This window comes from Panthera pardus, unplaced genomic scaffold, assembly GCF_024362965.1.
Source record: "Panthera pardus isolate Hobbes unplaced genomic scaffold, ASM2436296v1 HiC_scaffold_13, whole genome shotgun sequence".
NCBI lineage: Eukaryota > Metazoa > Chordata > Mammalia > Carnivora > Felidae > Panthera > Panthera pardus.
In genome coordinates, this window is record NW_026526688.1 from 62277931 (window position 1) to 62566288 (window position 288358).

The 288358-nt window shown below is 36.0% G+C and overlaps 1 protein-coding gene and 1 non-coding gene across 4 annotated transcripts; both read right to left on the bottom strand.

Annotated features, from left to right (window-relative positions):
• Nucleotides 1–10521: 10521 nt before the first annotated feature.
• On the bottom strand, nucleotides 10522–220870 carry TLL1 (tolloid like 1). 3 transcript variants are annotated; one of them, XM_019441056.2, is made up of 22 exons: nucleotides 220315–220417; nucleotides 188556–188661; nucleotides 135893–136000; nucleotides 133708–133788; nucleotides 131815–131967; nucleotides 131171–131288; nucleotides 116005–116183; nucleotides 104545–104650; nucleotides 96416–96540; nucleotides 85695–85810; nucleotides 72641–72743; nucleotides 70008–70124; nucleotides 68694–68839; nucleotides 55771–55966; nucleotides 53569–53694; nucleotides 51388–51548; nucleotides 47252–47432; nucleotides 37519–37644; nucleotides 35014–35141; nucleotides 23378–23591; nucleotides 14788–15038; nucleotides 10522–13580 (listed from the first exon to the last, which is right to left on the bottom strand). In XM_019441056.2, exons 2-22 carry the CDS (start codon nucleotides 188575–188577, stop codon nucleotides 13446–13448), a joined length of 2892 nt encoding a protein of 963 aa, XP_019296601.2. In that variant the 5' UTR covers nucleotides 188578–188661; nucleotides 220315–220417; the 3' UTR covers nucleotides 10522–13445. The 3 variants fall into 3 exon arrangements, with proteins under 3 accessions (XP_019296601.2, XP_019296600.2, XP_019296602.2); XM_019441055.2 differs by lacking the exon at nucleotides 188556–188661 and having other exon boundaries at nucleotides 220315–220870; XM_019441057.2 differs by lacking the exons at nucleotides 135893–136000; nucleotides 188556–188661; nucleotides 220315–220417 and having other exon boundaries at nucleotides 133670–133777.
• On the bottom strand, nucleotides 24393–24540 carry LOC128776820 (small nucleolar RNA SNORA62/SNORA6 family). The gene has a single exon (XR_008421980.1). It is a non-coding gene; the product is annotated as a small nucleolar RNA SNORA62/SNORA6 family (small nucleolar RNA).
• Nucleotides 220871–288358: the final 67488 nt, after the last annotated feature.

The window sequence follows — 288358 nt, forward strand, 5'->3', positions numbered from 1 at the left end:
CTCTCCCTCTCTCTCTTTCTCTCTTCCCCTCCCCCATTCATGCTCTTTCTTTCTCTCAAAATAAATAAATAAATATTTAAAAATATCTGAGTAAAATATCACTTTTTTTTTTTTATTTTTAGATGAATCACTTTGATCTCTTAAATTTTCTTCCAACTGCTGTAATCCATGTTTCAAATTCCAGTTTGGAGCATTTAAATTTTCAGCACTGTGGTTGTTTTATATAGTTAAACGTGGATCAATGTGAAGCTGCTTTCCATCCTTCAAAAAGTCTCCAGCAGCATAGGACCAGCATGGCATCTGCAGTCCAAGAATAAAAACCAGCTTGCTTATCAACTGAAGCATTAGTTACTGAGTGGTTCAGAGTAAGGAGACTTACGGGATTATTGGTTACCAGTTTCCATTGATGATTTTCTGAAATCTCTGTTCTCTGTGATACTTCCTTCAGTAAAGGATAACTCCATAATTAAAATATCCATTGTTTACCATTCTGTATTCTTTTGTAAGCATTTTCTGACAAATTAAGTTCTAACATCAGTTGTTAGATGAAATTTCCAAGTGGTTCTACACTGTGTCTTCCAGGGAGAAAGCTTTTCATTTTCAGGAACAGCAACTTCTGAATCCAAATTCCAGTGAGATAGATTCTCAAGAGAAATGTTTGATATATCGGGTTGATATGGTTCTCACCATTTTTTCTCCTGTATTTTCCCCATTTTTTGAAATACCCCGTGGCACCCCAAGCCCACATGTCATCCCCAGCATGGTCTCCAAACACACTGCAGCCTTCAACCCCACGCCTCCTCACATGTGTGGTGAACGACTGGATGGGTACCCCCTCCACCTGGGCCTTCCGGCAACAGGAGGACAGGAAGAGGAGTGGGCATTGGCTCCTTCAGTGTGGACAGCCTGCCAGGCCTGCAGCCAGCCTCAGTCTGTGGCTGGGATTCTGCAAGCTTCTCCAGCGGCCAGTGGTTTTTGATTATTGATTCAATCTCCTGACTACTCATTGGTCTGTTCAGATTTCCATTTCTTCCAGCTCAGTCTCCTTGATTCAGTAGATTATATGTTTCAAGGAATTTATCCATTTCTTCTAGGTTGCCCAATTTGTTGGCATATAATTGCTTCTAGAAGTCTTTTATGATTCTTGTATTTGTGTAGTTACCAGTTGCAGTATATTCTCTTTCATTTACAATTTTACTTATTTGAGTCCTCTCTTTTTTTTTTTTCTTGGTAAGTTTTGCAAAGTTTTGTCTATTTTATCATCAACAAAACAAACAAAAAACAGTTATTAGTTTCATTGACCTTTTCTATTGTCTTTTTAGTCTCTTTCATTTATTTCCTCTCTGATCTTAGTTTTTTCCTTTCTCTGCTAATTTTGGACTTACTTTTTTTCTTTCTCTAGTTCCTTGAGGTGTAAAGTTAGGTTGTTTATTTGAGCTTTCTCTTTTTGCTTTTTTTAAGTTGATTTATTTATTTTGAGAGAAAGAGAAAGAGAGAGAGCTGGTGAGGGGTGGAGAGAGAGAGAGAGAGAGAGAGAGAATCCTAAGCAGGCTCTATGCTGTCAGCATGAATCATGAGACCATGACCTGAGCTGAAATCAAGAGACCAACATTTAACCAACTGAACCACCCAGGTGACCCTCTCTTTCTCCTTAATGTAAATGTTATCTCATAAGCTTTGTTTTTTTATTTCTCTTGATTTCTTCTTTGACCCATTGGTTATTCAGAGGCACATTGTTTAATCTCCACAATTATTAATTTTCCAGTTTTCTCTCATAACTGATTTCTAGTTTCATACCATTGTGATTTGAAAAGATGCTTGATAGGATTTCAATCTTTTTTAAATTTATTAAGAGCCATTTTGTGGCCTAACATGTGATCTATCCTGGAGCATGTGCCACGTGTGCTTGAGAAGAATGTACCTTCTACTGCTATTGGATGAAATGGTCTGTACATATCTGTTATGTCCATCTGTTTAACATCAAGTTATGTCCAATGTTTCCTTAATGATTTCATACCTGGAAGATCTGTCCATTATTGAAAATGGGGTATCAAATTCTCTGCTTTTATTGTATTGTTGTTTATCCTTTTTGAACTGTTAATATTTGCTTTATATATGTAGATGCTCATATATTGGTACAGATATATTTATAATTATTATATCCTCTTGATGAGTTGACCTTTTTATCATTATATAGTGACCTTCTTTGTCTCTTTTGACAGTCTTTGGTGTAAAGCCTATTTTGCCTGATATAAGTATGGGCACACCTGCCTTCCTTTGGTTTCCATATTTATGGAATGTCTTTTTCTTCCCTTCACTTTCAGTCTATGTGTGTCCTTAAAGCTGAAGTGGGTCTATTGTAAAGAAGAAACAGTTGGGTCGTGTTTCAAAACCATTCAGCCACTGTATATCCTTTGATTGGGGAATATAGCCCATTGATATTTAAAGTAATTATTTATAAGAATAGACTTACTCTTGCCATTTTGTTCATTGTTCCCTGACTGCTTTGTAATATGCTTGGTCCTTTCTCCCTCTCTTACTTTCTTCTTTTGTTATTTGATAATTTTCTACAGCAATACACTTTGATTTCTTTCTCTTTACCTTTTGTATATCTATTATAAGCTTTTGATTTTCCATTACCATGAAGTTTATATAAAGCATCTTATATTTGTAACAGTATTTTAAGCTAATAATAATTTAACTTCAAATGCATAGTAGCACTTACATGTGGCATCTAAAAATGAGTTGAACCCATAGAAACAGAGAAAAGAAGTGATCGTCAGGAGAGAGAAATAGGGAGAGGTTGACAAAAAGGTACAAATTTCAAGTCTTAAGATGAATAAGTTCCAAGTATCTAATGTATAACATGGCGATTATATTCTATAATACCATCATGTATAATTAAAATTTACTAAGGAGTAGAACTTACATGTTCTCATACACACAAAAAAAGGAAATATGTGAGGTGATGGATGTTATAATTAATTCAATGAGGGGAATCTTTCCACAAGGTATACTTATATTAAATCATCACATTGTACACTTTAAATATCTTACAATTTTATTTGTCAATTATATTTGTCAATAAAACTGAAAAAGTCACCCTACTGTTCTGTTTGTTCTTCATAGAGTATATTAGTTTTCAACAAGCTATTTCATTATAACTCTAAATAGAAGTCAATACAATTTAATCAAGCTGCTTAAGTCATTGACTTAATGGGGAAGTTGGTGGCTTTCCTTTTTTAAAGGGAGACTTAGGGATGCCTGGGTGGCTCAGTTGGTTAAGCATCAGATGTCAGCTCAGATCATGATCTCACAATTGGTGAGTTCGAGCCCCGCATCAGGCTCTCTGCTGATGGCTCAGATCCTGGAGCCTGCTTCAGATTCTATGTCTCCCTCTCTCTCTGCCCCTCCCTCACTCATGCTCTCTCTCTCTCTCTCTCTCAAAAATAAACATTAAAAAAATTTTAAAGGAAGACTTAGTTTTGAATATATTGATATTCAAAATGACAACATAAAGATTAAAACAAAAATCTGAATTATGATTACTTTTTAAAGCTTAAAACATAATGTATATATCAACTTGTTTTCAATATATTTTCTTTATCACAGACACAATGTGATCTTAAAAAAATTATTTTATATTCAAGATCTCCATCTGTGAAATTGGAGTAATATTTACCTCACCAGCTATTGTGAACTCTGGAAATGCTGAATCTGAATTAAAAATTAACATAGGTATACATCAATTATTTTACCTTATTTAATAATTCTTTGAAATAATGTTTTTTTTAAATAATAGATTTATTTATGTTGGTCTTCTTCAGGAGGAGCTAGAGGGGAAAAGGAAAAACAGAAGGAGGAGATTGTCACTTCTGGCTGGAACTTTTATTTTTGCATAATTTATGGTATATATAAACTTCCACTTTTAAAATTTAGTTAAATATTTAATTCTTATGGTTGTAAATTTAAATTAAAAATCTTAAAGATCACAAAATATGTTATATATCATCCATATTTATATACTTAATACCATGTCGTTTTATATATTACCAGTTGTCTGGTGATTATTTATTGTCTCTCAATTCAAAACACATTTTTCATTGCCTGCTGTTGCAAATGGAGCTGAGCCCTTTGCATAAGTATTTGTTCTTTGCTAGCCTCATGTCAAGAATTTCTGCAGCCTCACAGCTTCTCTGATGCCCAGCTCCAGCAGTTTAAGTGGCTTCTCTAAAATCAGGTAAGTAGTGTTCAAGAGTATCTCCATATAAAGGAATGGAATTCCTGGTCAATGGGTTTAGAAGCATCTAGATAAGGTCAAGTAGCTATCTAAAACATTCGCACAATTTACATTCTTTCCAGCAGTGTGTAAGAGTTACTATGCTATAAATACTTGCAAACACTTGATAGTGTTTAAAACTAAAGTTTTATAAATGCAGTAGATATAAGAGATATCCCAATTTTTAAATTTGAATTTTCCAAATAATAGTTGTCAAACATGTTTTCCTATTTATTGGTCATTCTGATTTCCTCACCTGTGAATAGTCTATACATCACCTTTGCACATTTATCTATTGCATAGGTTGGCTATCTTTTTCTGTAATGGGCCAGCTTAGGATTTAAGGCCAACAGGCAATGTCCTCAACTCTAACTGTTCTTGCCAAAAGGCTGAGTCTTTTCTGCACACCATTTTTCACTCACAGGTTATACACAAGCAGGAAGCAATCTAGATTTGGCCCACAAGAAATAGTTTGCCAACTCCTGATCTATTGGGTTGTTTGTATATTATTAAATTTAAGATTCATTTATATAATTTGGGTTCTAGCATTTCATCAGGAATACAGACTGCAAATATCTTATATGTTAATATCTCTCTTACTGAAATCTTAATATTCTTATCATGGATTACATTTTTTTTATTATTTTGACAATTTTATGTATTTGAGACTGTGTGCTTACATTTGTCCAAATTTACGTTTTTAATTATTTTAATGTATTATTTCTTTTTATCATTGTGGAGTCACTCATTTTATCTTAAATAATCTTTTGTGCCTTGAGATTTATCTTATATTACTCTAGACACACCAGTTAACTTTAGCTTAGAATTTACCTTAGGTGATTTTTCATTTTCGAGTTCCCTCATACTATATTTTAGAGATATCCTTTTTAAGAGCTTATGAATGAATTTTTAATCCAATTTGAATATATTTTTCCTTAAGTCTGAAATATTATAGGACTTACATTTATTGCGATTACCAGTATATTTACTTCCTCACTGATAAAATGGAGACAATAAAATATAACTAATAGTTAACTATGAGGTTAAATGAGTTAATATGTTCCACGTTTAGAAAAATACCAGATATATGTTTCAAATTTTGAAATTTACATATTATTGTTTTGGCCATCTTATTTTATACTTTTTCCTTTCTTCTGTGATTCACCAGTTTTTTAATGCTATTCTTAATAACATTTTAAAGTTACTTTTCCCTCTTTATTGGTTAGAAATTATTTATCCTGCTTATATTCTTTTGGTTATTCTTATAACTTTACCAGGTATTTAACAAAGTATAGAGTTAATCTTTTTCTCAAACACTATGAGAAACTTAGAACTCCTCAAATCTAACGATCCCTCTTTAGTTGTATATAATACAATTATATGTCAAATTATATGTCAAATCACAATTATAATAAAAAAGTCTTATACTTCCACTTTCTCTTCATATTAGTCATTGTTACTATTTTTATAGTATTAATATGTTTTAAACTGGCACATAATTACCAGTTATTCTGATCACTATTCTTTCTTGCATATCACTCGCTCATTTTTTCATTTTTCTTCCAGAAGAAAACGCATTTTTTAAAGTTTATTTATTTTTAGGGAGAGTGAGCGAGAGAGAGAGAGAGAGAAAGAAAAAGGGAGAGTGAATGAGTTCAAGTGGGAGACAGGCAGAGAGGGAGAGAGAGAGAATCCCAAGCAGGCTCCGTGCTTTCAGCACAGAGGCTGAAGCCTGATTTGGGGCTGAAGCCCACAAATTGTGACATCATGACCTGAGCCAAAATGAAGAGTCTGATGCTCAATCGACTGAACCATCCAGGCACTCCAAAAGAAAATTCCATTAACGATGAATATCTGTTAGTGGTAAACTCTTTGTTTTTACTAACCTGAAATTGACTTAATCCCCATTTGTAATTAGTAGCTCAACTGGACACAAAAATTTAGACCAACAATCACTTGCTGTTAATATCTTGAGATTTTATTTCAGAAAACACTGTATTTCTAAAATAATTTCCTTGGTAGTCTTTTCTTTGGTTACTTTTAAAGATGTTTTTCTTTAACTTCGTGTTCTGCAATTTTAGTACTCTGTGTCTGGGTGTAGCTTGCTTTTTATTTTGTTTGGGAACTTCCTGTGTTTCCAGAATGTGAAGATACACATCTTCTGAAAATTGTGAGGCATTTCAGATATTATCTACTGAATATTTTCCTCCATTCTCTACATTCTTGTTTTAAACTCCTAATAACATATGCTGAATATTCACATTCTATTCCACATCCTTAAATATAATTTTTTTCATCTGTCTCCCTCTTTTTAAGCTCTCCCAGTTCATAAATTATTATCGGCAGCTGTATCTAATCTAAATTTTAAATTTCAATTACTGTATTATTTTATTTCTACAAATTCAACTTATTCTTTTTAATTTTTATTTAATTTTATTTTAGAGACAGAGCACTCAAGCAGGGGAGAGGGGCAAAATGAGAGAGAGAGAGTGAGAGAGAGAGAGAGAGAGAAAGAGAGAGAGAGAGAGAGAGAGAGAGAGAATCAGGAGTGGAGCCTGACCTGGGGGTTTATTCCATGACCCTGGGATCATGACCTGAGCTGAAATCAAGAATCAGATACTCAGCTGACTGAGCCACCCAGGTGCCCTGTGAATTTATTCTAAAAAAAACAAAAAACAACAACAAAAAAACCCTCAGTATTTTGATAGTGCCTAAACCTTTTCCATATATTTCCTCTTTTTTTTAAATCATTTTGCTCTACATATGATAATTCCAGTATCCAAAGTTGTGAAGTATAACTATGCCACCTGTTACTTTGGATTACTCTTACCTAAATATTTTATAATTTTTTGTTGTGCCATCACACCCCATTCTATGAAACATTATCTGTAGGGCTAATGTTTGGCGAGTATATGCTCCTGGAGTGCCTTGTATGCGAGTATGCTCTTGAGAGGCTTGGCTATTCCATGGACCTGACTAATATTTAAAAAAAAATACACGTTGACTTGAAGAGGGGCGCAAATAGTGAGGCAGTGAGACATTTCACTGTCCCACAAGTCACATTGTTATTGCAAAACATTTCTTTTCCACCAGTTAGGCCAGCGTGGATTGGAGATTTTAGGTTTCAAGCATCTTAATGTGTATCATAATAAGAATTAGAATTCAGGGCACCTGGGTGGCTCAGTTGGGTTTCTGAATTCAGCTCAGGTCAAGATTTCAAAGTTTGTGAGTTCAAGCCCCACATCGGGCTCTGTGCTGTCAGCTCAGAGCCTGGAGCCTGCTTTGGATTCTGTGTCTCCCTCTCTTCCCTTCCCCCGCTTGCACACTGTCTCTCTCTCAAAAATAGATAAACATTAAAAAAAAAATTTTTAATTAGAATTTATCAAGCACTGTTGGTGCTGGCAATAGATAGTGCTTTTTATAAGTTACATTGTTTAGTTTTACTTGTTAAATGATTACATGAACAAATATCAGAATTTTGATACACTATGTCACCCCCCATCATCCATCTTGAGAATGAATAATTTATAAATTGAAAATACAAACGATTGATGCAAAAAAAAAGTTAATTTTAGAGGACAATTGAAATTTTAAAAATAAATGCAAGTAATACGACAGTAGAAAACCAAGGATGAGGAGAGGGTGCATGTTAATGCTTTTCTCAAAATACAAACCGTGTTATTTGGAATAATGTCCCACAAATGGCTGTAAAATATACATGCATGTTTTATATTGTAATTTTGACAGTCTGTGATTGCTTTTATTAGTGTTTATCTCTTTAACTAGAATTTAACCTTCACAGAAGCAAACATGATTTTTTTTTCTTTTTCAACCTTTCATTAAATTCTTAGCAAGTACTGAGCATATTAGAAGGCATTAAATTAAGCAAGTATTTCTGGAATGAAGAAATAAATGAAATAAATGAGTGAATAAACTAAAGTGCATGGTTGTAATAAGTCTTTTGGTTGGAAAATGACAAAACTTATTATGAAAGACCTTTTATTCCCAGGGAATTCAAACACAAATAATAGACATTCAGTGGTATAAAAAGAACCTTAACAAATATATTAGATCCTTGTGGGAAATCTTCTTGCAATTTACTTTGATTTTTAATTATAGCCTCCTAAAGAATGTTCACTAAATATTTTTTTTAGGATAGCTTTGTATATCTAAGCTTTATTATGTATAAGCCTTTCACTTTATTTGCCCTTTGTATTTAAATAAATCTTCCTATTTAAATAATTTAATGGCATGCCTTGAAATAACCCCTTCCCCCTGACCTCAACCTTAACACCATTATTTTAGCATTTAGCTGTCATTTCTGTGAGTCACTGATTCTGATGTAAAAATATCACAAGGGAATATAGATGCACTTTCACATTCTGATAAAAAATTATCATATTTAACCCAATTTCTAAAAGTTACTCTTTTAAAAAACTCCCAATGGAGCTTTTGACAGATATGAGATTTGTCAGTTCTTAGATTTGTTGTGTAGTTAAACATTATGACAAATATAATCATCCCTTTATATTATTTAATAGAAGAAACACTTGGAATTGGTTTTTTAAATGTAATTTTTAAAATACACTGAAGCATTAAGCACATGTTTATACTATTATAAATTGCTTTGAATAACCTTAGTTGCTATTTTGTATTTCAGAAGCAAGTATGCTCAAAACTTTGATAGCTGGCCAAAAATAAAATGCTGTATAACTAGTTTTCCAGCTCTATGAACAACGTAGGTAGAGCAAAGTAAGAGCAAAGGGATTGGTAAAGCCAGTAGCTTGTATTCAGATAGAAATGACACATAATAAACATAAGTAATTTCATTATTCACTTAACACCTCCACCCTGGCAGCAAAGGCAAGATAAGACCCGGCTACCAGGTCCTTTTATCCACATGTCTTAAGCTACATATGGGCTTCTTAAAGTCTTCTGTGTTCATTTGCTTTAGCCCGGATATGTTGCCACTTACAAGTTTTCTCAAGTTAAAGGTTGATTTTACTGTTTTAATTTTTTATATAAAATATTGGATGAGAAGGGGGTTATATATAATGAGATGTGCTAAGGGCCCTATAATCCTTTTGGAGTCGTTCTGCGTGGTCTCTGCACCAGGACCGGACTGGGGTCACACGGTGAGCCTGGGTGCAGGTTGAATACGCTGGGGGTGGGCTGAAAGGAGACCCATGAAACCAGTTGATGTCAAAAGAAAGCTTGAAGACTAATAATAACATCTCAAAATGTATTAGATCTGTGCATTGCGTCAATTATTTCCTAGGCTAATGGCAATATGTCTTAATTTTATAACAGTAACACTAAAGACTAACAGCTAACTATTCATTGGCAACCATTTACTAAGCATTGAAGCATAAAAAGCTTTAATTCATTCGCAGGCCAGCTTTTTTTTTTTCTTTTTGATATGCTCATTTTACCTAACTTTTCTTATTAAATAGAAGGTATTCCTTCAAGTTATAAATCTTTACGAGGTAATTATTGTTCCTGCTTTCTTCCTCCCGTGCCAGATTTCACAAGTGGTATTAAAGGTTTTCCAAAAAGCAAGTTTTATTCCCATTGTCACTGAACACAATTTCCAAACATTTTGACAACTGCCCTAAGTTAGTTTTAAATGTCACACATGGCTACAGTTTACTTTTAAAAAATAACATTTACTTGAATGAGCTTGAGTAACATTCAAGTAACATTTACTTGAATTCAAAGTAACATTGAGTAAGATGTTTACATTTACTTCTGAAGAATAATAATTAGTCATTAGATGCTTTTAGAAATTTTCTCTATGGGAGAACAAAATTTAGTATTTGAGGCTTACCCTGAAAATATATAGTAATAATAGAAACCAAATATGAGACTAAGAACTCTAAAAACAAAACTGGACAGCATTTGAATCTGATACTGTGATATATTAAAATTAGGCCTGGATAGCAAAAAGCCAGCCAATACAAGAAGGGGACATTTGGAAACTTTGGAAATATTGTTTGTTCTCGCATACTTTCAAAAAATGTTGTTTTGTGAAATTATGCTAAGTCATGACCTCATAAATAGACTAGATTAATATTCAAGTTGACTTGAAAAATAATTTAATAAAATCATAGGAAGTAGGAGCAGTTTTTTTTTTTTTTTTTTTTTTTTTTTTTTTTGTCGTGGATAGCCAGTGAGGATTGTATAGGAGTTAGAACTTTGGCAAATAGAGAGCACAACCAATATACTGATGTAGGGGTTGAAAATAATTTACAAAATTAATTTAATAAAACGCTTGAAACAGTAGCTAACAATAATTAACAAAATGACAACAAAGCTGTTTGTACTTGCAATTAACAACATATTTAAGCCCAAACTGAATTAATATAAAAATAATATGCAACGAATTGATATCTGACACAAGGTACGTTAAAAATTAATGTTCACATTGAAGACTTGAAGTTGTGACATCTCCAAATACCTTTTCACTTTCACTTCTCAGTTTTATTGAATGCAGCTCGTTGTGGCCTAATATGATGTCAATGGTAATACCCAAAATATTTCTTAATGTAGAACACTACATTTCCCCTATCACGCCAGATAAAATAGTTTAATATATTTACTTTAACAAAAGTCCATGGTTACTAACTCTGAGCTATAGAGCAGGTTTTGTTTCTTTAATTTCTAGCACTAATTGTGGTTCTTAAAGATATCTACAGCTGATATTTGAATTGTCATGCTGTTCCTGAAAAGAACAATATATTTATCCTGAAAGTTTTACTGTAATTCACCCCTAAAGTGTACTTTACGTGGAAAAGTTTCATCATAAAAACACTGTCCACTATTTATACATGTCCAGATCGATTCGACTACATTTCGTAGAACGAGCACAGATTTTTATATCAGACAAGCTGGCTTTCAACATCTCACTTTACACTGTGACCCTGGGAATGTTACATACCTTCTATGAGCCTCCAGTCCTGAATTACAAAATGAGAACATCACCACAATCCTCAAACAGTAAAAAAAAAAAAAAAAAAAAAAAAAAGCTTGTGTCATGTGCCTATCACCGGGCCAGGCATAGTGTAGTACGTTAGGTGTTCATAATTTTTTCCTCCTTTTTGCCCACTCCTGATATATTTTGGCTAATTGAAGATTAGTGAAAAAATATGGAAGAAGTTACTGGAATAAATCAGCTCCACTAGAAAGCTCATTATATTGCAGGCAATAGTGACACATTCCCAAAGTAATGTTCAATAAGAACCGAAGATTGGTTGTAAAAATGTATTTACATAGTGTAATTCAAAGGCAAGAAAATATTTTTCAGGGCAATGACAAAGAAAAGAAACAAGCTACACCTGTGTGTATAGTTTAATTTGTAAAAATGAAGAGAAATACCCAATTTTATTGAATGTCAAATGTTCATGGACAGGTAACAGAAACTAAGGTATTTCACGTAGTCATCTACGTCAACATCAAAACATATCAAAACAGAGTTTCTGTAAAGGAAAAAGCCATTTTTATAATGGGGTTGATAATAATTAGAAGTTCCTATTAATTGTCCATGAAATCTCCTAAGAAAGGTGCTACTTCAGACAGGATTCTAGTAGAACTTGGCACATAAATTCTAACTTTTCCATCCCCCACTACGTTTCACCTTCTTATAGCTCCGCTCACCCAGACAACCTCACATATACACACACAATATTAAAAACACGCATGGCTTTAAAGCAGAAAATTCATTTTCTACAACAAAAGCAAGACACCGTATTTATACCCGATGTTCTCAGTCACGGAAATGGGTTTTCCTCATGGAGTTGCTAATTCACATACATTATTAAGTTCAACCTTTTGAAATGTGTGTCTCTAGGAGGATCTGTTTGATCATGTGCAAGAATTCTAAGGCATTATAAGTAGTTGTTCCACAGGACAAGTGCTGCCCTTGCAATGATATACTCTTGATACGTTTGACAAGTCTTTAGTCTTCAAATGCCACCAGACAGACATAGGGAGACATTCATAGTCTACAGGTGGTTGGCTCAAAGGTCAAAAATTTTGTTTAAAAAAAAAACGTTTATGGAATAGCACCATAGAAAGTCTTTCGGAAACAAATCCTTTTTCAACTGAATCCCAAGAAGAAAGAGAGAGCGAGAGAAAGAGAGAGAGAGAAAGAAAGAAATCTTTCAATGACTACGTGGCCTACTTACACTTCGTTTCTTTCTTTCTTTCTTTTTTTTTTAAATACAACATTAACCGTGACAACGTCAGCAATAACAGCTACGACAGGTTGACAACAACAGAAAAGACGATAGCAGCTCTGGTGACTTGAGAATGGACCATCCAGGCAGTCACTAGAAGAATTCTGTTCACACCTGTTGGGAGTTCTCTCACGCAGTTCTAAGACATCACAGCGCTTCTTAAGTTTGGTGTGAAAAGGCAGCACTTTCACTGAAAGAACTGAGTTTACCAATCAGATGGGCATTTTCCAGCATTTAAATAAATGATGTCTAGAGATTAACTGCAATAATGGACACTACTGACATTTCCAACTTGTCAAAATGCCAGTCAAATGAAGTGGTCACAAGATCATTTGCGTCTCAAAGAGGTGAATCTGGCCTGCAAGGAAAGTGACTAAGCTGAAGTATTCCAGTTTCCAAACATCGGACACACCCACAATTAAAGTACAAAGCACCCTCAAAAGATTCCCATTTCCCAACATCCTCTATGGATCTGCATCCAAGATACAAAGCCAAAGCAATTATCCTCAGACGCAGGAAGAGGGTTTTTCTGTATGTGCCCTGCAAGACCATTTTATTTCTCCCAAATGTTGAAGAATTGTCAAAAAGAACACTTTGCAAGGTCACAGACCCTGAACTGAACTGCTTGAATTGCAAGGCATCTGCATCAAGCTGTCAACAAAAGCTTGTGGAGTCTTCCTTGAAGTAACATGACGCCCTTCCGCCAGCTTTATTTGGATTTATACATCAAGCATGGAGCTCCAGTCTCCTGGTAATGCTGATCAGAGTTAGGTGAAAACTTCTCTTGTAGTACAGAGATAATTCTGGTCTTACAGTTTTCTTCTGTTCACACTCGTTATATAAAACATTTGTGCTAGTATCTTCATTTAAAAAAAAAATACGTCTTCTCTCCATTCTGCACATTCCTTGATGTTCTGATGGAGGTTTTGGTGTTATTTTTTGGTATGCATGGTGTCTGGATATCTAATACTTTTGTATCTTATATGAAATCCTTTCTTGTTGATTGTGTCATCAGTGTGAAAATGAATTAAAACCGCATCCCCAATGGAGTAGATTTCTTCTGGTGGCTAAAGACAAAAAGAAACACACAGGCAAATAAACAAACAGAAGGAGTCATTTTTTTCTTCATTGAGATTCATATTTGGGATGGGGGGGGAGTAGGGGTATATATGACTTAATCCTCTCAACAACCTGGAATAGTGAATACGTGTGGCTTCTTCATTTTACAGATGAGCAAACGTGAGTTTCAGAGAAGCAAATGACATGCTCAAGATCATAGTTATACATAGTGATGTCGCTGGGCTTGGAACAGAAGTGTGTTTTCAAGTTGGTGTGTCGTTTTTTTTTCTTCCCCAAAAATTTTAAGCCAAGTTCCTTTGATTTAGAAATAAAGTGAGGCTCAAAGAGCATAAAGAGCTATCAAATTTGTTTCAGAAGGTACTCTGAGGCAGAGACAGTTCCAGAATCCAAATCATCCCTCCCTTCCTGTTTTAATAATCTAAACACCAAGAATCTTTTTTGTTTCACTGCAGCTGGTATTTGGACAGGAGTTCAAGAGTATTCATGTTCAGTATTATTTAAGCAATAGACACTGATAGACAAAAAAAGAGCGGGGGTGGGGGGGCCTAATGTCTTCTGAACAAAATAAGTCTTCAGAAGACCACTTGATATTTATCTTAAGCTTTCCTTTTTCTTATTTCTCGTGGCAACGCTCTGTGACCTGTATGCTGGCATTCTGTCCCATGCACAAGTGACACACTGCAGTGGAACAGCATTCTGGTAGCACTGACTGAGTCCGCATAGCACTGGTGGACCCCACCACTCAGCAGGTGTATTCTTTGAGAGGGGAATGTCAACATGGGTTGTGTGCCTATTACTTTGCCTTTATGCTGTAATTTAGGAAGTTGACCCAATTGTCAAAGGTGCGTGTTTAAATGTATTGCCTTTAGATTCTTCAAGGTTGAAATATTTATTACACAAGAAGAACATGAATAAAAAAGTTAGAATATGGACACTAACAGCAAATTAGAGCTACCAAATTCATCCCTCTTGCGTGAGATTATTGAGAAAATTCAATAGAGATAGAGAAAGAGGTGAGGGAGAAGAGGCATAGTATAATTTGTCAAGCCAATAACAATACAGTGTAACCTTTTTTTTTTTTTTTTTGTAAAAATATTGTCAATTTGTGCATGGCACACATAACAATCACGAATCATTGAGCTTTTTTTTTTTTTTTTCAATCTGGCTATGGTTTCCTGCTGGTACTGTATTTACCCCTGATCCACAGAATCGACCAAGCCCCACCGCTGTCGAATCGAGACCATCAAAGAGCTCAACATAGTCATAGCCACAGTCAGCTTCTTCCTCCACCTCGAAAATCGGGAAGGATAACTCCAGGCGAAAGCCACGTTCTGACACTACCAGCCATTCACAGTCAACCTGTCCTGGGTAGTTGTTATCACCAAACTGAGCATGCGAGTATAGATCTCTGGGTTTCGGTTCCGCTTTCAGTCGACCGCCGCACTCTGCCCGGAAAAGAAAAATGAAATAAATCCAGTGAGGTGTCACAAGTCCCCTTTCAAATTTGATGTAGTCTAACCCTCCTCTACTTTCTGAATTCATTTTCATCACCGGATGTGTGTCCCATAATTGTGGGGTCTGTGCAACAGGTACTGACATGGGCACTACACGCAGACTGCTGGGTTGGAATACCACCTCCAACACCTGCTAGCTCAGTTACTTTATACGAGTGATGCCATTTCTCTGATCCATAGGGCAAAATGCAGGTGATAACAATATAACAACAGTAGCAATCTTAGCGGGCTTTGAGGATTTAATGAATACATGAAAATCACTTAAAACAGTGCCTAGCGTCTAGTAACTCTTAATAAATATTTTTGTTACACACGATACTGTTTTTAGTTCCAAATAACTAGTTCTAATAGAAAAAAGATCATTATCTTCATTCAAGTTTAATCTTAATCGATTAAGAACCCAGAATCCAAACGAATAAGAAAGAATTTAAAAATCAACAACAAAAAAAAATATAAGACACCTGGGTAGCTCAGTCGGTTAAGCGTCCGACTCTTGGTTTTGGCTCCAGTCATGGTTTTGCAATCTGTTGAGTTCAAGCCCCACATCGGGCTCCCTGCTGGCAGTGCGGAGCCTGCTTGGGATTCTCTCTCCCTCTCTCTCTGCCCTTCCCGACCCTCCACTCTGTCTCTCTCTCTCAAAGATAAATAAGCTTTTAAAAAATCAACAAAATGTATAAAATTTCTATGTGTGTGTGCATGATATAAAACTCTACATAGAATATATAGAACAGTTTGACTTGGGTAGAAATATTTACCTAACTGGGTTGGGAAAAACATACGCACATCCTTAATTGCAGTTACCTTTGTAGTTCCAGAAGCTACTAAGTATATTTGTGTTTGTAATAAATAAAAAATTTAAATGCTCTTTTCACAGCTTCTTTTTCAGAGAGATATCAATAAACTTATGGATTACCAGTTATTACTTTTGTCATTAGAGGTAAATGTACCAAATAGATAAGTATGCATAAAAATTTGTAGCTAGTGTAATTTAGATATAACACTTTAAAAAAATTTTTTCTCAGAAACTTTGTAATCTTCCCCCTGCCAAACCTCCTAATAACTAGGGCCTATATAGGTTATTATCCCTAATAACTAGGCATTATATGTATTATTATGGCAGAGGGTTGGGGGCAAAGGAGATAAAGAAAGGGATATAAACATGTCAGAAGCAAGTAGAGTTTCTTTCTATCTCTGTTTGTCAAGCACTGAGAGATCCCTGGGAAGCCACAATTTCAGTGCTAAGACCGGGAAAATCCCAGGAGAAGTGGAATAAGTTGGGAGGAGACAGAAATGAAAGCCCAAGATGAAAAGATGTGGACAAGCAGGACACTGGCTTTCAAACCACAACTGTGACATTGTCATGATCATGCGACCAAACCATCCTCAGCAGCACCCTGTGAGGATGAATTGTGCAATTACAAACACTTAGCTGGAGTTTTCAGGTCTGTGTACAGTTTACCCACACTGTGGTTTGGTGACTTTCAATAACAAAATATTTCTGAATCTCCAGGATGGAACCACCGTTCAGATGTGTCTAAATATATGTAGGCACAAAGACATTTAGATTCGTGTGTGTGGCTAATATCCAACTGGAGTTCCAACCACGAGAATGACTGCCCCCTAGGCTGTGCTCCATGGTGAATTTCAATGTCCCTTTATGTTCCCGGTGGCAGACGGGGCATCCTGCACAATCACTCGATATGGGTGCTACTATCGCCCATGTAAAAAGCTGAAAGCTGGACTCATCTCTTAAATATTGTCTCTTGAGTCCTACAGACTGTGAACCAAACATCCTACCCTTCCTACCAGGGCAGGGCGCTCTTCTTTTTTAAAAAAATTTTTTTTTAAGGTTTATTTTCGAGACAGAGAGAGACAGAGCGTGAACAGGGGAGGGGCAGAGAGAGAGGGAGACACAGAATCTGAAACAGGCTCCAGGCTCTGAGCTGTCGGCACAGAGCCCGACGCGAGGCTCGAACTCACAGACCGTGAGATCATGACCTGAGCCGAAGTCGGACGCTTAACCGACTGAGCCACCCAGGTGCCCCAGGGCACTCTTCTAAGTCCAAAAATTACGGTCCTTCCCCTGTGACAGAACCCCGCAGCCAAACTACCTGGGTCCAAATCTGGTCTCTGCCCTTCATCCGTTGTGGGACTGTATCTCACACTTCATTTCTAAGACAAGCATCATACACAGTAGCCCCACCTCGGGGTCTAGACGAAGAGTGAATGGTTTAATATGTGTAAAATGCTTGGAAGGTAACTGGCACATAGGAAAGGCTGTCTTAGTGGAAGCTACCACCATTTCTGCCATAATTTTCCAGTGAGAACATTGAAATGCCATCATCTGTGCTGCTAGGGATCCATTCAGGTATGAAATGAAAAGCCAGAAAAAAATGAAAAACAATTGAAAACACTATTAATCTGCTATCATAATGGAAGACTTATATTTTTGAAGCCCGGGAAAATATTTTGTGAAACATATTTCCAAATGTAATATGTAAGTGTATAAACCAGTGTAATCTCATTTAGAGGTTTTTTAAAAGTCTACCTGTTCTCAAAGTTTGATATAATTGCCGGATTTGTTTTGGTTTCAACTTTTTAAAAAACTTTTATCCCACAGCCAGGAAGAGCTGAAGGCACAGACTGTGTGTTCGGAAGAAGGCTTTAGTTTCAGTGTGCCTGCCTTGTACAAACAAAGTAGCAAGACAAAGACCAGGGTCCAGAAGATACAATTCTCTGCCAGTCCCAACTTCCAACAAAAATCAAGGAGGAAATGAACTAGTTGAACAATATGGAAAAGGAGGGGCTCCTGGGTGGCTCAGTCAGTTGAACCTCTGGCTTCGGCTCAGGTCATGACCTCGCAGTTTGTGAGTTCAAACCCCGTGTGGGGCTCTGTGCTGACGGCTCAGAGCCTGGACCCTGCTTCAGATTCTGTGTCTCCTTCTCTCTATGCCCTGCCCCGCTCAGGCTCTGTATGTGTGTGTGTCTCTCTCTTAAAAATAAACATTTAAAAAAATTAAACAAAAAATGGAAAGGGAGATTTCATGAAACCACTCAGGCTCTGTGTGTGTGTGTGTGTGTGTGTGTATGTCAAAAATAAACATTTAAAAAAAGTAAACAAAAATGGAAAGGGGATTTCATGAAACGTTTGTGAATCTAAAAATGACAGTGAAGAGTTATAACTGGGTTTTATTGAAAATTTCTAGAAAATGGCAATATTCAAAATAAATAAATTACATTTAAGGGTGACTAAAAATATTTCAGAAAGTTCACCGGCTTTCGTTTATCTGTTTCAGAGCACAACTGCATTCCTATGGATCACTACTCAAACTAATAAATCTGGAATTAATAATCCAACAGTGAAAAAGAGACAGAGACAGAGACAGAGACAGAATTTAGTCCACAGAATAAAATTTTTAAGAACAAACATTTGAATATTATATGCAGAAAAGGTGTGATTTTAATATGCCCTGAGAGAAATTCCATACGCAGAAAATAGGCAGAATGAGGGCAATTGCTTACGAGTGTCTTTGAGAATCCTTGTGGCAATTCTTCAAAATTTAGTTCATGTATCATTTAATATGGTCCCTATAAAGGATGTTTTTTAGGTAAATACACTCCCTGCAAATATTCTGTTCATTTACTAAGTTGGAACAATATAAAAGTAGTGTAGCATGTCAGCAATATTGTTTTTAAATCAATTGTTTGAATGTACTCTATAAGCTGCCAGAACATCTTCTACAGAATTCTGGAAAATGAAAATAAAGCTGCATAAGATAGGTGACAAGAAGGGAAGAGAAGCCTGGGGGTGACTTTCCTTTTAATTTGGAAAGACATGATTGTTTGTTTCCTGATAAAGTATTAAATTCCCAAAGAGGTCCTGTAACTTGACCTACAAATGCCTTTAGTGGACATTCTAATTTAATTGAGTTAGATCAAAATAATTTCCTTGCTAAGAAGTTTAATAATGTATTATTATTTTTTTTTTAATGTCATTGATAAATAGTATGATGTTGTATGCTCCAGGAAAGAAGTCCTACCAGATGGGCCATGTTTTATTTTATGCATTTATTTTCTTAATATTTCAAGTTTTTATTTAAATTCTAGTTGGTTAACATAGATTGTAATATTAGTTTCAGGAGTGGAATTTAGTGATTCGTCACTTACATACAATACCCAGCACTCATCACAAGTGCCCTCCTTAATGCCAATCACCCATTTTGCCCAACCCCCGCCCACCTCCCTTCCATCAACCATCAGTTCCTTTTCTGTAGTTAAGACTCTCCTATGGTTTGCCTCCCTGCCTCTGTTTTTTTTTAATGTTTATTTATTTTTGAGAGACAGAGACAGAGACAGAGAGACAGAGAGACAGAGCGTGAGTTGGGGAGGGGCAGAGAGAGAGGGAGACACAGAATCCAAAGCAGGCTTCAGGCTCTGACCTGTCAGCACAGAGCCCGACGCGGGGCTCACACCTGTGAACTGCAAGATCATGACCTGAGCCTAAGTTGGATACTTAACTGACTGGGCCACCCAGGCGCCCCAGACGGACCATGTTTTAAAATATTATTTTCTCTTCACATTTCCCCCTTTTTCTGTATGATAGCCATATCCTCTGAGAGAATACACAGGAGGTATATATATATATATATATATATATATATATATATATATATATTTTTTTTTTTTTCTTTTTACTGGAGGATTTGTTTCCTTTCATAAGTTTATTTAAGGGTAGTGGAATACCATTTGTTACCTGATTAAAATATATTTAGGCTTAGAATTTGGACACTATCAGAGAATAAAAAGGACTCTTCCCAATAAAGTCCATTACTCGTGGATTTTTTTTACATAGCATTACTTGTGAAAAAAAGTAGCCATAAAACCATATTAGAGCAATATTTCTAATCAGCTGGCTTCAAAATTCATGGTATTAGAAACTTGTGGATAAAACTCAAATTTTATACAGAAATATATATAAATTTACTCAAGCAAATTAAAAGGGATATTTCAGGGCCCATCAATAAGAGTTACAGATATTCTAGAAGCAGTTAAATAATGAATAAGAGTTTTATACATGCAGAAAAAATTGACTGATGTAGTACTGGACTTGGCTGTCTTGTCAGTAGAAATTGACTGAAAAATCCTAAGTACAGAAACATCTGAAAATCAGAAGTTTAACTTGCCAGACTGTAAGCTGTCAACAGGCAGGAATTCCTTCTATTCCTTATCAACTCCCACAAATTGCTAAATTTTTTGCTATAAATTACCAATACCTTACAGTCTACCCAAAGCAGGTGTCAAATAAATATGTGATGAAAGACTATGGGATAAATTAACTTATTAAAGAGAACGCTTTAGGAGACATAAATAGGAGGCAGTACCTCAGAGGATTTCAACATGTATGGCTACTAGAAAGTAACAGCATAAAACAAATCTACCCAGAAAAGATGCCTGGTTAAGTGAGAGCAAAAATTTATACATAAAGAAAAAAAAAACCACAAACAGATAATATGAAAAATTTTGATAACAGCAAATGAGCCCGAGTTAAGAAGCCAGGATTCTAATACCAACTATTATTTTTTTGTTCTACTTCAGGCATTTAAGTTTTTGTTCGGAATCCTTAACTGTGAGATGACAGGGCTGGATTAAAAGATATCCAGGGTACGTTTTCACCTAACGAAAATATGACTCATGTTGCTCAATTGGGTATTTGAATGCATGTGAACAGAACAGGGAAATAAAATAGGCCTAGCCAGTTACATACTTTAAACAGAGGGTTTTTTAAAACTTACATAAGGAAAAATTCAATCTCTACCATTGCTTCAATAACAGACCAGTCTGGTATCCTTTTTCTTCCTAATCTGAAACTTTTACGTTAAGAGAAAATATACTGTGGTGGAAAGTATGTGAGCTTTGGAGATAGGTAGTATAAAGATTAAATTCAGGCTTTGACATAATTTTAGAAATCTCTAAAAAATAATTAATCAATTTCTTTATCTGAAAAATGAGAATTTGGATGATTAATTAATTTTAGAGATTTCTAAAATTTCTTTATCTGAAAAATGAGGATAATAATACATCATATAGTCTTTATCTGAAAAATGAGGATAATAACACATCGTATAGTCTTTATCTGAAAAATGAGGATAACACATCGTATAGTCTTTTGAGGATTCAGTATACATAAAGTGTATATATTAAGTACATGTGTGTGCCTAAATGCCAAATGCATGCTATATAGACCATCAGATCTCAATATGTGATCTCATTGAGAAATTAGATCCTAACAATGGGTTCTTAAGGGTTATATAAACACTGCAAATAGGGTTCATGAGCAGAGGCCATGCAAAATTAACAAGTTGTGGAGTTTTACAGCTATAAGAAACCTTAAATAGTAGTTTACAGATAAAGAAACAGATCCAAAGAAATGATCCTTTCCAACGTTCCCAGCTAGGTAATGGCATCATTAGACCCAAACCCCAAATGTATCAACATCCCAGAACATGATATAAGTCTTAATCCTTCTACTTACCAAAGGTAAGAAGAGACCGTATGAGATACTATAAAAGTAAGTTTTTACTAACGTAAGAAAGAGGAATTCATAGACAGGAAAATTAAAAATATTATATAGTCAGATATTCCAAGAACTTTGACAGCATATTTTTATACTGCTTTCTTGGAACTTATGATACCCAGGATATTAAAGTATGCATATATATGCCATAAACTCTGTGCTATCAGAAAAGTATTGATGAAGTAATGGGATTCCAATCATTCCACCCCTTCAATGCATAACAAGTTATCAGGAAAATATTTAAAGAGTACATGTCAAATGGGTGGAAAATCATTAGTACAAAATATCTATAGTCCATGAAAAATTTTTCTCAAACATAATATATATAATATATATAAATATAAATATATAAATAATTTTAAATATAAATATTTATACTAATCCTGAGAAACAATTAATTTGAATTATCAATGAGTCCAACCATTCCTAGTATGAATTAGATCAATATTTTGACAATATTCACTTTTTTTAAATGTTTTTTTTATGTTTATTTTTGAGAGACAGAGAGATACAGAGCACGAGTGGGGAAGAGGCAGAGAGAGAGGGAGACACAGAATCTGAAGCAGGCTCCAGGCTCTGAGCCGTCAGCACAGAGCCTGATGCGGGGCTTGAACTCACGGACTGCGAGATCATGACCTAAGCCGAAGTCGGACGCTCAACTAACTGAGCCACCCAGGCGCGCCCTGGACAATATTCACTTTCTCACATATAGACATCAATATAAATCTAATGCTCATAACAAAATGTATTAAACTGGAAAGTAATATTGGATAATGGAATAATTAAAATTCTGATTTCTCACATAAAATTAAAAAAATTCAAACAAAAAATCAGGAAACCATGATGAAAATTACTACACTCAAAATGTTTCCCGGTAAAATATGTATACTATTTCTAGTGCATTTTACACCATGATGGATTTCTACCAGGCGGTGTCTAAACGGTTTATGCATCATGAGTGCCACTAGGTGGCACTATAAGCTAAATGACTTTAGGAAACTACAATCAACTGATTTTTTATTTTTAACTGAATGAAAAAAAAAGGACATTTCCTAGACATTTATGAACTATATTATTAGGCTGGCTCCAAGTTATAAAAAATGTTATTCTACATTTTGCCTAAAATTTTCCATATTTTTCTAAATTATATTTTATTTCTTGAAGATTTTCATTACAAAGTCAAATTAGGGATTAGGATTAGGAAAAAGACTGTGTTCCATACCAAATAAAGGGAAAAACAAATGAGGCTCTGTAAAACAGAGAGATAAATCTCAAAACTGAGATTTATAAAAATATATTAATTCAAAATCTAGGTAACCAGGTAGGATGTTAGAGAAAACATAATTCTTGAATACTAAGATATAGATTTTTAACTGTTAAACAGAACATATAAATCAAACTGCCAAAGTGAATATGGAACATATTATACAAATATTTAGAGATAATTCTACCTGGTCATACTGCATTGAACATGAATGAGATCAAATTACTGCATTTCCTTTTAATGTTCAACAACTACAAAGACATATAGGTAGGATGCAACATTGCTCTCAAATGTTTTACAAAATGCTCCAGTGAGATTTCTTCTACTGTCCTCAGAGATTCGTTAATGTTCCTGTTATAGGATCCACTGCATTCATTCCCGGAAGAGAAACCTAGATCTTAGGAAAGAGAAACATGGCCCTGATTTGCTGACCTGTAGAATGTGTGGCTTGAAAGCCTTTTCTTTGAACAGATGCATCAGAAATAAACCGAACAAACATTTTATTTCCGGTGGCCACAAGGGGCTCTGGTATCTTGCTGCCACATAGTCGTCCAAGAATTGGTGATTTTTCTGTTTCTCCATCAAATACTTCCAAATGATCATAAGCACACTCTTGATGCTGTTCAATCTCAAACTCACTAAAGGCCTAGTTAAAAAAAAAAAAAAGAAAGAAAGAAGAAGAAGAAAGGAAAAGAAAAATAAAAAATCACATATCACTCAAAATGGGTTCTTTCCTTTGGAGCAGAAATACAGATCAATAAAACATGCTCAGGACATATAAAGAAAGAAATCCATGTGGAGCATTACTGAAAGAGTGTGAAATCAACAGAATGTAAAATCTCTGCAAAAACATAAAGAGGAAAACAATGCAATAACTCCGGGTGAAATTCTACTATTCAACTATTTCAACTAAATCTACTATGACAATCTACTCCAAAATATAGACAAATTGTAATCACAAAGTGACATTTTATTCTGAATATAATTCTAAGTTTACACTGAATGCATCAGAAAACAAAAATTGAATTTTAACATTTTTAAATTTTTTTAAAAAGTTGAATCCTCTGGTTTTGATGATCATAAACTATTGAACATCATATACTACCTTGGATGTACTTTGTGTGCAAGTACCTTGGGACACTTAAGCAGAAAACCTCTTACAGTTATTGTTATATCTTCACAAAAATTAAGCACAGTAGATCTTAATAGGATAACTAAAAGGGAATTTTCACTATATACTTCTTTATTTAGATCCTACAAACCCATATTATTAGAGAGTCCTAATATGATTTTAGGCTACATTATTGTTAATTTACTTTTAAGATAGATGGTATACTTATTTTAATATTTAGAGTCTTGCCAAGTTTAGTATGCCTTTAAAAATTATTTTAAGTTTCCTGCATAGTAATTTTTATGTATGAGTCTGAGCAATTTATTATTTTTTTATACTTGTAGCAAGAATTACTATCAAACTCCACTCACTGGGCCAGAAACCAGTGTTAACGAAAGACTCGCCCTCATGTAGCACACTACCTACACTTGTGAGTTCATCAGCCAGCCAGCGGCCTCACTTCCATGCTTTAACAAAGTACAGAAGCAAATTCTTAAAATGAAAATTCATTAAATGTATAACACATATTAAACATCACAAAGGAACGTGTAATCGAGACAGACTGAAAATAGTAATATCCAAACTATTAATAATTCCAGGAATTCTAGGTTATTTGCCATCGCCAATTAAGGCTTTTTCCTTTCCCTGAAAAAACCATCATGCCTTCAAGAAATAAACTATAGCTTCCACTAAAGTCTATAGAGCAAAGCTAAAACAAAATAATAAGGAAAACAACACCAAAGAAAGAGAGCATGTACTCAAAAAATTCACTAATGTTGCTGTGGTCTCTGCAGCTTAAAATATTTGCACAAAACTTTTTACAGACACGTTTTTGATGCAATATGGTGAAACTGTCACAATTCTAAGTTTAATCAAAACCATCAGTTTTGTAATTTTGAAAGAAAAAATCGACTAAGAATTAAGAATGGTTTTCCTTTGGTGCTGACCACAGTTACCTATCCCTTAACGCATTGCCGTCTACTATCACTGACTTTGGAGGAGTAAGGGAAGAAACGAAAGAAGCAATTTATATTAATTAGGGAGGAGGAGAAAGCAATGGAAGCTACTTAAAAGAAGAAACAAAAGAAAAGAAAGAGGTCTGATCTCTGCTGTTGTATATTCCGCCGCATCCTACTTAAAAGTATAAATTAAAATGTTATAACCAACGAGCCTCAGAGAGTCATTATGTATTATAATTATAATGGGTAAAAAGGATTGTTCGCTGCATTCTACCAAGACACTGGATAGTGTGAAAAAGATTAAATACAGCACAAAGAGTCTTACTGGAAACAAACCCACAAAAAGCAGTGCAGAAAGATACAGTGAACAAGGAGACTTTAGCAGAGTGTATTTATCATGAAGTACAACATTCAAAGCAGGGTGATCACTGACGTTTTCCCCTTATTTAGCTCTGCAATCCAGTGGCAGAGAATGGACTAGAGCAGACGCAGTGTATGAGTGATATAGAAGACTCTGAATGGATGGTCGGCTGGACGTCCATTCGTTTACCTGTCTACCGATTCCATGTTTATGGCCAACCCCAGGGACGGAAATGCTGTAAAAGGAGAAGGCCACCCCTTCAGGTTTTCTGCATCTCATGAGACGGTATTCAGTCAGCTCCTAGGACTTTTGTGACATATACACAGTCTCAGTATCAGTTTGTGACTGTTAAGAAACCAACAGGAGAAAATTGGCTTATCCTCACTTAGAATTTCTGCGGATTAAATATGAAACCAAGCTTCTGAATTATAAGACCAGGGTTATTTCAAGGAAAAAAAACAACAACAACACTGTTTCAGGAAAATGACATCTGAAAACCATTGCATGTTGAATAACTATCTCTTTTGAATGTGATTTAGAGTCATTCATCTAAAAAGACCAGAAAAACTTACTGTGAAGAAGTGAAAATTGTAAGAATGATGGGGGGTGGGGATGGGGGTGGGGGTGGGGTGATGGCATTCTAAAGCATATCCTGTAAGTAAAAGTTAAAATGGGATCAGAATTTACAGACCACACATGTTCAGTCCATTGAAAAGTAAGTGAATGAGATAACTAAGTGACTATTTCACTCCCTAATGAAATGCAGGATGTCTGGAGTGAATCATAACATCTGTTTTACAGAACAGAGCAACACCACACAGAGTGGCAGTGCGCTTGTGGGCTGGGGGCATACTGACACCTGGTTTGGAGCCAACTGGCTCCCGCTTTTTATCAAATTACTAATGGAATCGGACTGACTCTGGAAGAGTCAAATTAGGCAAAAGTTTTGCAGCTGACATATTCCCAAGTGATGCAAACAATTCTCCTTCATTAAGGTCTTAGTGACTGTTCCTCCTGGAATTGGTAGCAGCTTGTTAGTTCATCTGCAAAGATTGGGTGGTCCTTTTCCAGAAGTCAGTCTAACCCCAATGCTTCCACACAAGCAAAAGCGTGACCAATTCACATGCCGAGATCTCATAAATCTGGCGCTTAATATCATAGAGATATTCACATTAGAGACCTCCATATGTAGTGACATTGCCTCAATAAAAAACATTTCTAGGCCATAGAAAGGTATTACAGGGGTCCATGGGACACTGGGAAAACCTCAAAAAATATTTTTGTAGAATTCCTAAAGATACAGTGAGACACAGTTTATTACTTTCTTTTATGATGCGTCCTGAGCCATGAATATCTATATCTAAATAATGCAGAATACGGAGATTTCTAGCCACTAGGAATCAATGTCACAGAATTGCTTCCCTCGCACCCCCGAAGACACTTAGAATCCCCAAACATCCTTCAACTACACAATGGTAACAGGACAGCTAAGCAAAGCTGATGTATGGAGTGGTAAGAAAGTCTGATTTCTGCTGAAACACTGCCCTCTTTTTTGGTACTTTAAAATATTTTTCTTAGGTGTTTACACTAAAACTTTATAGGCATTTTAGTATTCGAACATTTAAACCTTACTCATTCCATGATTATATTTCTATGATTTTAAGGTTACTAATCTAAGTTTAAAAAAACAAAACAAAACAAAAGAAAAAAGAGCAAATAACCATGAGCTCTCATCAGAAATACTAATGGATTTCCCACAAGGCAAACCAAGAGCTTAAGGAGTCTCATTCAAAAGAAATAAAATTGAATTCTCATTTTGGGCTGTGGAAAGAATAACTATGTGTTTCTGGAACTCCCAAGCAAGCCTAATCTACCTAGCTGGCCCCCCGCCAGGCTTCCATATGCAGCCTCACATGAACATCTGTAGAGGTACTTTGATTGAAAATACAGGCGGTGGCTAAAGGGTAAAGTCATCCTGAGTTGCCATATATATTCATAAAGGACAAGAAAATAAAATGATAGCATTCAATGCAAAAATACAATTTAGCCAGCGTGACCATTAAAAGTGAGCGAATGAAAGACGCTGATGCAATCTGAGCAGCTGTGAGATAAGATTTAGCACTCCCTGGGCCCAGCCATCCTTCATCTTTTCCTGTCTTCGGTAAGAACTGTCAGTTGGTTTCCCACAAGATACTGGAAGGAGTAAAGGCCACTGGGAAAAATGGCAGCATGGAATACAAACCCTAGCCTTCTGATTCAAATGACCTTTTCTCCCCCCATGAGTCCTCTATAGCTGTGGTCAATACACTTTCTGTGAATTTATAGTGGAGAATTATGTAACATTTGTAGGTGCTTTTGTTTTCTAAATATCCCATATCTAAAGCTATAAATTGCAACTATATAACTTCACAAAACTCCAGGATAGGATAAACATGACATGAGCACATATTGCTATATGCTCCTATGCCTGGAATTTTGTTTCTGTTTTGTTGGTCTGTTTTTGTTTTATTTTCTATTTAATGTGGAGCAATTCAAAACATTAAAAAAGTACCAAAAATGTAATGATGAGTCTCCAGAATCAAGACAGGAGGAAACCAGGAGTAAAATAGATCCTTGTCTTATTCATTCAGAACTTGATTTCTTTTCTAATAAGAAGACATTTTCCCCCCAACTACCGTTTAATCAAGGTTTCTTTCTATTGTAAAGCTATTATCACATAGTCAGCATCTCCTAGTTAAACACACACACAAACACAGAGAAAGCAAATGTATTAGTTTCCTATTGTTGCTGTAGCAAATTACCGTAAATTTAGTGGCTTAGATGACACATATGCACTCCCTGTCAGCTATGAAGGTTAGAAGTCTAAAATGGGTGAGCAGCACCAGACCTTCCAGAGGAAGGTGATGATCTGTTTCCTTGCATTTTGCCCATCTTCTGGAGGCCGCTCTCATTCCTCGGCTCATATCCTTTTCCTCCATCTTCAAAACGAACAGTATAGCATCTCCTCTCTGATCTCCTGCTCCTGTCTTGTAAGCACCCTTGTGATTACATCAAGCCCACCCAGATGATCTAGGATAATCTCTCCATTTCAAGATCTTTAATTTAACCACAGCTCCTTTTGCCACATAAGGTAACACGTGCACAGGTTCTGGGGATTAGGACATGGGCATCTTTGGGGGATGAGGAACATTATTCCGTCTACCACAGAAATTAAGAGCTAAATATTTCCACCCTCTGTGATTTCAGGGAAAATAATCACAAACAATTATGGACTTCATGATTTCAAACCCTTTTACCCTGACCTTCTTAACAAACTAGGTAAATTCTGCCTGGCAAATCTAGTTTTCAGGCTGTTTTTGTAATTAAACAGTTACTGAAACACAACCACGTCCATTCATTTGTGTACTGTCTGTGGATGCTTTCACACCAAAGCAGCGGATTAAAATTGTTGCAACACAGACTACACAGTCAACAAAGTCCATATTATTTCCTATCGGCTCTTTAAAGAAAAAGTTTTCTGACAAATAATTATTAGCTGTATTTTTAATTGTTGGTACTGAATTTCAACTTCATAAGGCTACACAAAAACTTGATCTTGGTTGAATTACCCAATAAAATGGTATATAATTTTTATTATTGATCATTGTCATAATTATAATTGCTATTTGGATATCATATATCAGTGTTTATTGGCTTTTACAGGGCATTATGCCAAATACTTAATATACAAGTTCATTTGATACACTTACAACATTCCTAAGTATTATCTCCAATTTCCTATCTAGAAATGGAGACTAAATGGATGAGTATCTTTCTCAAGTATCATCTCAAGATGGCTAGTAAGTAGAAACCTTACGTTTAGACACAAGTCACTTTAAATTCAAAATATATATGGTCCTAACCTCTTTTTATTTCTCTGTTGTATGTTCATTTTACTTCATCATTGTAACTTTGTCTTATTAACATTTCCCATTGAAATTAGTATATATGCACACATATGTAGCAATTATGGATCTTTTTTCTCTCTGATGCAGGATGCTAAAATAAATAAGACAAAATAAAATAAAAGGTACAGAAAGAATCTCGGGCTTGAAGGTCCTTAGACCCCCGCCAGCTTTACACACTTGCCAACCCCCCTAAACTGCATCCTTCTCCACAAGTATCATTTGTGAGCCCAACTTGAGATAATATGCATGATACCACTTTGAAACCATTGGGCATTATACTGACATTAGTTCTCAGTGCTCTTTAGTCCAAGCATGATTTTGTGAGATGCAAGAAGTACCCTGTGAAGCTACATTTTATTACCTGGAGAGCACTCTTAAGAAAAGGCAAATTTGAGGACATTTATGTTTTTATTTGTGGAATTTCGTATGAGAGAGTGCCTATGTTACAACTTTTTAAATTTTTTTTTTTCAACGTTTTTTATTTATTTTTGGGACAGAGAGAGACAGAGCATGAACGGGGGAGGGGCAGAGAGAGAGGGAGACACAGAATCAGAAACAGGCTCCAGGCTCCGAGCCATCAGCCCAGAGTCCGACGCGGGGCTCGAACTCACTGACCGCGAGATCGTGACCTGGCTGAAGTCGGACGCTTAACCGACTGCGCCACCCAGGCGACCCAACTTTTTAAAACACACTATCAGGCTCTCAGGATCCCAGCTCTCCAGCTTACTACATTTACACGAAGACAGTATTTCAGGGTTTTCTAAAGATCAGAGCAGGTATCAAAAAAAGTTTATAAAAGAACGTACAAAAATATCTTTAAGAACTGGCGTAATCATCCATAAACACAACTCTACTTAATTTTTATATTTCGTTTTATAATAGTCAATTCATGATTTAAGGACAAAAATTATGAGTATGTTCATTATGTACTATAGACATAATTTAGGCTATTATTGTATTAAAATTGTTGCTTTATATTATTGAACAGTATTTACTGAGTCATTTTTAAAAAATCACCTTTAGGGGCACCTGGGTGGCTGAGTCGGTTGGGCGACCGACTTCAGCTCATGTCATGATCTCACAGCTGGTGAGTTCAAGCCCCGCATTGGGCTCTGTGCTGACAGACCCTGGAGCCTCCTTTGGATTCTGTGTCTCCCTCTCTCTCTGCCCTTTGCTTGCACTCTCTCACTCTCTTTCTCTCTCAAAAATAAATAAATATTAAAAAATATTTTTAAAACATTTGCCTTTTTAAATTTTTTCTTGTTTTTTTTTAACGTTTATTTTATTGTGTTTTGTTGTTTTGTTTTTTGAGAGACAGAGAGAGAGTGAGCAGGGAGGGGCAGAGAGAGATAGAAAGAGAAAGAGAGAGAGACACACACACACACACACACACACACAGAATCTGAAGCAGGCTCCAGAGTCTGAGCTGTCAGCACAGGCCCTATGGGGGGCTCAAACTCACAAACCGTGAGGTCATGACCTGAGCCAAAGTTGGATGCTTAACCAACTGAATCACCCAGGTGCCCCCCCCGCTCAAAAAAATCGCCTTTGAAGATTTCCTGCTTGTGTATCAGGTGGTATATACTACAACCGAATAGTATTCTGGCTATACATTCTGGACTTTACAGAGTAAATCTGTCAGGAGAGTACAGATCATCAAGCACAGGAGAGTGCTTGTTTTAAGCCATGAGGCTTTGGGTTAATTTGTTACAAAGCAATAGATAACTAAAACAGTACATAAAATAGTTGCATTAAAATGCCAAAAGCTTTACATTTCTGCATATCTGTAATAAACTGACCACTCCTTATATATAGCTCAGCCCTTATATTATTGTATGCTAATATACATTAGATAGGGATTATCACAATATGAACCAAAAGAATATATTCATGATAAGTAAATATTATGCACAAGAATGCTCATATCTCTCAAAGGGCGTTGGATTTTATTATTCGTTTTACTCCATCATTCCAACACTGTCTAAATAGGCTTGATATTTGTAGTCTTATATATAAACCAAATCAACTAAAATATGTTTATCTCAAACACAGAGAAAGGTTGGTTTTACCCACAAACGATTACTTGCATGTCAGCCAACATAACTCAGTATCAAGTTAAAGGAATATTTGTGCTAGAAAGAACAGCAGGTCTCTTAAAATTCACAAATATGGTAGCTTTCTTTATATCTCATGAAATTGTATTTAGGAATAATTTCCTTTGCTTCTCTATGAATACGTGAAATATTTAGAAATGTTTATTTTTCCATGCAGCCTAAGAAGGGTAACAATATATGAATTGTAAAGAAAGCTTCAAGATGCACCGAAGAGAGATCAAATGTTTTCCTTACTTTTTCTCTTTGCCTTAGCCCATAATAAAGAGACTAGCTTGTAGCTCAGTATCTATCAGCAGTTCTTGGCCTAAGGGCATTAAAAGATTTAATAACTTTTCAAGTTTCCTTGGAATCCATTTTCCAAATTCAGTTTGGGTTTCAGTTCTTCCATGAAAATTAAGAATTTCAAAGGAACCAGGCAAAATGCATTTATCTGGAACAATGTATCTTTTTGCTAAAAATCTCCTATATAATAATGTCTAACCATACAGGAAAGTGACTGAATGATGTGATGTGGAATTATAAACAGTGTGGGCCAAATGTCCATTGGTTGCTACCTGCTACAGATGGTGATTTTGGTTTTAAAGTAGATTAGTTAGTAGTTTTATAACAAGTAGGGAAACAATGACAGTAAACGTAAGCAATAATGTTGAAATAGTAAGAATTAAAAACTACAGAACTGAAATATCACTTGAAGTTGGTAGCTAATGTTATGACACACTTTCTAGTGATTCCAGCTCTTAGAGTGTATTGAGAGTTAGGTTTTGTATGAACACCATTAATAGGATAAGGGAATTGGAATTAGTATTATGTTTCAACGCAGAAACTTTGGGGTGTCAGTAATGTGTGTTTAACAAGCTGTCCCGGTAATTCTGATGAATGCTAATATCTGAGAAAGCCTGGCTTTAGACCATAACTATACCACAAAGATCACAAAGTCAAATGCAATCAACATTTGCCTAGAGCTTCTGTTTTCTTTCTGGGAAATTCCTTCTTAGGATACGAGCAGGCATGACTATTATTGACAAACATGCTTTATGTTCTGACCCTCAAGTGGAATATTTGCATGAAAATTAAAGCTTGCAATTTGTGAAGGAATATACTGTCCTAGAATTGGAAGGGGTGTTCAATAAGCTGAAAGGTATATAACTAAGAAAGAATAAAATACTGTCGTGTTTAAAATTGGGGTAGATCAAGAGTTCTATTTCCTCTTGGATATAGATAGCTGGAACTTGTGTTGCTTCTACCCTAACAACAAGAAAAACCCGTGTCAACTTTAAAGATCACTTTGCTGAATACGTCAAAGAGCTGATGTCATTAGTCAACCAAGTAATATGCAGTCCACTGAATCTCAGCCTCCTCCAAGGAGAGAGGAGACACAAACACCTGTTCACCAGTGGCGGACCCTGAAAGGAAGAGATGCTGGGTGCCATATAACTAGGTAAGAAGTCTTTGCAATAAACTGGTAGAGGTCAGGTGTGGAATAGGGGAAGAGTCCAGAGCCCCTGGGAGCTGTAGACATAGGGGAGTTTGCACCCACTTGCAGTCTCTTCTCCATGGACCTCAATCTCCTGCTCATGAGAGAAATTGTGGACACAGCAGGAGAAGGCTAAGTGCTTTCCTCAGTGTTGCAGGCTTGGAGGAGGAAAGCGGTCACTGCCATGAGCAAAAACATGACGCCCAGAGGCAGCCTTTCTCTGAAAAACAAACTGTAAACCTCTGGGAAAGGGAAAGAAAACCGTCACCACCAGGGCAAGGACAAAGACTCACGGAAGCCAGGGGAAAGGTAAAACAACAATGACAATGACAGAAAAAACAAACAAACAAAAAAAACCCCACAACACAACAAGCCACTTTTTCCCCTGGGGAACTGCTGGTCACAGGTTCTTAAGGCAGCAACAGTAGAGACTTGCTACCACTATAGAAGGTCTTCTCTCATGGAAGACCAACCAGAGATAGAAGATGGAGTTTGGTCACCACAGAGAGAAGAGGCAGGACTGCTGAGGAAGGCCATTTCCAAGACCTCAACAATCGGGGCCTGTTTAAGGTGCAAGCTGTACTAAGACAACGGAGAACCCCTTGCCTTCCCCACCGGAGCAGCAAATACCAAGTAACAAGAAACTGGGGGAAGGAAAAGTATGGAGAGAGAAATAAGTCATGGTGGAGATGAACAGGGAAGCTAAAGTAGCAGTATTGCAAAATGCCTCTGAAATCCCAGCCTCCAATCTAAGAAAAAGGTTTTCAAGGCCAATGTCGCATTGAAGGTGATGGTAGGAACTAGAAAACCCACACTCAGCTTTACTGACTAGATTCCTCAACACCAGCCCCTGCTGTACCCACACATGTGCTAACAGCCTCCAGAAGAGATGTGTCTACTTCCAGACATAAAGTCTCTACTGTTATCCACATAATGTCTGGTATTTAATAAAAATTATATGACAAACAAAAAGGCAAGAAAAACAAACCAAAAAAAAAAAAAATCGCACCACTAAGAGAGAAAATAACCAACAGAACAGACTGAGACATGACCCCTATGTTTAAACTATGAAATGGAATTTAAAGTAACTATGATTAATACGCAAAAGATTCTAGTAAAACTGCAGACAACAAACAGTTGGGAAATTTCAGCAAAGAGATGGTGTTATGGACTGAATTGTGTTCTCCCCAAATCCATACATTCAATCCCTAATTCACAGTGTGGATGTATTTGGGGATAAGGCTTTTAGGGAGGTAATCAAAATTAAATGAGGTCATACAGGTGATGCCCTAGTCCCATAGGGCTAGTGTCCTTGTAAGAAGATAAGAAGGCACCACAGCTTACTGTGTCTGTGCATACACAGAATAAAGTCTACCATAAACTGAGTGGCTAAAACACACAAAAAATACTGTCTTATAGTTCTGGAGGCTAGAATTTCAAGATCAAGGTGCTATCAGGTTTGGTCATGCCTCTTCTCCTGGCTTGTAGGTGGCCACTTCATTGCTCTACCCTTACATGGCCTTTATTCTGTGTATGCACAGACACAGTAAGCCGTGGTGTCTCCTTAGGGAGAGGAAGTCTAAGGATATCAGTATCCATCTAAAAAAGGGCAACTACGTGATGCAAAAATGACATTCCACAAGCCACAAGGCAAAATTAATTTTATAAAAAATACATATGCTTTGTTTATGAGGTATACAGAATGGGCACAGCCAGTGCTATGTTGGGTTTAGGCCGATAGTCATTTTATTTCTTTCTTGCTGAATTTCTGATGTGTTTTTGTTCATTTACTGTCCCCATTTGCAAATATCATTACCAATAACATGTTAGGAAATAGAGCCTACTGTTTTGCAGTAACGCTGATAATGCCTTTTAAAGCATCCAGGATAAGAACACCACATGAGAGCTACATGGCTGTCATTACTGTCACCTTGATCTAGGAAATCAGGGATTTATTTAGTGTAAGTAGGAAAGCATAAGAAAGTATTTTCCAGCGGCCCACTAATGCAATTCAATTAAATAAACATTCAACTTATCTCCGTGTGCTAGCCACAAAAGACACGGGCAGTCCACTTAATAGAAAGAAGGATGAGCTCACTTACTAATTTGATCCGATGGCCAGGAGTGGTACTGATTTCCCACGTGCATTCCTTCCTGCTTGGGTACTTGTCTGGCCAGTTTGGACTGGTGATAAAGCCACTTGGACTGTGGATCTTCTGTTCGCACTCAGCTGTGCCAACAAGGATAATATAAGTCAGTCTGGAAATCTAGCCCAGGGTTGGTTTAGCAAGAAAGTAGCCCATTTACCCACTATCCCACTGAAAGATTTTCCTCAGTACTAACTAATCACCATGCCAATCTCTGTTATCACAGGCATCTGCCTTGGCAAACATGTTGCTGAGCATAATCAGGCAATGTTTGTTTTCTTGCTCACATGAAATTGTTTACAATGAATCAGATAGATGCTTAAAAAAATGAACTATTTTAAACTGCTAGATCTGAAAGCTCAGATTTTAACAGAGCAACATATACTGACATCAAAGCTATCAACGCTTGGCATGTACAAAATATTTGAGTGCAATGCCACAAACGGGGTTCAGTGAACTACACCATTTTCAATTCATTTTTTTCCCATTGGCAGAAACATCATTTACAGCTAATTGGCATCATTAAACCATTTTATGGATCATGTATTTACATTTTCCCTCACCCTTAGTTAAAGTAAATACTTGATATCTAAATCATAGTTTTAGCTGCTAAACTAAATGAACCCTAATTTCATCAAAGTAAAATGAAGCGTTAAGGGGAAAAATAAGTAAACAGCTGCTAGTCATGGAAATAACTTTTAAACTAATTTCAAAGACTATTTCATTCATTTAATATGAAATTTCTTTTATGTTTTTCACAATAAAATAACCTTACCTTAAAAGAGACTACTCCACATTGTTTATATCAAACTTCAAAAATTTTTAATATCAAAAAAATATTTAATATCCTCAGGCTGTGTCCATTCTCTGTAATTTATGAAGCAGCACCCTACCCATTCTAACTTAGACTGGGAGTTTTTTTTTGTTGTTGTGTAGTAAGTTTCCTATGAAATCCTTTCTTGAAAATATTTAAAAATATTTAATTTTTAAAAATATTTAGGGGCACCTGGGTGGCGCAGTCGGTTAAGCGTCCGACTTCAGCCAGGTCACGATCTCGCGGTCTGTGAGTTCGAGCCCCGCGTCAGGCTCTGGGCTGATGGCTCGGAGCCTGGAGCCTGTTTCCGATTCTGTGTCTCCCTCTCTCTCTGCCCCTCCCCCGTTCATGCTCTGTCTCTCTCTGTCCCAAAAATAAATAAAAAACGTTGAAAAAAAAAATTAAAAAAAAATATATTTAAAAATAAGCAGAGAAATAAGGTATCTAAATTATATTTGCTACTTGTGAGCCACAGGGTATATTCATACTTTGCAAAAGCTGTCTCTCTCTTTTTTTTTTTTTCTGAATTATCTTCCAATGCTGCGAAATAACTGGACTATTCCCCGGCCTGTTTATTCAACAAAAAAACTTTACTCAGTTACAAATATCAGTCTTCATGGGTTTATCTTCTCATATAGAAAGTGAAAAAAGGAAAAAAGAAATTCTTGTTTGCATATGATTCTGGTTAATATCATTAGCTCAATGAAAAATCAGAAAAAATAACCCTGACATGTGACAATATTTGAAAGAAACTGAATGGAACAAGGGTCAGTTCAGGATATCCTGTACAATTCCAATGTTAATACAAAGACCTGCTATCTAACTGTGATTCTAGCCAGGGACGTACCAATCTGTACGTGCTAATAACTAAAGTTATAAAATCTGCCATGGTAATTCTTTCAAAATGGGCACAAATCCAATTTAAGTAGAAAATTCAGGAGAGACCCTCTAAGAATGAAATAAGAACTGAATAACTATTTCTTGTTTCCATCTAGCTCATACTGGTTGAGGAGATACAGATAATTGTTCTTATAAAATTAGAATATTTTAAGAGCTTAGGACCAAAAATGAATAGACTAATATTGTGCTATTAGATGTTTTTTTTTTTTTTTTTTTTTTTGCCAAAATCATGACTTAAAACTTTAAATGGCACCATTTTCAAATGTCTTTCCTCTGGTAGGCATTTGAGTTTGATACTACTGGTATTTACAGTGCCATCGCTCATGTAGCATAGATGAGATATTTTGGGGAGGGAAATTAAACCAAATGCAAAACATTTAGCAGAAGTCAAGTTTAAATGTGGAGACTGTTACAGGGTCTGTTCTACGAGGACCTGGGGATAATGTGGTGCTTTTCTGGCTGCCAGATGGCATCACAGCCACTTCTGTATCTGTTTATACAAAGTTATTCGAATGCCACCCGTGTGTGAAGTGCAGAACTTTTGGGTATTGTGAAGTTTCCATTAGTAGGCTTGGATATCTGAACACCGTACATGTTTTTTGTTTTTGTCTTTGTTTTTTTTTTGACATTTGAACAGTCAACAATGATATTACTCATTGATATGATTAACTCTACTTGGAAGCAGTGCTTTACCCAAACTGCATGAAATTCTGGATGTTGTCAAGAAAAGAACACTCCCTTCGTACCTTCCTTGCAGTCATGTTTATTTTCATGCAGCACAAATCCATTACGGCACTGACACATGTAGCTCCCCATTGTGTTGACACACTCATGTTGACAACCGCCATTATCCTTAGAGCATTCATCTTTGTCTGGTGAAAAGATAACCCCACACTTTAGTAAGTAGCTTTAAAAACAAAGGATATCAAAGGGCAGTCTTTTAGTGCAGTTAACCCTGGCAAAGGGTAAACTAAGTCACAGCTTTCTTTGTTGCCAACATAAAAAAATAAATAAATAAATAAATAAATAAGTAGAGTGTCTTAGTTTTACCCACTCCTTGTTTAGCTTGGAGCCTTAGACCATGAATTGAGTGTCTAAGACTATTGGCTGTAGGATGACAACCTGTAGCCTTACACTCCGATGCTGGAGTAGGAGTTTTGAGTAAGAGAGAGGAAATGGATGGATCTTTCTCCAACTAATCTTAAACATTTATTGCCAATTTTTAAAAACAAATTTAAAATTGTGAGTGGTTTGAATAATTGCAAGAACTGGCATTTAAGTAGAGGGAAATTCTTTAATACGTTAGCCATGGTGTATAGACAGAGGCTAAACAAGGTTCCAAAACTTGTGTATAATCACTTTAAAAAAAAAATCACTCAGCATACCTACTGCAGTTGATTTTTTTTGTTAACTTTGCTGTTATGGTTAGCACTAATGAATCTGGACACTTCATAACAGTCCAAGACAAAACAAAATAAAACAAAACAAAACAAAACAAAACAAAAGTATCATCAGATTATCCTAAAGAAGTAACTTAACTTATATATTTTAAGCAAAAATACTCCAGTAGACCAGTTTATTAATAAGTAATACCCTGAAGAGGCTTTTAGTGTGCTAGAAGCAAAGGTTAGAATAGGAAATATGAGCTTTAAGAAATAGCCAACAAATTCACTACAGGGAAAAAAGCCAAACTAGATTAGCAGGCAGTCAATCCAGTGAGAGGCATCAGCCACCATACTATGTCTCTCAGCTGTCATTCCATGGCTGGCTTGTCCATTAAAGTCAAAACTGGCAGATTGCTCCTGACACACACAGATGATGACACATCACTCAGACTTTCATCACTCCCATAGCATAGAGAACAAAAGGACACATGACAGTTATATCAGAGGTTGGCTAAATTCATAATTTCTACTGTCAACTGATTTTTCTAGTGAGAATTTGTGAGCTCATGGTGGCACCCAGATAGCTAAAGCTATTTTTGTATTTTTATCAAATCAATATTCACTCTATGGAAATGGGTTTAGGAAAAACTTTTTTTATCAAAGAATCTGATAGTAATTTTTAAGGATGCATCTATTTTTTTCACTTTTGGAGACTGATTACATGACATAGCACACACATGGGATACATTCATGTATTAGTAATATCAGAATACTCAAAATGCATACAGACAGTCCCAAAGTTTTATATAAGAATCAATATATCTGTGATTTATGTGCTATCTTTAATACCTCCCCTACACTTTTATTTATTTTACTTACTATGTAGCCTAAGAAAAAGAAAAAAGAGTAGAATAAAGACAATTTTTCTCTAACAGTGCATCAACGTGTATAAGAAATCAGAAATTAATATAGAATTAGCCTCCTAAAATTAATTTTAGAAAAATTTAAAATCATTTCAAAGCTCCACTCTCTTAATTGTGTCAACAGGGAAAATCATGGTTTATGAGTTATGAATGACTTCTGCAAAACAGGGGGATGGCAAGCCATACTTCTTACCATGATGGTGTCAGCTAATTCTAACGTGACTTTCCAGAGACTCTTTAGTTAAGATGCTTCATATGTATACACACATATGAGTGGATGTAGAAACTCACTTCATCTTTGTTAAATGGAAATAACCAAGTTAAAATTTCTGGTGCCAGCATTACTTACTCTGAAACAGACACGTATTTCCCATGAAAATGTTTAAATAATGAATGTCTGGTGTACTTAAAACAAAACTTGATAGAGTGAACTTTAGTTGTACTATATGTCAACCAGACATTTTTTTAAGATTACTCATTTATTCAGAGAGGAAATGGGGGGGAGCAGGCACAGGAGAGGGGGAAAGAGAGAGGAGGAGAGAATCGTAAGCAGGCTCCATGCCCAATGCAGAGCCCAATGTGGGGCTCAATCTCACGACCAGGAGATCATGATCTGAGCCAAGATCAAGAGTTGGACACTTAACTGACTGAGCCTAGGTCAACCAGATTTCCAAGAGTTCTTTGGAAATCTAACAACTGCAAGCAAATTAGTTTAGAGAAAATGAGTTCCCATTTACAACTGACTGGTGAACAGAGTTATTAACTGCTCAGCGACAAACCCTATGATAGCAGGGACTGCTGGAATTATCTTTTTATCTGGAGCTGGTTTTAATTTAAAAATAAGTTTTTATTTATAAATTTTAAAAATAATTTTTAGTGGAAAAATAAGAAGGAGGGGAAGAAGAGAAAGAGGAGAAAGAAGATTTTATATGGTCATTATTGTCTAAGTAACCATCGTACTATTTTCCAGTTTCCTTGTTGATTGGTGTTTCCTGCCTTCATCTCCACATCTGATGTGCCAAATATAATCAATGTCACAGGAAAATTAAGAGTAATAAAAATACAATGTTAGAATATCTATACTATATATACACCATATAAATGTATATATAATATATACAATGTATATATTATATATACATTTATATATATATTTATATATATACTATACATGCGTTTCCATAGTATATATAGTATAGATATTTATATATGTACTATATATATCTATATATACAGATATATATATATATATACACACACTAGAGTTGAGCTAAAATTCAAAACTAGACTAATCAAAATCAAAATGGCAACTAAAAGCAGTAAAGTTATCATGCCCAGCAAAGTAGCATAGAAAACTGTGCCTCCATGTGTCAAATAATCAAATGAAAAGAGAAAATTTCAGTTAATATTGGAATACTTAAAATTATGCACACAATTTACACTGGAGAGACAAAGAAAGCTATTTATTTAAATCAATGTTGTTATCTAGGGAGTAGTGCATACAGTGTGCTTATTTTAAAAACAGTTGTTTCAATAGAAGTAAATAAACTCTTCTAATTAAAGTGAATGTAATATCTGATTATCTGTTCATAAGAAATAGCATCATAAAAGACAAATTGCACAAATATATTCTGGACTTCTTATATATGGAAGTCATCAAACTAGAGATACAAACTATTAGCACACATGATTATATTTCACTTTCCTTTTCTCCTCCCAGGACACACAAAGTACAAATATGTTGAACAAGGAAAATCCAAAAGAGAGAAGGGAGGAGAATGGGGTTTTTAAATATTTCTCAGAATATCTGCATAATAAATTTAATAATTGAGAATTCTATCAACTTATTTGCAATTTTCCAGTAGTTCCATACTGTAGGCACAAAAATTTAAAAATAGTTTTTATTAGTGAGAGAAACAAATGTTTTGTTGAGTAGAAATAAAACATTTATTTTCTGCAGATGGAAATTAGCCTCCTTCTTTGGAATGGACGTATCTGCTTTCCATTCCTTCATGTTAGATAAAGGAAAGGTCCATTATTAGGAAAAAAGGAGGTGGCATTTTCCCATCAGAGGCCTTCAGAGTATCTCTGAGACTATCAGAAGCCATCAGTCTATGAATAATACATACTGGATGGAACTGAAGTGGTAACCTGTATCAAATTCTTGCAAGATTCAAAAATAAAAATTTTCTCTTTGCAGAAAGCTTCCTTGTCTGTAGGGGAAGAAAAAGCAAAGGGTCCATGCAAACAGAACAGAAACATATATGAGCAGACATACACTAAATGACAAAAGATAAAACACAGGCCCACGCACACTCCTGCATAAACACATACACTCCCTTGCATATGCGGACATATACACGGCACATTCTAGTTTTAACATAGAACTAACAGTAAGTGATCATCTTCAGAACAGCACTAATAAACTCATATTACACGCTCTGTTAACTAACCAGAACTTAAAAAAAAATCTTGAGGAAACAATGGCACTAGTAAATTCTACTGAGAGCTATGACTAGGACAATTCGCTCTTTCCAAAACATGCAAAACTTTAAGTATCATCAATAGTAAAAAGTTGTCAAAATCATAGGAAAGTTTCAATTGTTTAATTTTTTGAAATTAATCACATTAACATTTGAAGTTTTCTTAGAATAATATCGGGCTGAATTTCTAAAAATATCTACAAGCATTCCATTGGAGAGTTGGTGTACAGGAGGAACAAGGTATGGAACTAACTGTAGGAAACATTAAAAAAAAATTCCTTAAAAGAAAGGCGGGGGGCAGGGGAGGAGGTGGCGACTGGGTGGCTCAGTCAGTTAAGCATCCGACTTTGGTTCAGGTCATGATGTCACACAGTTCATGAGTTCGAGCCCCGCATCGGGCTCTGTGCTGACAGCTCAGAGCCTGGAGCCTGCTTCGGATTCTGTGTCTCCCTCTCTTTCTGCCCCTCCCCCACTCTCTGTCTCTCTCTGTCTCAAAAATAAATAAACATTTAAAAAAATTCCTTAAAGAAGTAACTGTATGCAGTGAAAGCTGGAGAAAATGAAGAGCATGTCTGCTGAAATCACTTGAATTTAGAGGTAGAAAAGTCACACAGATTACTTTATGACTTCTACATCTGTCACAGACAAACTGGAAGTCAGGAAAGCTGGATTTTATTCCATTTCGGTCACTGAGCAAGTCACTGGGTCCATCAGTACTTGATCTGTGAGAGACTGCTCTTAAATTAACTTTATTCTCCAAATTCTCTAATACTTAACTCTAATTTAATTCTCACCAATACATCATCACCTAAAAAAGAGAGAATGTTTAATTCTTATTGGCCAAATCATTTTTAACAGTCTTTTCAAATAATGAATGCTAAAATTAAATTTTTAAAAACCCATCAAGTTTGACAAATATTGCTGCTTTTGCAGGCATAAAATCCTACTAATATTTCCTTTAAGTTTAATCCATTTAAAAAAAATAACTTTCTTCTGAGAAGAATACAGTTAACTTTGCTTAACCACATAAAATAAGTAAACTATATCATGTATATCTGTGCAGATTTATGTACTTGTGTTCAAGTATAAAATCGCGCAAAATTAAGTGTGGTTTTACTATCATATGAAGTAAACTATTACTGTTAACTGAAAAACAAACCTCATTCAGTTAAAAAAGATAACAGTAACATATTGTTTGACCAGATCATCTTTTAGGAAATGCTTATGCCATTTCTGATTTAGCTAAAAAACTGAAGAGGTACACAATTTTATATCATGAATTTGTCCTTATTTCCTTATTAGCTTTCCTATTACTTCATTATGTTGTTTTTAGAATATATTCTAAAATCAGTACAGTATAGGACACTTTGATTTTGGTGGTGGACCTTGTGGAGTTTCTGCTGTATAATATAGTAGTAACTCCTAAATGTTCAAGCTATAGCATTTTTCATGTCTAATGAAAGATTTTATTATGTTAATGTTAGGATTTTAAATCGTAACTTATTGTGATGGTTTCTTATTTTCATCAACATGTAAGTGACAGAATTCTTTATTTTGCTAATAAGTTCTCTTAAAAGTCATTCTTCTGATTCCATTTCTTATGTCTATAAAGTGCTTATTTAAAATGAGAAGCTATTGGCACCCCTGGGTGACTCAGTTGGTTAAGTGTCGACCCTTCATTTTGGCTTGGATCATGGTCTCAGTTTTGTGAGTGCTGACAACTCAGAGCTTGCTTAGGGTTCTCTCTCTCCCTCTCTCTCTGCCTCTACCCTGCATGTGCTCTCTATCTCTCAAAATAAATAAACTTAAAAAAAAATGAAATGAGAAGCCGTGTATGAAAATAACTGGAATATCTACGTGATTATTTTATTAAATATTTCTCTTTTGGAAATGATGCTATAAATATTTGATTTCACTGTACACATTTAAAATCTAAACATATTTTCTTGTCTTTTTATTCTTGATGTATCACTTAGCTGCAAGAAAGCTAGATTTTGAATAATTTTTGTTTCCAAATAATATGGGATCACCTACTATCAAATGTTGTTTCTTCTATTTATTGAATTCCTTGGTAATTATTCCTAGTATAAGACTGTGGAAAAAATAGCTGAACATGTTATATTCTTCCCCATGTTTTCATAAACTTATAGTCACTTCTGAAATATTTAGAACACTGGTTACAAACAGAATCACTTAGGACTTCATATCTCTCAATTAACATATACAATACAGTAATAACACATTTATCCCATTGTCTATTTTAAGATAATACTATTAAATAACTATAAAGTTAAAATTACAAAATTTAACTCAACTGAAAATACTTATATTAGGATTATTAACCTGTATTAGTATTGATGAAGTAATTAATGAAAGAGATGACTTTAAAAATGTCTTCACTCTCAAAGGTCAAAGTCTATTAGGTAAATGTTTGCAAATTTAGAAACATTTGGGGTAACAGTTAGAAATATGCTATGTGTTTTTCTTCTAAAGTTATTTTTGTATTTGATTTGAAAATTGAAAGAAATTGGACAAAAACTATAATGCACCGTCTTCCCACCTTAGCACAAACATTCTTGGTATTTTTATACGGCAACTTTCAGGTTTGTTCCCCTCCACATGCTTAGCTATATGCATAGCGTGCAGATAGTTTGTACCTAGATTTCCATTAATGTTTTGTCACATACAACTTTATACACCACAGAATCTTTAAACCATCTCTATCGTGTGGAAAAGTCCACAAAGTGTATTTGATATAATTTATTTACCATTTTCTTCCTGTCACAAAATTAGGTTGTTTCTAATTTCTATCACTATCATAGTATATTGAAATCCTTCTTCCAGATTTTGAAATATCTCTTTATAAATATGTCTCAAGAATGAGATTTCTGAGACAACTGGAATAGTCGCTGTAAATGACTCTTGATCCCTATGCTAAATTTCTTTCTAAAGAGTTTGTTACAATAAATCCAGTAATATGTTTTATCAAATACCCCAAGAGTAAATTTTAACAAACAAACAAAAATCTTTCAATTTTGTTTGTGAAATATAATATCCCCATGGTTTACATGCCTACTTTCTAATAAATATAATGAATTATTTAACTTTGAACGCATAATTATATATTATTACATTTAAAGCATTATTAGATCTCTGAAATAACATTTTTAATGTGAATAGAGCATGTCTATTAAAATAGGTGATCTTCTGTAAATTATGACTTTGTAAGATGATCATGTTTAGGACATTAGGTAAACTACGAATGTGTTACCGTCTCTTGATAGCACCACAGCAGCTCTTTATTATAATATAATGTTTTTACCTCCCCTTTCCCTGAGCAAACATCGTCCCCACCAACCTAAACTCCCAGGAAATTAAACGTGAAATAGATTAATACTCATCTAGAACCACAGTATTTTAAATATGAATTTGACGAACGGCTGATATTTTTCAATGCATCACAAAGAAACAATGGAAATGTATAGTTAATGATAATTACCTTGGAGTTACAAATTATTAATCTAATAAAGAAGTGAAAAGTATATCTGTTGTTTTTCAGGTCACAGATATGTTGAGTGTAACACATAACGAAGGCTATTTGCAAAGGGCATGATGTGCTCTTAGACAAACCAGGACATGCTGGGGTTTAAATGCTTGTGGCACTGAGCCATTTACTTAACTCCTCAGCTGTTTCTTCTGTCAGGTGACTATAATAGTGAGAATATTACATCCTTATTTTGATTATTAAAGAGGTGATGCATGCCTGCATAATAAATTCTCAAAATGGAAGCTATCCTATGAACACTCGGGGTTTAATTTCCCCCTCGAAATTCATTGTTCCATTTACTTCACTACCTACATTCCACCAAACAGTCTAGACTAGACTCAATGTTACCTAGTTGATTTATACTTTTTAAATATAGCACTGATAAATACCAAAAACAGACACAATTTCCTAAAATGATCTGCATCGGTGAATATGATTTACAGCAAATTAGTTGTTATGGGCTCAAGTACTCCCAAGGCACTCAGATAATTTTACAAAGCACAGCTACACAGACAGGAACAAAGACTATGTACTCGCATGTGCTGGAGAACATCATCTTCTCTATGTCCCCTTATATTTGTATCATAAGAATTAAAGTAGCATGCTGTATATTTCAACAGTATCGTTCTAAAGACACAAACAATCTGTCTTTACAATTTGAAAGTTTTTCCCGACCAATAATATCAGATAATGAGTTTTAAATATTCTGAGTAACTTTAAATTTAAGCATCCTTTGCCACCAGTATATGGAGAATGTATCTTTTAAAAAGGTAATTATTTAGTAAAATGTCGACTATGGTACAGTGAAAAGGATCCTGAATATCATTAATATTATGATACAATTTATTCACTTTATAATTTCCATTTTTAAAATAAATATTTTGGCGGTTCTAAAATAAGAACCCTTATCTCTAACCACTGAGTCACGTAAAATTTGTAAAACATGATATGCAGAAAATAGTGAAGTCTAAGAAAGCCTTGCTTTCATCAAATTAGGATATTAAAATGCTACTTTGAATAACATAAATCTTAAATGAAAGCCCGAGATGAATTTTTAAAAGGAAATTAAATCTGGGGGAAGAAAGGCAAGGTGAATAAGACAGCCAAGATCCCTTGTATTTTGAATGTACTTCTGTGTATGACGTGGACCTCAATGGAGTTTGTGAACCATTAACTTCAATTACACTGAAAACCCCAAACAAACCCCGGGCACTGTAAATCTCATTAATTTTAAACACATGGGGACTGGAATAAATGGACTTTGAATTAACTCAATCCAAATTACCTAATATTAAAACATAATTGGAATTCAGTTGCTTTAAACTGCTTGCCAGTCTAAAAGGCAGAATAGATTGCTATACTAGGGTTTATTATAATTTTATCTACTTTTGAAGTTTCAGAATATTATCTTTATAAGTAAAGTATGATTCCAAAATTGGAAAAATAAAAGGAATTTTCACTGATATTTCTGTATATTTCCTTAAAGTTGAGGGATGTTCTAACAAATACAAGCTCTAGAAGAGGGAAATTTTACTATGAGTTGGTTAAACTAAATATTAAATTCCAAACAGAAGGGTCAACTGTTAAATATACCTGATAATCTCTTATTTTCAGTAAAATTATAATTTCAATATTTGTAGGTTTCATACTATAATCTTTTCTATAGTGGCAAGGCAAAGTATGATTTTAATATCAATGTAGCAATAAGAATGAAAATATAATAAAAGGAATAAGAAAAAGGTTGTTAAATAATAAGACCAAAAAATGTGTTGGTAAAATGAGATCAGATATTCCAAAAACAAAGATAAACCATTTTGAAAAAGCCTGCCACTTTTTCAAAGTCTTGTATCATAATCCCCATCCATTTATAAAGTCACCGTATGAAAACACTGTAATAACTTTGTGTTATTTGTATTAGCCTTCATAAAATTTGATTGTTAAGTGTTTAAGAGCTACATTTTATCAGGGCCCCAATTATTAACCTTCTATTTTTTAGTAAAAAAAAAATTGTTAAACCTACAATAAATGTTCGTGCATTCTATGTCCCTCCAAGTTACATTTACAGAAAACTATGAAGAATAGATAATAATTTAAGCCAATCCACCTTGAAAGTCCACGATATACACATGGAATATTGATACCTGAGAAGAAATGTGCTTTGAAGCCCTTCTTGGACACAGTGTTGTCAGATCTGAATTCAATTCTCATATTGTTGAACTGAGATGTGATCACTTCAGGCACTTCGGCACCACAAAATTTGCCATGCAATTTAGACTCCGAGGAAAGGCCACTCCAAATCTCCACATAATCATATTTGCAAACCTAGAAAAAACAAAATGATTACAGACACCAGATTTTAAGAGTCTCATGCTCTACTGACTGAGCTAGCCAGGCACTGTATAGTCACAGATTTTAAAGTGTCAGAGGATTGACATTCATTTTTGAAAAGTCTACTATTTCTTTCTCTCTTTAGTCCTCTGGTAGTCAAATTGGAATTAACAAGTAAACAAAAAAAAAAAAAAATCAGAGAAAGAGTCCAAATATGAGGTGGATGGCATGAAAAATACTAGTGAATTTTGCTCTGAATACCTATTTGTATATACAAATGTGTGTTTGTTTATATGTATTTACAACATATTTTTTTTTCCCAAAGAATAGAGTTTAGGAGAACTGAGATGAATATTTGTTGAGATAATGGTGCTGATGGTCACAAGAACATCCTTTGCAGCCTTAAAAAAAATAAATAAATAAATGTTTAAATATTTTCACTAGGAACTGTGAAAGAACTTGTCATGTGCTGTCTTAGTTAACACTGACAACAATTACATCGAATTGACCATTTAGGGACACCTGGGTGGCTCAGTAGGTTAAACATCCGACTCTTGGTTTTGGCTCAGGTCATGATCTCACATTTTGTGAGTTCGAGCCCCACATCGGGCTGTGTGCTGTCAGTGCAGAGCCTGTTTGGGATTCCGTCTCCCTCTCGCTCTGCCCTTCACTTGTTTGCTCCCAACCTCTCTCTCAAAATAAATACAGATAAACTTTAAAGAAGAAAAATTTTAAAAATCTATGAAACAACCATTGAAGTCTATAAAACAACCATTAACAACAGAAACCTTCCTTTCTACCATAAAGATAAGAAACTGAGGTTCAGAAATTTTTAAATAAAATGTCCAAAATTATACTTATCATACATGGCAGTTTAGTGAAAACAGCACAGAGTTTGCCTTGGTCCAGTGCTGTCTCCCAGAAACACTGTGTCCTAATCAGAAGAGTACCCTTAGGAAATTTCAAAGAAGACACAGACACTGTGGTATACAAGAAAAAGGATACCTCGTCTTTCAAATTCATCAAACAAATTGATACTTCTTAACTTCTTTGAGTTGCTAGGCACTATAAAGTTACTCTGTAGCTATACCATACAATTGCAAACAAATAAAAACTCTATGTGGTCGAATGGAGAGGGGAATTTACACTAAAATAAAGTAGACTCATTCTGCTTTATAAGTAGCGCACTAACAACACCAAAGTGGAAGAAGCTACGTGAGTGCCAGGCATTCTTAAGCAATTTTATGGCTACTCTAACAGATGTTTCCATAATACACTTCTCCAAAGTTCCAAGAGAGCACATTCTAAAGAATATATCTTGCATGAATGACCTTATTACATAAATGTGTAATTAGCAAGGTTTAACAATGCATATGATTGAACCCTGGGGCATGATCTGTACTTTGCAATATGTCAACTCAAATTGAAGTTTCTTGTGATATTAATTAGGTGATAAATAAGCAAAAGGTTGTTAGGAAAAAATTAAAAGTTTACAACTTCAGCCTCTGTTTAGAGAGGGCTCTGCCACAGACTAGGAGAATGTTACCAAGGTTAAAGTTGTTTGACATCATCTTTCCTTTGGATATCAATATAATGAATACAACAATGGACTTTCAACTTTGTCCGATATTCTATAAGTCAAGTTTTTGCTCATGTCTTTATTTTAAGTAAGCAAGACATCAAACCACAAAAATACACAGAATTCTGTAACAGCCTTCCACATAGTAATATCATTATAAGTTTAAGAAACTTGGGATATCTTATCGAGTTTATAGAGGGTCCTTCCAGGAATAAAGAACACAGCACCCATGGGAAAAATGCTTTCAGAATACAGTGACCCATTTATTTAAAACCATGTATCCCCCCATCCTCTTGAATACAAACTTCTAGCCTTCCTAGTAACATCTATCAACTAATGAATCAAAAATGTTGTATCTGTCACAACTAATAGCTTCAGGGGAAACTGACAGAGTAGAAGTCATTCAACACTAAGTTCATACCACATCACAGAACTGGTAGGGAGATGATCATTTTCAAAAAGGTCGCTCATATGAAACCTTTTCTAAAATTGCTATAAAAAATCTGTTCTTCATTTCAATATTTTTCCAAATTTCAGGGAATTATTAAAGGAAAATGATATGTCATGTGGACAGAGTATGTTAGAAACATAAACAGTTTTTGCCATCATAAAATGTACACATGATGTAAGGAAGGTCTCAAAAGAGACCAGCTGAGCTCTCATTTCTATAATTCTCTGAAATACATAAGTTCATCACCTTTCAGATTTTAATTTCCTTTAAGGAAACACAAAAGTCAGGAACTTCTTACCTCAAAACCATTAGTAGGACTAAAAAAATGCACACGAGTGCCTTGATGGACTACTACAGGCAGAATTAAGAGAAAAAAAATAAAAGGAATTAAGAAAAAATAAAGAAAAGCAGGAGGGGGAAAAAACAAAGATACATATACAAAGACAAAATAATGGTGTAAAAATCCCTAAATATTACCAACTATTATTTCCCAGGAGAATAGGTACATTATATTTCTGTTATCTCACTTCTTTATAAGTGTTCAACATATATATGTATGTATGTGTGTGTGTGTGTGTGTGTGCGTGTGTATATATGTCAGAGACAAAATAATTTTTGAGTTGATTTTATCATACTTAAAAGTTTTAAATCATGTTTGTTTTAAAACAATCACAGAAGTCATTGGAAGAAAGGATATGGAAGTTAGAAAATTAAAAAAAAAAAAGAAAAGGAAGTGGGAAAACTCAACAAAACTGAAATTAAACCAATGTTGACCAATCATACAAAGGACACAGTCCTAAAAGTTCTCATTTCTAGACTTGACATTCCATTCGAATTTGGTGTGTGTGCACTAGCACGTAGGAATTCTCAAATAAATGATTTCACTTGTTTGAATGTGGCCACCTGGCAGAAAATGGGTCCTTTATTACAATAAGCTATATTTTGTAAAGGAAAGAGAGTCAACTAAATGCTTCTTTGATTGAGATTAAAAAATTAATCTTTATTTATAATCATGAACATGTTCATAATGAAAAACTACTTAAATACTGAAAATATACTCATCGCCACAAGTAAAATATAGCAGGTTATTCTAAATGGCTTCTTCCCCCACTTTATTTATTTCAAAGAGTTGGGGGAGAGGGACAAAGGGAAGGAGAGAGAGAATCTTAAGCCAGCTCTGTGCTCAGCATGGAGCTCGACATGGGTCTCAGTCTCACGACCCTGGGATCATGACTTGAGCAGAAACCAAGAATTGGATGCTCAACCAACCCAGGAGATAGCTTAAATAGCTATTTTTGTTTTGACTCAAGCAGTGGATATTAGTTGATTGATGTTTTTAGAAAAGTCTCTGTGACATGAAGGTGACCTTAATTTTTCCATATTTCTTGGGTAAATCAAGCTGTATAATAATACACTAAGTAAAAACTCCCTCTAGGTACTTTTCAGTCTCCCAGAAACAGTCTAAAATATCATCCGATGTTGTGGCGCCTGGGTGGGTCAGTCAGTTAAGTGCCCTACTTGGGCTCAGGTCATGATCTCGTGGTTCACGACTTTGAGCCCCACATTGGGACTCACTCTCCAGCTCAGAGCCTGGAGCCTGCTTTGGATTCTGTGTCTCTCTCTCTGCCCCTCCCCTGCTCACACTCTGTGTCTCTGTCCCTCAACATAAATAAACATTAAAAGATTTTTTAAAAAATTTAAAAAAATAAAATAAAAATAAATATCATCCAATGCCAACAGAAATTACAAACAGTTGCAGAAATGAACAGTACAGCAAAGACTATAACATCTATATGACTGTACTTCTGTAACCCTTCCCTCCTTCCCTCCTTCCTCCCTTCCTCCCTTCCATTTACCAGGTTGTCTTCAGAGGTTCCCAAAACACAACAGAAAAAAAATTGTATTTATTATTCACTTACTTCATTGCCTTCCAATTCAAAAAACTCAAACTTCATAGAAATTCTGTATTGGGTTGGTGCAACCACTTGCCACACACAGTTTTTATTAGGAGGGTACTCCTTGGGCCAGCCTGGAGTGGTTATAGTGCCATTAAGTTTGGTAAGAAGTCCGCCACAAGCCGCTAGAAGGAAAGAAAAGGACAAAGTTTTCTCCTATAGAGTCATTCCCTTCTTAGGGAATGACTTTCCATCGATAACCAAACATCTCAGCATTAAATTTCAACCATCTTCCAGATTTTTCAAAATCTAGAAAGCCTCAGTCTCGGCTCCTTAGTTTTTACTACAACTATTTTAACTATCTAATCCCATTTATAAGGCACTAATTTGTAGTTTTGGATCCAAACAAGCTACGACTGTATAACAACATTTCAGATCATTTTAAAGTTAGGAAAACAACATAAAGAAAACTAGGTGTCAATTCTCTTATCTTTTCAATGGGTAGTATAATACCTACACAGTATGGTTGTAAGCATCAATATAGGCTGATGTAGTGAGACAAAAATCAGTTATTTATCTCTTCAAACTCATGTTGCCCAAGATGAGCAACTCTTGGGAGTTAGTGAGCCAGCAAGCTGGATACACTAGAGTAAATAGATCATATTTGTTATTTGAAAACCTCATTTAACAACTGTTTTTCTTCCCCTTTTGGATGATCTATTTAAAAGAGGTACTATTTAATACCTTACCTCTCTTGCTTATTGTTAGTGAAATTAGCAAAACAGGGTATCCAAAAGTAAAAAGAACACATATTGTACAAGGTTTGTAACTAATTCCTAGGGAGTCAAGAGTTACCTAAAGTAACTGCTCTCTTTATTTTAATTGCCTTTGTATATATATGTGTACCTATGCCTATATGTGTGTGTACATATGTATATTACTACATCTATTCATGTATTGTAAAAACTTCCTGGACTTTCACATCTACCACTTTTTGCTAAATTATTATAAAGTAAAATAATTATTCTTGGGCACCACACTGAACTAACAGCCACATTGTCTGGTATACAATGTCCTCTGTTTTAAAGATACTGTATCGCCTACTGTGTCTATTTCATCTGAGTACAGAGAGCAGATCAGTAGTTTAATAGACAGGATGGAGACTTCTGTCACAGAGGAAAGTTGAAACTTTTAAGAAGAAACAGAGAGACCGACTTTTTAACGTAGGTCAGGAAGCAAAGACGTCCGCCAAGTGTGCCACTGTTATGTCCTCTATTGCAGACACCATAGAGAGCAAGGTGCTCATTTTTAGGCAACTTCCATTTGCACTTTTGTGGGCACCACCAAAAGTAAACTTAATAAATACATCATGATAAGTAACGCTAAGTTGCTACAAGCTTTATGAAGATGATTTGGGCAGACATGTTGAGAGAGGAATAAAGGAGGAAGTGACCATTGGAAGGAAGACCAGTGTGTTTATTTTGTAATCCAAGCATGGGGCCTGTAAGAGGATGAAGCAGGGGAGATGGGAAAAAAAGACAAAGCTTTAAATTCTGAAGGAAGACATCACAGGACATGGCAACAAAACATTGTGCAAGAAATCTCCTCTTAGAATGTGTAGAGGAAATGGGGAAAACAGCAAGACCTCTTTGTTTATGAATCATTTATCGATAAAACACATTTAGCTCCAACTTTATATTTGTGCTAAATACTAAAGATACAAAAAAAAAATTCAGATTCAGGATTCTGCACTTTAGTAAGAGAGATATACCCATAAAATATGTTAAGAAAAGGTAAAAATAAATGCCAGACAGATGGATAAAAATCTAGGTTTCGATAGAGATAAAAATAGAAATAGATGGATAGATAGATGGATGATATAGATAAATAGTGAGAGCGAGAGCGAGAGAGAGAGAGAGAGAGAGAGAGAGAAATACACATATAAACAAAGTGGCCTGGTAATCAGAGGAGGAAATGACTGATTCTATAACAAGAACCCAGGCTAGGAGTCATGTTAGCTATGACGAAACACTGAGTCTTAGGACTCTTGAGGAAACCTCTTGAGGAAAGAGGTTTCTGTGGAGGAAAGGAAAGAGGGAAGCAGAGGGGAAGAAAATGACAGGATAGGAAAGAAAGAAGGAATGGAGCGGCGGTGGTGATTTGGAGGATTCAGGCAGGAAGCGCCACCTGCAAATGCAGCCCTACCTTCACAGCCCCTCTTGTCAGGTCCCAGCTCGTAGCCGGGCTCACACACACACTGGTAACTGCCCAGTGTGTTCAGGCATCGCTGTTCACAGCCCCCACGGTCAGGTTTGGCGCACTCGTCTTCCTCTGCAAAGATGGAGAGATTTAGAGAACAACGAGACACAGTATTTGGTTTTACATATTAAGGTGTAAAATTTTCTGAAGAGGTGACACTTAATAACTGAATAAAACAGGGACAATTGATTTCTTCAACAAAGGGCCAGGGGCAATTTGTAAGCCCTTGACAGCTGGTATACCAGAATTCATGTCACTGCAATCTAAGAAGTGTATAAGAACCAAGGGAGGGACTGGAACCTTCTATCAGTGCCAACTGAGATCACCTTATCTCAGACAAGTATGTGGGGTTTTTTTTTTTTTCTGATTTTTAAGGGCTAAAAGAATTCTTACAATGTATAAAATTTCCAGAATAAAATAGAAAAGCTTACTGAAAATATATAGCTTCACCTGTTGATTTCATAGTATAGTTTGCTAGATATCCTAAGAAATGCTTTTAAAGAAATGCCATTAACTGCAAAAATATAGTGCACAAAAGAAGTTACAATACAATCTTAGATTTAAAAAAAATGCCATGAAGAAACAGCTTATGGTAAATGTAAATTAAAAAGAAAGAAAATTCAGAAACCTACTGGACCTCTTTAGGGGAGCCTGGGTGGCTCAGTTGGTTAAGCATCTGACTTTGGCTTTAGGTCTTGATCTTACGGTTTGTGAGTTCAAGCCCCACGTCGGGCTCTGTGCTAACAGCCTGGAGCCTGCTTCAGATTCTGTGTCTCTATTTCTCTTTCTTTGCCCTTCCCCAGCTCATGCTACGCCTCTCTCTCTTTCTCTCTCTCTCTCTCTCTCTCTCTCAAAAATAAATAAACATTAAAAAAAATAAAAGAAACTACTGGACCTCATTAAATGTAAAGCTTTCAGCGCTTTCTATATAGACATACTGATCCAGGAAATATTAAAATTCCATATTTTGTAAATACATATGCTATTTTAATTATACATGGAAATATAAATATATATATATGAAATAAATACATATAAAAATATACACTATTTAAACAGCATAGATGATAAGATATTCCATAATCTCAACCTTCAGAAATAACCTACTATGAGTTAAGAAAATAGCAAACAGTATTCTCAGCAGAAACTCTGCGTTGGCCAAAGTCCAAGCATTTTTGGTAACCAAATATATAAACATCACAGGAGAGAATCTTGATAGAATGTTTCTTGTACTGTAAAATCCTACATATAGAGAAGAACTAAAGCACGTGAACGTGCATTTTAATAAACACTTTTAATACATCTAGTGAAAGCGCCAAGGTTTTCTGCCTTTCAAATCATATGGTGAATAGCAAAGTAATACTCAGGGAAAATCCATTATAATGTTCTTTAAATAATCAAATGTTAAAATGTTTGGTTATTAATCACACTAAATTTTGACATACACAACTAAATCCATCATTTATCATATAAAAATCAGTGTAGAGAATGTTTTGTTTCTCTCCCCATAAAAGAGTTTTTACAATGACACACTTAATGTTAAGTGCCTATGAATTTTCCAAATGCAAATTTGACACTATGTGCACTAAAATGACTTTCTTTTTACCTGAGTAATACACCCCAAATATGAGACATGAAAATACACTAAAATTTGTTTATGTGAGTAAATATTAAAGCTGATCAATAATAATTCTTTGTCAAAAAGGCACTTTCAGTATCAGAATATCCTACGAAGAAGGCCATACATTATTTTCATCGTGGTGGAATGCTATTATCTATAGGATGGTTTAGAAATGCTGTCACTTGGAAATCAATTGATGAATGATGTATCAGTAAACTTTCTTCTGATCATGAATCCTATGTTTATTATATTGCAAATGTTTTCTCCCTGTCTGCATTCCCTTTCTGGATTTTGCCATCTTGACTGTTTCATAAAAAGCAGATGACAGAATATCCTAATGAGGCTCCCAGCCTGTTCTAGAAAGTTCCTAATTCCAGTATTATACCGGTAACCTTCTACTATCAAAAGTCATCCAAATATCTTTCCCAACAGTGCATTCAGTATAACTTTCCTCTCTTAACTCGAAGTTAAAGATCACATTTATTCCTCACAAAGGAAATATCACACTTTAAATCACTTCGAATTACCTTTAAAAAAATTGGCAGCAAACCCAGCCTTGTTCACAGTTCCGTCAGAAACGAATTTCATCCACAAGGTGTTGGAGGTAGATCTGATATCTTCAGGTTTATCATAACCACAGAAACGCCCTATCAAAGGGCTGTTTTCACTGTTTCCATCTCGAACTTCTAGGTAGTCATAGGCACAGTTGTCATGTCTTTCAATCTGCAATAACAAAAATATGCGAAGATATACATATTTTGAACTTTTTAAATGTTTATTTATTAATCTTGAGAGAGAGTGTGTGTGTGTGTGTGTGTGCATGAGTGGGGAAAGGGGCAGAGAGAGGGAGAAAAAGAATCCCAAGCAGGCTCCTTGTTGTCAGCAAGAGCTGTAATCAAGAGCCAGATGCTTAACTGACTGAGCCACCTGGGCGACCCTGTGAAGATATATCTAATTAGCAGATAAAATAATTTCTATACAAAGACTATTATATATGCTCAGTGCCATAGTGCTGACATAGTCACATAACAAATTACTTACAGAGCTTTTCTTGTGAGTGTGCATGACAATATCACAACAACACCACCCATGAATAAAGGGCATAGTTTTCTGGTACACAGGAAGAGGTAAAAAAAAAAAATCTATGGAAGACTGCATCAGAATCAACAAATGCTAACTGCTTCATAAAAGAAAATAAAAATACAAGTAGTACAAAGCAAAAGAAAATACAGACTGAAAGTTATTAAAAATCTGGGCCAAATATGGCATAAGCAATGTATAATTTGTCCTGAAACATAAAATCGCTGGTAGTTTATCAACAAAACTGTTATTTTATTCACAGAGAAGCTTGATTCAAATTCTGTTGATCAATACTGCACTGTTTAAGTTCATAAATCTCTTTTTAAAGAAAAATCTGATAATATAAAATTACATTCTTTCTTGTCCATGAAATCCTTTACCCATAATTAGCACAGCTATAGAAAGACTGCTATATAGTAGAAAGATACACTAGTATATTACTAGTGTATGTAGAATCAGCACTCGCTAGCCCTTTTTCAAGGTAACATGGCTGTTCGGGTGAGCCTTTTTACCCCTACACACTCCTCTTAACCCCTATAATCTACAGGAACTCAATCTCTTTCTTCAAACAACTAAATACAAATAAAAGCTCAGACCTTGGGCCTATAAAGCTTTATGAAGAATTGCATGTTCATGGACCTATGTTTTGGCCCCCAAACTTCTAAAAACAACAAACCAAAATTTACAAATTGGCTTTCAAATTATAAGACAATTTCTAAACAAAATCCTTATTCTTTTCATAGAAAATGGGTATTAGCCCTGAAGTCTTAGTAAGTCAACTACTGATTAGATATTTAAAGCTAGAAAGCACAGACGTCCATAATTAATAAACCATGCAAAGTATCACATCTTGTCAACTATTTTTCCACATACAATTCACTACTTATTGGAATTCTGTTACACGATGCATGTCAGGAAATACATTCATTCCATGGAATCACAACCCGAATGGATGAAACTGCTGGTACAGTTGGTTGAAGAATCTATTTCATCACTTGTTGATTTGTCAATACATTAAAAATGACAGACTTCAAATAAGAAAGCATAAGAACAAATAGAAAAAACAGACTTTGAAACACAGATTAGGTCAGAACTAATCACCACATTTGCTGCTTTCCTTTTCCCAATCACAAATCAGGATTCATTCACTCCTCCAACAAATATTCAGTGGTTATTCTATTTTAGGCACTCTTCTCACTGCTTGCTATGCAATCTTTTTTTTTTTTTCTTTCCAAGATTTTATTTAACTTTAAGTTAGTTAACATATACTGCGGTACTGGTTTCAGGAGAAGAACCCAGTGATTCATCACTTATATATATAACACCCAGGTCTCATCCCAACAAGTGCCTTCCTTAATACCCATCACCCATTTAGGCCTCCCCCATACACCTCCCTCCAGCAACTTTCAGTTGGTTCTCTACAGTTAAGAGTCAGTTATGGTTTGCCTCCCTCTCTGTTTTTACCGTATTTTATTTTTCCTTCCCTTCCCTAATGTTCATCTGTTTTGTTTCTTACATTTCACGTATGAAGGAAATCATATGGTATTTTTCTTTCTCTGACTTTTTTTGCTTAGTATAGTATACTCTAGTTCCATCCACATCATTGCAAATGGCAAGACTGTATTCTTTTGTATGGCTGAGTAATATTCCAGTGTGTGTGTGTGTGTGTGTGTGTGTGTGTGTGTATAACAATATATATATACACATATATATATACCTACATATATATACGTGTGTGTGTATATATACATATATATATGTGTGTGTGTGTATATATATATACCACATCTTTAGCCATTCACAGTTGACGGACATTTGGGTTCTTTTCATAATTTACCTATTGTTAGTAGTGCTGCTATAAACATTGGGGCGGGTGTGCCTCTTCAAATCAGTATTTTTGTATCTTTTGGATAAATACCTAGTAATATAATTGCTGAGTCGCAGGGTAGTTCTATTTTTAAGTTTCTGAGGAACCTTCACACTGTTCTCCAGAGTGGCTGCACCAGCTTGCATTTCTACCAACAGTGTAAGGGGGTTCCCCTCTAATGCATCTTCACCAACATCTGTTGTTTCCCGTGTTGTTAATTTTAGCCATTCTGACAGGTCTGAGGTGGTCTCATTGTGGTTCTGACTTGTATTTCTCTGATGATAAGTGATGTTGAACATTTTTCCATGTGTCTCTTAGCCATTTGCATGTCTTGCAAAGAATCGGTACCATTTATAATTGCACTAAAAACGAAAAGACACCTAGAAATAAACCTAACCAAAGAGGTAAAAGATCTGTATTCCGAAAACTATAGAACACTTATGAAAGAAATTGAAGAAGACACAAAGAAATGGAAAAATATTCCATGCTCATGGACTGGAAGAACAAATTATGTTAAAATGTCTATACTACCCCAAGTAATCTACACATTCAATGTAATCCCTATCAAAATAACACCAGCATTCTTCACAGAGCTAGAACAAAGAATTCTAAAATTTGTATGGAACCAGAAAAGACCCCGAATAGCCAAAGCAATCCTGAAAAAGAGAAAAAAAGCTGGAGGCATCACAATTCCAGACTTCAAGCTGTATTACAAAGCTTGTATACAGTATAGTACTGTACAAAAACAGACACATAAATCAATGGAACCGAAGAGAGGAGACAAAAATGAACCCATAACTATATGGTATGCATCCTTCAGCAAAATGACAAAGAGCCTTACCCTCCTGGACCTTACACGTTACTGGTGGGTAGAGAGCAAAGGGATAACAAACAGGATAAATAATTAAATCATAAAATATTAGCGACTAATAAATTCTATGGAAAAATATTCAGTGAAACAAGAAGTGTGAGAAGTAGCATATGCAGGGGAGGGCAGAGGGAGAGGAAGAGGGGGAGAATCTTAAGCAGGCTCCATACCCAGAGCGGAACGCAATGAGGGGGCTCGATCCTGATGCAGGAGGACTCAATCTCACATTGTGAGATCATGGCCTGCACCAAAATCAAGAGTGTGAGCCACCCAGGTGCCCCTACTCCTTTCAAAATCAGAGTTCTCTATAAATATGAGAACATTTCCAGATGCCTAAGGCTTTTTCTTCAGTCAAAGGAACACATAAATAAATATCCCCAACTCTCCAGGTGTAGAGTCGGTATTGATAAAAGAATAAATAACAACACGGAACTAGTGACTAACTGTAGGGAAAAGAACCAAAGGTGTCAGAAAGCCAACCTCTCCTCACCTGCTTGAGCAGCACAGAAAGAACTGCTCCTGACCCACGAATCATTTTGGAAGAGAAGAAAAAGAATGAATTAGAAGAAGAAAAGAAGTGAGAACACACAACAAAGAAAGAAGCTGCTTTTCAAAAGTCAACTAAGAAAAGTGAACTTGCTTCATATCATAAGCCATACTGAGTAAAAATAAGAAGGTTAATTAGAATTGGTTTTCAATCACTACTTTGAGTAGATAACTGCTTTTTAAAATTACTATATTAACAAGGAAGAAAACAAGATAGACACTACTGAAAAAGAAGCCAAAACATTTGTACTTCTTCAGTGATTCAAAAGAAATAGGATAATGGATATTTCCCTGCACATAAAACTTACTCTGTTCTTGCAACAGATATATAACAGATCCTTCTAAATTTTAATTTAAAGTACCTGTATATTCAGCTTACTTAGTAAACAAGTAGAGGTTTCAATACTTTATATGATACACAAAGTGCAAATACTTCATGGGTGAAATGCATCAAAATGGCCGATTTTAGGATTAATTCTACTAGTATCTATTTATGAATTACGTATCACTTATTAAATATCACGCACTTGGTGTTAAGGCTAACAAAACAGAAACATATACTGTATTCTTACAGAGTAAACGCCACAGCTGTTCAACTGCTTACAAAATAAAAGTTGCCTTTACATATGATATTTATGATATCATCCCTGTATAACAACACTTCTAAATATCTTACCAATGATCTCAATGCTCTTTGTTTACATATTTTTCCAGTTTAACTGCCTTAATCCTGATTGCAACGTGAGCATAATGACTCCGCTCTATTGGTGTTAATTATAATTATGCCTCTTCAACTACGTCTACACAACAGTAATGAGGGTGAGCACAAATGAAAGTTTGAGTTCTCTTATTTATGTCAGTTGTGTAACATTTTCTCCAGCTATATCAATTACTTCATAAATACACAGAACAGATAGACAGAAATAAATATGATTGAAACTAAAGAGTTGATAAGTGCACTGGTGTCATGTCAGTAAGCTCCACGAGGAAAAAGAACACCAAAGTCAAAGATTTATAAAAACAGAAAAAAAAGGGGGCGCCTGGATGGCTCAGTTGGTTAAGCGACTGACTTCGGCTCAGGTGATGATCTCACAGTGCGTGGGTTTGAGCCCCTTGTCGGGCAGTGCTGACAGCTCAGAGCCTGGAGTCTGCTTCAGATTCTGTGTCTCCCTCTCTCTCAGCCCCTTCCCTGCTCACACTCTGTCTCCCTCTCTTTCAAAAATAAATAAATGTTAAAAAAGAAAAGAAAAGGAAAAGTAGTTTCTTCTTGAATTACATCACAGACACAGTTCATATCTGGAACCTGAATGCAATGTCATGCACAATTACACATATAATAAATGTGGTTTGATAATGATGACGCTGATTTATTATAGACTTTAAGATAATCAGAGCATAAACCATATTCAAATGGGGCAAGGTTATCATAATGTAAACAGACCTAATATGTACACATAGGATACAATGAATGTGACAGTAAGCTCTGAACAGTTTTTGGAAAACTGTGTTTAAATGATATTGGAAGTAGATCCAAACACACACAAAAGGAAGAATGACTACCAAGACCAGCCAGAAGGGGTTAATGTTACGTTTCATTACTACGTGGGCGCTCATGCCTGTCCTGGCATGTTAGAGAGGAAGCATGTAAAAGCCGAGTGACGTTTATTTAGCAAGAACCCAAATCAATTAAATGTAACCTACAGTAGTCAGCCTCTCATTCCAAAACTGCAAACTCACGCAGAGCTTTGTGCTCAGTGCATGTGAGTGAGCTTCGACGCTGAAGGAAAAGCCAGCCTCAAAAGAAGGGATCGTGCCCAGGCTTAGGACCCATTTGCACACTTTTCCTTCATTTTATAATCAACTTTCCAAATAAATATTGCAAAAACATCTACCTACTTATTTGTAAAAATCTCTGAAAACTCCAAAACTTCCCGATAACAGTTTCAATAAAAGCTCTCCCATGTCCCTGAAAAAGTGGAAATGGATTGAAAAATTCTCTGCTTGATTCAACTATCCCATTTCTGGGTATATACCTAAAAAAACTGAAAGCAGGGTCTCAAAGAGATGTTTACACATTCGTGATTATACCAGCATTATTCACAATAATCAAAGGTCGTAATAATCCAGATGTCCATCAATGGATGAATGAATGCACAAAATGTCAAATATATATACAATGGAATGTTATTTAGCCTTGCAAACGTGTGAAATTGTTTCATGTGCTACAACACGGATGAACTTTGTGGATATTACACTGAGTGAAATAAGCCAGTCACAAAAAGGCAAGAAGTGAATGAGTCCACTTACATGAGGTACCTAGAGTAGTCAAATTCATAGTGACAGAAAGTAGGAACGTTGCTGCCGAAAGTCGGGGGGAAGAGAGAAAGGGGGTTGTTTTCTGAGCACAAAGTTTCCGTTTTGCAAGGTGAAAAGAGTTTTGGAGACTGGTTGTACAACAATGTGAATGTACTTAACACTAATGAAATGCACACTTTAAAAATGGTTAAGGTAGGACCACCTGGGTGGCTCAGTCAGTTAAGTGTCCAACTCTTGGTCTCAGCTTAGGTCATTATCTCATGGTTCGTGAGTTCAAGCTCTGTGCTGACAGTGTGGAGCCTGCTTGGGGTTCTCTCTGTCTCTCTCTCTGACCCTCCTCTGCTAACTCTCTCTCTCTCTCTCTCTCTCTCTCTCACTCTCTCTCAAAATAAATAAATAAACTTCAAAAAATGGTTAAGATAGTAAATTTTATATTTATTTTACCATACTAAGGAAAACAAGTCTCTCCTGTGACTGTTAGACTGTAGTTTTAAAATATAATTAACGTAATCCACTACACAAGTGATTAAACTTTTAAAAATAATATAATTTAAAATCTTATACACAGGGAACGATGCTAAAGTCATTACTTTTTGCTTTGCAGGAAAAAATTTTTAAGAAAAAGATGACTAAAAAACAATGTAGATTAGCATTTACCATTAAAAATAAACTAATTCAGGAGAAGTTCATTGTCTGTGTGGATTCCCCATAAGTATGCTACTAAATTTGATTTTCTTTTGTTAAAAACATAAAAATAAAAATGAATTAATTTTAATAATGGGAAAAAAAAATCCAGTAAAGTTTGAGATATAATGCTATCAACAAAATGAATTTTGAATAAAAAAAAGAAAGGCTTAACAATAGATCATTATTTTGCTACTATCATATTTCACTATTTAATATTATTTTACTATTAGTATTAAATATTTAATATTAATACTAGATCACAGGTCAAAAACAGAGAAAATATATATATGCCCAACCGTGTGAAAATGAAAATCATGGCTCTGCATTAGCTCTATTTTCATGTGACTTGGGCTTTTTAATGCTGCCACTTGGATTTTTTTCTTTCATTACACAAGTATTTTTAACTCTTTAATTTAATAAATATTTACTAAAAACCTACTATTGCCTGGAAATATACACTTGACAGTGGATAAACGGTGGAGAATAAAACAGACATGTCCCTGAATGACAAACACGTGTTGATTAAACAACACAAGTGCACAAATGAAGATAGTCATAAAGGGAAAGAATTAATACTATGAGAGAATATAGATGCCTCTCTCTGCTACCAGGATGTGGGCTCAAGAGTGCACAGGCTGTGGAACTGATTTCAGTCATAGTGCTACCAATTATGAATTGTGTGACTTCGAGCAGGTTATTGGAAATGAACACAAGCTAATCTTTCAGAGTAGAACTAAAGCCTCAACCATAAATCTGAAGAGCTACTTAATTCTCTTTGAAGTCATTAATCAAGATATATTCTTAGCCAAATAGTACAATGTGAACAGAAAAATGTTAACTAATTAAGATCTCTTTGTCTTGGCTTCCTAGGTCATTTAAAAGACTACTTAACTTAACCAATATAAATTATTTAGAAGAATTAAAGGATTACTTCTAGTTGGGCAGGCCACAAAGTATCAAGATAAGAACTTTTGTGTATAGTTTACAGCTTGCAGTAGTGATGGGTAAGACTATTAAACATTTGCGATTTTCATAAGGGAAGTATAACCAAATCAGCGTGTCTAGAAAGGTTGACAAGTACCTCAAACTTAATCCCACTTAAATTAATGATGTGGGATTTCAATGTAAACATAAGTAAGCTCTGGGTTTATTTCACTTCTTTTCTGCTTTATTGACGTTTCTTTGAAGTTGTTACTGTAAACATTTCCAGTCTCCCAAATTTTTTCTCTTCTGTATTTCTGCACACTGGAAGTGCTCCAGTTAAATAGCAGTATAGAGATTTCTTTACAAATAACTCCAAAATGATGTCTGACATGATAAACAGTCATGTGCAAACCCACTTCCGTATCGGCTTTACGAAGCAATGCACCAGTAACTACTAGAGAGGAAAAAGCTTCCCAAATATAATTACAGAAGTATCAGGACTCTATTGGCCTCCAGATAGTATCCTTTCTTGCTCAAAGATAACTGAAATTCATTAATAAAGACACTTGTTCATATTTTCTTTCTGTACCTACATTAAAATCTAAGTAGCATTAGGAGAGGTAAAATCATGACATAAATTCATAGAAAGGCATAAATAATAGATAACTAGTAAGTTCTTTACTGTAGACTTCAACAAAATGATGGGCAAATTTATCTTAAAGGCCCTTTTACCTGAAAGGGGAGAGTGTACCATAGAGAATAAAACAGTTATAAAAACAGAAACAGTTTTTGAAAAAAGGCAAAGACTGATAAAAAAACTGTTTTGTCAGATAAAACCACAAAACACTATGAAGCGGTGAGGGCTGTTTTTTTTAATTATACATCTTCAATATAAAATGTATAAGCTGAAGATTGAAAATATATTACATAAATAAAAATAAATTGACATAAACAGATACAAATTAACTAAATGAAACAAATCACCTAGTAACCACCAGAACAAATTAAAAACATAACCAGTTGATTCTGTTTTCATGGTAGTTAGTTATATAAAGTTGCTAAAAACACTGAATTAGTGAATACTGATTTATTGTTCCTGGAAAACTACAGAATTAGGTTCTTGTGAGCTTCTAGTCACAAAATTTTTGTCAACCAATCAATATACAGCCTTGTTTTATGTGTGTTTCTGTTGAAAGACACCTTAATATATTGCCAATTCATGAATACAACTCACAGGCAACTGCATTATAACGCATGCCTGAACAATGTTTATATAACACATACATTTCTCCATAAGGCACATCATAGCTGGGAATGTGCATGTCAGATGACTCAAATATTTTGCAACTCTGTGCATGTCCATGAGTGACCCAGAAAGAACCATGAGTATTAATTTGGGGGTTACAAATTAACTTTAGTTAGTAGGAAAATTTGAAAATATAGAATCTGTAAAAAAATGAATATTGACTATACCTGGATTTTGACGCTGGTTTAGTACTGACTTATATGATACTAGGTTAATGGCATAAGTTCACTTGCCATATCTAAAAGACTTAGATGATATATTAGAACATCTCTAAATTCCTTGTCACTTCTCAATTTCTTAGAACCTAGGATCTAGTCTAAATTGAGCTATATGGCATATCAGGTCCACATAATCCAAATTTTTCTTACCTACCTGTCTAAACTTGTTTCCCTCTACATAGAAACATTAGTATCTTTGATAAAGGAAGGATATATTAATTTCCACCCACCAATAATCATGCGTTCACACACTCTCTTACCTATATTCCACCCATTCTTTCATCTCTCCCGTTATCATGTATTAATCACACATCTGGTGGTGCTGGAGATATGGTAATTGACAAGACAGATTAAGATCCCTACCCTTTGGTGATCATACTTTAGTGAGAGAGACAGTAACCATGTAAACAAACAGACCCATAACACAAATTCCAGTAGTTATAAGTCCAATGAACTAAAATAAAACAGAAGACTGGTTTATAGACAATTGTAGGCAAAAAAAAAAATATATATATATATATATATATATATATATATACATACATATACATATACACACATATGTATGTATATATATATATATATACATATACACATATGTGTGTATATATATATATATATATATACACATATATATATATATAAAGAGAGAGAGAGAGAGAGAGAAGGAGAGAGTGGTGTCTCTGTCTCCATGGCAGAAACACCAGGGGAGTCCAGGCAACACCCATGAGCCCAGAGACTCTCTCGCCTCCACGTGCAGGCTGTGTAATACGTTTCTTTGGTACTTACCTCTACCCCTTTGCATGTGCCATTTAATTTCCCAGACATATTTCCTTTTATCGTGAAAAAATCGTCTTCTCTTATGTGATCATGAGATTGTATTATATGCTCCTGATAATTTTGCATTGCTGGAAAACTTAATTCTTGAAATTATTTGACTTGTATTTGAATTTTGATATTTAGAGTTACTAAGCAAGGACTTTTTAAGTAAGTGATGATAAAGCAGAGATCCAAATGAAATGAGAGGAATAAAAGCACGGATTTAGAGGTGTTAAGAGCACCAGAGATAAGACCAGAGGGGCTGGCTCAGAGAGAGTAAGAGGAACTTGGGACCAATCATGAGTTGCCTTGGGCTATGATCATTCAGTCTGGGTTCTATTTTAGGTGTAACGGAAAACTCCTGAAAGAATTTAAGCATAGTGTTATGACCTAACTCACACTGTAAAAGTATCACTCTTGTTGTGTGGAGATCAGGATACGTGGGGCAAGAGTAGAGATGTGAAGCTCTCACTAAGCTCCAAGAGAAGAAGTAGCGGTGAGAACCGAGTAGCTGCCAGAAAGTGGGATAAAGTGGTCATGTGTGGGGCATTGTTGAAGACAAAGCAAATGAAATATGCTAATCGATTGTCCTCGGGGTTTAAGGAAATATTGGAATCAGGGGTATTCCTTGAGTAAATAGTGACATACTGAAATAGTAAATACGAAAATAGGGAAGACTGAAGAAGAGTGGGTTAGTGAGCGGCACAAGATAATCAAAGGTTTGGTTTTGGTCATTTAAAGATGAGAGACCTATCTGACATTTAAATATGTCCAGTATATTAAAGAGGAGGAAGAAATATAAGGATGGACAGGAACCTAGAAATAATAGATAAAATGTACTGTCAGCCAAACTATGACAGGACTTTTCCCCAATCCCAAATCTCAGTAACAATTTATTCACTCACTCAATCAATAAGTATTCCTTAAGCAAATACTCTGTGTCAGCTATGGTTCTAAGTGACTGAGATGTAAATCTTTCCAGTCATTACACTATCCTATTGTTGAAGAATATCGCTGTAACTATATTGGCCTTAAAAAAATAAATAAATAATGACTGCAAACCCAGCTAAGCCTCCTGTATCTCAGAAATTGTATCTCAGTTTTTGGGTGCATGGAATTTAGTTTTATATGCCTCCACTGAAAACACTTCTGTAATAAAATTGCATAAAACCTTCAATTATATATTAAAAGAGAGCTCATCTCTTAATTATCTGCAACATCACAAAAATACAAATAAAGCAGTCTTAGGTAGATAATTTTTCACTGAACTGGCTATTTTGGTCTAAACAGGAGGTGAATCTTATCCAGTCTTAGTTTACTGTTAACAATAAGGTGGTCTATTTGAATAATTGTTGCCATATTACTGATCCATGAGAATAAGAAAATTCCAGGCACCTGGGTGCCTCAGTTGGTTAAGCGTCCAACTTCAGCTCAGGTCATGATCTCATGGTTCGTGGGTTCGAGCTCCGCATTAGCCTCTGTGCTGACAGCTCTGGAGCCTGGAGCCTGCTTCAGACTCTGTGTCTCCCTCCCTCTCTGCCCCTCCCCCACTCACACTCTGTCTCTGTCTCCCTCTCTCTCTGAAAAATAAACACTGAAATTTTTTTTTAAATATCAAAATTCAAATACGAGTCAAATAATTTCAAGAATTAAGTTTTCCAGCAATGCAAAATTATCAGGAGCATATAATACAATCTCATGATCACACAAGAGAAGACGATTTTTTCACGATAAAAGGAAGTATGTCTGGGAAATTAAATGGCACATGCAAAGGGGTAGAGGTAAGTACCAAAGAAACGTATTACACAGCCTGCACGTGGAGGCGAGAGAGTCTCTGGGCTCATGGGTGATGCCTGGATTCCCCTGGTGTTTCTGCCACGGAGACAGAGACACCACTATACTCACTGCACTCAGTGGCAAGGATACTCTGGCAGAGGATGGGGTTCTCTTCAGCCTTCTGACTGCTTGGACAGAGAATCAGCCTTCTAATCAGTGAAGAAATAATCTCCAATTATGGCATCTAGATCTCCGACCCCTGTCTGCCCCTACTCACACCACCTCATTATTCCTTCCCACTTCATCTTGGGGTCTCAATTTCCAGGCCATCTTTTGATGTAAAATACCATGGAGTTCTTGACAAATGTCCCCATCTGCTGGCTTCGAATCTGAAATAAGTTCCGCCAGCCCCACCAAAATGACTCATCAGCCAGCTCGGTAGTTTGGAGCCCAGACTTTGCTCCAGAATCTTGACTAACCTTTGGTTTATTGTTCCCTCATCTCAGAACGCAATGTTGGTGCTGATCTCCTCCCTGATATACCTTTTTGATGAAATCAAAGGCGAAAAACACTTAAATCTCTATTTCTGATAGGAACAGTTTTCTGCCTAATGGTAAAAAGGTGAAGAAGGGATTTTCTCCATAACAACAACAAAAAACGAGGGTCTACCTTTTAACCTCTTAGTTTACAAGAGAAGTAAAAGTTCTATTATTTAATGGACTCTTCAAGCAGTCTTGGGAAGGAAGCCTGTGCATTTGTCAAAAGAAACTGTGGTCAGCACTTCAAACATTCTAATTCAAATGGCACAGTTAACGTAAACTCACTTTAATCTTCTTGAAAATGTCTGCAACAAGAGGAAAGAAGGAAAGAAAAAAAAAAACACCTCTTTCACTCTTGATGTTACATTTTATAGGCAATCCTTTGCTTCTCTGCTGATTGAAAAGTGGATTCTCTGGTTCTCTGCTTATTTAATGAGGATCCCCTTAAATGGCACTGTCATTTATGGATGATATGTTCCGTGAAGGTTGCCCAAAAGACTTTACCTCAAAGGCCTGAAAGGTCAATCCGACATAGTAGTCTTCTGACACTGTTATTTTCCACACACATTCCTTCATCGGTCTGTAGTCATCAGGATAATTAGGAGACTGAATCTGTCCCTCGTTTTTACGTATCTCACCTCCACAGATTGCTGAGGGCAAAAATAATCAAATAAATAAACCCAGAAGTGCCATTCCGTTTTCATTTTCTTCTGAGATAACATTTTAGTTCAGTGCCTGTGGCTGAGTACATAAAGACCAGGTTATAAAAATCAAAGCTGGCTGGTTGTACTGTCGTAAATATTTAGATGGCAAAAACGTAGTCAGTTAACTATAAATATTAGAGAACAGCAGGGGACTATAGGATTTTTTTGGTCACTATTTATTTACATCTTTATAAAAGAACATTTTTTTTTAACTTTTAAAAACCTTTGGAGATTTTGTAAATGTATTCTATGTGACAGAATATTCTATCATATTCTGTGTGATTCCCTGAACTGATTCTTACAGTCTTTTGACCTTAGGTAAAATAGTTGATCAAGAGAGACGCTCCACAGAACTCTCTGGGCCTCTGGCAGTAGGCTAGCATCATGTGCTCAACATCTGTGGCCTCATCCAAATCACCCTCTTCATTGCCATACAGTTAATCTCTAAAACAAAATGCTTCCGTTTATTCAAAAGTTTAAGGGAAGCAGAAATCTTCTGTCTTCCAAATTACCTAAACTCGTGTGCTAGCAGAGGCAGGAGCAAGAAAGGTCTCTTCAGCCCACAACCTGGCAAGAAAAGGGCTGCTTTTAAAGCCTGGACACACAATGCCAGTTTATTGTTTTAGAGAAGTATAGGACAAAGCATCTAGTAAATTCTCCCTTGAATGCTGACTCTCCCACGTAGACAAAGCATGCCCTAGAAATGTGTACAATTGCTTTCTGTGCAGTTTCCTATGACAGAGAATTTCAGCAGTATAGGGACCAAATAGACACAAATCTAGTACAAAGGAAAAAATCATAATTTCTTCATGACATTTTAATACTATCATGGAAACAAATGGAAATTTAAGAGCTCTTGTGCCATTTTCCCCTCACATACCCCTGCATACATTTATATGCTACTCTATCACTGGTATCAAAAAACAGGTTCTTCTTGCAATTTAAATGGACTGAGTAGTTTTCTTAAAATCAGTCTTGTGGATATTATAACCCAGATTTAGAAAACTTCATAATTAAAATATGGTTACAATATCATTCTAATGACAATGAGAGAAAGGACATCTCTGCTAAGAGATCTAAGGGGAAGTAATCTCTAAAACTTAATGTGACTTGCCTTCATAGACAGCTGCAAAGCCTTTTCCCACCCAATTACTGCTGCTACGAAACTCAATCCACATTCTGCTGTCTGTAGAGGTAAGAACTTCAGGCAACTTGTCCCCACAGAATCTACCTAAAAGAAATAAAAGAATAAAGAGAGACTCCTAAATATGACTCTATATTCTAGTTGCTTTCCACTCTAGCTACAAATTATATATATATATATATATATATATATATATATATATATATATATAAAATTATATGTACATATGTATGTACATATGTATATACACATTATATATAGCCTGACTTGGTTCCTATACTCTATCCTGAGTAACCAGAGCTAGACGTATGCTTAATATTTACTTAATAAAGGTATATAAATAAAATAATCTCTTCAAATCTATTTATAAAATACAGGAACATAGCATCCTCAGATTGACTGGCTGATGTCAGTATCATGGTCTACAGAATTAAGAAACAGCTAGTGCAAAAGACATATTTGTAAAAGGACGGACAATGCATTAAGGTTGGGACTATTCTTTCATGGAGAACAGAAAAAGGTACAAATGATCTGAGATCAGAGCGGTCACTGTAGAGTATAGTTACTTGGTTAACGATGTGTCTCAGCCCGAAGTGGAGTTCTTTGTCTAGTTCGGCTCAATGACGAGCCATCAGGGAGACCCACATACTGCTTCAAGGATCTTACACTACTGGACATATTCCATCTCATAAATAAAGTTATAATCTGTAGTGCAGTAGGCAGGCTGGCAAACAGGACCCGAAGACCTGGGTGTGAGTTGTGATTATTTTCTAATTGTGTATCCACAGGGGAGTATAATACCAAATGAATATAATAATACCTGTGATTCCTTCTTTCTTCCCTCAACCTTCTACAAGTATTTATTGGCTCGCTGTATGTCTGCTACTGTGCTTTAAATTTTCATATGAGGACAAAATGGTTAAATACAGCAATCCACACGAAATAATTCTACAAACAATACATTGTCACCCATTTTTGTGTGCCCCTGGCAGGGATGTCATACATAAGTTTAGTATATGAAAAAATGGTAGTCAACTTAAATTCATACTAAGAAACAACAGATGAAGTGTCTTCCTAAATGGCAAAGTAAATCAGGGACATGCAAAAGAGAGTAGTGTTTCTTAAACTGTAATGTGCATAAGAAATGCCAGCGAGTATGGAAAGATACAGTCTCTAATTCAGAAAGAATGGAGTAGAACCTGAATATCTACATTTCTAGCAAGTGATTCTGATGTTGCCAATCTGATGGCTATACTTTAAGGATCAGGTCTTGGGGGAAAGAGTGAAAAAAACTTTCCACAGAAAACCACGATCAGGGTGAACCAGTCTGGTGAGCCACTTATATACTGAAGCATATACTGAATTATACTATATACTTATAGCATCCTAAAAAAGAAGTGTGCTTCAATACTTAGCTTTAGATTTGGTTCTTCAATATGAATTTAATGAAATGTGTTCTTATGAACACACGTACACACATAACAAACTGCTTCACCTAGACTAAGAAACTAAGTGTTCAAGACAATGTGTTCCTCAATCTGACTTATCAAACTAGTTCAACTCTTTATTTTTTCCTTATTTTTAAACACTTCTAGAATCTCTTGGACTTATTAAGGCTTTTAACACACTTTTGGCTACAACAGCGTCCATTCAGCAGGTTTTAGATGTTAAGAAGAAAGATCTGTATGGCACATAAACACAACTGAACAGAGCTACTCCTAAAAATAAAGGCATAGTTGCCATTTCAAAAAATGTATATAAAGAGAGAGTAGGTACACGCTCACAACAGCACTCACCTTTAAGTAAAACAGAAGGCAACAGTAAAGTGCCTCATGCAAGTTAATGGTGTGGTCTGTGGTTAAACTTTGGCAGCCGACTTTTGTAAGCACCAAATACGAGCTACAATTTATGATACAAAGTACAAATGCCTCTTCTCAGCCACAAAAAACTCTCTGAGAAGCAAAACTGTGACGCCTAGAGGAAGAGCTAACATGCGTGGCATAAGAAATCAGCCACCAAACATGTAGCTAACAGCTCACATTCTACTGCCTTAGCAAACAAAACAAACACTTATAAGCACACTCACATAATCGATCTGGTTTCTGCATTAAAACAATAATGCTCAAATTAAAAATATATAGGCGAAAGCTATTCTAAATCGTTATACTCAGAAGCAAGTATTTCCTCATAATGTAAGCTACTTTAAAATCAATCTACTTATTTGTATCTTTGCTGAAGTTGAAAAGAGTACAATAGAAATTAAAATGTGGACCCCATACATTGTTAACTCTAAGATAACTCTTGAGTGAATCTACTCTGGGGGGCACCTGGGTGGCTCAGTTGAGTAAGCATCTGATTTTGTCTCAGGTCACGAACTCACGGTTCATGAGTTTAAGCCCCATGTCGGGCTCTGTGCTGACAGTTCAGAGACTGGACCCTGCCTGAGGATTCTGTGTCTCCCTCTCTCTCTACCCCTCCCCAGCTCGCACTCTTTCTCTTTCAGAAATAAATAAAAATTTAAAAAATTAAAACAAAACAAAACCATCTACTTTGGGCAGGACAGACTGTATGTGTGGCCACATAGAGGGTAAATACTCTCTTACCAAGGAGGGGCGATTTCCTCCAGCAGCCATCTCTTACTTCAATGTAGTCATACCAGCACAAGCTGCTCTTGTATAGGTCCATCGTGGTAAAATTTAAAACGATCTGCAAATTGGAGCAAAACGACACAAAGACGAAAATGATTGTTACCGCACAGGCTAATTCGATTGCTGGAGATTAGGAATCCAGGACTACAAAGAAAACAGATTCATAGCTAATTCTTTTTTTTTTTTTCTTTTTTCTGTTAGTATACCCTTAATATAGTTTCTTGACAAATGCCCCAAAGAAAGAAAATATTTTCTCATTCTCCTTGATGTCTGACAATATAGAACCACCATGTCAATAGTTAAACTAAACATTTTAGCAATCAAAGCCAAGTTTCTGTAGAAGTAGTTTAAACAATATTGAAACAAACAGAAATCTTTATTCAAATAGTTTGTTTTGAATGTTTTAAGATAAATATGACTTAAACCATGAGAAATTCTGATTTTGCCATGAATGTCTTCTTTTTAATAATTTATTTCAAAGACGACCAGTCAGACATCTATAATTATGTTAAAAATTACCACCATGTGCCATGTTCCAAGAACATAATATCATTGTGTATGCTGAAATGTTTTAAATACAGCTCTAAAATTTGAATTTGTCCATGTAAGTATAATCAAAGACAGATGTCATTATGCTTCTCTAGATCCAAGAATATATATTCAAAGACCTTTTAAGTTATAAGATCTTGCACATGACCCCTTATTTTGTACTTTGTTTTGAAGTGATGCTGCTTTTTGTGAAGATAATTCAGATAATTCAAGAACAACTCTAGGAAGGATAATTTTCTTACTGCTTTATAACAAGAGTTTATTTTTCAAATAATTAACTCTTCTTGATTACACTAAAAGTAGAGCCAAACTAACATGAGAAATATACCTACCTGAAGTAAAATTCACTTGGAAAATAGTTTTTTTATTCATAAAAACTCATTCTAAACTCTATTCTGCTTAAAGTATCTAAGATACTTGAGGTGTGTAGTAAACCTGCTTTTTACTCCAGAAGCTGAAATGGACTTTGGCCCAAAGTGACCAATCATGAGTATTTAAATAAATGCTTCTAATCTAAAACTATAGCTTGTAATACCATTTAAAGAATCCTTTGGTGATAATATAAAAATCTGAATGTAAGGGTACTCTCGAGCTCAAGAAATGAGTAAAATATATAAAGAAGCAATCAATGCTAAGTCCATATTACAGAAGAGTACCACCATTTTTGTGTAAGAAAACATATACTTCTCCCCTTTCTTGAATATAATACTTAACATACGTTAAGTAATATAACTTGAATATAATACTTAACGTATGTTAAGCAACTTAACAACATAAGAAAGAAACTATGGCAAATCGATCTTTTTTTAAAGATTTTTAAAATACCTTTTGATAGTTTATTTATTTTAAGAGAGCAAAAGAGAGAGAAAGAGAGAGAGAGAGAGAATCCCAGACAGGCTTCAACTGTCAGCATGAAGCCTGATGTGGGGCTCAAACTCATGAACCAGGAGATCATGACCTGAGCCGAAGTCGGACACTTAACTGACTGAGCCACCCAGGCGTCCCTATGTCAGATCAATCCGAAACTAACTTATTTCTTCCAAGAATTGAAGATATAGCATAACAATAAATATTTCTCATGGCATCTTCTATTTCAGCAACACAATGATCGATGAAACTGTACGCCAACATTGATGATAATTGCCCATATACTCATTTTATAGAGATAGAAACTAAGAATCTGTCTAACTATAATGAAAGTCTGTACTTTATAATGGCATTAACATTTCACCATTAAATTCGACCTTTTTTGGTTTCCTTAAACGTGTACTTTCTTAATTCCAAAGAGATGAAAGTAGAGGCACACTGTTCTGTTTTTTAATGCAATACAGTAAGTGTAGCATAACTTGGTTTTATTTAATTGTTCATTTATTTCTATCTTATTTATAGTTTCTCCTTTTCTCCTTTTTCTTTTCCTTCACCTAATTTTATCAATCAAAACATTCTCAAAAATGTTACAAAAATTTCCAAAATATCCAAGGACACAGGACTGATCATGTTTTTCTTTCTTTTTCGGTACTCCTCAACATTCGATTATCAAAATACATAGTTTCGAACGATTTTTTTTCTGAGGCTCCCAATACGTTTCGACTCCATCTCTGAATACCAATGCAACATTAGGTTATTCTTACGACATAATTGAGAAATGATTTCTGGTTTTTCTCCTTAATTTTGTATTTACTTTAAGCCTGCTACAAATGCAAAACACTACCACTGCCTGATATTAGGTTTCATTCTACATTTGTGTTTTCTCTACAGCAACCACCAGGGATTCGAATCTGTAGGATCATATAAGAACTCAGTTATTATAGTAAAAATGGCAAAACTAGAATTTAGACACAAACAGTAGACCCTAAGGCTCATTTTATGGTTTCCTTCTTGGATCTAAAGGTGGATTTTATAATGGTGTGCAAATAGTATCACTTCCTCTTCTAGGAGGGAAAGAAATCAGCTAAATTGGAAGTATGTATATCGTCAAATTGTATTCAAAATTGAAACAATGTGGTTGGATTGCTAACAAGTAGTTAATATTTGAAGTTCGGAACACACACACACACACACACACACACACACACACACAGTTGGAAGGGGATAACTCTAAACAGAAAAGTTTCCTATCTTGTTTTTAATCTTCTATTTTAAATGCCAAGCACTGTGGAGGAACAAAAATGGCCGATTTTAATATAAAACACAGAGTCCTTTAGAAGCAGAAAATGCAATAAAGATAGGTTTTCTAAAATCAAATCTTAGGGCTCTGACCTAGAAGTAAAATGCTGGCCATTGACTAAGGTTGCTAGCAGAATCCATACTTGAACTGCAAATCAAAAGCACTTGGAAAATATCTGGTTGTCTTACATTATATTAGTTTATGAAATATGTTGCACCTTTTTTAAAGAATGATGAAGGAAAAACTACCTAGCACAATTATATAAATGTTTATTTCTTACTGTAAGTATCAATTTAGCAGTATCAATTTAAATTTAATCATGGCTCCCTTGGAACATGAGATTGAAGGAGATACAAGGAATAATTTTAAGATTTCCTGTGATCTGTTATGAGTCTTAGTTGCTAAGTTAAATTGATACAATTGCTGTGGAGTTTGCTTATTAATACTTTGTACAGAGTACAGAGTCTTGAAGAAAGGCAGATCAACAGACAAGGGACTGGATGCCTGCATATCTCCAGAGAAAAAAATAATCAAAAAACTACTGTCAGCATAATGAAGACATTACTGACTACCTACACTAATTCCATGAGCACCACAGAAGGACTAATTAGAATAACGTTTATACCTTACAGTGCTGAGGATGAGGAAGACACAAGTGTTATCAATTAGACTGATATCATTAAATGGCTTTTTAGAAAAAAATATTAGAATCAAAAGCAGTAAAATAAAATAGATTTCTGGGTTCCAGCCAGAAGAAGCTTGGAAAAACCTAATGATCTCTAGCGGGACTATAGGTTTCTTCTCAGGAATAAGACTAAGGGGTGAGAAGATCAGTAAACTATCCCCCATGGGTCAAATCCAGCCTTCAGTCAGTTTTTGTAAAAGTTTGTTGGACCCATTCCTTTACATATCGTCTGTGATTGCTTTTGCAATATGATAGAATTTAACATTTGAAACAAACTGTATGAACTGCAAAGCCAAAGATATTTACTGTATATCCTTTCCAGAAAAATTTGCAAACTCATGGAATAATTGATCATTACGCTTTCGTTCAGCCCTGAATTGTATCATGCCAAAGGGAAAAAATTTACATCTTTTTTTCTGCAACTGAAAGCTATTTATGACTGGGCATCAGAGAGCATGGGTTCAGGTTCTAGCTTCTTGGTTTGCTAGTTTACTTAAACTTTCTTAGTCTGAATGTATTTTCTTACCATAAAAGCCCTGGAGGCCACAATATCAAGCTGGTCTCAGCAGAGTTCAATCAGAAGGATTTAATTGGGTAATGTTAGCAAACCACTAAGGTAATCTGAAAGCATTGTTAAGATTCTCATGTATTAATATTTTCATGGTAAATATAAATCCTCACAATATAAATCCTGAAGACAGTTATCAAATAAATACAACTACTGACCCAATTTACTTAATCCAACTATGCTGGGAAACATAAAAATATCAGCTTAATTATAAGGTTTCACAGGAAAATCAACACATTAAAGTAAGGGATTCTTACTTTAAAATCTAAAGAATAGACAGGAGAACCTGGGGCGTTGGCTCAAGTCCCTGCTTTACAACAAACTAGTTGTATGAGTCAGGTAGATCCCTAATTCCATCAGGGATTTATTATATGACAGGTGAAAAACAGGCATTGGATTATGACATAAAGGTAATCTCTCTACTTAAAATTATATGATAATACCTGGATTTTGACATTTTGGTGTGTCATTACCAACTACTCAGAGGAACATTTTTCACACCTCCTCTTCCTTAATTCCTACTCCACTCCATACTTAATCAATTCCAATTTGTACAATTCCCCTAATGTTCTCCCTCCATTTTTACTGACCTTGTTCTCCATACCTCTTTGCATTAAGTGAAATAATTTCAAAAGCTGTGTTTGGTTTTCAGGTTCACCGGTCTCTAATTCACCCTACCTGTATGGCCACTTTAATCCCTTCAAAGTTGGGTACCAGTGGCTTCACATTCAACTCAACATAAATTTCTAAGCCTGGACGTCACGACTCTAGGGTCATAACCCACCACTGCTGCCTCATCTTTCACTACCTCAAACACAGAATCTTCATCCCACCCATCCCTGACTTCTTGCCGTTGTGCCCTGAAAAAGCACCCCCAATTCCAGCACTCCTTTATTCAGGGTGTACATAATTCCTCCCAGGACACCACTCTCACTTTCCCTGTTTCTGGAATCCCTTTATACCTTTCAAAGTCAGTATCAAAAGTCTAGATCTCTCAAGAAGATCTGAGCTCTCCTATCTCAGCATTTCCACTTTGCTTGCTTCTTATTTGTGGTTTTGTATGATTAAAAAGAGACTTGATTTAATTATTCTCATGTATTATTTTTCATTATCTTATTTTTGATTTATGTACTCAACACCACTTTTCCAGAAAAACAAAACAAATCACTTATGTTTTCTTCAGAAAAATATGAAGTGTAAGTTTAATTTTTTTTTTACTTAAAAATGATTTCATTATTATTTATTTAAAAAATTTTTGCCCAACTTATTTGAAAAATAATCTTTATAAACAAATATATGACAAGTCTTTTTTGCCCTCAAGCACAGTTCTGGTCTTTTTAGTTTCTTCTATGGATTCAGAAGCCTATTTTGATATTGCCACAGAGTATGAATTACCAAAGCTCCATAATGTTTTTCTATCATCTTACAGTGCAATCCACTTTTCTTCATTTTTTTCTAACTTGCCTTGGTTAGTCCAACCCTTAATATTTTATAAATAACCTCTGAAATAATTGGGTATAGGTATGAAACAAAAATCTATTGGAAATTTACTGCAATTACATTAAAGCTATACATTAATTTGGCCTACTTAAAAATTTTTAAACATTTAAAAAAAAAAAGGGTGGTTCAGTCAGTTAAGTGTCCGACTCTTGATCTCAGTTCAGGCCTTGAGTTTAAGCCCCACATTGGGCTCTGCGCTGGACATGAAGCCTACTTAAAAATAAATATATAAGGGCACCTGGGTGGCTCAGCCATGATCTGGTGCTCAGGTCATGATCTGGCAGTTTGTGAGTTCAAGTCCCAGCTGTTCAAACTGCTGACAGCTCAGAGCCTAAAGCCTGCTTTAGATTGTGTGTGTGTGTCTCTCTCTCTCTGCCCATCCCCTGCTCACACTCTGTCTCTCTCAAAAATAAATAAATATTTTAAAAAACTAATAGATTAAATAAGTAAATATTTTAAAAAACCCTATATATTTATTTGGGGAAAACTGACAATTTTAATATATCCTGACATATGATACATATCTCAACATCCTGCTACATGACAAGTTAGTTTTTTTAGTCCCACATTAAAGCCTTCAGTTTTTAAACTCTGTTCCATTTTAACATATTTGTTTTATCTGATCAACTTAAGTGTGTTTTTTTAGTTGATTCTTCTGAATTTGTAAAAAGATAAAATATATTCTCTATAACTAAAGAAAAATTTAATAATTAGCTCTGCCAATTGCAAATTGTGTGGTGTCAAGGGGGTTACTCAATCCTTTCTTAAGTTCAACTTCTTCATGTATAAAATAGAGATAATTACAATACTAAACCCGATAGGGCATGAGAAGTTTAACACGGTGCCTGGCATAGTAAATACTCAATAAATATTAGTTTCTTATATTTACTAAATTGAAAACATTCCTGCTATGCTTAATTCATCACGTTGTCATTCAAAATACATATTGAACTCTAGTGTTGCCAGCATTTATGAAATTTTTAGCCAGCTTTTTCTTTCCATTTTGATACAATTATTTGACAAAATGATAGATTTTATAATACTGAACTACCCTCATAATACTGAGCCAAAACATTTGCAATCTTGTAAATTATGTGGCTTGATTTCATTTGATTAAATTTATACAACATTCATGTTTTTACATTCATATGTAGGGCGCTTGACAATTTTTTCATATGTGTTGTGTATGCCTATCAGAATTTTACTAGTTTAGTAACATAAATGGAGAGATTACACATTGTTATACAATGCACTTAAAATGCATTTTATTACATGGGAGAAATCTCGAGATTTTAGAATTTGAAAAAACTGCCATGAGAAATCATCTGCAAACAGCGTAATTTTATAATAACTTCTGTAAACTTATTTTATATGGTTATAATTTATTCAATTTGTAGGTCTCATTAAATCACTTTTGGTATCTTCAATTTCCAGGATCCTACATTAAGAAATATTTCAAATGAAAATATTCCTGCCGGGGTGCCTGGGTGGTTCCATCAGTTAAGCATCTGACTCTTGGTTTCAGCTCAGGTTATGTTCTCATGGTTCATGGGATCAAACCCTGTGTCGGGTTCTGCAGTGCAGAGCTTGTTTGGGATTCTCTCTCTCTCCCTTTCTTTCTACCCTTCACTTGCTTGCATTCGTGTGCGCTCTCTCTCTCAAAATAAATAAACAAACATTAAAAAAAAGAAAGTATTTCTGCAAGTTTTGATATGTCGCAAAGTTAAACGTATAGCCAATTATATACAGTGAAACTACATTATCATGAATTCAAGTAAAAAAAAATATTTCACATTTCCAAACAGAAAAAAATACTTCCCAAAAATGCTAATAAAAAAATAATCTAAAGTATAAACCATAGGCAGGACAAAAATGAGCCTTAATGGAAGTCCGAAATGCAAGAAGAAATAATGAATAAAAGTATTTGATAAATCTTCAAATGCTATTGAGAATGAATACTCATGTACAAGAGAATGAAGTCACCTTTAACTTAAGCCATATGCAAAAATTAATTCAATAATGAATTAAAGACCTAAATGCAAAACCCAAAACTAGAAGAAAGCATAGAGGAAAAGCTTCATGATTCAATGATTTCTTGGATATGGCACAAAAGCACAAGCAAAAGAAGCAGGAAGAGTTAAGCGGTGCTATGTCAAACTAAAAGGCTTTTTTGCGAAACAAATAATCAACACGTTAAAAAGGCAACTACAGAAAAGAAGAAAATATTTGCAAATCATATATCTCATAAAGGGTTAATAGTCGGAATATGTAAAGAAATCCGAAACTCCACAAGAAAAAATAAAAGAATCCAGCTAAAAAATGGGCAAAACACTTGAAGATAACATTTCTCCAAAGATGATATACAAATGGCCAAAAAGCTTATGAAAAGATGGTCAACATCACTAATTATCAGAGAAATGCAAATCAAAACCAGAATGAGAGACTCAGTAGGTAGAGCATCTAACTCCTGATTTCAGCTCAAGTCATGATTCCATGGGATCAAGCCCCACGTTGGGCTCCATGCTGAGCACGGAGCCTACTTAAGATTCTTTCTCTCCCACTGCCCAGTCCTCTGCTTACAGGTGCACTCTCTCTCTCACTTTCTCTCTCTTTAGGGTTACTGAAGGGGTTCTGGGAGGGGGGATGGACTAAATGGGTAAGGGGCATTAAGGAATCTATGCCTGAAATCATTGTTGCACTATATGCTAACTAATTTAGATGTAAATTTAAAAAAATAATAAAGTTAATTAAAAAAAAGAAAAAAAAAAAGAAAACCCCACAATGAGATATTACCTCTGACCGAAAAGGATGGTGACTTCCAAAACAAACAAACAAACAAACAAACAAACAAAAACAGAAAACACTACATACTGGTGAAGATGTGGAGAAATTGGAACCTTTCTACATTGTTGGTGGGATTGTAGAATGATCTGACCACTGTGGGAAACAATATGGAAATTCTTCAAAAAATGAAAAACAGAACTACCAAATTATCCAACAATTCCACTTCTGGGAATATATACACAAGAATGGAAAGGACTGTCTTGAAGAGATATCTACATACTCATGTTCATAGTAGCACCATTGACAATAGCCAAAAGATGGAACCAACTCAAATGTCTATCAATGGATGAACGGATAAACACATGCGGTCTATACATATACTGGAATATTATTCAACCTTAAAAAGAAATAAAATCCTGTCACAAGCTCAAACATAGTTAAACTCTGAGACCATTATGCTAGATGAAATAAGCCAGTCATGAGAAGACAAATACTGTAAGCTTCCACTTATGTGAGGTATGTAAAGTAATCAAACTCACAGAAACAAACAGAATGGTGTTTGCCAGGAGTTGAGGGGTGGGGAAAATGGACTTGGTTAAAAGGTACAGAGTTTTAGTTTTGCAAAATGGAAATGTTCTGGAAATCACCGTCATAACAATGTGAATGTACTTAACACTACTGAACTGTACACTTAAAAATAGTTAAGGCAGCAAGTTTTCCACGTGTTTTTACCAGAATAAAAAAATTTGGTAAACATCTGTGTATAGTTTCACAAATGTTAAGTGCAAAAAAACAATAATATCTCATTTATGTCAGAATGAAACAAACTGGAAGAAAAATACAAAAATAACAGCATCTAAAAATGAAGATAATGAGAATTGTAATCTTTTTTTAGGATATTTTTATGGTTTGGGAGAAGGATAAAAATACTAATTAAATATGACTCCATTAAAAAGACTGCTAGAGTGGTGCCTGGGTGGCTCAGTCAGTTAAGCATCTGACTTCGGCTCAGGTGATGATCTCACAGTTCGTGGGTTTGAGCCTGGTGTCAGGCTCAGCGCTTACAGCTCAGAGCCTGGAGCCTGCTTTGGATTCTCTGTCTCCCTCTCTCTCTGACCCTCCTCCACTAATGCTCTGTCTCTGTGTCTCAAAAATGAATAAACATTAAAAATATTTATAAAAAAAGACTGGTAGAAAAAGCGTACCAAATATAAAAATACACACTTAAAACTTTCAAACCAATAGAGAGAAAATAAATGAAACCATAAATTCAATACATAAAAAGGCAAAAAGTAAAATAAAAGAAACAGAGTGGAGCACACAGAATGCAAAAAAGAAATAATAATACATCAGTAATCACAATAAACGTAACTGCAATAAACACTCTAGCTAAAGACAAAACTAGCCATCATGAATTAAATAAAAAATAAAACCAAACTATTTGCTTTCTAAAAGGGACATACGTAAGACACAAGATCATAGAATGGCTGAATGTCTAAAGCAAGATGAATATATATCAGGCAAGAATATTAATCAAAAGAATGTGCATCCTTATTGATATCAGAAAAAAATAAGGGTATTGACCTAAATCATAACTAGAGATAAAGAAATTTAGTATATAATAACAGTTTGATTATCAAAAAGATGTTATATTCTAAACATAACATGTATATAAAATTTAATAATATAAAACAAAATATATTTTAAATAGTATTTATTTTAGAAAGTAAAGAGAAATTAGTAAGTCCTCTGAATACTGACAAATATTAGCATACCTTTCTATTTGATAGATGAAGTAAAAAATAATCATTAGAGAATATAACACTTCACAATTAAAACACTAATGCATATATAAAGAACTTTGCATCCAATTACTGCACAAAACACATTTTAAGAAATAATTACTCTTCATGAATATTGGCCACTTCCAAGGTCATCCTACCAGCCTCAAAATATTTCAGGGACTGACACCTTACATGCTATAATCTCTCATCAGAAGTGACTAGAGGGGAAATTAATAAGAAAAAGTTGATTGGAAAAACAACATATGTTTACAAATAAGAAAATGTATGTTACCAAAAAATATGTTGGTTGAGAAGAAATAATAAGAGACAAAGAAGAAAATGAGAATTGAAAAATAGCAAAAACACAGTGTCAAGCTAGTGAAATTCAGACAAAGTAGCTTTTAGAAGGAAATCTATAGCCTTGAAGATTTGTATTGGAAAAGAAAAAAATTCTTGGAATTAGTGAGTTAAACTTCCAACTAAAGAAGTGGAAAGAATAGCAAATAAACCCAAATTTTAAAGTAAAGAAAATAATAAAAACACAGAATGAAAAATGAGTTGATATTGTTCATTGACCACTTAATTGAATTTATTTGCCCATCATCATACACATTAAGAAAAATAATTTTAAAAGGTGATAAATGTGTTGATTTCTTCCTATTTGCAATATTTTGGAAAACACAGTTTTATTGGTACTCATACTGATAAGAAGAGTGAATTAACTTTGAATACTGATGGTATGGGTGCTGCAATTGGTTAGGAAGAACAATTTTTTTCCTGATACTATTTTGCTTTTATGAGTTGATTACATTTGATTAATCTTGTTCCAAAACTTTTCGTATTCTATAATTTTATTTTCAAAATTATGTATAGTTTTAAACTTACTCTCATTTATTAGATGTTATATTTTGCTTTTCAGTACCTTTTTAAGACTGACTTTCATAATATATTCTCATAACACTTACTCAAAAATCTAAACAGAAATTGATCAACACCTGTAACTACATTATAACATAGAGTTTTAGTTCTTTTTTTTAAATTTTTTTCTTAATGTTTTTATTTATTTTTGAGACAGAGACAGAGCACGAGCAGGAAAGAGACAGAGAGAGAAGGAGACACAGAATCGGAAGGAGGCTCCAGGCTCTGAGCCATCAGCACAGAGCCCAATGCAGGGCTCGAACTCACAGACTGTGAGATCATGACCTGAGCCGAAGTTGGACACTCAACCAACTGAGCCACCCAGGCGCCCCAAGTTTTAGTTCTTAAACGGAAAACAACTGTATGAAGAATTATGTATGCATTCCTGTATTCCAAATGAGCTGTAACTTTTTATGTTTAAAACTCTTCACATCGCACGAATGTTTCATTCAATTTTCATTTTGAGTTTTTGCAACACCCTGGACAGCTCCATACTAATGATCCTCTTAACATTCAATTATCAGGAATATCAAACTTTCTTTAACCTTAACTGAATTTCCACCAAAACTCTAAGTCTATTTGAATCATTCCAGATAAATCAGCCACAAGCAAATGATAGAAATTATTTAATAAGTACCAAAAATAAATAAATCCTTATTATGCCATGACTTCCATCAAAAATGTTGAAAAAGAAGTGGTGTGATAGAAATAAATACTTTCAGAATTTTCCCAAGAATAATGACATTTGCAGTAATTTTTGTCAATTTTCTTTCTGAGATTAATAAAGTATCCTATGCCTAGTTTGCTCAGGGTTTGTTGTTGTTAAATAAGTAATAGAGATTTCTTCTTGATTTAACTGGGAGACACATCTAATAGTGTTTGTGTATACACACATACACGCATATACATTTACCTTTGGTTTGGTACAGAGAATTTTACATCCATATTCAACTGTGAGTTTGGATTATAATTTCCTTTCTTATATTGTCCTTGTCAGGACTGCTATAAAGTTTTTGCTAGCCATATAAATAGCAGAATGGATCTTCCTTTTTTATTCCCTGGAAGAGTTTATATAAGATTACACCTATTTGAATGTGGGCTAGAACTCACAATTAATGCCATCTGAGACTGAATGTTCATTGCTGAAAAAGATCTAATAATTTGATTAAATAGGAATTCATCTTCTTTAGTGGTTATAGGAGTATTCAAGTTGTTTTTTCTTCTTGAGTTAGAAGTCAATAGTATTTTGTAAGAATTTTCCCATTTCATCTCCGTATTTAAGTTATTGGCATAATGTTAGGCGTCTAGAGCATCTATGGTTATGATAACCTTTTTATTCTGATTATTAGATAATTGTGCTTTCTCTGTTATTCTTTTTCTTGTTTGATCTATTTTCAACCATGTTCCTATTTTGCTAAGTTTTCTCAACGTACCAACTTTTTCAGACTTTATATAATGCTATTTTCATCTCATTAATTTTACCTTTTTCTATTACTTCCTCCATTATGTACTTTTCTGTTTATTTTACTACTCTGTTTCTAGTCACTCAAAAGGGATGTCTAACTCATTAATTTAGGGCATTTTTTATTTGCTAATGTGAGCATTTAAGTTGTGAATTTCCTTCTAAGTACTGCTCTAGTTGAATCGTACAGACTTGCTATTCAGTATTTTTGTTGCATTATAGTTGAAAATAATTTCTCATCTTCCCTATAATTGCTTCTTAGTTGAACTGGATATCTGATATATATTTCTTAACTTTGAAATGTGTGGGATTTTTCTAGTTATCTAATACTTATTTTTAACTTAATTTCATTGTGCCTGAGAACATAGAATCTGTATTATTTCAACACTTTTAGAGCATTTACCATTTTTTAAACTAAATTTTTCAGAAAGTTCCCAGAGTTTAAACAATTGCCATTATAAAATTTTTGAGTTTTCAGTCTATTATTTGAAGAATCAAATAACAATAAAAAATAAAGCAAATTATATTTAAAAGAAGATGAATCTTCATATTTATATAAGACTAAATGAGAACTCTCGATGGTATGCACTACCTTCTCCCCTGGGGTCACTGAAACTCTCCAGATGCAGTGTGTATAAGAAGGATAGCCATTTGGAAATCCTGGAGAGGAAAGGTTGCCGTTGGATTCTTGAAGGGTTTCTCCACATGCTAAAAGGAAAACAAAAAAAGATATATATATTTGATTTTTTAAAGAGGTAAGGTCACTCTTTAATTTTTATGAAAGACACGGACACCATAAACAAAGCCCTGAGTCTTTTGTTGTTAAACAATAATGTATACTTGTACACTATAAAGACTTTTTGTTTCTAAGTTTCTTCTTATGGCTCTATTACCAGGATTTCAGCGTACTTAATGGAATCATTAGGGCTAACCATAAAACAAGATTAAGACATAAATAATACGGCATTCATAAATTTCCTCCTCATGGGGACCTTCCTCATTCATTCCTGAGGAATCCATAGGTCACCCATACTCAGATTCAGGCCAGTGGGTATCTGGCTGATGTAGCTATGGGATCACATGAAACATTATTAATATTTTCAGTATAAAGCGAAGCTCAGTTTAATAGCAAATATCACATCAAAGTTGACAACAGAGAAATCTTAAATAATCACTAGAAGACAACCAATAAACGTGGTATCTAAATGTCATACACAATGAAAATTTTTCTCAAACTGAAAAAAATTGAAAGGGTAAAACATCAAGGAAGATTAAAATTTTCCAACAAGATGTAGACATTTATTTACCCTTTCATTTCTGTTGATCATAAGTAAAAATTACTGGGAAAGCAATTATGTTTTCCTCTTACTAAGGCTGTCTAATTTCTTGGAAGTAATTATCAGTCAACTGAAAGAACAAATTATCAGCTGTTCAGCCTCAAGATCTGTGTGATTGACATCTCTAAGGCCATTTCAACAAAGATACAATTAGTTCATTGGTTCAGGTTAGTGGTCAGAATCGTTCTATAATGGGTTTTCCTGTTGCTTTTGTAAGACATAACATGTGCCATATGAACCTAGGCTGCTTAATTCAAGAATAATTCCTCCACTGCAGCCTGTCATCTTTATAACCTTCACTCAATAACTTAAAAAAAAACTCCCTCCTCTCTGAAGGAGACTAAAATCAGACTGAGATATTACCATATTATAGAGTCATAGCTACCAGCAGGTGAACTCTCGTCTCAACAAATCCTCCATAAATAATAAATGGTTTTGCATATCTTAAGTTAAATGAAGAAAGAAAGACGGTGACTTTGCAAACAAAACAGAGCTGTAAAAAGTCTGATATATAAATATTTATTTGAAAACATAGATATTAAGTTTGCACAACAAAATACATTTTAAGTGGAAGTAAGCAGTGTTTATTCTGATGAATAGGCAGATAAAAGCAACTTTAGAATAAAATAACAATGCTCAAGGTCAAATACATAATTCAGCACTTTCCATGAATCATGTAAGGGCTCTTGATAAATGTAACATTACAAGAATCCTTAGAAAAATGAAAATTTATTAAGATTTTATTAATGCAAACAATGCACTTCTGAGTAGGATCAGTTCAGATGCTAAATAATCATTTGGGAGTCGAGTGTGTGTCAATGAAAAAAACTATAATTCATAGCAGTATAAAGATAAATTCTTTAATGATTGAAAACTACACTAAGCCACACGGAATGCTGGTACTGGATTTAGTAAGTGGAAATAAATCAATTAAGTATATTTCATTCATAGATGTACACAAATAACACTGTTCTGATAAATAGATAAAACGGAAAATGCTATAAAGTGAAAATAACCAGAATACACAATTTAATTCAAAATATTAAGTAAATTTGGGGCAACTGGGTGGCCCAGTTGGTTGAGCATCCAGCTCTTGATTTTCAGCTCAGGTCATGATCTCATAGTTCATGAGATAGAGCCCCACATGGAGCTCTGTGCTGAGAGCACAGAGCCTACTTGGGATTCTCTGTCTCCCTCCCTCTGCATCTCGCCCACCCCACATACACACACACGTGAACTCTTTCTATCTCTCAAAATAAATAAACTTTAAAAATATATGTTAAGTAAATCCATTATATAGTACTTGCTCATAATGCCTATAACTGTTTGTGCATTTACCTCAGTAAATGTGGTTGTCCCAGGCTACCTGATCCCTACTACAAAAGATATTTCACTTTCCCCAGCCATACATTAATTAATGCTCAGGTGTAAAAAGCAAAGTCTATTATTAAAAAACTAAAGGAAAATCAGCAAGAAAAAAAAAGTGGCACTACTAAGTTAAAATGCATTGTCGGTTCATTTACTTAACAAAGTCCATGGATGAGAAAACTAAGTTTTAGTTATGGCATTACCACTTATTAATTATGCCATACAATTAAGTTACAAAAGTTTCAGCTTCAGTTTTCTTTTGTTAAGTGGTCATCTTATTAACATATACTTAATAAAGTTGCTTTGTAGGGGTCAAATGTTATTATGCCCTGAATCGTCTTAACCCATAGAAACCTCTTCCAGGAAGATTGTGGTCTAAAGGGTTTGAATACATGTTTGAATTTAATATGTCATATTTAGGAGGGAAAAAAAGACATAAAGAAATATAAACAGGCAAATTATTATTATAACTGTCTTAATAAAAATTACTGTAAAACTAAATATAATTCAGAAATTAAACTGCTATCTCTGTAGGCAGATGACACAATCTTAAAATATAAAACAGTAAACATTCCACATACACATAAAACTGTTAGAACTAATAAACAAATTCAGCAAAGTTGCAGGACACAAAAAATCAGTTGCATCTCTATCCACCAACAACAAACAATTTCAAAAGGAAATTAAGAAAATAATCCTATTTATAATAGCATCAAAAATAATAAAATACTTGGCAATAAATCAATGAGGCAAAAGACTTGTACACTGTAAACTACAAAACACTGCTGAAAAAAAATTAAAGATAACACAAATCAATGGAATGATGACCTGTATTCATGATTGGAAGACATGGTATTGTTAAAATATCCATATTACCCAAAGCAATCCACAGAGTCAACACAATCTCTATCAAAATCTCAATGGCATTTCTTGCAGGGAGAGAAAAAACTAAATCCTGATATTCACAAAGAACCACAAACCCACAATAGCCAAAACACTCTTGAGAAAATCTAAGCTAGAGTCTCCCACTTCCTGACTTTAAAACATATTACAAAGCTACAGTATTCCAAACAGTATGATACTGGCATAGGATAGACATACAGACCAACAGAAGAGAACAGACAGCCCAAAAATAAACCCATGTATATATATATATGGTCAAATGATCTTCAACAAGGGTGACAAGACTACTCAATGGGGAACGGATAGTCTCTTTAACAAATGGCATTGAAGAAACCAGATATACACATTACAGAAAAATGAAATTGGACACTTTTCTTATACCATACACAAAAATGAACATAAAATGAATTAAACACTTAAATGTAAGACCCAAAACTATAAAACTTCTAGAAGAAAACAGGTGAAAAGCTTTAGAACAGTAATTCTGGCAATGATTTCTTGGATACGACACCAAAAGCACTGGAAATAAAAGCAAAATGGACAAGTGAGACTACATCAAACTAAAACAGCTTCTGTGCACCAAAGGGAACAACAACTTTCTGAATGGGGGAAAATATTTGCAAATCATATATCTCATGAGGGGTTAGTATTCAAAATATATGAGAAACTCCTACAAGTCAGTAGGAAAAAACAAAATAACCCAATTTAAAAATGGGCACAGAAGCCATATAAATGATCCACATGCATACGAAAAAAAAAAAAAATGCTCAACATCACTAATCATCAGGGAACTGCAAATCAAAACTACAATGAAGTAACACTTCACATCTGTTAGGATGGCCATTATCAACAAACAAACAAAAACAGAAAATAAGAAGTATTTGCACGGAAATGGGAGAAAATGTAGCCTTTGTGCACTGTTGGTAGACATATAAAATAGTGGAGCCACCATGGAAAACAGTGTGGAATTTCCTCAAAAATTATATATATATAATTCCCAAATGATCCAACAATCCCACTTCTGGGTATTTATTCAAAAGAATTGCAAACAGGATCCTGAAAAGACATGCGTGCTCCTGTATTCACTGCAGCATTATTCACATTGGCCAAGAGACAGAAATACTCTAAACATCCATCAGTAGATGAATGAATAAAGAAACTACGGTATATACATAAAACAGAATATTATTCAGCCTTAAAACAAAGAAATCTGTCATATGCTACAAAACAGATAAATCTGGAGGACATTATGCCAATGTCAGTTACAGAGACATTACAGTTACAGAGAGATAAGTACTGCATGATTCCATTTACACGAGGGTTCTAAAGAGTCAAACTCATAGAAGTGGAAAGTGGAATGCTGGTTACTAGGGGCTGGGGAAGAGGGAAATGAAGAGTTGCTGCTCAGTGGGTATGGAGTTTCAATCATGCAAGATGAAAAAGTTCTGGAGATCTGCTGTACAACCATGTGCATAGAGTTAACAGTATTTACTGTGCAACTACAAATTCGGTAATAAGATAAATCTCATATTATGTGTTTGTTTTGCCAAAATAAAAAACAATTAGTAACCAAAAGGCAGTTAAACTTCTAAGTACTTTATCATAGGATTAATTTCACTTCCGAATCAGGTAATTCGCATATACCTTATTCTTCCAGAATAGAAAATTGTGTTTAAATTGTATAAATGCTATTTGGATTGTGTTTTGTTGAACAATTATTACAAACTCTTTTCCTATTAATTACATGCTTAAATTTGCAGCTGTCTTCACTTCCATCTACAGATACTGTCCTTATCAAATGTCTGTAATATTATCAAATACCAAAGATTGAGAACTTAACTTTCTCCATATTCCATAGGATCACAATTATAATTTTATTAAGGTTACAGAAAACATAGGTAGATATACACAATAATTTCTGTTAGATAAATCTCTTCCCAAAGGAGCTTGACAAATTCTAGATTAGGGGAAGAAATAAAATTGTATCCAATCAACTTAGTACTACCTAATTAACTTATATTTACATCCATAAGCTTTTAAATATAATAAATAAAATGTGGGTTTAAAATGACTTTAAGATAAGGAAATGCTAAAAGGAATCCTAAATCACCTGAGAAATAATGTCAGATTAATTACTCCAGTTATGTTATTTCTTAAAATGTTTTATTTTTGAGAGGGAGAGACTCACACTTGCGAGCGGGGGAGGGGCAGAGAGAGAAAGGGGACAGAGGATCTGAAGCAGGCTCCATGCTGAGAGCAGTAAGCCCAATGTGGGGCTGGAGCTCACAAGTGGGCTCAAACTCACCGTGGGGCTCAACCTCATGGGGGGTTCGAAGTCATGAATCACAGGATCACAAGATCACAACCTGAGTCGAAACCAAGAGCCTGGTGCTCAGCCCACTGAGCCACCCAGGTGCCCCTAATTACTGAAATATTTTAAAGCACAATTTCAATAGTAACTACCTAGCCTAGTCTGAATCACCCTTTAAAATGAAGCATAAGCGCCCACTCCAAGGAGCCATCCTCCCCCAGTGTGCACTCCTCACAGAACTGCAGTAGCATCCTTTAAGGATGAGAGTTACTTCCTCACCAAGTGATATCGTCTGTGTGATACCCCAGAGGCTCAGCCATTTGTGTGTGTTGTCTATGCTTCCTCTTCTGTGGCCACAGCATCTGGCACGGTGCCTTTCACGGGTTAACGGTGACTCATTCATTCATACAGCAACTATTTATTGAGCACTTAATCTACATCAGATTCAGAACAACGAAAGGGAAACCCCAACTCCAAGCCCACGACAGCTTATACTCTAGTGTGGGAAATGGCAAATGAACTGATGATTAGATGAGTAAGATACAAAGACCAGGATCAAATAAGGCATTTACCGCAGTAGAGTCCTGGGAGACCAGAGAGTCTTTAAGGAGGTGACATAGGAGCTGAATCCTCAATATGAGCTAGGATTTACCAGGATGCAGTTGCCAGCCTTCTGGCTGGAGGAAGAGGCCAGAGGCAAGCATACAATGGTGTCAGGAGCGTGAGGAAGTAGAGGTGACAAACAAGGCTGTAGAGGAACTTAACTAGAGAAAACACTCAGGGAAGAGTGGAAAAAATCTTGAAGTGACATAATGGAAAGGAAATTAGCCTTTATCCTACAAATAGGCAGAGCAACATTTGCATGTTAAACAGCCACTTTAGGAGCTCCCAGGTGGCTCAGTCATTTAAGCATCCGACTTAGGCTCAGGTCATGACCTCAGGTTCCTGAGTTCAAGCCCTGCATCGGGCTCTATGCTAACAGCTGGGAGCCTGGAGCCTGCTTTGGATTCTCAAAACTAAAATAAATAAACATTTTTTTTTAAAAGCCACTTTAACAGAAACATGGCCAGAGAAATAAAGAGATGTAAGAATGGAAGCAAGAGGTGAATTAGGAGGCATTTCAGCAATCCAGACAAAAGGGGAGGTTCCCTGGACTAGGGGATGTGCAAGAATGCAAGATTTTAGGAAGGCAGCAGGACTGACTCACTGCAAGAAGTGAGGGAGGAACGAGGTGAGAATGCTCACCACAGTTCTGGCTTCAGCTGCCTGAGGACCTCTGCACGGTACCATCCACGGAACTAGGGAATGTTTACAGGGAGATGAATAAATGAGTCCACGAATAAATGCGGGAAAAAATGGCTGAGTTAATTCTTTTGCATGTGGGGCAATATTTTAGCCAAGAATTGTGTATATACAAGCCTGTATAGAAGGTATATATTACCTGGAATCTCAGAAAATTAGATGAGGAACCAAGAGATTAATGTTTGGCAAACTGCCAAGAACCTTATATCAATTTTAAAGGTAAATTTAATGAAACAAATGTTTAAAGCAGTGTGAAGTTTTTAATATTCAGACTCTATGCTTGCTGAACCTGGCCTTCCATCCCTAAAACCTCCACACAAATGCGCATCCATAGACAGGGATATCCTGCACACATACTGTGTGTGTACCAGCCCTGAGAGCTTTTAAATCTGTGAACACGGACTGTACGTGTGCTGATGTGTGAATACGTATACGCTTTTATGTAACAAAAAAGATTCTAATCCTCAGAAGGCTCTTTCTTTTTACATAACCATTTATTTTATATTTTTCCTGATTTGATTATGTTACTTGACATATTTAGTTGGGGAAGATTTACTGAGAGAATATTAGGGTTGATGGTGGGTATAAGTACTAAGTAAAAAAAAAAGGGGGTAAAAGGGTTATGGCACTAGATAAAAACGAAATTAAGAGAAAATGCAAATGAAGACCAGTGACTGTTAAACAGTTTAGAAATAAAAAAGGAAAGAAAATCCTATGATTAGATCAAAGTAGAAAAATACACTGAGAAAATGAGAATCACAAGGAAAACAAAGAGAGAAACAATAGCACACATTACTGATTTATGAAGAGAAGAATATCCACTCCAGCTCATGTGCCCTAGAGAAGATCTCCTTCAGAAGCAAACTGCTGATTACTGGCATAAAGGGAAGATGAAGAGTATAATGATAATAATAATAATAATAATAATAATAATAATAATAATCCACCACTACATGGGTGTATCTGGTCCTGACAGGATGTAGGATGCAAAGGATTTTAATGACAGGTGTTGAAAGCAGCATTAGTGGGCATCCTTTTAGGGTTCCTTAATGCTAGAAAGACTTGGCAGCTGTCCAAAGGACACAGGATTGGCCTTTGAGCAGCACTGTCCTGAAACCTAATGAATCCTGGGGTTTAGAAGCTCTCCCTTTGTTTCCCTTCCTTCCCCTTTCTGGGCCTACATGGCCTAGCGATGGATGACCAGCTCTTATGTCAGAAGAGTGGCAGGGCTGTGAAGGATCATATTCTTTCTCTATATTAACAATGCATAAGGAGATTGTTCTTGTCTGCTTCTAAAAGAACAAGAAATGGCAATGAAAATAATTCTAAACCAAAGGAAACGTTATCTTTGTTCCATCACCTTAAAAACACAACTTTATTCCTGAAGGGAGCTTTTTCATAATTAGTAGGCACCGACTGCATAAGTAATTCAGGTTTCACATACAAATCTAATTTATATCTTTGGCATATATATATAGACAAACATAATAATGGATTACACATTCTTTATCAGCTAGAAAGTCTCATAAAAAACAACAGTGTATATTGTTTTAATGGAATTAGAAATACATATATTTTAATGCTGTTCATCTCTAATAGATAAAAATACATTTCCTATGTTATTAGTGGAACAGCAACAATATTTTCAGTCTGTGAATTATAACCTGCCCATTAGAAGTCTGCCCTCTTGGACCCAGGGCCCCTTGGACTTATCACAGATCATAAAAGCCACAACGTCACATATTTAAGTGTGAATCAGGTCAGCATTCCTTTCAAGATTAAACTTTTAAGGAATACCTTTATAAAATGCAGATCTAGTAGAGCTTTGAGCATAAACTGATACAAAGTAAAGAGTTGGAATGGTGTAGCCAAATGCCTCTGATTGGATCTATTCACGAGCAATTTCTAACAAAAGAAAACAGGAGAAACTCCAAAGGAATATGCAGTTTTATACCTTCTTTCTGTATTAAAACCAAGACGTAGCTAGGGGCACCTGGGTGGCTCAAGTGGGTTGTTTCCCACTCTTGGTTTCTCAGGTCATGATCTCAGGGTTCATGAGTTCCAGCCCTGCATCGGGCTCCATGCGAGAGCACAGAGCTTACATGGGATTCTCTCTCTTGCTCTGTCTCTCTCTCTGTCTGTCCCTTCCCCTGGTTGCCCTCTCTCTCTCTCTCAAAATAAATAAACTTTTTTAAAAAGTACAAATAAAAAAGACACAACCAGATTTCATTTTATAAACACTTTCTTCCCAGGTGATTCTCAAATAAGTCATCCTATTTAGTCTTCTATGTACAGTTATGAATCTTTAACATTATTCCACTGATATTCTTGGAGTTACTGGTAAACCTACTACATCAGTGTAACTTAAGTTTATTTGGCCTATATTTATACCAATATCATTAGGACTCCCCATTGTAAAGTAATGAAGAATGTTAAATACATAACCATATACAGGGCTCAAAGCTAAGGACTGCAGAGAAAGAGACACACACACACACACACACACACACACACACACAAACACACACACACACACACACATTGGCCAAGAGACAGACAGAGAGAGAGAGAGAGAGAGAGAGAGAGAGAGAGAAACAGAAAGAGCAAGAGACAGAAAAAAGAGAGACAAGGAGGGATTTGTTTGGTGGGCATTAAACAGTCCAAGATGGGAAAAAAGTCATTCTCAAAGATTTCGTGAACTAAAAGTTAATATATTTTTATTTTTTAATACATATATTTCTTAGCTCTGTCTTCATCATGCCATTAATAAGCAACTTGCCTTTTATATTGCTTTAAAAACACAAGATATCTTTCTCACTGATGATGGTACCTTCATGAATGTGGTTTTACTGTATTAACAAACCAATTTACACATTATTACTGCATTTCAAGAAAAAAATAGCCTATTTATGTATGTACATAATGAAAATCTCAAGTGAAAACTATACTTATCTTCCTATTAATAACTTAAATATTTAAGACCTATAGGCTTAAAATTATAGTGTCACAAATTTTTACTACTTTTTTGATTCCTACTCACTGCCTTTCTTACAATTCAGTGTGCAAACGTATCTCCAGTTTGCTTTCTAAGTGTTATATATATGTATATATGTTTTTAGAGAGACAATCAAACTGGTTTTATATGTGAACTTTCTACTCATTTAAGTGCTATTAGTCACACAATTTTCCCACAAATTTTCTACACTCAAAGTTAAAAAGTATGGTACATCCAGTATTGACAGAAATTACCCAAGGATCATTCATTTCTTTTGTCACAGTGGTACCATTCACTTATAAACCCATCTTTCCTGTGGAAATTTACATTAAAAAAATAAATACCACACATACATTCATATATACATGAACCAAAATTTGGGGGAAAGCTGTGCTAACCAAAGCTAAACATATTTCTTAGAATTAGGATGTTTCAAAGGATTTTGACTATGGAGGAGGAGCCCAAAGTATGCAGTATTTCCAGTTTGGAAGCAAACCCTTTTTTTTCTCTTAGACGATTGAGTCTTGGAACATTCGTACTAACACCTTCCCTTAATCTCTTTTTCACAACTTTATCCAGTAGCAAAACATACAGTCACTCACTAGCAACATGGCTAGAACTCAGTTTTTTCAAAAAAAAAGTTATAAAATTCAAACTAATAAAATTTGAATTTGTATACCATTAATGATAGTATTTGCAAGAAAAAAGATCATTTAGTACTCAATTCTGAAGTTGCAATAAAAAATATTCTTTTTATGTTGGCAAGAAAATTCAACATTTGACTATGAAATCATGCAACTATTTAATAACAACTATGAAACAATCATGCTTTTTTGCTCTTTTACTTGTTAAGTTAAAACAAATAAAACATACTATCCCTGTGCCTTAAATTTGATTTCTAGCAATTTGTTTTTAATTATATCAATGGGTGTTCCAGAGTTCTCTCATTTCATTTTATGATTAACTGACTTTGAACTGAATACGTCACTTGCCAGCATGGAGAGACACAAGTAAACAGTTCAGTAAACTGTGGCTTATTCATCTGGAAAGAGCGCAATCAGGCACAATTATGGTTCTGTTTTCGTATGGTGCAATACCTGGACATCTATACAGCTTTCTTGCCTGTGCAATATCTCCTTTGCTTAAACGGGTTCGCTGACCGATTGCAGGACGTATGCCATTATCATCACGAGATGGGAGAATAGTATCCAGAAACATCCCCCTGAAAAAAATCAGAAGCAAGCCACACATAAGTCACCAAATTAAGACAATTACATTCCTTACAAGTATAAGATTATTTTTTTTTCAAAATCGTGTCAATTAAAAGGAAAAAGCATCAGTGTTGAAATTTAAATAGTGCGCCAGACTTTCAAAACATGTTCATCAAAGTAGGAAAAAAAAAAAAGTTGTGTTAAACTGTATACCTAGCATAAAGTCAATGATGAAATTCACTTTAATTTAGAAATGATTTTTAAAATCTAGAATTCTACATAGCTTCCCACACCAAGTAAACCACGGTTTTTATTTTAGTCTTTTAAGCAGATCTAAGAACCCTTGGATTACTAAATTGTAAAACAAATTCTCCTCATAGAAATCTATTTTTAAGGACAATGTATAATACATATTTTTAAGGTTACTTAGATTGTAAAAGTCAAGCAAAATATGTTATTTTTTAGTTAAATTACTAATTAACCCATGTATTCTTAGAAGTCTAAGTATCAAAGTATATATTAAAAGAACAAGAAAAAAGAAAGTGTCAAATTTTAGAAACAACAGTTTAAAGCAAAATAGTTTTTTAATAAATGCACACACAGAAAGAAAATAAAATTTTCGGGGTGCCTGGGTGGCTCAGTCGGTTAAACATCAGACTTCGGCTCAGGTCACGATCTTGCAGTTTGTGGGTTCAAGCCCCACGTCACGCTCTGTGCTGACAGCTCAGACTGGAGCCTGCTTCGGATTCTGTGTCACCCTCTCTCTCTTCCCTTTCCCTGCTTGCACTCTCTATCTCTCTCAAAAATAAACATTAAAAAACAAACTTAGGGGCGCCTGGGTGGCTCAGTCGGTTAAGCGTCCGACTTCGGTTCAGGTCATGATCTCGCAGTCCGTGAGTTCGAGCCCCGCGTCGGGCTCTGTGCTGACGGCTCAGAGCCTGGAGCCTGTTTCAGATTCTGTGTCTCCCTCTCTAGCCCTCCCCCGTTCATGCTTTGTCTCTCTCTGTCTCAAAAATAAATAAACGTTAAAAAAAAATTTAAAAAACCTTAGAAAATAAAATTTTCGTGGTAAAATTAAGAGGATAAAACTAGCAATGCACCCATGATGCTAACTTAGAGACAATGAGTTGTGAGACCAAGGTCGTGATAAAACTCAACATCTTCTTAATGTTCAAAACTAAAAATTCTGAATATACTGCACTAAAGATAATCTTAATTTTGCAATGAATATCAACATTTATAGCTCTAAAGGAAGAACTGAGCTTAAAAGTTAGAGTGGGAAACTATTCCAGTAGTAAGAAGGATTTCAAAAAAAGAAAAGCTTTCTATAAAAGTATTTGAAATTAGTTTTTTTTTTAATTATTATTCTAGGGAGAGAGAGAGAGAGAGCAAGAGCAGGGGAGGGACAAAAAGGGGAGGGAGAGAGAGAGAGAGAGAGAGAGAGAGCATCCTAAGCAGGCTCCATGCTCAGTGCAGAGCTCAACACGGGGCTCAACTGCATGTGGGATCATGACCTAAGCCAGATTCAAGAGTTGGAAGCTCAGCCAACTGAACCATCCAGGTGCCCCAAAAGTATTTGAAATTAAGAAATACAATTGTAAAAAAAAAATTTTTAAATAAGATGAAAGACATGATAGGCCTTTCCAAAACTTTAATGAATACATTGTATATTAAATACAAGTTAAAGGAAATTTCACCTCTACTTATTCTTTCCTTTAGGGAATACTAACTAAGCACCGTTGTAAGTCTGGATTTATAGCCTTTAATAAACATTTATGATTCTCACATTTTAGTGTGGGGTGAGAGACATTAAACAAAAGATTGACAACTGAGATAGTGACAGGTACTATGGAGAAAAAGAAGTGAAGATGGATATTGATTACCCAGTGATGGGGTAGCTTTTAAACAGTGAGATCAAAGGAAAACTCACTTGGAAGTTGACAAATTGGGCAAACATGAAGGGAGTGAAGGCGGGGGCATTGTGGGTAAATGGGAGTAGAGACTTCCAGAGAGAAAAAAACAGGAAATTCAATGGCTCAGAGATGGGAGGATCCTTAAAGTGTTTGAGTGTCACACAGATAATGTGACTCTTAGCCTGAGGAAAACTGTTAATATTTGGAAGATGGTAAACAGAGGAGTGACATGATCTATGAGTATTTTATGACTAACCTCTCTGGCTCCGAGGTCAGGGTAGTGATCTTTTAGATAAAACCTGGATAACGCAAATAGAGAATGGAACTCTATAAATTTAAGTATCTATAGAACGCCACATGCATACTGCCTGAGATAAAAGTAGGGAGGGAAACTAATGATTTATGGGAGTTGACTAGCAAAAGTGAGAGCTTGCACATACTTAATTAGACGCAACTACAGCTAGGCCAGTGCAATTGAAGGGGAAGTAGAGCTATAAAATAGGGTAGCATTGAGAAAAGCCATTCTTCAACTACACTTCATGAATCAACATATACATTCAATAGGGTAAGTCCAAATTAGTGAAGGGCTGCCATTTCTGTAGTACTTCAGCACCAACAAAGTATTCACTATTTTCTATTTCTAAAAACAGATTTGTAATCTTTAAAGGTTGATTTTTTCCAGTTTTCAAAACAGTTCAACTTGAAAAGGTCAAGGACATCTTGGCATGGATATATTCAAACTCAGACAACAGAGTGATGAATTTTGACTTCTTCTCTCTACTGAGGTAAACTCTCATTCAGAAGGTGTAAGTCACCATTTCTTTTGTTCTTTCTTTGTGGCAGGAAGTTAACAATTCTCTCCCTCCACATCCAGGCCATTAAGTAATGCAGGCTCTTCCTGACTATCCTCAGTGAGGCACTATCAATAGGCCAGAGACAGATTACAAAAGGCTTCACATACTAATCTTCACTGGCTCCATCTACATGAGAAGAGTGAATGAGCTATGCTTTTTAAAGAAACTTTGTAAAATTTTGTAATTTTTTTATTAATGAAAAATGGGCAATCCCAGTTAACAAGCCTCTATATTCCAAATTACCCATGCATATAAAGATCCCATTTATCTAGTCCTATTCTCCCTAAAAGTAAGTACCCAAATCTGCTGATGGGCTACATTCATGAAAACAACTAAAACTTTTACAGACTCCCTGGATCCAGAATAGAAAAAATATATAAAATTTCAAATATTTGCATTAATAGAATGAAGAACAAAAAACCACATGTTCATCTAACTGATGTAGAAAACTCATTTGACAAAATTCACACCTTTCAAGATAAAAACTTTCAACGAACTAGGAATAGAAGGAAACCATCTCAACATAAAGACCATGAATGAAAAACCTATAGCTAACATCATACTCAGCAGTGAAAAACTGAGTTTTTCATCTAAGATCAAGAACAAAGCAGAAATGTCCGCTCTCACCACTTCTATTCAACATAGTATTGGAAGTTGTAGCCAGAGCAATTAGGCAAGAAAAAGAAGTAAAATAAGAAAGAAAGAATTGAAATCTTCTCTCTTTGCCAATCATATAATCCTATATGTAGAAAACCTTAAGGAGTCCACAAAAAAAGTTAGAACTAATAAATTCAGCAAAGTTGAATAAATTCATTCAAACTGAACACACAAAAATCAGTTGCAATTCCATACAATAACAATGAACAATCTGAAAAGGAAATTAAGAAAAACAATTCCAGGGGCATCTGGGTGGCTCAGGCGGTTAAGTGTCTGACTTCAGGTTATGATCTCACAGTTTGTGAGTTCGAGCCCCATGTCTGTCAACACAGAGCCTGGAGCTTACTTCAGATTCTGGGTCTCCCTCTCTCTGCTCCTCCCCCACTTTTGCTCTGTTTCTGTCTCTCTCTCTCAAAAAACTGAATAAACATTAAGAACTTAAAAAGAAGAAAGAAAAAAAATCCATTTAAAATACCATCAAAAAGAATAAAGTACTTAGGAATAAGCCCAAACAAAAAGGTGAAAGACTTCTAAACTAAAAACTACAAAACATTGTTGAAAGAAATTAAAGAAGACAAAAATAAATGGAAAGACATTCCATTCTTATGGATGGCATGGACATTCCATGCTTAATTTGTTAAAATGTCCGCATGACACAAAATGATCTATAGATCCAGCACAATCTCTATCAAAACCCAATATAATTTCTTGCAGAGACAGAAAAACAGACCCAAAATTCATATGGAATTTCATAAAACCTCAAATAGTTAAAAATTTTGAAAACAACAAAGTTGGAAGACTCACACATTGTGATTTCAAAACACACTATTAAGCTAAAGTAATCAAAGCAGTGTGTTACTGGTATAAAGACAGACCTATAGACCAATGGAACAGAATAAGAATCTCAGAAACAAACCCTAGTAAATATAGCAAATAATCTTCAACAAGGGTGCCAAAAACACTCAATCAGAAATATATATATATGTTTTTTCAATAAACAATACTGGGAAAACTGAATACCCACATAAAACAATAAATTTAGGCAATTATTTAAGCTATATAAAAAGTTAACTAAAAATAGATTAAAGACCTAAACACAAATCCCAAAACTATAAAAATCCTAGAAGAAAATAGTGGAAACCCTTCATGACATAGAATCTGGCAATAATTTCTTGGATATGACACTAAAGCACAGTTAACAAAAGCAAAATCAGGTAAGTGGGACTACACAAATAAAAAAAAAACTACTATGCAGCAAAGATGAAAAAAGGAAAATATTTGCAAATTATACATCCAATAAGGAGCCAGAATGTATAAAGAACTCCTACAATTCAACAACAAAAAATGAATAATCTGACTTTAAGATGGCCAAAAGAATTGAATAGACATTTCTCCAAAGACAATACACAACTAGAAAGCACACGAAAGGATACTCAACATCATTAATCATCAAAGAAATGAAAATCAAAACCGCAATGAAACATCAAGTCATACCCATTAGGATGGCTACTATTTAAAAAGAGAAAAAAAAAAAGAGACAATAACACATGTTGGTAAGGATATGGATTAATTGGAACACTTTGTGTACTGCTGTGGGATTGTGAAATGGTGCAGCTACTATAGAAAACATGATGAAGTTTCTTCAAAAAATTAAAAATAGAACTACCATATGATCCAGCAATCCTACATCTGGGTATATATGCAAAATAATTGAAAACAGGATTTGGCAAAGATATTTGCATACCCATATTGATAGCAGTACTATTCACAATAGCCAACAAGTGGAAGCAACTCAAATGTCTATCAGTGGATGAATAGATAAACAAAACATGGTATATACATACAATGGAAAATTATTCAGCCTTGAAAAGGAAGGAAATCCTTTCACATGCTACAACTTGGATAAACCATGAAGACATCATGCTAAATGAAATAAGCCAATCACAAAAGGACAAATACTGTATGATTCTACTTAATGAGGTATCTAAAGTATCCAAGTTCATGGAAACACAAAGTGGAATGGTAGTCACCAGGGGCTGGCAAGAGGGGAAATGGGGCATAATTTTTTAATGGGCACTGGGTTTCAGTTTTGCAAGATGAAAAAGTTCCAAACATCCGTTTCACAACCATGTGAATAGACTTAACATCACTAAGTGTACACTAAAAAATAGTTAAGATTGCAAATTTTATGTTCAGTGTCTTTTAACACACACACACACACACACACACACAGAGCTTCAAATACTTTGGAGGTGGTGGCTAAGAACTGTGACAACTAAGTTTTTCTCCTGGAATTCATTTTTTCTTTAATTTTTTTTTAACATTTATTTATTTTTGAGACAGAGAGAGACGAGCATGAATGGGGGAGGGTCAGAGAGAGGGAGGCACAGAATCTGAAACAGGCTCCAGGCTCTGAGCTGTCAGCACAGAGCCCGACGCAGGGCTCGAACCCACGGACCGTGAGATCATGACCTGAGCCGAAGTAGGCCGCTTAACCGACTGAGCCACCCAGACGCCCCTGGAATTCAGTTTTTAAATATATGTACAAGTTAGTAAACATTCTCTTTAAAGATCAAAACAATAAAATAAGGTGAATTGCATCAACTCTTCTCACAGGTAGATATAGTTACTTTCACTCTAAGTTCACTGGGAAGACTGAATAGGATAATTTTGGAAGAATAAGACAAATAATGGGTCAAGACTGGCTGGCATGCAGTACCATGGTGTGGGGGGTGGGAGCGATGGACTTCAGGCAGCAAGAGCAGGATGGCTTATGGAAAAGAAGAAAAAGAAGCAATTTAAACATGTAAAAGAAATGCAGAATGAGAGGAAATATATATTTTAGACTTTGGTATAGATTAATCATCTATAAAAGACAAAAAGAATGAATTATTTTCTCCTCTTTCCACTACCTCCTATGTTGCAAAGAATCAAAAGTCAGTTTAGGTCTAAATAATATAATACACCAACATACGAGAGGTGCCTTGGCTGAACTGGGACCCAAATCCCATTTGTTACATGTTTCTATGGAAAATTCAAGTCCAAACACTGGTCTAAAAATAAAGTTTTATAACTCTTTGAGATTAATTTTAGGCCAAATTTATGGGTGTATTTCTACCAAAACTTAAATTCAATTCCAAAAACAATATATATATTATATATATATTATATCTGTATAATATATATACACACACACACACACAGTATATAAATATATAAACTACAGGTATAAACTATATATATGTATATATACACACCAGTAGAAAATAATTATTAAATACAGTGAATAATTATTAAAATACAGTTCACACTCAATTTTTTAAATAATATAATTTTGTCTTTTTAAAGGAGCATAATTTAAAAATTTATCTAAGTATTAAAGGCTCACTGACACATCATTCTTTACTTTTTATTAAGAATTATTTTAGGGGGCACCTGGCCGGCTCAGTTGGTGGAGCATGGGACTCTTGATTTTGGGGTTGTAGGTTCAACCTACAACGTGGGCATTGGGTGTAGAGATTACTTAAAAAAAATAAAAATCCTTAAAAAATTAAATATTTTAAAAAAAAGGATTTATTTTTAAAAGACAGGGGTATTAATTTGAATTTTTTATCTCCTTTCTGACCCTGTCCTTAGAAACAGATGTTTGAGGGGCATCTGGGTGGCTCAGATGGTTAAGCATTGTACTCTTGACTTCGGCTTAGGTCATAATCTCACGGTTTGTGGTTTTGAGTCCTGCGTCTTCTTTCTCTCTCCTCCTCTGCCCCTCCCCCCCAAAATAAATAAACTTAAAAAAAATTAAAAAAAAAGAAATAGATGTTAGATGAATTGTGAAGTGGACATAAGTGGACACAAAGAATGAGTTAGAATGGACATATGAGTGTAAAATGAGCATAAATGGGGAAAGGGGATGATTTCAATGATTTGACAGATCTAAATTCCTTACCTGGGAACTATTTGCTTGATGACGTCATCTTTAGAATAAAGTTATTGAAACCTAAATTTATTGCGTTCTTTAAAAATAGCATTAAATCTTTAATGAAATGAATTTAAGGTTAATAAGTGGTGAAATTCTAAATTACATGAGGCAAAATATCTTCATAATATGTTCTTTGAGAATTAAATTAGTTAAGCACCTTTCAAGCATAACTAGTAGTTGAGCAATAGAAAATATACAGTAGAGAACACAACTTAAATAGAGAATAAACATTCCAACTCAACAACCAAGTAACCTGTGTGATTTGTGAATGCCTAAGTTTCCTTAAATGATGCTATGCCAATTTAAAATACTGATTGGTTTAATAATCATTTTCATTGGACTTTTAAAATTGACTTAGGAATATAAAATAGTTTTAATTAATTCATACCATTTTAATTTTTAATCTGAATGTATGTATTTGATAGGAAATGTGAAAACATGTTTTTAAAATCTCAAATGCTGGTGTTGGCTATAAACCTTAATTGAGTATTTTTGTACTTGAGGGCAACAGTATTTGAAAGAGCTTCAAGTTCTAATGTTAAGCATAGCTTTGTCAGGAGCCACACGGAGGAAAGGAATTAAAAGTCAAAAGGTATAACCTGAGACTCCAACCTTGAGAAGGTGTTCCTGGCATAGTGCATGATACTGTCAAAATCGTATCTTTCTCCAAGTGAGTTTACTTCTCCAGGCTCCATCTTCAGAAAATTGTATTCTTGACCTAAGAAACATTTCAGAAGCCTTTTAGCAGACAGAGACAAGAACAGAAGAGCCCCTCCTAAGCCTGCATCTGCTTTTTACTAAATGCAAGTTGCAGCTAAATGCGAACACCCAGGTACGTGCAAAAGTATGCATGCTGTTTTCACTTAACATCACGTTGAAACATTAATACTGGATTTCATTAATAAGTCAATTTGGGGGGAAAAAGGTGGATTATCAAAAACATACTTTGGATTGTTTTGCATGTATATGCTTTATGTTCTTATAAATACTTTTTTTTTTTAATCTCACTGCTTTTTTCAACACTGCAGGAATGATTATAAAAAGTTACATCGTTACCAAATGGGACTCCACTTTCTCTTAGGACTACATTTTCCAAGATCAACAAAAATTATCTTTTGCTTTAGAGTCTTTCTCTGAAACACTGAGAAAAATATAAAAAGAGTATTTGCATGTACACATAACACTGCAGGCTTTAGCTATGTGACTTTGTCACTAAAGGCAAAAACAATAGCAGCAGATTTCACTCAAAATTGAAACAAGATTCTCTCTGATGAATCCATTCCAACCTCTACTTGGAGGGTGTTTTTGATCAGGAAGAATATGCTTGAGAACTTAATAATTTCTTTATTTTTGCTTTACTTTTCACAACTGTTATTTTAACTTCTGGACATTTTCCTTTTAATAGGTTTCTCAACTGGTTGTTTATATCTGTATTGTTACACGGTTTCTTGAAATTTGAAAATAACAGACTTAGATTTGTACATCCATGGCAGTTGTTCCAGAAACAGATAATTTCCCCAGATAGAGATGAGACCTCAGTGACTCTGTTTTCATAATTTCAGTAGCCGAAGACAGCTGCTTTAGGGGCTCACGTAACTTAAAAAGCTTTGAAAGATCAAAATGTAAAGGTGAGCTCCTAGAATTCCAAATTCAAGGTTCCAACTTAAAATGGAACAACACTCATCTAACTAGGTTTTTATTCCACTCATCTAACTAGGTTTGTATTCTAGATTACAACACTCATCTAACTAGGTTTTTATTACAACTGCCATATTACTATGAAAAATATAAATATCACATTAATAAAATTTTCCAAACGACAATAAAGAAATAGAGTGATACCAAAGTATAGTATGTCTTCTGCATGTGATAAGGAAAAGTGGTGTGCTCAACACTAATGATTAAAGAATCATCCTAAAGTGACAGAACCCAAGTCCCAGACTAAAGTGTTTTGGTCTATCTTTCAATTAATTCACACATTAGCTAGTTTTTAATGAACTAACCAGCTTGTACAGTGAAATATGTTCCACAAGTCTCTGATGTGCCTATTTGTACTATAACTATTTTCAGGAAATACTCTGTATTCTTGCCAACCTCTCACAGAAGCAACTGTTAAAACTCTCTTCTTCATAAGGAATAAGTATGTTTCAACATATCCACTTCTGAGGTGAGGTTTTCATAAAGCTATGGAGTTGATTTTATAGATACTAATCTATGCCCAGTAGAGAGTGGAGATTTCAAATTCAAGCACACTATGGGAAGATATTCTCTGGTTAAAGCAAAATGCTTCACAAAAATTTCTGAAAGTGGAACAGTAAGCAACTTTAGTCATAGATTCTGAGGCATATAATTGAGCACTTAACATGCAGGTGAGTCAGTGTTTTGTGCTAAATAAAAACAATATAACCATACATGGTCCAAATAAAGAAAGCTGAACTTATTTCATGAATAAAGGGAAGAAGACCAGAGATACAGAGAACCAGGGGAACTCACTCTAAACAATTAAAAAAAAAAAAGATGATGAACCTTGTTCTTGAAGGCATATTCTAAAATGGATTAAAGTGGGGCACCTAGACGGCTCAGCTGGTTAAGCATCTGACCCTTGGTTTCAGCTCGGGTCATGATGTCATAGTGATTTCAGTTCAGATCATGATCTCGCGGTTCATGAGTTCAAGCCCTGCATTGGGCTTTGCGCTGACAATGCAGAGCCTGCTTGGGATTCTCTCTTCCTCTCTCCCTCTCTCTCCCCACTGCTCTTTCTCTGCCCCTCCCCTGCTTATTCTCTCTCTCTTTCTCAAAATAAATAGAGAAACTTAAAAAAAATAAAATAAAATAAATAAAATGGATTGAAGTAATACAATCCTTGTAACAATCTGGTTCCTATTGTAGTTACTAATTTTGCATATAAATGTGAGGCTAAAGTCTGCACTTATTAGACATTGCCCTTGAATAACAGTTGATCTTAAGTTTCTGAGCCAGAGCAAGTCATAAATTTGTTGAAGATTAATCTCCAGCATGAACTCTTTCATACTAGAATTGCCCTGCTACACTAGTTCCAAATACTCAGAAAATCTCACACAATAAATTCTTTCTTTTCCATTTGCCTGAATGTTGAGTCACCCAGAGTATGAATAGCCATAATTTCCTAAGCACTGTGTTAAGTATTATACATTTATATACTACTTACATATTTCTTGCTTGTTTTAAATACATCCTTATGTTAAAACAGAGTCCTATTATTAAGAGTAAGAATCATTCTTAAAAGTTACTTCCTTTATAAGATGTTTTCTCCATGTAATAAAAGAAACCTAATAGCTATGGTTAACAGCAAACTTCTCATTAATTGATAGTTGAAATCATTTCCCGAAATATTGTCTCCTTTTTATTTCTTTCTTAATGATATAAAGTAAGATGAACTTTGATAGCTGGCTCAGGCATTTGAGCCTCCTATATTGGGAGTAAACGTTTGCTTTACTTCTCCTTAATAATCAACACTACAAATGATTTCATCATTTTTTAAACTGATGTACAATTGACATACAATATTATATTAGTTTCACGTGTACAACATAGTGATTAGATGCCTGTATACACTGCAAACTGGTCACCACAATAAATCTAATCACCATCAATCACCATGCGGAGTTAATAAAATGCTGACTGAATTCCCTGTGCGGTACATTACATCTCCATGACTTACTTATTTTATAACTGGAAGTTTATACTTCTTGATTCTGTTTACCTACTTCATATCCCCAAATCCGCTCTCCTTTGGCAACCACCACTCTATTTTCTGTATCTATGAATCTCAGTTTTGTTCTGGTTTATGCGTTTGTTAGTTTTGTTTTTTAGATTCCAATTAGAATTGAAATCATGCGGATTTGTCTTTCTCTGTCTGACTTATTTCACTTAGCATAATACCCTCAAGGTCCATCAATGTCACAAATGGCAAGATTTCATTTTTCATGACTGAGTAATATACCTGTGTGTGTGTGTGTGTGAGAGAGAGAGAGAGAGAGAGAGGTCTTCTTTATTCATTCATTTATTGATGGATGGATACTTAAGTTGTTTTCCTATTTTGACTACTGTGGATAATGCTGCAATGAAGACAGGGATGCATATATCTTCTTGAATTGGTGATTTTGTTTTCTTTGCATAGATACCAAGAAGTGGAATTGTTGGATCATATGGTAGTTCTATTTTTAATTTATTGAAGAACCTCCATCCTGTTTTCTATGGTATCTTCACCAGTGCATGAAGACTCCCTTATCTCCACATCCTTCCAAGACTTGTTATCTCTTGTCTTTTTTATAAAAGCTGTCTTAACAGGTATGAGATGATATCTGATTGTAGTTTTATTTTGCATTTCCCTGATGATTAATGATGTTGAACATCTTTTCATGTGCCTGTTGCCTATCTGTATGTCTTCTTTGGAAAAATGTCTATTCAGAGCCTCTGTCCACTTTTTAATCAGATTATATTTTGTTATTAAGTTGTATGAGTTCTTTATATATTTTGGGTGCTAATAACCCCTTATCAGATATATGATTTGCAAATGTCTTCCCATTCAGCAAGTTGCCTTCCATTTTACTGATGGATTCTTTCACTATGCAGAAGCGTTTTAGTTTGATGTAGACACATTTATTTTTCCTTTTATTACCTTGCATTTGGAATCAGATCAAAAAAAAAAAAAAAAAAAACATTGCTAAGCCTAAAGTCAAAGAGCTTACTGCCAATGTTTTCTTCTAGGAATTTTATGGTTCCAGGTCTTACATTGGACTTTAATCCATTTTGAGTTAATTTTTGTGAATGGTGGAAGATAGTGGTCCACTTTCATTCTTCTGCATGTAGCTGTCCCGTTTTCCCAGCACCAATTATTGAAGAAACTATCCTCTCCTCATTGCATTGTTCTTGCTCCTTTTGCTATATATTAATTGATCACATATGTTTTAGTTTATTTCTAGGCACACTATTCTGTTCCACTGATCTAGGAGGCTGTTTTTAAGCCGGTACCATACGGTTTTGATTACTGTAATTGCGTAGTATAGTTTGAAATCAGGGAGCATGATACTTCTGGTTTTGTTTTTTCTTTCTCAAGATTGCTTTGTCTATTCAGAGTCTATTGCGACTCCATACAAATTTTAGCATTATTTGTTCTAGGTCTCTAAAAATTGCCATTAGAATTTTCATAGGGATTGCACTGAATCTGTATATTGCTTTGGGTAGCATGGATATTTAACGATATTAATTCTTCAATCCATGAACATGGAATATGTTTTTACTTATCTGTGTGTTTTCCTCAATTTCTTTCATCAGTGTCTTACTAGTTTTCAGTATACAAGTCTTTCACTCCCCTGGTTAAACATATTCCAAGGTATTTTATACCATCTGATGCAATCATAAATGATTGTTTTCTTGATTTCTCTTTCTGATAATTTATTAGTGTATAGAAATACAATAGTTTTATATATTAATTTTGTATTCCATAAAATTTACTGAATTCATTTATTGGCACCAGAAGTTATTTTGGTGGAGCCTTTAGTTTCCTACAAATAGCATCATGTCATCTATAAATAGTGGCCATTTTACTTCCTTTCCAAATGGTATGCCTTTTACTTCTTTTTCTGATCGAACTGCTGTAGCTAGAACTTCCAATAGTATTTTGAATAAAAGTGCCAAGTGTCTTGCTCCTGACCTTACAGGAAACACTTTCAGTTTTTCACCACTGAGTAAGATATTAGCTGTGATTTTGTGATATATGGTCTTTATTATGTCAAAGTACATTCCCTCTATACCCACTTTGTTGAGAGTTTTTATTATAAATAGATGTTGAATTTTCTCAAGTGCTTTTTCTGTATCTTTTTAATTGATCATATGATTTCTATGTTTTGTGGGGTTTTATGTTTCCAATTATTATTTTTTAATATAATTTATTGTCAAATTGATTAACATACAGTGTGCTTTTAGTTTTGGAGGTAGATTCCCATGATTCATCGCTTACATACAACACCCAGTGCTCATCTCAACAAGTGCCCTCCTCAACGCCAATCACCCATTTTCTCCTGATTTTTATATTTTGTTAATGTGGTATATCGCATTGATTAATTTGCACGTTTGAGCCATCCTTGCATCCCTGGAATAAAATGCACTTGATCATAGTGTATGATCCTTTTAATGGATTATTTTGGTTTATTAATATTTGCTAATACTTTACTGGGGATTTTTGCATCTACATTCATCAGGGATATTGGCCTGTAATTTTCCTTTTTTGTGCTGCCCTTGTCTGGTTTTAGTATTAGAGTAATGCTGACTTTGTAAAATGAGTTCAGAAGCATTTCATCCTCTTCAATTTTTTGGAATAGTTTGAGAAGGATAGGTATTACATCTTCTTTGAATATTAAGTAGAATTTACCAATGAAGCATTCTGGTCCTGGACTTTTGTATGTTGGGAGTTTGTAGTTACTAATTCAATCTCTTTATACGTAATTAGTATGTTCAGGTTTTCTATATTCTTATGATTCAGTCTTGAAAGATTGTATGTTTCTAGGAACATAACTAATTCTTCTAGGTCACCCTATTTGCTTACCTATAATTGTTCATATTAGTCTAATGATCCTTTGCATTGCTATGGTATCAGTTGTTACTTCTATTTCATTTCTAATTTTATTTATTTGAGCCTTCTCTTTTTCCTGGTGAGCCTAACTGAAGGTTTATCAATTTTACCTTTTCAAAGACCTAACTTTTAATTTCATTGATCTTTTCTATTATCTATTAAGTTCTATTCCATTTATTATTTCCTTTCTTCTACTAACTTTGGCTTCATTTGTTCTTTTTCTAGTTCCTTTGGATGTAAAGTTAGATTGTTTATTTGAGCTTTTTTTTTTTTTCTTGGTTTCTTGAGATAGGCCTGTATTGCTATGAACTTAACCTCTTTTAATCACTTTTACTGCATTCCATAGATTTTGGTATATCATATTTCTATTTTCCTTTGTATCTAGGTATTTTTTAATTTCTCTTTTAAATTCTTCAATGACTCAGTGGAGAAAATATCTTTTTTCCATTCCTTCACTTTCAGTCTGGTGTCCTTAGTTCTTAAGTGAGTCTCTTATAAGCAACATATAGGTGAGTAGTTTTTAAAATATTCAGCCACTTTATATCTTTTGATGGGAGTATTTAGACCATTTACATTTAAAGTAATTATTGATAGGTATGTACTTATTGCCATCTTGTTGACTGTTTTCTGGCTGATTTTGTAATTCCTCTCTGTTCCTTTCTTCTTGGCTTTCTTTTTATCCTTGTGGTTTGATACCTCTCCTTAGTGTTATATTTAGATTCCTTTCTCATTTTCTTTTGGGTATTCACTATAAGTGTTTGCCTGTGGTTACTGTGAGATTCACATATAACATCCTATGTATATAACAGTCTAATTTAAGTTGATAGCAAGTTAAATTTGAATACATTCTCAAACTACATTCTTACTCCCCCCCGCCCATGTTTTGCTTTTGATATCACATTTTCAATCTTTTTATTTTATGTACCTTTGAACTGATTATTATAGTTAATCTATCTTTTTCTTTTGACCTATTTCATACTAGCTTTATCAGTTATTAACCTGTTACCTTTACTATACATTTTCTTTTCCCAGTGACATTTTTACTTTTTATGTTTTATTGTCATTAATTACCATCAGTACTTTTCTATTTAAAGAAGTCCTTTCAGGGGTACTTGGATGGCTCAGTCAGTTAAGTGTCTTACTTCAGCTCAGGTCATGTTCTCATGGTTTGTGAGTTCAAGCACCACGTCAGGCTCTGTGCTAACAGCTCAGAGCCTGGAGCCTGCTTTGGATTCTGTGTCTCTCTGTCTCTCTGCCCTCCTCCATTCATGCTCTGTTTCTCTCCCTCTCTCTCAAAAATAAATAAACATTAAAACAATTTAAAAAAGAAGTCCTTTTACAGTTTCTTGTAAGTCTGGTTTAATGGTTATGGATTCCTTTAAAGTTTTGCTTGTCTGGAAAACTCTCTCTCCTTCAATTCTGAATGATAACTTTGCTTGGTAGAATATTCTTGGTTGGAAGGTTTCCCACCCACCCCCCCCCCCCCACTCCTTTCAGTATTTTGAATAGGTCATGCCACTCTCTTCTGTTCTGCTAAAGTTTCTTCTAAAAATTCTGCTGATGGCTTTATGGGATTTCCCTTGTATGTAACAAGCTTTTTTCCCTTGCTACTTTTAAGATTATCTCTTTGTATTTAACTTTTGATGTTTTAATTAGAAGGTGTCTTGGTGTGGACCTCTTTGGGTTCATCTTATTTGAAACTCTATGGGCTTCCTGGAGCTGGATGTCTGTTTCCATCCCCAGATTAGGGAAGTTTTCAGCCATGATTTCTTCAGATAACCTTTCTGTTCCTTTCACTCTCTTCTCTTTCTGGAACTCCTATATGCAGATACTATTCTAATTAATGTTGTCCCATAAGTCCCTCAAGATATTCCACCTTTTTAAATTCTTTTTTCGTTTTGCTACTCTGAGTTCCATTGCTTTGTCTTTCAATTCACTGATCCATTCTTCTGCTTTATCCAATCTACTGTTGAACCCCTTTAGTGTATTTTTCTTCCATTATTGTATTCTTCAACCCTGTAACTTCTTTTTGGTACTTTCTCATATTTTCTTTGTTTAAGTTCTCATTGTATTCATCCATTCTTCTCCCTGGTGAAGTGAGCAACGTTCTGGCCATTACTTTGAACTTTTTATCAGGTAGACTATGTATCTCTGTTTCATTAAGATCATTATCTGAGGTTTTGTCTTGTCTTTCATTTGAAATATATTCCCCTGTCTCATTTTGCCTCTTCTGTATTTGTTCCCGTGTATGAGGCAGAACAGCTACATCTCCCAGTCTCGAAGAACGGGCTTTGTGTAGAAGATGACCCATGAGGCCCAGGAGCAAAATCCCCTTGGCTACCAGAGCCAGACACTCCAAGGTATCCCCTGTGTGGGGTACATGCACCCCCCAGCGGTGGCAGAGCCACAGCCATGGCTGTGAGGTGCTTGCCCGGCTGTGGTATGGCTATGGCACAGGAGGGGTAGGGCATTTGCCTAGCTGTGGTAGATCTGTGGTTTGGGAGGGAAAGCCTCTTGTCTGGCTGACTGTGACATGGTTCTGGTGTGGGGAAGGGTGCTCTCCCAGCTGGCTGTGGCATAGCTGAGGCACGGTGAGGGGGTCTGCGCCTACCTGCACAAGCAGGTTAGACAGAGATTGCTAAAATGGCACCCACCAGTGTCAGCAGTAGCAAGGAGAAAGAGATTGAAAAAAATGGCACCTACCCCTCCTTCTGTCCCTGGAGAGTCTCAACACATTCCTTCCTGTCTAGTGGTCACTTTACGATTAGTCATTGGGCCTGCTTCACATAAGGACTAGGTGCTTTTCAAGCTGCTGTTTTTGCACTGGGTCATAGGGTGCGTGAGTCTGCATGTGAGCCCCTTAAAGGCAGGTTCTCCATTCCTTCCAGTTCTATTCTTCTCCTGGATACAATCCCTCATGGTTTTATGTTTGGGGGGCTCATCTTTCCCGTGCAGGATCCAAAGGTTGAGGTGTCTGATGTAGGGCCCAAACCCCTTGCTCCACAGGGGGAAGTGCTGTACTTCTGATATCTCTTCTGATTAGGGGTCATCATGCCTAGAACTGGATTTTTTGGCAGCAGGTATGTCTCCACCTCTCCTACCCTATCTCCATGTGGGTCTTTAATCCTTTGTTGGAGAGGCCCTGTTCATCTAGTTATCAAGATATTTTCAGAGAAAGTATTGCACGCATAGCTGTCATTTGTTGTGTCCATGGCAGGAAGTGAGTTCAGGATATTCTTAGACTGCCATCTGGAACCACCCTCTCCTCTTCTCCTACTTTATCAGTCTTGAAATGACCTCTTCCCTAGGACATCATATTCAATGATTTTTCTTCTACCTTTTAGACCAAACCTTACTGGTCTTTGGGGGGATTTTTTGCCATCTCCTACTTTCTATCCTCAGGTGTATTTTCCTCTCCCTTCAATATTTCCCTAGACAGTCAAAGCTACCATCAAATTTCCTTCTCTAGATACAGGCTGAAGTTTAGACTCACTTTTCCTTTGTGTACTAACCACTTCCATTAGGATAATCCAATGGCTTCTCAAAATCAAGGATTTGCTAAATAAAATCATTATCTGTCTTTCTCACTCTAAAAATTATGTTGCTTTATCCATATTTCTTCCTTCATTTGATGATGTCACCATTCATCCTGTTGCCTAAAAATAAATCCTTGAAGATTTTCCTTCCTATGTTAGTGTTCCTCCTAAAATATATTTGAAAGGTCATTGCCTCTTATTCTTCTTGAACTGCACTTCCTTGACTGAAGACTTAGTCATCTCTTACAAGTTACTTATTTAATCTTCTTATAGGTTTCCTTAACTTAAGTTCATCCTCCCCACCTCAACTTTCCCATCCTCAGTTAAGGATCTCAAAGCTGAAAGAATTCTTTTTTTTTTTATCTTTTTTTTAAAAAAATCAGAACTTGTTCTGCTTTCAATCATCAATTATTCTCAGTAGCTAAAAGATAAAATCTGGGGCACCTGGGTTGCTCGGTTGGTTAATCGCCAGGCTTCGGCTCAGGTCAAGAGTTCAAGCCCTGCATCAGTCCCTGTGCTGACAGCTCAGAGCCTGGAGCCTGCTTCAGATTCTGTGTGTGTCTCTCTGTCTCTGCCCCACCCCCCACTCACACTCTGTCTCTCCCTCTCTCTCTCTCTCAAAAATGAATAAATATTAAAAAAAAAAAAGATAAAATCTAAGTTCCCTAGCTTCATATAGAATATCCCCTATGATGTAACCTCATTAGGTAATTACCAACTCATCTCCCATTTGCAACATACCATGTAGCCATAATGGGAAAATAAAAATGATTTGATTTTCTGTAATTATAGCTATGATCATGATGTTTTTACAGCTTAAAATTCTATAACTCTTCGGTGCACTTTCAACACTTCTACTTTACTTCTAAATTTCAGTTCCTTTGTGACATCTCCCTTGACTCACCAAGGCATTTTGTTACACGTTGCTTGGACTTTACGGTATTCTCATCATATGACTATTATTACTCTCCTCACCCACTTACAATCATGTATATATACGCACATACCCCACATTAAGCCTTATATTTTTCATCACAGCATTTTCAACATCTAACAATGCCTCAATAAATAATTAGAACCAAATATGTGATGAGCAAATAAATAGATCAATACCATTAATTACAAGAAATTCTAAGGAATTCAATGTTTGTAACTTAAAACTTGCCACGAATAAAGAAATAAGGACAAATATTTACTTTTCTAATGCTTGAAATACATATGACCTTATAAGATGATTCCAAAAAACAGAATTCATCTTCTGGTAATTGAAATGTACTGATCTTTAAGAATTTATGAAAGTTAAATAAAAAGCTTTAAAATAAGGTTATTATCACACATCAACTATCAGAGAAAATTAAATTTTAATTATATCTGATATTGCAACTACTGAAAAAATTCTTAAGAATTTATCTTCAGGGTAGTTGAAGGAGAATTCTCAAAGAAACTATTTAGACTATCCCAGAAATGACTCATTTCACTGAAATTTTCTCCAAAAATTGTCCCTGGTATAATATAGATTTCTATGGTAGCAGCACATTTCATGTCAAACCTGGGATCTTTTCTAAATCCCTACCACATAAAGTATAGAGCTAAGTATTAAAAATGCTGTAAAAAGTTAACACTATCAATTTGTGGTTCAATAGCCTACATCCACTCTTGGAAAGCACAGAAGTTTAGAAATAAAACAGCTAAACCTTAAGAAAAAAGATCAAGCATAAAAAGTACCTAAGATCATCCAGTCTGAAGGAAAACAAATTAAAAATATAATACCATCATGGGTATTTTTTTAATCAGCAAAATGCTGATTCTACCATATCGAAAAATCAGTTCACATTTTTTTAAGAAAAACTTAAATAAATACTGTAAACACAACTAAAAGATATTCTGTCAACCTTAAACCCAACATATTCTAAAGCCTCTCACCTGGCTGGATGTTTTCTCTTATGATAGTGACATGGTTATCTCGATCTGGTCGTGTGTGTTCATGCCAAAAGCCTATCACATGGCCCAATTCATGAACAACAATTCCAAATTTATCACAGTTCTTGCCAATAGAGATTGCCTGAGGCCCATTTCCACGCCGACCCACATAAGAGCAGCATCTGCAATAAAGGAGAAAAGGGAGATGGTGGTGGAAATGATAAATGAGTTACAGTATGATGAAACTTTGGCAAGAATTATGATGGCATACAAAGCCCAATACATTCAGAGGCAGAACAGCCTTTCATCAATAAATACAGCCCATTTCTAATATCCTGGTAAACTTACATACAACACACATCCCCACATAATCACTGGAAGTGCTTTTTCACTAACTCATATGTTACAAGAGATGCCTTCAATCATCATTGGGAGAATTCAAAAGATATCAGAAAATCAAATACTTATGATGGTGATTAATGTGCTAAACCCACAATTATTAGCCCACATTTAATACTAATATAGTTTTTTATTCTCAAAATCCATCTACTGTGGTAAGTAACTACTTTGTCACTATGGTTACCTGGCAATAATCCATTATTTCAGTTTTGAATATAAAAACAAAGTTTATTTTTCCTCTTTAAGAAAAACAGAATTAAATTTCTTTATGAAAGAAAGACAGTTAATCAAAAACGGAGTTACTTTTCCTACTCATGGGAGAATTTATCTCAAGAAGAAAACTTTTAAAAGAAGGAGCCAATGAAGGAAAATTAGTTTCAAAAGGTAAATTATCTAAAGTTAACTGGTGAAGAAAAATCAACAGCCGGCATAATTATGACATTTGCTAATATAAATATAATTATATCTAAAACTTTGATAGTTAAGGTTTACATTAAAATGTTTATCTATAGAATCACACCCTGAGACATCAATTGAGGGTAAGTAATTGGTCTTGGATAGTTGGTGATCATGATACACAAGACGCCAAACAATTTTGTATTTCTTTTTATTTCTTTTTATTTCCTCTTTATTTTTTTAAAGTATAAAATTTATTGTCAAATTGGTTTCCATTCAACACCCAGTGCTCATCCCAACAGGTGCCCTCCTCAATACCCATCACCCACTCGCCCCTCCCTCCCACCCATCAACCCTCAGTTTGTTCTCAGTTTTTAAGAGTCTCTTATGTTTTGGCTCCATCCCTCTCTAACCTCTTTTTTTTTCCTTCCTCTGCCCCATGGTCTTCTGTTAAGTTTCTCAGGATCCACACAAGAGTGAAAACATATGGTATCTGTCTTTCTCTGTATGACGTATTTCACTTAGCATAACACTCTCCAGTTCCATCCACATTGCTACAAAAGGCCATATTTCATTCTTTCTCATTGCCACGTAGTATTCCATTGGGTATATAAACCACAACTTCTTTATCCATTCATCAGTTGATGGACATTTAGGCTCTTTCCATAATTTGGCTATTGTTGAAAGTGCTGCTATAAACAGTGGGGTACAAGTGGCCCTATGCATCAGTACTCCTGTATTCCTTGGGTCAATTCCTAGCAGTGCTATTGCTGTGTCATAGGGTAGATCTATTTTTAATTTTCTGAGGGACCCCCACACTGTTTTCCAGAGTGGCTGCACCAGTTTGCATTCCCACCAACAGTGCAAGAGGGTTCCCATTTCTCCACATCCTCGCCAGCATCTATAGTCTCCTGATTTGTTCATTTTAGCCACTCTGACTGGCGTGAGGTTACAGTATCTGAGGGTGGTTTTGATTTGTATTTTCTTGATGAAGAGCGATGTTGAGCATCTTTTCACGTGCCTGTTGGCCATCCGGATGTCTTCTTTAAAGAAGTGTCTATTCATGTTTTCTGCCCATTTCTTCACTGGATTATTTGTTTTTCGGGTATGGAGTTTGGTGAGCTCTTTACAGATTTTGAATACTAGCCTTTTTTTCCGATATGTCATTTGCAAATACCTTTTCCCATTCCACTGGTTGCCTTTTACTTTTGTTGATTGTTTCCTTTGCGGTGCAGAAACTTTTTGTCTTCATGAGGTCCTAAAAGTACATTTTTGCTTTTAATTCCCTTGCCTTTGGGGTTTGTCAAGTAAGAAATTGCTGCAGCTGAGGTCAGAGAGGTTTTTTCCTGCTTTCTCCTCTAGGGTTTTGATGGTTTCCTGTCTCACATTCAGGTCCTTTATCCATTTTGAGTTTGTTTTTGTGAATGGTGTAAGAAAGTAGTCTACTTTCATCCTTCTGCATGTTGCTGTCCAGCTCTCCCAGCACCATTTGTTAAAGAGACTCTTTTTTTCCATTGGATATTCTTCCCTGTTTTGTCAAAGATTAGATGGCCATACTTTTGTGAGTCCACTTCTGGAGTCTCTACTCTATTCCATTTGTCTATGTGTCTGTTTTTGTGCCAATACCATGCTGTCTTGATGACTGCAGCTTTGTAGTAGAGGCTAAAGTCTGGGATTGTGATGCCTCCCGCTTTGGTCTTCTTCGTCAAAATTACTTTGGCTATCTGGGGCCTTTTGTGGTTTCATACAAATTTTAGGATTGCTTATTCTAGCTTCGAGAAGCATGCTGGTGCAATTTTGATTCAGATTACATTGAATGTGTAGATAGCTTTGGGGAGTATCGACATTTTAACAATATTTATTCTTCCAATCCATGAGCACAGAATGTTTTTCAATTTCTTTCTAACTTCTTCAATTTCATTCATAAGCTTTCTATAGTTTTCAGCATACAGATCTTTTACACCTTTCGTTAGGTGTATTCCTAGGTTTTTTTATGCTTCTTGGTGCAATTGTCAATGGGATCAGTTTCTTTATTTGTCTTTCTGTTGCTTCATTATTAGTGTATAAGAATGCAACTGATTTCTGTACAATGATTTTGTATCCTGCGACTTTGCTGAATTCATGTATCAGTTCTAGCAGACTTGGTGGAGTCTATCGGGTTTTCCATGTATAATATCATGTCATCTGCAAACAGTGAAAGCATAACTTCATCTTTTCCAATTTTGATGCCTTGATTTCCTTTTGTTGTCTGATTGCTGATGCTAGCACTTCCAACATTATGTTAAACACCAGCCATGAGAGTGGACATCCCTGTCGTGTTCCTGATCTCGGGGGAAAGCTCTCAGTTTTTCCCCATCAAGGATGATATTAGCTATGGGCTTTTCATTAATGGCTTTTATGATGTTTAAGTATGTTCCTTCTATCCCACCTTTCTCGAGGGTTTTTACTAAGAAAGCATGCTGAATTTTGTCAAATGCTTTTTCTGCATCGATTGACCAGGATCATTTAGTTCTTTTCTTTTATTAATGTGATGTATCACACTGATTGATTTGCAAATGTTGAACCAGCCCTGCAGCCCAGGAATGAATCCCACTTGATCAAGGTGAATAATTCTTTTGATATGCTGTTGAATTCTATTTGCTAGTATCTTATTGAGAATTTTTGCATCCATATTCATCAGGGATATTGGCCTGCAGTTCTTTTTTTGCTGGGTCTCTGTCTGGTTTAGGAATCAAAGTAATGCTGGCTTCATAGAATGAGTCTGGAAGTTTTCCTTCCCTTTCTATTTTTTGGAATAGCTTGAGAAGGATAGGTATTATCTCTGCTTTAAACGTCTGGTAGAATTCTCCTGAGAAGCCATCTGGTCCTGGACTCTTATTTGTTGGGAGATTTTTGATAACTGATTCAATTTCTTTGCTGGTTATGTGTCTGTTCAAGTTTTCTATTTCTTCCTATTTGAGTTTTGGAAGTGTGTGGGTGCTTAGGGATTTGTCCATTTCTTCCAGGTTGTCCAGTTTGTTGGCATATAATTTTTCATAGTATTCCCTGATAATTGTTTGTATCTCTGAGGGATTGGTTGTAATAATTCCATTTTCATTCATGATTTTATCTATTTGGGTCATCTCCCTTTTCTTTTTGAGAAGCCTGGCTAGAGGTTTATCAATTTTGTTTATTTTTTCAAAAACCCAACTCTTCGTTTCATTGATCTGCTCTACAGTTTTTTTAGATTCTATATTGTTTATTTCTGCTCTGATCTTTATTATTTCTCTTCTTCTGCTGGGTTTGGGGCATCTTTGCTGTTCTGCTTCTATTTCCTTTAGGTGTGCTGTTAGATTTTTGTATTTGGGATTTTTCTTGTTTCTTGAGATAGGCCTGGGTTGCAGTGTATTTTCCTCTCAGGACTGCCTTCACTGCATCCCAAAGTGTTTGGATTGTTGTATTTTCATTTTCATTTGTTTCCATATATTTTTAAATTTCTTCTCTAATTGCCAGGTTGACCCATTCATTCTTTAGTAGGGTGTTCTTTAACCTCCATGCTTTTGGAAGTTTTCCAGACTTTTTCCTGTGGTTGATTTCAAGCTTCATAGCATTGTGGTCTGAAAGTGTGCATGGTATGATCTCAATTCTTTTATACGTATGAAGGGCTGTTTTGTGACCCAGTATGTGATCTATCTTGGAGAATGTTCCATGTGCACTCGAGAAGAAACTATATTCTGTTCCTTTTGGATGCAGAGTTCTAAACATATCTGTCAAGGCCATCTGATCCAATGTATCATTCAAGGCCCTTGTTTCTTTATTGATCCTGTGTCTAGATGATCTATCCATTGTTGTAAGTGGGGTATTAAAGTCCCTTGCATTACCACATTCTTATCCATAAGGTTGCTTATATTTTTGATTAATTGTTTTATATATTTGGGGACTCCATATTCGGCACATAGACATTTATAATTGTTAGCTCTTCCTGATGGATAGACGCTGTAATTATTGTATAATGCCCTTCTGCCATCTCTTGTTACAACCTTTAATTTAAAGTCTAGTGTGTCTGATGTAAGTATGGCTACTCCAGCTTTCTTTTGACTTCCAGTAGCATGATTGATAGTTCTCCATCCCCTCACTTTCAATCTGAAGGTGTCCTCAGGCCCATAATGAGTCTCTTGTAGACAGCAAATAGATGGGTCTTGTTTTTTTATCCATTCTGATACCCTATGTCTTTTGGTTGGAGCATTTAGTCCATTTACATTCAGTGTTATTATAGAAAGATATGGGTTTAGAGTCATTGTGATGTCTGTAGGTTTCATGCTTGTAGTGATGTCCCTGGCACTTTGTGGTCCTTGCAACATTTCACTCACAGAGCCCCCTTTAGGATCTCTTGTAGGGCTGGTTTAGTGGTGATGAATTCCTTCAGTTTTTGTTTGTTTGGGAAAACCTTTATTTCTCCTTCTATTCTGAATGACAGACTTGCTGGATAAAGGATTCTCGGCTGCATATTTTTTTCTGTTCATCACATTGAAGATTTCCTGCCATTCCTTTCTGGCCTGCCAAGTTTCAGTAGATAGATCTGCCACTAGACTTATTGGTCTCCCTTTATACGTTAGAGCGTGTTTATCCCTAGCTGCTTTCAGAATTTTCTCTTTATCCATGTATTTTGCCAGTTTCACTGTGATATGTCGTGCAGAAGATCGATTCAAGTTACATCTGAAGGGAGTTCTCTATGCCTCTTGGATTTCAATGCCTTTTTCCTTCCCCAGATGAGGGAAGTTCTCAGCTATGATTTGTTCAAGTACACCTTCAGCCCCTTTCTCTCTCTCTTCCTCTTCAGGAATTCCTATGATGTGGATATTGTTCCGTTTGATTGCATCACTTAGTTCACTAATTCTCCCCTCACACTCCTGGATTTTTTTATCTCTCTTTTTCTCACTTCCTCTTTTTCCATAATTTTGTCTTCTAATTCACCTATTCTCTCCTCTGCCTCTTCAATCTGAGCTGTGGTCGCCTCCATGTTATTTTGTACCTCATTTATAGCATTTTTAGCTCTTCATGACTGTTTCTTAGTCCCCTGATCTCTGTAGCAATAGATTCTCTGCTGTCCTCTAAACTTTTTCAAGCCCTGCGATTACTTTTATGACTATTATTCTAAATTCTTGCTCTTGACCAAAAATGATTTAAGCAATTTTTTAAGTTTATCAAATTAAAATAGAAAATTTCCAAAAAATTAATTGCCCAAATGATTCAAAGGAATTTCACAAGTTTTCACTTTCCACAGTAAGCATATTCAATAGTCCTTTAGATTGTTCACAAATACAAATATTTGTCATTGCAATTATTTCTGTAGGCTTTAAAGCCCTAACCATCTTAACCAATGCCACAGATTTATTATTTATGAGTCTATTATAACAGTTAACAAAGCTTGATAAGTCAATAACAAAAAAAGAGATAACTGGTAGGAAAAAAACCCAGGAAATCTTGGTTTTGCTCCCATATTTAATAGCATTTTTCAACCTAAACACAGATATTTATTAAATACCCAAAAGTAAAGTATTAGATGCAGAAAAACACAAAATTTGCAAATTTTGGAGAGATTTAAACTGAATCATTCACTACCATAGAGCAGAACTAGTTAAAAAATATCTGATGACTATATAGCAACTAAATTACACATGCTAAGTCATTCTTGCTGGTTGTATTCAAATAAGAAAATACCTCGCAAATCAAAATCTGGGCGATAGTCAAGCCATGTGGTCAACTTATTTATCTAAAATGCCTTCTTTTACCATAATTTCACCCATAGCAATTTCCAATATACAGGGTGGGATTCCATAACAGAAATTGAAAATACATTTCCCACTGACTTACAATGCTCCTGTGAAAGAAGAAAAATATGGTGATTTGATTCATAGTGTTTTAGGTCGAGAATAATTCTGGATGCTCAGATGAATAAATAACTAAATGTATGCACATACAACTAGGTGTGGAATGACAGTGTAATATGTGCAGTTTATAAACAAGTGGTTTAAGGATGTCTAGGTATTAGCTTCTAATGTAGCTCAGGTGATGCCATTTTTCTTGTATATGGCTTTTGATTTTTTTTATTTCTAATTCGTGTGCTGCTTTTAAAACTTGACCACCAAAAGTTCTATTTATTGTCTCAAGAAAAAGTTTCACCATCTATAGAGAAGCGACGCCTCTCTCTGAACCACAGACAGTAATCAAGTAATCTCAAACCTGCTACTCCTTACCTTTGCCTCAGACTGGGGAACCAAAGCACCATTGGAAGTTGCCTATAAGATAATCTATCGTGACATCCAAGAAGATGTCCTCTCCATAGCAGTCTTTACTCAACATTGAAATAATTTAAAAATGTAAAGTCATATTATGTCTCTTCTCAATATTCTCCAATGGTTCTATGGCAAATTGTGTCAATGTTCAAAAACATTCATTACCCCTCACTGGAAGATAATTATACTTCCTTATACCATTGATGTTGAATTTGGTTATGTGACTTGCTCTGGATAATGTCATGTGAGCACAAACTGTGTAAATTCTGAGAGAATCTTCAATTTTTTTTATGTTTATTTATTTTTAAAAGTGAGAGAGACAAGAGTGTCAGCAAGGGAGGGGCAGAGAGAGAGAGGAGACACAGCATCCGAAGCAGGCTCCAAGTTCTGAGCTGTCAGCACAGAGCCCGGTGCAGGCTTGAACTCATGGAACGTGAGATCATGACCAGAGCCAAAGTCAGATGCTTAACCAGCTGAGCCACCCAGGTGCCCCCGGAGAGAATCTTTAATAGTCAACATGGTTGTCAATACTGTCTCTGTTTGATCTGCCACAATTGCAATGTTCTAAAAAGAGGTTTCGCCATCATACTGAACATTAAAGTGATAACTCTGGAGTGAGACACAGCCAACCAGTGATGGACATGCGATATAAATAAGGAATCAATATCTGTATCCAATATCCTTATAAATAAGGAATCAATACGTTACTCTAAGCTACTGAGGTTTAAGGGTCATGTATTACAATGACATAAATTGTTTCAGCTGATTAATAAAGCTCAGAGGGAAATCTAAAGTACAGTACTTACAAATAACTGTAAAGATCCTACATTGTCTTCACACGTAAATGTCTTACCATACAGATCCCATCTCTTCTTACTGCCCCTGTAACTCACTCTACCTGAGCCATGTGGTCTCCTTGCTGTGCCTTGAGCATACAGACAAGCTCTTGCCTTAAAGCCTTTTTACTTGTTATTTCCTCTGTCAGGAACTCTATTCTCCCAAGCAGCATACGACTTATTTCACCTGCTTTTTCAAGCTTTTGTGCAAATGTCTTTCCATACCATTTACATGGCTTTTCTTTCTGTCCCTAGAATTTACAGTCTATTAATACATTTTATATTTCATTTATTTTCATGGTTTTTTCTGACGCCTTACCCTAGAACATAAGCTATTTGTGGGGAGACAACTTACACGTTTTACACACTGATATCTCTAGCGCCTAAAATATAGTCAGGCTATAGATAGTACAGCTCCATAGATACTGAGAACACACTGGTAATTGCAAGAGCTTGGGGTGGGAAGTAGTGGGTGGGTCAAATGATTGAAAAGGGTTAAAAGGTACAAACTTCCAGTTACAAGATAAATAAGTCCTGCAAGTGTAATGTATAGCATGGTCACTGAAGTTAGTAATACTCTATCACATACTACAAAGTTGCTAAGAGAACAAATCTAAAAGTTCTCATCGGGAAAATAAAAATGTTGCAACTATGTGAGGTGATGTCTGTTACCTAAATTTATTGTGGGAATCATTTCAAAAAATTTTTAATATTTATTTATTTTTGAGAGAGAGAGAGAGTGCAAGCAGGGGCAGGGCAGAGAGAAAGGGAGACACAGAATCTGAAGCAGGCTCCAAGGCTCTGAGCTGTCAGCACAGAGCCTGATGTGGGGCTTGAACTCACGAACCATGAGATCATGACCTGAGCTGAAGTTGGATGCTTAACCAACTGAGCCACTCAGGCGACCCGTGTGGGAATCATTTCACAACATATGCATGTATCAACACTTCATGGTAGACACATTAAACTAATACAATGTTCTATGTTATTTACATTATAATAAAACTGGGAAAAGATCATTTTCAAAATAAATAAATTAATAAATTAATAAATACTGTTACAAGAACAGGTCTTGTTAAGTGCAGAAGGGAGCTAAGACTCTGGTGGTTATCACGGAGTACCCAGGGGTACTGGGTACCCATGGGTACCCAGGGAGTACCCATCAAAGCAGGGGTGAAGATGTTTATGGCCAGGGGTTAAACATAATCTTCCCCCAATACCTCCGTCAACCTGGCTCTCCACTTTTTCCATTCATGTGATTCTATACATTATGTAGTAATCCAATGAGTTATTGTTTTCTGCTTACGTTAACCAGTCCCTATTGTTTGCAAGCAGGATTCCTGGCTGGCACACCTCTTCTGTCAAACTGTAACTTCCTTGCAGAAAAAAACACCTCATGTTCAATTTTATAGTCCGCCATTTGGTACAATAAGTGGCACAAAATGAAAATGCTATAGGTAAGGATATAAGTGACTACTGCCATAATCTGAATAACCAAACTGACCAAAGCTAAAGACAATTTAAAACATAAAATCTAAAAAAAAATAAAAATAAATAAGTAAATAAGTTAACCCTAAGCTTATTTGTTTGGTTAGTTGTTTTTAAGGAATCATTAAAATTTAGCAGATAGGAAAACAGTAAGATTGTTCAAGAAACTATCTAGTAGAATAAGAGAGGTAATATAAAATAGAGGATATTCATGGGTTAAATACCTAAATGTGAGACCTGAAACCATAAAATTCCTAGAGGAGAACACAGGCAGTAATCTCTTTGACGTTGGCTGTAGAAACTTCCTTCTAAATAGGCTTACTGAGGCAAGGGAAACAAAAGCAAAAGTAAACTACTGGGACTACATCAAAATAAAAAGCTTCTGCGCAGCAGAGGAAACAGTCAACAAAACTGAAAGGCAACCTACTGAATGGGAGAAGATATTTGCAAAGACATATCTGATAGAGGGACAGTATGCAAAATACGTAAAGAACTTATCAAACTCAACACCACAAAAAACAAATGATCCCATTAAAAATGGACAAGTGTGCACTGACTGATGAATATATAAAGAAGATGTGGTATATATATATATATACAATGGAATACTCTTCAGCTGTAAAAAACAATGAAACCTTGCCATTTGCAATGACCTGAATGGAGCTAGGGAGGATTATGCTAAGTGAAATAAGTCAATCAGAGAAAGATAAATACCGTATGATTTCACTTCATATGTGGAATTTAAGAAACAAATGAGCAAAAGGATAAAAAGAGAAAGACAGAGACAAAGTTAAGAAACAGACTCTTGGGGCACCTAGGTGGCTCAGTCTGTTGAGCATCTGACTTTGGCTCAGGTCATGATCTCATGGTTTGTGGCCTCGAGCCCCGCGTGGGGCTCTGGGCTGACAGCTCAGGGCCTGGAGCCTACTTCAGATTCTGTGTCTCCCTCTCTGCCCCTCCCCTGCTCATGCCCCATCTCTGTCTCTCAAAAATAAATATTTTCTAAAAAAAATTTAAACAAATGGACTCTTAACTATAGTGAACAAACTGATAGTTACCAGAGAGGAGGAGAGTAGGGGATGGGCTAAAGAGGTAATGGGGATTAAGGAGTGCACTTGTTGACATGAGCACCACACGATGTATAGAATTGTTGAATTGCTGTATTGTACACCTGAAACTAATATAAGACTGTAAAAAATTTTAAAGTTGTGCTTAAAAAATAGAGGATATTCAGCAATATAAGGTTGTATAGTAGACAAAAGTAATATATAAATTTCTGCCTTACAAAGGAATAAATCAAACCAGTTGTTATAAAATGATCATTTTGCTAATAATTAATAATCTTGTGAAATAAACAAATGCCACTGATGACAATAAATATTCACTTAAAAAGTATTTATTGTTAACTTTAAATGTTTTGCCAACATAGGAAGAGAGAGCTAAAGCATACGTCCCATTGAAGACGGATCGAATATATCATATACTAAAAAGTTCTGAACTTTACGTTTTGTTTTTTAAAAACTTTATTATTTTCCCACTTACCAAAGATGTGATATGGAATTAGGCACCCAATAAATATTTAGTGAAAAAAAGCTGATTTTAGCAAAATAAGAGGGGAAATAGAACGTGCTAAATAGTATAAGTCGTTCCACATTTAATAATTCTATTAATATGAGGACGTTATTTTAGCTTCTATTTTTATTGTTTTATTTTATATTTTTAATATTTATTTATTTATGTATTTATTTTGAATGAGAAAGCACTGAGAGAGTGCAAGCGGGAGAGGGGCAGAGAGAGAGAGAGAGAGAGAGAGAGGAAGAGAGAATCCAAAGCAGGCTCCATGCTTAGCACGGACGCCCCACACAGAACTCCATCTCATCCCAATGAGATCATGACCTGAGCCCATATCAGGAGGCAGGCGCCTAACCAACTGAGCCACCCGGGAGCCCCCTGTTGTTTTGTTAAAAACTACAATAGCAAGGTGCCTGGGTAGCTCAGTCAGTTAAGCCTCTGACTCTTGATTTCAGCTCAAGTCATGATCTCATCGTTCATGAGATTGAGCCCTGCATTGGGCTCTGCGCTGACAGAGTGAAGCCTGCTTGGGATTTTCCCTCTCTCTCTCTCTCTCTCTCCTGCTTATACTCTTTGTCTCAAAAGAAAGAAATACACATTAAAAAGAAAAACCTACAATAGCTACAAGTTGCCTTAGTGGGTAAGCTTAGTGGGTAAGTAGAATGAAAAAAGTGATATGAAGTGGTAAGACGTGTTTGCCTACCATTTTAAAGCCAGAAATAGAACGGTCAATGTTGCCATCAGTATCAGTGGCACTACTTTATAGCCTCTCCGTATTCAATGGAGATTTACACTAGATATTATTAACTTTGATGCCTTATGTGCAACAGCTTTTATGATATAAAAGACACACTACTAAAGTCCAATAGGAGTGTTATGTGTTTGACTTGACATATATCTGACTGCAGTGGCCCTCAGTATGTTGTGTAATTACCAACAACCAAACTCTTTAATAATTTTGATTAATATCTATGAGATTTAAATACAGCATCATCACAGAAAAATCTCCTTAATGATGAAATAACTGTTTCATGAAATTATGTCCAATAGTGGTAGTTCCAAATGAAATTTAGAAGTCACAAAATGGTCAGAATGGTTAACAAGCCAATGATCGATTCCTATAAAATGTATCATTCTTCCCATCACTGAAAATGTAAAAAGGGAAACTGAGTATCAAAACAAATGATCAAATGCAATATTGACTACCATAACAGTCAAAATTATACGTATATGTAAATACTCAAAATTTAATTCCAAGAGTGTAAATACAGATTTAAAGATCTGAGGGCAATTCACACCTTCAGTATGCATTTCTCTAAAGTCATTACAGTAATCATTAAAGTGCATGCTCTACAATACGTCTTTAAATCCTTACCTAATTTTATTTTAGGATTACATTGAATGTGCTTTAGCTGATGCATAAATTGTCAGGATTTTCTCGATCACCTATCTGTAAAGCAGCATGCTGGGTGTCCCAAGGGACACAAAGATAAGCTACCAGCCCTCACACTGATGAAGGCAGACCTATGAACCAATGGTGGGAATGTAACTATTATAGCTGTGGGTAGAGCAATGACCCACTGAGGGCAGCTCAGAAATGGGTGACAAAGAAATATGTGAATGATTTCCACTGATAAAAATGGAAACAAAGGCAGTCCAAGCAATCAGAAAAGCACAAGCAAAAAACATGAAGAAATGACAGTGAATGGCAAAAATAGTTTAGCAGAATAAAACAAGTAAAATGAAAAATTTTCAAAAAAAGGCCAAATTAATGAAAGAACATGAGTAGAACTATGAATTTGTTACAAACAGAAATTTATCAATAAAATTATGTATGCCAGTGCTTTGTTTGTATTTGTTTTACAAAATTGAAAGGTGGTAAAGAAAAAAGAAAGATGTATTGATCTAAATACATTATGTATTTAGAAATATGTAAGCTGAGCTATATCCATTCCTATTAGATAACCAGAAGGAAGGAAGGACAGTCTAGATTTGGATCTTTTAAATATTAAATAGATATAAAGAACTAGGAGGCATTCCAAATGTAACCAAAACCTGTCAAGCTAAAATTAGAATAATCTGGAAGAAAACATTACCTGAATAAGTCAAAACTAAAAAATTATGGCATTTTCCAAAACTATACAGAAAAAAATAATGTATTATTTTGACCCCTAGATAGAGCCAAAACTAAAACTGATTACTTAAAAAATAATTTTTAATGTCTATTTATTTTTGAGAGAGAGACAGAGACAGAGCACAAGCTAGAGAGAGGCAGAGAGAGAGGAAGACACAGAATCCGAAGCAGGCTCCAGGCTCTGAGCTGTCAGCACAGAGCCTGACGCAGGGCTTGAACCCACAAACCACGAAATCATGACCTGAGCCAAAGTCAGACACTTAACCGCCCGAGCCACCCAGGCACCCCTAAAATTTATTACTTTTTAAGTGAGGTTAAATGTTGTAGGAATACATGATAAAAAAATCCTCCCCCAGTACCTAGTGGGGGATCACATAATCCTCCCCCAGTACCTCCAGATCCTCCAGATCACATAATCCTCCCCCAGTACCTAGTGAAATATATATTCCCTCCTCCCAAATTATATGTGATCGAGCAAGAACTATTTCCTCCAAAGGAATTAAGCATTTTTACTTCCTCATTGTAAACTATACTAGAGGGTATTCAGATAGTTATAGCTGACTAAAGAATATCCCTCTGTATAAAAGGATTCCAGCTAATAAGTGGAGAAGGGATCAAAGGAAAGAACCACGTTAGAGCATCACTCTTTTGCAATGATGAGAACTTTTACAATGGAGGGACTTGGCTGTCAGTGCTGGATTCCACTGCTCAACAGCGGCATCACTGACGCGGTAGACCGAGAGCGCGTGCCTCCTGACGGGATGCAATGTAAAGCAGACAGCAAACCCTAGCAAGTGTTCTCAGCAAGCACCCATTCCATTTAATCAAATGTTCGAATGTGGAAGCAGAGGGGAGAGAAGCTGGAAACCTCTCACAGTAAACCGTCTTTAAAGGACACAGCACTGCTTGGGGAGCTGCTATTAATGTCACTTGGCTACATTCTAGGATTTGTGCAGAGACGTGGTGGCAGAAGAAGCTGCAGATGGAAGCTGTGGTAAGTTCATGGCATTCTTTAAATGTTATATCAAGGGATTTGGATCTTATTCGCAGGCTAACATTTCTGGGATACTGATGCGTGTTCTTCACTTTTGAAAGAGGGGCATGGGTGCTCTCGTGTTTCAAGAAGTTTAAAAAACACTGGGTTCTATATTCTCTTCAATTGGTTGAATATTCATAGCACTCCTTAGCACATTGCTGCAGAAATACCTACTGAAATGTAACACAGCATTTCACAACTTACGGAACAGTTGTTTTGGGGAGTATTCGTTACCCGCCTGTAAGGAGAAAATCTAGAAAGCGCCACTGTCCGAGGAAGCACTGAAGCACCTCAAAAAGTGTGGTATCTTGCTCAGTCCGGCATTTTTTGAAGATAATTCTAGTGGCAGGAAGTTGGTGAAGGAACACGGGAGAGCGTTCGGAATAGATCAGGTGTGGCACGACAAAGAGATAAATATGCACTGAGGTACTGACATAGGCTAGAGGTGGAAATCAACAGACACGGTGAATATCAATGTAATCTTACTGCATAGGTTTTAGACGGAGCACAAGAGAATCACCAGACAATATTACCAGTTTCCAATTCAGATGAGTGGGATGTTGGCCATACCACTGTTACAGTTGCAACACAAAAAAAAGTAGCTGACCTGGTGGAGAAATACACTTGGGGTAGGTGTATGATCAAAGTGTGTGATCAAAGAATATATTTATTTAAAATATAATATTTTCTTGGGGCACCTGGGTGGCTCAGTCGGTTGAGCGTCCAACTTCGGCTCAGGTCATGATCTTGCACTCTGTGAGTTCAAGCTCCCTATTCGGCTCTGTGCTGACAGCTCAGGGCCTGGAGCCTGCTTGGGATTCTGTGTGTCCCTCTCTCTCTGCCCCTCCCCCACTCACACACCGTCTCTCTCCCCAAAATAATAAACATTAAAAAAAAATTAACCTGTTTTCTTATGTAAAATTCACACTTTCTCATGGGCAAAATGCTAATCAAATATTGAGACATGAATCCGACTTATGGATTTCTTCCCCCCCGTCTACACTTGCTTAAGTCATTCCCTGGTTCCGCTTACCCGCAAGGTCTATACGTGAATACGATGTAACTCTCTTCATCACTTCTTTCGATAAAAGTCACACACGTGTGCTTTTCCCAATGCCTCATGGCTTGCTTGAACATGGCTCGCTGGCTGCCTGGAAAAATGGCAGGATGTTAATAAAAGAGTGTGTGTCTCAGGCAATAGGGCTACATGCTGGCCCCTTCGTCCTGAGTCCGCCTGGGCAGTTCAGATGCCGTCACGCTCACCAACCAACAGAGATGAGCCTGGAGCACCACAAGCGAGCGCTCTTAAGAATGACACTCCCCTTATAATCAGAGATTTGAACTCAATACCTTAATACATGTGTACAAGACTCTATAAACCGGGCATACACGCTACCTGACAGTGGAAGAGAACTCAGCTTCCAGACATGAGCACATTTGAAGCTCAGTTTAAAAACCAGAACAGCGCTTTCAACCTTTAGAGCTCAACACTAAAGACATTTTTCAATTCCAAAAACATTCTAAACTAACAACCAAGATGACTGGAGTATTTCTCATGCTTGATTTCATACTATGTTTTATATATTAATTATATATATATAAAACTCTGTAAAAATACACACTCAATCTGTATGATAATATTTCTTCATAAAAATAAACACTCTGGGAATATCTTACCAGTGAAGTTGCCTCCTATAACATAAGGAATAACACCTCCGGGCCATATTCTTTCTGTTCTCGATGTAGCAGCTCTGGGAACTCGATTTTTCTCATTTTGCCCTGAGAATTTTAGAGGTACTTTTCCCTTCACTGTGTTGTTTTGCTCCAAGCCTGCAGTGACATTTAAAACATTCTGTGAAACAGAAGTCCTTGGTCAGGGAATCATTTCCTCTTAAAAGACTGAACTTAAAATGTCTTATTTACATATTTGTGTAAATATGCCTAAAGTCAATGCATTAAAGAAATTCATTTACCTTGCATACTTGAAAAACATTAAAATATTTAAGCATTTCACGTCAAAATCCTATTTCTTAATGATGCTCTCTTAGCAACTTTAATGAATTCTCATACAACAGTCTACAACAGATAGAAGTCAAGCAGACTTGTAGGCCACAAAAAAACCTGTTTCTTGTATTCTAATACTAGAGCACTGCCAATTCACCACCAGACGATAAAATAAATGTTGTTGAAAAAGTCACAAGATATTCGAAACTCCTCTTAACTCTTGCTAAATCCTTCATTCTTGTAAATCAGCATTGATATTCTATCGTATGGCCTAAAATTATGAAGATTGCATTACAGAGGGGGTAAATGAAATAATGTTGAGCTAGATATGGTCTCGGCCTCCTGGAATGCCAGTAGATCTCTGTTCAAATTTCCTCTGGATTCACATCCAGGTGACCTAGCATTATTTAGAGATCAGTACACAACGTGAACAAGCCAACATAAAATGCAACCTACTCCTAGAGAAGCTTTTGAGTCTGTAGTCATTAATTTTCTTGGTGGCCTTTCAAAATATTCAAAAAAAAAATTTTTTTTATGTTTTTTTATTTTTGAGAGAGAGGGAGAGACAGAGCATGAGTGGGGAAGGGCAATAAAGAGAGGGAGACACAGAATCTGAAGCAGGCTCCAGGCTCTGAGCTGTCAGCACAGAGCCCTACATGGGGCTCAAACTCACAAACTGTGAGATCACGACTTGAGCTGAAGTCGGACGCTTAAACGACTGAGCCACCCGGGTGCCCCAAAATATTTTTGTTACTGTTTTTGTTTTTCCTAAATCTTCATTATTATTCATTCTTATTCATCTACTAACATTGACACAAATAACCCACTGGTTTATACTTCAGACACAACAGTGAAAGTATGCCCCTATTCCCGTGTCCCTAACAGGTCTAGTTTGCTTGGGAAAATTATTGCTTGGAAGTGTGTACTATCAATTATTTAATTAACAATTCATCAATTTAAAAAAAACATTAGGATATAAACTTTGAACAGAAAACTCTTCTAAAAACTCTAAAATACACAAACAGTGTTTAACAAATTCAATACTAGCAGTATTAACTAATTATGAGACCAGAAGGCTGTTTTTCTATGTATGTTTTTGGAAGGATCAAACATTCTCAACTATTTTCTTAATCTAACAAATCAGTTTCTCAATTTACTTTAAGTGAACTTTATTTCAAAACAGACATTTTTTGTTAGGTTAAACATTTTTTGATTTGATTAAAACTGATGTAGTTCCATGCTTGATAAAAACACCTTAGTGTGATAACCATTGCACCGAAAATAAATATCAACCGTAAAATAACCCCCAAATACATCTTATAATAAGGAGAAGCTGAAAATAAGTTAAAAAAAACATTTCAACTTTACGTTCTATTCATTAAATTTAAGTTCCAACTTAAGTTCTAAGAAACTTACATTAAACATCAGCTAACAAAAATGATACAGGACTATTTCTCAGCCTATACCTTTTACATGCTTTGCATATTAATGGCAAACTGAACTGCTATTAGTATAATATTTACTGTACATCAAGTCAAGCGTCTGCAACTTTAAACATTGATATACCAGAGCCAATTCTTCTTATCCTGTCTATAAGCTGGTAGAGAGCCCCTCGTTTCTTTGACATACTATGGTCTCCAAATCCACCTTAAGAATAAAAGAAAACAGTTAAGTTAAACTCATTGTATTTTAAAACTCTTGCAAATAAACCATAGCAACAGGCTACACTGGTTTCTCTTTGGACATCTTTTTTTTTTTTTTCATGGGGTCTTAGAGTGTTAGAGTCATGAATACCCATAAATCTTAGGAGAGTGTAAACATTCTACAAACACAATTTTGGTAGCTGAAATCAAGGGGGTGAGGGTGATCCAGAGAGCAATCTAAATGACTTTATTTGGACATCATGGCAATTGAGTCATCTATTGATAATTCAGAACATTTTTCTTCACTGTGACCCTGACATCACATAGTGTTATATAGGATGACAGCAAGCTGTTCTGCCCTGTTGACTGCATTCCAGCTATGTCTCCAATGTAAACTGAATATTTTCAGAAGTCAAATCAGCCATTGGAAATAAAAACATTAGAAAAGCAAATGTATAGTGCAAGTCTTGCTCCAAGGCTGTGATCAATTTTGAAAATATTTTTAAAAGCATGTTATACTTTATAATATGTTCACATAAAACTAGAAAATTAGTTTTGATAATTTATAAAAAACAGTAACACATAATTAGAAAAACGTCACAGGAATCCAAAAGGATGTTCAGCAGCAAAATGCATTCCATTATGCTATGTAATTGGCAACACTTATAAAAATAGATGTAAAGAATTTTATAGCTCAAAAGGTAGAAGAAGAGGTCAGGATAAGGAAATATGTCCTTTTGCAGTTTTACCAACTAGAAAAAGGCTAGAAAAGGTAGATTTCCTGTCATCAAGTCAGAAACCAGAGCATTTAAGGAAAACCCAAGTCCTATGATTCTCATTCCAGGGCTTTACTAAAATGCTCTCCTAATTTTATCTCTTATTTTCCTTTTTTGTTTAATTTTCAATACACAAATAACAAAAAGTCAGCACTGAGCAAACAATATAACCACTAATGATATCTGAATAAGTGCAGATGAATTCATATCACCAGAGTATGGTTCATGAGTCTCTTTACGCTAAGACGACGAAAGGGCCAGAAACCCATAAAGACAACCAACTGTTCTTGGACCTTGAACTATTTCTTTCCAATACCTTTTCCCCCTTTAAAATTAATACCAAAACTTATTTACCTAGATTAAAGCTAATAAAAACAAAAATAATAACAAAAACCATTACATTATATAAGCCTCTTGGAGGAAAAAATCAATTAAGTCCTTATAAGGCAAATAAGTTAGAGTGCTTGTTCACTGACTAATAACCTACTTGATTATTTGCATTACACAGTCACATTTTTGCTGTGCTACTTGAGAAAAATTTTTGAAATTTTTTCATTGAACATTCTAGAAAGATGAGGTAACATTTGAATGTATTCATTCCTAAGTAGTTATAAGAAACATTTTTGAAGAATGGAATTTATATGTTTGAAATGATGATTTTGTAACAATTATAACTTCATATTAGACAGGCCTGAGACACATATAAATAGGTTTAGAAGAAGGTTAATTATGAGGAAAAAAAAGTGTCTTTAATTATAAAATTACAAGGATAAGAGTAATTATAGAACTTTACAAAAACAATGCCTCAAGACTACTAACAGCAATGATGTTCCTCATATTCAGCAATTTTTTAAAAATTTTATAGAAATCAAAACTGCAAAAAATTCTGTGTAGGCAGTTCATTAAAATAGAAAAAAAATTGATAAAATAAGTGGTTATTTCTCACATATTCTAAAAACAAACTAAGTATATATTATGGGAAAGACAATACAGTTTGGAAGAAGAAAATAAGAAATACAGTTAATTTGATCTCCTCACTTGTAAAAATATTAGTATAGCCACCCCTCATAGGGTTATTACGCAGATTCAAAAGGTTAATATCTGAAAAGCACTTAAATCAGGCCTGAGACATGGTAAACATTACAAAATGTTTGTTAAATTAATAAAATTAAAACTATTAACAAAATATAAATTTGCAAATAGGCTCATTTATGTTTAAGAAATGGAAGTTGATCAGCAGGACATGAAAAGTGATTGAAAGAGTACTTTTAGCATTTCAAAAGTATCTTTTCTGCAAAATGAACACAAATTCAATCAAATAATCAACCATACCTGTGGTATGTCCAAGTCCAAAGGGATTCTGTGTAAGGTCAATTGTCCTATCAATTTGAAAGATACTTAAGTCTTCATCATCTAAGGCAATATCACCCCAAAACACAGCTAAAAAAGAAAAGTTCAATTAAAATGAAATACTTCAGAGCAAAGTCAATGCAAACAAAGCTAATCAGAAAATTTTGAGAAAATTATGGAAATGTGGTTCAGATAGATATTTCAGAAAGTACTTATAACTGAATAGAATATTGAACCTGTAATAGTATAATATGAGCCACTTATAAAAGGATATGACCCACGTTTCCTTACTTTAATGTTTGAGGGAGGGGAGGGAGTAAGTCACTTCTCTGAACGAAATGGTCACTAATTTATGGGGGATCTTAGGAAAGAGTTCAGCACTCATGGCTCATTTGCAAATAAATGAAAGTGTGTTTGAATTTGCAGTGGATGCCTGTGACCAAAAGCAGGTCTTCACAGCCAGGTAGCAGGAGAGGTAGTAGTAACTAAATATTTTACTGTCACAGCACCTTACTCATCACACTTGTATACAATTATGATACACTTTCTCTAAATACGGCATTGCCTCCGAGTTTCTGTGAAGTGTATAAATAAACACTGAAGTCAGTTCATGGGCTTAGTCAATGTTAGTTGAAGTGACTAAGTCACTTCACTGACTTAGTCAATGACTAGGTGCTACACCTTTGATCTTTCATATTAAATAAAACATTGTCCAAATTTTCAGGAGCTTCAAAATCATTGAGCCAAATCCTGAAAACACGCTATCTTTTATATCCAGTCTTTTATACTGCTTAATAAAATAAAGCTCTACAAACCATTGTGGGAAAAAAATGAGATAATTTCTTTAAAATCAGTATATGAATTTCTCTTTTAAAGTCAGAAATATACATCAACAAAAAATGCCCTCTTTGTATATTTGAGTCCAAAGCTAAACTAATCAATCTCTTAGTGCTGCCAGATGTCAAAATATAATAACTTTAAGAAACACAGCAAATTTAGAGAATAATCATGAGATTAAAACATTGACAAATGCCCTGGAAGTTGTGGGATATTGTTTCTTGATACAGGCTTACAAATTTTCTTTTCTAAAATTTACTTCAAATGTTTCTTTTACAAAACCAAATGGGAAAGGGGTAAAATACATTAGAACTTTAGGAAGTGAAAAAAATCCTCCATACTTTTCCGATCACTGTCTTTTAGTAGATTTAAAACTTAATACTTACGAATTTTCACTATAAAAAACTAGTTAATAAAGTTAGTTAATTTATACAATTTACATTTCAATGCCGAAAGCAATACAATATTTGAGGCTTTGGTCAAAAGTTTATTATGTAGAATTATTCACCCAGTTTAGTTCCCTCATGCAAAATGATATAAGAAGGGGTTATATTTATGTGTAAATCTAGAGAGGGAGAAGATAGAAATTAGTTTAAGGAAGGTTATCACCTCAACATGCGGAAAAATATTCACTAAAATTTGAATCCTCTCATCAACCCCTCTCTTGTGCCCTACTGTCAATGGAAAAGCATGAAGTAGGGAAATGCTTACTATCTTTCACTATTGTAGAGACAAAGTAATGAAAGGTCTGTAGAACAGTTTATAGCACTGGCTAAGAGGTTGGTCTTGATGCCTGAAATTGAATCCAGATTCTAATCGGCTTCATACGCATGTGGAAGAAACCGCTGATGCTCCACTCCCCTAAACCCAGACATCTCAAGAAATAGATGACCTGCCTAAATAAAAAAAAAAAAAATTGCAATTACATAAAAGACTGGCTAGTTTTCATAAAAAATAAATTTTGCACCTTTCCCCCCCAAGATTTTACACTTTAAGGTAAATTAAAGTTTGCTAGTTATTTACATCTTCCATCGTGTGTATTTACGATACAAGTAGTTGAGGGCACGGACTGGCAGTGACTCTCAGCCTGGCTCTTCCTTTCTTAGAGCAACTAGAGACACTAAAATAGTGTTACTCTAACATTAATTCGAATAGGAATCACAGCAGATCTGGTTAAAGTGGAAGTTCTGATTTAGGAGGTCTGGAGAGGCTCAGATCCTACATTTTTAACAAGTTGCCATTACTGCAAATAATTGTCATTGCCATCATCTTGACTAGCATCATTTTTTTTTCTCAAGAATAAACTCCTCTCTGAATCAGCTTGTTAACATGAACACTGAGGCACTCAGGCACTGAGGCAAACAAAACGTAGTTTGTCAGTACCCCATTTATATAATAAAAGTAGTATGAGTAAAATAAAACTCAAATGTGTTTTAGATTTTTATTTTCTTGTAACGACTTTTCACATGCAATAGGATTCATGTCTTGATGGATGGATTATATCAAAAACAGATCCGCAGTCCAAAGATATAACACTTCACAGGAGCAAAAACATTACTTCTGGGGAGAAGAAAAGGCACAAGGCCAGATGATTCTTAAGAGGAGACAAAACCGTTCTGGAATACATAAACCCATTTTTTTTTTTTTTTTTTATTTAGTGTTATTTTTCCTGAACTCAAAGCTTCAGAACGGTGTGGCAGGTCTGAATACACCATGAACCGCTTCAGGAGAAAACCAAATATTTCCTTGAGAACAAGCCGTAGTGAACGACAAAGCCAATTCATTTCTGTGCGGACTTGATATACACTGCAGGCCATATATATCTTTAAATGTTGATACTATCAACATTAACAAAAAAAGAAAAAGTAGCCATCTTAAAATTACAACCCATCACACAGTTTAAAACGCACAATTTCTTTCTTTGTATTGCACACATCTGAGGGTTTCCTTAATCCATCTTCTACTTAAATCTGCGTGTCTTATTTCTCCATGCTAGAATACTTTACTTATGCCTTGGTGTAGCAAACTGGACCACGACCCCTTATATTACATGGATTTAGAATTTGCATTATAATCTAGTATGTATTTGTTATTCAGGCTCCAAGATATTTCTAATTCTCAAATCCACTTTGGGGTTTTTTACTTTTCTTTCTTTATGGTATTTTCTATTTGTTTTGCATCACAAAAATGAGAAATAGTTTGAAAAATATGAATTACTACTCATTAGCCCCATTTAGTACAGTGATTTGAGGTTGGGGCTATCAGAACTGAAAGGAATACAGGAAACTGGTTATAGATCATAATACCAGGGAAGTTCTCAAGTGCAATTGGAATATTTACTATCTGTTTGGAATTCTGCTTGGATTCCTATGGTCAAAAACGGGTTTGGAGCTAACCAATAGGCCAACATAAAATGTCAAGAACAATTTTTAAACTACATGGAAAACCACAGGTATTGTTTTTCTTCTGAAGGCTATTTGCATTCATTGTACTACATTTTTATTTTTTTAAATCGAAGCCCAAGGAAGGCAAGTAGCTTTTATTGTAGTAGGTAGAGTAAACATATCTTATAAAAGAATGTACGGTCAGAATAGGCAATCCAAGGTCGGGACTCCCTACACCACGACTTTCAGGGATACTTCTTCCACCCACTTCAGGATTCCCCAAAGATCTTTAGCCCTTCCATTCTGAAGCTGGGATCCAGCAGTCAACTTTAAGGAGGCTTCGAGCCTGCGATTTCCTAAAAGCTGTATACAAAACATACTTAGGAGTTTATGCGCTCAGTCACATGTTTTGCAGGGGAGAGGTCCACCACAGGCTGTCAGAAAGGATCACACAAAGTAAAGAGCCACTACTTTTGCCAAAAGCAAAGCCTTTCCGTCCATTCAGGAGAAAATGCTTGCAAACTAAACACCCTCACAAAAATGGATGCATTTACTTGAATTAATGCTAAAGAATCTGACAGCTGGTTACTACTTGACAGTGTACTGTAATGGAGTCTCCTTGGGCATTACCTACAGAAAGTCCTTCCAGAAGGACTTCTGTGTCCTGCCTGTGCTTCCGTCAGGAGTAGGCCAGCACGCAAGATTTCATACCATGTTTTCAACAGTCTGATTCGTCAGTCTAATTTTGAAAATACTGACCACAGGAAGCATGCGTCACTCATCTTTAAACCCTCACTTGCCAGAGTGCCTGACATAAAGTAGGTTCTCAATGTTTTGAGACACACAAAAAATGCGAATGAGAAAATACCGTGCATCGGGCTATAAATCGTGCATGACAAAAATAAGGCTAGCCAGGCTATGTACTTCACAGGTTTGCCTTAAGACCCAAAATACTGATATTCACCATTCCAAGGAAGGAGTATTTTAAATCCTTTCAATCCAGAGTGGATTACTGTTATATACTCAAAAAAAAAAAAAAAAAAAAATTTAAAGGGCAACTGTCTTTCTTTTTTATTCCAGTACTATATATTATTAAGTGCAGTTATGGGAAATGTGTCTGCTTTTCTCTACACATCACACTGATATGGTCAGGAAATACAGACTGAACTAGCAGATCTGTTATCATGAGATTTATGGGATTTGAAGAGATAGCTCAAAGATTCAACAATAGCCAAGACCACTTGTTCACTACACTGTTTTCACATACAGTTTAAACTTTCTGCTTTTATTGATATTGGATTTAGGGAGGAAGAATGATGTCATGTGAAGGCCTGACAAGGCTGCTTTGGCTGCTCTAGCCTACAATAAAGGCTGAGTAAAAATTTCCTCGGACAAGGACAACAATGAAGTCTCAGAAGTCAACTATTTTTACTTGATTGACAACCACTAAGCAAATTCCCAAGGAAAAGTAAGATTTGGCAAAATTCTAATTACACATTTTGGAGACAACATTACAATACTTAAAAGGGAAAATAATTTTCAGCTGGCATCTCATATGCACAGAATAAAATTTTCCCCCAGAATGACACAGATAAAAGTCAATTTAAGTTCCAAGTTTGGGAAACAATTATCTGAAATTTTTTAAAATATTAATACAACATAGAAATAAATATGTATATATTTATATAGACTTTCATAATTACTCTTCAAAAAATATAAGAATGAGAATTTTTTTAACTTTTTTAATGTTTATTTACTTTTCAGAAGCAGACAGAGACAGAGTGTGAGTGGAGGAGGGGCAGAGAGAAGGAGACACAGAATCCAAAGCAGGCTCCAGGCTCTGAGCTGTCAGCACAGAGCCCGACGCAGGGCTTGAACCCACAAACTGCCAGGTCATGACCTGAGCCAAAGTCGGACACTTAACTGACTGAGCCACACAGGCACTCCAAGAATTTTTTTATGCAGTATATCTCCTTCTTAAATTTCTAATAGTAAAAAAGTATTTGCAGTCCAATTATTGTAGTGAGTGTTATTAAGAAAACAGCCCATGCCATCATAAAGAATGAAATCTTGCCATTTGCGATGACCTTTGGAACTAGACTGTATTATGCTGAGCAAAATAAGTCAGAGTAAGACAAATGCAATTATGACTTCATTCCTATGTGGAATTTAAGAATCAGAACAAATGAACATGGCGGGGTTAGAGAGAGGCAAACTGTAAAACAGACTCTCAACTGTAGAGAACAAACTGAGGGTTGCTGGAGGGCTGGTGGGCGGCGGTGGGGGGCTAGATGGGTGATGGGTACTAAGGAGGGCACTTGTGATGAGCACTGGGTGTAAGTGATGAATCACTGAATTCTACTTCTGAAACCAGTGCTACACTATATGTTAACTAACTTGAATTTAAATAAAATCTTGGAAGGAAAAAAACAGCCCATGAAATGTTTTATTTAAAATAATTTCTAGGGTTTTTTTTCAAGATCTGCATTTTCACTTCTACCATATATTATCACATAACATGAGCAAAGCCTTCTCATCTGCAATTAAAAAGTGTTCACAGGGTGCTAGGTGGCTCAGTCGGTTAAGCATCTGACTCCTGATATCAGTTCAGGTCATGATCTTGCTCGTGAGATAGAGCCCCATGTCTAGCTTCATTCAGCATGGAGCCTGCTTGGGATTCTCTCTCTCCCCCTCTCTCTGCTCCTCCTCTGCTCACTCGTTCTCTCTCTGACAATAAAAAAATAAACATTAAAAGAAAAGTGTTCACATAGTGAGATACAAATGATGAGTTAAATAAAATGATAACACTGGGGTGCCTGGGTGGCTCAGTTGATTAAGCATCCGACTTCCGCTCAGGTCATGATCTTGTGGTTGGTGGGTTGAACCCCACAACAGGCTCTGTGCTGACAGCTCAAAGCCTGGAGCCTGCTTCAGATTCTGTGTGTCTCCCTCTCTGCCCCTCCTCCACTTGTGCTCTGTCTCTCTGTCTCTCAAAAATAAATGAACATTAAAAAAAATTTTAATAAAGTGGATTATATATCCTTCCCTCATAAACTGGATTGAAAGGTGTCTCTGGGTAACATGACAATTATCTGGCCATTTTCATACAAGATGTCTTCATCCACCAAAGACAGAATTTTTGAAGGGAGGGGATACAGTGTGACATAAAAATCTAGATACAGTTTGGATTACTGATTATATATTAAAAAAAAAAAAAACCTGTCCAAACATCCTCCAAATTGAAAGGTCCCTTCAAAGAACCCATAACTGTCACTAGAGTGAAACACAGTCTTCTTTGATTATTTCCTAAATCAGGAAATAAAACGTAATCACAATACAAAATCAAATGTTCAATCTGAAATGCAAAACAAACATATACATATGCACATACATACACACATACATATATACCACGCAAAAGCAAAGAATATTTCTCCAGAATATGGAGACATTTGATAATAAAGTCATTTTCCATGATATTAATGAGTTTCAAGATGAATCTAGATTGACCAATAGATTATGAATACAGATCACAAGCAACAAGTTGTCTTCTTTAAATCTTATATTTTTTCTATTCTAATGCAATTGTACATTATGGATATGAGTAAATGCTAAATTTTCAAATAAACATCTTTCTTTTTAAGCCAGAAAACAAAATTTTTCTCATAACAAAAGATCCATTGAAATACCATATCAATCTGCATTTATAGCCCACAATGCCCATGGATAGGATTTCTCAGAACATTTTTAAAATATCACCCATACCACAAATATTCATTCTGAACTCTTTGTCTCAAAAGAGAAAACACTGACAAAACGTACTTTGATCAAACAATGTAAAAATAAATATTGAATTTTTTTTTGCATATGACCTAATAATTTGTTACAAGCTTTAAATTTAGAAAACAAATTACTGTAGTCCGTCAGTTTTTAAAAACTGCCATTCTTACACTGCTCAAAAATGAATATATAAGCAACCGCTACCAAGATTTGGTTTATTTATGTTTCCCACATCATACATCTTGTAATGACAGAGCAAACACTTGTTTTTTCTTCCCTCAGGCCTTTAATTGTTTACACTTGTGGCCACTTGTGTGGGCGTCAACCCTGATACTTCTTTCTTAATTAAGTTTGTTTATTTTCTAAATATTGACACTCGCTCTTGGAATAAATCTTAATGTCTTCCTGGAAGTAAGACTGTTCATGCAAATTTGTTGTTTTCTATATTTTAGCTATATTTTACCCACTGCCTGGTCATCTATTCACATAAACAGAATCTTTTTTTCCCCACTTTTTTCCATTTTTTATTTAGTCTACTGTTAGGAAAGACTGAGAGAAAAATGCTACATTCCAACCTTTGTATAAGATTTCCTCTTGAGCACAAGTCCAAGGCAGGGTTTTTCTTTGGTTAATATCCCCCACTGCCAACCCATAAAACAACATGTACTCAGTGAAATAAACTTTACAGAATTTAAAAACTCACTGATAATCCTAAAAAACTGGATTCCATGCACTGATTTCTATTTCTTCCTCCCATAGTCTCAGGGATTTTAAATAATTGGGAAGATAAAGGGAACTTTACTCACACCAAAACAAGCAAAAATTGAAAAAAACAAAACAAACAGTGAAATATCCTGTCAATATTATTTTCAACCTTTTAAACTGCTACTTTAAAAGATCTATAGTGGCACCTGAGTGGCTCGGTCGATTAAGCATCCGACTTCAGCTCAGGTCATGATCTCATGGGTCCTTAGTTCAACCCCCCATCAGGTTCCATGCTGATAGCTCAGAGCCTGGAGATGCTTCAGATTCTTCATTTCCCTATTTCTCTGCCCCTCCCCCACTCACGCTCTGTCTCTCAAAAATAAACACTAAAAAAAAATTTTTTAATAAATAAAAGATCTGGGCACCTGGGTGGCTCAGTCGGTTGAGCGTCCGACTTCAGCTCAGGTCACGATCTCACAGACCGTGAGTTCAAGCCCTGCGTCGGGTTCTGGGCTGATGGCTCAGAGCCTGGAGCCTGCTTCCAGTTCTGTGTCTCCCTCTCTCTCTGCCCCTCCCCCGTTCATGCTCTGTCTCTCTCTGTCTCAAAAATAAATAAACGTTAAAAAAAAAAATCAAAAAAAAAAAGATCTATAAAGTGTCAGTAGCTTATACTAATATTAAATGTGCAGTGTATCCACACTTGTCCAAAGGACAAAAATACAGATTCAAAGGGGCACGTGCACCCTGATATTTATAGCAGCATTATCAACAATAACCAAACTGTGGAAAGAGCCCAAATGTCTATCGACTGATGAATGAATAAAGAAGACATAGTACACACACACACACACACACAGACACACACACACACACACACACAGGAATATTACTCAGCCATCAAAAAGAATGAAATCTTCACCATTTGTAACAAAGAGGATGGAACTAGAGTATATCATGCTAGCGAAATAAGTCAAAGAAAGACAAACACCATATGATTTCACTCATATGCAGAATACAAGAAACAAAGTAGATAAACATATGGGAAGTGGGAAAAAAAGAGCCTGAGGGAAACAAACCATAAGAGACTCCTAACGATAGAGAACAAACTGAGGGTTGACGGAGGCAGGTGGGTTGGGGATTGGCAGGTAGGTGATGGGGATTAAAGAGGGCACTTGTTATGTTGAGGACTTGGCATTATATGTAAGTGATGAATCACTGAATTCCAACTCCTGAAACCGATATTGCACTGTATGCTAACCAACTAGAGTTTAAATAAAATTTTTTTAAAAATTGAAAAATAAAAGATAAAGCAACTTCCAAAAAAATAAAAATAAATGTGTCGTGCTTATTATTAGTAAAATGCCCTCATCGACATTCCATTGAAGGCTCAGAAAACCCTCAGATATTATTGATTCATATCACTAAACCTGCTGATAGAATTTAATGTTAAAAACTTACCAGGCCTTATTGTTCATCATAGAATGTATGCCTTTTATTTTATGTAGCAGTTTATTAGCATTGGCTTTAGGTTATTTGTTACAGTTACAAGATTCTGAGTTGAGAAGCTGTCTAAAAACTTCAGTTTGAGGTCATGCTGGTGACTCATCTTAACCACATGAAGAAGGTCTCACATGGGGAATGAAGAAATAAGTGTTTCCATTCTTTTCAGATTTGCAGAAACAAGAATGTTACCTGCATTGGCATATGGAGATGACATACTTTATTGAGAAAATGGAAGTGATCTACAAAGGAAGTATCCACTAAATGAAACTGAGTTAATCATAATGTGGATATGGGAAAGGATAAACCACCCAACTCTGCTTACCTAGTTACAATATTAATGTTATTGAGTAATCTGCCCATAGTGTTTCAAGCCTTGTTTAGGGTAATAAAGGAAAAGAAAACAGATGTTGAAATATAAATAGGGGCACCTGGGTGGCATAGTCAGTTAAGAGTCTGACTCTTGATTTCAGTGCAGGTCATGAGCTGGAGCTCTGCTCTGACAGCGTGGAGTCTGCTTGGGTCCCTCTCTCTCTCTCTCTCTCTCTCTCTGTCTCTCTCAAAAATAAATGAATAAACATTTAAAAAAATGGCCATTAAATCCACAATCTCTCTGTAGTGTTACAGATGAATTCATTTTAAAAGAGAATAAATTACAAGTTCTTAAAAAAAGCTTCCAAACACATAACCTGAAAATTTTACAAATATATATATATATATATATATATATATATATATATATATATAGTTGAGCAAAATAATCCAGTGCCATAAAAAAACAATCCATATATTAATCCAGTGCCATAAAAAAACAATCCATATATTAATTCACTTTAAAAGTTGTTAGAGGCTTATAGGGGCGCCTGGGTGGCTAAGGTCGGTTAAGCGTCTGACTCTTGATTTCAGCTCAGATCATGATTTCATAGTTTGAGTTTGAGCCCCACATCAGGCTCTGTGTTGAGCGTGCAGAAACTGCTTGGGATTCTCTGTCTCCCTGTCTCTCTGCACCTCACTGCTCTCTCTCTGTGTGGCTCTCAAAAATAAATAAACATTTAAAAAATAAAAATTAAAAAATGACACAGAAGTTGTTAGAGGCTTGGGGCACCTGGGTGACTCAGTCGATTAAGCATATGACTTTGGCTCAGGTCATGATCTCCTTGCTAGTGAGTATGAGTCCCATGTCAGGCTCTCTGCTGACAGGTCAGAGCCTGGAGCCTGCCTTGGATTCTGTGTCTCCCTCTCTCTCTACCCCTCCTCCTCCCTTGTTCATGCTCTGTCTCTCTATTTCAAAGATAAACATTAAAAAGAAAGAAAGAAAGAAAAGAAAAGTTGTTAGAGACTTATAAAACAATGTCTAAAAATTTTTTTTTTAATTTTAAAAAGGTCTTAAAGAAGCCCTCCAGAAGGGACTAATGTTTAATGTTTAAAATCCATTTTTTTCATGAGTTTCATTAGTGGTCTCTTATGAAGTAGCAAATGAATAACTATTAGAGCCACAGTCTCTGAGAAAAAAGTAATTTAAGTGTGTACTGTAGCCAATTGTAATGATGGACTGTCATTCAGGGATAGCGTAGTTAGAGCTATAGGTATATAACGTAAAACTTATATTGTGAGCAGTTGCTAGGGCGATGTGACTAATTCTGGCAGTTTTATCTATTTTTAATATTCTTTGCAATGATTCAAAGTGACCCTCAGGAACCTGAGCCTACTAATGTTTTGAATGGTAAAATAGAAAAAAAAAAAAAAAAAAGAAGAAGGCTAAATAGTCAATTTGTCTTTAAATGGTTGTTAAAGGAACCTACCTAATATACTAAATTGTTTTCCAGCTTTCTTGAATTACAATTGACATATCACATTGTATAGTTTAAGGTGTACAAAGTAGTGATTTTATATATGTTAATATATCCATTGTCTTATTCACTTATAAATTTTATGTGTAGGGCAACAACTTTTAAAATCTACTCTTTTAGCAACTTTCACTATACAATACAGTATTATTAACTTAGTCACCATGCTGTGATGTACTAAATTATTAATCCCTAAGGAAAGAGATTTTGCCTTATTTATTTTTGAGTTCCTAGCACCTAGCATAATATCAAGCACAAAATAGAAGTTCAATAAATAATAATAATCAAGTTGTCTGCTCGTTTTTAACGTAATAAAAATAATATATACACATATTTCCTAACTCTGACCTAGAAAAAAAAAATAAAGCCTAGGAGGGAAAAAAAGGAATGACCAACATACTGGTAATAAACACCGTGAGCACCCAGGAAAACTTCCCAGTAAAGCAATCAGGGCTCTTTGGGAAAAATTACTGATTCTAAGTTTTAGTTAGGAAATGAATAAGATGGGCCTGGAATATATACCATAAACCAGAAAGCAATGAAGCTACCAGAGATAAAAGTGTTATGTTAAAGGATTCAGAAATCAGTAAACAAGTGTCCACCGGCCAAAACTGGGACAATTGAAGCATCGATAAGGATAATCAACAATCGTATTGTACACCATTTAGGCCATTAGCACATAACACTAAAACAACAATTGAGCACCTTTGAAGGACACTAGGAAATCAATTCATTTTCTTTATGTAAATGTACATATAAAGAGAAACAAATCTTAAAAAACACATTGCATGATAACTAGTGAGACTAAGTATTGTGTATACATTTTTAGAAAAGTTTTCTCTTTTGAGAATGGGCTGTTCCAATTTTGGGGATGGTTTTCCTTTGAAAGGTTTGCCCTTTGCTTATTGATTGTAGGTTCTTCTTATACACTCTTGATACCAATTTTCTTTCATGACAGTAGTTTCTGGTTTATAGTCAATGCTGATTATAGTTAATTCAATGTACTCAATTCATATAAATGCATTTAATTTCAACACAATAAATTTGATACACATTTCCTTTATGTTTTGTGCTTTTGAGTCATATTTAAGCAGCACATCTTAAATACTTTATCCAGTTAGAGAAGACCCTTATGCACCTATTTTGGATTTTAGCATTTTGATTTATAAAAGAAATTGACCCATACTATTTTTGCTCTTATTTTCATTGTCTAGCTTTAGAATCAAAATTATACTAACCTTATAATATGAGCTGGCAGACATTATTTTTTCGTAGTCATCATTTGTGTAAGAATGGGATTATTTGTTCCTTAAATAGTTGGCAGAAATTATTTGTAAATGTGTTTGGGCATCGTATTATAGTTAAGGGCATGGTAACCTAGATGTTCCCTGTCTGCACTGCCCCTATAACTATGGAGAGGGATACTACTAATAAAGTCTTTTCTGTGGCATATTTTTAGAGGATGCTTTGATGGGCTGCCCAGATCCCACTTCTTGTTTGAAGAACTGATTCCCAGATGCTGGAAAGGTTTTGGCTGAAAGACGTCAATGTTTGCTCTCTTGGCTGAAGAGCAACAAAATCCATAGCCAAACCCACTTCATATATGTAACCGGCATCGTATGACTGGCAGAGGACAATGCTTAAAGGTATAGTCACATCACCCCAACTTCGGACTCTCATCCCAATATCAGCTCTCATCCTCTACAGACTGATGGCAGAGAAAATTTTAAAAAAAGGTCCAAAGCCAAATACTAAGAGTTATAGAACTTTAAAGTAGGGTTATCCTCCCAATATCAGCAGGTAAGCTATACCAAAGTTAGGTTCTACTTACAAAACAATGGTACACTGACACATGGGATGAAGAATAGGAGTTGAGGCACCTAAAAATCTTGAACCTCAAGATTTATCTGAAACTTCCAGGTCTGAAGAAGGGCCTACTCCACCTTATTAAGGACCAGTGTCCTTCCTTTTTTTTTTTTTTTAAAGATTATGCAGTGACCCTATCTTGAAAAACAGCATGCACCACTCAAGATCTGCCTTTGCCTCCCTTTCTGGCTACTAAACCACTAACTAGGGTTAAACAACAATACAACCTGACCAGGATGAGCTGGGCCCAAAATAAGCAAGGGCTATATCCAAAGGGACCTATAGAACCTAGCCAACTTGTACTTGTAGGAGCCCAGAGATTACTCAAGGACTCAAATCTAAGAGTGGGACATAAAATTATGTAAGACAGAGTTTATTCATCTGGAAGCACTGTCCTGTGATATAGGTTTTAATACCCTTGAAAGGACACCAAAGATGATGCAAACATGCTATTAGGGAAAAGCACTGAACTACCTTAAGTAAGAGAGAAATGCCAGAAGGGTCATGTCAGAGGGATTAAAAGCCTCAGAGAAGTAAGGGGCGCCTGGGTGGCTCAGTCGGTTAAGCGTCCGACTTCAGCTCAGGTCATGATCTCGCGGTCCGTGAGTTCAAGCCCCGCATTGGGCTCTGGGCTGATGGCTCAGAGCCTGGAGCCTGCTTCCGATTCTGTGTCTCCCTCTCTCTCTCTGCCCCTCCCCCGTTCATGCTCTGTCTCTCTCTGTCTCAAAAATAAATTAAAAAAATGTTAAAAAAAATTTTAAAAAAAGTCTCAGAGAAGTAAGTATGCTTGAATGGACATACTATGCTCAGTCAGAAAACCCACCAGATGACTATACAATATCGAAGGGCCCTAAAGATTCACCACTTTACCAAGGCTATAAGGAACACACTATTGAAAGAAAAAACAGAATCACTAAGAAGTGGTAATCTTCTGAAAGCCAAGACTGATGGCAGAAGATAATAAGTATTACAGAACTGGGCTCACTGACAACAGGTGTAACAGAATCCAAAAAGAAACAAAACAAAACAAAATAAAACCGAGGTCATAGGATTCTGCTCCTTTACCATAAGCCAGATAGAGATAATTATCATAAGGCATGGCGAGGGTGTAGTCTCATGCAAGAGCCCTGACCCTCAGAGTATTATGATACAATTAATAGAACATGGTATCCAAGGGTAAAATAGATGGGCAGCCAACAAAGGGTATTATTCAATCAAAAATATGAAAGCTGGATGTTCAGGAGATTAAGAGTAGTTCCATCCCATCTCCCCTAAAGTATCCTGAGCTTCAAGATATAAGCCAGTTTTCAGAACTGGAATCCATATACTGAAGGAGGAATCAGGGCTCCAACAGAAATAACTCTTTAATGCCATAAAAAATATTTGATAATGATTCTCCAATCCTTTCACAGAGGCCTACAGCTATATCCTTGGATGAACCATACACAGACATTTTGAGAACTGTTGGAAACAGAACATGAAAGGAAGACATAGCCCTTAAAATTGAATAGTAAGAAAACATGTAAAATTAGCAAATTCTTAACAACTGAGTGTGGACCAGCATCACAAAAAAAAGCCAAGGAGAGAAACAGAAATGGCCCTGTTACCATCACTCTCAGCTGCCCATATCTCCATAGCTCAGGACTCTGAGCATTTAGACATCCTGGTTCACAAGAAAAGAGCTTTTCTACCAAATGACAAGACAAGATTCCCACCGAACTTTTAAACTATGATGGCTGCCAGGGCGCTTTCAGCTTTTTGTGCCAAGGGACCAGCAGGTAAGATAAGGCGTCACCATCCTGACAGGGTAACTGATCCTAATCATCAGGAACTAGGACTGCTGCATACCTGGAAATGGAGAAATATGTTTGACAGCGAGTAATCCTCTTGGGCACCTCATAACACTTTCTTGACCAATTGTGATTATAAATGCAGGAGCCATGGCCTGAGAAGGGTACCATAAGCAGTGGCTTAGCATCCTTAGGGATGTGGGTGTGGGTGACACCACTAGATAACCCACCTAGACTAGGCGAGGACAATCTAGTATCTAATAGTGCCAACCCACAGGGTGATACTTTGGAGAAGAAAAAAAGAACTCAAGAATTCCAATTTCTGTTGCACATGGTAGATACCAGATCACAAGGGAACCAATTCAATTTTATATATATTATTTATTCTTCAAAAAAGAGTAATTATAGTCACTTAAATAATGTGTTAATTTGGGGGCACCTAGGTGGCCCAGTCGGTTAAGCATCCAACTCTGGATTTTGGCTCAGGTCATGATCTCATGCTTCGTGGGTTTGAGCCCCGTATCGGACTCCATGCTGACAGCACAGAACCTGCTTGGGATTCTCTCTCTTGCTCTCTCTCTGCCCCTCCCCCACTCATGTTGTCTCTCCGCTGTAGTGGATTCCCATTGGATCATTTCCAAAACCATCATGAATGTGTATGTTCATGTTCCTTTATTTGTACATTTTAAAAAAGTCACAGAAACAAAGGTTCTTTAAGGAAGCAGCAATGTTTACAGTATTTTTAGAATATTTCACTTCTAGTATAGAGCATCTCTAAGCACAAAAGTAGTGAATAAATATAAAAATTACCTGATTAATTATAAAAATAGGTAAAAGCAGAGACTAAGATTTTTTAATTTATTTTTTTATTCAAAAAGTGGTCTTCCTTGGCCTTAAAATGCCATCAAAAGTTTAATGTTTACATCTTATGAAGTAATGAGACACTCAGAATCTGCTCTAGCTTGTGTATTTAAGTTAATGAATTCCCTTAGATTTTTAAAGAATTAAAATCTGTGTGGGAACTATAGATTCCTGTGAAATTATACATACAACATTACACACAGTAAAACTCTAGCTAGGAATAATAACTTCTCACACACTTTACATGATAAGAATGTGCTCTAGCAATGATAAAATATACAAAAAAAAAAGATTCTTCAAAGGATCAGTTAATGTTTTCAACATTTTAATATGAAAATTACAGTAAAGTGATTCTGTACAGCACAGTACTTCTAAGTACAGTGATTAATAATTCTGAACTCGCGTTCTACAGTTTATTTTCATGACATCAAGAATGCCACACATCCATGAAAAAAAGAAAAAAGCAGATGCCGAGTAATTTCTGTTAGATCATCTGTAAAATAATAACCAAAAAAACCCAAAACAATTTATGACACTCTCTGTTACCATAACTTGTATCCATTTGAGGATATTTTCCATATATTTTTTCTCAGAACTTGGCTTAGAGCTAGAATTGTTGAATTTGGAGCCTCTTTGAATATATGCGACATATATGCAGCATTTTTTAATGTGTGTATACATAAATACTTATGATGTTATGCATGCCAACTCTACCATATAAAAGTTATAGACAGTCTTGATGCTTAACGGGTTAGGGTCCTGAACTCTTTCCCTACTGAAACACAATAATAAAGGTAAAACTACATACGTAATGATAAGATAAACTAGTTAAGCATTTTCATATAATTAAACATGACTGACGATATTTGGCCAACTATCAAGGCATAAATTAAAATTGTAAACTGAACTCAAACTTTCTGGACCAGAATACAAGTTAATATTGGCAAGGCAATATTTCCAAGTTCAAAGAAGAAGGTCCCATAGTTATCAGAAATCTCTCATAAAATACTTGAAATGAATCAGTAATTAACATACTGCTTAAAATACTCAGAGGTATAAACTTAAGGGAGAAAGCAATCTTCCAAATATGTTTTGCGTTTTGCTAAACACAAAACATCTTAATGTGAAACTTAATTTTGCCAAGCTCAAAACACTTCCAGGTTTTCCAAGGCTTAAGACATACACATTTATATCCTTTCTTTTCACCACCCAGGCAGCAATGAAAGTAGCTTTCCAAAACCACAATCAATATGTCTTTGACCCAAGTTCCCTATGTAGCTCATCATAACTATTGCTACAGTCACACAGACAAAGAAGCTAGCTTTTAATTTAAGAGATGAACTACTATAACAATTCCAATCCCACGGTTTGAAAAAAATGACACTGTGGTAGAAAATATTGCAGTTTGAATCTCTTTTTCGTAAAAAAATATTGGCAAAACAAAACTTATCATCTCCCCCTTTTTTAAGCTATCAGTGTGATCAAATTGGCTTAGCTTTTCTCTGGGAGAGCTAATACCTCCATGTTTTAATAAACATGTATTTAATACAGCTATTTAGCAAATAATGGTCCTCTAACACATAGCCCAAAAAAGTAAGAACTGAGCCTGAAACTGATAACCTCATTTCTAAAGAGCAGTGAAAAGGCAGTGTTTTTAGCCATTCACTTGCTCAGTCTATGTTCTGACGCAGAGAACTAATGAATTAGCAGCCGGGGATAAGGATTCAGCATTGGCACTGCATGCAGAAGAAGTGTACTTAGAAGTGCTTTGGCCTAGAAGCAACAGATTGCTTACTGTTAGAAGCACATGAGTCCTGAAGGTATGTTATATTATGGCTACTAACACAATATTTCTTCCAAAACAATCTCAGAAACTTAGATATGTACTTCGTGTTTAGAAGTTCCAGGTTGTGAAAGAAAAGGCAACATGTACAAATTAATTAAAATTCTTGTTCTGCAAACGGGATTCTGAGACCGAAGACAAATAAAGCATCATAGATGGCTTCTCTCTGATGCTCACAACTTGGACAAGGAATGCAAAACGTGCTATGCATGCACTTAATTCTCATAATAATCCTATGATGTTGGTCCAGTCCTTTCATGGATATGAACAATGAAGTTCAGTGAGGTAAACAAACTTGTCTCAATTTAATTTTGGTTGGGGTTGCAATTCAAACCCGGCATTTTATTGTTATGTTATATGAACTGATGAGTAAATCTTAAATAGAAAGTAGAATATTGCATTATTAACTCATGAATAAAGCTTAAATAAAAACTAGATTAATTATAATCAAATAGGGGATAAACCCAACATAAATTCTATCCATTGCCTTTAAAATTGTTTTCCTTTCCAGCAATATCTTAGTATGTGAGCTTTGTCATTGCCCTCTCCGTCTGCTCTATCCCATATTTAGGGTGGATCATCCCATTCTGTTGACTTTGCCCTCATCCCATTCTGTTGAGCTTTTCCATCTTTTCAAATGTTTCTGTCAGTATGCCAGGCCAGCCTCTCATCACCAAATAAACGAACTCATCAGTAGCTTTCATATTGGCCTCTGGCATACCACTCCATCAGATTAATCTTTCTAGAACACTTCTAACATTACCTTTCTGCACAAAATGGTGCATTCAACAAATGGCCTCATCTTCAACAAATGGCCTCATCTTCAACAAGTGTGAGCCTTGGACTGTACACATTAGAATTAGCAAGGAGTTAGGAAAAGTGTTGATATGTGGCCTTGAACTCCAATGCAACGGAATCTATCATCTCAAGACAGGGCCCATAAATCTGTACTTTAACTAGCTCGAAGTATGATAGTTATTTATAAGCCCTAAGGTTGGGTGCCCCCCACGTCTAAGTCTGGTTTCATCCTTTGCCCATCTTGTTGGCCTTCTCATTGTCCTGTGGCCACAGGCTTTGTTTGTTCCACTCTTTGCCTTCATTCAAGCTGTTTGCAGTGGCTCCCTTTCCGTCCCATCCTTGTACTTTCTAAGTTCAAATCCACATCCTTTCCTGATGCCACTCTAAATACGGTAATGCTTCTTAGTATCCTGGGCAACTGAACATTCCGCATCAAATTCTTAGATGACAACAAAATAAAACAACACACATGTGCCTCGCTTCATGAAAAGACTACTGACATTCTTTCTCAGTGACTCACAGTAGGCACTATGAACACAGATGATTGCAAACTGCAGGAATACACATCTATGTTGACATGAAGGTCACTGTGTCCTCCTCTGGTTATATGGGGCCACTTCCCCAGCGATCTGTATCCTTCCTTCCAAAAGCTTTGCTCCGTCTTCTTCTAGTTTTTAGACTCAAAGCTAGTAAGTAAGCTTATTTAAAAGCTCTAGCAGTAAGGTTCTGATAGAAATTCCAAGAAATAAAATAAAGTGCCCATTTAACAAACGGTTTTATGACACAGATTTGTGTTGCATGTTGGAGCTCTTTGTTTACTTTGATTCAAAGCTCGACATTTTAGGGTTCAAAAAAGCTCTAAATCTAACTTCAGAGTAAATGGGTGTTCGTAAAATCTTTTGTAAAGGGGTTTTAATCTGTAGGGTTTCTTAAAGGTAAATGTAATCTCATCAAAAATTATCCAAACACATCTACCAAAAAACGTAGTATTAAGTCTTTTTGAGTCTATGATACATCTATATTTAGGTTTTGGTTACTCTTATTTAACACAGAAACAAAGTCATGGACAAAGTAAAAATGTAGTTTTAGAAATCTAAACATTCTGAACATAAGCAATCAGGTAAGATCAATCAACACAGTTCTCAGATATTAAAAATGAAATATAAATGCCCCAAATTATGCAAGGATGACTGAAACGGATGGATTTATTTATGTCTGGCAGAACTTTCAGAGAATCTTTTTATACCCATACCGCAACCCTCTGAGATAGGAATTACAACATATGAGGACATTAAAGAGAGATTCAGTGGATCATCAGGGTCAGAACTAATTGGCATTAAGGTCAGAACTGGGGCCTAAATCTGTGTGACAACTTAAAAAGTCTGAGTCTTGGGTGCACCATTTCCAAACATGTGTACACACACACGCACACACACACACACACACACACACACACACACTCTCAAACACACACACCCAAAACCTGCAAATCCAAGGTAGTTCTCACAACATATTATTCATAATTATTCTCATAACTAACTTATTGTGTATAACAAGCACTTAGTATGATACAAGGATTGACACACAACGATTTACAAAGTAGTCTAATTTTTTCCCATATTTTAAAACATTAATGAAGAAATTATGTCTTAAAGAAATTCAGCCAGTAAATCACTAGGTTCAAACTCAGTCTGATTCCAGAGCCCAAATATTTAACTACAACTACTCTTCTAGTATCGTTCTTTTATCGCACTTCATTTTAATGTAGATGCCACAGTGCATAATAATAATGTATAATGATGTATATGCTATAATATGTCTCCCTCCACCCTGCCCACGTTGTAAAATCTTAATGGGATTCTGCCATATTTAGTTTAAAATCTTGAGATTCTGGCACATCAGCTTATAGAAGTTTTTCATTAGGTGTTAGTGACCACACAACACCAGCAAAGACATCACTTAACACATGTTATTTCAGTAATTGGCAATGTTTTTAATAATGTACTGCTGCCCTGGTATCTCTTTCTTCCATTTCTCCCAACCACACACTTCTTTCATTGCATCTGTGTTCATGCTGAATGCACAGCTGCTGTGAATCTGCAAACCTCACAGCCATTACCATGGAGACTCATCCCCTCCTATCACGTATAGGAGACAGACTCTTACCTATTGAGATTTCACCCTTACTCCTCATAGTTTATGATAAATTATAGAAAACTGAGATCCTTCCAGCCTCCCAATGATATTATGCATTTTCCCTTCACCTGGATTATTTTTTCTTGTTTACTCATTATTGTTCAGTCCTCACTATAAAATCTTAAAATTACAGAACCAAAGTGCAACCTTCCTTGAGCTGTAAGGAAAATATAATTTCCCCAATTCACCCTCCCAAAAAAATAAAATACAATATATGATGAACATAACATAGTTACAACCATCATGAGAAGAAACTCATCCAAATACGTGCTCATTTAATTCAAATATGTGCTCGTTCAAATCTTTGTATTTGAATCTTAAAAACCCAGGGGTGCCTGGGTGGCTCAGTCGGTTAAGCAGTTAAGTGTCTGACTCGTGATTTTGGTTCAGGTCATGACCTCACAGTTCGTGGGATCAAGACCCCGTCAGGCTCCATGCTGACAGCACAGAGTATGCTAATTCTCTCTCTCCCTCTCTCTGTCCCCCCACTAGCGCTCTCGCTCTCTCTCTCTCTCTCCCAAAATAAATAAAACTTAAAAAAATCTAGAGTGGGGGTGCCTGGGTGGCTCAGTTAGCTAGGCTCAAGTCATGGTCTCACAGTTTGTGAGATTGAGCCCCATGTTGGGCTCTGTGCTGACAGCACGGAGCCTGCTTGGAATTCTGTCTCTCTGCCCCTCCTGCCCCTCTTCTGCTCATTCATTCTCTCTCTCTCTCTCTCAAAATAAATACATTTTTAAAAATCTAGAGTATCAGACCATTTGCTTTCTTTTTCTATAACACCCTAGTATTGTTTGGCTGGTTTTTCCTCCACCGTCCACCATACGATTATTAAGCCTATAGTCATAATTTGTTCCATTTATCTTCTTATGAGTCCACGAATATTTTCCAGATCTTTTTTTTAAGTTTTTTAATGTTTATTTATGCTTGAGAGAAAGAGAGATAAAACATGAGTGAAGGAGGAGCAGAGAGAGAGGAAGACACAGAATCTGAAGCAGGATTCTGGCTCTGAGCGGTCAGCACAGAGCCCAATGTGGGGCTTGAACCCAAGAACTGTGAGAGCGTGACCTGAGCCGAAGTCAGATGTTTAACTGACTGAGCCACCCAGGTGCCCCATATTTTCCAGATCTGTAAAAAATATCTTCCTTTTGGGGAACCCATTTGCTTCCTCTGTGTATTTATCCCTTTTACTTTTCTCAAATGTACGGGTATTCTGAGTATTGAAAACAAATAGTTACAGTCATTCTTACAATAAGATATTCTTAGAATCCTCCTCTCCCAGTATCCTTTGGTGTTCCTATTGTTATTGGGGAATGTTGTGTGGTCCTCTGCAGCATTCTTACACAAATGTAATTAGTGAATATTGGAAAGAAGCCAGTAATTATTTAGAGGAGTTATGGTAATAAAGATCTAAAATAAGATATAATAAAAATAAATTTTGAGTTTAAAAATAAAAGCCATGTGACAGTACTCAAATTAAGAATTCTAGCCAACGGAGTAAAGTTTGTAATACCTAAATTAGGTGAGCACCTATGTTTGATAAATAAAAATCAAGGAAAGCAGAGATACAAGGAAATATTACAACTTTATTACAAGAGAATCTGCCACAGGGTCCCTTCTTAGGTCTAGAACCTTCTGAGAAGGTTCCCCATTGGAATTTATTTCAATTACAGAAGGTTAGCATTCACATTCCAATTCGGAAACAACTTTTCCCTGATAAAGTTAAAAAACGATTGAAGGGAAATGATGACCTGCTATTAAATAAAGAGAAGTGTTTAAGTAGCATTGTGTCCTTGACTAAACTGAGTGAAATTCACTCTTCATTTGTGCAAAACATATGACGAAGAGCAAATGGACGACCCATCTGAAAGGTGTTTTTTATGACGAATAAATACCATTGTGGTTACCATCTCGGCAAATGGAAAAGCAACGATAACAAGAGCAGCGGGGTGCTGCAGCATGAGGTGATATATAAATAGATGCTCCATGGAGAGAACACAGCCGGGGAGAGGCAGGTAGAAGTTTGCTCCTGGTGCTGCAGCATTGGCACAGTTAACCAGACTCCAGATGGAGAAGGGAAGCTTGGGGGAGCCAAAGTATGCAAGAAGCACAAGCTGTCCATCTGGCAGTAAGCACCTCATGGTTCCTAAAAACTGCAGGTTGCGTGAGAACCTGCGTAATGACAATAAATATCAAAGGACAAGTACTATACTCACTCACTTGGACCTGTCGCCCACACTGGATCATCTGATCCTCTATTACCCAAATCCCGGGTTTAGTGTCAAAATGTTGAAGTCACACATCCTTTCACCAATGACGCTCATAATCGCAATATCAAACCCAATACTTATATTACTATGCCTTGACAAGACAACTGCTTTTCATATCTTATTTTGTCCTTCATTATTACTGCACATGAGACAGGTTAAGGCTGTTGGAGAAATTTTGGGGAAAAAAATGAATCTACCAGCATTATAATTAAGTGAAGTTGTAAATGAAGCAAATATGTCAGCAATGAAATCTGTATCATACCTCAAGTTTCCTTTTTCTTTTTAAGCTCATTCTTACTCCTTAGTAGGACACACTTTGCCTATTATAATTTGGAAGATAAAACAAAGACAATTTTTCTTTACATTACCAGATCTATAGACTTTTTGAAAGTATTTATGTTTTTCTCCCACTCTTTAGAATCACAAAAACAGTAACCATGTATGTCTCTAGAAGGCACTCAACATCCTGGGGCAATAATCCTTCACTTCTTCATTTACTTGTATCTCAAACCCTTCAATCCATCCGTTCTCATCAATTTTCATAAGAAATCTGTAAGACGCAAGAACAATTATTAAGTGAAGGGTCCCAGGTCACAAAATGATGAAGAGTATCTAAAATTCAGGCTTTTAATTCCTTGTCCATGATCTCCCTACTTCACTTCCTCATTATTCGAATCACTATTCAAGATCAGGAGCACCTGGGTGGCTAAGTGGGTTAAGTGTTCAACTCTTGATTTCGGCTCAGGTCATGATCTCAGGGTCATGAGATGGAGCCTTGTGTCAGGCTCAGTGCAGTCTCTGTGTTGAGCCTGGTTAGGATTTTCTCTCTCTCCTTCTCTCTCTGTCCCTCCCCTGCTCATACTCACTCACACTTGCTCACACCCTCTCTCTCTCTCACTATAAATAAATAAACAAAAACACATTCAAGATCATTCACAATTCAGAACTCACTCCCAAACAAGTTTTCTTCAAAACCAGAATATAGTTCCAAATGCTTTCTTGAGATTGTGCAAAAATTTGTAGAAGTTTTACCTGATCTATAAGATTTCAAAATTTCAATAGGCTAGCAATATATACAAAGTAATTATGAAATATTATAGAAATTTAGTATAACCTTGAATATTTTTCATATTTAAAAGAGAATCATTTCACATTTTCCTTGACATGGCCAAATTGTAGAGTACGTTAATTTGATGAGCAGGAAACTCTTTGTTTTCAAATATATGAGACATATTTTACTACAGGTACTATTTGTAACTGCAAACATCAACCTTTTTATTTCTACCTGTTCAGGGCTACCTGGCCATCAGAACAGTTGTTCAGATTTGTAACAAAAGTGTGAAAATAAGCACAATGCTATACAAAGTACGATACGAAGTGGATTAGCAGTATTCTAGCACCGTGTTCTTTATTCTTTTTTAGTTTTGTAAATGTTTTTATTTATTTTTGAGGGGGGGGCGAGGAGCAGAGAGAGATGGAGGCACAGAATCTGAAGCAGGCTCCAGGCTCCTGGCTGTCAACACAGAGCCCGACGTGGGACTCAAACTCATGAACCTTGAGATCATGACCTGAGCCAAAGTCAGATGCTTAACTGACTGAGCCACCCGGGCGTCCCTAGCACTGTGTTCTCTAATATTAACAACACTACTCTAAAAAGGATGTAAATGCATGACCAACTGAAATTAGGTTGACTTCATAGAAATGGACCAATGAGTATAACAGAGCTAAAACTCTTTCTAGAGTATAGCAAGGTGCTTGTATTTGTCACCTGAAGAACTTCACTCCCCTGTAGAACACAGTGGCTGAGCAGGGAGCATATGGAAGCACCCAGCGCTAAAAGGAGGAACTATCTTTGCCACCGGTACCACCAAGTCATACACAAGTGACACTCAATTTAGTCAGACACAATTACGCAGACACAATTTACTCAAAATTCTTCTCAGCATACCCACTGGATCACTAAGGGAATGTACATCATTAGCCCTCCCTTTTTGACAAGACATGTCCTCTTGAGACTCTTCTGCCCTTCAAAGACCACCTAGACCTTCTTGAATATAGCTACTAAAGCCTGGTATTAATTGTTCATGGGCCAATGAGACCAGGACAGACCTCTTGTTAGTGGCCCCATTTCTACCAGCGGGTTGAATCTGGGATTCCCTTTGGTGCCATAAACCTGTGTTTGGCCACTGCCCCATAGCCTGACCAGTCCTGATTTGCCCATTATTTTGCTGACTCCAACACTGCCCTAAATTCCAGCCCTCCTGCACCTGAAGGTTTCTCTCCTTGAAGGATTTTAACCAGAATTTGATTTCATTAATACACACAGGCTATTCAGGTTACCATTTCTTCTTAGATCAGTTTTGGTACTCTGTCTTTCAAGGAATCAGTAAGCTGTCACACTTAGGTGCATAGAGGATTTTTTGTAGTTTTCCATTTTACTAATTCTGGGATCAGTAATTACATCCTCACTTTCATTCCTGATATTTGTAACTTATGTGTTGTCTTTTTCACTTGGTCAATCTAGATAGAAGTTTGTTAATTTTATTGAATTATTTTCAAAGAATCAGCTTTTGGTTTCATTGATTTTTCTCTAATGATTGTCTCTTTTCAACTTATGAGATTTCTGCCCTGATGACTGCCTTCCTTTTGCTTGCTTTATCTTTTGTTTTCTCTTCTTTTTCTAGATTCTGAAGGCAGAAGCTCAAGTTACTGATTTGAGAACTTTTTTCTTAAAAAAATTTTTTTAATGTTTATTTATTATTTTGAGAGAGAGAGAGAGAGAAAGCACGCACAAGCAGGGTAGGGGCAAGAGACAGGGAGACACAGAATCTGAAGCAGGCTCCAGGCTCTGAACTGTCATCACAGAGCCTGATCCGGGGCTCCAACCCAGAAACTGTGATATCATGACCTGAGACAAAGTCAGATGCTCAACTGACTGAGACACTCAGGGGACCGATTCAATGTTTATTTTTGACAAGAGTGTGTGAGTTGGGGAAGGACAAAAAGAGGGAAACTGAAGCAGGCTCTGCACTGCCAACCACAAAGCCTGACGTGGGGCTCAAACCCACCAACCATGAGATCATGACCTGAGCTGAAGTCAGATGCTCAACCAACTGAGCCATCCAGGCACCCCAGAGACCTTTTTTCTTTTCTAATGTAAGCATTTGACACTATAAATTCCTACCTAAGAACTGTTTTAGCAACAACACAAATATTTTGATATGTCACAGATTAACATTCTTTCAGCTCAAAATATTTCCTAATTTCCTTTGATATTTCTTCTTTGATACATGGATTATTTTGAGATATTATTGATATATTATTTAGTATTTCCAAATATTTGATTTTCCATCTGTTCTTCTGTCATCAATTTCTACTTTATTCCATTATAGTAAAAAAATATAAAACATAGCTTAAATAATTTTTTAACTTAATAATAAGGTTTGTTTTATGACCCACAATGTGGTCTATCTTGGTTAATGTTTCATGTACACCTCTATTGAAAGAATGTGTATTCTGCTATTGATGAGTAGAATTTTCTGTAAGTGTTGGTCAGGCCAAGTTGCTTATGTTGCTCAAGTTTTCTGTATATATTTGCTTATTTCCTGTCTATTTATTGTATCAATTAGTGAGAAAGTAATGTTGAACTGTCCAAATATAATTGTACCCTTCATTATTTCATTCATTTCTTTTGATTTTTAATTCATATATTTTGAAACATTATTATAAAAGACCTGCACAAATTATGTCTTGGTGAGTTGACCCTTTCATCATTACATAATATTCCTTTTTGTCCCTGGTCATTTTCCTTCTTCTGAAGTCTTCTTTGTCTGACATTACTATAGTCAGTCTAACTTTTATTTTTACTCAGATTTGTAGAGTATATCTTTTTCCATCTTTTTATTTTTAACCTATTAACATATTTCAAGTGAGTTTCCTTGTAGACTATATATAGCTGGCTCTTGCTTTTACAGCTAATCTAATAATCTTAGTCTTTTAACGCTGTGAACCATTTACATGTAATGTAATTATTGATTTGATTGGGTTTATAACTGCCATTTTAGTATTACTTTTCTACTTGTTCCTTATGTTTTGTTGTGTTAGTTTTCTATCACTACTGTAGCAAATTAGCAAAAATGGAATGTGTTAAAGTAACATTCACTTATTATATCAGAGTTTCCACAGGCCACAAGTCCTAAGCACAATGTGGCTCAAATGGTTCCTCTGCTTGGAGCTTCACCAAGTTGAAACTGAGGTGTCGGTAGGGCTATACTCCTTCATGAAGGCTCTAGGGAAGAATCAGCTTCCAACCTCTTTCTGTTAGCCAAAAAAATTCAGTTCCTTGCAGTTGTAGAGATGAGGTCCCGTTTTTTGTTTTTTTGTTTTTTTTTTTTTTTTTTTTTTTTTTTTTTTTGGCTGGCTGTTAGCTGGGAACCTCTCTCAGGTCCTTAATGTTACCTGTGTTTCTCATCACCTTACCCTCCAATAACAGGGGTTCAGTTCTTCTCCCACTTCATATCTGACTTCTTTTGCTGAATCTCTTATGTTCTTACCTACCTCTTCTGCTGTATAAGGGCTCTTATGATTACAGTAAGCCCATCTAGATAAACCAGGATAATTTCCCCATCTTAAGATCAGCTGGTTACACCTTAATTACATCTGCAATGTCCCTTCAGAGCAGTACCTGGAGTAGCTTAATTGAATCGCCAGAAGAGAATTTGGGGGGAACACTGTTAGAATCACATCTACCGCAGTCTGCCCTCAGGCCCCCAAAGTTTCAGGTCTCTCCCAAATGCAAAACACATTCACATCTCTCCCAATGTCCCAAGAGTTTCATCCCATTACGGCATCAGCTCAAAGCATAAGAATCTCATCTAAATCTCATCTGCTCAAAAGTCCAAAATCTCTCAGCTAAATCAAGTGTGGGTGAGTAATCCATTAAAGAGAACTCCTAGGAACAATTTTTCTCTAACCATGGACCCATGAAATTAAAGACACATGTTATCTGCCCCAGTACAGGACTCTGAGACAGGCATAGGTTGTCAGTTACAAACATGCTGGTTTCAACAGGGGAAAAATGAAAGGTAAAGCAAAGTCCCAGGCCCAAAGCAGTTTCAATATCTAGGCAGGAAAAATACATTAGGTTACAAGGCTTGGGAAGACCCCTCGTTGGCACTTGGTTCTGCCCTCTAGGGTCTTAGTTTCATTCTTTGGGCTCATGATTCTGCTCTCCGACTCACCTTCTGTTTCCTCTAAAATGTAGCACCTGCTGCAGCTGGGTAATTCTATCCGTGGTAGTTCTATCTACCTGCCAGCAGAATTCTCGAGATCAAACAGCCTTATGTCATCTCAGACTCTCTTGTCCCTTTCTGTCCCAGCTGGCAGCGTTTCTACCAGTATACAATTCTCAAGAACCTTGTGGGCTTCATGTGAATTTCACACCAGTAGACAAGATGCCTCTCTACAAATCTTTCCTAGGTAATCTTTTCTCTAATTCTGGGTTCTGTTGAGATGGGCAGAGGGACAACACACTTCAGATTACAAGAAGCCCCTTGGTTTGAATGAGGAGATCTGTAAGTAACCCTTAATCTCTTCAAAGAGCCTTTTAGTACCTGAAGACTTGATATTTTTATCTTTTTGAAATTTCTGAAAGAGTTGTAGAGTCACACCCTTAGCCTTTTCTCCAGAGCACTCTTTACTGACAATAAATCTTTTAATTTCAGAGTCTTCTCCCATCTGGGTAGACTAAGAACCTCCAAAAGCATTAAATCCTTCTTCCTTTTTGTTTAATAGTTTTTCCTCCAATTTATCTTTCTCTTCTCACATTTTATGATAAGCAGCAAGAAGAAGCCAGGTGTTATGGAGTGAATGTTCGTATCCTCCCCACAAAATTCGTATGTTGAAATGCTAACCCTCAGTGTGGCTGTATTCAGAGTAGACAAGTAATTAAGGTTAAATGAGGTCATACAGGTAGGGTCCTGATCCAATAGGACTAGTGTCCTCATAGGGAGAGACAGGAGGAATTTTGCCCCTTCTTTGCGAGAGCACGAGAAGTCACAAGAGCCCACAGCAAGATGTCAGCTGCCTATAAGCCAAGAGAAGAGCCCTCGGAGTGACACCTTGATCTTAGACTTCCCAGCTTCCAGACCTGTGAGAAATAAATTTCTATTGCCTAAGCCATCCAATCTGTGACATTTTCTTATGGCAGCCTGAGCAGACTAATACACCAGGTAATAATACCCTTAACATTTTCTTTGGATGTATCAAGTAAATATCCAAGTTCATCACTTACAAGTTGAGCCTTCAGGACAGTTTTGCCAAGTGCTCTGCCACTATATAGAATTCATCCCTATTCTTCCAGTTCCCAATAACATGCTCCTCATTCCCATTCTAATTCCTCACCAGAAGCATCCTTAATGTCCATATCCTCTACTGGCCTATTCAAGGCAATCTAAGCTTTTTATTTTTTTCCTATCATGTTCCTCAAAATGTTTATAGCCTCTGCCTATATATAGTCTGATTCCAAAGCCATTTCTACATTTTTAAGCATTTGTTACAGAAGCTCCCTACTTCCAGGTAGCAAAGTCTATATTAAATTTTATTGCTGCCATGACAAATTATGACCAATTTTGTATCTTAACACACCATTTATCTCAGTTGCTGTAGGTCAGAAGCCGAGGCACGGTGTGGCTTGGCTGGTTCCTCTGCTTCATGTATCACTAGGCTGACACTGCCCTCTTTACTGGAGGCTCTGGGGTAGAGTCAGCATCCAAGCTCATTCAGGTGGTTGGCAGAATCCATTCCCTTGGAGCCGTAGGGCAAAGTCCCTGAGGTCTGCTATTCCTCGGGATCTCCTTTCAGCTTCTTAAGGTCACAAGCATTCCTCTTCACCTTGTACCTCCAGCAACAGCAGGTTGAGTTGTTCTCACTCATTCTCACACTTCAGATCTCTGACTTCTGCTACATCTTTCTGACTCTTCTGTCTTCTGCTTTCAAGAGCTGATGTAGTTACCTGAAGAGTAGGTAGCCTCCTTATTTTAAGGTCAACTGTTTAGTGACCTGAATTCCATCTGCAAAGTCCCCTCACAGTAGGGGAAATCTATTTTGATTTCATATAATCTTTTCAGTGGTTGTTCTAATGTGTAGAGTCTACAGTTGACACTTTATATCACTTTATAGCTAACATCAACTTATCTCTCTCAAAAATAAATAAACATTAAAAATAATTTTTTTAAGGTATCTTTACATGCTACCTTTACCCCTCCTCTTCTGTGTGACCAATTCCTGCCCAACTTTTACCACCGCAACAACACTGAAACTTCTCTTGCCAACACTGGTGATATTTCAGGTGGTTTATTCCAACCACTCGGAAGCATCAGGCAATGCAGACCACTCATTCTTCTCTCAGAACTTCACAATCCTAGCTTTCCTCTTGTGCTACTTGCTGTTTGTCCTGTTTGTCCGGACTCTATATGCTGAATCTGCAAAAATCTGCTTCTTAAATGTTGGGATTTCTCAAGATTCTTCCCTGGACTTACTTCCTTCTCAGTAGTGGCTCCCAATTAATTATATCCGGTTCTGTGTATCTGAATAGTAGTAACATATCAAAGATTGCCAAATTCCTTTCCTTAGTTGAAACCTCTTTCCTGAGTTTGAAACTCATATATCCACTAGTTGCCATCTTTACTTGGATCTCAGATATCTTCACCACAGCATGTCCACAACCTTTTTTTTTTAAGTTTGTTTATTTATTTATCTATCTATTTATCTATTATTTATCTATTATTTATTTTGAGAGCACACAGAAGCAGTTGAAGAGCACAGAGAAGGAGAGAAAGAATCCCAAGCAGGCCCCTGCGTCATCAATGCAGTGCCTGATGCGGGGCTCGATCTCACAAACTGTGAGATCACGACCTGAGCCGAGATCAGGAGTCAGACGCTTAACTGACCAAGCCAGCCAGGTGCCCCACGTCCAAAATCTTTTAATCCTCAAATCCAAACTTGTAACACCAATGCCAAAATTACCCATCTACAAAAACAGCACCAACAGTATCTTCTCTCAATTTCTATCTTCTTTTTTTTCCCACTCTACAACTACCACTGTGTCCAAATGCCCACCTCCTCCCCTAGATGTTATACAAGTCTCTGAATGGGCTTTCCCTGTTTACTTTCTCACATCCAATGCAAGTCTCTGAATGGGCTTTCCCAGTTTACTTTCCCACATCCAATTCTTGTCTCCAAGAGCAGTGAATCAGAATTTCTTTAATTATAGACCTTCTCATCCCTGCATTAAACCTTACAAGGATTTCCCCTTATACAATGAAATAAATATAATTTTGCTTAAAATGGTCTTCCAGTCCCTGCTAAACTCTATAACCTCATTTCATGCCATTATCTTGCTATTATGTTCCAGCCACACTGGAGCACACAGGAACACATAAAGCTCCTTCCTACCTCAGGAACTTTGCTTTGATCTCTTTATGCTTCTCTTCAAGGTCTACTATTTACGGTAGAGAAGACAATAAGAAAAAACACAAACATAACACATAACATAGGTATAATCAGGTAAATAAATAATATTATGACAGACAACATGGGGGAACAAGTAATTTTGGCTTGATGGAGAAGGCCTCTCTGAGAAGGTAATGTTTAAATTGAGACCTAAATAATGAAAATGAGTCAACTAAGTAAATAAGCCATGAGCACTGAAAGCAAAAAGAAAAGTGTATGCAAAACCATGAGTCCAGAAAGAGGGTCTGTGCTAGAAGAACTGTAATATGACCATGGAGACGTAAGTGCTTAGAGTCAGAAGATAAGGTCCTCTGACAAATCTGGAGAGTAAATAAAGGCCAAGTCAGGCAGGGTCTTAAGACAGCAGATGAGAAATTTGGATTTTATAAATACATTGGACAGCTTTGTACAAAAATAAGCTTCATGTAGTGCATTTTAAAACATCTTCCCCTAAGATACAGCCTCAAATCAACTGTTGGGATCACTAATAATAAGCGCATCTCCAAACACTGAATGTCCTCCAAAGGGGCATTTTATCCCTTTATAATGAAGTTGTATCAGAAGACTGCGTATTCTCAAATAGCTGAGTCCATAAGGCCTGAAACAAGAATTTGAAACTACTAAAAATACATACACACAGGCGTAGAGAGGTCAGTCCCCATAGGAAGGGGGAAGAGCTAAACGCAATAATATTATGATGGGCAAAAGCCAATACATATTGTGCATATGCAGCAACAATAAAAAAAATAACGATGAATATTCAACTCCAATAAAATACACAGCAAAAAGTCAGAAATGAAAAATAACTTCAATCTACTTTAGCAGCTTTATTTATATGGTGCATGCATTTTCTTTTTCATGATTTTGCCTTACTATGGCTTTAAATGATGAGGTCAGTAATGAGTATTTTGCTTCACATTTTCCAAAGAGTACATGTGGCTTAGGAGGACTATAGGAAACAATTTCCAAATAACCACAACTAGAACTCAGATTCATGGTTTACTTAATACTTCCTGGCATGAGTATTTTAAAGGTTCACTTTTAAGGAGATAAGCAGTTTTCTTTTAAAGGAAGCTTACTTTATTATATAAATTTAATCTACTATTTAGAAAAATCATGTTAAGAATATCTGACAGAAACAAAAAAAGTACAATACTACCAAGAGAGAAGAGATGATCTTTTTTATGATCTTTTAAAATGTGGAACTCCAAAGCTAAGAAGATTTCTAAAGGCATAAATAAAATTGACATTATAGAGTATACAACTAATAAAGTAAGGTTCTTTTTTATTCAAGGAGATTTCTAAGAAAATTAACATTTGCCTCTCCATAAGAAAGCTTAAAATTTATAGTTGGGAAAATAAGTTTTTAAATTGTTAAAGAATTTGATTGGAAAGAGGAAAAACCCATTTCAGCAATTATTCTATTTGCATGAGCCAGCAATCCTTTCTCATATGCTGAGTATAGTAAATGAATAATGGAATTAATCCTGCAGTGCAATTAATTTTGATTTAAAGCACCCAGATAAATATTGCAAGTTTAAAGAGAAATAAAAGGAACTTGAATTTCCCATTCACCTTTGATAATTAAAGGAATTTTTCTACTGTTTTCAACCATTAAATGAAATACTTTGCCAAACAAAATGTTTTCTGACACGAAAATAAATTGTGTTCAAGAAGATACAGGACCAGTAATATACTACATTGTTGGGTGTTCTGAGAAAGCCCATGCACGTGAATAATCTCGGACACTAATAATAATCCCCAAAACAGCTCTCATTTGTTGTGTAAGCTTCTCATGGCATGCATGCACATTTAGCATATTATATCTCAATTCTCACAGTTATTCTTTGAGGATGAAAAGAGTATTGAACCCATTAGTACAACTGGAGAGGCAAAAGCTAAAAAAAGGAACTTGTTCAAACTATACAACTTGTAATTCAAAAATTAGATACTTCTCTCAATCACTATACTGAGAGGTACTTATCTAGATTCTGGTAATAGAAACACAGGTCATTAAGTTCTGCTTCGGCCTGTCAAGGAGGTAGACCAAAAAAGCAATGAATATAATGCAAAATTAAAAGATAAAACACAACAAATGCCATAGAAGCCCAACATCATTTTTTTTTTTAGTTCAGCCACAGGCGCACAGAGAAGGAAGCCTTTCCACTAGAAGACATGCCAGGATTTGAACTTAGTCTTGGAAGGAGGATGAAGAGTTAGGCAGGAGAAGAGATGGGAGGGAAGAACCTCACAGGAAAGTGCATTACAGAGCCACTCGGATGGGAAATGGCCAGATAGCTTCTGGCTAGTGCAAGTGCCAACATTGTTGACAGCCTGAGGCTTGTGGAGAGAAATGGCCAAAGGCGAAACTGGAAAAGATCTCAGCAGATAGCCCTGATGAAGAAATTATGATGTATGGTCCTTTTGGGAAAGCTACTTAGTCTTGCTCTGCTCCCATTTCCTCATCTGCAAAATGGGTTAATAATACCTACAGGTTTTGTGAGGAGTAAATGAATTAATGACCAAAACTGGAAAGAATGGCACACAGTACCTATTCAAATATTTGCTATTCTTAGCCAACAGAGGAAAAAGCAGCTGGGCCCAGATTATACAGCTAGTAAGTGTCCCGGCCAGGACTTAAACTCAGGCCGGAGGAACTCCTAAGGCCATTATTCTAACACAACCTGAAGTCCAGTGGCTTAAAAAAATGCATATGCTACCATACGAATCAAATAAAAAATGTTGTTTCTCCTCATTTTTTATTTAAGAGCTCCCAAATTTTAAAAAATCCAAAAATTTTAAAAAGTCAAGGTAACAGGAAAGGAGAATGAAATAACAGGAAAAAGAACCTGAGTACCATAATTACGTTTTATGATCTAGTAAAATAAAATCTAAAAAATAAAAAACAGAAAGAATAAAAGGAATGAGGAAAGGAAGGAAGGCAGACAAGCTAATAAACATTAGGTATTGGTTATAACGTTTACTCTCTGCATGTGGGAGTACTTTGTCCAGGCAATTATTTCCTATTTTTAACTTAATTTTAGGTTCCTTTTCAAATGGATATACTTCAAACTTAAATACATTTTCAGGTTGGCATTGGGCTATAAAAATCCCAATGATTTGTTAAGGTGTCATTCTAAGTTAGATCAATTGCTAAATTTCACCAACAATGAATTATTAAAATATGTCTAAGCCTCATCATTCATTAAATATTTTGTTCTCTGTTTCCCTCCTCACAGATTCTATAATGGCTTGTACTTCTGTTTCACTCACTCCTGGTATATGCTCTCTTTATGCTCAATTTCTTGTCTTCATTTTACCTCCACTTTTCTCCTGAAATTTAATTCTTGCCTCATCATTGGAACAAGCTCACTTTATTCTATAGGACCTCATAGGTATTACACTTTCTCAAGGCCTCTCTTTTATAACTGGCAAATAAGGAGCAGAATCTTTTTTTGCATCATTATAATAACAAAGTGATATTTAGCAAATGCTTTAGGTTCAGAAGTAAGGACAGTAGAACAAAAGTCACCAAAAAGAAAAAAAAATCACATGTTTCAAGTTTAAGTACCAAGAAGGCATCTGTTTTAAGCTTTTATATGACTTTGAGCCAACTACAAAGCTCTGAAGATACAGAAAATATGTCTTATTCTCAGATCTAAATGATGTAGAGTGATCATGAATCTCTGGTATAACAAAATCATGTTAAATTCTGAATTATTCTGTATATAGAATAGTAAGATAAGCGATTCTAAGAGACAGGACTGAGCAAATGTATAACATTTACAGCAGGATATAGAATACCAAGAAGAAACAACCCAATAAATGGTGAATGCTTACAAAATGCAAGGGAGTCTGTCCCCATCCAATACTGTATCTGCAAGACCCACATAGATAATAGAGTTTGCCTATGTGCATTCTGCTCTGTAAGAAAATAGATGACACAAGATATGTAAAAGGTTACATATCCACATCATGTCTGTCTTAACAAAAATATAGACAGGAATGTCTAGAAGGGCAAAAATCTCATGCTATTTTCCTTAAAAGTTTCTAGTTTACACATGTACATATTAATGTTAAATCTTCTTTTCTTGAACAAATTAAAAAATAAATTTATCCTCCTCATACAACCAGTTTATTCATCATAAAATTACCAATCTCTTGGTTATTTTTACACTGTGTATGTGTGTATGTGTGTGTGCATATGTGCAGAGAGAGAGAGAGAGACAAAATTATTTTGTACAGTTCTTAGGAATTTCAGCTTCCTGATATCGGTTTGATAGAATTTACACCCAACAGATTACTTTACTTATACAAATGTGTGATATATATCTCTTACTAGAATAATAAGAATAATAAAGGAAAAAATAACTCAAATTGTATTCAAGCAGCAGCAATGGAAAGAAAACATGGAATGCAATCACATATAGTTTTGAAGAAAGAATCAAATGGATTGCTTCACTTTCCAATTAAATGTGCAGGCTGTAATTAAAGGCAATTCTAAAATATCAAGCCTGATTGCATAGGAAAATTGTAGTGTCCTGGTTTAGCAATGTGAAGAGGAGAAGCTGATTTGGTAAGGAAGAGATCTTTAATTTTATTATTTGACTTTTATTAAAATGGGTAGAATACATAAATAAAAATGCCCAGTAGGAAGATGGAAATCTAGAACTACTGTTTGGTTACAGCTCAATATGATAGTCTAAGTGATCACTGATGGAAAGACAGAAAATTGATAATTTTAAAACCCAGAATTCTATCCATGTTTAAGACATAATATGGATGGAAGTGGCATCATAAGAATAAACAAAAGAATAAGGTAGACATACAAGAATAAGAGTGAAGAAAACCAGGAAAGCCAAAGGGAAAGAAATTCTAGCAATAGTAGTACGTTGTGTCAAATGCCACAAAAGACTACAGTTTATATATAAGAAGTCCACAGGGGTATTTAGGGTGCAGACTTCTCATTTCAAGATGGATGTGTGAAGACATTTCCATACACTTAAACTCCCAAAACTCCCCCTAAGCAATAAATACAACAAGAAAGAAAAGTCTAGACACCATCTAGGCTGAAACTTACAAATATCTGTAACCCAAACAGTAAGCAGATAAAAGGAGAGTAAGTGACTTAGTAGAGTGGAAGAAAGATAAGCTTCACAGAATTAATGAAGAGGGAATAAGCCAATTTGCCTTGTGGAACCCTCAAAATGTTCAACGATGTAAAGTTCCAAGTATAGTGGAAGGCTGAGATGAACCTGGGCTGAAAACAGTTGGGTCATCTTAAAATCTGTTTAAAAAATGGTTGAGTTCCCAGACCCTACCCCATTGAGATCTGTCAAGCTACCCAGAAGAATAAAAGTTTTATAGATTCTGAAGAAACTGAGCCAATTAGACGTCAGATTTGGGGACACTAAACACAGAATAAACCCAGGATGAGAAGTGATATTCAAAACACGATGGTTAAGTGATATTTTGCATGGTCATCAATAAGATCCATAGTCCCCTTTTCTTGCCCCAAATTTATAAGATTGGAGGCTCATAATACTAGGACAGACACTAGTGACTCTTTCTTTGAAGGTAGCATGCCAACACTAAGAAACACATTTACAGATAATTTTGCAGTTACCAGTGAATGACCAGCTAGTCCTATAATCACTCTATAGTGAAGCCCCAAATCCTGCAAGACCCACCCAGGCACACAGAACTTCCAATTTGCATTTTAGCACTTGACACTTATTATAATTGGATAGTTAAGAACCATCAGACATCTAAGAAACATAATCAACTTGGGGGTGGGGGGTGCAGGGGGAAGAGCAAAGCAAAGAATAAAGGGAACTCCGAGGAAATACAGAAAAACTTCTAGGAAACCATAATTAATATCCATAGACAGATAAAATGACATTCTAGCCATGAAACAAGATGTTAGAAAAAATTTTAATATAGCTTAAATAAAATATTTAGTAGAAAGGTAGGTAAAAAAAAAACTATCTGCAAGTTGCAAAAACCTGCAAGATAGAAGAACAGAAGAACAGTGATTTTAAGGGGAAACTCTAGGAACGGAAAACAGAGTCAAGGTTGCCAGAAGACAAGGGTGGGGAAACGGACTGATTACAAAGGAGCACAGGGAATGGGGGCTGGGGTGGGATATTGTGGTGCCAGCTTAAGGACTGCATACATTTGTCAACATATCAAACTGTAAACTTAAAAGGCAACCTCTAGTGCATGAAAATTATGTTTAAAAAACAAAAGACATAGAGATGGAGTCTTAATCCTTTGGGGCTGCTATAATACCGCAGACCGGGTAACTTATAAACAACAGACATTCGTTTCTCACAGTTCTAGAAGCTGGGAAGTCCAAAAGCAAGGCGCCGACAGTTTCAATGTCTGCTGAGAGCCAGTTTCCTGGTTGTTAGCAGGCCAAATTCAGGCTGCGTTCTCACATGGAGGTAGGGGCAAGGGAGCTCTCTGTGGTCTATTTTATAAGGGCACAAATCCTATTCATGAGGGCTCCACCCTCATCACTAAACTACCTCCCAGAGGTCCCACTGCTAAATATCATCACATTGGGAATTAGGGTTTCAATACATGAAGTTTGAGAGAACACAAACAGTCTATAGCACATGGAAAATGGGAAAACAAAAGAAAAAGTAATTAGAAAATTAATCCAGAAGGCTAAACATTCAACTAAGGGGCACCTGGGTGGCTCAGTTGGTTAAGTGTCTGACTTCAGCTCAGGTCATGATCTCACAGCTCATGAGTTCAAGTGTTGGCCTCTGTGCTGACAGTTCAGAGCCTGGAGCCTGCTTCAGATTCTGTGTCTCCCTCTCTCTCTGACCCTCCCACATTCATGCTCTGTCTCTTTCTGTCTCAAAAATAAATAAACGTTAAAATTTTTTTTTAAGTTTTAAAAGCAGTATAAAGGAAGACAGATTCTCAATTTTATTTAATTGCTGTGAAATAAAATATATCAAATGTGTGCAAATTAGTTAATTATGATTTTTAAAATAGTAATTGGTCACTTTTAGAGGATGACAGAAATTGAAATTATTGTCTTCAAAACCATGTAAGTAAAGGGAAAGATTCAAACATTTATTGTGCCTTTCCTATATGAACTGTACCTCTGACTACTAGCCAAAAAATAAATGAGAAAAAAATATTTTATGAAATCATTTATATAAACGAAAAAGAATGACCATTTTTGTAACTCTCGAGGAATTAATGGAATTATTATAGGCCTTAAGTGTCAACAGCTACTAATACAAAAAGTTAAAACTAGACATGATGTGCCTGCCTCCTGATAAAAGGAACATATACCACCAGAGAGATGTAACTTGAGTCTGATTATACGTCTGGATCCGGTTGCTAAGTGCAAGAAATCTAGAACGCGGAAGAACAGGCTGAATGCACCACAAGTTTCCAAATCAGCAAAACGTAGATTAGGGTAAACTATAACACTTAAAGGGTACAAGTTCTTACTGAAGGAGATTACAAGGGAAAGAACAAGATTGAAGGGGAACCTGTAGATTAAGAGACTTCAAAGATCTATCACAGTTTTAATGGGCCAGACTAAACTACAGTGTCTAGGAATGCACTCATAGCTGATAAAGCCATAGGGAAAAGTGGTTATTACATGGGCAGAACAGGAGAGGCCTCTGACCGGGGTGGAGCTCGTGGACGGCTTCTGGAGCCAGGGGCATGGTTCTACTTCTTGACCTGGGTAGTGGTTACACCTTCTAATTCACTAAGCTGTATGTTCATTTTGTCTGGTTTCCCACATCTGAGTTTTATTTTTAAAATAGTAAGGCCTAAAACAGGTTGAACTTAGATCACGTGCATGAAGTCAGTACTGCATTAAATTGATATATTGCTACAGCAAAAGAGACTGATGTCAGACAAGTAATGTGGACTCTTCCCGCATCACTCCCTCGGCATGTTCCTGAGGGAACTAAGCGACAAACATTATTTGTCACAAGGTCTTTTGTCACAGAGCTACTTCTAACATGATCTATTTACTGAAGCTTAATAACTTGAAAAGGCAGGGGTGTTGACTTCAGACAGATGTAAATTTTAATCCCGATCCCACTTCTTTTCAGTTTTATGACTGATCCTTTCTGATTTTCAGTTTCTTCATCGCAAAATGGGAATAACCACTGTCACTATTGTTTTTAACACCGGAAAATTTTTACACCAAGTGCCAGAAACAGCTCGGGCCCTCAAGAAATATCATCTACTATTAATCAAAAATTAAATTATTAAGTTACTAAAATTCTTTTTAAAATTCTTATTTTTATCTTCAACAAAACATCAGATCCCAGAATACGGACTTTCTGGAACAAAGGAAAAAGAGAATTTCAGTTCATTCCATTTCCCACTAGTAGCTTCCATGTATTTTGAAGCAATAAGAAATACTACGGCTATCGTTCATTAGGGGATCCTGTGGCCATTGTGATAAACACATTAAAATGTATTAGATCTGCCACAAAGTAGACGGAGCTAGAGTATATTATGCTAAGTAAAACAAGTCAGAGAAAGACAAATACCATATGATTTCACTCATATGTGGAATTTAAGAAACAAAACAGATGAGCATATGGGAAGAGGGGACATAGGAGAAAGGAAGGCAAACCATCAGACACTCTTAAATACAGTGAGCAAACCAAGGGTTGCTGGAAGGGAGGTGTGCAGGAGATGGGCTAACTGGGTGATGGATACTAAGGAGGGCACTTGTTGTGATGAGCACTGTGTGTTATACGTAAGTGATGAATCACTAAATCCTATTCTTGAAACCAATATCGTACTATACGTTATTTAACTAGAATTTAAATAAAAACTTGAAACTGGGCACCTGGGTGGCTCAGTCGGTTAAGCGTCTGACTTTGGCTCAGGTCATGATTTCACGGTTCATGGGTTTGAGCCCCGTGTCGGGCTCTGTGCTGACAGCTCAGAGCCTGGAGCCTGCTTCAGATTCTGTCTCCGTCTCTGTCTCTGTCTCTCTCTCTCTCTCTCTGTCCCTCCCCTACTCGTGCTCTGTGTCTCTTTCTCTCTCAAAATTAAATAAATATTTTTTTAAATTTTAATAAAAACAACTTGAAGCAAACAAAAAAAAAGATCTGGTATACAATGGAATATTATTCAGCCGCAAAAAAGAACAAAACCTTGCCCTTTTGCAATGACATGGATAGAGCTAGATAGTCTAATGCTCAGTGAAATAAGTGAGTCAGAGAAAGACAAATACCATTTGATTTCACTCATGTGAAATTTAAGAAACAAAACAAAACAAAACAAAAACAAAAAAAGGAGAGAGAGAGAGAGAGAGAGAGAGGCAAAGCAAGAAACAGAGTCTTAACTATAGAGAACAAACTAATGGTTACCAGAGCAGGGGGGGCAGAGATGGGTGAAACAGGGGATGGGGATTAAGGTGGGCACTTGTTGTGATGAGCACCGGGTGATGTATGGAAGTGTTGAATCACTATATTGTACACCTGAAACTAATATTACACTGTATATTAGCCAACTGGAATTTGAATAAAAACTTGAAAAATAATTTAACAATTAGATTCTAGAGGGCACTAAGAAAGGGATGTGGCCATCAAGAGATTGGCTAGAGGTGATCCCAGAGTCTGCTGGAATGAAATCAACAATTACTATAATGAAAACATGTGGTACAGAGCAAGGAGAAAAATCTCTTGCCTTTTCTTTTCAAGTGAACTTCTTCCTCACTGCCTTTAGCTCCCCGGGTCATTCTCTTAAAGCTGGACGTCAGGTCTTTGTGCCTGATTTCTAAGCACGGCTTCTGTACCTTTTAAAAGACATCTGAATCATTACCTGACACGGAGGCTTATCCTCTGACTTGTAGTTGCCAGGACTAGAACAGTCAGTGTAAGTCACATATCAGAGGTTACAGAAACGATTCTGAAAACACCATGGTATTTTTAAAATTATTTCCTCTATGATAAAGAGTGTCTCCCAGCAGGCATTCTGCACTTAAAGAGTGAGGATGAATGCCACCCTGAGAAGGCAGTGGATATGACTTAGGGGAATTTCCAGCAACACAGAAAGGAGAAATAAAAGGAGCTCCTAGAAATTTGAAGGATAAAGAAAAGCAGTAGGGGACTCAGTCATCAAGAGTGTTGAGATAGCAAAGGGTACAGGGGAGGGGGGGTTGCTCAGCATGCTAAAAGAAAAGCTGAATGCTGAGCGGGCTAGAAAATCCAGAAGGAAAGTGACAGTCAAGTGGATCTATTCCAATTGGGGCCACCGAGCCAGAGTAAAACACCAGTTAGTACCCCCAAGCTCCTCTCAAACCCTCATGAGTCAAGGAAGGTATTCAGGGGTATTTCTCCCATGCCCTTAGCAGGATACAGAGGTAGTTGATCACGGAGTATAAAGATCATCAAAGTGATCCTGAAATTAAAAACTAAAAGACAGACTGCCAGAACGGATGGACTGTCAACCTTGGGCTTTTAAACAATGGTTGCGTCAGCAGGGACATGCGTTCATCATCCCTGATTTCCACAGTGAACTCCAGCCAAGAAAATAGCAGTGGGCACAAGCCCAGAATTGTCTCCCCCAAGCAGACCAGTGTGAGCACTGGATGATGCTCAGATCTGATGGGGATGTCACAAAACAGCCTCCCTTCCCTGCCCCCAGACACCCAGATAACATCTCGGCGAGTCTATGAGGAGAAACTGATCAGATAAGGGAAGTGAGCTTACTGAACAATTATGGAAAATGAAACTGAGGTAATTACTTGGTGCTCTAAGTACCCACCACCACAATCCACACCACCAGCAGCATGCAAAGGAAGCTTTAAAAATAAGACACAGAAGAGAAAAATGCTAGGGTTTTGTTTTTGGTTTGGTTTTCAGGTTTTGGTTTGAGGGTTTGGGACACGTATAGTGCCATATAAATTTGTGAAGTCTTATACAAGAATTTGAGAAGTTTCATATACTTAAAGCCACTTTAACATTCTAATCGGAAGCAGTAAACGTACCGAGGGAAAATAAGCATCTTACTGTACAGTTAAGTGCAGTATTCTCTCTGCCCAACACTGACACCGGAGCTTTCCATACATCAAGCAGTTCAGTGTCACAGTTTATTCCACAGTGCAGCAGATTTAAATTTTTAAATCCACACACACAACACGGAAGGCTTCTGTCACAGTCAAGGGAACACAAAAACTTTGCTGATTTTAATGTATGTAAATGTATTATTAATGCGTTAATAATTATATACTTATAATTAATACATAATTATATACATGATGATTTAATGATTATTAAATTCTTTTAAAATATTTTTCTGACAAGTAATTCCAACTCTCTTTAATAACACTAGACTACAAACCAATTCTTTTTTTTTTTTTTAATTTTTTTTAACGTTTATTTATTTTTGAGACAGAGAGAGACAGAGCATGAATGGGGGAGGGTCAGAGAGAGGGAGACACAGAATCTGAAACAGGCTCCGGGCTCTGAGCTGTCAGCACAGGGGCCCGATGCGGGGCTCAAACTCACAGACCGCGAGATCGTGACCTGAGCGAAGTCGGCGCTCAACCGACTGAGCCACCCAGGCGCCCCGACTACAAACCAATTCTAAAGTACAAGAAGGTATCTGAATTGTGATTCGGATTACACTAAACGCAGTACTCACTTCCCATTCGCAGTCTCCATTTGGAGCCTCACACCTGAGCTCTGCCTTCTGACTTAGGCAAGGTTATTGCAGATGCTGAGTACCCTCAATCTGAAAGGTTTGTAAGCGACACGTATTTAGGAACCTACCCTTTTGTCTCAATGTAAGCAGCTGCACAGAACTTTATAAAGATGATGAGAGTCAGGGAGGAGGAGTACTTTCTGTTAGAGATACTCACTTTCTACACACAAAATTGAGAATGTCCCAGTAGAAAGAACCAATCTGGAAGAGACGGGTAATACCAGGAACAGGGTGCGTAACATTTTCAGACTCACAAGCTTATGGTGATCTGTGGAAGAGGTGAAATAGCAGTGCTATAGGTTCAAGAAAAGGAAGAAGGGCAGGGGCGAGTATTCACATGAGTGTGGACTAAGAGGGAAATTCCTGGTCTCGGGTGTCTCTGGTAGCATTCCTGGCCTGTCCTCCTCACCTCTTTTCACTGTAATCTTAGTCCTTCCCCAAGACAAGTTCCAAGTAGGCGGAGATGGTAGGTGGTATGTAAGCAGGTATCTCACTACCTACTCCAGGATGTCCAACCCTTCTCTGACTTTCTCTCCATGGGTTCATCTGCTTACAGTCAAACTCTATTGGTCACTCTTCCGACATCCTTACTGATGAACTTAGGATAGCACCTGTTTTCCTACCAAAAGCCATAGAGTGAGGGGACTGTATCCTGTGCTTCTCAAGTATCTACCACCTGCAAGAAACGTGGCTTTGCCTCAGGCCACTTCCTCTTTGTAAGTGCAGTATCTCAGAATGAACTGAGAACAACCCCATGAAGAATATAAGGCTAGCCACTGCAGTCTCCAATATGGGCACACTTGAATGCATTAACTTTGAAGGAAGAGAAAAATAAACCCAGTAGAAATCTAACTGTGTAAAAAATTAAATTAAGCTTAAAAATTAAATTAAGCTCAGAACTGCAAACTACCAAATTACAATTCAAGATAACTTTCCTAAGTTCATTAAAACAGTTCTCTGTCATTCTTAATACTTTAGTCATGGGATACAGTGACCTGGCTTTATAATCTCAAGAAACATAAGCATTCATTTGTATCAATAAATCCATGAAATAAATTATAAATGGTATTTTATTAGTTGTCTTTCTTACAAGTTTAAGTCTTTAAATGTATTCACAAGTAAAAAATGTCATCTATAAACTAAGGATAATAATTATCCTACTTCAAAGAGTTGCTGAAGAAAGGAATCATAAAGAGTACTTAGAACAGTGCCTAACACAGAATTAGTACTTTATAAACATTTGCTGTTGTGACTGTTATCTATTCACTTCCCAAATATAACTGGTGACATACTATTCAAGATCACTTTACAGTCACCACACTACTATATGCCTATGTTTTTTCTGGAGTGCTTATGAGCTAAACAACATATTTCCTTATACATTTTATTTCAACATTTGCATTTTTAAAGAATTTCTCAAGTATGAGCAAACAAGATGCAAAGAAAGTATTTGGGGTTCCACTTCTTTGAAAGAAAATAATTTCTTTTGCCTAGGAGAATAATAACCCTGAGCGAATTTATCAAAATCACAGAAATTAGTTTGCGTTTACAAAAAGCACTTCTTTAAAGCAAGGGTCAACAGACATTAAGATAGTAAATATTTTATTTTAGTCTTTGTGGACCATATGTTCTCTGTTGCAACTATTTAAGTCTGCCATTGTAATGCAAAAGCAGCCACAGGCTGCATGTAAATGAATATGACTATTTCAATAAAACTGTCTACTCCAGGTCTCAAGCATGCAATAAATAACTATTCATATAGAAAGCAAAATCTAATAGATGACGAAAGAATATGTACCTGTTGCACGATGAACAGTGTTTAAGAACTCAAACTATTTCCAGTTCTCTTATATCACACTTATGATTGCTTATCCATTAATTCTTCATTATAGTCCCTCTGATATTACCACTACTGCTCTATACCTATCAAAGGGGACACGTTGGCCTTAAACACATTTATTTGTACCTTCTCCTCCTCTTACCAACCTGATGAAGACAGCCAAACTCCAGTGATTTCTGGGAGAATACACCCAGGCCTTGATTTCTGAACATTCCCCTTTAGCTCAATCGAGATTAAAAAGTATTGGCTTAATTTAGTGGCCAAATTAGCAAAGCTGTACTGATTCAACTCCAGCCAAGTCAGCTCTTTTCTGGGATATTTATTAGGTTGAGTGATGCTTAAACAAATTCATAATGAAGAGTTAATCATGAATTTTACATTCTGGTGGGGGAAAAAAAAGATGTTGCCAACTATCAGACTACTTAGAATTTAATCATACAAACAGGGCACTAACGGACATCAAGGTTGGAAAAATATTTACTTGTGTTATAAAACCTTTTACTTCTTCAATACAGACATTACTTCCTAAGTCCTAAGGAATGAACAGCAGCAGGTATTACAGGATTTATTTCTATAAGGAGAAGTTCAGAAATCAAGAAATAAAGTGTCACAGAGAGTCGACCCATTCGAAATAGAAGACCCATTCGAAATAGACCCATTCGAAATAGACCCATTTGAAATAGACCCATTCGAAATAGAAGACCCATTCGAAATAGACCCATTCGAAATAGACCCATTTGAAATAGACCCATTCGAAATAGAAGACCCATTCGAAATAGACCCATTCGAAATAGACCCATTTGAAATAGACCCATTCGAAATAGAAGACCCATTCGAAATAGACCCATTCGAAATAGAAGACCCATTTCCTGAACTCTCATCACTGTGATATCTACTACATAGCTTCTTTTTATATCTGGATATTTCCAAAGGAAAGCAACAGAAAGAGTTATTCCATTTCAATTCACTTCTCCTGAGAAAAAGTCAGACTTGCTGAGGGAAAACTCATGTATAATTTGTCTACTTCTTTACAGACAGTAGGAAGACGAATTTCTTTCAATACTCTTGTTGCCTTTCATGACCTAATCTGAAGGAGGATACCGACTTTCGCAGCTGCAAAAGAAAACTGAGTGTGATGGTGACTTAAGCCAAGCTGCGAACAACTAGTTCGGCAATGCCGAGCAGCATTTTGGTCACCCAAAGCCAAAAACTACTGTCACTTTGTGCCAAAAGCCTTGGCGCGATCTCTGCCATCACGCTCTCTACTTTAGAAGAACTGAATGGGATGACACTGCCCTTGGTTCCCCTGCATTTGTGAACTAAATCAGCAGTTCTAATTACTCAAGTCCATTGCCCCAAGGGGGTTCTTCAAATTCAAACTTATTTCACGGGTATTTGATGGGGTGAAAAAATCAGTCACTTTTTTTTTTTAATTGGATTTGTTGTTCCTGACTTTTCTGCACCACAAGCCACAACATTAGCAATGAAGCAGCAGAGGAGGCACAAGTTAAAACAAGTAAAGTAGGAGAGCCAGGAGCCTGAGGGAATCCTCAGACTGGAGCTGAGGCTGGCAGTGCTTGGGGTGTACACATTGGAAACGAGTGAATGGCAAGGAGTTAGGACCAGGGCGAAGGGGTAATGTTTACTTTTCTCAGCTTTAAGGTTCTTTTGGACATTTCTGATATTTTAAGGCAATAGAAGAAGAGTATTTTTATGCAGTGATAATGTTCCAGCCATACGGAAACCTTGCAGAGTTAGAGAATATTCCAAGACTTGGCATAATTCTACGTCTTTGTTTATGCCATTCTTTTGGCCTGCAATGCCCTTCCTGCCTTCTGGCAAATCCCTCATCTAACCCTCCAACAGTCTGTCAAATTCTACTTTCCTTCTGATGAGGTTCTACCCAGCTCTGTTTACCTCAGGTAGCAGCTGTCCTCCCCTGTCCTGCAGAACTTTGATCACACTTCCATTACAATGCTCATCACAGTGCATGGTCACATCTGTTTACATCTGTCTCCTCAGTTACGCTGTGGGCGTTTAGAAATCAGAACCACATATTCTGGTCTTCTGTGTCATTTCACTCATAGAATCTAGCATGTTATTTGACACAGAGGAGGTACTCATGTCAGGCTGAATAAATTGTCTAGCCAAACTATTTTAACTTTGTTGGACTAGAAGAAACCTTAGATCCCGTTCAGCTCTGATTTTGAGAGACAAAGAAATGAAAGAGTTTAAGAAACATGCCCAGGGCTAGAGCTACAGGACAGCTCTCCCGAGTCCCTTTTCATTCTGCACAATACCACACCTTGGGAAATGACTGAACAGACTACCTTAGCACAAAACAGAGTCAGTCACTCCTCTCCTCACCAAGTTACACATGCCTCTTTAAGAACGAGGAATGGAAAAGGGAAGAAGGAAAAGGAAAAAAGAAAAGAGACAAGGAGGAAGCCAAATTGTAAACACCCCTAGATCAAGGTTTTTGGCTTCAGCACTACTGACATTTGGACTGGATAATCCTTTGTTGTGAGAGGCTTTCCTGTGCATTGCAGGATTTTAGCAGCATCTCTGACCCCCTCTACTCACTTAGATGCTGGTAGCAGCCCACCTCCCCAACTGTGACAACCAAAAATGTTTCCAGACTTTGCCAAATGTCCCCTGGGGGCACAATCACTCCAGGTTGAGACTGACGGCCCCAGGCGAACAATCTCAGAGGAGGTAATCTACACAACTTCAAACAAAGTACCAATAAATTAGCATGTTTCATATACTGGCTTCAAACCAATATTCTCATATTAAGCATAGAAGCCAGAACCTGAAATACTTAATCCTCTTACATTTCTATTAATCCATTTTATTAAAAACAATGATGTTGTCACTTGGCCTATACAACTGTTAATACAACAACTAGAAAGAAAAAAAGAAAGAAAGAAAGAAAGAAAGAAAGAAAGAAAGAAAGAAAGAGAAAGAGAGAGAGAGGAGGAAAGAAAGAAAGAAAGAAAGAAAGAAAGAAAGAAAGAAAGAAGAAAAAGAAAGAGAGACTTGCTAAACCTTACAGTTCTAAAAGAGATTAAACATACTTAATGTGTTGTAGATATAACCTTAATAATTTTTATTTCAGTTTTACTTTAAACTTGTTTAAAAGTCCTTCCTCAGTATCACACATAAGAATCACAAATTCATTATTCCTACAAAACACAATCTAAGGAAATAAAAATTAGTGAAAGAGGAAGCAAATATCTTTGACTTGATTTGAGTATATATCTTCCAAAACCCATGCTTTCCTTCATGGTACGCAAAAGTTTTTAATTAAGATTTTAATGTACCTGCGTTTTTTTTTTCTGTTTTGATTCTTAAAAGTAATTCCAGTATTTATAGTTCTGTTCTAATTTCTAACTGAGGAGTGTAACAAATTCACATTTCAAAACCGAAATATTAAACATGAATAGTCAATGGCCAAAGTTATTACTTTTTATTTTTTATAAAATCGGGGTTTATCAAAAAAAAAAAAAAAAGAATAACCTAAACCTAGTCTACTCCATTCATCTAGTCCAATAAAACCTTATCATGACTTACTAAGTAGAGTCCAGAACTGTACTTGTTCAATTGTATAAACCACAACGTCCCATTTCTGCAAAGTTAATGAAACAACAGTCAGCCAACACAACTGGCTGGCTGGGATTTCTTGGGGTCTGGCCTCCAGCTCTTGGCTTTGACAGGGCACCGCTGGATGGTGGCTGTCCACTCAGCTTAAACAGCAATGAAGACAGCATATGGCACTAATGCCAGCTGCCATGTCCAGAACGACAGCAGGGATCCCTGAAACTCAGGTGGTTTCATCACTACACTGTGCAAACTGGATCCAAATGACACTCCAGGTCCACCCTTCTGCTTCTGCTTCCTGAACAGAGTAGCCTCCTATTTCCCACCCCATGTTACCATCCCCTGTGATCTTCCTGATTCCATAAAATAGGAACTTTAACCAGGGGAAAGGGCAAATTGCCAATCACATTATAGCCAAATTTCATTTCTTGTGGGGTTTTATCTACCCACTCACGCTTTTAAATGCAATTAAGAGGAATACCACAGCTTTAAGTATGAGGTTTTTAACCAGGAACTCTTTGCATCCTGCTCACTATCTCCTCAATAAGGCCTTAAAACCTGATAAAAAAGCAGATATAGATAATAAGGAGACAGATAATCAAACTAGACACACACACACACACACACACACACACACACACACACACTATTTTATTTCCACTGCAATCCACAGGCTCCCAGGTTATTTGAGAATCTGGAATGCTAACAAGACTGGCAAATCATAATTACTGCCACCAACCCTTCGACTTGTGACAATATTCAAAATTTAATCTCTTATTTAAATTTAAATTTCATTTAAAAATTGCATTATATTCCTACCCCAATGCCTCATTAAATAGTATAGAAACAATTCTTATATTTCAGATTCCCTCTTCTAATAATTAAGATCATATGACTATACTTAAAATAGTTTACTTATAAAACTTTGAAAACTGATAGCTAAAATGTTGATAATCTGCTAATTCCAAAAGTCAGCCATTTCTTATTATTGACTAAATGAAAGAAAGTGTCTGCTGTATTTTGGGATTTTGATGATGTTTTTGGGAAAATTTCCCATTTTTCTCACAGCCTTATGGCTTGGAGGCAGGGCTACTGCATATGATTCTACTATTTATACATGTGCAACAGATCCTGAGTGACAAAGGGGACGTAAACCCAGCCCAGCCTCAGTGCCAAGCCACATCTGAAAGGAAAAGTGCATTACTAGGATTCTTCTGCTCAGAGGTGGCACGTTTTTGTAATTTATCCAAAGACAAGTACACGCTAGCTAATCCCTACCTGACAGGTACACTACAGAGCCTCAAGAATCACTCAAATGTGGAAGAACAGGCCAAAAAAAAAAAAAAAAAAAAAAGCTCAATGACCAGAGGACAACCCTTTCAAATTCTGTGCTAACTGCTAGATCATAACCCTCAAAGGGCAGACTCTGTCTAAAGATCACGTTCCAAAATCCCAATTTTTACACAGATGTAAGTTTTAAAAATCCTAAATCAATGCTAACAAATAGCCCAAATTATTGAACTAATTCCCTGTTGTTTAACTTTTGTCTTTATCAACATCAGTCTCTTTATGCAACAGAGAAAATATAAAAATTCAATGTGGCACATGAATCCCCTTTAAAATAATATTACTTATGATGGGTACGTTTAAGGAAAATACTTCTGAGGTGTCCCACGGTCAAATTAGGGCTTGTGCATCGATAGAAATCATTCTAAAATCTTGGGGCAGAGAACAGAAAACAAGGAAGGAGAGCAAGAAAAGACATGGGAAGATAGGCGGGGAAGGAAAAGGATGATTATAACAAAGAAATGAAGGGAACAGAGGAAAAGCAACCCCGATTTTCTGCCTTAGGGTAATTACAGAGTGGTAAACAATATTCATGCAAATATCCAGCTTTCTAAACCACTCTTTCAACTACAGGTTTCAAAAACAAACAACCAGTAACAAAGAATCACACAAGTATTTGATTCTAATAAGTTTAAAGAGTTTCAAAACAGATACTCCCCTTGATTTAAGATGTTTAAATCATGAACGCCAAGATAAATAAGTTTCTTACCTCCTGTTACCCATTCATTTTTGGCTTTTTTCTCCCTTCTCAGTGCTCTCGGCCCAGGTCAACTGGTACATACAGTTTCTCAGAGCCCCAGTCAGCTGTTCTGGGATCAGCTCTGACAAGCACAGCTACCCTGGTAAAATGAGTTCTCTTTGCCTTTCTCATCCGAGAGCTTTCCTCCCATCTCAAATCAAAAAAAAAAACCAACTTTGACTGTTATCTGTTTATGAGATTCGGATTTTTATGTGCATCTTCTCAAACTCTGCTTACTTTTCCTTTTTAATGCATTACTTTTCTGTTTCTGTTCTTCCCCGAGTTTTCATTCTAAACATGTGGTGTGGTTTTAAAAACTTTTTTCTTTGAATTATGAATGGTAGGGACAGATCCATCCAAGGAGTTTCAAACCACAGAAGAATCTCAGCCGAAGTGTGACTATACTACACCTGTCAACACCACCTGTGGTTTTATTACTCACTGGGGACCAAAGGCTGCTCTCCTTTTTCTGGTCCAGCAGCTTAGAGCTTCACCCTGTCTTACTACGAAACATCAAGGGAAAGATGTCAAAAAACTTTATACAAAACCTGCCAGGATGTCTAAGCAATATAATATCGATGAAGGAGAGGGCCTGCAGGGTATAAAACCTAAGGTCAGGAGACAAGCAGGAAGTCCCATCATCCTTGGAAGGTATGGGAGGGGGAAAATCAGAATGGAGAAAGACAGAGAGGAGAGGGGGAAGCTAGAAAGAGGGCAGAGGAGGGAGAGGGAGGAGGGCTGGTAAAGACCGTCTGATCCGGGACATGCCAGGGTAGCTTAAGCTGCTTTCCTAAGTATTTTGATGTTGTTATTCCATGCATTCCAGCCTACCGTATATTTGAATTACTTTGTTTCTTGCTCTTTTTTAAAAATAAAAGTTATACAAAAAAGAAAATCTTACTTAAGGCTGCTGGATAAAATACCCAGATCTGAAGTGTTTTGTTCTAAGTGTTGCGCCCAAAAGATTAACAAATCTTCTACAGCCTGTAATAGTTAACCAAGTAATCTTACATATGTAATCTCATTTCATCCTCACAATCTAGAAGGGTAGGCACTCAGTGAACTTAAATGACACTCTAGTAAACTGGGGAACGGGCACCTAAAATATATCTGGGGCTTTTTGCTTCATATACCGTGTTCTTTCCAGTATCCACTATTTTAATATGTTATATAGGATGGATTCAATTAAAGAAGTAGCAATATATAAAACATTAATTTTGTATAAGTCCAAATTTGTTTGTCAGAGTTAGATGCACGCCATTATACAGAAAAATAGAAACTAATTTGAATCTTTACTTACTGTAGAACCTTCTTTTCCCTCCTATATAACGAAGTATTATAACTTTATGTAAGAGCTCTAGAATTCAACTGTACAAGAGAAATGATCTCCTCATTATCTTCAAATACCATTACTTTATAACTTATACACAGAAAAACTATTTGAAAAGATATTTGGATCCTCAGGACTTGATGAGAATAAAACTCGAAGTATATAATATTTTCTCCTCTTTGTTCATAACGAAAATTCCATCTTAATACATGCATCATAATGTAACTTCATTATTTTGCCCGAAAGGAAAAATTCAATCCCTGTAATTTATCACAAATGAACATTATTTCTACTATTTTTTGTTATCCATTTGTACATATACCAAGTATTTTATGATACAATTTACTAAGCTATTACCTTTGGGAATTCCTACATGGTTGGGAATTCATGAAGTGACAACTTCAAAAGGAAATAAATCTGTACTGGGCAACAATGTTCAACAATGCTCAAACTCTAACAGAATTAAAACAATCTCCAAAAATATAAATTTGTAGCTTTGCCCACTTAAGCATTTATGAATCTATTTATGCTCACCTTTAAAGTCCAAGAAAATTTTAAATTAGATTCTCTAAGTTTTCTCTAAACTTTAATTGATGCACATTTTCCAGTAACTCCAATTTCCTCAAAGTAATATTTTGGAGGAATTGAAAATATCAATGGGAAATCATAATGAAACAAAAAAAATTGTATCTTTGAACTATGCTTTTCACCAGAGATGCATAAGAATTTACTACTTTAGAAATACTTCTAAAGTTTTATTTTAAGTCAGTGGCAATATTTGGGTGTATTATGATGACATAAAACACACACTGAAAATAATCATTTCTATGGCTGACTTCATACAGACCTAAAATCACTGAAGGGATTTAGCCCCCCAAATTAGGAAGTCACTTACATTGACTCTGACCTCCCATCATGAGAAGTCCAGGTGCTTCTTCTTGAACTTCAAGGGCTCGGGCAGCCCAGGCATTGCCCCAACACTGCTTAGAGCAGTGGTCAGTCTGGAAGTAAAGAAGCACAGTAGTATCCCAGAGTGAGTGTTTTAAACAAGGCCTTCAAGAGGCACTAACACTGCATCCATGATTGGCCACATGCCATTTGAGACTATAACATTATCCCACCACAGCAAGAAATGGTGATGACCTAGAATGAACTGCATTTCTCCAAAGAATATATCATAAAAGGGTTATAAACACATGGTTCCATATTGCCATTCATTGGAAATGAGCTTTAATGGAATGATATTACACCTCCATATTTAAAAAAATTCTGAAACATACAGAAAGTCAATGAATTATATTGTTGTTTATAGGTAAGAACAAAATCATATGAATATCATAAAATAGGTAAAATAATTTAAATGAGCTTTCATTACAGAATGTATTTGTTTTGTTTACTCTCCCATCTTTAAAATAATTTAATAGATATCCCATAGCTAAACTAATTTAATACACATACATCCCATCATTTCTGAATAAAGTACAATATATTACTCAACATATTTTTATGTTAATGTTAATTAACATAATTAATATATGCTACATTAAACTCAGAGCCACCAACTGGAAGTGGCACTGCACTTAATCCTGGCCTGGGAGAACTCTAGGGAAGAGCTTGACCAGACTAGCTCAGGGATACAGGAGCTATTCTAACATCTTCACTCACTCCCCAGTGCTTTAGGAAACACAAATGTATGCTATCCCTAAGGCTCATCTACCAAAACAAGGCCTGAGTTACAAGGAGAGGTCTACTCCAAGGGTTTTGGGGACCACACAAACTCATTAAAAATAACACCATCTGGAGTAGCCAAAAGAAAGCTGTGGAGGAGACTGGAAAAAGCACTGGTTTAAGAGGAAACCAAGATTCTGTTTCAGTTCTGAAGATAAATGGTTCCGTGACTTCACCAAGGTCTAGAGCAATTCTCTGTTTCCTTTCTAAATATTGGCAAAAACAAAACACTCACACACACGCACGCACACACACACACACACACACACACACACAACCAGATGGATGATTCTGACCCTGATCACCAGGGAGCTTTTGAAGAGTAGGCCTATATTCAGTCCCCATTCACAGAGATTCTAATTTGATGTAATTAGAGTATAATGAAATGTAAGTATTTTTTTAGACTTCCAGAAATAAAACTTAAAAATGGCAAATCTAGAATTCCAGATGATCTCAAAGTTCCCTCCCACCCACCAAATTTTATAATTCTGTACCATAGCTCATTTTGCCACTCATGGAAACTATAAAATATACATTATTTTTTTAAAAAAGGGGCTTCAAATGGTAGACAAAGAAAGCATTACACAACTATTGAACCATATAAATATAAGCCTAATTTTTTCTCTTTAAAATGATTTACTATTATATACATGTTTATATCTTATACGTATTAATATATACATTACATGTATTGTTATGTATATATTATGTATTAATATACACGCATATATATATATACATACACACACACACACACACGCGTACTGGGTTGGGGTGGATAAAATATACCTATCCAACAACTTTTCAGCCAACATTTTCATTAGTCTCAAATTGCACCTACAAGAAAGTTTTTATTCACTTACTATGAAAAAGTAGCGTCTTTATATTGCAATTTTTTTAAGTCACACTGATGACTAAAATTTTAATTTCTCACGCTTTTAGAAGTCTACATTTCTTATTTTTTACTTGTACGAGTCTACAGTTCTAACATCTTGGAAACCTAAGAGGAAACTGAAAAGTGGTAATCGATACTAAAACCTGAGAAAGAAAAAAAAAATCTTTTAAAGGACAACACAGTTATGAAATAAACCTAATTTTAACTAAAATGTGCTTTATAGATGACTCATGGTTGGTTTGTGCAAACAACTGGGAGAATTAGAGTGTGTATGCTTTATTGACAGGACAAGGGAAGAAGCAAATCCTATAAATATTCAGAAGCACAATCCCTTGTGAAAGCAAATATCAGCTATAAATAAAGAGTAAAATAAATGAAACAAAATGTAAATATAAAATGCAAATATATAAGTCATTCACTAGCAAATTCTAAGGTTACCACTAATAAAAGTTGTGATGGCTGATGTCATGGAATACTACAATCTGTAGGGTACTATCAGTACCTCCATTTTATACCCAAGAAAGAAAGATCAGATAATCTGAGTAACTTCTCCAGGTACTCACATTTAGAAATGTCATAACTAGGATTTAAACCTAAGGCAAGCTTGACTCCAGAGATTCTTACCCTCTAAATGTTCTAGCAGAGCACAAGAATAAAGGAGAAGTCATTTGTAGGTGGTCCTTCGTCATGACTTATACCAGTCAAACACCAGAGGCAAAACCAACTTTCTGCCCAGAAAAGGCTTTAGAAGAATCTATGTAAAGTTCATGGACCTTTTCTTAAAATGTTAACTTCATTTCCATACTTTCAAAAGAATACATGCATTTATTTATATAAAACGAAAAACAGAATGGAAAGTTGGCCCAGAAATACCATACAATATATAAGCTCACAATCATTTCTAGTGTATTAAACACTACAAGAAGCCCAAAAATTGTCTCAATGCTACCAGCATGAAAAACAGATTGAAGAAGGAGAAAAAGGAGGAGGAGGGGGAAGAGGAAGAGGAGGGGAAGAAACAGGAGGGAGGGGGGGACGAGAGGGGGAGGAGAAGAAATCCTTCTAAAAGTAGGAGTTTCAATAACCCTGTAAAGGCCTTTTTTTCATCTTTGATAATACTCATGACTTTTTGGATATTTACGTAAAGAAATCTTGGGGCAAATGCTCAAATCTGGATGTAAAACAAGCAGCACAACCAGTTCTTTGAAGATCTTTTGGTTCTAGTTCCTGCTCTGTCAATAACATAACCTTATTCTCCCTGAATCTCACTTTCTTCCCTTACAAAAATGAGAGGGTCAAAGTATACTGGTGAGTTTATTTCCTAAATAATTTATTAAGGAAAATTTCAAACATACAGCAAACATCCAGCAAAGTTGAAAGAATCATAGGCTGAGCACCCATAAATCCTCCCCCCGACATTTTACCATTAATACGTGACTATCCTTGCTTCATCATGTATCCCAGCAACAATCTACCTTATTTCGGTGCACTTCCAAGTAAATCACAGGCATCAACACATCTCCCCCTAAATACTTCAGCATGCTATAATTGAGTTCGGTAACTGTTTAGTTTTTTACATAAAACACAAATATAATAAAACAGAAATCTTAAGTGCATACTCACTTAGTTTTAATAAATGCATGGACCCAAACTCCTTTCAAGATATAAAATACTATGTTGTTGAGTTTCTGAGTTTGTTTTCTAAGTCACAGAAGCCAAGATGTGGCAAAAATAGAGAAGCTCTATTAGAAGAGTGAAGATCTTCATCCTCAGTGGTCCCTCTGCACTGCCTCAGAGTTCTTAGAGCCCAGGGCCCCTCAAAGGGGAGGAAATCATCCCAGCAGATGCTCTCTGAGACCCCCTTCCAGCTCAACACAGCCATAGCCTCTTAGCACAGATGAAAACAGTTAAACCACTCTGACATTCTCTGCCTTTCACCATACATGAAACAAGGCCAATTTCTCAACACTTGGAAGTTTCACTGGTAAATTATAATTGGTTTAATTGTTTGTTTATTGTGCTTAAGGCGATCCCGTATTTGTGTCTCAGATATTCATCTTTTTAAAGTGATTTTGAATGGCAATTAATATTTTCCCACATTAGGGCCAAGCTCTAGTCGTAAACTGAAATGCACCTTCAAACATTCTGGCCAGTTCCCAAATACAGTACTAATTTGGGTCGGTATTTACAGTGACAAGTGGAGTTTTCTCCACATCAGGATTATAATTCCTGCTGAGATCAGTCTCCGTCTCTCCCTCTCTCTCTCTCTCTCTCTCTCTCTCTCTCTCTGTGTGTGTGTGTGTGTGTGTGTGTGTGTGTCTGTGTCTCTGTCTCTTACATTTTGACTTTGACATAATGTATATCTTTTGAGTAAACAAATGCCCTACAGGGGACACTTGAGATGTTAGTTCAGCTCCGCCTTTCTTGTGTAACTTCAGGACACTCTGCCAGACTTCCTGGGCCTCAGTTTTCCAGCTGGTAATATTGAAGGAGGGGTGACTAATCCTCAGCATTAAGAATGTCAATAATATGAGCAGTTAACACAAAATTCACTTCAAAAGAGCCATCTTCCTGAGAACAATTAAGTACCTGGCAAAGAAAGATACAAACCTGTAGTTCATCAGATCACTCAATTATCTTAAACATTCAGTCCCAGCCACAAGATTTAACTGTAGAAAGAGACTTGCTCTGTTCTCAGTAGTTATGGAATCCTGTCTGAAGAGTTGCTCCTTATTCTCTTCTTTTTTTTTCCCCCTTTTTTTTTTCCCTTAGACCATCTTCATTAAAAGGAAATTCCAGTTTGGGCTACTATTATTTAATATGTTTCCCAGAACCTCAAAAAAGAACAATATTGCCTGCCATATAGTACATTTGTATGAAAGAGGGCCTGATCTATGATGATCGGTTCCCCCTCCCCTTTGTACGCTCAGTTATTTATATTTTAGCTGAACTATTAATCATCAAATTGCCTCTGGTAAAGAAGATATAAAAAGATACACTCCAAGGCATACTCAAGTAAAGGAGAATTAGTAGAATGGGCAAAAAAAATCTGGTAAGAATACTTTAAACCATGAGCATATTCATTGCTCAGGACTACTGGAGGACAATTCTCCAAGGGTCTCTTGTGAGCACATCTTGTAAGCAGAAGTATTGATGTCCTGGGTTCTAGGCCATCTTTTGAAGGATTTTTGTAGAGAGAAGAACCTATGCAGACAGAGCAGAGGGCAGATTTGTTTGCTGAGTAGTATAACACCTCTCACCAGGGCAAAGTCTGGGCAGGTTTGTTTGCAGTCCATTATAAAAGAGTTCCCTAATCTCAGGATCCCCGGTTGAGAGGGGAATCCTCTGAATTAGTACCGTCCACCTGGCTGACTCCACGGCATTCCTGAGGAACCTGGGGCACAAGAACTCTCACAAACATGGAGTTCATACTGTTTGCTGTGCTAGACGTATTAAGCGTCTTTGTCTCTGAATCAAAAGTTTCGGCCAATGTCTATGAAACGATACCAGGCTATCCCGTTAGCCTGCAAGGATCCTGCTGCAGGGACTGCAAACATCTGAGACCATTCCCAGTTCTTCACAAGGGCACTGGCATTGCCCAAGTTTTAGCCTGGTATATCCCTCTGTCTCAGCTGAGGGATCACTCAGTCTCTCTCTCTTTCTCTCTCTCTCTCTGTTCTCAGGGAACTCTGAACTGGCTTGAACATCAGACCTCCACATAGCTTTCCTGAAGTCAGAGTACTTGATGAGTTTGAATGGCGCTACAAGTTGCATTTTACAGAATCAAAAAATTACAAATGTTTATTTACAAAAGGTAACCTGGGAAAAATAACATAAGTAGATTCAAGACTTCTCCAAACCTGCATACATATAACATTTTTAATAAAGCCTGTTATCTGGGATAGCAATGGAAAAAACACCCTGACATGTTGCAAATGGTAAAAAGTAAAAACTAAATACAAAATACTATTCAAATGAAGGAAATGAATATATTTAAAAAAAAATCCTGAAAAGAGTTTAAACATCATTCCTTATTGGTGCTATTAGCCACCAAGGAAGGTGAGGGATGAGAGAGGACTATGGAGATTTATTGCATTGACTTCTTGTAGTCTTGGAACTTCCCCAGTGTATGCTGTAAATAACTATAAACTAAAATGCAAGTGTTTTACACAGTACCTCAGTTTAAATGGCTACTATGAGACAGCTGTTATTTTGCACAACTGCAAATTAAGGGTAAGGTGCAGGAGGAGAGTCTCAATAACATGGGATTTTGTTTTGGAACACAGTATTAACATCTTTTCAACTACACTTTCATACCTAAGCAGGATCAGCTTTGCCCTGAATTTCTCAGGTGAATAAATTATACATTTGCTTTAAGCGGTTCTCTGTAATTACGCCATAGTTCAAAAAGTAATCTGCATGTGCTGCCTTAGAAAAATAACACGAGGTGCTGAGCAAGAAGGCTCAGCTCTGAAAAGGCTCTTCTCACACAATAAAAATAGACAATAGTCAGGAATGTAAAGACGTAAACTGTGTTCTGTTTGTCTTGAGCACCGAATAACCCTCTTAGCATTGAGTGGACGTTCATTAAATAGTCACTAACTAAATTAACATAAAAAACTTCATTTGCATCGAGTATTTTAATCATCAACTCATGGTGTACTGAAGGTAACTAAAAAATCAATGATACGGACTAGTTATTCAAATAAGAAAATTGCTCACTGAGAAAATGGCTGAAATCTCTTTATTTCAAAAACTGGAATAAACATGCAATTACTTCACAGGTTATGTGGTATGGTGATGATTTTTTTTTAAAAAAAAATATTTCCTTGTAAACCCCAATGCATAAAGTAATTTATATTTGATTAAAGAAGGAAAAATATCAAGGAACTCAACCCCCAAATTTTTCTTTTCATTACATGTAAAATGAGCACCTCTATTGGGAATACAATTCTAAGTGTAATTTACTATGTGCTTACACAACTCTAAGGACAAAAAAGGCACATTTTTCTGGAGATGAGAGTATCTGCTCATAACAGTTTGCAGTAATAAAGTTTCTAATCAAAGTGCCATGACAGAGTGATAACTCATCATCTAACTTCCCACAGCAGGTAGAGAATGCAGACCACTGAGCCAGGAGAACATCTACACAGGCACTTGCTCCAGGTAAAGGTATCACAATGGGCAGAAATTCCTACACTGGCCAATGCATGAAGCAAGACACATTTTTCAATATACATTTCCAGGTTCCAACTGAAGGAACAGATTTTACGCTTCTGACCTGTACCTCGGGATCTGTCATTCCAAAAATTTCTTCAAGTGATTCTGATACTTTGACGGGCTTGAGAGCTGTTCACATGGCTGACAGAAAGAGGGTAGGACAGCAGAACAATCGACAACCCAAATCAAGTTCTGGAATGAGAATTAGAAGGCGGCAAAGGAGTAAGTCACGCTGGAAGGGCTCCGTGTATGACAATTAAGAGAGAAATGGACGTCAGAGACTCAAGCTGGCGATCTTCCTCTTAGGACCAGGAAGACAGTCAAGGAAAATTGGACGCATGGGCCCCTAGACTGTTAAAGAAGGCGATAATGCTGCCAACAGAAAATCTATCATTTTTAAGAACACCTTTGACTCTAACTTTTCCACAGGAAAAAAAGAAATATTGCCACATTCAGCAGACCCATAAGTTCTGAGATTCGTGTTTCAGAAACATTAAAATCTGGGCAATGCAATTTAAGACTAAAGAATATGAGGGTAGTTTTATAACATGAGAGGCACAGGAAGGAGATGTGAGCACTTCATTTAGTTAATATTGAGAAGTTAACTTGAAAAGGAATAAGGGAGGGTGCCTGGGTGGTTCAGTCGATTGAGCGTCTGACTTCGGCTCAGGTCATGATCTCACAATTTGTGAGTTCAGGCCCCGTGTCAGGCTCTGTTCTGAGAACTCAGAGCCTGGAGCCTGCTTCAGATTCTGTGTCTCCCTCTCTCTCCGCCCATCCCTCACTAGATCTCTGTTTCTCTTTCTCTCTCAAAAATAAATAAAAACATTTAAAGAAATAAAAAAAGAAAAGGAATAAGAGAGTGAGTTCAGAAACAAGGCATCTGACAAAATCAAGCAAACTCTGGTTTTCCCACTTTGTAAACTGAAATAAATCGCTGCTTCCCCACATCAAGGAAGGTGTACCCCCCAAAGGACTGAGAGAGATGTATTTAATGATTGAGATTTCAGGCTCAGAACTCAGGCTTGGGTTTCATCACTTAGCTGTGTGAACTTAAGCATGTTAGTTAATCTTGATAAGCCCCAACGTCCTCATATGTAAAAGTGAATGATGGATGGGTGATAACAACAGTAACTATTTCAAGTGGTTATTGTGGTTATGGGAAATAATGTATTATTTTACGAAATTACTTATCCAATCCACATTACAAGTTCAGCATTATAATGTACCATACATTTCAGTTGCCCAATTTTCTTGAATACATTAGTCCAAAGATTCCCTTTCATATAGTAGTGAGGAAAGGGCCCCACATCTTGAAATGTGTGGCTTTCCATAGGATCACAGGTACTACAGTTGGAATTAGTTTTAGGGACTCTACTCAAACTCCCTCATTTCACAGGAGAAATGCAGACGTGGAGATCAAATGGATATGAACTATGTCTTCCTGCTGATGTCTAGAAATTTGCTTAAATGAACTTTTTCTTAGAGTTCTTCATTTTTTTTCATGAAACTGAAGAAAGTAACACATGTTCGTTATAAACAAATCAAACAGAACTAAAGAGAAAAGTCTCCCTTAATTGCCCCTCCCAATCCAACCTGCTCCCCAGAAGTAACTCCTTGGTACGTGTGTCCTCTGAGACTTTTCTAATGTGTTTACAAATACCTTCCCACATGATAGATGTGCTCTCAGCAATACACCAAGCCCTGAGAAACTGGTTTCAAGGCTTGCAGAAAGTTAAGCATCCAGGACTGGTATACAAATTTCCTGATTCTCAGTCCGGGGCGCTCTTCACCACCCCGTGATTCCTTATGTCCCCGTAGACTGTGTCACTGTTTATGTTCTAAACATTCTTCTGTGATTTTCCTTAACATCAATTATTTTTCTCTACTTTATTCTGATCTCTAATTGCGTCCTACTTATAAAATACATTTGTAGAAATTTAGCAAGATATTTGACAGCAGGGTATTGAAAATTAACTTGATATTTGTAACAAAAAATATATGCTACTATAAACTGTAAAACTACAAGCAACTCAGTCACCTTCTCTGGTCTCTGTTTCCTCATGTTAAAAATGAGGATGATGACTCCTTATTACTTACTTCTCACTCTGTTATTGTGACAGCCATAAACATTGCTTCAACTAATGAATAAAAATGTTTAATCACTACAGTGTTTATGATGGACTTTTCTTGAACCATTCCATGCCTAACATACCATTATGCCCATAGCATCGTCTAGGAAAAAAAAAAAAAAAAACTCTCCAAGTTGCTTTCAAGTTCTGTTTCAACATGCCCTTACAGCTTTCCCATTCTTGGCGGCCTCATTCCAGCTTATTCTAAAGCAACTGAATCAGTATCAAGTACCTTAACGGTTCCTCATCTTCAAGATTTCGGAATGCTGGAGTACCCCAGAACCAAGTTCTTACACCTCTTCTCTTCTTTATCTGCAATCATTCCCCCTAGTGATTCACCCAATCTCACCTCTGTAAGTACCACCTGATGACTTCGAACATCGGATCTCCAGCCCAGACTCTACTCCAAACTCTAAACTCATGCGTCCAGCTGCCATTTGACATGACCACTTGGATGCCTAAGTAGCATCTCACCTCCACACATTTAAGACTCAATTCTGACCTGCTCATCTCTGTGTTCCCCGTAATCTTATTCTTTCAGTTGCTCACGTTTTAAACTTTAGATCCATTTTTGACTCTTTCTCTCAAGATCCCACATTATGTTCATCAGTATATCCAGTTGGCTCTGTCTTCAAAATGTATCCAGAATACAAACACTTCCCTCAGCTTCTTAACTCACACCTGGTCTACGCCACAATCATATCTTGCCTGGATTACTGCAATGGTCCGCTCATCTCCTCTTGCTTGCTCCTACCTCAAATCTATTCTCAGGCATTTAAGGAGCTTCCGAGACTAAACCCTGACTCCTAGCCTAATTTCCAACCTCCTTTACCTGAGTTCCAGGCAGAATGAGTCTAGCTTAGTGCTTTCCACTCTCCTCTTTAAAGGGTGGTATGATGCAAAACAGAGGATTCAGAGTTGGAAGACCTGGATATGAAGAGCAACACCACCAGTTACCAGTTGTTTACACGCGAGACATTAACCTATTGTCTCAAACTATTTTTAAAATGAGAATAACAATGCTACTTGTTCTATTAGGTTGTTGTCAAATCAGATTAGAGACATGAAAGTGTTTGAAAAAAAATCAAGCTCTATAGAAATATTTAGTCTCCATTATAATCCAATCCTTTCTATTTAAAACCCAGTCCGTATCGCTTTGTAAACTGTTTCCAAGATGAACTAGTAAAAGAATATCTTTCCTATAGCACTGCTGGTTGCAAACATCTACTATATTTCAATTCAACTTATATCAGGTAATTCAATACTGCACTGCTGTTTAACTTATCGTAAGTTTATAAAGTGTCCTATGTGAAACTGGCTTTAGTCTGCATTTTTTTAATTACAATCATTAGTATATTTATTCTGTTGCTCCTGACCAGATTATAATTTCTTTTTAGGACGAGATACTCTCTATGAGGGGCGCCCAGATGGCTCAGTCGGTTAAGCATCTGACTTCAGCTCAGGTCATGATCTCACGGCTCGTGGGTTCAAGCCCCATGTCAGGCTCTGTGTTGACAGCTCAGAGCCTAGAGCCTGCTTCGGATTCTGTGTCTCCCATCTCTGTTCCTCCCCGTCTGGTGCTCTCAACCTCTCTCTCTTTCTTTCAAAAATAAACATTAAAAATATATATATATTTTTAAAAGATACTCTCTACAAGATATTCTTTAATTTCTCACATATTTCACAGGTGCCTATTAAAAGAAAATGTACACATTTTTTATAGCTGATGTACCTATTTGGATATAATGAATAGGTATTACTTTAACATCTTGCTTCCTATATTGAAAGAAGTATCTACTATGGCCCTAAAAGAGAAAGGGCATCATGGCCTGAGTCCAAAAATGAATACATAATGGTCTTTTAATAAAAGCATAACCATGACATATTCTTAAATATTAGTTCATGCTGAACTCTGGTCACAAGCATATTTTCCATAAGAAGAAACAGTTACCAAGTTGTATGTTTATCGTTTTTAAACTTTTTTGAGACCACTGTGTCAAAAATCCAAACTCAAATAATTTCAAGAAAAATAAGCAAGCTGTCAGGATCTCTTCAGCTTGTTTTGTTTTACATGTTTTAGTTGCAAACAATTAGCAAAATAAATGCTTTCTGATTTCTCTACTACAATGATGCAGAAAATATAAAACAGGTTTAAGGAGAAGTCAAAGTTAGGAAGCTAAAATTCTGGAAGTGAGTTTGATTCCTCAGCGGAACAGTTCCAGGGAAATGACATCGAATCAAATGGAAAAGACAAAGACAAAATAGAGAAATAGAGAAGCTGGGAAAAGGAGCCTTAGTCTACTATCCTGTAAAATGACTATACTGAGATACAGGCCTAATTCAAAGAGGTAATTCACTAAGAGTGAACAAAAGCAAATTTTAAGAAATTGGCTAGTCGTGTAATTATTCTTTTGTGGATAAGCCCGAGGAAACTGCAATAATTAATCTAAAACTAATTAAATATATCTTATCTTCTTCCTTGTAATTTAAATAATTCTCTGCTTTTCACCTAAATTGGTTGACTGTCCACCATAAATTAACCACATATTCTATGTGCTAGATTTTTTTCCTTAATTCTGTATCTCCTTTATGTTTTCAATTGGAGCAGCAAAATGAGACAATTGTTAAAAGCCCAGACTTTGGGGGCACCTGGGTGGCTCATTCAGTTAAGCACCTGACTTCAACTCAGGTCAAGATCTCATGGTTCATGAGTTCGAGTCCCACACCAGCTCTGTGCTGATACCTCAGAGCCTGGAGCCTGCTTCAGATTCTGTGTATCCCTCTTTCTCTGCCCCTCCCCTGCTCAGACTGACTCTCTCTCTCTCTCTCTCTCTCTAAGATAAACATTAAAAAAAATTTTTTTTAAAGACAGAGCAGAAGGAAGTGTTAAACAACAAAAGAGATTTACACAATGAAAGAAACATCTTTAGCTATCCTTTCCCAGGCTCTCCATCCCTTTGAGTAGATTGAGATTATCATCTCGTGCCCTTTGCTCTCTACTTGAATGATTTATTTTAACATTTTTGTAGGGTAAGTTGGGTAGTTACAAACTCGTTCAGCTTTTGCGTGTCTGAAAAAAGTATTCCACCTTCATTTCAGAAAGATATCTTCACTGGGTAAAGGATTCTAAGTTGACCGTGTTTCTCTTTCAGTACTTTGAACATGTGGCTGCACCATCCATTAGTTAGCTTTGCTTACAGCGAGAAACCTGCTATCATTCTTATCTATGCTCCTCCACATGCAATTCCTTTGTGTGTTCCTCTGTAATGTGCTCTTTTCTCTTGCTTCTTTAATATTTTCTCTTTTTCGCTGGATTTTAAAAATATGATTGCAATGTGACATAGTGCAGTTCTCTCCATGTTTCTTATACTTGGGGTTTATGGAGATGATTGAATCTACGGATTGATTGTTTTCATCAGATTCAGAGATTTTCAGTCATTATTTATTCAAATAGTTTTCTAGGCTGTGTTCCACCACCACCATGCTGTGCTCCCATCTATCTCTTCTCCTTCAAGAATTCCAATTACTTATGTATTAAGTCCTTCGACCTTGTCCCACAGCTCACTGATGCTCTCTGCCCATGCCTTTAAGGTCTTTTTTCTCTTTGTGTTCCGTTTTGCATAGCTTCTTGTATTGTGTTCAAATTTACCAATCTTCTCTTCTGCAGTGTATAATCTGTTGGTAATACCATCTAGTGTACTTTTTATCTCAAACATTGGGTCTTTCATCTCAACAAATTTGATTTGGGTCTTTTTTATACCCTTTATATCTCCACATAACATGTTAAATCTTTCTTCTAGCTTCTTAAACATACAAAATACCACTGTAATAATTATTTTAATATCTTTGCCTACTAGTCCTATTATCTGTATCATTTCTGAGATTTTTCTCCTTATGGTAAATCATATTTGTGTGGTTCTTTGCAAGCCCTGTTGAATTTTGAGTTACTTTTTATTATAAAGACAGTACAATGTCACATAAAGTTTGGGGAAATTGAATAAACAAAATGATTCATAACCTGCCATTCTAATACTGCTAATTTTTACATTTTCTCATCTATACTTTGTCCATACCCATGTATATTTTACACACTTTACATCACAGAACTATCCTTAATATTGCCCACAAACATTCAGATATAAAAAGGTGTGTGGGGGAGAATATACATATATCTAACACTAAAAAAACTTCTGAAGTGCTTTCTAGTTTTTATACACATGCATGTCTCATTTTTGCAGCTGTAAAATCAAAGTATATAGTCAAATTCATATTTTTATGCTGTCATTTTATAAAACAATCTATAATATCCCCATATAGTCTTTGTCATTATTTTTCTCTTAAATATTTTAAGGATTAAAAAATTATGAGACAATTTATGTTTATTTTACAAGTAAAATAATTCAATTATATGAAAGAAAAATTACTGGCAGACTTCAGAGATATTGCAGGTTCAGTTCCAGACCACCTCAATAAAGCAAATATCACAATAAAATGAGTCAAATGAATGTTTTGGTTTCCCAGTGCATATAAAAGTCAGGTTAACACTATACTATAGTCTATTAAAAGTACAATAGCATTGCATTAAAAAATACAACAATGTGCATACCTTAATTAAAAAATATTTTATTGCTCAGGACACCTGGGTAGCTCAGTTGGTTAAGCGTACAACTTCAGCTCAGGTTATGATCTCATGGTTTGTGAGTTAGAACACTGCATCGGGCTCTGTGCTGACAGCTCAGAGCCTGGAGCCTGCTTCAGATTCTGTGTCTCCCTCTCTCTGCCCCTCCCCTGCTTGGACTCTGTCTCTCAAAAGTAAATAAGCATTAAAAAAATTTTTTAAATATATTGCTAAGAAATGCTAACCATCATCTAAGCTTTCAGTGAGTCATAATCACTAATCACAGATCATGGTAACAAATATAATAATGATAAAAAATTTGTAATATTGTGAGAATTACCAAAATGTGACATGAAGTAAGCATATGCTATTGGAAAAATGGCACTAATAGACAAACTTGCTCAATGAAGGATTGCCACAAACTTTTGATTTGTAAAAGAAAATACACTATTTGCAAAGTTCAGTGAAGTAAAGTACAATAAAGTCAGGTATGCCTATACATGGTCTCCACACCCAATTTCAATTGCATTTCCTTAACTAACAAATACTAATACTCTGGTGTGTATCCTTCCTTATCTTTTTCTATTTCTTTATCTTTCATATGTAAACCATATATAGACAAATATATAATTTTTGTTTGTGGGTTTTTTGGAAACATTTTTTTTTTTCATTTATTATACCATGAATACCTCTCAAGGTCAAAAGACACAGGCTTAACTAATTCTTTCAATATCTTCATTTTATTGACTATTCAACAATACAACATATTTTAATCATTTTCCTGATAGACATTCCCACTGTTTCCAGTATTTTCTTTTTGTTTTGGGGGGTTGCTTTTTATTCTTGTTTTTGTTTTGTTTTGTTGCCTCTTAAAGCAATGCAGCAATATTGATTGCATGCCAGATGCAATGCTGATTGAATTTTAACTTGTTGGTTGCTGGACATTTTTATATTCCTATGAACATCCTTGAGTTTTGCTCTGGGAAGCAGTTAAGTTATCTGGATCCTTTCCGGTCTTTTTTTTTTTTTTTTTTTTTTCAAGTTTTGTTGGAAAGAACCAGCACGGTGTTTAGTCTAGTGCTAAGTTTTTCCTAATACACTAGAAAAACATTTCCCAGATTTTACCTTCTATCCAGTAAATTATGGAGTTTTTCCATCCTGCTAGGTGAGAACAGAACACTATTACCAGCTCCGTGTGAGCGCCAAGGAATTTTCTATCTTTTTGGGGTAGTTCTTTCCTGAACCTTGGGGAGTCTTCTTAAATGCATGCACTAATCAGTAGTCAGCTAACTATTCGGGTTGGGCACTGCTGAATAAAACAAAACAAAGGGATTCTCTGCAGATCTCCAGAACTTTTTCTCTGTGCATCAATCTCCTCTCTGGTGTTTTGCCTCACAAACTCTAGCTGCTTTGAATTCTGGACTCTCAGCTCCATATCCTCAACACAGGGAAACTTCTGGTCTCTGTCTGGATTCTCCAACCCTGTCCTATACAGAATAAGCTGAGGCAGTGATAGGGCTCATCTCATTTGTTTCCCATCTCCCAAAGACCACTGCCCTTGGCTGCTTGATGCTCAATGTCTTGGAACTACTATTCCTTATATTTTGTCCAGTTTTTTAGTTTCTTCAGGCACAGTGATAGTCTGGTCCCTATTACCCCTGTCTGGCCAGAAGCAGAAGGTCCATAGTCTGAATTTATTAAGATTTTATTCAGTCGCATTTCAGAAATATGGTCACTCAATTTGGATCAAATTTTCTTTAAGTAGTGACCACCTATATAGAAAACCTTACTAAAAAAGAGCAGTTTAAAAATTATTATCATTCTATAGAAGTTTATAAGTTTATAAGACTATCAAGTACTCTCACTCAAAAGCTCAGGGCAAGCTTACATGCTCACTAATGATTCAAAATGACAAGGATAGTTTGGAGTACTGACAAGGAATGAAGTTGAGGGAAATAGCTACCATCTTGAAGAACTCTTCTAATGTAAGGTCAGAAGAATTTCTTTAGAAAAGAAAAATTTCTATAACCACAACCCAGATGGAGGTTAAGGAAAACTGAGCATAATGCAGAGGCACCAATAAAAAGAATTCAAAAGTTTAAGGGCAAGAGAGTCACCCGAGTACCCAAAGAGCTGCCCAAAGGCACCAGTGGTGAAGTCGGACTGGGTTCTCCTCAGAGCTGCATTCTCCACCCTCTTATTGTCTGTTCCTAGCACATTTATAAAACTGGCCTAATCTTCCACGTTAATGATTTTCACACTAATGACTTAATACTTACTTACCCAGCAAAGAGTATCTCTGTTTTAAAAGAAAGAGGCACAGCGAGAGCAATGCTTAATTCAAAGAAATCACTAATAGCATGTTTTCAACAAATCCTACTGAATCAGTGAATGACACACGCACTAACTCACCTCCATTCATACATACAAATCCCCACCACCCACTCTACTTATTTGCATAATCTGTTTCAACACAGGTGAAGCATGATAATTGGGATTGGTCAGGACTTCAAAATAGCACTGTCGTGCCCCTAAGGTGAGAAGTTTTGGCTATAATTGCTAAGAGTACACGCAGAGCTATATTTTTACAAATTAAAGAATAATATTTTCTTTGAGGACCTATAACTAAAAAGTAATACGGAAATTTTGAATGAGTTAATTGTTAATTGAGGTTAAAGTCGTATTAGTAAAAGTTTTCATAACCATGTGAGGAGAGGTTAAAGAAATTCTGCTTATTTTAAAGGAGAAAGGAAAACCTTACCGATTTAAAAAAATAATAGATCGAATAATGGCGGGTTGCTTCTCCATGTTTTCAAAATCAATAAAATAGAATGCATTACATATCAAAATATGCTGAAACACATTCCCAATCTACATCACAGTAAATTAAAGAAAAGCAAAATCCTAGCTTTTCCTAACATGGTTATAGAGTAATCATATTTGCCTTAAGGCAGCAAGTCAGTGCAGACTACCGAGTACTGCTTCCTTCAAGCAGTGTATTTCTTTCCCTTGCAAATCACAATGGCTTGCTTTGAATTCATTTGGATTTTCTTCCCCCCTAAAATTTGAATTGAATTCTTTCATGTGAAGGGCATAAAAATGTTGACATTTACAATGAAATCTTCACACAAAATTCAGGAAATTTCTGGAGGTCTTCTTACGCATATCTAGGACTGAATGAAAGTCAGCTAAATGTCAGCTAATGAAAAGTCAGCTAAAAACAAATGGTGGCTTGATCATGAAGAAACAAATGAGACATATGGTACATATACCAATGTATATGTATATTGATATACATATCAATATAACTTTATGATTATATTTAGCATAAAATAATAAATTTGTTTTATTTTATTTTTTTGAAGGTCAAGCTTTTACTAGAGTTGCATATAAAAACAACCTAAAAGAAAACTATTTTATTTTTTTTGTAAATTAGTTTTAAATAAAGCCATTGAATCACCATAATTTTTAAATTCTAAAAAAAAAAATGCCTTGATGACGCTTAACATTATAAAGTCCTTTTTAATATTTAAAATCCTTTGTAAAGACTGCTGTTTCTCCCAACATGGCAGATGAGGCACTGGAGCCTCCTGGAGAACTAAAATTGGTACATAAAATATTTTAAAAATCTCCCTGATGTATGACAGGATGAGTAAACATTTTCATGGCTGAGTGAAGGAGGGAACCCAGAGAAGTATGTGGAAGACTAAAGCCAGCTCTCAAAGGAGGGCTTTTGCCTAGATTGGTTGACCTGACTATTGAATTTTGTTGTCAACCAGGGCTCAGGAGAAAGAAGACATATGCAAGCCCCACCAAAGCTGAAAGAATAATAGGATAACCCTCCAAAACTCTGAGATCATCTGGGTTGTCTCAGTATAAGGAAGAATGAAAATTAAATTCCTACCACCCCAGGTAACTGCACAAAACCTGATTATCTGGAAGCCTGAAATTAAACAGAAGAAAGAAAAGCAAACATCCTCAAATGTCATATGCAAAAATCACCCCCAAAGTAGGTTTGCATTCTGAATTTACACTACGATGGTAGCACAATAAACTCAAGTGGAGAATTTAGTTTAAACTTGTACTGAAATGTTAGCAATGCCAAACACTGGACAGAAATGAAGAAAAACCCTTTCAATTCACTAAAAGAACAAATAACTCCAATCTTCCACAATATATGCCAGAGTATTTACAAGGCTAACACAACCTTGACACCAAAACCCAAGAACAGTAAAAGAAGTCAGGTCAATTTAACTAATGAATACAGAAACAAAAGTTCTAAAGTATGTATCAATAAACTGAATGGAGGGAAGGAAGAAGAATGATGTATTATGTTAAAAATTGGGTTCAACCCAGAAATGCAAAGTGGGTTAATATTAGTACATCAATTCTAATCCACCACACTAAATGGCAAAAGAAAAAAAAAAAAAAAACATAATCGTATCATCTCAGTATAAGCAGAATTTCTTAATCTGATAAAAAGTATCTTATGTTTTAAAGACTATAAATAGCATAATTGATAAATAACTTAAAGCATTCTACTTAAAATTGAGAACAGAGTAATCTAGTCCTCAGTCATCATTTCCTATAACACTGGAATACCATCAGCACATGAGGCAAGAAAGTTTAAGTTAAATTTAAAGCATAGGGATTGTAAAGAAACAAAGCTATATCTTTACTGCAGATCATTTGATTGCCTGTGTGAAGAATATACAGATAAATTATTAAAATTAATGAGAGACTGGCAAGGATTTGGGGTAAAAAGTAAACATATCAAAAATCAAATGCATTTCTATGTAATAGCAGCACATGGCCTAAAAGAAATTTTGTATCATCAAAAAATAGAAAATATATATAAATAAATTTGTCAAAACATGCAGAAAACATTGTTATAGTTAAAAACACTAAAAATTTCTTAAACAGAATTAAAGAAAGCCTAAACAAATGCAGATACATACCATATTCATGGATTGAAAGACTCAATATCATAAAAATAATTCTTTCTAAATTAAATCCAGAGACTCAAGGCAATTCAAATCTAAATCTAAACAGTAGGACATGACAGTTGATTTCAAAGTTAATATAGAATACAAAAGTCTAAATACAACAAATATATTCCCGAAGAATAACAACAAGAATAACAACAAGAACAACAACAATTCAAAACCAAATTTATTTGTTTACAAAAGACAAACTTGGTTTTTGTTTTTGTTTTTCTTTTTCTTTTTCTTTTTCTTTTTTTTGTGCTTCTTACCTTGCTCTGTATCATTGTTTCTCCTCCAGTCACTCAAGTATACAGACATGGAGACATCATCTTTGAGTCCTCCTTTTCTTCTACCCTCTGACTTTCACTCCAAGTCTGTCCAATTGGTGACTGGTCTCTTAAATCCAATCCCTCTTTTCTATAACTATGGCCACAGTACAAATGCAAATAGTCATCAACACTTGGCCACTACTTTTACTATAGCTCTAACAAGCCTCCACGCTCCCATTTGCTCCTTACTTCCTACAGCTACGACATGAGACCACTGTTTACATCCTCACTTATCTTTAAAAAAATAAGACTGTTATCAAGCCAGTAATCTGATCTAAGTTTTCAATAAATCCCTATCCCACTGCAAAGGGGATCAAATTCACACCCCCTCTGGGCATTAAAAATCCTTTTACATTGCACCTTACCAAATCATCTCTTGCCAAAGCACAAACCTTTATATACCCTCTGCATTACCCACATTAGACTATTTACCACTTTCTCTTTCATAAAATTCCATGAGTCTCCATACATAGCTTCAGTTTTTATCTTAGTGATTTGACTCTATAAAGTTTTGCACCACCTTTTGTCCAGGAAGAAACTTATAAGCCAAGATCCAACTCAAATGCCACCATCCTTAAGAAGTCTTCCCAATCCCAAACATAATTAATGCATTCCTTCCTCTGTGTTACTGCAATATTTTGTTACACTTTCATATTCATAACTAAAATATCTGTTGCTTTTTTTCTGGTAGATTTGAAATTGTTATAGGAAGGGACACATCTTGTATTCTCCAATCTTCCTGAAACACACCAAGTGTAAAATATTGGTTGTATTAATTTACATCTGTACAATGCACCACATTTATGCATTTAATTCTTACCTATTTATTATAGACTAGGTATCACTATCCCATATTACAAATGAGAGAATTTAAATTCAGCAGCATTAACCAAAATAATATAATTAAACACAGAAGACCCCAGACATGCACCTAGGTCTCCTGACACAATATCCAGTGTTCTTTAAGTTAAACCATACTACCTAGATTCAGGCTATTAATTTCTATTGGAGTTCATTCTTTACTATCATAAAAGCTCAAGAATGAAAATTTCTTTTGGCAATGATTTGTTTGAGAATTTGAGACTCTTCATTTAAAAAAATTTACATAAATTAACTTATGATGAAAAACTAGTTATTCACTAGACAATTCAGATAAATTGAAAGTTTGAGAAATTTAATTTTACACAGATAATTAACAGTATACACTTGTGCCAAGTAAAAGAATGTTTTCAAGAATAGATATGTGATCAATTGATATAAGAATGCATCTTTTAGTATACTGTATATTTCAAAAAATGCTTTAAGTGAGAAAAACTTTGCTGTAGATTCTTTAGAGCTCTTGTTCTCTCCACTATGAATATTGACCTCCAACTTGAAAGAAGTGAATTTTCCCCATCCACTGGCCATTTTCTGCTCATCTGCAGCGCAATCATCTCTTCTATGAAACAAATAGAGCAACACTCGATTCTAGTGGTGATGTGAGACTAACAAGTTCTGAAACGTACATAGGTGCTGCTCACATACCTGGTCGCTGTTTGGGCAGATGTTTTGCTGATGGACTGAGGTTGGAAAAGAGGAATGGGATATTATTCATAAATGCTTTCAAAGATAATTCTGGCAAAATTCAAGTCAGGGAACTGCACAGCCCTATTGCAGCTGCAATCTGTTGGTTGCCATGATTTGGCTGGAGCCATGAGAAACCTGAGGCCTTCATAAAAGTGCCTGCTAGAGAGGTGTAAACATCTTCCCTTTCCTCTCAATGAACAGTATAGGCCAGGCCGTTGGTCCCACAACTTCCTGGTATCACTTCAAAGGAGATCTTACTTCTCATGTCAGAGACACCAGGGTGCAGAGAGCTCTGTAGCTCAGACAGCCTTAGTGATTCCTAACCTCAGGGACTAGGTCCCAGAAAATCAAGGGACATCCCCAAGGTTACATACAAATACAACAGCAAAGTCCGTAGTGGAAATTATATTTCTTACTACCAAGCCATCAGTTTGTTTTCCAACTGCCATGCCACTACCCACACAGAATTATTTAAAGAAAACAAAACTTATATTTCCTTTTCAAAACCACAGGAGAACACTGCAAGTAAAAACACTAGACTCTTTTTTTTTCATTTATCATTGATGTTTGCTTTGCTTGGACCTGTAAGCAAAGAAAGAGTCAACCATGTACACTAAGATGTATTTAAGGATAAGGATACTGTGTAAAGGACAGAAATGTACTCTAGCAGATAATATAGGAAAAGATGACAAAAAGAAGTTGAAATTTCTAAATCAAGTTATCTGAGAAAAACAAACGGAAATCATATTATCAATACAGACTTCTTCCAAATAACTGCATAATTATCAGTTACATCCCATCCCAGTCCACTGCCAAATAACAAAGTTTGCAAGGTACTTGCTTAGAAGTTTTCATAGCTCTACTCTTCACTCTTCATATATCATGAGTAAAGAAAATTCGAGGAAAAAATTATAAGAATATATTTCTTGACTGTCACCATTTATAATAGCATCCATTTTCAAATACTAAATTGAAATAATTTTAGCATATAGTTATGCGATTACTATATAAGCAACTATTAACACATTAGCTGTATATTATCTACTTTTAGGTATTCTCTACCTAAAAGTGGTAAAGTTAAGGCTGCACCAGGTCAGGGATTGTATCATATTTCATCTTCTGGAATTCCAAGGATAAGTCCATGTTTCATCCACAGTAAGTGTTCAATAAAGGTTTGATGAATTTACGAATATTTGTAGTTTAGAGCCATGTGCTTACACTTAGCTCTGTGTAAACACAGGATTATGAGTATGTAAGCTCTTCAACTTAATCCAGATGGCAAATATAATGTGTACCAGAAATTGCTGAAAGACTATATAGCCAAGATTCTATTCACATATTATGAATGGGAATTGAAAACTGTCAATATATTTTGGGTCTATTAAGCATTTGAGCAAATAGCCAAACCTTTCCTGTTACCTTTCCAAACCTCCCTTATTTTTCTACTGGGGACTTAACCTCTCAACTGTAAAATATGAAGGACTTGAGATATGAATGCATTTTTGTATATGACAAGAAAAAAGAACTTTATCTACAAATGTTTTTATAAAGAACACTTTCCCACCAATAAGTAGTTGCAATTAAAAAAAAAATCCTCTACCTCCTATATATTTATGGCACTATGAGTAAAAATTATACAGTGTTTACTCTGTTGCAGACAGAGTGATTTTTACTTCACATTCATTTAGTTCTTATAACAACACCGTGAGGGTCATAACGTCGTCTCCATTTTATAGATGAGAAAACTGAAGCATAAAAGGTATTGCCAAAAGCCACACACAGTTACCATATGTGTGGGCTGGTATTAGAAGTCATGTCCATCTTATTCCAGAGCCCAAATTTTTAATAGCAGCACTATTCTGTCTCCTTAAAATTTTAAAAAATAATAATAATAATTTTTGAAGCCAATCCCAATTTTCAAAAATATACCTGAGAAAGAGAGAGAGAGAGAGAGAGGTAGAAGGAGGAGGAAGAGGAGGAGTAGGAGGAGACGAGGAGGGGGAGGAGGAAAGGAACAATGAAGCATCATGGCAACACATGGAATCCAGAGTTCTGGATTCAAATTCTGATTCTATCACAGAGCAACATATGATAAGTTACCTTAAAACCCTAAGCTATAGGTACTATGTAATACAGAAATAAGATATGTTATAGGATACTTTTTATGATGCATACAGTTTTGTACATGAAGCCCCATTCTACCATGACATACACTAGAAATCTGGTCTTATTGTAAACTTTTTAATCTTGTACACAATGGAAGTGTATCCTATAATCAATATCTTTTTTCTGTCTTTACTCTTGGACACTAGTTCACCCAGCAAATCTCACAAATCTCTTTCCCCACAGAAACATAAGGCAACCTGATTTAGGTCATTACTTCCGTTACCCATTCCAGATGGAAAATCCTAATTTTTCCTCCCCTGGTCACTGCCTGCAGGCCACACTTCCCAGGTCCACATATATACTATTTTTTCCCCTGGGACTAAAAAATATGTATAAAAGAAAAACTTCCCCTTGGTTCTTAGGTTTAGAAAAGAAGGAAACAGAAAAGGGAAGCCTGTTTCACCAGATTTTGTTCTTACCCATTTGTTAGAGAAAAAATACAGGCAGGAACTCTTCCTTCTAGAACACATGATAATTTGCTAAAAGTAGCATGTTTCCTTCAAAGAAATTGTAACTTAGTAAATATTACATAAAGTATATATTTTGAACATGCCAGACTTCCTAGTCTTAGGAAACCACACTGGAGTTCCAAGAAGTTTAGTTAACCCTATGATCCCCCAAAGCTTTGGAGCTTTTGACCTTAGGGCTTTCAGACAAGTTAGGATTGAAAAGATAAAGTTATTTAAGAGCCTTCTCACAGCATATTTGTTTTCTCAAAGGCATTCACGCATCATTTACATACATACTGTACACAATAAACCACTTTCCTGAATCACCTGCATTTGAAAGGAAGTTCTTCACACTCTTTATGGGCTCATAATCATGCATTCAATGAATACTCAGACAGCAAATCCAAAGTGTGAAACAATTTAACGCGTTACCACACAAAATGTCAGAGCCTGTGCCAAGAACCAGACACTAATGACGACGAATTCTGCTCAAATCCAATTCAGCCTCTGCCTTCATTGACATGAGAAGCCTGCTGTCACAATTAAATACTTGGGACAATGGCAGCAGTGTCTCCCTGACACTATTTAGCACTCAAATATTTCTCTAACACTATTAAAATTAATCGTATGCATTTTGTATCCGTCCCGTACATAATTGGACATTTAGTTTACAACTCTCCACACTTAGAGAACACTCTTTTGAAAGGGACTAGGGTCTCCCCTGTATTCCATGCAATTGAAAGTATTGGCCTTACTCTGACAATATACGGGTTATAAAAGGCAAGAATGCTAAAGACAAAATGTATTCTCACTACAGAAAACCACTTGCCAAAAGGGATAGAGGCCCAGGGCACAAATACCATCACTTCAACTGCCAGTCTTAATACATTTGTACTGGCTGAGGAGCCACTACAGGGGATTCAAAAAAAAAAAAAAAAGAAAAAAAAGGCATCTGAAATACAGAACCCAGGTTCAGGTTCAAATTCTCACCACTCAGTAAGTATCATGACAGGCCCATCACTGAATCTTTCTGAGTCTGTTTCTTCATTTGTCCAAAAGAGGTAACAATAATATTAATTGATGGCGATATGGTGAAGACAGAAGACTATGTAAAACGTTTAATGTGAAAAGATGAACTATGTTATTTTGACATGACTAACAAAGGCAATTCCTAGACAGTGAGGTCCAAAAACTCATTCTCTAAGAAAGGTCTCCATGTGCCTGTTTTCTGGTTATACACGATGTTCTTCCCGGAGATATTCCCGGAGATATTTTAAAGGTTTAATTAACTTCCAGAATTTGAGTACAAAACACAAACTATCCTAAACCTTCACCTCTAGGTATTTGCGGTCAGAGAGCTCAGCCCTGAGGAATAGAGCACCATCCTTTCAGTATGACTGGTCCACTGAAATGGTGCCAAGTGGGTTCCCAATGCTGCACAAGAGCAGAGATGATCTTAATAAGCACTTCAAATCTACTCATGGCCAAAGAAGAGAGCTCAAAGATGCTGAGATCAGCTACGAGGCCCAGGGCCATTCAAGGAGTCCCTGTGGTACACAATCCACGTGCTAACAGTTTAACACAGATGAGAAATGTAAAGAATGAAGAATCTATTCTACCCTCCTACACATCCACCTATGCTCCCCCAACACACCAATTAAATGTCATCAATAGGAAGTTCAACAACACAGGGAAGATATCAACTGTCGATAGTAAATACATGCTTTCTGACTGCATCCCCATACAACTCCCTTGATTTGTAAAATGGTGTAGTGTGTCAAAAACTGTTGAAATATATATATTTTTTAAACATCAAGGTAAATGCTTTGAGTATTTACACAACGTTGGATTTTGTTTGAGAAAAATAATATATTTGGAAGCACTTCTGACCTTCTAATGTATGGTTTCAACATTTCAGAACTATTATCGTTCAAGAAAGTTTTGTTTTTTTTTTTTTTCCTAATATGGTCTAGAGCAAATAGTTTAGCTCAAACTATAGATGTAAATTGCAAGAGAAGAGCTGAGTAAGACAAATGTCTCCTTGGTTCACTTTCTGGATTTCAATTAACACCTAATTTACAATACTTCTTAATACAAATATATAGTTGAGCTCTTTAAAACAGCTTGACAGGATTAGCCCACGTTTTGTAAAGAGCTGATAAAACAAGCATTCCATTAGCCAACCCACAGTGTCTCAAAATCTAATAGTCAATATCCCATTTTCAGGGCTGACAATGGCAAGAACTAAATAAATAAGCAAGGGATTCCCTCCCTCCTGCTCTCTGGGAAAGAACATATTCTGTGCAATTCATTCCATAACTTTAAGGCTATAAATTGTTTTTAATGTTCCTCCCTAAGCATCATTATTCAATAGATAACTAAAGGAAATAAACCACTAAAGCCGTACTGCTAAATCATTCTACTATATCCAGCGTTGGGGAGAGGACTCTTAACTCCCTCATTTAGGAAGGATAAGTCCAGGATTAATTTCAGATCTTGGAATATGAAAACTGTAAGAGGCCTCAAAATTCCCTCAGTTGAGGATATCCTACAGGCCCAGAAACCTTGCCAGGCACCTGAGCCTCAGCCTGGCCCAGGCCTAGCTATGGGCTCCAGATGCTGCAGGGGGCTTTCCTACAGTTCAGGGGAGCAGTATGGCCCCCTCCCCCCATCTCCCCAGACACCAGATGGTCCCAGCAGGATGTGCAAGGCCTCATTTTAAATGGATTATTCACCTCTATCTTTTCCAAGCATTCTTAGAAAAGCTTAGGGCAGTCCTAATTTTAAATATTTAAGTCGATGGGTCTAAGGTACTATTAAAAACAATAGATAATATTCTAAAAAGAAAAACAATAATGATGGTAAATCACTAGCACTCAATACTATCTACCTGAGTTCTAGAAAAATTGAAAGGCTAACCTCTGTCCAGTACACGCACTGTTGAAGAGGCCAAAGGGATCATTAATGTGACTAATATTCTTAAGGTTTACAAAGAATATGATGGTAACTACAGCCAAGTGAGAATAAATGTTAAATAAGGGAGAGTTGCTAAAATGCACAAAAATAGGATTCTTACATACATAATGGGGGAAGACAATATGGTTTCTGTAGAAGAAACTATACATGGCATACATCAGGCCTTCATAGAAAAGTGAGCCATCATGATGGCAAGAGGAAAAGTAGGGAATTATGTGCTAACTTTCTCAAAAAGCCTTTGCTAGGTGGGCTCTTAGGCACGTCTAACTGTTCCACCATAGACTCAGGAGGCCTCAACAGAGAAGGGAGGACTCAAACAGCACCTGCTGAATTAGAAATCATAAAGACTCCATTAATTATTACCTGAACTGCCTCAGAGAGGGGATTCCAGCTAGATTTTGAACTTGTAAATGATACCACCTTCTTCAGGGATCAAAAACTGGGAAGACACCAGGAGACGATGTGTAAATCAACAAACAAAAAGGAGTTTCAAAGCCAGCTTCCTCTATGGGGATATATTTAAGAAAAAAATAGTCCACCTAATTCATACCTAGTGACAGTAACTGCCATTTACGGGCCAAAAATGGATGTGAACCCTCACGACAAGGGCTAAAGAATTACTATTGTAAATGATGAACAGAATTCAAGTCTATAGAATATAATGTCTATCCATCCCTTTTGCAAAAACTGTACTTCTGAGTTGGCACCAGAAGCAGGAGAAGGGAAAAAAAAAAAAAAAAAAAGAACAAAGCAAGATCTGAGGAATGAAAACTGAAAGAGAAGAGGCTGGTTAAGGGAAGCCACTCTACGAAATGCATTTTTAACATGAGGGTTTGGCAACCTAGAGAGGTGCTGACCAAGAAATATATGCCTCGATATTTAATACTATGATAGAATAAAGTAGACACCGGGTTGGACATCAAATTCTAAAACCTCGTACCTAAGAGGCCAGCAATGAAGCTAGAAAGTACAGCACTGAGGACCAAAAGAAAGAAGATCTTTACCAAGAAATTATGAATTTATGAAAATTATCCCATGAAGAATTGATGAAGAATTAGTATACCAGAACCCTGGGACATTAATTGCAAAGAAAAGTGGAAAGGAGAATCCTTTAGGATGCCAAAAGCCTATTTCTATGTAAACAGGCTTGTATATGCCACTCTAAAGGCAAATTTAACCTTGCAAGTCACTGACCTTTAATCTTGTTTGGATTTTTTCCAAGCAAAGGAGTCATTTACCGAGGAGATTCAAAGTAGAAAGTCTTTTTTTCAGGGTGTTCACACTTGTCCAAGAGGATAAGGACAAATCTTCTAGACAAACATTTTACGTCATCGATCTCCTCCGCCTCTACCCATCACTCACAATAGAAATTCTTCAATCCCCCTTCTTACCTCTTGTATTTCGACTGCCTGAGCTTTCCAGATACCCCCTTAAGTACAAACAGAGAAAGAAAGGAGGAAGGCAGGGAATACAGAGTTTATCAGGTTTCTGTTTTTCCAGGGAACCTCTAGACAAATCTGAGAGTTTAACTTGCACGCTGAATTTGCCCAGGCTCTTCATAGATATTAATACTCAGATTAACACCTACTGGAACAGTTCCACACTGAAACAAGGGAATGTTCTGGAATGGAATGGAACAGTACAACACTGAAACAGTCTCTGTTCTGGAATGACTTCCTGCAGCATCAGCTTCCTGGTTGTCCCTCAGGAACCTTCTGAACTAGAGAGAGTAGGATTGCAAACTCAGAGGACTACATACTACGCTGAAGAAAGACAGTCAGATACTCCTTTGAATTATCTGCTTCTTTGTGATTATCTACAAAGAGAGAAAGATTAATTACCTACATTCTGTCCTAACAGATTTGGCTATATAAATATACATGAAGCTGTGCTGTACTAACTTAACCTACTTTTGCTTATACCCAAATGTCTAAGTGAAAGTTCAATTAAATTAACCCGAGGCTTCCTTTCTGTCCCATGAACTTGAAATTAGAGTTCTCATGGATATACAAATTATACCATTTCACAAATGTATTAAGAATGGCACAATTTTAATGTTATATTTATATTTCTTCTTGAGTCACATTACTGGTTAAAATAGAAGTTTGTAGATGAGGAATGAAGATCAACATTTATAGTCTACAGATATCGAGATGGAATTAAGAACTTTAGCTAGATACCAACAGTGGTAATCTATCTCCCTGTGATAAACATTAAAAATCAGCTATGACCTCTGACCTCAAAGACTTTATAAGATGAAACTATGTTCTTAGTCATTTCATACTTATCAGATATGAAAGTAACTGCACTTTTATTAGTCTAGACTCTAGGTAAACCCAGACAAATTTCTATTGTTTGCATTTCAAGGAAGACCTCCAAAAGGTCAGCTAAGAATGCAGTGTTATTGTCTATCTGTCTATATGCATGCAGGTTTTGCAGCCAGGAGACTTCAAATCAAGTTCTGGATAATCTTAACAAGCATTTGACCTCATGGAGCATCTGTTTTCCTATCTGTGTAATGGGAAGATTCACAAATTCCACCCAATTGGGCTGTTGTGTTGAAATGAAAATTATGGTTTCATTAGTCATTATGACATCAAGCCACTGTATAGTCTGAGGAAAATTAGGACCCTTGTTAGAGAAGGACACTTTATTTCATGGCCCACGTCCTCCATTCTGCTCTTGGAAAGGGCAGACAAAGGTATCCCAGAATCTGGAGAGCACCCTCCATGCTTTTGTGTGGCCTTTTTTCACATATCTGTCCTCATCTTTCTTATTTTAGTGACCTTTTTTTGACTCTTGTTTGGGATTTCAATGTACTATTTAATTTTTTTTCCTGTTATTACAACTTTTACTTGTCTTATATAATGCCAAAAGAGAGGCCAAGGGAAAAACAAAAAAGATTTTGCCACTCTTTAGCCAAGATGGTAAATTAAAGCCTTCACGTCACTGAATTTTAAAAGGTAGCGTTGATCATTTAAAAAGTGATGGCAGGAGCCCCTGGGGGGCTCAGTTGGTTAAGCATCCTACTTGGGCTCAGGTCATGATCTCATGGTTCATGGGTTCGAGCCCTGCATGGGGGCTCTGTGTTGACAGCTCAGAACCTGGAGCCTGCTTGGGATTCTGTGTCTCCTTCTCTCTCGGCCCCTCCCCCACTTTCTCTGTCTCTCTCTCTCTCTCTCTCTCTCTCCCCGCCCCCTTTCCCTTCCTGCCTCCCTCTCAAAAACAAATAAACATTAAAAAAAATTTTTTAAGTGATCTCAGATTTTGGACATACTTCTCAGCCTACCACTGGTGCCATTCTTCTCTCTCTTTCATGATACATACACAACATACACATACACACAGGTATGCCTCTTGTACTCAAAGATAGGGAAGAAATAAGATTAGAGTAATAATCCATTCAAAGTTGTTTTCATTGTTTTATCTTCAACAGCTATGCTCAACAATAAACCAATATTAAAGGAAAAAACAAAACTAAACGCTCTTAGAATTTTTTTCCTTGCTCTAGATGTTTATTTACTGAGGATAATAAATATTTATCCTTGAGTCATATTTCAATACACATGGTGCAACCATTTAAATTTCAAAATTGAAAACAGTCTTAAGTAGAAAACAAAAAACAAAACAAAACAAAAAAAAACAGTATGTTCGCCGAATCTTATTCTGTACAATTTCTAACATAAGATAAATCTAAAAACAACATAATTTCTGAAAATAGTACTAACTAATTTTTGACACTTCTTATATTCATATTTTAAGTCAATGATTTTCAAAGACATAAACTTTTACTTGAATCTGTATGGAAAACAATATTTATTGTCCTGAAATCAAGCCCATGATACATATGCCCTGGTTTTTTCATATTAATAGCTGGTTGAATTTTTCACACAAGAGAGCATCAGAATAGATGTTTCCCTAGACAACCTTTAGAAACACTTCATTTCTACCTTATGTAAAACAAGGAAGTACACAATTTTCACCCAGCTGGAAACGTGATTCAAAACTAATTTCCCAATAAAAAGTGTGCTTTGGGGAGTTGTTACAGTACTGAATTCTGGTTGTCCAGTCGCTAGTCACCCATCCTGGCAGAATGATGTCTCCTTCTCCAAACCACCAGGGAAGGCCCAAGAAACTTTTGGTGGGACAGACTTAGTGTTAAAGGTGTCAGGAGGAAACTTACAACCCAAATGGAATCAAATGAGAATTCCAAGCTCCAGACTGACAAGTTTCTACGAAGCTACTCCAAGTTTTGAACAACTATCCTCAGTAAGAGCGCACCAAGGAAGATCTGATAAGGCGCACACAGCACACATTCGCTCCTTGTCAGAGCAATGTGTCATCAACGATACAAAGCAACAAGGGAATTTCCAGCATTTTCTTTCACTGTGTGCATTTCTCCTTCCTTCAGGACCAAGAAAGGCTGAATAAGGTTTACCTAGCTATGAAAAGGGAAGAAGTCGCAGTCACATACCGACCAAGCCCGCACAGAATCCGGAGAGGCAGACACACTTTTGGCACTTTGCCCACTCCCTTCCTCTCTGCTTCGCCAAAGCCCACACCTCTAGAGATGGGACAGAACGTGCTTACAAACAACTCTACCGAGTCGGCCCCAACACCCCTCGTAACCTTCCTTCCGAAGTTGGTCGTGAGTCCACCACACTGAATTCTGGTCACCCCAACCTCCGCTGCGCAGGGCCAGGGACCTGGCGCCTCCGGAGCCCCCGGGACGCTGCGCTCACGTGGTCACCGGCCGCGGCACGTGCGGATCCGACCTGAGGCGGCGGGAGCTAAGCTCCGCCCCGAGAGGGAGGAGGACCCGCAGAGGCGCTGGACGTGTTGGGGGGGAGAGGGGAAGATCCCGGGGCGCTTGGGGACCCGCGAGGGGAAGCTGAGCTTCAGGCAGTGCAGGTCAAACTGCGGTTCCCAGGGGGCGTACACAGGAAGGAAGGCGCAAGTTTGAATGGGGTAACAACTTGGACATTTTTTTTTAAGGTTTATTTTAAATGGGCAAATGCATTCGAATTCCATCTAGCATGAGAGCTTCCAAGGTCGTCCCACAATCCCCTTTTCGCCCGGATCCCACACTTGAAATCCCTGGCAAAAGAGGGAAGCAAAGGTGTCCCGAGGTAGCAATCCCACCCCCACCCATATTTGGGGGAACTCGAACCAACTGGGTCTCGGGCGAGCACCGGGGAACCGCACCCTGGAACAAAGAGGAGGTGAAGTCCCCTCCAGATACATATAGCCCGCTGAGTGTTGGTATTTAAAACCCACGGCCAGCCAGCTGTGTGTAAGTCTTGTTTCGTTTTGCTGGGGGAGGGGAAGGGAATCCGAACTCTGGACGTTTTTCCCAAACTGGGAGATGGGAGCTTGGCGTTCGATCCCACTAGCACAGAACTCCAGTCAACTCGGGCCACGGCGACTGCCACTTGGGGGGTGGGGAGGGGAAGGAAAGGAGGGCAAGAGGAGGGACGGCGGAGGGGCTGGCGAGAGAGGGAAGGAAACAGGTGAGCTCCCACCGCCACCCCTCGGAAATCCAGCGCGACGGACCCCGCGCGCCACCGTCCCGACCTGGAGAGGCACTTACCGGCTTTACAAGGGTCCTTGTAATCTATCGTGTCCGTTTTATCCTCTTCGTTCCCATCAAAAGTGTAATCATAGTCGAGGCCAGCGCAGACCCAAAGCTCCCCGTACAAAACAATCCCCGAGGCCACCAGCAACACGAGCATCCTCGGGGGAAGCGTTTCCAACCCCATCCTCCTCCCCTGGAGGAAAAGGAAGGGACGGGACCGGGAGGTGAGGCGTCCGCGGTCCGCGCTGATGTGCGGTGCGAGGGGAACCGGTGCTCCTCTCCCCACCGGGAGGCTCCTCGGCGACACTGGGGCGTTCAGGTGTCCGAAGACATACGGATGCCGTCGGGACAGGAGAGAGGGCGAGAACTGCCTGTTACCCCCAGTCGCAGGGAGAAGTTGGCTAGGGGCCCGCGGGTGGGCGGAGGGCAGGTAAGGAGCTCGGCTCCGGGAGACGGGGAGGGGCAGCTGCGGGCAAACTCGGCTCTCGCGGAGCGGGCGCTCGCAGCCTGCCAGGTCGTCCTTCTGGCGGCCGAACTTCCCGCGGCCGCGGCTGGGCGAGCGGCGCCCCGCGGGCTCAGCTGCCACCGGAGCTCGGGCTCCAGCGCCGCGCCCCCGCCGCTGCCAGGACCCGGCGGTCGAGCGCGAGCCGCCGCCGCCGCCGCCGCCTGCGCCCGCCGCCGCCGCCGCCGCCGCCGCTCCGGGAAGATGAATCCGGTCTGCACATCAGCACATCTGAACTGAAAGGGGAGACCGAGGAAGGGGGTGGGGGGCAGGCATTTCTACGCCGCGAGACCTTAAAAGCCTACAGAAGCCAGCAAAGCAACTGACTGAAAAGAGCAAAAGTGTGAGGATGTGGGGATGCACCGTTTGCCTCCCCCCCACCTTCCCCAGGCTGTCTTTTTACCCTCTTCCTAACTTGAAAAAAAAAAAAAAAAAAAAATCTTCGCAGCATCTAACCCAATCACTTGCATCCTGCTTACTTATTCATACAATCAGGGTCAGGATCCGGGCCACAGCCTCCTCTCTGACTTCTTTTGATAGCCTTATACAAACAAACAGACACGAGCGCGCTGACAATTCCATTTATATTTTACTAAAGATAAAAATGAATATATTATGTATCTGCGTCCGCGAACAGCAATTAATAGATGATGTACGTGTCAGCCGAGAGTGCCAGACCGGGGGTGGCGCGAGGGATCGTGATAACTTAGCTGCAAACCTCTACTTCCCCTCCCCCCAAATAAACAGCGAGTGTGTGTTTCTTTCCTTTGCTGCGGCTTAACCTTAGTGCAGCCCGGGAATGGAGGAAAAGTGAGCCTTCGCGACTTGGGTAAGGAAATAGACTGCTTTAAAAGTCCTCCAACCAACAAAGTTTTGCTAAGAACTAAGATCCCCAGAACTGCAATTAAAAAAAAAAAAAAAATCCAAAATCAAGTTACAGATTGCAGCAGCAGGAAACGCTAAGACCTTGCTGATGGGCTGGCGCTCTGGCTCACGTGGGCGCAGGAAGGGAAGTTGGAAGGAATACTCGGGAAGCAAATTTTCTGTGACAGTTCTGGCGCCCATGCCCAGAGTTGCTCGGTATCCTTCGGCTTTAGTTGTTTTACTTCTGAGGAGAGTGTGTAAAACCTGGCAGCAGGATCAGCGAGGTAAACCACATGTCAGCCTAGCAGACGCAAGACAAACACAGGTTGTGGGAAATAGGGGAGGAAAAAAAAAATCAGAGGAAATCTCTGCAAAACCCCTGTTGTGAGCAATTCAGTGGTTTCCCCACATCTGCAAGCAGTTTCCAAAATAGGTGAGAGGACTTCTCCTCCCCCAGACTGGTGATTGGGAGTCTTGCCTTTTCCGACTCAATCTTGAACTGTCACTTTGGCAGTGGCTTGTAAAAAATCTTCTGTTCCCTTTGCATTGTTATTTAACATTTAAATGCCCCCCTTTTCCATCAATATACAGTGTTATCTAGAGGAAAGTATGAAAGTAACCATCCTCCCTCCCACACACATACTTTTGACAGGTAGACCCAGTTAGGTTAGTGGATTTGACCAGGTTTTATGTTTGTTAAAGAAGTATTGGAGGCTAAACTCAAAGAAGTATCATCTATTTCCAACTTAAACTAAGACTAAAAGGATGAGAGGACTAGGTAGAACTGATTTGATATTCCTGGCAAAACTGGGGCTTTCTCAGAGGCCGATGCAGTAACAAAGCCTTCTTCTGTAGATCTCAAACTTTTAACCCCAGGTCACAGAACAGAGAGCAGATCTGAAAAGAACATGTTCAATAAGTAGGTAGAGGTATTTGGTTTTGAAATCTCTTGCTGAGTCATTCTCAAATTCTTTTACCCATCCAAAAAAAAAAAAAAAAGGTTTGCATAATTAATAATGGTGTTGCTGTAGTGCAGGGCTAAACAAGAATGTATTCTGCCCATCTGAATGCCTAGAAAATGCAACTTTCCTTTAGAGGATCCTTGCTCTTGAAAAGCTGCTAGCATTGTCCCTACCTGCTATCCCCAAACTTTTAAAATGTCCCTTGCTGATGTAAATGACTGCAAACATCTCCTAGACTTTTTAACATAGGTAAATTTGGAAGAGTTTGTACCTGGAGTCTACTTAAACATCACTTACTTTGCAGGAATAAGTATATTCATTCATTTTCCCTGAAAAAAAAAAAAAAGGTAATATATAGGGACATCTGCCTCATCATATAATGATGCCTATTATGGTTTCCATACAAAATTTATCATTGCTCAGTTTCACAATTTTATAAATTTATATTCTAGATTTAGGATGATTGACATAGTAGAACCTCAAATCAGAATATAGAAATGTTTCTTTAAGGCTAAAATACCTGTAGAGAATAGTTATTTACACCACAATATCCTAGGCCTCAACCCTGATTTATTTATAAATATTATTTTAAAATAGTTACTGAATCTAACTCTATAGTAATAAAATACTTACCTTTAAATTTTGTTTCTATAGTTGCTGTGATCACAAACTAAAAGTAGACTTTTTTCCCATGTGCATTAAAAAAACATGAATTTGCAAGAATTTGAAGAAAACAAAAAGCAAGAATATGCATGTTAGGAAGGAGTTGAATGTTCGGTCAGAATGTAGCCACAAACATGTGCAGGATGTGAATCCAGTCTCCTTAGAAAGATAAAAAGAGGAGATTGATTCCTTTAGTGAGACATGTGCTGGAGTAACCTTGGCTTCTAGGTGGCACCTGACCCTGACCACCATCACCACCTGCAGCAGAACTCCATCAGCCCCCAGCACTCCAGGGAATAAAGTCACCCAAGAGAGCTAAAGCAAGAGATACACTCTATGCCAACTGGTATATCCTGTTGGCTGTCACAGTAATTTAAATAAACTTGCCCTGTGGATAATCTGAATTCGAAATGTCTATTTTCTTATCTAGTCATTTTGTAAAAAGCTAATTGTGATTGTTGTGGTTAGGAAACCAAGTAATACATGAATATATCCTGCTCATGTCCCTGGTTAAAAAAAAAAAAAGACACAGAAAAACCTTGTTTTGTGAGCATAATTCATTCTGGAAACATGCTTGTAATCCAAAGCACTCGTATATCAATGCAAATTTCAAGAACCATTGACTAAGTTGTGATCATATGATGTTCGGCATCAGACACTACTTGTATTGCAAGACATCGCTCGTTTATCATATCAAAATTTATTAGAAATGTTGGCTCATCTTGCAGAACACTCACACAACAAGTTCCTCAGGATCCATGGTTTTACTGTAATTTAGATGTGAATAGAATCAAATGCGGTTTCCTCTCTCCCTTAGTCTCACTCCCCTTGTCTGAAGTAAACACTTTAACCTGTTAACCAAATAGTATATATATTGACTGGCTTCTGTGAAATTGTCTTCTCTGAAGGTTAAAAACAGAAAATATTGGCAATTTCATATGGTTCAACCTACTGTTTCAAGGCTTTAAAAAAAAATCCTGCTTTGAATTAATGCTGCTGTTCTTTGGAATTACATTTTAGGCATCTCAGATAAATATATTTCAATGAGGAGATGATTCTCTGGGCCTAAATGACCTCTGACTTTCACGTTTTTTAAATTTCACATTCTATGGGTATTTTTTTATGTCATATTGTTTCATATGTCACTATTACAGTATGCTCCCAACTCTTGATAATTAGCATGAAACTACATTCAATCCAAATCTGTCTGTATTGCTGTTTCCTAAGTAACAAATATAGTGTCAGAGACAGAATGAAAAAATGAACAGAAGGCAGTATTAGCTTCACAACAAAAGTGTCACAGAAGGTGTTTGTTTGTTTGTTTGTTTGTTAAGAAAAAGACATACACCTCCCCCAGGAAAAGAAAGAGAAAGAAAGAAAGAAAGAAAGAAAGAAAGAAAGAAAGAAAGAAAGAAGAAGAAGGAAGGAAAGGAAAGAAGGAAGGAAGGAAGGAAGGAAGGAAGGAAGGAAGGAAGGAAGGAAGGAAGGAAGGAAAGGAAGGAAGGAAAGGAAGGAAGGAGGGAGGGAGAAAGGAAGAAAGAAACTTTCTCCGTCAAAGGCTTCTGGTCTGACTACTGACTAAGAGTCTGTGGTTATTGGGACTCCTGGATGGCTCAGTTGGTTAAGCATCTGACTTTCACTCAGGTCATGATCTTAAGATTTCCTGAATTCTAGCCCCACATCAGGTTCTCTGCTGTCAGCGTGCAGCCTGCTTTAGTTCCTCTTTCTCTCTCTCTCTGCCCCTCCTCTATTCTCTCCATCTCTTTCTTTCTCTCAAAAATAAATATTTAAAAAAAAAAGAAAGAAAAAAACCAGTCGGGTTATTCCTTGGTACTTACTGGTGTGCTGTACTACCCTCTTCTCTAACATATCCTCAACTGTGGGGAACAGAGATCCCCTTTGTTTTTATGGCTTTTTAACTCATGTAACTCTCGCTTTCCCCCCATTCTTATGCGATCCTTTACAGCACACATATGCTGTATCTCACCTTCTTTCTCTTAGGCTCTCTCTCTGCCCTAAGCAAGTCTACATAGCATCTCCTAATTCTACTTCAGTGTCCCAAGGTGTGGTACTTAAACTACCAATACTGCCTGAGATCATTTTAGGTAACACAGTGATAACCTTCTAAAAAAATACATGAAAAGCTACATACATCTGTATATCCTATATACACACATGTTATAAAAAATTAATTAACAAATTCGCAATTGCATATATTTCTCCTGCTACTTAGATTAAAAAGCAAGTTGGTTGCTTTATGAAATTAAGTCGATAATAAAGGTAGCACATGAAGGTTAACTGATACTTGATAAACACCGATCTAACTCACTTGCTATGTACCCATAGAGCCCCACACTGTCTGTGGACCACAACCTTTTTGCGGCTTCCACACGCCAAACCTCAGTCTATTCCTTCTCTTACTTATCACTCACTGTCATGTCTAGTAACGCAGTGCAAAAAGGCCATGTTTGTACACAGAAGCTGCGTGTATTTACCATTAGCACTTTAGGTTGGGTCGCTTCTTTAAGCATCATTTACTCTTTAAGTCTCAAGAAGAGCCACTGACTTGTGTGTTCAGAAACCATGTATTATTGCCTAATGACATCCAGAAATGATTGTATTCTTCATTCAGGCATCAGCTTGCCAAAGGAAAATGGAAGGAATTGAATGGAATAAGAAGAAAATCATCTCATCTCTCACCCGATGGGACTCATAACCGTAGTCCGCTAACAGGTATTCAACTATGTGACCTCCAGGCCTACACTGAATCTTCACTGTTTTCCCCTGAACAACTAGCGAGGGAGGTACAAAAATATGGAGCTTGGAAATGATCCCCCAATCAAAATTCCAGTGCTCTGTTTATTAGCTTAGCAGTGGTAACTTTGAATCCACTTTTTTTTTTAACCTTGTCTGTCCTCACTTCCTTCATCCATAAAACAGGGATAATCTTAGGGGTAATAATAATATTTAATAGAGTTGTTATAAGGATTAAGTTAGTTAATATATGTGATATGCTTTACAATTCCCATATATAGGGCACTTTTGGTATCTGTTTGCTATTATTATCATCCTAAGTGAGTTCTGAAAAGTCAAACTATATCCAGCCCCTCTAAACATATTATTCGAAGAGAGCCTTCTCCTTCACTAAATGGAACTAAGTGGTATAACTCTAAGGTAGAGTGATTTATTCAAGGTGATGCTGGAAAGAGACAACGGACAGATTGGTTAAGGGCATGGGTTTCACTACCAGAAAACAAAGTTTTAAGTCTGATCTTGTCAATTAGTAGCGGTTTTGCCTCAGGCAAATTACTTCCCTAGCTTCTCTCTCTTGGTTTTTGAAACAAGAATAAAATATCCGATAGTGTTGAAATAAGAATTAAGTAAGATCATGCATGCAGTGTACTTTTGGGTGGGTGTAAGCATATTTTAAAAGGTGCTTTTATTATTAATCGGCATTATTATTATTAATCGGCATTTTCCTAATGATTTGTGTGAAAATCCTGTACACTGTGAGCTTTTCCACCATCAGGCAAGAAATTCACTCACACACACACACACACACACACACACACACACATACACACACACACACACACCTGGGTACAAATTAAATAAAGCTAGGACAATTTTATTTGTAAATCCCTCTAATACAGCCTGTATCAATTTGAAATAAAGATTTAGGTGACATTGGTGGTGTTGCTTATAAATTCCCCAATAATATACATCTGTGACCAGTGTCTAGAATGTAGGTTTCCCAACTTTTGCTATGCAATCTCCTTATCAAATAAAATTTGTACTTCATTTCATTCAACTTTCCTCAAGAAGATTAAAAAATAGTCACTGACACCTTCAATAAAACATACTATATACTTCCAGTGCAATGAGGATAACTTAATTTTAAAAATAAAATAACTAAGTAGTACCAGCTTCTTGTGAGATAGAAATGCCCAAACTACATAAGGGCCATTATCCAAGTCAATCACTTCCTAACATTCTTCTGATCCTATGCTATTATAAAGGGCTAAGATGAATAGATACATAAATAGGGGTGCCTGGGTAGTTCACTCGGTTGAGCGTCGGACTCTTGATTTGGCTCAGGTCATGATCTCACGGTTCCGTGAATTTGAGCCCCTGCGTAGGGCTCTGCCTACTGCCAGGGGAGCCTGCTTGGGATTCTCCCCCTCTCCTTCTCTTTCTGTCACTCCCCTGCTCATGCTTTCTCTATTTCTCTCAAAATAAATAAATAAACTTTTCTAAAAATGTAAAAATAAATAGATGAATAAATAAAAATAAGCGATAAGAGAATAAGTATGTCTTTCATGAACACACTACTGTCACCTTGTAACTTCTGATCCTCCGCTGGCTCCCTAAGCTGTCTGCTCTTTGGGGGCCTGCAATTCTGCTAGTCCTTCCTGCTGACCAGTGATGGGCAGGGAGAAATGCATGTGTGATAGTGGCCAAGAACCTCTGGCCCCAGCTAAAGCCCAGTCTTTCTTCAACCCTCTGGTGAAGCCTCATTTTGCATTGTATCCGTCCTGACTCCCCAGGTTATATTCTAGATGGAAGTGTCCCTACTCCGCCTTCCATTCAAGTCCTGAGAAGTAGAGGCCATGTTTGTTTCCATGCACATCTTTTCCATGACAAAGGCCCCATATTTTCTGTGCATGAATCCCACCAGATACATATCTCTAACTAACAAAAATAGAATTCAGTTTATTTCAAAAAGCTAAGTAGTATTCTAATATTCCATCATGGGAAATATTTTACACTAGAATAAGCCTGAAAATTAATTTTAAACTCTACCTACTTAACATAAATGCAGTGTTTGGAATCAGAAAATGCCTTTGAATCCTTGCCCTTGGACAAGATGTCTTTGGACGCTTACTCTTTCTCAGCTCAATTTTTCTCTCCTTCAAAATAAAATGCTCACTTCATACGGTTATCTTGCAATGCAAACATGTCGGGTACATGAATCATTTAGCATGGAGCTGGGCATTTGACAGCAGCTCAGAGGCTAGGAAGTCCTGGTCTCTTCTCCCGCCCACAAATTACAAATATCCATGAGAGCATCAACAATCAGATCAGAGACTCAGAAAGGAAACTTGTAATAAGCACTTACAGAACAGTAGGGGAAAGCAAGATTTCCCATCACAGGTAAAAAGAGAATCTGAAGGGAGACTGGAGAAGGAGAATGCCTTTCCTCATAACAGGACTCATTTACCTCAGGATTTCATCTCCCCATTCCCTAGGTACTAGGGACTAAATGTCCAAATAGCAGTGATCCCCATAACTAACTTTATTAATTTACCTTCTGAAAATAAATTTCTGACAGCCTGGACTTATCAAAGCAAGCCTCTTTCAGTAATTAGCAAATAAAAACACGATATGCCAAACTGACTTAGCTGGGAAAAGCTGACATTCTCTAGCAGCCTCTAGAATAAGTTGTTGGGTAATTGGTTGGTATATATTTACAACGTGTATGACTTCAGTTTTTATGATGCATTGTAAAATCACCAGGTTATTTTATAACTTATTTAACTCTATTCATCATATGCAGCTGCACTTACACACTGGTTTTTCTGTACTTCTAAACTCACCATTATGCTCTGGGCTGGTTTCGGGGCCAGGCCAAATTCACTTGGTAAGCTGCACTGAGCTTTCAGGTGGCAATAATTAATGACCTTGGCCTTCATCTTCAGGCATTATAACTCACTTTGGGTCACTTTTGCAACTCCTAAAGCAGTAATTTTGCACCATAAAACCAAATTCCGATCAATATGAAGCATCTGAGGTGTGTTTATTTATATATGTATTGCTTTTCATCTGCACAGCACTTTAACAACATTAACTAATGGTCCCTAAAATAGGTGAACATGGTGTGCTCAAGGCTAGCAACACCAGCTCTAAAATCCTGAGACGCTGAGGCGGCTCCAACTCGGAGGGGACAATTTCCTTTTATGTGATTTCTCTTCCTCGCTTCCTGGGGAAAGTTTTCATTCAGATTTACTCTATGTCTGACACCCAAAAGAAAAAAAAAAATCTGTCAACAGAACTGAGCACAACTGAGCCAGGGATACCAATTGTCTGAACAGTGGATTCCGATTGTCTCACAGGTCAGTAGAGCACTAGAATATCCACATTGCTTTTGCCAGGGTACACAGGAGAGCTGGGTTATCAAAAGCTAATTACCCAGACAAGGTTTTGAAAGCACCCCTCATCCTCAATTATCTAGCTATTTCAGAGGACAATGGGTGTGGTGCTTTAATTTTTTGCTAGAGGGAAAGTGCTGACATTTCCGGATAATTTCCTCCGTTTTCTACTTTAGTTAGCATGTATTTGATAGAAGGTTATACCCAGTGCTTTCCAAATTATTACCACTCCTCTAAAAACACCACCATCTGTGAGCTGAGGTCACAGTTCATTTGTAAGGCTGTGCTTAGTATCACACTCCTCACTATTGAGTATTCTGGTTGTCACAGAGATGGACTGGGTTGCTGTCCCTTTTTCTCTCTGTTCTACAGAAAGATTTCAAAAAGTCTGCTCGTTCATAATGGCTCCAACATTAACATAAAAAGTAACTAAATCATATTGCTAGAGCAATTTCTAAGCACAGGCTGCCTTTTAAAATAAAATGTTTTAGTAATTTCAAAAAAGAATAGCAGAAGATTTAAACATTTCTAGATAACCTGTAGAAATGAATTTGGTTCTCCTTTGTTTTCTTGCCCTATAATAACAATTGCTACAAGAAATGGAAATTGTCATGTGTTTGGCTTTAAAATCAGTGCAAAGTTTATGACTTACTCTTTTGAAATCATCAGACCACATGCAAAGAACATAAAGCCGTTTGCTCTTAATTACTAGTAAAACAGGAAAGCAATTAGTAGAGCAATTAATTCAATATGTTGTAGGACCTTTTATTAGCCATTTTTATTATAATAACCCAGCATATAAATGCCTCAGTTCTCAGGACTTGTTCCCGAAGAATAAATAAAACTATCGTAAACAGGTAGCTCTTCATAAAACAGAGTAAATGCCGATAAGTGATTTTAACTATACAAAAAATATAACATCAGGATTGACCAATTACTAACTTGTGTTCTTCTAACCTCTCAAAATTAACTTGCTCCTAACTGAATCAATATTTACTGCTTTGATCTCAGTATCTGAGTTATTTTTAATAATTTCCCCAAATAAGAAACATCAAAGGGAACAATGGGATGATAAATTTTAATTTAACTCAATAGAACTTATTTTATTTCGGAATCAGTTGTTTCTTCTCACATGTCGAATACTATAGGCTGAAGTGATGACAACTTTTTTGATCTGTAAGATTCCCTGTGGCTTTTGAATTGCCCTCAAAGAGGAGATCTGTTTTTCCCCAATTGTCACATTTTTCCATAAGACTAATCCTTTAACTATGCTGGCTCATTTCAGGGTAAGTTTTCAGAAGGGTTGCTCCATTTAAAAGTTCTCCTGAGGATTTATAATTGGTACTTTTGCACCACAATTGCAAGAGATTTTTGTATATTTTAAGTATTATTTTGTTTTGATAATACTCTAGTTACTATGAAGGGCAAAATAAATAAATAAATAAATAAATAAATAAATAAATAAATAAATAAGTAAATAAATAAGTAAAAAGTATGAGATCCATATCAGAGTTTGAATATTGAAAGGGCTGTTACAATCAAACTTGAAAACGGAAATTACCAGAGGAATATTTGCATGTGAAACTTACCAGATAGGGCGTGTTAAGAAAAGGACAGGATAGCGTTACCTCCTTTTCTAGCAATACATTACTAAAATATTTAAAGAAATAATGAGTTTGTAAGAGTTGAATTTATAATACTCATTGGGATACCAATTAAATATGTCTGCCACTTCACAAGACAGAAAATAGACTACTAACCCTAGCCATCAGATAACCTTAACTGTATTGAAGCATTTACTCTGTAGAATGTTATAGCAATCCTTCAGATCCTATTCTTCTGCTAGGTCTTTAAAGGCCACGAGGCACTGAAGCTCTTAGTTTCAAAGGCAGAAGCAGTGCAGGAGGTGAGCACTAATTAGCCTTAACAGGTTTTAGAGTCCGGTGTTCTAATTGGCTCACTGTCTGAGGCCTTGCCCGGACCATACAAAGAGGATGCTTTGTGCAGACTACCTCTGGCAACTGTGTCCTTGTTCGCTGGTCAGTTTTTTGACATCCTGCGACCTCTAGTGAGAACCAGAAGTTGTCAGCCAACATAAATTTCCTTGCTGGGTCTGAGTCCCTACAGGAACTGCAGAGATAGAAAAGAACTTCGGGAAGGCTCATAGAATACTTTTTTTTTTTTTTTTTTTTTAGATCACAGCATTAATTCAGGTTTGAGAGAGTGAAAATGTTTAAAAATATGTACCTTTAGACGTTTTTGCTCAGGTTTTCTAGGAATTACATTGCAGTCATTAAATATCTTCTAATACTACACTGTAAAAAATTATAATGCATGCAGATGAAAGGGAAGATGGTGAAACATCCAATAACAACATAAGCTGGGTATCAAAGGAAAAAATAAAATAATTTAAAGCGGGCAGTCATTTGATATTTGTTTTCCAGCAAATTTTTGCAAGTTGTATGTATAAGAGAGTATATAATTATACTGTATTTTAAGTAATCCTATAAAGCATAGTATTAGTCTCTGAAATGAAGATATTAATTAAGTGCATTTCAGTGCAAAATGTAAATGCATAAATAAGTGAATGAGGCATGAGTAAGAATATCATGGCCTTAATTCTCAAAGCACAAAGTGTACCACTTGGCATGCTGCGCATGCTAAAAACTTTAGTTGTGATAGCTAATAACTTTGATAATGATGCATAGTTGTTTGAGGTCAAATGTATTTATTAACAGTATAATATAGGTACATAGGGGCGCCTGGGTGGCTCAGTCAGTTAAGCATCTGACTTCGGCTCAGGTCATGATCTCACGGTCCTTGAGTTCAAGCCCCACGTCGGGCTCTGTGCTGACAGCTTGGAGCCTGGAGCCTGCTTCTGACTCTGTGTCTCCCTCTCTGTGACCCTCCCCCATTCATGCTCTGTCTCTCTCTGTCTCAAAAATAAATAAACATGAAAAAAAAAAAAAAAAAGAAAAGTCTACTCTTTAAAAAAAAAAAAAAAAATATAGGTACATAACGGCAGATGACACAAGATTGCCACCCTGACTGAATGTACAATCTAATAGGATGAACAACAGGTGTAACTTGATAGAATGTGATAAGTACCTTATATGATGAACAATGAAAAATCACAGATGTTCTATGAAAAATGATCACTCTCGCTTTAGGAAATAAGGGAAGAATTTTTATATGGTTGTTGGACTTTAATAAGGAATATAAGGGAGAAGGAAAGAGGAACAAACAAGCACCTTTCAGCTTCCTTCGATGCCATATAAATTTCATTCATCTTCTTTGGCCTTATTTTAGCCTTTACTTAATCTCTTAGGCAAATATGGAAAATATTATTTCTTTGATCTTACCTTGGGTAATACTCTTATATTTCTTCCCAAATTTCACATATATTCTATAACATTCTATATTTTAATCTTTCTGATGTCAATAACAGTAAGCATATTAATGCATTTGTTTATATCAGGACATTTGGTATAACTAATACAATTCAAATGAGCTTTACACTTAAACACTTATATATGGTTTTTCAGTGTTTCAGGGCTATAGTTGCTATAGGAATTATAAAATGTATCCACACTTAGAAAACTGGAACACTCCATACCTCTTTATTGCCATAACATGTAAAGATGTTCCAAGAAGCATGAGTTCAATCTATAATTCTTCCTGAAAAAAGGTAAGGTGTTTTTGTTGTTGTTGTTGTTGTTGTTGTTAATTCATTAATTATTTCTGAGGGAGAGACAGAATGTGAGCAGCGGAGGAGCGGAGGGAGAGAGAGACACAGAATCCTAATCTGGCTTCAGGCTGTGAGCTCTCAGCACAGAGTCTGACACAGGACTCGAACTCACGAACCATGAGATCATGAGATCATGATATCATGAGCCCAAGTCAGACGCTTAACTGACTGAGCCACCCAGGTGCCCCCAATAAGGTAAGTCTTTTGATCAAATAAATATTTTCCTGGAGATACGTTTCATAAATAACATATTTTATATTTTATTTATTTTATAAAATATCTATGTCCCCCAGACTAAATAAATGTACGTAAATTAACTGAATCTCCAACTTTTTAAAGAATGATTTTATTGAGATATAATTGAGATAAAATAAAGCATATATATTTTAAATGTACAATTTGGTAAGTTTTCACATATGCACACACCCATAAGACATCACTACAATCAGGATCGTAAGTATATGGGTCACCTCCCAAAGTTCCCTCATGTCCCTTTGTATTCTTTCATGTCTCATTTTCCTGTACTCTTCCACCCTGCACTCCCCTTCCGAACAAACTGATCTGCTTTCTGTCACTATAGGCTTGTCTGCATTTTCTAGAGTTTTCTAGAAATGAAACAATATAGCATAAACTCTTTTTTTAGGTTGACTTTTTTCACTTAGCGTAATTAGGGAGTCATCTTTGTTGTTGATAATCTCAAACTTTTTTTGACCATCTCTTAAAACTTCTGTTCCAGGGCTGTTTTTTTGAGAACTATGCCTATAAATATTTAGCACAGCAATATTTTATGTTCACATACACATATAATATGTATAATGTTAAACTGTGGTTACAGAACTCTACATATGTATATATGTACATAGTTATTACAGCAAATGTAATTTTTCTGAGATTTGACTGCGAGAGTGATTCTCATTATGTCCTAAGATCCCATCAGATCAGGGGTGCCCGGATAGCTCAGTGGGTTAAGCATCTGACTTTAGCTCAGGTCATGAGTTTGAGCCCCGCATGGCTCTGTGCTGACAGCTCAGAGCCTGGAGCCTGCTTCAAATTCTGTCTCCCTCTCTCTCTCTTTCTCTGCCTCTCTCCCACTTGCGCACTCTCTCTCTCCTTCCCTCTCAGAAATAAATAAACATTAAAAAAATAATATTCCATCGGATCAAATCTACCCATGTAATGACAAAATATTTTTCTATATAGTCAATTAATAGGGCATACAATTAATTGATTAGATTTGGCCATATAATTTTTTCTCTGATTATCTTTTCTTTCTCTCTTTCTTCCTTCTAGGTAGGAAATTTAGTCTAAATATTCCTAGAACTATTTTTATAGATCTAGCTTCCTAAAATTCTTATAGATTGTTTTTTAATTGAAGAATAATTGGCTCACAATGTTATATCAGTTTCAGGTGTATAACAGTGATTTGACAAGCCTGTGTCTTATAAATTGGTTTTTACACTAAAGAATATTCTAAGAAAAAATAGGGATTTATGTGACTTTTTTTCTTCCATCGTATTGGACAATACTGGGCTGGTTTAAAATTTTTTATTAGTAATTTTGAAAATGTGATTTCAGTTAATCAACAGATATAATTCAACCAGATATATGGAATGAGGTGACATATAGTCAAAAGTTTATATTGATTTTTATAACATCAGCTACTTGAATCTTTGAATGATACTTTGTGAGCATGGATCATCAGAATGATAGCAATTGAAACAATCACAGATGATGTCCATTTCTAGCATAACCGAACATTTTATTACCTTGAAGTTTCACCTGAGTGAGAGGTAGCCAATAAAAATCTTAGCTGTAGTCATTTTCTTTGCGTTTAGTCTGAATTTTCTCTTTAAGTTTCTCACTGAGGACCTGAACTGAATGCCTGCATCTTTCGTTGTTACAAGTTCTTTATAAGGTATGTGTGTGTTAGCACTTTAGAAAGGACTTGACATTGCAACCAGCCATTGGGAGCAACATTGCTTAACTTTGTCTCCATATATAAAAGGATGTGGATAAAGGCATTTCTTCTACCTAATGAGTGGAGGGGAACTGGCCAACCATATCCAGATTGCTGTCCTGGTCTTCACTTGGCCATCATCTTATACCCACCATAAACAGACTTGATAACTCAGAAGCTCTCTAATTACTCAGAGAGAAATTAGTAACAACTTTAATGATATTCAAGGATTATATGGTAGAATTTGTTGTAAGTATTGGTGTTGTTTTATTGCTCTCAAAAGAACCTGACACACAAAGTAAACCAACAAAAGAAATAAATTCAATTTTATTTTATTTCCAATTCACCCATCATTCTATTATATACTCTAGGGAATCAAACACAAACGACATCATTTCTTATCTGAAGAAAAGCACGCTTTTACTACGCGCAAATAGTGACCCGGGAGCTGATTATTTGGCTGCCATGGAAATTCAAAGTGGGCACATCATCATAAAATGATGACTAAAGAAATAACTGTGAACACAAGAAGTCTTGTGAACATCGTACAATATTTTCTATTTCTGTTTTATTCATCCTTTCACAAACATGATGCTGGGTAGAATAGGCTCTGACTTCTTTAGTAATTAAAAAACTGTGAGTAAACATTCATTTATAATTCATCAGTTACATGCTAGATACCTGTCTCTCTTCTTGAGTAATTTTATCATTTCTTTTGTTGGTTACCTGAATTCAAAGGTGCACTCAACTTAACAATGCCAGTAAGTTAGAGAAAGACTTTGCTTTGCTTTGCTTTGCTTTGCTTTTTTCTTTTCTTTTCTTTTCTCTTAAAGTTAGTTTATTTATTTTGAGAGAGAGAGAGAGAGCATGCATGCATACACACAGGGAAGAGGTTGAGAGAGAGGGAGAGAGAGAGAGTCCTAAGCAGGCTCTGTGCTCTCAGCACAGAGCCTGATGTGGGGCTCAATCCCATGAACCAAATCATGAGATCATGATCTGAACTGAAAACAAGAGTTGAAGGCTTAACCAACGAACCCCCCAGGCGCCCCTGATTTTGCTTCTTTTAAACTGTTGCAAGAGTGACTTTTCCATCAGTGGAAGTTCCTTTGTAGAAAGATAATATTCTATCTTCTGAGATGCTTGGTTCTTTCATGGATATTGAAGTTTTTACTATATCTTCAATCAAATTTGATCATTTCATTTTTTTTTAAAGTTGTAGTCTCCATTTCATTTGTTTAGTCAAGATTTTCAACACTACAATGTCAAACATTGACGCAAATACTGTCTTGTATTATATTTAGTTTTGTTATTGAATAACTCATGCTCTTTTCATTTCCAATTGTATGCATTTCCAATTTAGCTTTTACTTATTTATTAGGCTAGTCAAAAAGATTTTCTTTTTTTAGCTAATTTATCTTTTTCTTTATTAGTTATTTCTTCATTTTATGTGCATTTTATTGAAGTTTTTTTAATTATTTTAAAATCCTCAGCGCATTTTTATCCTTTTAAACATGAAAACATCTATGATGATGTCATATAATAAACACTTGGATTTCAGTTGTAGGGGCAAAAAACATTCTATTTTAAACAGAAAGAAATTTGGTGGAATTGTGTGCTTAGAGAGATGTTAGAAGGCCTGAAAAAGCAGGCTTGATTCTAATCCAGCAGGAATGACCCCAGAAAAAGACAACAGAACTAGCCTGCCAAGGGAGATACCACATTTGATACAGTCAGAACGGAAGGAATCAGAAAGACTTTGCTAGAGATGTTGACTTCAAGAACACATCCCTCAGCTTTGATACAGAAATTAAAAAGTTATTGTCACTACCTATTTCTGAAGCAACAGTGAAACTCTACTGTGGAAAACCCAACTTGTCTACCTCGGTGCCTACTAAAAGCAGGAAAGGGCTCCTCTCATTGTCATCTTTTAGAATACTGCTACCCACCATGGTAGCCAATAGCCAAATATGGCTCCTGAGCATTCGACATAGTCCAAATGGAAATGTGGTCTAAGCTTAATACACATACCAGAGGTCAAAGATTAAAGGGGAAAACTGGAATGTAAAATATCATAATACTTAATTATTGATTACATGTTATAATGATAATATTTTGGATGTATTGGATAAAACAAAATGCATTATTAAAAATAGTTTCATTGTTCTTTTTACCTTTCGTAATGGAGTTGCTAGAAGATTAAAAATTTTGTAGGTGGCTCACATTAAATTTCTGTTGGGCAGTGGTATTCTAGAACTCATGAGAGTGTACCTTTTAGAAGAGCCAATTTCACATCCAAAACTTTAGTTGCAAGGAAGTGAAGTAAAAGTAGGGTTTAGCTCTCTAGTGCCTGTCATTCAGAGAGCCCTCCTAATTGAAAGCTGAAAGAATACTGGGCAAGTGAAGTCACTGTATGTTCCATATGACGTACTTTTTAGTAAGAAGCTCAGACACTATCTCCTAAGGTTTATTCTTCACTTTGTAATGACTTTTGATAGTATGTGGTTTTATCCTAATTTTATTATATTTCACTCATGAATTATTTAGATTTATTTTTTAATTTCAAAGCAACTGAGTTTTTGTTTTCTCTTTTTATCAACTTAATACTAATTTTCATTTCCTTTTATTTATTGTTATCAAAGAAGGTGATGTTGCATATTTTTTTGCTGTTTGAAATGTATTAAGATTTTCTGTGGCCAAAATATAGCCAGCATTGCTAAAGCCCGCATAGGCATGGGAAAGGAACAGGTTTTCTCTGCTTTAAAATAGGAAGCTAAGTTTGTATGTGTTAATGTCATCATATAAATGAAGACTGTCACTACCTTTGCTTTTTTGTTTGTTTTTGTTGTTGTTGCATTGTGTTTTGTTTTGGGTCAGACAGATCTGCCAAAATACCGATGTTTAAAGTTTGCAACTTGCTACAAATAACTTAAAATTAGGAGATGAAGTAAGACTTTTAACAAATTAGCAAAATATAGACTGGCATGGGATAAGTGTAATCTACAACATAAACATAGGGTTGTCTGGCTGGCTCAGTTACTAGAGCGTGTGACTCTTGATCTCAAGGTTGTGAGTTTGAGCCCCATTCTGGCTGTAGAGATTACTTTAAAATAAAAAGGGTAAATATGAGAACCACAAAAAGTTCAGTGTGATGAAACATTTTGTCTGTGGGGATTGGAAGAAGACACCATACAGGATAACACATTTTATGTGATTTTTTAAATGTGAAGAGTTACAGAAGAGGGAAAGAGGTTATAGCCCATGGGAACAAATAATCAAGGTGGGTCTTGTGACAAAAAAAAAAAATGGTTTGCTAAAGCTAATGATACAGATTGCCTGGAATGTGAGTTACATATCGGGAAGAAGAGCTACATACTGATGAGCCATTCACGATCTTGAGAAAGAGAGAAATATAATAGAGTTGATGGTTTTGGAAGATTAATCGGGTGTCATTTCCAGGAATTATTCAAAAGCAAAAAGGTGTGGAGGAATATATTGCCACAATTCATGTCACAGTCATGACAGCGAAACTGTCAGTTCATTGAATGGAGTATTAAGTACTCCATTAAAAAATGAATTGCTATGAAGAAGTCATTCACAGAATTTGATAAACTCGATTAACTTTTGTTTTCCAGTGGAAAGGACAGCAAGGGAAAAAGAATCGTCAACAACTACACAGAGTCCTAACCAGAATGACCAGAGATGCTAAAAACAGAAATGAAAAGGTCAGTAAAATATGTTCACCTCCCTATTTATATCTCCTCTGTGCTCAAGTCTCATATATTGAATTGCCAATCTCTATTTGGATATTCCTTACACATCTGAAAGTTAGCATGTTCAAACTAAGTTCTTAAATCCAAACAGGTCTTCTCCACCCTGACTGAACCCCATATTGTAGCCATATTGCTTATCTCAATAAATTTTCTGCATGCATATTAAAATTTCTTTGAAAATAGTTTGTTAATAGATACATAATAGTCTACCTTATAGAAGCAACAAAGTCACTTTCACCATATCTCAATTGTTGGACTTTTAGACTTATTCCCAATTTGTAGTGCTTCGATGAGTATTCTCACATATACTTAGATCTTAAACCACTTTCATTATTTACTTAGACTATATTTTTTCAGGATAATTCAATAGAAGAAAAGCATATAGTGAAAATACTGTCAAAAATCATGATCTATATTTAAGCCCATTTTATATATTACCTTTTTAGAAGGTTTTACCGTGTTAATGTCCTATCAGCAGCATATGAGAATGTGTATTCTCACTATATTCCAACCCAATAATGAATATAATCTACTTTAAATCTTTGACAATTTTAAAGTGCAAAGAAGTATTATCACATTAACTAGAATTTATTTGATTAAATACTAGTGGTGTTGAACCATTTTTCTTATATTTATTAAACACTTCTATTAGTTTTTCATGGAATAACCTTTTATAATCCTTGCCTAGTTTTCAATTAGACTTTTTTTTAATTTTCTTCACATGTGTTTTTTGTAATCACTGTAATTATTTTCCCCAAGTTTGTTATTTTTTTTAATTAATGTGACATAATGTGACATATTAGTGGCACAGAAATTTCCAGTTATGATGGTCTTAGTTCAATCACTCTTTATTTTACTTTATGATCTCTCTATTCATATCTAAAGTTTAGATAATAAATTCAATTTACCATCTGTACTTTTTATTTATGTTTCTGCTAGCTTAATAAACTGGGAAATAAATTTCCTAACACTATTTTACTGACTAATTCTTCCTTTTGCAATAATTTGTGATACCAGAATCTATTTATAAACTATGGACTTTGTCCTTTCCAAGTGTCCATCTAAATAATGCTGGATCTACATTGTTCTAATTATTTGGTTTTATATTATATGCACACAATACGGCATATAATATATATTATGCAATATACATTTTACTAGGCATATAGTTATCTGGCAACACTATTCTCTTATTCGTCTTCTTGTTCAAAAAGCTCTTAGCTAATTCGACCCATAAGCCTCTGTGAGAGTTAATTTTATTGACTGGGCCACAGGGTGCCCAGATATTTGATTAAACATTATTTGGCATGAGTCTGAGAGGCTACTTCTGAATCAAATTAACATTTGAATTGGTAGACTAAGTAAAGTAGATGGCCCTCCCCCATGCCAGTGAGCCCAGGTTTGTTTTTTCTAGAAAACTCTGACTTCTACAACTTCTAACGAGTTTAAACAAATAAAAGTCCAATGAAGACTTTTTAGGATTTTTTTTTGAAATCATATAAAATCTACAAATTAAGAGATAATTGACATCTCTATACTAACCTATATTTTTATTCAGAAACATCTTTCTTTTTCATTTAAGTCAAGTTTATTGTCTCTGTAAAATTTTGTACTTGTTCTTGATAAAGCTACTGAACTTTCATTAGTAAAGTCATTCTTAGGTATTTTTAATTGCAAATAAATGGGATGTTTTCTATGAGAATAGCTCATGGGACATTGAGCTCAGTTGGTACCAGTAGACTCTGATTGTTCATCATTGTGGGATCCTGATTTCTTCCCATGACAACTAGGCACTCAAATATTTGTTTAATAAAGGTTTTCGCCTTCCTTTAGCTAATGCTCCTTAAAGAGGGTAGTGAGTTTTACTTATATAAAAAATATTCTTTGGTCCAAGTTCACGTCATCGTTTAATTTTGGGAGAATAGTTCTTCTAAATCATGGGAGTTGAAGAGCCAATAAAGAAACTACTGAACAAAGGCAGTCTGTTTCTCTCTGGCCTCCAGTAATACATTTGGGAACTCGTTATCTTAGCTCTCTCAGAAAGAGAAGATAGCTCTCCTACCTCACTAGAAATACTACTCAAATATAGGAGGAAAAACAATAAGCTTGTTAGTTTGTTTGTTATTGTCAGCATGTTGCACATATGTCATCAGTTAACGCCAGCAGATGAATCCACAGCAGTGAGGCTGGTAAGATCGGTTCCACCCTTGACTATCAAAATAATCAAATCATTTGGATTTGCCACTCACATTAATACTGTTGCAACAGTGAAGTTTATTGAAAGGACAGTAAAAGATCCTTTTTATTAGAAATTAAATATCCTTTCTAAATGCAGCACATCAAATTTAAGCTTTTTTTTTTTGTACATCAAGATAGGTGGAATTTAAAGTATTAATACCAATCAATAAGGTATATACCAATTAAAGTTGGATATTTGCATACATTCTCTATAGGTGTCAGCATTGCTTTGTAATAGTTCTGTGTACAGGACTGTTCCTCATGTCATAGGATGTAACTTTTATGTTTAATTTTCGAAGAGCCCATTTAAGACTTTAAGACATCTCTTGGACTGTTTATTTTTTTAACGTAACAAGTTGTGACCAAATGATTAAATTCCTGTTGGTTAAAAAACAAAAAACAAAAAAAAACACCTATATTTATGTTTCTGCTTTAGGCATGAATAAGCACTTCCAAGGTTTTGCATGGCATTCTCTGGGTTGAAAAATAAGATGCTTTGAAATATATGCTATAACATTCTTAGAACCTAATTCTATTTGGCATATTTTAGAAATGATATTCCATTATTTGTAGTTGAGAAAACAGTTAACAGCATTCTATGGTTTGATTCAAATCACAGATACCCTACCATTGCATCACCGTGTGCATTCCATTGTTCTTAAGATTCCCGGAGAAAAAGGCCTAGATTAAGCCTACGTGCAAGATGTATGCCATAGTAAGAACATGTAACCAGTTTTACAATTGGTATTGTAAAAATAGCTACAACTAAAAGGGAAAAAAATACATAAAATTGCATAGCAGAAGATAGTTTGAAGTAATTATGTTCTGATTTTTTTTTTTTTTTTTTTTTTTTTTTTTTACTGGATTGAGTTATTAGAGAGCACTTATTTAAAAAGGAGAGATGGGTATAAATTTTATGTTCATACCAAGAGGGTATCTATTCTTGGGGTGATTTCTCATTCCCTATGGTTTTAGTAGGGATTTTTTTTATTAATACTTACTATGTTCAAGGCTCTGAAGATTCAGTGATTACTGAGACCCTAAAGTTGTGGAATCTGACTTGATAAATGCTTTATGAATCTGACTTTGCACCCACAGACAGACCTGCTATGACAGCCTCCACCAGTAGGTACTGATTTAGCGCTGACACAGTTCTCATTCTCCACAGCACTGTGGATAATAGGAGCATGTTCAACTTATTATGGACATGAGAACACTTACAAGAGACCCAGATCACTTGAATTATGTTCAAGTTTGTCATTACAAAATCACGATGACAAGTGTTTATGGTAATAAATGACTATATACTAGAAATTGTAAATGACTATTATAATTGTAAATGTTACAGAGAAAAATCAGAGTCAGAAAATGTATAGCCAGGTGTAACTATTCAGTGTGGAAGTCCCTCCAAGCAAGATAAAGAGGCTTAAAATTCTTTTTGTTCGATCAGTTGCTTTAAATGGTACTCTAGCAACTAGTAAAGTTATCAGCTTCCTTCTTTTATATGCGATGGTGTGATAATATGTTAGTAAATACTATCCATTTTTTCTTCAGTAAATGATGCCAAAATAATTTTATAATCTATTTTGCAGCTTCTTTTTAGGTAGACATTCTTTGAAACATCTGAAATAGGGTAGTTCAGGTGTGAAAAAAATCAAGCGCAGTTTCTCTTTAAATACCACACAACATATGGAATCTCACTTGTAGCTGGCAGCGATTTGGAAGGAAAAAAACAAATCAGAAATTTCCTCCGTATCTCTCCAGAAATTGAATCCTTATGAACCAACTTTGATTATTTTCTCATGTAAAAGTGAAATAAAAATGCAGCTGAAGCACACTACTTAGAGAATACGCCACTCTGCGCAACTGATTGTCAACGTGAAGATACGTAGACGGAAACTGTTAGAAAGGCACACTCCTTAACAGGTCAAATTCTTTTTTTTTTTTTTTTTTTAGGTGCGGCCAGACGGATGAGTCCCTTTTAATTGCTCTGAGGAATTAACTTTGGAAATAACCTTCCCCCTCCCTGCCCCTCCTCCCCGCCCACGCTCCTCCTCCAAGGCGTGTCCCATCCAGTTTGGGCAGGAAGCCGCTTTCCCTGGAACAGTCCAAGCTGGGATGGTGTGGAGAGCCACTCCCTGAGGGCGGGAGGACCACAGCACCCGCGGCCAGGGCCTGAGGACAGAGCCTCCGAGATTGAGGACGAGGAAGCTGATGCGCTTGGCGGGACAGCCCCTGCATCCCATGGTTCTGCAGCGGAGGAGGGGAGGGGACTGTTCAAACCAAAAATTCTCCTACCAAGATTCATTTAAATACAGTTAACTTTTGACACATTTCAATGAAAGCCATTCTCTGGTAAATTCTTGGTAAGACATTAATTCTTACAACAAGAGGATAATTTTCTGAAGATTAATGGCCAAATGACAGCAAAATGGTTTCCGTGGTTTGAGTCACTAGGACAGAAGTATCTAGTGTCAGAGCTGGAAAGGAACCATTGTACAATTTAATTCAGTACTTTCATTTTTACACGTTAAGAAAACTGAAGTCATGGTTAAGAGGCTTAACCATGAACCTGCAGTTGCTCAGGACCAATTCCACCAAGGCAGGTCTCCTCCATGTGATGTCAGTATTCTTTTCATTCATCGGTGAACCGTACAGATGGATTTTGGATTTGGAATATCCTAAATAGACTGTGCCACTACATACAACTGGTTCAGCTTTTTAAGTTCACTTATTCAATTAAAACTTAAAATAAATGTGTGCATTTACTAGTTGTCCCACATCAAATAAAGTTAACTTTGGGAAAATTTTATGTTTTAGTGAAATATAACATTTTTACATAAAAGCAGCCTTAAAAATTAAGTTGGGCAATTGGGGGAAATTGCTAAATTTAGCCCAATCTTTTGTGTTTACGTATATTGTAATACTATTTCAAATAAAGATTTACTTTTTCTTAAAGAATTTCTCAGTATTTTTAGTCGTAATTACTTCAGTCTTTGGGCTAGGTGTTAATTATAAACATCCTTCCACAAAATAGAAACATAATGGAATTTCTGAGAGAGGATCATATATTTTATAGGAATTTCCACACTGTTCTGCTGGTACTTAAAACAAAAACCACATCCTAGGAATATTTCACTGATATTCACCTATATTTAGACCAAAGTTTTATATCATATTTGCAATGCATACACAAGACTTCACTCTGATATTTATTAAGCCATGTTATCATTGTCTATTGAACATAATTTTTAAAGTGCCATTGATTAAAACTTGGATAACACCCATTCTTTCCTCCTGGCAACACATCTCAGTTGAACTGTTTTTATTTTTAGATTGTTTCAAATAATTAGAAGCTACTAATGAGGTTCCATAGGGTATACACTAATGTATATCCTGTGATAATAAAATCGATTCTCCACCACAAGTATGTTCATATAGTGACCATGCATCCTGGTTTCCCCCAGTCAGTCCCAGTTTGGTCCTATTGCTCCAGAATCGCACTGTCCCTGCCACTCTCAAAAATATCTATTTACATGGTAATTAATATGATTACTATAGCGACAATGCAAACAAAGAATAGTATTTACAGTCCTCCTACTATACAAAAAAAAAGATAAAGTATGAGTGAAACTCTGTTTAGAGTTTACTCTGTGAGTCTGATGTTGCTGCTGTAATTTAAGACTGAATCCCTGGTCACCTCTGCCTTGCTGCTCCATTGTGCATAGTCTCCATGAGGTTATTTTGAGGGTCAACATGTTATTTGTTTCACAAAGGCTTCAATTTAGCTTTAGGAACGGTTACATGGGATGGCAAGGTCAATGTTGCTAATAATCTTTATCTTTTCTCTCTAAAAAGTTCTGACTCTTCCAAAAATCTATATGCTGTGGTTTCTGACCTTCCTTCATTACCACAGAACACAAAGCTGTTCTGCTTTCTCCTTTCTTCCTTATCATAAAAGAACATCTGAGGGAGTTCTGAGTTGAAAGAGCTTTCAAACATCGGCCAGAGTCTTCAGATGGTTGTCAGAACAGTAAAAATAGCTCGTTTACGTGAGCCTCTATGTCAGGAATATTTAAAAATTAGTAATATATTAATTTTTATATATCATATTACTTGAGCTTATAATCTTGAATTATTTAACTTGTGGTTTGGAGATTATCAAAGTTGATAGTAAAGAATAATTCGCAGAGCCATATGCAATTACACACTGCTCTACTGGCAATATAAGATAGAAGATGATACCTCTATTGTTGCTAGATATTATATGACTGCTGATAGTATTTATAGTACTAATTTGTCAACTGAGCTCTGGCAAAGGAGCATTTTGTTCTTCCTATATGACCATGGTGCACATCTCAGCAGTCGCAGAAATCCTGGCACAGAAGTTCATTTATGAAAAATGCACTTTCCCATGGGTGGTCCAATTCTACGTCTAGAATTCCCCTGGATTGCTACAGATTAATAGTATCTCTCAGTGCACGTGTATGTGATGTGTGGTGTGTGTGTAGTCTATGTGTGTGAGCACAATATGTGGTGTGTGTGTCATCTGTGGCTGTGTGTGGCTGTGTGCAGGTGGGAAAGAGAGAGAAAGACAAACCAGCTTTTCAACACATTCATATCTGGAACGGCTCATGGCAACTTCACCACCATGGCGGCTCACAGGGCAAGAAATGATTCAAGAGAAAAAAAAAATTTTCTTTGAACTAAAAAAGTTTATGACAAAGAAAATGAATCCAGTTTGAATGCCAAAGTAGAATTTAATAATATTCTTGGTATAATGTATCTTTAGATAAGACAAAAATATATGTGTAATTTTTCATATTAAGAAAATGTAAGATTAAAACATTTCATTTGAGTGGTGCCATGTTAATCCAACATAAAAGGCTCAATTAGAGACCTACGTGATTTTCAGAGTTCAATTGGAAACATAAAAAAATTAAATTCCTTAGAGTCAATACTATATTACAACCAAAATATCAACTCTTTTGTCAAGTCATAGCAAACTTAATCATGTCAAACATTCGAGGCCATACGAGTAAATGAAAATTAGAGATGAAATGAGGAGATAAGCTTGTGGAACTCACAGCTCAAAGAAATAATGAGATTCAGAGCCTCACTAAATTCAAAGAGGATAAATAAGAAGGTTAAAAATGAACAAACAAAAATATGCCACTGAATGGCCTATGACATTACCTTCATTTTTTGGTTCAGAAAACAAGGCATCAGACAAGTGACCTGTCATCTCAAGATTGTCGCCCAGTATTGGTCTGTACCACTTTCAGTGTTAACTCTCAAAGTTTTTTTAAACTTTAAACTGAATTATGAAAATGAGCGCTAATATTAAAGAGCAGACCTTGATCTCGCTAAGTGTCCAGATCAGGTAAGGCACACACACAAAAAAACTACAACAAGATGATTATAGCACCATCTAAGAGATTCTTGAGTGGAAGTTATACAGTTAAATTTTCTTGATAATTTCATTAACATCGTAATTATTATTATTTTCAAATATTTACAATGTATATACACAGCTGGCCTTCCCTTGTAGTTCCATATGGTCTTCTTGGGAGCCAGGAAGTCCTGACACACTTGGGTGTGACCACTATTGGCCTTCATCTTCAATTCCTGAGGCTCACACAGGTGCAGCTTCCTCCAGGATTTACCCTTCTGATCTGGCAGCTACACCTCCCCCATCAGTGGACACCAGGCTCCCATCAAGCCACAGAGAGGAGGCCTGGCTTCAGTTTTTTCCTTCCTAAGGGTTTTCAGAGACTCCAGTGGCTGCTGATTATGCAGAGCTCTTGAGGACAAATCATTGGTTAGCTTAGGAGAGATAGATGCTATGAACTGAGAGCTAAGAAGATGACTCTGTTGTCAGAGTTCTCTTCCAAGCAAGGCACTTTAAGCCTAAATTTTCTAGACAATTAGAAAATCATTCATTGTATATATTCCATATGTCTATTGGCATCATACAAGTTTGCTACAAATATAATGACTAATACCATGCTGATAAGAAAAGATTGGATATCTCCTTTTGACATTTTGAAGACATAGGAATTTTTCTCATCATATAAACCACGATGATATCAATATGCATACCAACATTTATAATATTAATTGTATTGCACATTATATTAATATGTATATCAATAGAGTGTCTTTCTATGTATTTATATACTTAAAAATAGTGTCTCAAAATTTATTGCTACTTAATAGTCTGATATAAGAAAAACAATTTTGTTTTAACTTTATAAACATAGAAAAATCTACTCTTACGTAAGAAAAAGGCACAAGAATTTTCAGCAAAGTTACTGTTTTATCTCTGTTTTTACGATTGATTAAGTCCATTTTGAAAAGCTGGGGCCTCTTCAAATTATTGTATTCAACCTCCACATACGTGGCTAAGTTCTTACTAAGAAAAAGCTTTCTATCTAATTAATATGAATATCTAATAGGAAATTCCAATTCATCTTCACAATTTATGAAATTTTTAGATTATGGTAGAAATACATTGTTTTTTTCTGGGAATGAAAACTAACTATCTTCTGGAAGAATTGATACTAATGATTGCCCCAAAATTGGCAAATTTGAAGCCAGAAGCTTCAAACCTTGTTAAAGACAATGTCTAATTCATTGTAAGTAGCGGGGTGTGTGTGTGTGTGTGTGTGTGTGCATAGAGAGAGAAAGAGAGACAGAGAGAGAGACACAACAACACAGAGAAAGTTTTGGCATAATAGAACAGGTTTTCAAAACTTAATTTTTAAATTGTATATGAAAAAATAGAGATTTATAAATTGATAAAAAATATGTTTGGGATTTTTGAAAAAGTACGAGGGATTTCAATTCTGAATTAATTGAAATTTTTCTGGCCAAAGGTTTCCTCAAGGGATATCACTAATTAAGATTTTTCTGAGTAGATATTATTTTGTTTATTTTTTGTAATTGCTTATAAACCTTTAAGGGTCATCTTAAGGAACCACAGCCTGAAGAAAAAGAATTTGTAATAATGCCACATATTAAGTAGGCATGCTATAAATACCGACTGATGGTCATGAATTGCCACCATATGATTCGAGGCTCTGGCGTCTCACACGAAATTTGGTTAAACTGTTGAAAGAAGAATGTCAAATATACTTCTTTCTTAATTCATTCTATTATCTAGCCTATATAATCTTCAGGCCTTTTAATGAATAGTAGCAACTACATTTTCTTTCCTTATAGGAAAGCAGACTTTTTTCATGATCTATAGAACACAGGACAGATTCACGTGGCTAATCATCTCTACAGATTTGAAAGTGCATGTGCTCATGTGTGCTCATATTTGTGTGTGTGTGTGTTTGTGTTGACGTAAAGACAGCAGTTACTCTTCAGGCAATTTTCACTAATTTCATACACTCCTCTTGAGTTTTCAAGAGGGTATTTTTGTTCTGAGATCAATGGTTACATTTTGGTCCAGGAAGATCTCTTAACAAAACAGGTTCCAAATAAATAATAGATCCTTTAAAAAAAAAAAAAAAAAAGAGCTTTGCAAAGCATATTGAATTCATTTGTTTTTTTTCCCTCGAGTAGTCAAAACCCACAAATGACTGAAGCCAGCAGATAAAATCCTAAAGGATATTTGGCCCCGGAAATAAAATCCTCATATATATTTGGCCCCGGATAACTTGAAAACACTGAGTTTATCCTGTGGACACAGCCAGGGATAACAAACTGTTCATGAAGCAGACCCAGGTCAGGCATGAGAAGCGAATGAGAGCTGTCACAGACTTTGCCACTTGAAAAATCTTTTGTACCAGTTATGTCCACTCTTCCCACCTCCAATCACAAAAGTGTCTTGTTTGTTTGTTTGTTTGTTTTGTTTTTTATTGGACTTTATCTAATACAGTTTAGGACTGATCACTATTGCAACAGGAAAACTTTGAGGGTTTTGTTTTTCGTTTTTTGCTTTTTGTTTTTGTGTTTGTGTTTGTTTTTGTTTTACAAACGTGTTAGGAAGACCAACACACTCTATGATTTCCTCACTCTATTGGAAAGAAAAGCAATTAATTTAAAAATACTCTTTAATCTTAGTATCTGTGGCAACATGTCAAGCTTTAAGTCAAATGTTAAGTGCCATTTCTTTTAGCCTATGATCTTTAATTGTTACTGTTTTATTAAAGGTTATCAGTATGACTTAGATTAGTGGTATAAATGATTTGACAAGTACCTCTATGCGTCATTACTTAAGAAAAACATATGTAGCTTAAAATCTCTTTTATTAGAATAAAAAATGTCACATAGTAGTAGCAGTAATTGACAAGAGTACATTTTATTGATCAATAAGTTTTTTTTTAAGTGCAAACCATTTCCTTTCAGGTTGAAAGTCTTGACCTTTTATTTATTTATTTTTGATAAAACCCAGTGCTTCATTTCAGTTTTATTTTTTATTGCTTTTTGTAAATGACTATCCCTGAGATAATAGTTTGTATATCAATAGACTACTTAGATTATATACATATATAGGATCTGTGATTTCTCAAAGAGAGTGAAATGAAGTTATTATTGGAGATAGAATTTGGAATTCCTAGTAGTTCCTTAATTTGAATACAATTTTAATACACCTCTTCTCTTGATTGTACTTACGTTTTAGAAATCTGGCTGACAGGTAAGAAAACAAGAATGAAAGAAATATATTAGTAGAAAGTTCTGTTGCTTGGGACTTCTAAATAAATAATTTTGGGGTCACCTGGGTGGCGCAGTTGGTTAAGCATCCGACTTAGCCTCAAGTCATGATCTCGCAGCTAGTGAGTTCCAGCCCCGCGACGGTCTCTGTGCTGACAGCTCAGATCGTGGAGCTTGCTTTGGATTCTGTGTCTCCCTCTCTTTCTGCCCGTCTTTCACTCATGCTCTCTCTCTCTCTCTCTCTCTCTCTCTAATAATAAGGACTTTAAAAAATAATAATTTTTGTTACACTTCTAGAATGCTTACATACTGAAATCTAAGATAAACTTACAGTCAGGTCCTTCTCTTTTCATCCTACTGCAAGTTCCTAAAATAGAACAAGTTATTTTTATCATTTTATAATCAAGTGATATGATATTTTGCTACTCCAAAACCTCCAGTTAGACACTCCAGAAACAGAAGTATTTTTGTATACAGGCCCAGAATAAATAAAGAGGAATCAGTCTCAGACCTTTGCCTTCAAGAGAAAGCAATTTCCAAAGCATCTAGTTCCATCTGGTTGTGTTTGAGTGTTCCCTAGGGAAGAGAAATCAATAAAATGGTGTATGTCAGAAGTCTCCATATATATTTTCTAATACTTTTACCTGTTGGTGTATTGTCTCAATTTCAAAGCTTGATACACAAGGCTATAAGGAACTCTTGCAAGCCACAATCTTCTGTGCCATTCTCTCTGCAAACATGTCACCTAACTTCAGTGTCTTTGGCAGCTTTTAGAGCTGCAAGTTTGCTTGTTTGCCCATGTTGCTACAGAAACATCTTTCCATAAGGTTACATAAAATGTTTTCCCCCAAGGATCTGTAGGATCCTTGGGTTTTATTTCAAAATAATAAGTCTGCAAAAACTCTGCATTTATTTATAATAGTCCCAATATTTTTTTTGTTAAAAGAGAAAATATTTCACTTTGTAAAATAAAATTTAAATATTTTTATTCTTAGAGAGAACATAGTTTTTTTCAAACATAAAAAATAAGAGAATCCCAGGCTATGACATCTGTCAGAGACATATTGAGCTGTGCTCCCATCTACTGTAAAGCCTAGATAGAATTTCCCTTAGCTGCTATAAATATTTCAGAGCTTCTGGGAGCTAAAATATCTCCAAATCAGATGAGGCTGCTGATCAATTTTAGCCAAGTTACAACAGATCATACTTAATTACAGCCTTGTTTCACGGTGGAGAAAATGTTAATAATTTAAACAATAGTAATAGCTATCATTTAGACACTATACTAGATCTCATTTGTTTATTTATACTTTTTAAAGATTATTTATTTATTGAGAGAGACAGAGAATGTGAGCAGGGGAAGGGCAGAGAGAGAGGGAGATAGAATCCCAAGCAAGCTCCCCACTGTCAGCCCAGAGCCCGACAAGGGGCTTCAACTCATGAACTGTGAGATCATGACCTAAGCTGAAACCAAGAGCCGAACATTTAACCAACTGAGCCACCCATGCGTCCTACTAGATCTCATTTAATCTGTACAACAACACCATTAGCTGGGTAGTAAAATTTTCCCATTTTCTAGATAAGAAAATGGAGATTAACAGAGGTTGATCACCAGTGTCAGTCATACACCTGTAAGTGGTTTAGCCGTGATGTGATCTTGTCCATTCCAGAGACTATACTCCTTACCAACACCCTATGCTGTCCATGTTCCCCATTGTACATGGTTTGAAATTGATTTACAGTCCAAAATTGTTTCTTTTTAAATCTCTGGGAAAGTGAGAGAAGATACACTGAGAGTGGTCAGTATCTCCCGTGATAGAGAATGGAAGCTCAGGACAAAGTAAGCAAGTTGTTATGCCTAAATGTAATTTAAAGTGGAAGTTTTGGAGAGGACGAGAGAAGAAATTTCCATTTGCAACGAAGCTGTTCCAGCAGGACCCCCTTAAACCTCCATTGTTGAAGCGGTGAGTGAGTGCGTGAGTGCGTATGTGTTTAGGCTACTCTGTGAGCAACAACCTCAGAAATTTGGCTCTGATCCATCCTGCACTGCCAATAGAGACCTGTCCGGAAAATGAACTCCATTAATTAGAGAGCAGAGTCAAACATGGTTTTATTCAGAGGGCCAGACACAAGTCAGAAAACATGCATGATATCTTTCACATTAAATAAAAAGGATGCACAGAGGCTAAAATCTGACATTTAGACAATTGTTTACATTTTATTGAGAAATGTTCCTGAAGGAAACTGTAACTCAAGCAATATTTGTATAATACAAATAAATTAGTATCTAGTACAATTAAATCCTTCTATTTTAATTAACTATAATACAGTGTAAATCAAAAAAAGGGGGGAGGTGGTGGTAAGGGTAATAACGAGAGGCCAGAAGGTACATAGGAAGAGAATCTAATCGAGTATACACAAAAGGAGGGGACCCTCTCAGTAGGTGAGAACTTGAGGTTGAAGTTAAGGAATAAGTGCTTCTTTGGCATTCAAGGCCAGGGAGAGGTGGGATAAAGACCTAGAAATGCTAAATATTAACACTAAGCCAGAAACAAATTATAAGTATATTCATCAAAGTTTTTAACTTTCTAAAGAAGAACATTTTTTTAATTTTATTGTATTGGGGGGGCAGGGGAGAAGCAAGTACCAAAAAAAAAAAAAAAAAAAAAAAGGCACCTATGCTTTGCTTTTGCTCCTTCCATAGCACTGTCCGTTTTTTGCACAATCCAGAGCAATGCAGCTGTAGGTAAGGGAGCTCTGAGGATACAGAATATCCTGGAGGATAGCATGCACACTATTAATGTCACAGACCACATTGCCCAGAAGAGTTTGCCCATAATAGAGGGATGCTGCTTCTGTGAGAAAAAAAATGGGATAGTCTGTGAATTGTTTTATTCTAACTGAGAAGTCTATCGATCCTGGTTCACAGCAAAGCGGATGGGATATGGGATATGGAGAAGGGTGTATTTGTATATCTAAGTAGTTCTGAAAATACTGGATAAATCGGACGATAATTCAGTTATGGGTTCTACATATCTTTTCAATAATAACTTCCATTCTTATATAGTAATATTTTGGGGCATCAGGGTGGCTCAGTTGGTTAAGCTTCTGACTTCGGCTCAGGTCATGATCTCACACAGTTTGTGAGTTCAAACCCCACGTTGGGCTCTGTTGACAACTCAGAGCCTGAAGCCTGCTTCGGATTCTGTGTCTCATTCTCTCTCTGCCCTCCCCCACTTGTGCTCTGTCTCTCTCTGTCTCTCAAAAATAAATAAATGTAAAAAAAAATTAATATAGTAATATTTTTTGTGATTCTTGTTTCCCTACTTGGTTAGTTAAAATGAAGTTTCATCAATCTTTCTTAAAATAATATAAAAAAATCATTTCACCCATCACCAGTCAAATTTGAAAAAAATAACATAGATAAAAGTGTTAATTTAATAGCATTTTCAGTATGAATATTGTTACTACAATTTATTTTTAATTATAAACTTGTACTTAAATAAAAAGAGAGATTTGAGTGTTACAAGGAAACTTGATCTAATGGACAGCCATATTTTGAGTTTAGTTATTCTTAAAACCAGAAGCTCTACATTATCAACAAAACATCTAGCATTATACGGTCTACTATAGTGAGAAATTTAATACCCTCTTTCTGTCTTAGAGATAATTGAATTTAGAATAAAAACACCTCAAGACAGCTAAAACGTCACCTTCCATGAGGATGTTTTTTTTTTTTTTAACAGTGATGGGAGAGTATTCAGAGATCTAGGGTGTCCTTGTGAGACATTAACCTACTGATGATCCATTTAATTCATCTAAGTTGAATCAATAGAAATAAAATAAAGCTTAGGGAAATATTAGCAGAGTTAGCTTCTCTTTTTCTGTTTTTGTTCTTTTGAGAAATAGAGATAGGAGAGGAGTCAAAATTTTGTGAAATATTTGTATTGATTGATTGATTGATTGATTGAAATGTCTATTTGATAGGGAAACTACATAAATAGGACTTGAATCTATTTTTAGTGCTTCATGATCAAGATGTTACAAAGAATGAGCAATAAGCCAACATAGGTCTATATATTTAGAATTTTTTTTTTTTAATTTAGAAAGGGAGGTAAGATAGGGCATTGGATTATCATATACTTTGTCTTTTTACTTGTATTTCTTTTTGCTCCCCTTTCTAGTTGCTTACGCTGATTAGATACATTAATGCAAGGACAAGATGTCTCATTCATAAACAAGACTACATCTTGTAGTCTTGTCTGACGATTTCAAAATTGTCCATAGAAATAATCTAAGGATTTATTAAGCACCAAGTTAATTGCTTATCAAGCAGTGATTTTTCTAGCACTAGGTAAAAAGTCAAATTATCTTAAATATTATATTACTCTAGCCCAAATTTACTAGATAACTCAGTTTCCTGTCTTTTGAATTATTTTTTTTTCTCCCTGGGGATAAAAAGCAAATGTCAGTTCTTAGATGATACAGACAAGAGGAAAGGGAATTTACACTTGAGCACATCCTATGTATACCAGGCATTGTGTTAGATGCTTTCTATATCTATTTTGATTTAATCCTCAAAAAAAGAAACTTATAAGTTTATAATCTCCATTTTATGGATAAATAAATTAAGGTTTATAGAGTAAGTTATTTCTCTATAAGAAAAGTACAGGATCACACTGTTTTAAATTTAAAAAGCTTCTATCAGAAGCTTCTATAAAAAGCTTCTATCAGGGGCGCCTGGGTGGCTCAGTCGGTTAAGCATCCGACTTCGGCTCAGGTCACGATCTCGCGGTCTGTGAGTTCGAGCCCCGCGTCGGGCTCTGGGTTGATGGCTCAGAGCCTGGAGCCTGCTTCCGATTCTGTGTCTCCCTCTCTCTCTGCCCCTCCCCCGTTCATGCTCTGTCTCTCTCTGTCTCAAAAATAAATAAACGTTTAAAAAAAAAAAAAAAAAAGCTTCTATCAGATCCATTCTGATGGATCTCAAAAGTTCTTTCTCATATTGTACAAACCCATAAAAATAATTGTTTGCTATTCATAGACCCCCATGAAGTGAGATGCTATAGATCTGACTCAACAAAATGAGCAGTTAAGTATGTGAACAAGAGTTTCTGCATTCTAATCCTAGATGTGAGCTACATTTGTGACTTACAATGATTGTCTTTTTGGCTAAATGAGAATTTAAATAACATTGATTTGATGACAATATTAGATGACAATGTTATAATATTGTATTAATAAACAGAGCTGAGATGTCTCTCAAATACTATTTTTTATGTCATTGTTTATTTCTAGCACTGATTCTGTCACATAAATTAAAAATCAGATGCCTCTAAGGTTCTGTTTTGCTTATACTATTTTTTTCTCCTTTTTTTAATGCAGTGTAATTACACGTACTTTTAATACTATATTATTATGCCGGTTCCTTCTAGCCTCAAGGGGCCTATCATGTTTTACTTAAGTGACCCATTAAATGTTTCCTAATGCAGAAATACTCTAACAAATGAAGTATATTTCTCACTGAGTAATTGTAACAAATTATTTAATTTCTCTCTCCCTTTCTTCCTCACCCTCCTCTTCCTCCTTCCCCCTCCCCTCTTCCTTCTTCTTTTTCTTTTCCTCCTCTTCGCTGTCTTCCCCTCCTTTTCTCTCTGTCTCCCCCTCATCTATGTCTATCTATCTCCCCTCCTTCTTGCCTAACTTTCTCCCTCCCTCCTGTAAGGTAAGTTTTTACAACCCTGCCTTTTTCCAATTAACACCTACAACAGGGCCAGGCATTGTCCTCCCGGCTAAGCACACAAACTACTGACTCAGTCAATGCTTCCTTCTTTCTCATCCTAGTAAACTTCCTCTCTTCTTGAATCCTGAGCTAAAAGCCTTTTTGTGAAGGCTTCCCCAATTTCCTCCAAACAGAAAAAAATCCCTTTGTGTTTCTGCAGAAGGAGCATAATGGCAGTATTTAGTTACAATGAAATAATATCAGTATAAATAAAGTTGGACGCAGCATGAGGAAAACTAGCAGAAGATTACATTTTTGTAGCAGAAAATTTACAAATAGGATATGTTAAATGTGGATAAGCAAACGTTGACTATAAATCAAATCCATAGCTACTCAGACTTTACATCACCTACCTGATGAGCAGTATTTAAGCGTGTAGTACATGTGAAGGATGTTACTCAGAAAATCCAGAAGTCCTCATCCACAACTCGATTCTGTCCCTAACTGTCTAGTAACTAACACTGGGCAATGGATTTATTCTCTTTGATTCTGAATTTCTGTACATTTGTATTCTGAACATCATAAAATTGATAAATTGTCTACAAGCCAGACAACTCCTGATGTCCTTCCCACTTATGAATTCTACAATTTGAGAAGGTTTAAATGCCCGCAGGGAACTAAATCTTAGTGGTTTCTCAACTCCCATGTTATAAGCAACCTTATATCCAAATACAATGTTTAAGTATACCTAATTTTGTAAAGTTCTTTTCTCTTCGACTTATCAGCTGTTTGGCTGATGTGGCAGGTAAGGTTTTATTTTGCTTGGGTTTTATTCCTCATGCCTCATACTGTGCCTTGAAAACAATACAATAGTTTCAATGAAGTGAGATGAGAATAAATATTGTCCTCACAGCAATGGTAGCCAAAGTTCAGCAAGTAGAGAGTAGGATAATGGCCCATTTCCTCTTTTGTATAAGCATGGGTGGTAGCCAAAGGTACTCTGTTGAATTTTGCTTCCTGTATACACTATGTATCATTGTGCGTGCTACTCAGGCCAAATTTTGGAAAGTACGCCCAGTGGAATTTCACACCAGGTTTGAAGGAAGGGAAAGACAACAGAGTGAATGTACTTCCTCCCTGCCACCCCCCCCCATTCCCACCCTTTAACAAACAACAGAGAAGACTTATATATAACAAACATTTCCAGTGGAAGAAAAGTCTGGTTTACCAAGAAGATGAAAGTTATTCTTTTGGCTATGCGTTCCAGCAAGAAGTCTAAGCAGTTACAATCATCGCTAATCCACATGACAGAAGGAGCATGCTTTCCTGCCCTCTACTGACAGAAACACTCATGAGGATGAATTTCCCAGCTCCTGGATATCATGGCATCTAAGAGCTCACCTGTATACAGGGCCCAGATTTACTGCTGACTCCCAGATAATACTTAGGGATTTATGAGGTGAAAAGAACTCGCAATTTGAATGGAAAGGTGATTGGGAAGGACATTAGCCTGACTACAGAATCATGTCAGGAAAAGCCAGTGCAGGAAAAAGATAGAGGGGAGCCAGTAAAGGAAAAGGGGCTCCAGACAGATGCAGAGGTTAAGAGTCATTGTTTAAAAGAGAGCTTTGGCATGAGTCGAGCCAACGAATAGGTAAACTAGAGAATAACTGAAAATGTGGGGTGGATTAATTATGCTGTGTGCCTCAATTTCCCCATCTTTAAAATGGTACTCACATGAGACAGTTGCTTCTAAGACTGACTGAAGTAATGCAAAGCATTTAGCATTATACCTATTAAGTATTCCAGAAATATAAATTATTGCTATTAATGTGATAATAATAAAGGGTAATTATTTTGTGAACAATTTAAGAAAAAATTCTAGTTATTTGGGACTAAAGGAGGGCAGAGTGTATAAATTAAGGGGTATAATCATCTTAAACTACAGAAGACAGTATGAGGATGATTCCCAGGTTGATAATGGAATATAAAAGAACTTCACAAATATAGTGAAGTATAATTTGTTTAATTTTGATATAGAGAATTGAAAAATGGGAATTAGAAGCAAATATAACAACCTAATATTTTTAACAGGACTTAAAAATAAGCTTAAAAAGAAACCTAAGCAGGTGTCAGAGTAAATTAAGAAAAATAAATATGGAGGTAAATGCCAAACAAAGAGAACAGGGAAATCCTGGAAACTTCTATTAGCCTGCGTAACTTCCTTCCCAATTATAGTCATGGAAGATATATTAGTAGAACAATTTGTAAACAGCTTGATATATTCCAAATCTGACCAATCATTGATAGCATTTTTTTAAGCAGGGCCATCACTGTCCTCACCAGGGATATTACTATCTCTATGTGAGAAATTTCCAATGACTGTGGAAATAGAATTCTCTGGCAGAATCAACTGGCTGCCATCCCATGATAGTATATCCTCTCCAGAGTGACTAAAGGAATTGTCTCATTTAAATGAACTGAAAGTGACTTTCATTATAAGATGAATTCTAGTGTGCAGTAAATAATAAGTTCTTAAATCAGCTTTTGTCTTTCATGAAAGTTTTAGACATCCATTGAAAAAATGAGCAAGAGATATATACACACAAAAAACATTGAGTAGAAAAATTTTAGAGTGGGGTGTGTGTGTGTGTGTGTGTGTGTGAGATCACACACATATGTATATACATATCTCAATACTAGAGATTTTTGCTGCTTTGGAAAAGAAAAATGGAAAGTTGGAGAGGAGGTTAGGAATAAATTGTGGAAAGTAAAACATTGGGAATATGCGCTTTCCTGAATCTATAGAGAGAAATAATCATGAGAAATGAACTGATAAGGGAGCTCAGTTACCCTGATCTGCTCAGAAGGCAGCTTACAGATGAGGCTGAATAAGAAAATGAGTACAGTCCACATCTTTATGAGATCACCATGTGCTGAAAGATCCTGGGTGCCATCAAGAATGTTATTTTAACATAATCTTTCAACACAAGATAATGTTATTTTAAATACTACCTGCTTTCTAGATAGATTTAGTTACTGAATTTATAGACATTGATGGCTGATTAGATTACAGGTTCTCTGATAACTGGGATTTCTCAAATTGTTGTTTTCCCATGTGGAAATTGTCTTTTATTCTTGATATAAAATCCTGTCGTTTATGTCCTTTTAAATTCCACTCATGTGTAATAAGTAACAAAGTTTCTCACAGGCTGTCCATGCAATTAATTCTTATAGGGAAAAGGAATCACGATATTAAGAAAGAAATCCTTTTCATTTAGGGAATGATAGGAAAACGTCACTTGTGTATATGTAAATTTTACTTGAGATAAACAACATTAACATATGAAATACTGCCTTATCAATCCTGAAAGTGTGTGCAAGGCATAGTAAAATCTTTCATTTATTAATATATGCTGGTTACCATTTTCTGTATTTATACAAAAAAAGGAGATCCAACTAGAAACCTCAGGCAAACTGTACGGGCCTTGGCTATAGTTCCGGAGACATTAAACCAGTTCAGTGGATCAGACAGATTCAGGAAAGATATTTGCACCTATAAGGTTTCCCCTTCTCCTTTTCCCTTTATACACTCTGCTCATTCCCACACATGAATGTGCAAAAGAAAAGTTAGTTTATAGACTCTTAAAATACTTGGAAAAAATACTTTACCACTCACAATCACTTTAAATAATACTCTACAGGAGCATGAGTCTTTTGCTCTGCTGTTACAGACACAAAGTATTTCTGACAGGTATTTGTTACTTTCCCCCCCACATTTAGAATAGTTTTCCGGGCACCTGGGTGCCTCAGTCGGCTAAGCATCTGATTTCGGCTCAGGTCATGACCTCCCCACCAGACAGTTGGAACCACGCATCGAGCTCTGTCCTGACAGCTAAGAGCCTGGAACCTGCTTTGGATTCTGTGTCTCCATCTCTCTCTGCCCCTCTGCTGCTCACACTCCTTTCTCTCTTTCTTTCTCTCTCTCCAAAATAAATAAATGTTAAAAAAAAAAAGAATGATCTTTAGAATAGTTTTCTACCATGGATAGACTTCAAATGAATGGTCACAAATTAATAAACTGGTAGATTGGAGACTGGCAAATATAAGTAACTAAAATTTAATTATTTGAAATGGAACTTAATGGAAAGATAAAGAGACTTGAAAAAAAAATGGAAGCAAATTATATAGACCAGCAGTGATGGGATAAAACCAGAGTGAAGTTTTATCCTTAAAAAACAGGATAAAACTTGGGGGTCGGTAATGAAACATGAAAGGATTATTATGTGTGCCAGAGGGATCAGAATTGCCTGATTTTATTTAAATCTAGTCAAAAATTTACAAATTCACAAATAATCCTGAATTAAGAGGTACTGAAAACCCCAAAGATTTACAGCTTGATTTTCTCTCCAACTAACCTTGCAGACAGATTAAAAGGACTATTTTAATAATTCATATCTGACTAATCTGATTTATAAAAGTGAGGAATATTCCATTCCCATAGAAATTCTCAATGTTGTACATTTCTCTTTTCCTATATCTCTAACAGATCTTTATCCCAAATCAGGCAGAAATAGCTAAACCCAAAGACTCAAGTAAGCTCCTTAGAAAAGCAGACACAAATGTAAGATAATGGAAGTTAGAAAAATTTATCTAAATCTAAACTAAATACAGATAGAAATTTTGATTCATTAAAATTAAACATGAATGTAGCCTATACACTAAATTATGTGTAAACATCTATACAGTAAAGGAACTTTTACTGACTGCTTATTAGCTTAAGCCTAAATTTACATAAGACATTAATGAACTATTCAACATCAAGTGTTATACAAAACATTCAGTTAAGGCAGATTCCACTGAAGACCTCTCAGGCAACTTACGTATTCAGATAGGCACAACTGAATACTTATTCCCATTTTTAACTGTATCATCCCCAAATGCCAAAAGAAACCACATGCCATCAGAGACTTGAAATCATCATTTCTCAAGGAAGTTTTCATTAGAAACTCAATTTTTCCCAAACCTAAGAAATCCATTATAACATACAGCAACAAGGTAAAGCCAAGATGAGTTCAGTTAGAATGGTTCCCAATAAATTTTAAATATCCTACATGCTTGTGTCTGACTGGCCCAAATCTAGTGATGCTGATTCTACTAAATCAATATATTTAGCAGAGAATTTGAATCTCAAGCATTTTTGAAAAGAAAATATTTATTTTGAAGCAAAGAGACTTCATTATTTTCCCAATGCTCACAACAAATACAGTGGCTTTGATTATTAGTTTTCACTTTCTGAAGGCAAGCTTTACCATATAAAAAATGAAAAGTAGGGTTAAAGTTCAATAGTCTAAACACCTTTACATTTTTCACTTGTTAATCATCACCTAAGTCATTTCCAGGCTTAAGGAATAATAACTTTTCTTCAACTCATCTTTGGGCTTGTGGGTATTTTCATTAAGTCATCAGATAAATTAATCACCCACCCAAACTCACAAGCTTTAGTATAAAAGGCTTTCACCAAGAAGTATTGGAGAAAGGCAGTTTGTAAATTGTGGGTAGTTCTAGTCATTGGCGACTGAGAAACAGCTGGCTCTGTGTCTTTCCCTAGTCAGCTCACCCTCTTAGGGTCCCATTCATTCATGCTGTTCCTGGTTTCTAGAAACTTTCAGTCTCCAGAAACTTCTCTGATCATTTGACTTTCTTCAAAATTAACCAAACTTGTCCCCCATTTCTCTAGGGACCCTCTTTACACATTTTCAGGAGATGACTAGTTAATTCAATAAGAAAATCTGTACTTAATAGATACATTTGCGTGTGAACAATAGCTCTGATAGGCAATGTTTTAACCCTGCAGCCAGGATTCTTGTAGTTGCAAACTGATCTGTCAGTATTTTTCAAATTTTAACAGATAGTCTGTCTTTTAAGGGTCAGTTCTCTTGGAAATGAGTTCCAGCAGCCTATCCTAGAGCAAAATACCATTGAAATATAATGGTGGTAAGTTTCATTCTTCTTACCTGCACTAATAGAATCACTACTAGATACTCAGATGGATGTTACAATGATAGACATTTATATAGGGAGTTATTTCACTTAAGAAAAATCAAATGATTATTGTTTTTGTAACATGTGACAGATTTTCTCTCCCTCTCTCTCTCTCTCTCTCTGCCAGCCTTGGCACCCTGGCTCTTTTCATGCTGCTTTACATAATTGGTCGCTGAGTAGATGAAGCTGCCACCTGTTCACAAATATAACAAATCACTCTCCTTTGAGAGTATGACTTAACTGAATCATGATGGGATAATGGGCCTAGACAGCAGTTTCACATCTGTGTAAACATGTATTCACTTCATAAACTCAGTCTGATAATTTCTCAGAATAGAATAAAGGTTCTATTTAAGTGATAACAGTGTAATTATTATGTTGGTATTATTTTGATTTTAAGCAATTCTTCCACTTTACCCTTTCTACTTTTCAATTCTACCCTCTTTACCCCACTTTCATTGAGAATGTGCTAGATCCAGATTCTCCAACCGAAAGCACATATAAGATATCTGAAAAGACAGCCTTCAATCAAACAATCAGGATATCACATTTCTGGACCTTAGCTCTGCATCTTTCTTTGCTCAAAGAATACGGAATATTTTTATTCATTTTTCGTATACTGGAGTTTTCTAAAGGTTTTTAAACAACAGGGATAATCAGCATTAGTACATAGCTGGAAATATACTGTGCCTTTTTATTTTAAAATGCTTTGAAGGATTTAAAAGGATTAACTGTCATTATATTATACAACATTTAACTGGTGAAAGAAAATCTCATAGCTGCAGGGCTATTTCTAGCCATGTTCAAGGGTTCATGGGAGACAGTCTACTGTAAACGAGTGTCTGAAGAAAATTTACAAAGTTTCCTCAGATTGCAGACTCGATAACATACATAATTTCTACTTAAAATAAGTAATGTAAGAACTAATTCAACCAGACCCCATTATACCAAGAACATCACCATATTTTCTACATTCCAAGTGTTACTTGTAAAATACATATTAGTAAAGGGGAATTTTAATATAATGATGAAGTTGTTATGTAGAAAGATTACCTCCATCTGACAAAAAGTATATACAATATACAAATTCCCATATCTTCTAATATCATCCTAATTTTTGATTCTTATAAGGAGGAAGAACAATATTTTCATCCAAAATCTAAAAAATATGGAGTATAGGGGTGCCTGGGTGGCTCAGTAGGTTGAGTTCCTGACTTTGGCTTAGATCATGATCTCACGCTTCATGAGTTTGAGCCCCGCATCTGCTCTCTGCTGTCAGCTCAGCGCCTACCTTGGATCCTGTCCCCCTCTCTCCCTGCTCTTCCCCTGCTTACTCGAGCATGTATGTGCTCTCTGTCTTTCTCTCTCTCGCTCTCAAAAATAAATAAACATTAAAAAATAAATAAATAAAAACTAAATAAAAAGATGGAGGTTATATCTGATAACTTCTTTGACTACCATACCTAATTAACAAGTGACAATTCATTTTCTACCCCCATATTCAATTGTTTATGACAATCATATTTTTGTGACATATTATAAAGAAAACATGTGTGTGTGTGTTTTATTTATAAATATATACATAGAATGCATAATAAGTTAGTTCGTGTCTTCTTAATAAGGATATTCTTGCAAAGTGTGTTTTGCTTAGGAGTCTTCATAATTTTAAAATTGGAAGAAGCCTCTGAGATTGCATAACCTAAGCCTTTCATTTTGCAGATAAAGAAATTGAAATCCCATAAAACCGGTAAGTCCAGAGAGTGGTGGTCTGTGAGAGCAGGAACCAAGACTGTTTTGTCAATTCTTATACCTACAGTGCTTTACAAAGTGTCAGGCAGGTGTTCGATAAATATTTGTTAGATGAACGTGTGAATGAAAACCAAGACAAGAGAACCAGAACTGCTCTACATACCTTTAGCATTCGGTTTTCACAAGCAACACCTATTTGATCTGTAGCAAATGCGGTTCAATAATTATCAAGTACTTTCTATCAAGGAGTACGCAATATCACATGGAGAAAGCATTTGCCAAGATGAATGACGTAACTCTTGCCTTATGCAATTGGTTATTATGGTTTAACATCACTGAAAATAAAGTAATTGCTAAAAAATAGTTGCAAGGGCGCCTGCTGGCTTCGTCCGTTAAGCGTCCGACTCTTGATTTCAGCTCAGGTCATGATCTCATGGTTGTGCGCTCAGGTCCCAGGTCCAGCTCTGCACTTCGGGTGGAGTCTGCTTCAGATTCTCACTCTCCCTCTCTCCGGAGGTGTGCTTCCCCAACTCACGTGCTCTCTGTCTCTCTAAAAATAAATAAGCATTAAAAGAAGTGCTTTAAATAAGAAAATTAAAAAAAAAACAGTTAGAAAATACTGAGAAGGGAGAAGTTATTTCTCACTGGTGGTAGCTGGAAGATCATGAATGAAGTGGTGTTTGCCTACACCTTGAAAAATCAATTAACAGAACTGTTAGAAAGGTCCCAAGAATGTTCTAGGAAGAACAAATTTGAACAAAAACACAAAGGCAGGAAAAGGCATGACTTGTTACGGTAATGATGCGTGGTTGGCAGGAGTGTAGTGCATGCAGTTAGAAACAAGCCTGGAAGAGACGGGGGAAGCCAGATTGTGGAGGGCTTTGAATGTCCACGTTTGTAAGGAATGAGGAAGGAAGGCTTTGACCAAAGAGTAACATACTATGGAACTATCAAGGTTGTTTTGGCTACAGTGTCCAAAAGAAAGGAAAGATCAAAATTTTCCTTTAGAGTCCTTATGTAGGGCGCTGAATTATGTGTTGGATTGTACAGACAAGAAATCCTTCCTTTAAGAGACCCACTGTGATTCCTTACACGTAATGCTATTATTCATTATGAAATGACTACTAGTAGCACGGAGGTGAGAGAGAAAGACATACATGGGTGGAGTGAGCAGTGAAAGGAGAGGAAGTGGAGAAGACGCTTTTGCATTCTGAGGACATTTATTTTGAGAAAAAAAAAAAAAGATGTTGTATTTTCTGTAAAAGCTTCCAGGATTGAAGATCATTTGAGACATAAATGCTGAGACCAGGAAATATAAACAGGAGACTCGGAGACATAGGAAATTGAAATGGACATAATGCAGAAACCCCGGAGAGAGACATATGAGCCCTCTCCTCTTGAGTATTATAACAACCACTGCAAGTTACCTGCACCTATATTACAATCCAGTCTAAGCACCAGATGCCAACATTTGTCAGGTTATTTCCAAATACACAAACACACATTTAAGAGCAAGTTTGTTTCGTTCTGTGTTAATAACTCAAGCAACCTCAACCTAATTGCGAACTCTTCACTTACTACATTGCCATCCACTAGGAAGAACTGCAGGGTTTCACTTGATGGCTCTTTTAAATACTTTAAAATTGCATCCTCCAACTGGAATTTAAACAACATTGGAACCCAAAAGCATTAACGGTTAGACAAACTAAACAGTGCAGGTATAATCATTGACACCTTTTCTTCTATGTATATAGTACGTCCCAAAGAGTGTTAGCTGAGATTGAAACATATAAGCTAAGCTAAAATGGATCTCGACTTGCTATTGTTTAAAATTAGTGTATGGGTGGGATGTTATCCTTTTTATAAACAAATGTATGTAAGAATCATTATTGCTTCGGCATAAAGAAAGCAACATTTACAAAGTACTTTCCGTGTGCCCTGGCATTCTGCAGCCATCTCCCATTGAGATTTAAACTCAGGACCTCCAGAGAACAGACGGCGGGGACCTTATCTTCTTGCTGACCGCAGCATGGGGCAGTGTAACATGGTCTGATAGTGCAGCTATTTGATATATAATGCCTCTGTTAGGTCTTCCATTTGCCTCTTTTTTTTTTTTCAGATAAACGCTTTATTTTCATCAGCAATAAATATTTCATTTCTATTTGGCCCGCCCCCACAAACTGACCTGGAGCAAATAAAACCAACAGAAGCAATCCCCTTTGTTAGATTTAGGTTTGGATGGTAGTACATAATCAGTACTCCAGATTTCTCTCTTCTGGTGATTTTCATCAGGGAGAGTAATCTCGAGTTGCACATGCAAGTTGTGCTAAGAACAACGGAAACTGAATAAATTCTTGGGCAAAGGAAGATGCAAAAGGATCAGACAGATTCTATGATCCAAATAATTCCTCATTTTCAACAGATAAATAATGGCCCCAACAAGACACTGTAATGGATTTTTTTCTTCTCATTTTTTATCTCATTTTTCTTCTCATTTTTTATAAAGATGTCTCACTGATCTAGATCGGAGAACAGGTTTTTAAATCGTACTTGTATTCTCTTCATTTCTTTCTCAGACACATATATCTACATTCATAGACACAGGTACTTTTTTTTAAACTTTGTGACAGAAACTACTTACAAAAGGCAGAAGATTTGAGAACACAATGGAAACAAAGAACTATAATAATAATAGTATTACTTAATTATCAATAGTATGACTTTATTATGTTATTAATACTTGGCCCCATTTTTCACCTATTCATAGCATGCTTGAAAGGAAGCCTAAGGTATAAAAAGATGAGAAAGAAAAAAAATCAAAGGAATTATTTGAAGCATACCACTTGATTTATACTCTTTAAAAGACATAGCATGTAGACTAAAATTAATCATGCCAGAAGTCACATGATTTTCACTTGCGGTCTAATGAATAACATGTTGTGAATGATCTGTCGTAGACAGATAAGAAACAAACATAAAAATGAGTATTTAACCAATAACCCTCATTAAACCTAATCAAAGTCTTGATGGATCAGAAAGCACTTCCAAAAATGTCAGAGCATTGCTCGAGAATGTGGCACGCGGTTAGAATTCTATGCAGGAGGAATACTATTCACAGTCAAGTTCAAGGGAACAGCTCGCCTGACATACAAAGAGAAAATGAAGAATTAGGAGCAGTAGACAAATGGTATGGATAACAGAATATCACTTGAGAGTTTTTAATCTTACAACATTTGAAGAGAATACTCCATTTCTATTAGTCTTTTCTAAAAGAAGCAATTTTGGCCATACCTTGCTACTTCGAGAAAGAAAAATGTGTTTTTTGATTTGCCTTTATTGTACACTATTGTGGTCAAGTGTCCTTTGTGACATATGTTTCATTTTCATTTATGAGGTATTAGAAACAATTTACAGACTCACATCCGGAGAAAATGAGTACTATAGAATAGCTACCCTTCGGTTTTCTTCTTTTCCAGTTCCACTCTTGGTGTTAAGATAATCAAGTCTGCATATTAAGCATTCTTTTTAAAAATAATTATTTGACCGCAAAAAAAAAAAAAAATCAGAAACTTTTCTCAATTAATAAAGACCTCTGTATAGACACCATCATATGATAGGGATGCTGTATTTCACAGTAAGTCACTGTTATCAGGCATAATAATTCTTAAGCCTTTTTAACTGTTAAATTTGCATCATGCTTACTTTTATGAATTTAAAATGAACTCATAACTGAATTAATATTTTAATACCTTAACAATAACTATAGAAGCTTTGGAAAGCTTCTATTTCTAATTTATCCACAGAAGAATTGAAATCTCCTATTCCTAAACTCTGGCTTCATAAAACTTTTGACTTTCCCTTACAATTCACATACGACATCAGAACGTTGCAAGTAAAAATTGTACTTTCAAAAATAGTATGTTAAAACTACACTAGAGCTTTAACTTAAGAAAAAGCAATAAATATTGATGACATAGGAATAGGAAGCAACTGTAAAGTAGATAATTTTATTTAAGAAGTAACATGGGTCAAAATGATTTATACAGATAATATATAACAGATAACACTGAGCATAACTTTTGTATAAAACAAATGCTTACTGTTGTCACAGCTGGGAAAGTGACCTTTTCAACTTTTTAAGGCTCCACCTTTGTGAATTATTGGCAATTTCCTCACTATTGGGAAGGCATCCCCTTCCTCAGCACCATGTTCTTTCTACCTCTTTCTATATCTGTGTACACAGTAACTAAATAAAAACAAGACTATTGGCAAGTTGAATGTTTTTGCTGTGCAAACCACAGTTTTTCTGGGAACTCCTTTTTAACCAAAATCTAGAATCTTTGAGTGACAGTTGTAATATTAGAGCAACTTCTGGGAAGTGCCCTGGAAATGTTCTTGTTATGTTGTGCTTGTTCGAGAAGCATCTTGGATGATCATGAGAAAGGAATCGAGAACAAAGGACATTAAAATGAAATTATTCTGTTTGTAGAATAAATAGTAATCATTACTTTGTTCTTACCACTTTTGAAAATTAACTCTTAAAACTTATTTGGCCTAACACTCCCAGTTCACCAGGAAGGGCACTAGAACAGCAAGGATGATTTGAAGCTCGTCAGGCCACTGATGAGGGGTTGATGCCCTGGGTGAGTGTCCAAAGTCACCCTAACGCTATTTGAATTCCTCAGGCAGCTGCACTGGTTTAAAGAGTCACAAGGTCAATAAAACCAAGGGGGAAAAAATAGTCTTAAGAGACCCTGTTAATATTTCTTACGAGTTTGGTGTTATTTCATATGTTGGAAGCACTTTTTTTCTTTCAAAAGAGCTTTTTTATCTATTCTTTTGCTTGCTTCTTGTAACAAGTCTCTGTTACAAATGGAGAAATCAAGGCAAACTAATTTCAACTTTCCCGTGTGAGACTATGCCCCAAAACACCCAGTGGGGGTCAAATCGCTGTTTCTTATCCTACTGTTTGCCATTAGACTGTTCTGCATCCTTTGGGCTCACAACTGGTTTCAGAGTATTTTTGTTTCCGATGGGAAGGGAACTTCAGAAATATAGTGAGGCTCCCATAGGACTAGATTTATCGAAGGCTTTTCTAAGTCCTAATGAATTGCCAACTATCTACCAGGTTAAATTCTCTGAGTCAGTGTTTTCAGGAATAATGTCTGTTATTTGGCAACTGCTAGGTTCCTTATAACTGTGCCATGGTGTTCATCAAAACTGCACTTGAGGAAGTCACTTCTTTGAAGTGATCGATCTTATTATTGTGAGAAAAACTTAGTGCGGGCTTCCAATTCTAGCCATATGGAGAATTGGAGTTCCTGAAAACCTTGTCAGCAAAAGACTTAAAATTGATAGTTAAAATCTTTAGAAATTGTTAACAATAAATATGGCTCATTTATTTATTAAACATTATGCATCCTGTATAAATAAAACTAAAAATAGGAAGGAAGTAGGCAGGGAATATCAATCAGTACAAATAACTCTGTTCATTTCCTGTTGCAGCATAGATCTGTGCAACTATAAAAATTATAAGACATCATAAGGAAACAGAAACAAAATGTGTTAGCTTTTAAAAACAGCATATATGAGGGGTGCCTGGCTGTCTCAGTCAGTAGAGCATCTCACTCTTGATCTCAGGGGCGTGAGTCAATCCCACGTTGGGTATAGAGACTACTTAAAAAAATTTTTTTTAATAAAATTTAAAAACAACACGTGTTTTTCTGGTTGGATTAGAGCGGCTAAAATGAACTCAGATTGAGACTTGGACAAGAGATAATCCTTGTAACTACAGGTCAAAGAGAATATGGAGTGAGTCAGGGAGGAGGGGTGGTAGGGAGGAACTTTATGATTAAATAATTAGTATAGAGGCTTAAAACTTCCGTGGGACTTGTTTTCTCCTCCCTATTAGTATCTCCAATTCTACCACCACCCCACCCCCCCATCCTTTTTCTATGTTGGTCGATCCAACAGTACAGGACTGACAGGGGAGAAAGGACCACAGGCTTAGTAGGCTCTGGGAGATGTGTTCCAGGCACAAGATAATAGGGCACTGATGGACAAACTATGTGAGTCCTGTGGGTGGAGAAAACAATGCTACCAAAAGCAGATCAATGCCACGCATAAGGAATAATCCTCCACTGTGAAATAGGACAGATTACAGAACACTGCTACTTGATATTTCACAGAAATATTCATAGTAACAACCAAATTTTCCTTTGATACTTCATCATTTCTCTCCTCTGGGTAGTTAAATTCTTCTTTGAAAGATATTTTCAAAGATAGATATTTGCCTCTAGCATTTGCCTTTTATTTTCTTGCTTTTTTCTTTCTTTCTTTCTTTCTTTCTTTCTTTCTTTCTTTCTTTCTTAAGTGCTGTTTGTGGTAAATATTTTTAAAATAGTTTGAATTTATTGTCATGCCTACAAAAGGGAAGGGAGTGTAAGAGGACTAAAATGAGGTAATAGAGGGAATCTGGGAGGTAAGCTAGCACCAAAGAAGGTTTCTAACCTGAGGGCATTCACCAAAACTTGGAGTTCTTCAGTCAGCTTTCATCATGTTGAGAGGCTAAGAAAACAAAATCTACAGATTTCCCTCGACAGGAAAGCTAACAGAAACACCTAACTAAAGTGGAGAATGCAAAGAGTTATGCCCTTAGTGTAAAGAAAATCCAAAATAAAACTAAGGACAGGGGCACCTGACTGGCTTAGTTGGAAGAACATGCAACTCTAGATCTCAGGATTGTGAGTTTGAGCCCCACATTGGGTGTAGAGATTACTTAAATAAATAGATAGATATAAAAACTTTAAAAAAATGAAACTAAAGACTGAAATATATCTCAAAAAACATGTCTATCTTGTTTGTTGGGGTAAAAGGAAAAAAATATACTGATAATTAAGAATAATAAATTAGGACTCACCTGGGTTTGTGGCCAGAATTTACTAGCAGGTTTTCAAAGTCTCAAATTGAAAACATATTTTATTTTATTTTATGTATTTATTTTTAAATTATTTTATTTTGTTTTGTTTTGTTTTATTTTATTATTTTATTTTATCTAATTTTTGAGACAGAAGGAGACAGAGCACCAATGGGGCAGAGCATGAGAGAAAGAAAATCCCAAGAAGGATCCATGCCCAGTGGGGAGGCTGACTCAGGGTTCAGTCTCCACCCTGAGATCATGACCTGAGCCAAAATCAAGAGTTGGATGCTTAACCCACTGAGCCACACAGGCACCCTAGAAAACTTATTTTAAATTGGTCTTGAACCAAAAGTGTTTTCAGATACCTAGTATAAATAAATACAATCTTCTTAGGAAAAACTCAATTTCAGCCAAAGTAGTAATTCCCACAGATAAATTCTCAAAACACATGAGTGTACAGTAAAATATTACAAAATATCTAATGAAGCAACAGAAACAAAAGACTGAAGGGACAGATTTCAGACATTCCTTATACTGGAATAATCAGGTACAAATATAAAATAATAGTATCTACTATGTTTAAATAAATAAAAAGAAGACACTGAAAATATATACAAGCATAAAACTAAAAACTAGAACAAGAACCCAGAAGCTGGAAAAAAGCATTTTTGGAAAAAAACTAATCAGAACTTTTAAAAACAGGGGCGCCTGGGTGGCTCAGTTGGTTAAGCGTCTGACTTCAGCTCAAGTTGTGATCCTGTGGTCTGTGTGTTCAGGCCCCTGATCAGGCTTTGTGCTGACAGCTCAGAGCCTAGAGCCTGCTTCTGATTCTCTGTCTCTCTCTCTCTCTGTCCCTCCCCGCTTATACTTTGTCTTTCTCTCAAAAATAAATAAACATTAATTTTTTTTAAAAAGACAACTGAAAGAAGTTTAAGATTTCTTTAAAAAAAAGAACTTTTAGAAACAAAAGTATAACTGAAAAAATTTAAATTGGCTCTTGTATTAAAAGCAGATTACACTGTTGCAAAAGGAGAATTAGTAAACTCAAAGATAAATCTGAAGAAATTGTTTAGAATGTGACATAAACAAAATGCAGATTAAAAAGACATGAAAGATAAAATAAAGACAGAAGAGAAACAATGGGAGAAAGGTGATAATGAAAAGATAATGACACAGATGTTTCCCAAATTGTCAAGACAGCAATGCTCAGATTCAGAAAGCCGGGCACGGTTAAAAACCATACCTACACTCATCATGGCAAACCTCAAAGCACCAAAGACAAGGAAAGGGTCTTAAGAGCTACCAGAGGTAAAGGCAAATTACGTACAGAGAAATGATACGCAGAGTGATATCTGTCTCCTCAACAACTATCAAAACCAGAAAACCACGTAATCTTCAAAGAACTGAGAGAAATCAGTTGTCAATCAAGCAGTTAAATTACCTTTCAATACAGAGAGCAAAATAATACCACTTGAGGAAAAACAAATGGAGACAATTGGACACCAAGAGATTCTTACTAAAGGAAACTTTAAGGATGACTCTAGGAAAACAAATGTGATTCCAGGTAAATGGCCTGAACTGCATAAGGGACTGGTGATCAATGGTAACTATTTTAAGTTAAAAATATCTGTGTAAAACATAACATTAATGGCTGATTTAATGAATTAAAAAATTGAATTAAAATATGGACAAGAGTAGAATGTAAAATAAAGGGAGTAATGAGAGTCCAGGAATAGGGTAAAATTATTAATACTCAACTTTTTTAAATATGCATGTTAAGTTTTATAATACAACCCTGAAAGGAATAAAAATAAACTATTAAACTTTCATGCTACTAGAAGGATAAGAAGTAATAAAGAGAAAAAGAATCCAAAAGAAGGCAAATAAGGAGAAAATAAAATAAAAATAAAAATTAGGGCAGATACAAAGCTCAAAAAGTAAAAATGGTGAAAAAAAAAATTCAATTATGTCAGTAATCACAATAGTTGTATTTGCATTAGTTCTTCTACTGAAAGGTAAAATTTTCAAACTGGATTTTATTTTACTTTTTGTAATTTTTTTAATGTTTTATTTATTTTTGACAGAAAGAGAAAGACAGAGAGAGAGAGCGCGAGAGTGCGTGCACATAAGTGGGGGAGGGGCAGACAGAGAGGGAGACAGGACAACAGGGAGCCCAGAGCTGACGACAGCAAATCCCCACAGGGGGCTTGGGCTCAGGAAGGGTAAGATCACAACTTGAGCCCAAGTCAAAGTGGGATGCTCAACAAACTGAGCCACCCAGATGCCCCCAAACTGGATTTTAAAAGCAAAAGAGAAGGAAAATCAAAGACAGCTATAAGAAAAAAAAATGTTCTAATGATAACAACATAGGGTGATGAATGCGTTAATTAATTTAATTGTGGTGACAATTGGACAATGTATATGTATATTGAATCATCACATTACACATCTTAATATATACACTTTTATTTTTCAATTATATCTCAAAAAAGTTGGTGAAAAAGGTAGAAAAGACAGCTGTAAGAATAATGCTTAAAGAATATATATTTCCACACTATATCTATTTTATGTTTCACTTTCAAACATTCTTTAAAACATGAGGAAAGACTGCAAAAGTAAATTCTAAAAAAAGAACACTTGAAGCAACTTTAACACAATACCAGTTAGATTTTAAGGCATGAAACAATACAAGGACACACATACTTGTATGACAAATATTTAATTTATAAGGAATATTGCTATTCTAAACTTTTTATGTGTAACTTTTATAATAACGTAACACCAAATATTTAAAGCAAAAGTTCACAGAAATGAGATTTGAGAAACCAACCATCATTGTGGGATATTTCAAACACTTCTTTCAGTAATTGAAAGAACAAAATATCATTTGTGGAAAATATTTCAGATTTTAATAGTGCCATAGTATTGCTTGCATGTACTATTAAAGAGTATAATAAAAAAACTTTATTTAAAGATATGTATACATTATACTTAACAATTAAATAGAACATATGCTTTTCAGCACACAAATAATCAACATGTCCTGGGCCATCAACAAACCCTAACAAATATCAAAAGATTTGTATATTTCATATTACATTATTTGCCAGAATCCAATTAAAAATCAATTACATGTAAGAATTAGTTGTAACAGAAAGAATAAATGTTAGTCAATGATCAGATTAAATGGCAAAATTTCCATAATTGTTTGAGATATCAATTCTCTGAGTTGAGAAAAATAATATTTAAAAAAAGAGGGAAAAAATAACTAAACACCTCATGGGCAAAGAAGAAATGATGAAAAGGAGAATATGTATAGACTACATTAAAAATGAACAAAAAATGCCAAATATTGAGAGATAAATTCTAATTTAATTGTTGGAGGGACATTTATAGCCTCAAACATTTCCATTAGAGAAGAAGAAAAGTTGAAAACTGTTAAATGAATTACCTGATTGATGAAAAAAAAAAGATAGTAGAATAAGCCCCAAAATATATAAAAGTAGGGAAATAATAAAGGTAAAGTCAGTAATATAGACCAGTAATATATAATAGGATCAAGAAAGCCCAGAATTGGTTCTATGAGAAACCTCTAGCGAGACTGATGAAGGAAAAGAAAAGAAAATCCAAAATAAGCATCAACAGAAATAAAAAGGTATCTAACTACAGATGCTAAGAGATTAAAGAGATAACAAAAGGCTTATTATGAAGAATTTTATACCAATAAATTTAAAATGTAAACAAACTGGGAAAAAAATTCTAAAAATTGTAAAATTTTAAGAATTTTTTATTAACTCAAAAAGAATAGAAAACCCCAATAAGAAACCCTGTAACCACTGAAGTAATTCCACACACAAAAGAAACATAGACTCAGACGGTTTTCTCGGTATACACTACCATAATTGTCTTAAGAATTGTAGAAAATATTAAAAACATAGAAAGAGTGGCAACTATTTCCAAATCCATTTTTTTAAAAAAGTCTGGCCCAAGTTTGATATAAAAACAAATAAGGGCTTTACAATAAAGGTAAAAATGTTCTCACTCATAAAACCATTTTCACTCATAAAACATAGATGCAAAAACCTGAACAAAATATTTGCAGAACAAAATTAGGTAAATAAATTGGAATGAAGGTTGTTTTAATATTAGAAAATTGATTAATGATCAATTGGCAAATTACCCACATTAACATATTAGAAGAATATGACAATATAATCATTTCAACAGTTCAGGGCACCTGGATGGCTCAGTCGGTTAAGCTTCCAACTTCGGCTCAGGTCATGATCTTGTGGTTCATGAGTTGGAGAGCCGGGTTCTGCTCTGTGCTGACAGCTCTAGGGCCTGGAGCCTGCTTTGATTCTGTCTCTCTCTCTCTCTCTCTCTCTCTCTCTCTCTGCTCCTCCCCTGCTCATGCTCTGTCTCACAAAAATAAACATTAAAAAAAATTAAAAACAAACAAACATTTCAACAGTTCAGAAAACATGTTCATTAAATTCAAATCCATTCATGGTTTTTTACCATGCATGTTTAGAGAACTCTGAACAGAAGGCAACTTTCTAAGACTTAGCAAGTGTATCAGTGAAAAATCTATATCAATCATCATACTTAATGTAAATCATTAAAATAATTCCCTTGAAGATCAGAAATAATATCCACCATCACTACATCAGCCAAATAAAATCATTAAGGAAAGAAAAAGAAACAAAGATTTTAAAAAATAGAAAAGGAAAAACCAAAATTATTATTTGTAACTGACATGATTGTTTACTAGGAACATCAAAGAAATCCACAGAAAAATAATTAGAATTATTAACAAAGTTTGGTGAATGTGGATGGGACAAATTTAATAGGAAAAATCGATTGTATTTGAATTAACCAGCAAACATTCGAAAAATACAATTTACCAAAAGATACAAAAATTTACTCTTAAACATATAATATCTAAGTATAATTTCAATAAAAGATATGCAAATAATTGTGAAACTTCTTGAAAACCTTTAATAGACATTAGTAAGTGGAAATATTTACCATGAATATGAACATTATTCATATTATTATTGAAGATTATTAGATGTTGCAAATTCCACAACCTTCTTCAAATTGATCTATAGATTCAATGTAATTATAATTATACTTCTAAAAATTATTTTTGAACATTAATCTTAAATTTTTATGGAAGAATAAAAACTCAATAATCAAGAAACTCCTAAATACGAAGAACTAGCTGAGGAGATTCACCCTACCGGATATCAAAACATAATATGCATATAATAAACCTAATTAGACTAAGTTAATTAATATTTTGTGGTATCGGCATAGGTTAACTCATATAAATTTAGTATAAGAAAAACTGTCATACAGATCACTGGGGAAAGAGACAACTTTTTAATAATTGGTCAGAACAATTGATCATACTAATGGAAAAAAAAATGGATCACTGCTTTTCAGCATACACAAAATCAATCTTAAGCGGATTCAAGACCTAAATTAAAAAGATAAATCTATGAAAATTTTCAAAGTGGCACAGGAAAATACTGTAACATTGGAATAAGAAAGGATATTTTAAACACAAAAAGCACAAAACCGTTCGTGAAAAATACACCAAAATTAAAGAAAAGGCAACCCATAAGTCAGGAGAACATAGTTTTAACACTTAACTGGAGATGCATTGATATCTAGATTGGAAAATAAACTTCCAATTCGTTTTTAAAGACAATACCATAAAAAAAATTGATGAAGTCCACATTAGGGTAATAAGAAAGCAGAGCATCTAATCAAAATGAAAACAAAACAGCCCACGATATTCTAAGTGCATGCTCTTAAGGTAAGAGGGTCATGTGCCTCATCAACATTAGCCAGTGTTGCTGGTAGCCAATACCAATGTCCTTTGGGTATGTCGGCTGCTCACAAAACTGTAAAAGATATACAGGAAAACTGTACATGACTCCTGGAATAATCAAAGTGATCAAAATGATGGAAGGTAGAGCTTATCAAAAATTTAAAAAAAAATTTATTTTAGAGAGAGCGAGAGAAAGAGAGAGGCAGGAATGGGTGGGGGATGGGGGGAACGAGGCAGGGAGAGAGAGAGAGAGAGAGAGAGAGAGAGAGAGAGAGAGAGAAGCCCAAGCAGGCTCCACACTCATCACGGAGCCCCACATGGGGCTCAATCCCACGACCCTGATGCCCCAGCCGAAATCAAGAGTCAGACGTTCAACCAACTGAGCTACCCAGGCACCCCTGAAGAAACACTTTTAAAAACCAAAATATTTTAACTTAACAAATAAGGCAGGTCAGAGTCACTGTGAATGGCAGGGCTGAAATAGAATCCAGCCTGCCTGTCTGTCTCTATGTTCCTGATCCTTTACTTTGGGAATCTTGTCTTGCTAAGTCCTCTATTCTCCTTCCCTTGTTCAGTCCTGTGGGAAAACTAGGGTTTATCATGTTTTAGAAATACTTCCCCATCACTAGACTTGAAGCATGAAAACCAAAGAGGTTGGGATTTTTGTGTTTCTCTGCCTTGCCCCGGCATTTTGTAGTTAAAAGAAAATGAAAAAGAAAATTAAGGTGTAAAGGAATAAAATAGTAAGAACTTTGTGTTTAAACTCTTCAAAAAAAAAAAGTGGAAAATACATTTTTGTGTTACCAACTCAAGTCCTAGATGAGATCACTTCAGTAAGGAAAACGACTGGGTGTTCATGATTTTGCAATGCTGTCTGTGTAATAGGACTGTTTAAAATGTTTGCTAAGTATCTAATGGAAAAACAAAATAAAAGATGCCTTTTGAACCACATCATAATTTTGGCAGTTTTCACTTTATTACTATTTTCTGTTGTCCTAACAAGATTTATTAAAGAGGATGAAAGAGGATTAACTGGGATTCTGTGCTCACTGAGAACGGAGCAGTTTCTGGTGACTCTGATTCAGCGATCAGTAACCCTGAAATCAAAGTTGCCACAGCCAGTGTTCTCGACATGGTTGGAGAGTGGATTATTTTAATGTTTGGAATTAAGGATTAGGCATTTGTCACTTTGTCTCATATTATTCTAGAAATATTCCTGGTGGCATCTAAATTTACTACGCGAAGTCTGTATCTTTAATATCAGCTCAGTGGAGACCTGGAGGAAGGGCGGTTAAAGGTAGGGTTCAGATGATTTGGGTTGGAAACCTAGCTCTGTTTCTTACCGGCTGTGCAGTCTTGGGCATGTTACTAACCCAATATCACCAAGACTCAGCTTTTCATTGTGAAGTGAGGACATAACGAAATGATATATATAAAGTATTCACCACATAGAAATATTCTATAATTAAACAATGACCAACTGGCATTCTGCATCAGCCAGGTTCTAGGTCCTGGGAAGAGCTGAGAGGCACAGAGAATTTAACTTAGAGGAAAGGTATGGACTTCATTTTCTTAAGTTAATTTCTTTATTATTGTCAACTTCTATTCTATTAAGATATTAATAATAAATAAAAACACTGATCATTTATGGTTTTAAAGACCTTAACAGGGATCAACAAATGAGTCAGTGAACTAGTCATCTGTTTTTGTAAATAAAGTTTTATTGGAACAAACACACAACCATTTATTTATGTATCGTTTTGGCCACTTTTGAGCTACACAACAGAATTGAGTAGTTGTGGCAGAAACAGTATATCCTGTAAGCCTAAAATATTTATTATCTTCCATTTACGAGATTTGCCATCCTATTTCTTCCCAACTCCCAGAATAACATTTGCCTCCTTTGCTTCTGAGATCCAACTCAAGCTTCCAGATCAAGTTCAAGCTTGCTTCTGAGATCGAACTCAAGCTTCCAGATCAAGTTCAAGCTTCTTCTTAGGAAGGCTTTCCAAAACTAAAATCTTATTTCTTCCTGACATTCAGACACTCCTGGAAAGGATGAGGTCTTCTAGTCTTTTGGGTAAATCAGATATCACTTCCTTCCCTAATGACGTCTCCACCAAAATGACTAGACAAAAGGAGAGCATTTTAACGGAATCCCACAGGCAGAAGGAATGAGTTTAGAGGCTATAACATGCCTGCGATGACGAACAATTGTAGAAGCCAGTGTGATGACACACGGATGTATGTGCAGAGCAAGTAGAGAAAAGGATAAATGAAAGTCTGCACATTCGCTAACAACTGTGCCTTCATGTTTAACTCATGATAAATTGTTTTAATTCTTTTGTGGTCTCCATGTTGTTTGTTTGCTTGTGGAAGAACTGTATGCAAAGATTGGAAGCATCTTTAAACTTCTTGCGTACTTCTCATAAGGTCAATGACACTGACGCAGATATACTCCTAGGAATCCAAGTGACATAGAATGCAATGTGAAGGCCCCTGGAATCTTGCAACAAGCCACTCTTGGTATTGTGCACATCGAAGGGAATACTTGAATTCAATAAAGCACATAAGGCTGTAAAGAGATAAATGCCTTCTAGACCCCATTCTTGACCCGGTCAGCCCTATTACATTTGAACATATTGCCAAGTGGTTAAAACACGGTGCCTTCCAGTGCTGAATTGTCTGTCTTTAAAGTAAGTCTTTTAGGGTCATGGACTTCAGTGTCAAACAGATACACACTGGAATCAGTCACTTTACATAATATCTTTCATACCCATGAGCAAACAATCCGTTCTCTCTGAACTTCAGTTCCCTCACCTACCAAATGTTAGCTATTGAACGCTTTCCCACTCCTCCACCACTGTAGAAAGCTGATTTGAGACAATAAAGAATCAGTCTTATTTTTCACTACCATTATACTCGTAAAGTATGTTATTTAACAGTGACAATGTATATGATAGGATAACATTTTCCATGCAATTTCTGTATAGGATGTATGTTCAACCGATTGTAACTTCTGGAAACACTCATCTAAAATAATACTAAGTACTTGCCCAATCTACACAAAGGAAATTCTGGTTTTAGAATGTGGAAAAGTCCAAGCATCTTTGAATTATAAAAAATGTTTTCCATAAGAATGCTACATTATTTGCTTCAAATAATAGTTTACCTGTGAAATGTCAAGTCGAATATTTCAGTTGTGTGGGATGGTAAGACTTTGCCAAATCAGAAAAGAATAGGCCTGTGATGTAAATAAGCTAAAAATAAGACTGTCTTTCAGACAGTGTTCTGCTATCAACAGTGAGCAAATAATGGTGACAATGATACGCATGTGTACATCTATTTTAAATCCAGACTGTTAAGGAATATGACTGAATTGCACAGTGCCAGCCTTATATGCATAATAATGAATACATTGCACATTTATTTTTTTAGCATATACTCTTACAAGTCTATACTATGATAATACATACACTTTCATCTCTATAGTAGGATCACCCATTGTTTACGTATTGGCCAGCTTTTAGATGTAGGAAGTCGCTGCAGGAAAAAAATTAATGTAAAAGTTTTCATATTAATTGTTTCATTCTATAGCAGCCCACAAAACTAGTACCTAAGCCCAATATTTTCCTAAAGAGTACTATTGTCCTAAAAAGGTCATATTCTCTACAAAAGATATTTTATAGGGGTACCTGGGTGGCTCAGTTGGTTAAGCACCTGACTTCAGCTCAGGTCATGATCTCACGGTTGGTGGGTTCGAGCCCCACATCTGGCTCCGTGCTGACAGCTCAGAGCCTGGAGCCTACTTCGGTTTCTGTGTCTCCCTCCCTCTCCGCTCCTCCCTAGCTCATGCTCTATCTCTGTCTCTCAAAAATAAATAAAACATTAAAAAAAGATATTTTATAAATGCTCCATCAGATACTTAATTACAAAGAATAAATACAAAGTAAAGAAAAAGTACTGTTCAATGTACTTAAGTTATCAGAATAATCTATACTCCTTATTTTGCATTTATTTGTATTATCAAATTAGAAGAAGGCAATCAAATAGCAATTTGTGAAAAATAAAAAAACCACAGAGTTCAACAAGAATTGAAATTTTTTATAACTAAGTGTATTAAATACATAGTATCTTTCAATGCTTTTGTGTCCATAACCTGTCATATTTTTTTCTTATATCTATTAAACTTCAAACAATTCTACTCATTGCTTGTATAACAAAGGACTTCCTACAAATTTTTAAATTTTTGAAAAAACCACAATCACTACTCAATATTTTACTTAGAATCATTCTAAATTCTAAATATTTGGAGATCTTTCTGAAGTGAGAGAAGAGTAATCTGAGGTTAAAGAAGCCTTTCTGCTCCGGAAGTGGAGATTAAATAAGAAATAGGTTACCCGAATAAATAAACACAAGCATGAAAAAGGCACCAGGGGGCGCCTGGGTGGCTCAGTCGGCTGAGCGTCCGACTTCGGTTCAGGTCATGATCTCGAGGTTCGTGAGTTCGAGTCCTGCGTAGGGCTCTCTGCTGGAAGCTCAGAGCCTGGAGCCAGTTTTGGATTCTGTGTCTCCCTCTTTCTCTGCCCCTTCCCTGTTCATGCTCTGACTCTCCCTCTCTCTCATATAAATGAACATTAAAAAAAATTTTTTTTCTAAAGAAAAGGCACCAGGCTTAGAACTGATTCTTTCATAGTAAACTCTGAGTAATATTCATGAGAGAATAAATTTTCTTTGGGTTTGTTATTTTCCTCATCAACAATTGGATTTCACATATCATATTGTTGGTATAGTGTGTTTGCGTGTGTGTGTGTGTGTGTGTGTGTGTGTGTGTGTGTGTAAAACACCAGGCAAGAAACAAAACAAATAAAAATCAAACATAGAAGTCAAAAGTCTTAATACCTACTGAACTATCTCATACTATTGCACCAAATTCTCATTTTGTATTGTTCAATTTGTAAAATAAGAATGACCAAATTTGACACTGTTTGCCTTCTTTGGACAGAACCAAAAATTAAACTGTTCATATAGTGCCTTAAAATACAAAGTAAATTACCCCTTTTCTTCCAAGTCAAAGGCAGAAAAAAATTCTGGGTAAATTCTTTAATTTATAAATCTTCTGCCGATTTAATTTTTTTTTTAACTTTCTATTAATTTAAATATTTTTAACTTTAATTACTTTACTCTGTTTTTAAGTTTATTTATTTATTTGGAGAGAGAGAGAGAAAGCAGGAGGGGCAGAGGGAGAATCCCAAGCAGGCTCCTCACTGTCAGTACAGAGTCTGATGCAGGGCTCGAACTCACAGAATGGGGAGATCATGACCTGAGCCAAAACCAGGAGTCAGATGTTTAACTGACTGAGCCACCTGGACGCCACTACAACTTTCTTTTAATTTAAAGTGATAGTTGGAACTAAAGGACTTTTTCCCCAAGATCACTCCAGACCCTTCAAATGCCCCAAAAGACAGTACTTCTAAGTAAAAAAATGCAAAAAGCCATCTCTGCCAATGATTTTCCAAAGGATGTGTCTTCTCAGTAGGATATGATAAATGCCAAACCCCTATAGCAAGCAAATCACACACACAAAAATTATACATTAAGGAAGACAAATAAATTATTCTGTATTGAGTTCAGAAAGTTGAGTTATTAACAGTGGCCAAGAAAACCAAACCATCTAACGCCAGTCAGAGAAACTGAGGAGATCTGAACAAGATTAAACACAGCTATGGAACCACTTTGCTATTTAAAAAAAGACAACAATTAGAAAGTATGACAGAAAAGTGTGTGTGGATGTATGCTTTTCTGGCCTCATTATACACTAAGATCTCAGTGTATCAAAGCATTTTAGTGAAACCTCAGATATGCTAGTTAAAACTCAGTGAGAAATCTGTTAGATCATCCAGCCCATATCTAACCTAACGGTGCTGGGAAACACTCACCATCCTGACCGTGGTACAGCACTCTGCCCTCAGAGCTCAGACAACTGTTCAGGAAAAATATTCACTGCAAAGTCAAATATAAATACACAGATTTGGATTTTATCTTTATTTGCAAATAAAACTTACATTTAGGGGCGCCTGGGTGGCACAGTTCATTGGGCGTCTGACTCTTGATCTCAGCTCAGGTCATGATCTCGTGGTTCATGAGTTTGAGCCCCACATTGGGCTCTTGTGTTGATGGTGTGGAGCCTGCTTGGAATTCTGTCTCTCCTTCTCTCTGATCCTCCCCTGCTTGTGCTCTCTCTCTTTCTCTCTTTCTCTCTCAAGATAAATAAATAAACTTTTAACAATTTAAATAAATAAATAAATACATAGAACATACATCTATTCTGTTGAAATGAACATCAGATGGTTTGTAGCCTAGGCCTCATACTTTTTTGGAGACTATATTGCTATAATGCAAATAATAACTAATAAGAAGTAACCAAGTATTACTAAATATTATATTTTGCTATAGAGCAACCTGGTTAGCACCACTCAAACCCTTTCATTTAGATGTTCTTTCACGTGTTTTTAGTGCATTTCCATTATAATCATTATCATGGTTGTAATTTTTGTTGCTGCTGTTATTATTATTATTATTATTATTGGGGGCTTGAAGAAATATTACAAATATATGTAACTTTGAGAAGCTGCTGTTTTTTATGCTGTCAAAAATGTCTTCCTGTTGCTGAATTTGGTAAGTGGAGATTAAACATTGTGAAAGACAGAAAATAGCCATTAGGGGCATGAAAAATTGTTTCTTCTTAGGGTGAAAGATAGACTTGGTGTTTGGGGCGTTCTCTCCCCTCGTTTTAAGAGGGATTAGATTTGAAGGTGTTAGGTTGGCTCCTTCCGACCATCTCAATAAGAAAGAAATCTAAATGTAGAGGATTCTGACTGAAACATTAAGTCACCTATTCTTTAGAGACACAATTAGATCTTCATAGAGATTATTATGAAAGCAGCATTTTCTCATAGGAAAGTGGGGCAGTTTCTGCAACATTGCAGAGAAGATAAACACAGCTGAGAAGAGAAACAGCCAATGGTGAATGGCCCTCTTTGGGGCATTGTTCTTAGTAGATTCTATGTACAGTGATAAAGAATCTTTAGCATTAAGACTTGTAGCCTTTTATGGGGCACCTACGAGGCTGAGTCAGTTAAGCATCTGACTCTTGATATTAGCTCGGGTCATGATCTCACGGCTCGGCTCGTAAGATAGAGCCCGCATTGGGCTCCACACTGAGTGAGGAGCCTGCTTGGGATTCTCTCTCTCTCCCTCTCTCTCTGCCCCTCCCCAACTAGCACGTGCACATGTGAGTGCTCTCCCTTTCTCAAAATACAAAAATAAACATTAAAAGAGAAAAGAAAAGACTTCTAGCGTTTTCTTTGCATTTTAATTCCCCCTTTATTTTCACCCAAGCTTTCAACATTTTGTCAAACTCTATGCTTGTTGTTAGGTGGGTTTTAGAAAAATTAAGGAGAGAGTACTTGTGCATACTTGAAATGAAATCAATCAAGGAGACTCACTAAAAAATGTAAAAGTCAACAAACCAAAAGGTCCAAGACAGCAGCCAGGAGGCAGAGAAAATAAGAGAGAAATAACCCTATTGAATTTGTTGAACATGTAGGCAAGAGAAAGTACTGTACATTCTGTTTCATAACCTATCTTTTCACTTAACTTGTTTTGTAAAGAGTTTACATGTCATTAAATCTTTTCTGTTATTTGAAAAATGTTGTCTTAGCCAAGTTGACCCATAATTCAAAATAGTTTATTGAGGAAAAAAGTCATAGAAACTTATGTTAAAGAATAATTTTGTTAAGGTTTATTTTTTTGAGAGAGAGAGACAGAGTGTGAGCAAGGGAGGGGCAGAGAGAGAGGGAGATAATAGAATCCAAAGCAGGCTCCAGGTTCTGAGCTGACAGCACAGAAGCTAATGTGGGGCTTGAACTCACAGACTACAATACCATACCCGAGCCGGAGTCAGACGCTTTACCCACTGAGCCACTCAGGCACCGCAAGAATAATTTTTAAATAGCGGTGAAATTGTAACTCATATATATGTGAAATGAAAACATCGATGACTTTATTTTACCGAATAAGTAATGATGGAAGCAGTAAAGTGACATACAGGCATATCTCGTAGATATTGTAGGTTTGGTTCCAGATCACCAAAATAAAGCGAATAGTGCAATTCAGTGAGACAAATGAATTTTTTAGTTTTCCAGTGCATATAAAAGTTATGTTTTCACTGTAGTCTTTTAAGTGAATAATAGCATTATGTCTAAAAAACCAATGAACTTACCTTAAAAGTACTTTGTTGCTAAAAATTGCTAACCATCTGTGCCTACAGGGAATGGCAATCTTTTTTTGGTGGAAGGTCTTGCATTGTGTTGATGGTTGCTGATTGATTAGGGTGGTGGTTGCTGAATGGCTGGGTGACAGTGAAGTTTGCCACATCGATTGACTTTTCCCTTTATGAATGATTTCTCTGTAGTAGTAGAACTTGTTTCAAAATTGGAGTCAATCTTCTCAAGCCCCATCATTGTTTTTCAACCAAGTTTGTGTAATATTCTAAATCATTTGTTGTCATTTCAGCAATCTTCACAGCATCTTCACCAGCAGTAGATTTTATCTCAAGAAACTACTTTTTTTGCTCCTCCACGAGAGGCAACTCCTCCTCCGTTCAAGTTTGATCATGACGTCCAGCAGTCGAGTCCCATCTTCAGGCTACACTTTTAATTCCAGTTCACTGGATTTTTCCACCACATCTGCAGTTACTTCCTCCATTGATGTCCTTAATCCCTCAAAGTCATCTCTGAAAGTTGGAATCAATTTCTTCCAAATTCCTGTGAATGTTCATATTCTGACCTCTTTCCATGAATCATAAATGTTCTATATGGCATCTAGAATGGTGAGTCCTTTCCAGAAGGTTTTCAATGGACTTTGCCAAGATCCATCAGAGAAATCACTATAGGAGCGTAGCCTGAGATCAAGAGCTGTGTGTTCTATTGATTGAGCCAGCAAGTAGAGCTTTATTGTTTTTAGAATTTGAGTCATAGTTGGGAAAGTTTGCCCCACTCTGAGATTATAGAGAAATATAACAATGCCTTCTAGAACTTGTGTGTTTTTATTTTTTCATTTGCATCTAGGATCTACTTGGTATTTATCCTGATGTATGCTTCCAGGGGTTTTGCCATTTTCTGCATGGCTACCCATTTAGTTTATCACTCACATATTATATTTCATAGATCATCTTATGTTTGCTGCCTTTAACAGTTTCCTGAAATAGCAATTCCTCTCTTTACTGCCTATCTTGCACGTTTTAATTTGCTTTTACCTTTTATCTTCTTATGACTGTTTGTCATCTATTTGTTTTCATTTCCTTTTCATCTTATTGCCTTTCCCCTTCTTTTCCAACTCAGCCTTTCTCAATTGTTCAACATCCTCCCATTTCTTGATACTGTATGTATTTTCAGAGAATGCCCGACAGTTGACTGAAAACTTTTTTTGATATGTAAAAATCATGTTCAGAGATATATTCTTACTTTGAGCTTTAGAATATAATCCCTTTCCCTTTATTTTGCTATTTCTCAGACTCTCTATAGGTTCTAAGGTGGTTTATTTTTTTCCCGTATTTATCGAGGTTAAATTTTTCCAGTCTAATAGCTCATCAGCTGCTAGAGAGTGTGAATTATGATCAGATTGCATGATAGAATGTTTCACTGGAAAAATGATCAATATGGATAGTTCTCAATATAAACATTCATTATTTGATAGTGTGCTGTATTTTGAGGCTTCTTCTTATCCCACAATATGCTTCCCTTGACAGTTCAAAGTTGTATGTAAAGTACTGAGACTCCCAGTTCATGCTTCCAGGTTCTTTCTGTCTCTTATGCTACCAAAAATATGCTCGTCCTGAAACTAGATGTTTCAAGATGCAAAGATAGACTCCTCTGTCCTCTCCCTTCATTTGGTGTTCAGATGCCTTATTGGGGTTGCTAACACTGTACGGATGTGTGAAGTTACTGGCAGTGGTAAAGGTGGGACCAGAGTGAGTGGGGTTTTGGTATACTTGTTTTTAGCTGTCTCAAAATTTAGCCCTTTTGTAATAGTGAAATGCATAATAGCTAAAATGCATCTATTTTATTCATTATTTTATTATGAGAGATGTGTGATATTTTCACACGTTGTTAAGACAGTGTCTGTTTCATGACTTAAAATCTAGGCATGCTGTGATGTACAATCTTACAAATATTTTGTTGATTCAGCTCTATTTATTGTATTAGATTATCAATCCAGTTTTTAATGTTGTCTTAAATTCTTAATTCACTTTTTTCTGTTTCACTTAGCATTTATGGTACTGATATTTCCAGCCGGATACAATTTAAAATCAAAATCTCCTTTTGGTGGAAATATTATGTGTAACAATGTTTACATTTTCCACCTAAAAGTGATCAAGACTATAGCCAAGGCATGATTCTTTTTCCCCAAAAGAGGTGTGACAATCAGGTGAAATGAGAGGTTTTATAATATTCTATTACATACTGTTGACTTTAGCCAACACATGAAAAAAATCCTACTTGGCACCCGTGGTAATACATTTGTGTCAATTTCTAACATAAGAATATTGGTAACTATTGAGAGGTGGAATAAACTATATCTGTGTTAAGTCTCTGCATAGACTCATTTAAACAGTCATGACTGAATTCTAGGTGTAATGTTGAAAAGAAGCATCCATAGACTTATTTCAACTTCCTCGTTATATGTACCTCTCAATGCACATTTGATGAAAAAGAAAAGGAAGGTCTATTTCCTTCTATTTCTATGCTGAAATAGCATGAGAGGAGAAGAATGTAGGGGGAGATTATCTAGCATAGTATGAATCACAGCTATGAGACTGATTCAGAAGGCAGCATCTCAGCTGCGTGAGATCACCAGACATATGGCGCCCAATGTGGCAGCTGACAGATGATTAGCTGAGTCATTTCAAGGTAACAAAGCTATATGGCATCTGATGTGATTCGGGTGTTCCCAAATATTTTTCTTTTTCTTGTCATGTAACCATAGAGAGTACCATTCTTAAGCTGCATTTGATTTATCCCATAGCATTTCCTCAATTCCTCTACTGCAAACTTTGCCCGTGAACCAAGCATCAGAGTGATTTGTCTAGAGCACTAAATACAAGCTATCTATTACTTTCTTTTAAAGTGTTTGGATCACGTCAGTCCTTCGGATGGTACAGAGTCCAGTAAGCTAAGACACACAGCAAAGAATTTGAACTTTGAATTCTAATGTTGGCAGGTATTTGCTGCACCTTAAGTTCTTTTGCCATTTAAGATTGCATTAGTAAAATTAACAGTGTACAAAGTGCGTATAAAGTATCTAAGTTAAAGTGGTTGTTGGGTAGGAAATTTTTTGCTCTACTCTTCAAGGTTTTTCTGACTTTTCTAAGAATTAAACTAAAACATGAGACAGATTAACAGGAGAAAATCAAAGTTAATTGTATACCTATGGGGAATCCACATAAACCTGTGACATTCCAAAGCCAGGCAGGCAAAACGAGGTATATATGTCATTCTAGACTAAGGAGAACGGGTAAGGGGTCTGGGACTTCACAGGGAAGGAGAGCGATTTATAGAAAGAATGGAAAGAGTAAATGTTTGGTAAACACAAATGTTTGCTGGGTCATCCAGAAACATCGGGACATGGAGAGGAATTTTAGCAGACTTTGCTAAGTTCTTCCTTGTCTACCACCCCTAGTTCATATTATACTGTAGTTACCTGTGGTGATAGCTCCTTTCTGGAGCAGATCCTCTATCTAAATTTTAGGCCCTTGGTTGGGGGATATAGGTCAAGCGATCTTCCTGATCCTTCTGTTCCTAAAAATAATCAGCCTAAAATAATCCATATGCCAAAGAGACAAATTTTGGGTGTAGAAAATTTGTTCCCCTACATGGCCAGTTAATTGGAAGATCAAAGACATCAAATATACAAGTTTATGAGGATACAGAACATGATCATGGAATCTGGAGACCAGAGTTTGTTTATTGCCTCAATGCTATTCGCATTCATTTCTGAGGTAGAAGATATTCAATACACGAGAGAGTGAAATTAAAGTGGTAAAACATCAAATTAGTGCTATATTAATTAAAAATATCAATTTTTTTAATATTGCCATCAACTCGATGGTGAAATGTAAATATTCACAAAACTCAGAACAACAGAATTTTAGAAAGTATTTAAAGCAATGATGCCCAAAGTATGCCTCCCAGCATTTTAATGATATAAA

Coding starts and splice junctions, on each gene's coding strand:
- TLL1 (XM_019441055.2), bottom strand. CDS start 220,483: ATGGGGTTGGAAACGCTTCCCCCGAGGATGCTCGTGTTGCTGGTGGCC. Junction 85,811..96,415: donor AAAGCTGTATAGATGTCCAG/GTATTGCACCAT, acceptor TTTTCCTTTTAG/CATGTGGAGAAACCCTTCAA. Junction 15,039..23,377: donor TCAAGCCACACATTCTACAG/GTCAGCAAATCA, acceptor TTTTCCGGGCAG/AGTGCGGCGGTCGACTGAAA.